General features: G+C 38.7%; 3 protein-coding genes and 1 long non-coding RNA gene across 17 annotated transcripts; 3 read left to right on the plus strand and 1 right to left on the minus strand.

The window, feature by feature from the left end:
- The first annotated feature begins 29,493 nt into the window (after positions 1-29,493).
- On the plus strand, positions 29,494-37,940 carry CENPT (centromere protein T). Of its 5 annotated transcripts, none has more exons than XM_074286421.1 (15): positions 29,494-29,871; positions 30,267-30,401; positions 30,764-30,890; positions 32,696-32,783; positions 33,557-33,659; positions 33,944-34,031; positions 34,120-34,256; positions 34,454-34,505; positions 34,754-34,902; positions 35,653-35,799; positions 36,063-36,329; positions 36,633-36,756; positions 37,046-37,213; positions 37,356-37,460; positions 37,653-37,940. In XM_074286421.1, the coding sequence occupies exons 3-15, from the start codon at positions 30,787-30,789 to the stop codon at positions 37,774-37,776; spliced, it is 1,656 nt and encodes a 551-aa protein (XP_074142522.1). In that variant the 5' UTR covers positions 29,494-29,871; positions 30,267-30,401; positions 30,764-30,786; the 3' UTR covers positions 37,777-37,940. The 5 variants fall into 5 exon arrangements, with proteins under 5 accessions (XP_074142522.1, XP_074142523.1, XP_074142526.1 ...); XM_074286424.1 differs by having other exon boundaries at positions 29,855-29,871; positions 30,151-30,401; positions 34,457-34,505; XM_074286423.1 differs by having other exon boundaries at positions 29,857-29,871; positions 30,151-30,401.
- Positions 37,941-38,724: 784 nt separating this feature from the next.
- TSNAXIP1 (translin associated factor X interacting protein 1) lies at positions 38,725-64,580 on the minus strand. Of its 2 annotated transcripts, XM_074286410.1 has the most exons (16): positions 63,778-64,580; positions 57,383-57,482; positions 56,803-56,909; positions 55,880-56,006; positions 54,029-54,122; positions 50,832-51,028; positions 50,244-50,379; positions 49,425-49,594; positions 47,245-47,404; positions 46,355-46,485; positions 45,818-45,943; positions 45,203-45,364; positions 44,403-44,512; positions 43,787-43,907; positions 43,261-43,367; positions 38,725-39,102 (listed from the first exon to the last, which is right to left on the minus strand). In XM_074286410.1, exons 1-16 carry the CDS (start codon positions 63,828-63,830, stop codon positions 38,883-38,885), a joined length of 2,121 nt encoding a protein of 706 aa, XP_074142511.1. In that variant the 5' UTR covers positions 63,831-64,580; the 3' UTR covers positions 38,725-38,882. The 2 variants fall into 2 exon arrangements, with proteins under 2 accessions (XP_074142511.1, XP_074142512.1); XM_074286411.1 differs by lacking the exons at positions 46,355-46,485; positions 47,245-47,404.
- Positions 64,516-203,839, plus strand: RANBP10 (RAN binding protein 10). Of its 9 annotated transcripts, none has more exons than XR_012485878.1 (14): positions 64,523-64,783; positions 66,207-66,318; positions 85,191-85,243; positions 169,047-169,214; positions 182,968-182,990; positions 187,604-187,788; positions 193,482-193,594; positions 196,681-196,789; positions 196,944-197,092; positions 198,210-198,405; positions 199,930-200,054; positions 200,890-201,035; positions 201,419-201,598; positions 201,738-201,849. XR_012485878.1 is itself a non-coding variant. In XM_074286412.1 (14 exons), exons 1-14 carry the CDS (start codon positions 64,543-64,545, stop codon positions 203,254-203,256), a joined length of 1,863 nt encoding a protein of 620 aa, XP_074142513.1. In that variant the 5' UTR covers positions 64,523-64,542; the 3' UTR covers positions 203,257-203,839. The 9 variants fall into 9 exon arrangements, 8 of the variants coding, with proteins under 8 accessions (XP_074142521.1, XP_074142513.1, XP_074142514.1 ...); XM_074286412.1 differs by lacking the exon at positions 201,419-201,598 and adding an exon at positions 203,126-203,839; XM_074286413.1 differs by lacking the exon at positions 201,419-201,598 and adding an exon at positions 203,126-203,839 and having other exon boundaries at positions 200,893-201,035.
- Positions 203,840-205,676: 1,837 nt separating this feature from the next.
- On the plus strand, positions 205,677-209,591 carry LOC141554486 (uncharacterized). The gene is made up of 2 exons (XR_012485879.1): positions 205,677-207,407; positions 208,235-209,591. It is a non-coding gene; the product is annotated as an uncharacterized LOC141554486 (long non-coding RNA).
- Positions 209,592-224,615: the final 15,024 nt, after the last annotated feature.

Here is a 224,615-nt window from a genome sequence, read left to right on the forward strand (position 1 = left end):
GCTCAGTTCCCTCTTCAGTAAAACACTTATAATAATAGCTGGTACTTCATCAGGATCAGTTGATAAAAAGGAAGTGAATTGTCTTGTAAACCTTAAAGCTATAAATAATTGTATGCTATTGTTATGATCAGACTAAGGTATCTTGAATTCACCTTAGATCCAATAGAAAGGAAAACCTTTGAAGAGATTTGAAGGTCAAAGAAAAACTTAAGGATATTAGAGAAAGAATTCTAAAAATAATTTTTGTTCTTGTTGATTAAGTCAACTGTTAACTGAGGTTTATTTTACTGAGCCCTGGGACCTGAAATGAAACTAAGGAATAAGTCATAGGATTTAAGAACGTTTAAAGAGTTAGGAGTTTGAGAGACCATTAACAATGATGTTGAAATCTTCTGATATATAAGGGAAGAAGAGGGTAGTCTAGATGATGAACTCTTTAAGAAAGGAGGGAAAATGACCTGAGGGGAAGAGGGTACCTGTTCAGCTACCATAACTTGGATTAGGTAGACATTATTGCTTTGGTGAATTTAAAAGGAAGAGAGAAAAGAATTCCTGAGTGACAGTGGTAAAGGCAGAGTCTGGAAATGGCTTAGAAGGAACAAAGAATATTCTGATTATTCCAGCTTGGGAGCCAACTGGACACAAAGTCCAGGAAAGGGGGCAGTGAAAACAAGTTAAGGTAAGATGAGCCGGACAGGGAAAGTATTCATGCGGTTCTAGTTCTGGCGATCACGCTAGCACCTTGGATACCTTAGAATCAGCTGGAGTCAGAATAAGCAAAAGTCTTTATTCTAGGTCTTTATGGATAGAAATGAAGAGAGTGGACTCGTAGGATCTCTGTGACCTCACCTCTCCCACAGAAGTGGCCTCACTAGTCTTACTGCACCTCCTAGTCCCTCCCACAATTCTCTGTATACACCAAACGATTGGGCCAGCACAGGATAGTGGGAAGAGCCATTTTCCAAGCATAATCTTAAAGAGTATTGGCCAATCAGTAATTAGCCTCAAGTGCTCCATTGTCTGACCTCAGTGCATTTACTCAAGAGCTCCAGCCCCTTACATCTAGTGGTAGAGAATTGAGGTGTGAATAATCCCTTCTGGTTGGTGCACAGATCCAACATAAAAGAATTCTCAAACCTGAAAAGTCTGAAATGGAAAAAGGGATTTTTTATTGGCACTGAGAAGCCAGCTTGGCTAGGAAAACAGACTCCTCAGTGGTAAGGTCCTGTCAGAGAAATAACAAAGGTGATCACTGAGAAGAGGGTATCTTCATAGCAGGCAAGAGTCTTGGCAGGCAGCTGTGCCAAGAAGAGAGGTCTTTTGGCAAAGTATAATCCTCCTTCGAACTTCTGTAAAGATTAGGAGTTCAAAATTCTCTTTTATTGGTGGTCTGGGGCTAGGACTTCCATTGAATGAGAATCCTCCAATGTTGTCAATGCCCCTGTAATGTTCTGTTCTCTAAAATATAATCATTCTCTGTGAGCAGATTTCTTGGGGAGGCTTCTGGAGGCAGCCTTACTTTCAGTTCAGTTCAATAATCCCAAAATGCAGCCAGGAGTTAAAGTCCAGTTCCTTTATTGTCTCTTCCAAAATCTTATCTCCTTCACTTGGGGCTCAGCTAGTTTTCGGAGGCCTTCCTCTCTCCTTAGTTCGTGAGAGCTCTTGTCCAAATGTCTCCAGCCAGCACAAACGTGGAAGTTGGAATGGCTCTTGACTCTGAATCTCCTAGAGTGTGGGATTGTGGGTTTCTGCCTTATGAATCTCCCAGAAGTCAATCCTAGTTGTGAATCTCTTAGAAGTCCATGAGCAGGCTTTTCCTTTAGACTTATGAATCTCCTGGACTTGTGAATCTCCCCACTGAATCCTGGCTCTGAATCTCCTCCCAGTGGGCTTGTCCTTTTAAACACTCTCTAAAGGTGTGAAATCTAATGTGTGAACCAATGAACAAAATCCTTTAAAGATATGAACTCCTTTTTTTTTTTTTTTTGAACATTTTTTTATTAATTTTTATAATTATAACATTTTCTTTGACAGTACATATGTATAGGTAGTTTTTTTTTTTTTTTTTACAACATTATCCCTTGTACTCCCTTCTGTTCCGAGTTTTTCCCCTCCTTCCCTCCACCCCCTCCCCTAGATGGCAAGCATTCCCATACATATTAAATATCTTATAGTAAGGATATGAACTCCTTTAAAGGTGTGAACTAAGTACATAAATACCTTGTTTCAAGTTTTGGCACATAACATCTCCTTGTAGGATCAGATCAATCATAAGAATCCTAACATGCCTCCACACCTAGATTTCCAGTTGAAATGAGAGTATTTATATTGGAATTTCAAGCCATTCAATAGGAATATCAGGCCCAGATCTCCAACTGAATAAAATCATTTTGAAGGCTTTTTCCCATAGTCTTAGGAATTTCCTGAAAGGGATCTGAGCCACCCCAAAAGATCAATGCCTCCTTTGTGATTCGACCAAGATCTCCAATTGAATGAAGCCACTTAACTTAGAAAAGGCTTGTCTGGGAAAGTATACTTTTTCCCAGACTTTTTGAGTCTGAGACCCTGAATCTAGTTTCATGGTTTACTCCTGTCATTATGACCTCTACCACATGGTTCCAACATGGTGTAGTAAATAATGTTAGGCTGGGAAGTCAGGAATTTCTAAGTTTGAATCATCCCCATATATAGAATCCAATATAAGTTAAACAAGTACAATTCTTCTGCATATATTTCCACATATATAACATATTATCTTATATTGTTGCAAAGGTTACCTTTTCTAAGACTCAGCTTCTTCATTTGTAAAATGGGGATAAGAATGGCACCAACTTCACAGGATTGTTGTAAGGATTAAATGAGGTAATATATGTAAAGTGCTTAGCATGGTGCTGGCTATATAATAGGCACTGTATAAATGCTAGTTATTATGTCAGATATCAAGAAGCAAAGCAAAAAAAAAAAAAAGAAAAGAAACAAAGCCACTGATGTTCTATTACAGCAGTATTGAGAACTATCCACCATCTCTTGCCCCATCCCATCTTCTGTTAAATCTCTATCTCTAAGTCTTTAAGAATATTTGCAGAGTCACCCCACTGTCACTGACATACCAGTATCCTTCCCAGGATACATTAATCTCCTCAATCTTAATCAACTAACCCATAATAGGAATGCAGACCTCAGATGTGCTAGGGAACTTCAATAGTAAATGGGCCTGGAACCAGACCATTTTTTTTTTTCAGATTCATGTTTTTATTTTTATAATAGCTTTTAATTTTCAAAATACATGCAAAGATAGTTTCCCAAATTTTTGTGTTCCAAATTTTTCTCTCTCCATTCTCCTCACCAGCAAGTAATCCAATATAAGTTAAACATGTGCAAAATTCTTCTACACATAATTCCACATTTATCATGCTACACAAGAAAAATCAGATCCAAAAGGAAAAAAGTGAGAAAGAAAAAAAAAAGCAAACAACAAAAAAAGGTGAAAATACTATTTTGTGATCCACATTCAGTCTCCATAGTCCTCTTTACCAGACTATTATTTAGTCAGATAGACCAACAGAACAAACTATTGTACACACGTATATGACATTGATACATAAAATCACAAGAACAACATTTTAAATAGATGTTGCCATATCATGTACTCATAATCTCCAAACATCAAGGAATGAAATGTAGCATCTACTCTGGACCCACTTCCCCCATTCTTCCTCCCAGTAGCGCCTCCAGAAGTTGGCTATGCACTACTGAGCTCAGGCTTCTTGGGGAAATCCTGAGGATCTGGGTTTCTAGTACTGTTGTTCCAGAACCACCAATGCTACACTTCTCACTATTGTCAAACAATCTGTAGACATTAAGCACCTATTATATGTTAAGCACTGAGTTTACCAAGAGAGAATCCCTTCATTTAATCTTGACTTCAAGTGAGGAGACAAAGAATGCAAACATCTGTGTAGACAAGCTGTCCTGAATATAAATTGGAACTAATCAAAGAATGGAAGGCACTAACCTTAAGGGGGATGAGGAAAGGTTTTTTTAATAGAAAGTAAGATTTCTAGATGAGACTTGAAAGAAGCCAAGACACAGAGGTAAGAAAAGAGACTTCCAGGCATGTCCTTTGGGAGTTTACTCTTCCTATTCTCACTGTTGGCCAATCTGAGCTATCAAGGGAGGAAATGTAGTTTCTGGTACTCCAAAGAAGGCAACTCTAATACAACAGGCTATGTGTAGAAACCTGTATTTCTTTCCGAGGGGGAGATATATATATATATATCTCCCTCCCACCACTGACTCTCATCCTCATTGGCTGAGAGTCTTACATTCTAAACGCAAGATCTACCCATGAAATTGAACTTGACCAATAAGTACATAGTTGCCCATATTTGGATGAAATAGGGAGATGATATCATAGGAGGGGAAGGCAATGTCCTTTGCTCGAACTTCAGAGTCCTTCAGGCCTACTCGAACTCTGAAGTAGATGAAGCCTTACTCAATTTTCGCAACTGTCTTGAGAGATCTCACCTCATCTCATTCACTACGAACTTGAATAATTGTGCTTGTTTGCTATTTCTGTTCACTGGTAGGAAGGAAGCTTTGGATATAAAACTTGAAGCTCCCCTTTCCTGGTAAAGAAATAGCAATAGTGGGGCAGCTAGGTGGCACAGTGGATAGAGCACCAGCCTTGAATACAGGAGAATCTGAGTTCAAATCTGGTCTCAGACACTTAACACTTCCTGTGTGACCCTGGGCAAGTCACTTAACCCCAGTCTCAGGAAAAAAAAATAGCAATGGTAACTTGAACTTAAATTATATATCTCCTCGACTAATATTCAAGGGAACAGATAAATTTAATTCTACTGTGTTATTTCCTCTCTCTGAGAAGAGGAAAGTATCCAGACTTTCCAATCTCCTGCTTTCTTTCCTGGAAGGAATTTAAATCTCCCTTAGAGAAGGATTGGTGAAACACTAAATCAAAATAGACACATTAGAAATGCAATAACATTATTAAGAAAAACTTGTGGTAACTGATCAATACAATGACCAAGCACAATTCCAGAGGATTCGCGATGATAAAACAAGTTTCTACCTTATACTAGAGAGGTGATGGTGCCAGAGTGCATATCAAGACTTTTTTTGGACATAGGGGATTTTTTTTTTCTCCTGACAATACATATTTGTAAGAGAAGTTTTGTTTTTCTTACTTTAGAGGAAAGAAGAGAGAGAGGTGGAAAGGAGAGAATCTGGACCTAAAAAATAAAATTGATTTGTTGGTTTTTGAAGAAAAAGTTATTTTCTTTAGTCTTAACAATAATAATAATATTTATTTAGCACTTTAAGGTTTGCAATATGCTTCATAGATATTATCTCATTTGATCAAAGAGGGTGGTATACCAGGCAGGGATGGGTCTTGTATGCTTCTTTCTGTCTCTCTCTCTCCTCTCTCCAAAGCGCTAAGGATAGATTGAAAGAATTAGCCTACTCAAAGCTGTGACAAGAAAGGCTTTATCGATTAGGAAAAGAACACCAAGATGTCTTGGTGGGCAATATCTGCTTCCAGAAAGAAGCCATATTGCAAAGAATAGAATTTTGGAACTTTATTTTATACACAAACAGGATCATAAAACAGAATTTGTATTTGAAAAAAGACTTTTCTGCTTCCAAAGGATATGGAGAAGTTTGTATATCAAAGAAGTTTCTCCAGAGACTGTAAGACCTTTGAAGTTTGTATAAGAAAGGAATTTTTCTCCAGAGGATGTAAGGTTTTGTTGGTCATTTACATACTGGGCTGTCTGCTTTTATCCCTCATCACGACAATCCTGGAAGATAGGTGTTATTATTATCCTCATTTTTATGGATAAGGAGACTGAATTGTGACTTTCTTAGGGTCATACTTCTAGTAAGTGTTTGAGGTGGGATTTAAACTCAGATTTTACTAATTCTGGGGCAGCTAGTAGTATGTTGGATAGAATGCCAAGCCTAGAGTCAGAAAGACTTATCTTCTTGAGTTTAAAGACAGTTATTTGTGTGGCCCTGTGAAGGTCACTTAACACTATTTGCCTTAATTTCTTCATCTGTAAAATGTGCCAGACATTATACTGAACATAGAGGAAATGAAGCAAAAGGTAGTCCCTGCCCTCAAAGAGCTTATCATCTAATGATAGCTATCATAGGATAAAGATTCCATGAGGTGAAAGAACTGTTTAATATGTTTCTTGGGAGAGTCCTATAACTTGATGTTATCTATAAAATATAAGTTCTTTTGGTTCATTTGAGAATCATACCATATTCTATTTAAGAGAGATGATTGTGTATTTAAGGTTAGGAAGAACCATAACAAACTTAAACTTTCACTCTGAAGAATGCCACATTTAATATTATTTACTCTTGATATCATGGTGATGACATGTTAGAGAACAGTTCTAGGTGAACATCCTCACTATTATCGATCTGTATATAAATATATCTGCAGTACCTTGAAGAAGAGTGGGACTTTGTGATGACAAAAATTACAAATATAATGACACTCTCAGGCAGTTGATTCAGTAATTAGTGAATTCATAAGTTGACCTGGAATTTTCTGGCATGCTGGTTTTTGTGCCTCAGTGCATATATTGAGATTCTGAAGGAGATGGTTAAGGCTTAGTTTGTTTTTTTTTTTCATTCTTTTAATACACATTTCTTTATGAATCATGTTGGGAGAAAATAGAACAAAAGGGAAAAACCACAAGAGAAAAAGAAACAAGAAAAAAAAAAAAAAACTGTGAACAGAGCATGTGTTGATTTACATTCAGTCTCCATAGTTTTCCTCTGGATGCAGATGGCATTTTCTATTCAAAGTTTATTATAATTGCCTTGTATCATTGAACCATTGAGAAAAGCCAAGTTTTTCATAGCTGGTCATTGCATAGTCTTGCTATTACTGTATACAATGTATTCCTAGTTCTACTTGTTTTGCTAAGTATTAGTTTGTATAAATCTTTCCAGGCCTTTTAAAAATCAGTTTGTTTATTTTTTATAGAACAATAATATTCCATTACTTTCATATGCCATAACTTAATCATTCACTCCCCAATTGATGGACATCTACAAATTTTCCAATTCTTTGCCAACACAAAAAAAACTGTTACAAACATTTTTGCACATATGGCTCCTTTCCCCTCTTTTTATGATTTCCTAGGAATATAGACCTAGTAGTAGCATTGTTGGATCAAAGGGTATGCACAGATTCTTTCAAATTGCTCTCCATAATGGTTGGATCATTTCACAACTCCACCAACAATACATTAGTGTCCCAGTAATCCCCTCCAACATTTATTATTACCTTTTTCTGTCATCTTAGCCAAGCTGAGAAGTGTGTAGTGGTACCTCAGAATTGTTTTAATTTTCATATCTTTAATCAATAATGATTTAGAGCATTTTTTCATATGACTATATAGATGGTTTTAATTTCATCATCTGAAAATTGTTCATATTCTTTGGCTATTTATCAATTGAAGAATGACTTGTATTCTGATAAATTTGACACAGTTCTTTATATATTTTAGAAATGAGGCCTTTGTCAAAGATGCTGGCTGTAAAATTTTCCCCAAACTTTGTACTTCCTTTTTAATTTTATTTGTGTTGGTTTTGTTTAGCAAAACCTTTTTAATTTAATGCAATCAAAGTTGTCCATTTTGCATTTCATAATGTTTTCTAGTTCTTCTTTGGTCGTAAATTCTTCCTTTCTTCAAAGATCTGATAGGTAAATTATCCCTTGCTCTCCTAATTTGCTTATGGTATCATCCTTTATAGCCACATCATTTATTCATTTTGACCTTATTTTGATAGGAGGTATGAGATGTATGACTATGCCAAGTTTCTGACATTATTTTCCATTTTTCCCAGCATTTTTTGTGAAATAGTAAGTTCTTATTCTAAAAGATGAAATTTTGAGGTTTATCAAATACTAGATTAGTATAGTCATTGATTATTGTGTAACCTGTATCTAATCTATTCCACTGATCTACCATTCTATTTCTTAGTACCAATGGTTTTGATGACTGCTGCCTAATAAAATAATTTTAGGTCTGATAGTACTGGACAATCATTCTTGGTATTTTTCCCCCGTTAATTCCCTTGATATTTTTACACTTTTGTTCTTCCAGATGAATTTTGTTATTATTTTTTTAGCTCTATAAAATAAATTTTTGGTAGTTTGATTGGTATGGCACTGAACAAGTAGACCAATTTAAGTACAATTGTCATTTTTGTAATATTAGCTCAGCCTACCCATGAGCGATTGATATTTTTTGAATTGTTTAGATCAAACTTTATTTGTGTAACAAGTGTTTTGCAATTGTGTTCCTGGGTTCGTCTTGGTAGGTAGACACTTAAATATTTTATTTTGTCTACAATTATTTTAGATGGAATTTCTCTTTCTATATCTTGTTTCTGGGTTTAGTCAGAAATATATAGAAATGTTGATGATTTGTTTGAATTTATTTTATATCTTGCAATTTTGCTAAAGTGGTTGTTTCAAGCAGGTTTTGGATGATTTTCTAGAATGCTTTAAGTATATCATCATATCATCTGCAAAGAGTGAAAGTTTTATTTATTCATTGCCTATTCTAATTCCTTTAATTTCTTTTTCTTATTGCTAAAGTCAACATTTTGAGTATAATATTGAATAATAATGGTGATAATGGGCATCCATGTTTCACCTCTGATACTATTGGGAATGCATCCAGCTTCTCTCCATTACAAATAGTGATTGCTAGAAATGCAAATTAAGACAACTCTGAGATACCACTTTACACCTGTCAAATTGGCGAAGATGACAGGAAATGATAATCACCAATGTTGGAGGGGATATGGGAAAACTGGGGCACTGATAACATTGTTGATGGAATTGTAAACAGATCCAACCATTCTGGAGAACAATTTGGAACTGAATGGGACTGATTGGATGAAGTATTTCTCAGTATTGAGTCACATGATACCTGTTCCCAAAGCTGGGATCCTGGGGGGAAAGGAGGGTTACATGATCTCTGGAGGTATGAACTTTGAACCCTGGGATGTAGGAAGTTGCAGGAAGTGACATGACCTGTGAGAGGCAGCCAACATTGGTCAAGGATGATTACATCCTGTTAGTCTATCCAATGAGAAGGCTAAGGTCTTTTGCTTTTAAGTCCTGGACAAACTGGAAGCTGGTCAGGTTCCAGGGGCACATGGCAGAGTGTGGATGGTTCCCAGCTGTGTCTGGGTCTCTCCCTGAAGGGATTAAAGAAATGCTTTCTCTTTGTACCTGAAGATGTCTCTGATTAGCTAATTAAGAAAGAGGTCTTGTACCTGTTCCACATAGACAGAACAATGCTCAAAAAGTTATCATACTGCATACCCTTTGATCCTGCAGTATTTCTACTGGGCTTATTTCCTAAAGAGATCTTAAAGGAGGGAAAGAGACCTGTATGTGCAAAAATGTTTGTGGCAGCCCTTTTTATAGAGGCAAGAAACTGGACACTGAGTGGATGCCCATCAGCGGGAGAATGGCTGAATGAGTTATGGTATATCAATGTGATGGAATATTATTGTTCTGTAAGAAATGACCAGCAGGATGATTTCCCAGGCCTAGGAAGACTTAGATGAACTGATGCTAAGTGAAATGGGCAGAACCAGGAGATTACTATACACGGCAACTTTTCACTTCTGGTTTCTGGCTCCTCTGACTTTCTTAAACATTTAGTTTAACCCAGAGAGAGTACTGTGGGAATTGAGTGTGCACTATTGCTTAATAAATGTTTATTGTGAACAGAGTGTGTACCACAACATAATATTCTCATTCTGTTGTTATTTGCTTGCATTTTATTTTCTTTCTCAGTTTTTTTCTTCCTTCTTGATCTAATTTTTCTTATACAGCAAGATAACTGTATATATATATATATATATACATATATTAGATTTAACATATATTTTAACATATTTAACATGTTTTGGTCTACCTACTATCTAGGGGAGGGAGTGGGGGGAAAGAAGGGAAAATTTGGAACAAAATATTTTGCAAGGGTCAATGTTGAAAAAAATTACCCATATATATGTTTTGTAAATAAAAAGCTTTAAATTTAAAAAAAATAGTGCTTGCTGATGATTTTAGATAGGTGCTGTTTATCATTTTAAGGAAAACTCCCTTTATTTCTATGCTCTGTAGTGTTTTTTAATAGAAATGGGTGCTATATTTTGTCAAAAGCCTTCCTGGGTTTGTTGAGATTATCATGATTTCTGTTAATATTGATACTATCAATTATGATAACAGTATTCCTGATATTGAACCAGTCCTGCTTTCCTGGTATAATTCCCACTTGGTCATAGTATATTATCCTGCTGATAAGTTGCTGTAATTTCTTTACTAATAATTTATTTTAAAATTTTGCATCAATATTCATTAGGGAAATTGGCCTGTAATATTCTTTCTCTCTTTTCATTCTTCTTGATTTGGGTATCAGTATCATATTTGTATCATAGAAGGAATTTGGCAGGGTTCCTTTACCTATTTTTTCCAAGTAGCTTACATATAATTGGAATTAATTGTTCTTTAAATGTTTGGTAGAATTTCCTTGTAAATCCATCTGGCTCTGGAAATTTTTTCTTAGAGTGCTCATTGATGGCTTGTTTGATTTCTTTTTCTAAAATGGGGCTATTTGAGTAATTTATTTATTCTTCTATTAATCTGGGCAATTTATATTTTTATAAATTTTCACCCATTTCAATTAGATAGTTAGATTTGCTGGCATACATTTGGACAAAGTAGCTCCTATTTATTGCTTTAATTTCTTTTTCATTTTAAGGAAAACTCCCTTTATTTCTATGCTCTGTAGTGTTTTTTAATAGAAATGGGTGCTATATTTTGTCAAAAGCCTTCCTGGGTTTGTTGAGATTATCATGATTTCTGTTAATATTGATACTATCAATGGTAAGTTTATTCTTTTCATTTTTGATGCTGATAATTTTTTCTTTCCTTTTTCTAATCAAATTAATCAAAGGTTTATCTATTTTGTTTTTTCATAAAAATAACTCTTAGTTTTATTTAGTTCAATAATTTTCTTATTTTCAATTTTATTAAGCTCTCCTTTGAGATTCAGAATTTCAAATGTGTTATTTAATTGAGGCTTTTTAATTTGTTCCTTTTCTAGCTTTTTTAGTTGCTTGCCTAATTCAATTATCTCCTCTTTCTTTATTTTATTCATATAACTATTCAAAAAGAGAAAATTTCCCCTAAGAACTGTTTTGGTATGTTGTCTCATTATTGTCATTCTCTTAGATGAACTTACTGATTGTTTTTATGATTTGTTGTTTAACCCACTCATTCTTTAGAATTAGATTATTTGATTTCCCTTGGTTTTTAGTCTGTCTTTCCCTGGTGTAATTTTTATTGCATAGTGGTCTTAAAAGGACACATTTACTATTTCTGCCTTTCTGCATTTGATTGTGAGGTTTTTATGCTCTAGTACATGATTAGTGTTTGTGTAGGTCTCATGTACTGCTGAGAAAAAGGTACATTCCTTTCTGTTCCCTATTCAATTTTCTCCAGAGCTCTATCATTTTTTTCTAGATTTCTATTAACTTAGGATTCTATTAACCTCCTTAGGTTCTTTCTTGTTTATTTTGTAGTTCTAATTTTGAGAAAGGGAGGTTGAGATATCCAAGTAATATAGTTTTGCTATCTATTTCTTTCTGTAACTGGCTTAGTTTCTTCTCTAAGAATTTGGATGCTCTACCACTTGGTGCAAGAATACCTTTAATATCAACACTACTTTATTGTCTATGGTACCCTTTAACAAGATCTAATTTCCTTATCTCTTTTTAATTAGATCTATTTTTATGTTTTCTTAATCTGAGATCAGAATTGCTACCCCTGCTTTTTTTTTTTTTTTTTTTTTGCTTCAGCTGAAGCATAATAAATTCTGCCCCAACCTTTTATCCTTACTCTGTATATATCTTTCTGTTTCAAATGTGTTTCTTGTAAGCAAAATATTGTAGAATTCTGGTTTTTAATCCAAACTGCTATCTGCTTCCATTTTATGGGAGAGTTCATCCTATACACATTTAGAGTTATGATTACCATCTCTTTATTTCTCTTCACCCTATTTTTGCATCTGTGTATACTATTCTCTCTCATTTTGTCTCCCCTTTTCTCCCAGTACAATCCTTATTCCACCTCTTTCTGTCTTTGATATAATCATGTCAGAGTTCATTCATATCCACGCTCTGTCCATACATATTCCATCTAACTGCCCCAATAACAGATACAGTTCTCAAGAAGTCATTTTCCCATCTAGAGATGTAAACAGTTTTACCTTTAAATTATATATGTACATAATTCTCTATTTACTTTCCTATGCTTCTCTTGAGTCCTGTGTTTGAAGATCAAATTTTCTGTTTAGTTCTGATTTTTTCAATAGGAATGATTGAAAGTCTATTACTTCATTGAGCCATCTCCTCCCTTGAAAGATGATACTTAGTCTCATTGGGTAGTTAATTCTTGATTTTAATCCTATGTCCTTTGCCTTTTAGAATATGGTATTCCAGGCCCTCCCGTCATTTGTTGTAGAAGCTGTCAGATCTTGGGTAATCCTTTTTTTTTTTTTAAAGCTTTTTATTTTCAAAACATATGGATGAATAATTTTTCAACTTTGACCCTTGCGTAGTCTTGTATTCCAAATTTTCCCCTCTTTCCCCCCACTCCCTCCCCTAGATGACAAGCAATCCAATATATGTTATACATGTTAAAATATATGTTAAACCCAATATATGTAAGCATATTTATATAATTATCTTGTTGCATAAGAAAAATCAAGATCTTGGGCAATCCTGACTGTTGCTCCTTGATATTTGAATTGTTTTTATCTGATAGCTTGCAGTAATTTTTTCCCTTGAGATTATAGTTCTGGAGTTTTGCAGCAATGTTTCTTGGGGTTTTCCATGTGGGGTTTCTTTCTGGAGGTGATTGATGGATTCTTTCAATGACTATTTCTTGCTCTGGTTCTAACATATATAGGGAGTTTTCATTCAAGATTTCTTGAATAATGTTCTTTAGGGTTTTTGTGAATATGGCCTTCAGGTAGACCAACAATTTTTAAATTGTCTCTTCTGTATCTATTTTCCAGATTGGCTGATTTTCCAATGAGGTATTTTATATTTTCTTCCATTTTTTCATTCTTTTTCATTTGTTTCATTGATTCTTGATGTGTCTATTATGTTTTTTAAGGAATTAATTTCTTCAGTGGATTTTTCCCCCCATATTTGGCCAATTGTAGTTTTTTTAAAGATGTCTTCTTCAGGCAATTATTTTTCTTCCTTTTCCAAACTGTTGACTTTCTCTTATGTATCTCTTGTTTCTTTTCTCATTTTTTCTTCTATATCACTTATCTGCCTTTTTAAATCTTCTATGAGCACTTCCAAGAAGGCTCTTTGGGCTTGAGACAAATTCATATCACTCTTTGAGATTTCCTCTGAAAATATTTTGTTCTCATCCAAGTTGGTGTTTTGGTTTTCCCTGTCACCATAGTAGCTTTCTATGGTTAAGGTTCTTTTTTGTTTCTTGCTCATTTTCTTTTTTTCTCTTTTCTTATTTCTTCTTTTCTGCTTTTTATAGTTGAGCTCTGCTCCTATAGTACTGGGGGAGGTATCCCAAGCTTCACATGCAGCTCTGACCTTAGCTCTGAGCACAGGGGCCCCTTGTGTTTAATGTCTTGCTCATAACAAGGAGTGGCCCTACCTGCTTGTTCCAGGAAACAGCCTTGTTTCCCTAAAATTTGCCTTCTAAACTGGGACTGGAAGCTGCCCTACTGGTCTGCCCTGCAACAGAGTCAGTTGCTGATCTACTTGATTAATACCCTTTCACTAGCTTTCCCAGATACATAGGTATGAGCTGGGCTGAATATTCCTTTTACTCCAGTGAGACTGACCTTTCTTGAAGTCCTTCCAAATTATATTGAGTTGGAGAATGGTTTCATTTCATCAAACTCTGTTCAGAGACTTGTTTTCATGTGGTTTTTGATGGAAACTGGGAGAGCTTCAGGGGCTTCCTGGCTTTACTCTTCCATCTTGGCTCTACCTTGGAATTGTTCATAGAGCTCTTTTTTGTTTTTTTAAAGTAATTTTATTTTTTTTAATAATCAAGGTAAATTATTCTAACATATGCTAATTCTGAGTAGTTTCCACTAAATGTCACTGTCTCTGTTCCACTCAAACATCCTGCTTGTCAAATACTTTACCATAATACCTGCAGTTAAACTTTCCACTCATTATCAGAGATATTGTTCCATAATCTGATAATTATTCTTGCTTGTCTTTTTTCTCTTTTTTATTATAGTATTTTATTTTTTTTAATATATGCAAAGATAATTTTCAACATTCACTTTTGCAAAATTTTGTGTTTCAAATTTTTCTCTTTCCCCTCCCAAAACAGCAAGCATTCTGATATAGGTTAAATATGTGCAATTCTTCTAAACATATATCCCTATTTATCATGCTCCACAAGAAGAATCAGATCAAAAGGGAAAAAATATGAGAAGAAAAACAGAGTAAGCAATAGAGTCAGGATTTAAAGCTAAGACTTTTGACTATAAATCTATTGTATAGATTTGTTATTATTATTATTTTAATATGGGAATTCTGAATTTTTTAGGGACTTTGATACCCTGACTTATTTGTTTTGTTACATTTCTCAACTTATTTATAGGGCACTAAAGTATAAGGAAAGGTTTAGAATGAACTTCATGAAACTAAAATGAAAAGATACAGTATAAAATTCCCAGTTGCTCTTCCAGATCTGGTGAAGATCTGGAAACCTTCATTCTTCCAGTTTCCAGTGTGTATTCCCAGCACACAAGAATGAGTTTTAAAGAACCACATTGCCCATCTCTACTTTCAAAGTCAATGAAGGCAAAGGGCAGAAGTTGAATTATTTTTGGGTAGAAGACTTTCTGGGAGTGATTGCAGAGGTATAACCACAGGGTGTAATAGTGGTAGTTCCTAACTATAATTGAAACTCTAATACTTAAAGGTAGTTTATGGCTATTTGGAGGAACTGAACTGTCTTTATCCTTCTCACATTTTCTTCTTTTACCTGGGTTCCACTGACATTTTTGTCTAAGATTGTTTCTCTATTCTACTATGTTAGTTTTTTTTTTTTTTTCCTCTTGAATTAGTTTTATTTCTCAAAAACTTCTGTGGTTAATCCATACATGTTTTCCTGGTGTCTTTCTTTACTACATTTGTGACAGCTTTATAGCTCTAGTACTTTTAGCTCAAGAGAAGGAAATTTGTTTTTTGTTTTTACTTAACTACATGTTAAAGCAATTTTTAACATTTAGTTTAATTTTTAAGTATTGAGTTCTAAATTCTATCCATTTCTCCTCTTCCCTCTCCCTTCCTTGATCTGTCATTCTGTGCAAGAAGACTTGAACAAAGAAAAAAAGAAAGAAAGAAGGAAAAGAAAGAGAAGAGGAGAAAGAGAGAGGAAGAAGAGAGAGAGAGAGAGAGAGAGAGAGAGAGAGAGAGAGAGAGAGAGAGAGAGAGAGAGAGAGAAGGAAAATGAAAAATAGTATGCTTCAATGTTTTAATCTGTATTCAGACAATATCATTTCTTTTTTATCATGGGTCCTTTGTATCATTGCATTGATGAGAAGAGCTAAATCTATCATAGTTGATCACAGCACAATGTTGCTGTTGTATACAATGTCCTCCTGGTTCTTTGCATAAGTTCATGTAAGTCTTTCTGGATTTTTCTGAAATCACCATGTTTACCTTTTTTTTTTTTTTTTTTTCTTTCATTGGCAAGGCAATTGGGGTTAAATGACTTGCCCAGATTCACACAGCTAGGAAGTGTTAAGAGTTTAAAGCCAGATTTGAACTCGGTTCGCATTTCTTATAACACAATAATATTCCATCACAATCATATTCCCCAATTTGTTTAGCCATTCCTCAATGGATGGGCATCTGCTTGATTTGTAGGTCACCACAAAAAGAATTGTTATAATTATTTTTGTACAAGTAGGTCCTTCCCTTCTCCCCATTTTCTAAACTCTTTTGGATATAACCCTAGCAGTAATATTATAGGATAAGCACAATTTTATAGTCCTTTGGGCATAGCTCCAAATTTATCTCCCATGTAAGGGTTAAAAAGCCTCTAGTATCAAGGAATGTCATTCAAGGCATGTGGGAGGACCTGAGGGATGAGAGGTTCTGCAGGCGTGTCCTAAGTGGAGGTAGGGCACAGCCCCAAGAGGCGGTGTCTGACTCCAGGTACCATGCCTCCCTCCTTAGTGCTCTCAAAGCCTAGCACGGCTCCCTCCTTCTTCTCGGGCCAATCCCATTATGCCAGGTTCCTAGAGGACCACCCCTTCCCCCAGATCCTCAGGGGGGTATAAATATATGCTGTCTAAGAATAAAGTTCTCTTTCGCTTCACCCCTACCTCCTGGTGGTCTGTCTCTACGGGATCCGGGTTGGTGCCCGAAGACGGGTAAGTGTGGTCTAGCCGTGCCATCAACGGACAGGCATTAAGAGTAGCTCTAAGGGGAGTTACCAGGTTATAGTAATCCATAGGGATGTAACACTCCAGAATGGTTGTATTCATTCACAACTCCACCAACAATGCATTGGTGTTCCAATTTTCCCATAGATCCTCTTCAACATTTATAATTTTGCTTTTCTGCCATATAAGCCAATCTGATAGATGTGATACCTCAAAGTTGTTTTAATTTGCTTTTCTCTAAGTAATTGTTATTTAGAACATTTTTCAGATGACTATAGATAACTTGAATTTCTTCATCTGAAAAACTGCCTGTTCATATCTTTAGACTATCAATTGAGGAATGACTTATATTTTTATAAATTTTACTCAGCTTTCTATATTTTGGAAATGACCTCTTTATTAGACCACTAAGTATAAAAATTGTTTCCCAGCTTTCTGCTTCTCCTTTAATTTTGGCTTCATTAGTTTTGGCTGCACAAAACCTTTTTAATTCAATGTAATCAAGATGATCCATTTTGTATTTCATAATGTTCTCTCTCTTTTGTTTGGACATAAATTCTTCCCTTCTCCATAGATCTAACAGGTAAACCTGCTCTCCTAATTGGCTTATGGTATCACCCTTTATATCTAAATCATATCCCCTTTGGACTTTTATCTTGTTATAGAGTATGAAATATTGATTTCTGTCAAATAATTTTCCAGTTTTTCCCAGCAGTTTTTTAGTCAAATAATGAGTTCTTATCTTTTAGACTGGAGTATTGGGTTTATCAGTTCATTGATTATATCTTATGTACCTAGCCTATTTCATTGATCTACCACTCTAATTTCTTATAAATGCTTTTTATTTTCAAAATATATGGATGAGGGCAGGTAGGTGGTACAGTGGATAGAGCACCAGCCCTAAAGTCACTCTAGGCAAGTCACTTAACCTCAAAGTCACTTAACCTCAATTGTCTCAGCACCAAAAAACAAACAAATAAACCCAACATATGGATGCATAATTTTCAACATTCACCCTTGCAAAAATACCCTTGTATTTCAAAGTTTTTCCCTCCTTGCCCCCATCCCCACCCTAGATGACAAGTGATCCAATATATATTAAACATGTACAATTCTTCTATACATATTTCCACAATTATCTTGCTGCACAAGAAAAATCAGATCAAAAAAGAAAAAAAAATGATAATGAAAACAAAATGCAAGCAAACAACAATAAAAAAAAAGGAGTAAAAATACTATGTTGTGATTCACACTCAGTCCCCACAGTCCTCTCTCTGGTTGCAGATGGCTCTCTTCATCACAAGTGTATTAGAAGGGACAGCTAGGTGATGCAGTGGAGCACTAGCCCTGAATTCAAGAGGACCTGAGTTCAAATCTGGTCTCAGACATTTAATACTTCCTAGCTGTATGACCCTAGGCAAGTCACTTAACCTAGTTGCCTCAGCAAAAAAACAAAACAAGTCTATTAGAACTGGCCTGAATCATCTCATTGTTGAAAAGAATCATGTTCATTAGAATTGATCATCATACAATCTTGTTGTGGCTGTGTACGATGATCTCCTGGTTCTACTCAATTTACTTAGCATCAGTTCATGTAAGTACCTCCAGGCTCTTTAAATCATCCCGCTGATTGTTTCTTATAGAACAATACTATTCCATAACATTCATATGCCACAACTTATTCAACCATTCTCCAATTGATGAGCATCCACTCAGTTTCCAGTTTCTTGCCATTACAAAAAGGGCTGCCACAAACATTTTTGCACATGTATATCCCTTTCCCTCCTTTAAGATCTCTTTGGGATACAGGCCCAATAGAGACACTGCTGGATCAAAGGATATGACCAATTTGATAGCCTGTTGGGCATAATTCCAAATTGTCCTCCAATAGAGTTGAATCACTTTACAACTCCACCAACAATGCTTTATTGTTCCAGTTTTTCCACATCCCCTCCAATGTTGGTCATTCATTGTCTTCTCCTCTTATCTTAGCCAGTCTGAGAGGTCTGTAGTGGTATCTCAGAGTTGTCTTAATTTGAATTTCTCTGATCAATAGTGATTTAGAGCACCTTTTCTTATGATAAGAAATAGTTTCAATTTCTTCATCAGAAAATTGTCTGTTAATATCCTTTGACTATCAATTGGAGAGTGTCTTGAATTCTTATAAATTTGATACAGACATGATTTCTGTTGGTTTTGTTATTGATATGGTCAATTATGCTGATAGTTTTCCTAATATTGAATCAACTCTGCATTTCTGGCATAAATCCTACCTGATCATAGTGTATGATCCTGGTGCTAAATTACTAAAATCTCTTTGCTAATATTTTATTTAAAATTTTTGCTTCAATATTCATTAGGGAAATTTCTTTCTTTGTTTTGTTTTTTTCCTGATTTGGACATCAGCACCATATTTATATCATAAAAAGAATTGGTAGGATTCCTTTTTCTATTTTTCCAAAAAGTTTATAGAGTATTGGAATTGTTCTTTAAATATTAGATTTGTTTGTAAACCCATCTGTCTTTGGCGATTGTTTCTTAGGGAATTCATTGATGGCATTTTTCTAAAACAGGGTTATTTAAGTATTTTACTTCCTCCTCTGTTAATTTGGGCAATTTATAATTTCCTAAATATTCATACATTTCATTTAGATTTTCAGATTAATTGACATGCAGTTGTCCAAAATAGTTCCTAATCAGTGTTTTAATTTCTTCTTCATTGGTAATGAATTCACTCTTTTCATTTTTGTACTGATAACTTGGTTTCCTTCTCTTCTTAAAAAAATCAAATTAATCAAAGTTTATCTGTACACATTCACATACAAAACCAGCTCTTAGTTTTATTAGTTCTGTATTTTCTTTCTTTCAATGTTATTAATCTCTCCTTTAATTTTTGGAATTTCTAATTTGGTACCTAATTGGAGAATTTTAAAAATTTGTTCTTTTTCTAGATTTTTAGTTGCATGCCCAGTTCACTGATTTCCTTTTTTTCTTTTTTATTTAGGTAAGCATTTAGAGGGAGATGTCAAAATTTCCCTAAGACTTTTGTTGGCTGTATCACATAAATCTTGGCATTGTGTCTCATTATTATCTTCTTTTGGATGAAATTTTGATTGTTTGCATGATTTGTTGTTTGATGCACTTATTCTTCAGGATTAGATGGTTTAGTTTCCCATGAGTTTTAAGTCTATATTTCCCCAGTCCTTTAATACATATAATTTTTATGCATGATAATCTGAGAAAGATGCATTTTTATATGTCTGCCTTTCTGCAATTGATTGTGAAGTTTTTATGCATGATCAACCTTTGTGAAGGTACCATATACCATTGGGCATATTTCTTTCTATCTCCATTCACTTTTCTCCAGAATTCTATCATATTGAAATATTCCAAAATTCTAGTCATCTCCTTGACTTCTTTTTTGTTTATTTTGATGAGGTCTCCTACTAGTATAGTTTTGCTGTCTATTTCTTCCTTATATCACACTTAATATCTCCAAAATTTGGGTGCTATACCACTTAGTACAATATGTTTAGTACTGATATTACATCTTTGTCTAAAGTACCTTTTAGCAAGTGGTAGTTTCCTTCCTTATTTCTTTCAATTAGATCTATTTTTGCTTCTTCCTTGTTGGATATCAGAATTGCTACCCCTGGTTTTAAATTTTTTTTTAACTTTTAAAAACTGTTCTTAAAAAAAAAACCCACATATTTCCATATTAGTCATTTTATGAAAGAAAAATTAGAACAAAAGAAAAAAAAAATGAGAGAGAAAAGGAAATTTTAAAAAAAGATGAAAATGCTTCCATACACATTTAGTCTCTATAGTTCTCTCTCTGGATGCAGAAGGTATTTTTCTATCCTAAGTCTATTGGAATTGTCTTGAATTGGTGCATTGCTGAGAAGAGCCAAATCTATCATAGTTGATCATTATAGAAGCATGCTGCTACTGTGTACAACGTTCTCCAGGTTCTGCTCATTTCACTCAGCATCAGTTCATGTAAGTCTCTCCAGGCCTTTCTGAAATCATCCTGCTGATCATTTCTTACAGAAAATAATATTCCATAATATTCATATGCCACAATTTATTCAGCCATTCTCCAATTGAGGGGCATCCATTCAATTTCCAGTTTCTGGCCACTACAAAGAGGGCTGCCACAAACATTCTTGCACATACAGGTCCCTTTCCCTTCTTTAAGATCTCTTTGGGATATAAATCCAGTAGTAACACTGCTGGGTCAAAGGGTATACACAGTTTGATAACTTTTTGAGCATAGTTCCAAATAAGCATAATATATTTTCTCTACTCTTTTTCTTTTAGTCTATGTGTATCTCTCTGCTTCAAATGTGTTTTTTATAAATGGCATATTGTAGAATTCTGGCTTTTAATCTAGTCTGCTATCTGGTTTCACTTTATGGGTGAGTTCATCTGATTCACATTCAGGGTTATGACTACCAACTGTGTATTTCCCACTATCCTATTTGTTTAAACTGTTTTTTTTTTCCACCCTGATTCTCTTCATCAATATTTTTCTTCTGAACACTACCTCCCTCAATCTTCCCTCCCTTCTATTTCCCACCCCTATTTCAATCCCCTTTCTTCTCCTACTTCCCAATTAGGTAAAATGGATTTCTTTATCCAACTGAGTGTGTATATTATTCCCTCTTTCAGCCAAAGCTGATGAGATTAAGGTTTGAACAATGCTCAATCCCTCTTCTTTTCCTTGATTGTGGTAAGTCTTTTGTGCCTCTGAATACATACTTTATTTTGCCTCTCCTTTCCTTTTCTCCCAGTGCAATCTTTTTTATACCCCTTAATTTTTTTATGTCATCACATCAAAGTCAATTTATACTTACACCTTCTGTCAATGAATATCCCTTCTAACTGTCCTAATAAATCTAGAGTTATTAAGAGTTAAGTTACAAGTATCATCTTCCCATGTAGGGATAACAAAGTTGTTGTTTTTTTTTTCCCTTTCCTGTTTACCTTTTTATGCTTCTCTGAATTCTTTATATTCATCATTTTTTTTCCAATGGAATAATATTCCATTATACTCACTATAACAATTTGTTTAGCTATTTACCAATCATTGAGTATTTATTTGTCTTCAATTCTTTGCTATCACCAAAAGTACTGCATTCATATGTGGTTGTTGGAATCACAGAATTGGCAGCCATAATATATTTAATATATTAAAATGTCTCAATAGCACAAATATATTTCTTAAAAAAAACGATGAGGAAATATGATAAGGTGTATATCATTTCTGTTGTCCTGTCTGCATGCAGAAGATATAATTTAAGTGATACAAAAGGATATATATGCTTTTCTTCTGTTGGAGGCAGAGCTCTAATGCTCAGAACCTTCTTAGTTTAGGTTCAATGTTAGGATAAAATGAGGAGCTCAAGAATCATTGAATATTTAACAAAAGAGGCTTATATTATTTTAACAGCAAGAAAATATCTTAGTCAGCTTCTCTGAATATCATCTCTCTCCTCTTCATCTAGAAACACATTAGGTCAGTAGGTCATTTCAGGATATAGTGTTTTATGTACTCTTAGACACTCAAGAATTCTGAGACACAGATTCCAAATGACTGAAATTTTTAACTGCATTAGGGAAGCTAAGGCTAATCAGATCCCTCAAGCAGATTCTTTCTATCACACACTACCTTTTTGTGGCAAGGTCCTAGGGATCTTCTTGAGAGACAGTATCAAATGACAATAGAAACATGAACCACTAATCCATTATTCTGAGTATTAATTTAGTTGTAAAATGTATATAATCTGTGTTTTCTTATATTTTCATTCATTTTGTCAAATATTTTCTATTTACATTTTAATGTAGTTTTGAATGCACTTAGGAGTACTTTGGATCACTGAAAAAAGGGGGGAGGGCAGGAAGGGAAAAAAACAAAACAAAAACAAAACTGAGAAAGACAACAAATACCAATAATCTAAGGCCATCCTAGGCCTTCAGAAGAAGCAAGTTTCAAATCTTTTACTGAACAGCCCTTCTAGCATGGACAGTATTTTTATTTATTAATATTTTTCCTCAGTTACATTCAAAACAAATTTTTTTTATTTTGTTTTAAACTTTTTTGAGTTCTAGATTCTCTATTTTATCTCCACCCACAATGAAGAAATCACATATGAAGTTATGCAAAATATTTTCATAAAAGTCAAGTTGTGAAAGAAAACATAGATTTCCCACCCTAATGAAAATTAAAATCTTCAAGAAAAAAATGTCATTCATGTGCAGCTATACAAAACATGTCATATCTGCTTTATCTGAAAGAAAATATAAACAAACAAAAAAAAAACCTCCAAGAAAAATTTTAAAAATTATGCTTTGATCTTCTTTCAGATTCTTATCAGTTCTTTCTCTGGAGGTAGAAACCATTTTTCATGATTAGTCCTTCAGAATTGCCTTGGATCATTTTATAGTTGAAAACAGCTAATTGATCAATGGAATAGGTTAGGTTCAAAGGACAAAATAGTCAATAAGTTTAATAGTCTAGTGTTTTACAAACCCAAAGACCCCAGATTTTTCGATAAGAATTCACCATTTGACAAAAACTGCTGGGAAAATTGGAAATTAGTATGGCAGAAACTAGGCATTGACCCACACTTTGTAAAGGGCTAGAACTGAGCAATGCACTTGGATGGTGAAGCACGTGAGACTAATTGCCAATTGGACGGTTCCCTATTAACTTGTTTAAGGTTGACCCTCCCCAGCTGTTCTGTGCTGACTTGATTGGTGGGACAAAGAGGGGGAAGTGACGTGTGTGGGAGGAGCAAGAGAAACTTGGGTGGTGGAACTCACGCTCACTTGCACTCGTGACCGGGCGTTGGAGGCGAAGGTAAAGATCTAGAATAAAGACGTTTAGTGATCCTGACTCTTGCTGATTTCTGGAAAGATAGAGTTCCAGCAACACTTAATACCGTACACCAAGATAAGGTCAAAATGAGTTCATAACTTATGCATAAATAATGAGATTATAAATAAATTAGAAGAACATAGAATAGTTTAATTTTCAGACCTGTAGAAGAGGAAGGAATTTATGACCAAAGAAGAACTAGAGATCATTATTGGTCACAAAAATAGAAAATTTTGATTATATCAAATTGAAAAGTTTTTGTACAAACAAAACTAATGCAGACAAGATTAGAAGGGAAGCAATAAACTGGGAAAACATTTTTATAGTCAAAGGTTCTGATAAAGGCCTTATTTCCAAAATATATAGAAAATTGACTCTAATTTATAAGAAATCAAGCCATTCTCCAATTGATAAATGGCCAAAGGATATGAACAGACAATTCTCAAATGAAGAAATTGAGACTATTTCTAGCCATATGAAAAGATGCTCCAAGTCATTATTAATCTGAGAAATGCAAATTAAGATCCCACTACACTCCTGTCAGATTGGCTAGAATGACAGGAAAAGATAATGCAGAATATTGGAGGGGATGTGGGAAAACAGGGACATTGATACATTGTTGGTGGAATTGTGACTACATCCAGCCATTCTGAAGAGCAATTTGGACTTATGCTCAAAAAGTTGTCAAACTGTGCATACCCTTTGATCCAGCAGTGTTACTACTGGTCTTACATCCCAAAGAGATCTTAAAGAAGGAAAGGGGATCTGTATGTCCAAAATATTTGTGGCAGCCCTCTTTGTAGTGGCCAAAGCTGGAAACTGAGTGGATGCCCCTCAATTGGAGAATGGCTGAATAAATTGTGGTATATGAATATTATGGAATATTATTGTTCTGTAAGAATGACCAGCAGGATGATTTCAAAGAGGCCTGGAGAGACTTACATGAATTGATGCTGAGTGAAATGAGCAGGACCAGGAGGTCATCATATACTTCAACAACAATACTATATGATGATCAATTCTGATGGATATGGCCCTCTTCAACAATGAGATGAACCAAATCAGTTCCAATAGTGTAGTAATGAATTGAACCAGAAAGAACTCTGGGAGATGAGTATGAATCACTATATAGAATTCCCAACCCCTCTATTTTTGTCTGCCTCCATTTCTGATTTCCTTTGCAGATTAATTGTACATTATTTCAAAGTCCGATTCTTCTTGTGCAGCAAAATAACTTTTTGGACATGTATACATACATTGTGTTTAACATATACTTAAACATATTTAACATGTATTGGGCAACCTGCCATCTTGGGGGGGGGGGGAAGGAGGGGGAAAATTAGAACAAAAGGTTTGGCAATTGTCAATACTGAAAAATTAACCATACATATATCTTGTAAATAAAAAGCTATAAAAAAAAAGTGTTGTGCATCTCATTATTAAACATTAGCACATTCTTGTCTAAATCTCATTTGCTTTCATTTTATCTAGCAGTCTATTTCCTTACTTCTCTATTCTTCAAACTTTTTCTGTCTACTAGCTTCCTTCTCACACCTGAACTCTTAGAAAGAGCTATCTACACTCACTACTTCCATTGCTTCTCTTCTTAAGTCCTTTTTCAGCTCTTTGCAACCTGCCTTTAGACTGTCACTCAGTTGAAACTGCTCTCTTCAAAGTTACCAATAGTTTCTTATACGATCTGATTACAGTTGTTCCAATCCTCATCCTTCTCAAACTCTGCTTATTTTGAAACTGTTGACCACTTTGAAATTCTTCTTCTCTCTTGGACTTTTGTGATACCCTTCTGGTTCTCCTCCTACCCATCTAATCAATTCTCAATCTTTTTGTTGATTTATCAACCAGATCATGTTACCTAACTGGAGTATTCACCAAAACACTATATTAGGCCTCCTACATTTCTCTCTTTACATACTCTCTTTATCTCATCTGATGATTCTATGTATTGTGTTTAATTAATCACTTTTATATTGATGATTCCTAGATTCTATTCTGCCCCAAACTTTCCCCTCAGTTTTAATCACATTTATCATCTGCCTATTGAGTACTTTAAACTGAAGATCCCCAGAGATATCTCAAATTGAACATATCCAAAGTAATATTTATTATCTTTCTCCCAAAGCCCATCCGTCTTCTAAAGATCCCTATTTCTATAGAAGGTCCAACATAGTTCTTTTTTGCTATTGTTCAATCATTTTGACTTTGTCTGAGATTTTGAAACCCATTTGTGGTTTTCTTTTTCTTTTTGCCAAATCTATTTTTAAGAAGTTATCTTCTTCAAAGAGGGAGGACATAGCAGGTGGGGGGTGGTGGTTCAGAAATGGTGAGGGATCACCATTTAATAAAAAAGCTGGAGAGCTCTTTAGAAGCAAAGCAAAGTTTTTTATAAGTTCTTGTGAGAAGGGTGTCCCACCCACCTGGGGCAGGTTAACACTTTTAATCCCTAAAGCAAATACCCCCTCCCACCATTGACCCTCATTCTCTTTGGCTGAGGGTCTTACATTCTAAACACAAATTGAATTTGACCAATAAGTACATAATTACCCTTATTTGACTGAAATAGGGAGAAAATGATGTCATGGAAGGATAGCAGGAAGGGGATTTAGCTATGCCCTTAGATAATGCTCAAAGTCCTTTAGGCCTACTCAAACTCTGAAGTAAATGAAGCCTTACTCGATTTTCACAACTGCCTTGAAAGATCTCACTTTATCTTCACTTCTATTTCACCAAATATGTTTTTAAAGTTGTTTTCAATTTTTGTGCTCCTCCCCCCCCCCCAAGCTGTTCCTACAAGCTTTCATTTCTTTCCCCAATTTTTCTTCCATCTCTCTTACTTGATTTTTTAAAAAAAATCTTTGCTGAGGCAATTGGGGTTAAGTGACTTGCCCAAGGTCACACAGCTAGGAAATGTCAAGTGTCTGAGCTCATATTTGAACTCAGGTCCTCCTGACTTCAGGGTTGGTGCTCTATTCACTGGCTACCCAGCTTCTCTTCTCTTGATTTTTAAGATTCTTTTTGAGATCTTCAAAGAGAATTTTTTGAGCTTGAGATCAATTCATATTAATTCCCTTTTGAGGCATCACATGTAGCTATATTGCCATTACTGTCCTCTTCTGTGTTTGTGTTCTGATCTTCTCTGTCACCATGATAGTTTTCTACAGTCAGGGCTCTTTTTGGTTTATTGCTCATTTTTAAAAAGTGGAGCTCTGCTCTTAGGGCACAGGGAACACTGTTTCAAGCTTCTTTTTCTGGGAAGCAGGGATCTGGCTGTCTGTGCTGAAGTTTGCCTTTTGCACTGGAGCTAGCGTCCTCATAGCTGGCCTGCTGAGTCAGGACCAAGGAGCCGAAGTTATTGATCTGTGATATAGCTGAGAGTTTCCTGCTAGAGTATCCTGCACTGGGCTATGCTCCCCTTTTACTCAAGTGAGTCAGATCTTTCCTGGAGTCCTTTTCGGTTATCTCAAGCTGGAGAATTGTTTCGCTCCATTTGGGTTCTGTCACTCTAGAATCAAAGGGGGGAGGTCAAAGAACTGGAGTAATTTCCCATTTCCTTTTCCAACTCATTTGGCAGGTGAGGAAACTCAAGATTAAATGGTCACACAAATAATAAGTGTCTAAGGCCAGATTTGAACTCAGGAAAATAAGTCTTCCTGACTTCAGGCCCTGCACCCTGTAGCTGCCCTATCCTTGTAGTCTCCTGTATTTATAACCTTGCTTTGTACTTGATTTTCCCTCTTCATACCTCATTCATTAATTTATAAAATCTTGTTCTTTTTAAAAACCTCTATCCCATATTTCACACCTGACACCTCTCTACTTATATCCCACCACATTAATTCAGGCTCTCTGTGCCTGATGATTGTATAGTAAGTAGGTGCTTAATAAATATTTAATAACTATTGATTGATTGATCCATTCTTGAATAGTGGGCTAAAGGGGGTCAGGTAATGGCACAATCCACTTTAGTTCATTGTGAGGCTTCCCACCTACAATCACTCCTTTACTCCTAAGGGTACATTCCCAGCCATCTCTGGGAGAGGTTGTACCTCTCCTGGCATAGCTTACATGGCAGAGCAGAGAATGAACTCTGAATTGCCACTATGATGGACAGTCCCCTGCTGGCCCTATTTTGTTCCTATTATGGTGGTATTCTCCTCATTAAGGGCCCCAGGATATTCTCTGATTTCTGTCTCCCACTGTAATGCCGGAGAAACTGAGGCAAGGTAGAGATTTTAGAGAGTTTTTAACTTTTTATTAATTGGAGAGTTGATTGACTGGACAAGACTCTCGTCTCAAAGTATCCAATGGTGAATGTGAGTTCTCAATGACATATATACCCAGATAGCTCAGCTACAGGGGTAGACCAAGGCACAAGCAGAGTCAGAACATTGAGTGGGAAGTTTCAGGGCCATAAATTTAGTTCTAGCAGGATGGGGGGAAACTGGAAGCCAGAGTCAGGATGTCTGAATAAACAGAAGTAAAGGTGTCAATGAGGTCTCCCAGATAGTCTTATCTTTTGAAATATTTAGAGGTGGGTAATGCCATAAATTCTTGAGGACAGAAGGAGTTAGGAGACAGGAAGTCTGAACTCCCCCTTATCTTGAGTCTTATACTAACAATTTATAACCTCAGAGCAAGTGGCCCTCATTCTTAATGAACCAGAGTGGGTTTTGCAACTAAGGGGATTGAGGCAGATTAAGGAAACTGAGTCAGGACAATTAGGGAAATTGAGTCAAGACAATAAAAGAGAACTGTGGCACAACTCTACCTGCAGATTCTTCTTCTTCTATGGGCCTTGTTTTCTAAGAAAGCCTTTTTAAGGCTTCTTCTTTCTGCTTGTGTAGGCTACCAGAACTGCTAAGTATATTTCTGTTTAGGGATCCCAGTATACATAATAAAATACAAACACGGTTGTGTAATCCTCTAAAAGTCCTCTCTGGTACCTTCAATGAATCAACAAGTGTGGAACAAATTCAGTTCAATCTAGGAGAGGCCTTGTGGTATTGTGGAAAGAACACTAGACCTGGATTTTTTTTTTTATAATATTTTAATAGTTTTTATTTACCAGATATATGCATGGGTAATTTTACCACATTGACAATTGCCAAACCTTTTGTTCTAATTTTTCCCCTCCTTTCCTCTCCCCCCAGATGGCAGTTTGACCAATATATGTTAAATATGTTAAGAGTACAAATTAATTTATACAATATATGTATACATGACCAAACAATTGTTTTGCTGCACAAAAAGAATTGGACTTTGAAATAGTGTACAATTAGCCTGTGAATGAAATAAAAAATGCAGGCGGACAAAATTAAAGGGATCGGAAATTCTATGAAGTGGTTCATAGTCATCTCCCAGAGTTCTTTGCTGGGTGTAGTAAACCTGGATCTGTGATCACATCCTGACTGTGCTACATATGTATCCTTGGCCAACTAAATTCCTCCTGGATAAAATAGGCCATTGGACTAGATCTCTAAGATACTTTCCAGTTCTGTGTACATAACAATAAAAGGCTACTTTCTTACAGACTTTGAAGGTTAACAAAGTATTTGATGTTTATATCCGTTGAAACTCATGACAGTTCTTCGGGGTATGTATTGTAAATATAATTTGCATTTTGTAGATGAATGCAAAGAAGTACGGAGAGATAGAGTCACTTGTCCACATCTAAATGGTACGATGGATAAGAGCTTTGGGTCAGGAGTAAGATCTGTGTTCAAATTCAGCCTTAGATTCTTAGCTGTGTGTGTCTAGGCCAATTCATTTCATCTCTATCAGCCTCAGTTTCTTCAATTGAAGAGGAAGATTATAATAGCATCTATCTCCCAGGATTGTTGTGAGGATCAAGTGAGATAAAACGTGTTAAATGCTTAGCGCAGAGTATGGCAAAAGTAGGTACTTTTTTTCCTACATATATTTAGCAAATGGTTGAGATGAGAGAAAGCCATATATATATATATTTTTATTAAAGCTTTTTTATTTTTCAAAACATACGCATGTGGGCAGCTAGTTAATATAGGGGATGGAGCACCCGCCCTGAAGGCAGATAGAACTCTGGTTCCCCTGACTCTCTTCAAGCCCCGAAGGAGATGGGAGGATAAATAAGGCAGACTCACAGAGCACGTAGGGGAAAAGTTAGCAGAGCTGGAAGAGATCTTTATGAGTCCGAGTGGGTCAGACACTGGGCTAAGTAATCAACCAATCAGGAAACATTTGACCAGCGTCTACTCCGTGACAGTTACTGCTTTAAGGCTGGGGATACTAGAAAAGGAAGACAGTTAGTTTTTGCAACAAGCTTTCCTTTCCACCACCAGCGGCTGAGAACTACAGTTCCCGTGAGGCCGTGCAGCTGCGCTCGCGATATTTGGCTTAAATTGAAGGCGGGAGTGCGGATACCGGCGGCCCCGGCGGGGCTCGAAGAGAGTCTTCCTTGTTCTCCGCCTGGCTTCCGTGGTAAGGCCGTCCCGACTCCCATTCGCCCCCTCCTTTCTCCCGTTTGGTGGCGATGGAGTCTCGGGCCGGCCACCTGGGTCATTCCTGGGCCCTCCCGCGGCCTCTTGGCGGGAGGGGAGGGAGACGGGGGCAGGGGGACGCTGACTCGGTTCTCGGGCTACTTCCTCCCGACTTCATCTCCCGAGGACCCCACCCTCTCCTCTCCACGTACCCCTTTTACCCCTCCCCCCGTGCCTCCCCTCCCCGGTCTCTCGGGACGTACTTCCCTTCCTCCCGCAGCCCGAGGGGGCTCCTTGTCCCATCCCACGAGCTCCATCCCAAGAGAACCTACTGATCTTATCCATTGGGCCCACCCCACCTGAGCCCCAAGCTGAGCGGTGGTGTCTTCAACTCAGGGCTCCCCGATGTTGCCCCTTCCCCGGGGCTCCCTCCTCACGGGTCCCGGCCCACCCGGTATTCCTTGCCAACGACTTTGCCCTTGCCTGTAACCCACCCAGAAGATATCCCAGCCCACGGAATCTCCCACCCAGGTATCGCCCAGCCTATTGCCTTTTCCTTCTCCTTTACCCCCTCCCACTCTACCACTCCGAGGCGTCTCCGATGTCTCCCCTCTGCTGTCCCTCGCCCTTCGGACCTCACTTGGGTTGACCCGTTACCCTTTTCTTCCCCGAGGGTACTCGGAGGTACTGGCCTTCCCCATGGTCCCAGTTCTGGCCCCTTCCTTCCCCCTCACCCAGGCCCTGTTTGCTTGTTCTGTGCTTAGGCTCACCCCAACATCCTGGTACTGCCATACTCTACCTATTCCTCCAAGGCTTCTCTCCATCCCCACTTACCGACTCCCAATGAAGGAGGCTTTCTGAGGACCCTACCCCTCAAATTTGATCCTTTCCAGGTGATTTCATCCCGGTGAACAACATGGAGTTTCTCTCTGAGGATGAAGGGACCACTAAAACTTTGCTTCATCATGTGCTAGAGATGCAGCCTTTGAGCTCCCCAGTCTCATCTAACACAAGGCTAAGGTCAGTCCAGCAGCCCCTTGTCCCTGACATTTGGCCAGGATCACTCACTTTAATCGAAGGGCTCTTGGATGTTGTTAGCATTGTCTGCGGTCAGTCAGCAAGCACAGATGGCCCTACTGGACATTGTGAGGACATTTAAAAACAAAATAAACATGGGAATTTTTCCATATAATGCTGAGTACAATTAAGTGTGCTAGTTATAATTTATTGGGAGGTGGCTATTTTATACATATACATTTTATTATATATTTTAAATACTAACCATTTAATTTAAGTAAAAAGAATATTAAAATATACATATTTTATGTATTTTAGGATAGCATGGACTAATGGTTGTTGAGTCCTGTCCAACTCTTAAAGAGACCCATTTGGGTTTTTCTTGGCAAAGATACTCAAAGGGTTTGCCATCTCTTTCAACTGTTTGATAGATGAGGAACCTGAGGCAAACAGGGTTAAGGGTCCCTCAGCTAGTAAGTCTGAGGTTAGATTTGAACTCATGAAAATGAAGCTTCCTGACTACAGCCCTAAATATCTATGGTGCCACCTAGCTGTCCCAAGGTCTAATGGAAAGAATGTCAGATTTGGATTCAGGAGAGATCTCTATTGAAATGCTGCTTCTGAAACTGGTTCTAGTGTTACATTAAGTCATCATGGACCTATTTCTTTTCTATGATGGGGGGGCATAATAAGACCTCCATCTAAAGTGGAAATCTTCAACATAAGATCCAACTCACTTCCAGTTGATCAATGATGGACAGAAATAACTACACCCAGAGAAGGAACACTGGGAAGTGAATGTAAATTGTTAGCACTACTGTCTATCTACCCAGGTTACTTCTACTTTCGGAAGCTAATAATTAATGTGCAACAAGAAAATGGTATTTACACACATATATTGTATCTAGGTTATATTGTAACACATGTAAAATGTATGGGATTGCCTGTCATCGGGGGGAGGGAGTGGAGGGAGGGAGGGGATAATTTGGAAAAATGAAAAAAAAAAAGTTTTACCTATTAAAATTCTCTGTCATTGAGCCAAATGGAAATGAAATTTTAAAAACATGAGAAATATAGAGGTAAATATAGTTCTTTATACTTCTTTAAGCAATGCAAATAAATCAGTTGGATAGCAGAAAAAAAAAAAAAAAAAGACCTCCATCTACAAGATTGTTGGAATGAGCCATGGGACAATGTACTGAAAGTTCTTTTAAGAGCTTCATAAATGTAGTTAGCCTAGCTTTCTGACCTCCCTTTTATCTTATCTTCAAGGATACCTATTACAGTTTGACTGTCAAAGTTAATTATCATAAAAGGTTTTAGATCTAGAGGGAATCTTAGGAATCACTTAGATCAATCTTATTTTGCAGATGAAAAAAATTGAATAGAGGCTTGAAATGGTTTGATAATCACAAGGAAGCTTACTCCGAGTTTGTCCTGCAAAGTTTTAAAGATATATGTTAAGGGCCTTACTCAACATTAGCATAACAGATAAAGCATATTAAATACCTACTATGTGCTAAGCATACAACAGTACCTACTCTCAAGAACCTTACATTTTTGTAGGGGGTGGCATGTAAAGGAGAGAGGGTTATGGGTCCGGTTTCCTGAAGATGAGCCTCATTCCTCCTTAGATAAGGTGAAAGAACACCTATCAGAGCTCAGGGTAGTTCCAGGGGCTGAGATTTTTAAGAATATTTCTGACATTCCTATGGACACATGTAGAATTGGTCTGATTAGAACAAGACACTTCTAGTAACAAGCCCATTTCTAGTAACAACTAATTAAATGACTGTATTCTTTTTTAGCAAGCGAAGTCTTTCCTTATCCACAAACCATCCACACCACAACTTACGTGCTTCTCAGTCTAACTCACTTCCAAGGAAGCAAACAAAGGTAAACATTGAAGATTCCCTTATCTCCTGTCTGAGAGACCTGGAATAATTTGGATGGGGGAAAAGTGTACTATGAAACCTGGAGTCCTCTGGCCTGGAAATTAAGAATACAACTCCAGACTATTGTTTCCATTTCTTCTGACTGTTGGTGATCCTGTTTTGGGTTTTCATGGCATAGATACTGGAGTAGTTAGCCATTTTCTTCTCCAGCTTATTTTATAGGTGAGATAATAGACAAATAGTAACAGACAAATACATGTCTGAGGCCAGTTTGAATTCAGGTTTTCCTGACTCTAGGCCTGGTCTTCAAATCACTGTGGCACTTAGCTGCCTTTCAAAGATGGTGGGGATTTGGCCTAGCTAAGCAGAACCTTCAAGCCTAAAAGTGCTGTCCTTAAGAACATGGGGCTTGGAGAAAGAAAACCTGGGTATGAATTTTTTCTCTGGCACTAACTAGCAGAGAAGCTTGCCTAAGATCAGAAAAATTTGGTTTTACTCATCTTTAAAATGAGGATAGTGATCTTTGCACTGTCTACCTTATAGAGCTGTCTGTAAAGAATTTTATAAACCTTAATGATATAGAATTGTTATTATTGGGGTTGTTTGAATCCTGGTTGGACTTCAGCTCAAAATGGGAGAAGGGTTTCTAAAAATTGCATCCATGGATAACCGATTTACTGAGGGTACTGATTCTAGGCCTATAGGGAATATTTCTGCCCAAAATAGGTACTTCATTATTGACATGCTTATTTATTCCTCATATGCCCTCTGTAGCCAGCACCTGCTCAGCAAAAGAACATTGGAGCTAATGGTCAGCTCTTTAACTTCTTGGAAGAAGGCACACCCAGGATTCTTCTGAAGAAAATCCTACAGACTGGTGAGCCAAGGTCTGGGCATCTGGGGCACTGGTTGAACTCCATGGCAGAATGTGCAGCCTGAGTATGTTCCAAGCCAAGGTGTAGGTGATGTAGGTAATTGTCTCTTCAGGGAAAGATCCCTATTCTCTCTAGAGATAGCTTGTGCCTCTCCAAAACAAGATGGCATGGTGTCAGGGGCTGCTGAGATAGTTTCCCATTGACCCTTGTTCCTAGGATTTCATTTTCATGCATGGGGATTCCAGCACCATCTCATGCTTTCTTCCAATGAGTGTCTTTTTTGTAGCTTCAGAAGCCTCTGTCCTGGTACCTGCCTTGGTGAATTCACAAGAGCCAGAACCTATTGAGTTACAAGAGGAAAGCAAATCTTTCAGGTCTGAGGCATTTTGAGAACTAAAAGCTTCCAGGAAAGCCACAGATCCAAGGAGCACCATACTGAAGATTGGCTCACTTTCCTTTCAGCCTGGAGTTGAAGCTTCCTGAATCTGAGTCCTCTGTGACTGTAGCTCCAGAGCTTCTGGTGCAGAGCAGAAAGAAGCGATGCCTTAGTGTCTCTGAGTTTGAACAGGAAGTAGACCAAAGACTTGCTGTTGCTTCAGGTGAGGTTCACAGGGTCCAGAGCCTTTTATGGGAACTCCTGTATAGGGTGCCCACTGCTTATTGCTTTGCTGAACTTTGAGTATACCTGGTATTGCATGAGCAACAGGTTCCAGGTGGAGGGAATGAATAATTGTGCTTCAGCTCCCATCTTCCTACTCTGATGATCAGGATTTCTTCTGCTTCTTTTTTTTGACAGAAGATCTCACTGGAGAGCAGCCAGCTTTAACCAACAAATCCCCTGTGACCAGGTACCCAAGTATTACTCTGTATTACTATGCGGGGGGAGGGCAGAAGACTGGAGGAGGGATAGATTATAGAATGTAACAGAAAACCATCCAGTAGCTCCTAGAAGAGAAACCTTTTTAGAAACACTAAGGGTTGGCTTTCCAAGGAAATGGGCCAGGGCAGGGGAAGAGTGTTATCTAATAGCTAATCCACCTTTGAGTAATGGATATCTACCTCAGCAAGGCCTTACAGAAAGCCTTCCTTTTGTTAGGTCCTTCAACCTTACCTTGGCCACAATTCTGCCCCCCGAGTCTGTAGAGAGGCCTGGCTTGGCCCGAAGGCCTCCAACCCGTAAGACAGTTGACATCAAAGCATTTGAACAAGGATTAAAGGCCATTGGCCCACTGACTCATCTCCCAGGTAAGGCCACCTACTCCTGAGTTCTGTGAGGAGATAGTTTAGACTTTATCACAAAATCCCCAAATATCCTGCCCTCCTTTTCTCCTTTCCTCCTACCTTCACCACCTGGGTATTCTGGCCTAAGTGGTATTTCAGGATCCCTAAATTGTTTTTTTCTTTTACAGTCTGTCTTGAGTTTTTTAAGCCATGTAATTGAGGTGAAAAGGCTGTGACTGACAAATTGGCTATTCTTACCTCCCTTTTGGAAATTCCTTTGAACATCAGTAAAGGAGATGTTGTAACAGTAATGAGCTTGAAGATTGCCAGTTAAGGATTAAAGATAAAATCAGAATCAAGTTATATAGTGTTTAGTACATTGCTTATTGAAACAGGACAACTTCAAAGTTCTTTACTACCAGATGTACCTTGATCCCTGGGCAGAACAGGAGCCCCCTCTCATGTGCCAACATTATTGCAGAGGTCACCCAGCTTTTCCTTTGGCTCTCACTGGGCAGCATGGCTGAAAATGCTGGCTGCCAGAAGAGCAGCAGCAGTGGAGAAACTGGGTGGCAAAGTGTTTGCATGAGGAGCCCTTTACCCCCTGGGGCTTTCCCCCTAAGGAAGTAAGGATGACAGGTTTGTGTGCCATTTGGGTGGTCTTCAATGCAGCTAGTTAGCCCTTGGAGTGAGCTCTTAGACCAGAGGCCTTATTTCAGATCAGGAACTTGGCCTTCTGACAATTGTCTCCTTTGTTTCTCTCTCCATGTCTAGATTGTCGCGCTTATCACAGTGCCTCATCTGTGGATAGTGATGGGTCCTTCCAGGCAAGAACTGACTCTGTGGACTTCCAGAGAAGCTTGGCAAAGGGCCCAAAGCTGAGAGCTATGACCCAGCTGACTGATCAAGGAACAGAGAAGGGTACAGGGTTCAGGGAAGGGCAGGGGGCCTTGTTCCAGCCAGACTTAGGCCAAGGGCTAGGTGCTACGGGTAGCAAAGCTAGACATCCCAGGATGTGGGGATTACCAGGTTATCAGGATGGCATTACCCTTATTGAGTGACCCACATGATGCTTTTCCAGTCCGGGTTAGACTAGGGGTAAGAGGTGAGAGAGCTCCTGAGGGATCAGAGGTGGTTAGAGAGAGGTTCATCAGTCTCTTTTTATTTTCTTTTTTGGTGTTTAGGTATTAGGAGACAAACCAAGTCTTACACCAAAAGTTCAAGTCAAAACACCCCCGTCTCTGCCAGTCCCATGTCTACTGGAACACGAACCAGACCTTGGGAGGGAACCCCAAATCAAAATAGCTGCCTCTCTACTCGCTCTGCCCCTGCAAGAAGTAGCGTCTCCAGGAGCGCCAGAGCCAAGTCAGGAGAAGAGGAAGGAGAGAGATTGGAGGAGGAAGAGGCCGCCACAGAATCTGGAGAGCACATAGAAGTCCCTGAAAGGACTGGTAATGTCAGGGTTCAACCAAGACCAGTGTAATTAGGCTAGTTCAGGTTGGTTCACTGTGCTCCTCCAGTATACCCAGTCTCTGGGGATGGGGAAAGCTACTTGGGCTTTTGCTGGGAGCCTATGAATCCTTAGACTTCTGAGCTAACTGTGGGGAATGTTGAAGATTTCTTAGGATTAACAGTCCATCATTTGGGCATTCACACATTGATGGAGCTCAGGGAAGAGACATACTTTTAGGGGACAGCTGGGTGTCCACTTGGCCAATGGGTAGAATCCGTCATCTTGGATCTTCTCTTTTTAGAGGATTCAGAACTTAGCATGAAGACTCCAGAATTTCTCCGGGCCAAGCGACATCATTTCCTTTCACAGCCTCCTAATACTGTCCTCAGTATTACCCCAGCACCTCCTAATACTAATACTCCCCTGTAAGTATCTAGTAAGTTACTCTCTGAAAGGTTACAGTGCTCTGGGAAAACTGGTGCTCCCCAGCCCTAGTCCAGAAATTGTGAAAAATAGAGATGGAGACATTGGTTGGGGCTGCCATGTAACAAGTAGAGACATGTTGGGCTCTAGGCAAATATCTCACAGCAACAATTTGATGGAAATGTTACATAAATTCAAGGGATTTAGAGCCTGGGCTGGGTCGTTGTGCTTTGTCCTGTCACCTTTCTGCCAGGCTGCTAGAGCCATCTTGTTTCTATTCCTGGCTCCTAGGTTGCCCTCCAAGTTTCCCCCGGCCAGACGTGCTCCCAAGCGCTGTGCCCCAGGCCCTAGGCAACCCCGTGATCCAGACAAAACTGGCCTGAACAATTACTGCAAAGTCTTCAGCTACTATGCCAAACTTCCTATGGAAAAGCCAGCCTCTCAGACTTTGGTGAAGTGGTGAGTTGGGAGAGGTTGACAGTAGCTGGGGCCCTTTTCTTCCCATACCTGGGAATGGAGACTTAACCCATTTTTGAGTGTTCAGCTTATAGTGCAGGATACTGGGCTTCTAATGCTTGCTTTGCCCTCCCTTGTTATATAGCCTGGACCAGTATTTCAGGACACTTTGTGATGACCTGGAAACCTTTGCTCACCATGCAGGCCGAAAAACCGTGCTGTTGGCTGACTTGGAGCTGTTGATGAGGCGGTCAGTAGGCCTGAATCTGAGTCTTTCATGTCCATCCCCCAACTTCAACAGTGGTGGGGACAGAGTGGAAGGAGGGGAGGGACAAGGAGTAGAGAAGGGTTAGAAGGCTCCTTCTCTAGAGAGAGGGGTCTTGTGCTGAATTTCAGGGGAATCCCTCAAGTATGATGAGACCATTTTCTTATCTTTTTCTAGGCAGGGCCTAGTGACTGATGATGTTTCCCTCTATGTGCTTGTGGAGAGATATCTGCCCTTGGAATATCGGAGGCTGCTCATTCCTTGTGCAGCCAGTGGCAATTCTGTCTTCCCTGCTGGGTAGGAGTGCTGTCCTCCCAGCTTCTCCTCTTAAGTCCACAGACAGACTCAGTAAAGAGGCAAGCAGGAGCCTCGGGCTGAGTCTCTTTGGAGGCCTCCAGGTAAAGCCTTTCCAAGAGTGGACTCTTCATATGCGATTCTCATTATCAATAAAATGTGATAAAACCACTTTTAAAAAAAAAAAAAAAAAAAAAAAAAAGATGCTGATGGGGCTGTCAGGGCCTAAAAGCAAAAGCCTTTTTTTCTCTTCCCTAGATTGGAATCTCATTCCCTTTAGGTCTGGGGTGATGCATGGAATAGTCAGGGAGAATGATTAAGCAATATGATTATAGAACCTTAGAACTGGGAGCTTAGTGATCAGTCCAACCTCTCTGCTGGCCTCCTGCCCATAGGCAGACTTCTACCTGGCTCTTTGGCCTTCCTAATGCACTGGTGTGACCCCGACCATTCCTGTGCTGTAAAACCTTCAGGGACTCCCTTTTGTATACATAAGAAATCTCAAGTTCTCTTTCTTCTGGCTTGAACTCCAGCCAAGCCGCTGTTTTTGTTTTTAAATGATCATTTCCCAACTCGGTGTTCCTCCATATGATTCTGACTATAGGACAGTAAACTCTGCCCCTGTCTTTCTGGGAGCCTTTTCTTTCTTTCTTTCTTTCTTTTTTTTTTTTTTTTTTGCTCCAACATTCTTCTATTTATACATAGTATGTTCCCTAATAAGCTGAGGATTGTGAGGGTGGGGACTGTGAGTTTTGTCCCTGTCTCTCCAGTCAGGACCTAGCCCATGGCCCATAGGAAGAAAGTGCTTGTTGGATTGTTGGCCTGAATCAAGATTCAGATATAGATCTTTAGAACTTCAAATCCAGGTCTTCCCACTTTGGTACTCAGTTTTCCTTGCAGTCATTCTTATTTCTTTCTCCTTTTCTCCCTCTGCACACCACGTAGACAACTCAAATTCTTACAAATGATATATTTGTTTTCAAAATTAAAGAATCTGCTTTTGTAATGGGGGTGGAGGAAGGGAAGAAAGCTGTGGTTTGGAGTGGCTTTTGACTTCTGCCCCTGCTTCCTTGGACAAGGGTGGAGTTTTCATTTGGTTGGCTAGAAAACAGTCTAGGAACTAGGCTCAAGCTCTCGAGGGCCCATCCTCTTGATAGTTCCAGTTTTTAAGCGGGCTAGCAGGACCTCTAATTCTTCGAGGGTGTTTGCATCCAGTTCTGCTATAGGGGTTTTGAAGGCCTGGCTCACATAGTTGTCCAGGGTTTGCTCATCCAAAGAGGGGTCAATGGAAGTCAGGGCCTGGCGCAGCTGTCCTGGGGTTATCTCCGCCAATCTATCCCAAAAAAAAGAGTTAGGTCTCAGCAGTTCTCCCTGCATTCCAGCCCTCACCAAGTACTGCCCCATCAGATGGTCACTGGGAGGTGAAAACTCCATGGGGAGGATGTGGCATTTCTTGCCTCTCCCCCAAGACAGTAGGGAGAGCAGGCCTAGGGGACACAGATTCTGCAAGACCCTATATCAGGTACTATATGGCATACTCAGGGCTATGAGTTCAGGTTACAGCCTTCCAAGAGCCTGACTTGCCCAAGGGTACTTTATATTCTGAACAAGCAGTGGCCCAGTAATGAAGGCAAGAGTGAATGGGACTTGAAATCAGAATTTAATAGGAAACATTTGTCAAACAGCTTGTGGAAAGTACCATGCAAAGATCAAAAGGCTGATAAGGGCTCTTTCCTCAGGGAGCTGACAATCTTTTAATTATAGCTACCATAAATGTAGTGCTTTAAGGAGAATTTCTCATGGGGTTCTCACAGCAGCCCTGCAAGGTAGGTATTATCATTTTTATAGAGGAGCAAACTAAGACTCAATAAGAGTTAATTTAGGTAACTTATCTGGGGTCACATCAGAATAAATGTCTTAGTTCAGAAAATCATCTCCAAGATAATACACTATGATCAAGTAGGATTTATTCCAGGAATGCAGGGCTGGTTTAATATTAGGAAAACTATTAATATAATTGACCATATTAATAATCAAATTAATAAGAACCATATGATCATCTCAATAGATGCAGAAAAAGCATTTGACAAAATCCAACATCCATTCCTACTAAAAACTCTTGAGAGTATAGGAATAAATGGATTATTCCTTAGAATAATCAGGAGTATATATTTAAGACCGTCAGTAAGCATAATATGCAATAGAAATAAACTGCAACCTTTCCCAGTAAGATCAGGAGTGAAACAAGGTTGCCCACTATCACCATTACTATTCAATATAGTACTAGAAACGCTAGCCTCGGCAATAAGAGCTGAGAAAGAGATTCAAGGAATTAGAGTAGGAAATGAGGAAATCAAACTATCACTTTTTGCAGATGACATGATGGTATACTTAGAGAACCCCAAAGACTCTGCTAAAAAGCTACTAGAAATAATTCAAAATTTCAGCAAAGTGGCAGGATACAAAATAAATCCACATAAATCCTCGGCATTTTTATATATCACTAACAAAATGCAACAGCAAGAGATACAAAGAGAAATTCCATTCCAAACAAATGTTGAGAGTATAAAATATTTGGGAATCCATCTACCAAAGAAAAGTCAGGAATTATATGAGAAAAATTACAAAACACTTGCCACAAAAATAAAATCAGATTTAAATAATTGGAAAGACATTCAGTGCTCTTGGATAGGCCGAGTGAATATAATAAAGATGACAATACTCCCCAAACTAATCTATTTATTTAGTGCTATACCAATCAGACTCCCAAGAAACTATTTTAATGACCTAGAAAAAATAACAACAAAATTCATATGGAAGAATAAAAGGTCAAGAATTGCAAGGGAACTAATGAAAAAAAACTCAGAGGAAGGTGGTCTAAGTGTACCTGATCTAAAGCTATATTATATAGCAGCAGTCACCAAAACCATTTGGTATTGGCTAAGAAATAGACCGGTAGATCAGTGGAACAGATTAGATACAAAGGACAAAAAAGGGTACATCTATAGCAATCTAATCTTTGACAAACCCAAAGATTCCAACATTAGGGATAAAAATTCATTATTCGGAAAAAACTGTTGGGAAAACTGGAAATTAGTATGGCAGAAATTAGATATGGATCCACACTTAACACCATATACCAAGATAAGATCAAAATGGGTCCATGATTTAGGCATAAAGAGGGAGATAATAAATAGATTAGAGGAACAGAGGATAATCTACCTCTCAGACTTGTGGAGGAGGAAGGAATTTATGACCAGAGGAGAACTAGAGATCATTATTGATCACAAAATAGAAGATTTTGATTACATCAAACTAAAAAGTTTCTGTACAAATAATACTAATGCAAACAAGATTAGAAGGGAAGTAACAAATTGGGAAAATATTTTTAAAAACAAAGGTTCTGACAAAGGTCTCATTTCCAAAATATATAGAGAACTGACCCTAATTTATAAGAAACCGAACCATTCTCCAATTGATAAATGGTCAAAGGATATGAACAGACAATTCTCAGAGGAAGAAATTGAAACTATATCCACTCACATGAGTGTTCCAAATCACTACTGATCAGAGAAATGCAAATTAAGACCACTCTGAGATACCACTGCACACCTGTCAGATTGGCTAAGATGACAGGAACAAATAATGACAAATGTTGGAGGGGATGTGGGGAAATTGGGACATGTAACGTGCTCTCCTGGCAGTTACAATTACTAGTCTGTCCTAGACCCACCAGAGTACCTTTGACCACTGTCCTTTGCAGTGTGAGCTCTACCCGGCTCGCCTCCTCTGAGGCCTTCTAAGGTCTCTGGCCACAATCTCTTGAATCTATAGCTTAATAACCGGTAGCGCACTCAAGAACAACCACGTGTAATCTTAAAAGCCTTTATTATACCTACTCACATAATGCCCTAACTGATGCCCTGACTTGTTGGTTCCCTGGTGAACACCTGGTCAGAAGACCCATGTGTTCACTACCAAAACCCTTACCTCTTTTGGCTACCCATCTTGGCTTGGCCACCCAGGCTGGGGAGCCAGGGTGAACAGCAAGAGGTTAAAGAGGGCGGTTGCTGCCTGCAGTGGGCTTACATAGGGCCTGTGAGGTCACACACACAGCCAATCAGCGAGAGAGTCACCCATTACGAAACTATCTCAATATGGCCAGGATCCCGCCCAAGGGCAGTCCTAATATCCACAGAAATTACTTCCGGGCCGCAATCTCCTGATGCACTGTGGCACCCATTTAAAGGGCCCTTACAGGGACACTAATACATTGCTGGTGGAGTTGTGAAAGAATCCAGCCATTCTGGAGAGCAATCTGGAATTATGCCCAAAAAGTTATCAAACTGTGCATACCCTTTGACCCAGCAGCGCTACTACTGGGATTATATCCCAAAGAAATACTAAAGAGCGGAAAGAAACATATATGTGCCAAAATGTTTGTGGCAGCTCTTTTTGTTGTAGCTAGAAACTGGAAGATGAATGGATGTCCATCAGTTGGAGAATGGTTTGGTAAATTGTGGTATATGAAGGTTATGGAATATTATTGCTCGGTAAGAAATGACCAGCAGGAGGAATATAGAGAGGCCTGGAGAGACTTAAATCAACTGATGCTGAGTGAAATGAGCAGAACCAGAAGATCACTGTACACTTCAACAACAATACTGTATGAGGATGTATTCTGATGGAAGTGGAAATCTTCAACATAAAGAAGATCCAACTCACTTCCAGTTGATCAATGATGGACAGAGGTAGCTACACCCAGAGAAGAAACACTGGGAGGGGAATGTAAATTGTTAGCACTAATATCTGTCTGCCCAGGTTACATGTACCTTCGGATTCTAATGTTTATTGTGCAACAAGAAAATGATATTCACACACATGTATTGTACCTAGACTATATTGTAACACATGTAAAATGTATGGGATTGCCTGTCGTCGGGGGGAGGGAGTAGAGGGGGGGGGTAATTTGGAAAAATGAATACAAGGGATAATATTATAAAATATATATATATATATATATATATATATATATATATATATATATATATATATATATATATATATAAAAAAAAAAAGAATAAATGTCTTAGGCAAGATGTGAACTTGGATGTTCCTGATTCTGAGTCTAGAACAATATCCTTGTTGCCACCTAATCAGATACAAAGTTAAGGGTGGGGAAGGGAGGGGAGAGGTATCTGTGAAAGGAAAAATCTGGAAAATTTAACAAAGTGGAGAACACAGGATTTCCATTCTGGTTCTGGCCCTAGGATTGTGACCACAGGCACGTCACATCTCTGAATGTTTCCTCATCCATTAAATGGAGATTCTGTTTGCATTATTCATGTCATAGGGCCCCTATGAGAAAAGCATTTTACAAACCCTAAAATGCTTATATATAAATGAGAACTGTTAAAACTTTGCTTTTTCTGGATGAAGAGTAGCAAAAAGGAAATGGGGAAGTGTTAGTTTGGATCAAGAGAATACTCACTTGTTAGCTCCAAGTTCTGTCTCCAAGTCCAGTAGATAGGCCTGCTTCTCACTTTGGGCCTGGTTCCACAGTTTATGGACAAAGGGCCCCGAAACACCCATTTCATCCTGGGAAAGGTCATAGACCCTATTAGGACTTAGTGAAACAGTTCTGGGTCTGTGTCTATGCCATCCACTGTAGATGAGGGAATGCTGTATGTAGACTAGAAGAAATCACTCATTCTATGTAAGGAGGACTCCTACAGTTAAGTTTAGGATGAGGGAGACTGAGAATGAGAATTCATCTATCTTTTCTCTTTAGACTTGGAGGAAGGCTCCTATTGAGTAAACAGTCCTTCCTCAATGTTTAACCAAGCTTCACTTTCTTTCTGGGCCCATCGATTTTACTGCTGGAGTTCAGTTTACAAAATCAGCCTACATAACCCAGGGACAGTGTTTCAAACCTGGTGGCATGGGGCTGAGCTATAGCCCTGGCTGGATTGATCTCATGAAGGATGGGACAATGGCAAAAGCCAAGGGGTAGTTACCTCAGCAAACAAGAGTCGGTAGTAAATGATATCAAACTCCTCTAATGGGTCCTTGGCCATATCCAACAACTCTTGAATCTGTTCCTCTGTCTTGAGGGGGAAGGTGGTCTTGAGCACTGTGCTGTAGAGTAAGAGTTACCAAGAAGTGGGAAAGAAACCAATCCAAGGGCTAATTTTAATACAACAAACAAGCATCCGATGATTGTAGATGAAGGGTGACAGTAACTGTATGGAACAAATGGAGTGGGACTGTCCATAGTGATAGTGTGGAAGGAATGGGTCAGATATGCTCTTACTAATTTACTTAAGAGTTTAAATGAGATTTGGCAGCATTCCCAAGGTATTCTGAGAGCAGAAAGTGTTAACACATGGTCTGCTCAATGCTTCCTCTTCCTGTAAAGCTCTCAAACCAGTGGAGGATCAGTTCAAATCAGCCAATATCCCCAAGGGGATCAGTATTAGGTGTCAGATAGGATGCTGAACCAAAAACTGAAAAGGCTTCCTCCATGAGTTTGTCTCATGGTGTTCCTAAGCCCCAATCCTGACTGCTCTAGGGCATGGAAGAATTGGGTGGGGGGAACTATTTGGAGGCTGCTAAGATTCTGGCCTTTCCAACCTGAACTGATCTAGGGTGAGGCTTCCTTCATTCTGGCTGTCAGCAGTGGTCAACTCCTTCAGCAGAGAAGATTCGAGCTCTTTCTGGTCAAGGAATACGTTTTCATTTACCTGGAGAGAAAAGCCTGATCTGTGATTTTGGGAATTGGGGGTGATTCACACTGCTGCTGGCCTACAGAAGCCTGCCTAGGGAAAAAGCAAATCCCAGAGGGGCAGTAGAACTCTCCTTCCAAACCCCTAAGGGCCTACAGACAAAGGAAAGAGGTAGGAAGGAGAAGAAAAAGGGGTGTTGTGCAGGCTGCCCAGGAGTGACCACGCTCCTGTGGGTGCGGACTCAGAAGATTTCATGGAAGGGAATTCTGTAGAGGACATTAGCTCATTTTCCCATAGATCAGATCTGAAAGGTTCCTTAGAAGTCATTTAGTCCAGTATACATCTTTTATGTTTGGGAATCTGAGGGGAAGTAACTTGGAGAACAAGACAAGTCCCCTGAGAAAGGGCTCTGATCCTGTACACAGTTCTATGCCCACTGGGCCACACCACATTTTACAGAGAAGCCAACAGAAACCCAGGTTGGGTCAAGGAACTTGCCCTGCATCATCAATGGCGATCATCAAGTATCAAGATTAGGATGGAAACTCAGGTTTGCTTTTTCTATCCACATTAGAGTAATGTTAGATAATTTCAAAGATTTTTTCCCAGGTCTGAAATTAGGATTCATTGATCTTATATGCTTTTCTCTCTTCTGCTTGTTCAACTTCAAAGTAGATTCTCTTTCTAGGGTGTTAGGGTTAAACTCACCAGTCCTGTCAAGATATCATGGAACTGTTTCATGACCTCATTGGAGTGAAAGAGTCTGACGTTTTCAAAAATAGTGTAGGACCAGTCCATGGCAGAGGCCTCCCCAAAGCGTTTTTGCAGGTAGCTGAGGAAAAACTGGCCCAAGGTGGAAGTTTTCTCTTTCTGCAAAGAAATGAAGGGGTGGGGGCAGCTAGATGGTGCAATGGATAGAACACTATCCCAACTGCCTAAAAAAATTAAATGAAGGGGTAAGGTTGGAGGTCAAGTGGTCAGGGAGCTGGTGGGATAGCTACCAAGCCTGCTTCATTTGTCTTGAGCCATTGAACCCCTTAAGAATTCTGATTTCCTAAAGGCCAAAGAATTTTTCTCTCATTTTTGATGAACTCATACCACTTTCCAAAAAAAGCCCACATCTGCACGGTCCCCACCACCCTTACTACTGGGGGAATCTTGCAGAATTTGTAAAGGCTAATTCCCTTTATCTCTCTATTCCCTGGCTAGAAGAGTGAGGGCCCCTTTCTACCTCCCAGTCCTATCTGACTGTTGAAGTATTAGCACCACCTGCCCACTTTCCTCCCAGTTTGCCCTCCTGCCAACCACAATTAGCTTGAAGACCTGTTCTTCGGCCATCCGCTCTTTCCAGACATCTTTGATGATGTCCACCACTTCCTTTTTGCTTAACTTTTTGTTTCGGACAAACCCTTCAGTCCGAAGGAATTCAGGTATGTCTTCAGTTGAGCCCTGAAAAAGGGGATATATTTCTACTAACCTTGGAGTTTCTGAGCCAATGTGTTGTTATTAAATTTAACAGTTATTGGGGCAGCTAGATGGCGTGGTGGATAGAGCACCAGCCCTGAAGTCAGAAGGACCTGAGTTCAAATCTGACCTCAGACACTTCACCTTTCCTAGCTGTGTGACCCTGGACAAGTCACTTAACCCCAATTGTCTTAGCAAAAATAATAAGTTATTTACTAAGCACCGATTATGTGCCAACTTGCTGAGCTTGGGCCAATTTTGACTAGGATTTGAAAGCCTTCCCTAAGCCACAGGGTGTAAATGGTACTTCCAGAGAAGCAAAATCAGGAATTGCCCCTCAAAGAACTTGGGGGGCAGGGGATAAATGTGTTGGCCAATTCCAGGGAAAGGTCGTACCAGGCCCTGAAAAGTTTCTCTTTCTCGGAGAAGTCCTGCACCAATCTCTTCTAGCAGCACATCAACAAGCTGGTCGCTGCTTTTCCCTTGAGATAAATAGCGCCAGCGTTCTTGTCCCCCCGATATCACACCTATGAGAGAAAAAGCAAGGGAAAAAGCTGGAGGCTGATGAGCCTAGGGACCAAGTAGATAAGAAAAAATTGCTTCTAGAATCAGAATTGTAGGTGTCCACCTAATCTAGCCATAACCAAACAAAAATTTCATCTACATTTTCCTTAACAAGTAATCTTTCAGCTTCTGCTTGTAAGCTTCCAGAGGTGGAAACACCCATTACCTCCTTTTCCACCCACTACCTTCTAAGAAAGTAGATTCAACTTCTGGATCATTATTCTCCGGTGGAATTTTGCTATTTACAATTTTCACTGCTTCAAGGTCTAAGCCCTAAGGCCAAACAACCTAAGTTTAATACTGAAAAAGAATTACCATGTCCCATCTCCTGTCCCCAAGCCTTATTTTTTCCAGGTTAAACATGCTTTAGGTCATTTGTAGTCTCCCCTATCATGTTGATTACCCTGTTCTGAATGAGCTCCGGGTTATTCTAAATAATGATATTCTGAACACAGAGTGCCAGATGTGGTTGACCAATGACTCTGGACTCTGAAGATCTCCCTGATTTTTTTTTTTTTAGCATGTTTTTTGTTATTGTAGCCCAAGACCTTATTGCCATGGCCTGCTGATGACTCATCAAACTAAGTCCCCAGGCTGTTCTACTCTGGAGGATCTTCCTCCTCAGTCCACCAAACCCTACATTAGAGGAGCAAAAGGTAATGCTGTAGCTTGGACTTTGGGTCTTGGCCCAAGCACTACCCCTCTCCCCATCTGCTGGCTACCTTCACACTTGGTCCAATCAGGCCTGGGAGTGGATGTTCGTTGTATCTCCTGTAACTCAGTGTAGAATTCATCCCTATCTTTGACAATTGTCATATGAACCTGTAGCAGTGTGTCATACTCCTTCCGTATCTCATCATAGTCAGTTTTTAAATTCTCCGTCTGGAAGACATGCCCAGCTCAGGTTAAACTCACTAGAGGCCCCTAAGGAAGGACAATTCAGTGTTATTGTGGAAAAAGCACTAGTTTTTGAGTCAAAAGGACCTCTGAGGACTTCCTGAATTCTTAGTGACCTTGAAATAATAGTAATAACTAGTATATAGTCCTTTGGGGTTTATAAGTGCTAAATTTATAAATATGTCATTTTATGATAAATGTTGGAGGGAATGTGGGAAAAAAAGACAATCTACAGTTGGTGAAGTTGGAAACAGATTCAATCATTCTATGCAGCAATTTGGAGCCCAAAGGACTATAAAACCATGCTAAAGGGTATCTTTGACTAGCAATTCTATTACTAAATCTATATCCCAAAAAAGAAAAGGACCTACATATTGGAAATTGAGGGGATGCCCATCCATTGGGGAACAACTGAATACATTGTGGTATGTGATTGTGATGGAATACCATGTGTATAAGAAATGATGAGCAGGATACTCTCAGAAGAACCTGGAAATACTTCCAAGTACTATGTACGAAGTAAGCAATAGTCTAAGATGTTCATCTGTCAATGATAAAATTATTTAAGATGATCAGCTGTGATAGATATAATTATTCTTAGCAAAATGATGATCCAAGATAACTCTGAGGAATTTAAGATGAAAATTGCTATTCATATACAGAGAAAGAACTGATGATGTCTGAATACAGCCTGAAGAATATTTTTTAAAAAACTTTTTCTTGAGAGTTTTTTGATCCCTTTTCTTTCACAACATGATTATTATGGAAATGTTTTGCATTACCATACATGTATAACCTATGTCAAATTGCTTGCATTCTCAATGCGGGTGGAATAAAAGGAAATAATCTGGAACTCAAAAGTTGTTTTAAAAAACATTAAAAATTATCTTTATTCACTACTATATTGTTGGCAAAATTGTGAACCGATCCAACCATTCTGAAGTGCAATTTGAAACTATGCCCAAAAGGCTATCAAACTGGGCTTATCCTTTGATTCAGCGGTGTCTCTATTGGGTCTGTATCCCAAAGAGATCATAAAAAAAAGATTTGCACGTGTACAAAAATGTTTATAGCAGTCCTTTTTGTTGTGGCAAGGAACTGGAAAGTGAGTAGATATCCATCAGTTGAAGAATGGCTAAATAATGGTATATGAATGTAATAGACTATTATTGTTCTATAAGAAAAAATCAGGAGGATGATTTCAGAAAGGCCTAGATTGATTTAGATAAACTGATGCTGAGTGAACTGAGTAGAACCAAGAGAACATTGTTCACAGCAAGATAATGACTCTGCAGTGAACAATTCTGATGGATGTGGCTTTTTTCAATAATGAGATGATTCAGGCCCAATGCTAATGGTTTTGTGATGAAGAGAATCATCTGCAGCCAGACAGAGGCTTATGGGGACTAAATGTGGATCACAACATTTTTGATCAGATTTTTCTTGTGCAACATGATAAATGTGGAAATATGTATAGAAGAATTGCACATGTTTAACCTATATTGGATTACTTGCTGTCTTGGGGGGGGAAGGGAAAGGAGAGAGAAAAATTTGGAACATAAGGTTTTGCAAGAGTGAATGTTGAAAACTATCTTTGCATGTGTTTTGAAAAATAAATAGCTATTTATAAAAATTGTTTCTTTACTTATAACTGGGGGAAAATAAGATACTAAATTACAAACAATATCATTTCATCTTCACTGTATTTGGAAATAGGTACTAGTGTTATCCACATTTTACAGATAAGGAAATTGAGTCAGACTAAGTGACTTGCCCAGGGTCACACAGCTGGTGAGTGTTTGAATTTAGGACTAGACTTGGGTCTTACTGCAGGATCAGTGCTCTGTCTCCTGTACCACCTAGCTCTCTGGCCTCAGTTTCATGATCTGTCAAATGAGATTATCAGCCTAGATCATAGCTAAAGTTCATTCTAGTTCTGAATCACATAATAAAACCCCCCTCTTCCCCACCATATCCAGTTCCACAGTGAAGGAAATAGCCTCACCATTTCCAATAATGCCTTGTTTTTTTTCTCCTGCATTTCAAAGTCCCTTCTGGGGACAACATCCCCAAAATTTGCCTTCATCGTATTCAGTTCCATCTGAGTTCTGGTGAGGTCTTGACGAGCCATCTTCAAAGCGAGGGTTAACTTTACAGGATCTTCTCTGGACACATCTTGAAAGATAATGAGCCCCATTAATGTCCCAGGCTTGTCTCTTTAAGTTACAGCAAAAATCTAAAACCCTTCCTTTTCTCTCAATGCAGCTTTCGGTGACTCCAGCCACGGAGCTGTTCCATTTCACTGAATCCCTAACTTTGTGCCAGGTTTTGTCCTACTTGAGGCGATATGGTATACTGTTCACCTCAAACCTAGCCTATAGTAGGGGACAAAAGCTACTACAAGTAACTATGGTACAAAGTAGAATGTGATTAGTATATAAAAAAGTACACAAAGAAGGAAAGATCTCATCCAGTTTTCTCTCTTTATCCAAGTTTAAGGCTCAGAGGTATTAAGTGATTAGAAAGAGGTGAAAAATCAGGATTGGGACCTAGGTGACTGGGCTCCAATCTACTGATCTTTCCTTTATACTCTGTTGACTCAAGCAGAACTGAGATGATCACAGTAGCCTCTGCTTCACCATTTCATCTGTCCATCTTTATTCATTCCTGCTCTTGTTGATGTAGAAATCACCACTATTCCTTGGTATTTTCTACTACAGACTTTTAGGCAAAAGACCTTATAGAACAACACTGATGCCTCCTTTTGTTTCTGACTATACCCAAGAAGGAAACCAGAAAGAGGCTTAAAAACTGCATTATCTACCTGGAGACTGGGCAAGAGACATGTCCTCTCTCTGATATCGAAGCTCATTAAGATCTGCAATAAGGATCTTTCGGGCATCTCGTTCATTAAGGAAATGAAGATATTCCTCTGCCAAGTTTTTCCGTAGGTTGGTCACCTGCAGGACAGATAAGCTCAGCTTGGGACCATACTGGGGGGGGGGGGGGCGCAGCCACGAGTTTTCTGACCTTGCCTAGACCAGATGAGAGGCTAGTAGGGCATAGTCTATCTAGGAAGTTTTAGTTTAATGGTGCTTCTGTTTATCGATTGTGTAAAACTGGAAAAACAAGGTATGTCAGTTAAGACTGAGGAAAAGGACGAAGGGGAAATGGAACTGATTCTGAGATCCAGAGGAGATGGATTCTCAAGGAGAACTGAGGGGAACTCATTTTTCTCATCTTGACCCATAGACCATGATTAAACTCAGAGGGAGGTTTCAGTGTAAGTTTTCAGGTAGGGCTGGATATACCTAGTTAAGAGATATTTCTTTAAGTTGCAGGGTTCTCTTTAATTACCCTCTCCTCTTGTCAGCAGGGAAGGAAGTGATTTGGGATTCTATCTCCAGCCCACCTGAGTCTGCAGAGAGATCTTCTCTTCATTCTTTTTGTCAATGAGCTTTAATAAATTAAGTTTCTCTTTCTTTAACATTTTGATTTCATATTTCTCTTCTGCCCTGATAGCCAGGATTTTTTCATTGCAGTCTTCAGAAACAGTGACTAGCATGGCTTTCAGTGGCTCCAGAGACCGAATCTTCTCCCTAAAGTGAGCTGAGCAAAGTCAGAGAATATGGGGGAAATCCTTCAGGCGGGGGTGGGGGGTGGGGGGGGTGTAGTTGCTGGTGAGTAGTTATCCAGGTCTCTAAACACTGGTCTGGGTAAAAACCATTTCAAGAAGGGCTAGATTGGTTGGTGGTGACTCTAGGAAACAGGTGTTTAAAAGATTATAGGATTAAAATCTAGTCCAAACCCATTTTATAGATTAGGAAGCAATCCATAGAAATCTGGATCCGGTGACTTGCCTAAGGTCACATAGTCAATAACTGAGACAATGGACTCTAATGTCTCAGTCTTAATCCAGTGTTTCTTCCACAATCCCACTTGGTTTACTTGCCTAGAGTCTAGCCATTTTTCCTATCTGAAGACTGCAGGGGCAATACAGCCTTCTGTCCAGAAAAATTTACAGCAACATTCTTCATATAGCATGTTAAGCCAAGCGTGGGTATAAGAAGCTTTAGGATCTACAGAAAGCCATAAAATTGTGCATACCTTTTGCCCCAGCATTAACAATCAGGTGTATATCCCAAAGAGATCAAAGGAAAAGGATGTGCAAAAATATTTATAGCAGCTCTCTCTGTGGTGACAAATTATTGGAAATTGAGGGACAGCTGAACAAATTGTGGTATACAGTTATGATTGAATTCTATTGTGCTATCATAAATGACAAGTAGGATATTTTCAGAAAAATACAAATTACAACATGAATATCATGATACTAAGTGATAACACGTAAACAGTAGCAGCAATATTATACAATGATCAACTAGCAATGGCTTGTCTTTTCTCAGTAATATCTAATTTTGAAGAACTCAAGATGAAAAATGCTATCTACCTTCAGAGAAAGAACTGAGAGAGTCTGGATGTAGCCTTTGAGAAACCCTGTATATAATATAATATATAGTTACTGACTTATTTGATGAACATACCAAAACAAAGATTGAAACAAGCATTGACCATCAAAAATAGTCCCCTTGGGAGGCTTATGTTTATTCCAATGACACTAACATTGCTCTGGATTTGAATTTCTTTGGGAATGGCCTCCAAAGCTTATAGTGTCTTTTTTGGGGGAATATTCTCAATGATAAAAAAAAAAAAAAAGAAAAAAAAGAAAAACTTTTTTTTTACTTTTGAGAGCAGATTGATTTTTTTTGAAACAGTTAAACTATTCAATGTGTTGTCTGATGAATAAGGTAGGGAAATTCAGGCCTAAGAATATATGTTGAAGGGCAGCTAGTTGGTGCAATGCATAGAGCATCAGCCCTTAAGTCCAGGAGGACCTAAGTTCAAATCTGACCTCAGACAGTTAACACTTCTAAACTGTGTGATCCTGGGAAAATCACTTAACCCCAATTGCTTCAGCATATATATATATATATATATATATATATATATGCTATATATATATATATGTTGAGAAAGAGACTGGAAGATATAGAGAATGAGAAGGAAGAAGAGAAAGGAGGGCGAGAATGGGAAATAGGGAGAGTGAATGAGAGGGAGAGATGCATGGCTAGAAAATTAGAATGAGATTTGGAAGGGACTAGAGAGCTCATGTTGCCTGCCTCTCAACAATATTGCTAATAAATGATCATATAACCTCTGCTGAACATGGATAACTACTGCACAAAATGGATCATTCTAGTTTTAGTCAAACCTAATGGCAATAAAGGTTTTATATTGAGCCAAAAAGTAAACTCATTTTATTGTTCATTTATTGTTTCTGGAAGCTGTTCTTAAAGAGGAGTCCAGATATTAAATCATAAGATCTAGAGGTGAAAAGGATTTTAAGGCTCATTTAATCTAAATCCCTAATTTTACAGACTAGGAAACCAAGGCTCTGAAGGATGACATGATTTGTTGGGAATAAGCAGCAGAGCTGGATTAACCCAGGTCCTCTGACTCCAAATTCATCATGAAGAGCATTTGAAACCATGAGCACATTACTGGGATAAGTTTCTCTAGGTAGTTATTTGGAAGAAGACAGTGCTCATTTGTATGTATGAACAGAAGACTGATTAGAAATTGAGCACATCGCAGCATGATAAATGTGGAAATATGTTTAGAAGACTTGTACATGTTTAACTTATATTGGATTACTTTCTATTTAGGGAAGAAAAAAGAGGGGGAAGTACTGGAGGAAAATTGGGATGCAAAATTTTGCAGGGGTGAATGTTGAAAACTGTCTTTGCACATATTCTGAAAAATAAAAAAAACAGTTATTATAAAAAAAAAAAACTGAACAATACATATCCTCATAGTTGTAGTTCTCCGAACATTTTCTATGTTCTAGGGCTGAAAAAGTGAAGTTGGCCTAGACAGTATTCAGGGTTTTCTCTAGGTTTAGATTCTTTGACACTGTCTAGCTGAAGAAATGGCATCCCGAACAGGGTTCCCAAAGATAAAGGGACCCTTCTTCAGAAACTGTGATAACCTCATAACCCCCTATTGTGAAGCCTATGGAATCCTTCTCAGAATAATGTTTTTAAGTGCATAAAATAAAATACAATTATATTGGATTTCAGTTACCAAAATGTCCATAGTCCATAGATCCAGGTTAAGAATCCCTGTCCTCCAGCATTTCTTAGAATACTGAGACACTAAGCAATTTGCATAGGATTAAAGGCGCAAAATGGGTTATACCTGGTGGTTCCAATAGTTCTTCTGTGAGGGAGGGAATGAAACCCAACTCCCTCCGTTAAAGGTTCTGGGAAAATTAATTTGTGAATAATTCTGAAGCTATGAGGTACCCAGGGTAGTTGCAACGGGCTGTTCCCACCCTGCGAACCTAAGAGCAGAGGGTGTCAGACTAGCTGTTGAAAAGATTTTGGGTGATTTGTTTGCAGGTCCCCTCAACTCCCTACAAAGGCCTTTCCAAGAATTACAGAACCACAGAGAACAGGAGGACCCGGCCATTTTGCCTCTGGCGGCAGCAGTTATGAGCTTTCCCTGCATACATGCTGGCTGGAGGCTGGCACCAGAGGTCTTACTTACCCAGTGCGACTTCATATGCGTTCTTTATGGAAGACAACAAGGGTTTGTAGGTTTTGAAGTCCTCTATAAAGAATTCAAAGATCTCTCTGTAAGGCTAGTGAAAAAAGGAGAGAAACAAAGCATGGAGGGAAAGTCAGGGAAAGACCAGCTGTGCTATTTCTATCTCTGACAGGAGGGCTGAGAAAATGACCTTCCCTCTTTACTTTCATTCTCTGGGGCCATGCTGGGCGATGAGAGAATGGCAAATGACCAGGATAACAAACAGAAATCCCATAACCACCATGGCCACTGATACTGCTTTTGCCAAACACAAGCAAGCAAAGACTGGCTCACTTTAACATTTCTGCTCTGAGAGCACTGCTGTCTCGATGCCCACAGAGGAAGGGATGCACCTTCATCTCCCTTCTGTTTGGTGGGACAGGAGCAATACCCATGTGGTAGCCTCTGAGCTCTCTTGTCAAGCTTCCCTATACCTGAGCTCAAACTTTCTTCTGGCTTTCCTATCCTTCTCAGATTAGACCTTGGGCAAGGGACTTCCCTCTCTAGCCCCATTTCACCGAACGAGGAGGTCTGAATGGGATGGTCTCTACCAGCTTTTCTTCTAACAGCCTTTGGCTTCCTTTTATCTCCTCTCTCTTCAAACATGGCATTTCCTTGACTCTGTAAGATGCATGGATGATATTAATGCCATTAATCATTTTTTAAACTATGCTGGACCAGTATTTCACCTGTATGTGTTTGGGGTCTGTGCCCATTGGAATTATCCATCTTTGACCTATAAGACACTGCTTTGTCATCAGAAAGCAAATGCATACATTAAAGACAGCTCATATAGATTAGTGTGGAGCTGCTTCTGGAAACCGAAGGGGCAAGAAAGGACACAGAGAAGTGCAATTCTGCGATTGTAGGAGACCTCAGAGTAACCATCTGACAGACCAGGAAACTAAGGTCCAGAAAGGTCACAGCTAGAAACTCAAACCATGGCCTAAGAGGCGGCTGTCTCCTAAATGAGACTTGTTGCTGTGTGCTTGTCTCAGTGGGTCTGTTGGCCCTGAAGAGATCCCACCCTAAGGAGGGCATTGCTTCTCTCATCTATCCCCTTATCTCCATTCCTATCAATACTGTCCTGATTATGGTCTTGCCACTTCTTGTTTAGACTATCGCCTCCTAATCGGACTTCTGAACTCCCCCCTCTCCATCCATTCTCCACGCAGCTGACAGGTGACATTCCTTAAGCAGAGACCCTGCCCTTTCACTCTCCTGCTCCCATGAGGTCCGGTCCTTGGTTCTTTTAAGATCCAGACTCCTTCATTTGGCAGTAAGTCCTTCCCAATCTGGCCTCAGCCTTTATCTCCCTTTGTGAACTCTAAAACCCAGTCAAATGGGCCAATTTACCCTTCCTCAAACCCAGTATTTCGTTTCCCATCTCCACACCTTTTCCCAGGTTTCCTCATATATGGAATATATTCATCTCCTCTTAGAATCTTTTCTTCAGAGCTCAGCTCATGTGCCACATCTTTGGGAAGACCTCTCTAAGCCCCCTATTTAAAACTCTTTCCCTCCTCAATTGATCATCACTTCCATGCTTATTTACATGGCTAGAGTGGAAGCTCTCTGAGGGCAAGAATTGCTTTTGGTTTTGCCTTCCCTGCACCCAGCACCCAGCACCATACCATTGGACTGGACTTTCCTGGCTAGTCATTTGTAGGATTTTTCCTGGGGTCAACTCCAAGCTAAACCACTGCTGACCCTGGCAGACAGGAGAGCTTGAGGGGCTGCTGCTTCTAAGGCCCAGAAGTTACCCCTCCCACAAGGATCCCTTTGCTCCAGGCCAGACCAGAGCAGCCACACCTGGAGTTTGAGCTCCTCAGCATTGTCCTTTGTCATGTCCAGAAGAAGCAACTCTTTTCTTAGGTAATCTTCCAGCTGTTCCAGGTATCGTGGCTTTGCAACGGTGAGAGAGGGCTTGTCTCTGGCCCTGCAGAAAACAGCAGCAAGGAGGCTGGTTCTCCATTGTAGAGAAACCTAGAGCAACTTTCTCTTTGGAAAGGGCTACTTCTCATATGTGGGGCAATTCTCTGTCCTTCCAGTACCCCCAGAAGTCAGCCCTGTTCGTGTGCAGAGTGTTTAGAAAGAATCTCTGGGATGAAGTGGTCACAACCCCCTCCCCCCAGGCACCCAGTAGGGAGAGAGAATGGAAAGTCTGAGATGACCTTGGGAAAAATCTGTCCCGACATGTGGACCCCTCCTTCGCATCGTGGCCCTTTTTTTGAGTGTATGTGTGTGTACATGTGTATATGAATGTGCATGTACACGAATACATGCATGTGCATGAATACACTGCGTGCTTCAGTAGAGATGTTGTACATATGTGTACAGTATGAGCTTCAGCAGGGATGCTGCACACGGGTACATGTGTGTATGTGCACTCAGCAGGGATGCTGACAAGCGTGTATGTATGTGCACTCGTCAGGGATGCTGTACATGTGTGCATGTGTGTATATGCACTTGGCAGGGATGTTGCACATGTATGATGTGTGTATGTGTACCCAGCAGGGATGCTGTACATGTGTGCATATGTATATGTGCACTTGGCAGGGATGCTATACATGTGTGCGTGTGCACTCGGCAGAGATGCTGCACACATGTGCATGTGTGTATGTGCACTCAGCAGGGATGCTGACATGTGTGTATGTGTACTCGGCAGGGATGCTGCACACATGTGTATGCACGAGGACATATGTGCCCATGTATGTCCGCTGCCCCATGCTTACCCTGTTTTGTCGGTGGTTGAGCAGGGTTTGCGGTTCTGTAAGATAGCTTGTGCACTGGCGTATGCAGGCCATGAGGACAGACGGCCACCCACAGAAAAATGAAGCGGCTGAGAATGAGAGAGAGAGAGCTCACTGGTGGAAGGCCCAGCCTGGGGCTCTCTGGGCTCTTTGGGCTCCATGGCTTGGTCTGTATTTTTGAGTGGGTGGCTGTGGGGGACTGTCCCCCCCCCCACAGGCCTGTGGGCAGGGATGCTCCTGGCACAGAGCACCAAGTGCCACTTGGCCCAGGGAGGGAGAAGATTCAGGGAAATTCCGCTGCCTTTAGTATCCGAGACTTTGGCTCTCATTCCCCTTGCCTGAAAGCACTGCCTGTCCCCTCCTGGGCCTGGGGCTGCCTGCCCCTTGCTCTGGGGTCAGACTCTGCCATTGGAGGCTCCCCAGAGTTCCTCCACAGACTCCTCTGGTAATGGAGTTGGAGGCAAGGAGTAGTTCAGGGTCCAGACATGAAAGGGAGATGCTGGTTTGGGACCTCGGGCTGTCAGCTGTCTGTGGAAGGATGCCGACAGGAAATCACACTCACCGGAGTTTTTCGGTGTTGAAAGATCTTACGTTTATGGAGAGTTTTCGCGTCTGGGATGGGACTGGGTGTTGTGCTGACTGCAGGAAAAGTAGGATATTCCCTGAAGGTGAGAAGGGCAAGAGCCAGTCACTGGGGCTTTTGTTGAGGAGACACACAATCCCACCAATGAGACCCACCCTCTCCCCTGCCTCCACCCCACAAGTCAGGGCCATCTTGCTTTCTTGTCCTTCTTTATCCTTTCCTGCAAACCCGTTCCTTTTTTTCCACCAGCACTTCCAGCCGCAAGTACAACAGGACAGGCACTCACATTAACCTGTTCTGTCATTTACTGCCAAGTGTTTCAGTCTCCAAATAGAAAGAAAAAATATCTACCAGTTGGGCGTGGTGGGAAGATGTGGCCATAATGAGGAGGTGGCCTTTGATGGGAGAAGGGAGGAAAGTGTGTCTTTCCAGCCCTTCTTGGAGCCTTGGACCATCCCCGGTGGTACAGCGAAGGAAGAATTATGGTAGGATGAGAGGTCTGGGAGCTAGATGAAACTTTAGAGGCGATTCTATCATAGAAAGAGCTCAGAGCCCCAGGATCTGTATTTTGGTCCTTGGTCTCTTTCTTCCTGGCTCTGTAACCACGAGTGCTGGTCATCTCTTGGTAAACAGCCTTTCAGGGCACAGTGCCTAGTACATGGGGGTAGCCAGGTGGTGCAGTGGTTAGAGCACCAGTGCAGAAATCAAGAGGATCTGCCAAATCTGGCCTCGGATCCTTCCTAGCTGTGGGACCCTGGACACATCACTTAACTCTGATTGCTTAAAAAAAAATTTAGTGACCAGGGCAGCCAGATGGCACAATGGATAGAGCACCAGCCCTGAAGTCAGGAGGACCTGAATTCAAATATGATCTCAGACACTTAACACTTCCTGCCTATGCGACCCTGGGCAAGTCACTTAACCCCAATTGTCTTAGCAAAAAGCAATTTTAAAAAATTAATAGTGACGACAGAAGAACAGGATAAGTACTAGGGCTGGATATGCTGCTGAAGGGAATGGTTTTTTTGTTAAAGGACACAGAAAACACGCTGGCATTGGGAGTCTGGGAGGTCTAGGTTTGCGCCATCATCCTCTTCCTAAGTAACTGTATGACTACAAGCAGTCCCTAGACCTCTTACTACTCATCTGTAAAATAGGTATGTTAATCCCTGTTCCGTCTAACTCACAGAGTTCATAAGGAAAGTGTTTTGTAAAATGTAAAAGCTATTTTAAAAAATGAACTGTTCAAATCAGACCTGAGACACTTAATATTTCCTAGCTGTGTGAATTCTGAGCTGGCAAGATCTGGGTTGAAGCCTTAATTGAATGATCCTACATAAGTTATTTAACCTCTCAGTGCTCTAATAAAAACAGCATTTCTATAGCACTTAGTGTGTGCTAGGCACTTCACAAATATCTCATTTGAGCTTTACAACAGCCTTGGGAGGTAGCAGACAGATTAAGTGACTGGCCTATGCTAGATCTGAACTAGGGTCATCCTGATTTGGGGCCCCATTCTCAATCTATAGATACTTTTGACATTTGATGACTTTGTGGCAAAGGGAGCATAGAGATTTCAATGAAAAAGCAGACATAGAGAAGGATGGCAAAAGCTATTTTCGAAAATATGGCTTGAGAATAAACAATGAGAGAAGCCAGAGATTTGCAGACAGCCTGAAGTCTAAACCAAGGCGGAACAGTGTGAGGCTTTAAGGAAGTAGGAAGTCAAGATACAGGCAGCTACCCACCTCAACTCTAACATTCCCCTCAAAATAACTTTACAATAATTCCTCAGATTATTTTGATTATTCCTCAGAAATTTGGAGAAGCAGAGCCAACAAGGTCAGAGTAAATCATTTGTCAAGCCTAAGACAACTTAGGATGTCAGAAAAAGAGAGATTTCTGACACTGCAGTGGCAGCTGGCCAAGTTTAACAGGAAGCAGCTGTGAAGGCTGCCGAAGCTTTCAGAGCCCGCAGGCCAGGGGATTGAACAACTGGTCACAAAGAGATTGCAGGATGCCCTTTCTGGCACTGGGGCAGCTGGTGCTGACCAGCAACTGATTGGCATATTGTGCATATGCAGTTTGGAGTTTCAGTTTCAAGGCAGAGAGGTCCTAGCACTTGTGGCTAGAGAAAGCAGGGGCCCTTCCTTGGCAAAGACCAGAATATATATCACCTTGGAAGTGGATCTCCAAAACTAGCTCTAAAAACAGCAGCATTAAAAAGCCTGAAGCTTGGCACACAGTGCCTCCTCACCTCCAGGTAGGCAAAGCTTTGACATAAAGTTTAGAGCCAAGAAATAGTCTAGAAAAATGAGCAAGCAACATCAAAACTTGACCATCAAAATCTACTATGGTGGCCAAGAAACAAGACATGAACTCAGAAAAAAACAACAATGCAACAAGGCTGGCCTCAAAAAAAATGCTAATTGGCTCAAGGTTAGTAACAATTCCTGGAAGAGTTAAGAAACAGATAAAAGCGGTAGAGAAAAAATTGGGAAAGGAAATGAGAGCAATGCAAGAAAATTATGTAAAGGAAATTAACAGCTTTGTAAAAAAGATGCAAAAAATTCGCTGAAGAAAAACAATCACTTAAAAAACATAATATATTGAATTGAAAGGTGGTATAAAAATTTCATTAAAAAATATTCCTTAAATATTAGAATTGGAATCTAATGACTGTATGAGATGTCAAGAAACAAAACAAAGCCTAAAGAATGAAAAGAAAAATAAAACATGAAGTATAGAAAAATTTGCTGACTGGAAAAATAAATCTAGGAATGGTCATTTAAAAAGTATTGGACTCTCTGAAAGCCTAATTTTAAAAAAGAGCTTAGACATTCTTTTTTCAAGAAATTCTTTAGGAAAACTGCCCTGATTTAATCCAGTAGATTTTTTTTTAATCCACTATTACCTTCTGAAAAAATTACCAAAACCAAAACTCCCAGGATTATAACCACTAAATTGCAGAGCTTTCAGGTCAAGGAGTAAATATTTCAAGTAGCTGAAAAGAAATAATTCATATTTCATGGAACTATAGTCAGGATTACACAAGATTTAATGGCTGCCAAGATTTAGTGCTTGGAACATGATATTCTAGAATGTAAAGGAACTAGGATTGTAACCAAGAATCACCTACCCAGCAAAACTGAGTAAAATCTTTCAGGGGAAAAATAGATATTTAATGAAATAGAGGATTTTTATGCACTCTTGATGAAAAGACAATTGTCATTCAAACATAAAAGAAGAAAATAGTATGGAGGTAAATAGAGTTAGTAATCATAACTATGAATGTCAATGGGATGAGTTCACCCATAAAATGGAAGCAGATAGCAGAATGGATTAGAAAAAAAAGGTCCTAACTATATGCTGATTACAAGAAGCACACTACAAACATTAAGATACATGTAGAGTTAATATAAAGGGCTGAAACAGAATCTGTTATGTTTCAGCTGAAGATTAAAAAAGGTCAGGGGTAGTAATCATGATTTCAGACTAACCAAAAGCAGAAATAGACCTAATTAAAATAAACAGGGAAAATACATTTTGCTAAAAGGTACCATAGACAAGAGAGTAATATACATTTTTTTATGTTAAGTTGATCTGATAAAGGTCTCATTTCTCAAATTTATGTGGAACTGAAATAAATTTATTTAAATTGATATGAACAGGCAGCTTTCAAGAGGAAAAAAAAAGCAAAGCTACTTATAATGCTATGAAAAGTGCTCTAAATCATCTACTAGAGAAATGCAAATTAAAACAATTTTGAGCTACCACTTTACATCCATTAGATTGGCTAATATGATAGAAAAGGAAAATGATAAATGCTAGAGGATGATATAGCAAAATAGGAACAATAATAATACATTGTTGGTAGAGTCATGAACTGCTTCAACCATTCTGAAAAACAATTTAGAACTATGTCCAAAGTACTATAAAACTGCATACTCTTTGGCCCAGCAATACCACTACTAGATCTATATATCAAAGAGATTTTTAAAAAGGGAAAAGGACCTATTTGTGCAAAAATATTTATAGCAGCTCTTTTTCTGGTGGTAAAAATGTGATTGTGATGGAATACTATTGTGCTATAGAGGGTGATTTAAAAAAAAACATGGGAAGATCTAAATGAATTAATAAAACAAGAAGTGAGGAGAATCAGTGGATCATTGTGCACAGTAACAGCAATGTTGCAATGATCAATGGCGAAAGACTTGGCTACTCTGATCAATATAATGATCCATGATAATTCCAAATGACTTATAATGAAAAAAAAAAGGCTATTTTTTTACTTTCAGAAGGAGAAGTTATGAACTTGAAGTGCAAATTGAAGTATAATTTTCTTTGCTTTATTATTTTTGTCTTTTTTTTTTTTTTTTGGTGACATGGCTAATATGGAAACATTTTGCATAGATTTTACAGATATTGATACTGTTTGCCTTTTCAATGAGAAGGTAAGGGTGGAAAGGGAGGAAGATAATTTAAAATCCAAAATTTAAAAAGGAAAGAATGTTAAAAATAAATGATTACTTTAAAATCAAACAAAAAACTGGAGCCACTCTCAGTGCTATTCTGACTGTCCTCCCTGGGGGGCTGAGGTCATTAGTTCTGTCTAACTTGCCATGCTTTCAGGGATCAATGAATGAATGGCTGTCCTCTAGGTGGTGCTGTTCCCCTACATTCAGTGGTCCAGCGTCAGAAGCCTGAAGATAGGTAGTTACTATCTGCTGGCCATGTGGGGTTGTCTCCATTGGAGCCAGATTGTGTTAATGCAATTGCAAACATCCCTCCTTCTGACCACCTCATCCTCCATGGAAAGATTTCTTAAGGTTCATTTCAAAATAGCTTAAAGAATGGCGTCCCATTCTGGATTTGCCTTGTCTTAGGTCACAAGGTAGAACTGTTCCCTTACAGCTAGTAGTTGGTAACTTCCTAAAGCACTCACAATCTCATTGAAAGGAGGGGTTACCAAGAAAATGGGTCCTAATAGCATTTCTCAGCATTTCACACTTTCCAGAGGGATTCAAGAAGGGGAATTCAGCCGGTACCAGTGCAAATACCGGTGGCTAGGTTTTTTTTTTTCCAATTAAGAAATCACAAGGATCATGGGTAACATAAGATCCCCAAGTTCAAAATAATAGTATCAGAGCAATATCTGAACCCAGGTCATATGGAGTTCTCTCCACTTGATCTAGTGTTTGCACGAAGTTGTTGGTATGTTGTCTTGTCGATTAGATGGTGAGCTCCTTAATAAAAAATAGCATTTCTATAGTGTCTACTATATACCAGGCACTTTACAAACAAGACCTTATTTGATCCTCACCACAACCCTGGGATGAAACTGCTATTATTATCCCCATTTCCCCTTAAAGAAAATAGAGGCAAACAGACTGATTTGTTCAAGATCACACAGTTAGTATATACCTAAGACCAGATCTGATACCAGGTTTTATTATGTTTTAGCGTAAGGAATATAATCAGTATTTATTAACTCAACAACCATTTATTATGAACTTACTTTGCCTAAAGCATTTCGTACTTTATATGGTCTATGAAAACAATGGGGAGAACCCTCCATGAATAAGCTCTGACATGGTCTTCATCTTTATCTTCAACTTTTACCTTCCAAGACCTTTTCATTCATCAATTACAATCATTTCAACTCCAAGTCTCACTTTTATTATCTTGAAATAGGAAGAAGGGTAAAACGGTAGAGAGTATAAATACTATTCAGGGCTGTTGAGAGGAAGCTCTTTGTAAACCTTAAGATGCCTCGTGGCCGCTAGGGGTCAGTAGTAGACAGGGAGTCCACTTGGAGCCGGGAAAACCCAAGTCAAATTTCCATCTTAGCCACTTTCTGCCTGCGTGATCTTGGTCAAGTCCCTTACTTAACCTGGCTCAGCTTCAAGTCTATTTCAAGTGCCTAGTCTGTGTCATGCACTATGCTAACTGGGGTGCAAAGAACGGCAAAACTGGTGTCTGCTTGCAAGGAGGCAACTAGGTGGTGCATTGGAGAGAGAGATGGGTCTCAAGTCAAGAAGAGCAGAGTTCAAATCCGTGTAAACTTGTGCAAATTATTTAAACTCAGTTTCCTCATCTGTAAAATGGGGATAAATACTAGCACTGTCTCTCAGGGAGTGAGGACCAAACCTTAAAGCGCCGAGTCAATGTTAGCTATTATTATTTACGATCTTTATCCTGATGCGCTTGGGCACTCTCTCAACGAGAGCCGGTCTCTCGCAGGGCACGTACGAGCTTTGCTAGCCTGCTGTCGAGCCCAGCTTTTTTTGGGGGGGGGGGGATTCACTCAGACGAGGCTGGAGCTGTCCCAGGGGAAAGAGAGAAGAGAGAACAAGCTTCTATCCAAGCCATACCTTACTGTTGCTTGGGAGAAGGAAATATCGCCTCTTGGCCGAGGGAGAGCCATAGTTCGGAGGCCCGTCCCTCTCCTAGGGCGCCAACCGTTCGCCCGCAGCCTGCAGCCCACAGCTCCCGGAGCCTCAGCTGGTATTTGTTTACAGTCTGTTGCTGTGGAAACACGGCCTCGAAAAGACCCTCGCGTATTGGGGTGGCCGAGATAGTGCCTGAGTCACGCGGCGTAAAGTGTAGGTCAGGGACGTTGTCCCCGACTAGGGGCAGCTGTGGCCCCTTGTTTTGGTAGTAGAGACAAATGTAATCGCCTGGAACTCACGTCCACTTGGGGGAGATTTCCCTAAGACACTAACACACAGATGACAGTAGTAATTAGAAGCAAACAAATTAACACGCTCCAAGGCAACAGAATGACTATCGCCGTAGGGGTGTGGCGAAGGCTGAGAGGCCGAAGCTGCTTTTCTATGGGGAATTGTAGTTTTTACCCTCCAAAAGTCTCCACTTGACAGGGTTTCAACTGGAAACAAGGACTACTTCTCCCAGCAAGCCGTGCGCGTTCGCCCTACCGAGAGCATTCGGACCGCCCCCGAAACCGTGGGCACTGTGGGACATGTAGTCATTCCGATGAGAAAACAAGCGTGTAGACACGGAAGTCGAACTCAGTTTCCCTACACCCTCCGCGGACGCGCAGCTTATTGGCTGGGCGCGGCGGATCTGGTGCTTCTCTCCCCCCGCCTCTCTGTGACACAATAGCGGCTCCCTCCAAGATGGCGGCAGCGGCGGCGGATCCGGGAGCAGGGAGCCCCCCAGCTGGCGAGTCTTGTGGCGGGGGCGGTAGTGGCGCTGGCGGGCTCCCCTCTCCCGGGGAGCAGGAGCTGACCCGACGCCTGCAGCGCCTTTACCCGGCTGTCAACCAGCACGAGACGCCGCTGCCCCGCTCCTGGAGCCCCAAGGACAAGTACAACTACATCGGCCTCTCCCAGAGCAACCTCCGCGTCCACTACAAAGGTGCCGGGGTCGGGGCCACGGGGTACGAGGGGGCCGCGGGGGGCCGCGGGGCCGGGCCCGCCTTGGACAGGGCTCGTGGGATCTAGAGACAGCTTAGAGACCGCCTAGCGCACCGCCCCCTCCACCATCCCCCCATAGCACAGGTGAAGAAACTGAGGCTCAGAGAGGGAAAGGGACTGTCCCAAGGTCACACAGCTCCGCGGTGCCCGATGTGGGATCCGAACCCTGGCCTTCTGATTGCCCAGTCCGGGACTCTTCCTAGTGTACCTCGCTGCGGAGTCTCCTCCCTGCTGTCCAAACTTGCGGCGGGTATTTGAGGAGGGCATTTGGGGGTGGAGGGAGGTCCACCTAGGGTCCCCACCCTCCTCCGCTAATTCCTGCCCATCTCCAACCTCATTCTTCCCTTTCAGGCCTTTCCCTGGACGGATGTGTGTGTGTGTGTCCTAATCCTTACCTTTGTCCCTCACCCTTGTTTAATCAAACAGAACTAGAAGGTGCGCGGTTAGGGTTAGGGTGAGAGGTCAGATATTCCTTTCCTTTTCGGGGCCGGGGGAGAAGGGGAACCGAGGTCCAAGGGGTGCGAGTGACTTCTGCTAAAACCGGAATGTGTGCTTTTAAACTCCACATCTAATGCATTTTCCACCTTTTATTCTCCCCCGTGTCTGGCTTCTTGGAATTCAGTCTGATTCAGCTTGGAGCCCCCCCACTCCGCCCCTTTTTCTAGGGAAGGTTGTCCTGATGCTTACTGAAATCTCCCGGAGCCACAGCAGGTGTCCCTAGTGCTGGCACCTTACGTAAGGCACTGGGCCCGGAGGCGCCCTGCAGCCCAGGGTTCTTCGCTCCTGTGCTTCAGACTCTGCCAAGCCATTGCCGGTCCCTAGTTTTCCTGAAGTTAGCCTATTGGAGGTGACCTCCCCCATTATAAGTCCCCCTGGTAGACCTTTCAGGAAGCCCCTCCGGTCTGTTTGTGAGTGGAAACACTGAATAGAGCAGGCTATCATTTCTTTTCCTACTCCATGTCCAGAGTGCCACAAAGGGGGCTGGCACCGTCTCCGACAAGCATCACCTCCTTATCTTTAGAAGTCACATACACACAGCCTTTATTAGGGAACATTGTTACCTAGTTTTCATCTGCACTGCTGCCAGAGTTTCTCGGTCAGCGTTGTTTCTGTCTCTCGCCAAGCCCATGGAAGAGGTGAGACAAAGTAAAACCTGCAGCATAATTCTGTAGTTCATTTACATAGTTACAACGCAGGACCATACTTTTAATTGGTTGAATTGTCTTCAAATTCCTCCTTCTGCTTGGTGAGAATTATTTTTGAGGAGTCCTTGTTGGGCTCTGTTGCAATAATCACTGAACAGTAAAAGGGGAGACTGCTAATGCATTTCCTTTTCTTGAAGCTTCCCTATCCCTTTTTTCCAGGTCATGGCAAAAATCACAAAGATGCTGCATCAGTTCGTGCAACTCATCCCATACCTGCTGCCTGTGGCATTTATTACTTTGAAGTGAAAATTGTCAGTAAAGGTAGAGATGGGTAAGTCACCTCTCACACTGTGCCCCTCTCACTGTGTCCTTAAAGACGAGCTTTTCCTTGTCAGTCAGGTTGGAGGTCACCCAGTTGATCTTTGTGATTCTAAGCTAAGGAGCTAACAGATGGGAAGGTGGAAGAGGAGGCCCTTTTGAGCTGCCCTCTGCCTAGTTGATATTGGTTTCCATTTCGTACTGTTGTTTTATTCAGTAACCCCAGCTGAAAGAGAGGCCTTTGCTAGACATGATGTAAGAAGTTTGTAACCCTGAGAGGATTGTTTGCTGCTCTTTCTTTTGATTGGGTAGTTTACAAAACTGTCTCACCTTCATGCATTGGGCTTTCCCAAATGTCACATTGGAAATGTACCAGGTCATTTCTCCACCCTCTTAACCCCTGCCATTAGAGTCGCTGACACATTTCAATCTGTTTCTTATAGTTTAGAATCACTTGCAGGGGAAGGAGAAAATACGGATTTTGGTAGCTTTCATAAAGGTAGTAAGAGAAGACTTAGACTTAGCAATGACAAAGTAACCTCTTTGAGTACTTGGGGAGGGAGGGATTAGGCTTGTTTTCTTTGGTGCCAGAGGGTGGACCCTGGAACAGTGGGTGGAGGTGCTGGAGACACATGTTTTTGGTTCTGTGTAACTTAAAACTCCCATTGAGCTGATGAGGAGGTGGTGAGCTCCCCACAAGTAGCGATTGCATGACCAGTTGTCAGACATGTCATTCAGGGGATTTCTGCTCATCTCAGGTTGACTTCTGTGGTGCTGTCCAACCATGACTGTGATCTCTGACTTTGGGTCTCTAGGGAAACAGTGAGTACAAGTGTTGCTGCACCTAGAGGTGTTTTTAAGTGGAGAGACTTAAAGACCCATCTGACTAGCATTAGAGGGGCCTAATTAAAGTAAGCTGGACTAAGGTACACTAATTCAGTGTGTATTTACTAAATACATAGGAACTATCAAAGGAGTTTATGGGGAGAAATTTTTTTCTTTTATTTCTTCCCTACTCCAACCTCATCTGCAATAGCTATCTTTCTCTAATGGCTGGAGATGGAGCAGGTGTTGAGGTTGTGAGAGAACAGGAAAGCAAATGCATTGGAAGTCCTTCCCCATCAGCCTTAGGTCTGCGGGGGGAGATAGGCCATCTCTTGCATGGTCTGGGCTCTAAGGCCGGCTGTTGTCGCACGTCACAGCCCTCTCAGGGCCTGTCTTCTTATCCATGTGCCAGAGGGAGAGTGGGCCGGCGGGGTCAGAGGCTGGCCTGCATTTGTCCTCAGGGTTCAGTGAGCCCAGATAGAGCCAGGTTGCTGCTTGTTTTGGATTCCCAGATTACACGTGAGCTGGAGTGTTGTGTAGCTCAGGAATCAGCACTGGGCTCAAATCCCAGTGCTAGCTTGTTACCGTGTGACCTTGGGGAGGTGACCTCTTCCTGAGCCTCAGTTTCTTCATCTGTAAAGTGGTGATGATAATACTTGTCAGACTTACCTCACAGGGCGGCTGTAAAGGGAAATGCTTGGTTAATTTTAAAAGACCAAAGAAATGGGAGCTATTGTTACTCAAGAGTCAAAGTTGAGAAAAGAGCTCTGGAAATTTGAACATGAAGTCACTTGTGGGGATTATATTACTTCAGGGTTTTCAGTCTTCAGAAAGTCGGGCATCTTTTTTCAGTTTGAAGTCTCAGGCTGTTTGTGTGTTCGTGCAGTAGTGGAGAGGATGACTATGGTGGTGAGCTTGGCTCTCACAAAGCTCAAGGAGTATGACTTTGACAAAGGACCCTGATGAGCCAGGCCTAGATTAACACTCAGCTGAAGCTCCCCAGGGACTACGACCTCATCGACAACTCAGGTGGGGTACTCTAAAGGGGATAATGGTGCTGGCTGAACTCTGACACATGGCAGGCCTTTCCCCTGACCCTGCTATGGGGACAGATGTCAGTTGTTGGAGCACTGGGGCCAGTCTGGCCCCATTGAGGACTGAGGCAGTCATCAAGAAGGAATGTTCTGCATCTGCCATGTTCACTGTCCTGTTTGGAGCCGGGACCCACCCATCAATGGTTCTTTTCCCCTTATTTTGCATTGTGCTTTACAGGTTTCAAGTGCTTATACATTCATTATCTCATTTGGTCTAAGACCACCTTAATGAAATATATGGGTCTGGTGCTGAAAGTTAACCCAGTGAGTCTGTATGGGAGTCCTAGGTGAGATTCTGCTGTCTTGTGTTGGTAGGCATCATGAGCAGCCTTCCCCTACCCAAATTAGTGGGTCATATTTAGAGATGCCTAGAACTCTGTCAGAAGCTCTTTGAGCCAGCTGATACCACAGTTATCACCCATGTTGTACCTCCTACAATTTTTCTCATCAAGAATTGGGTGGGAAGGAGGGTGACTAGGTTGTTGTTGGTTTTATGTTTTGTTTCTTAATGTACCAAAGTATTTTTATGCTCTATTTGGTAAACTTGAGCTAGAAGAATTAAATGGAAAATGCAGATATTTAGGGAATGAAGTTTTTTGTCAGTGCTGTGTTGGAGCTGGACATTGATCTTAAATTCTAGTCCCACTGAAATGGTATCTGATTTGCAAATTTTGAGAATTGTCATTTTGTATAGTGCATGTATAAATAAATCGTTCAAAAAGGGATTTCTTGTTTTTTCAGTGTTGGGATTACAGAAGAATGGTCAATACCACAGTGCTCAGATTTATTTCTGAATTCTTCTTGGTGTCAATGGGCAAGTTCTGAATTAAGAACTGGATCTTGGGTCTTGTGACTAAATAATCATTAGTCTGCTTCTTAGGAAATACAGCCATAGGTAATATGTAGTAAAAGCACAGTCTTAATTGGAAACCTGAGTGTACAATTTAGGGAATTCTGATGGGGATGGCTTCTTTGTCCCCATTACCAGGAGATGATATTTCATGGGAATCCAAGCTGGTCAGATTGTGTATTTGGGAGAAAGACCATCTGACAAGAAAATGTCAGACTTCTTTTAGTGGCATCAGAAGAAAGTAATCTTTTGACTGATGTTCAGATTCATCTTGTTAGAAAGCCTCAGAGGCACCAAAATGGAGTTTCCTCTGGGATGCGCTGCGTCCTGGGGATGGCAGCATGCAACCCTGCTGGAGTCCACAGTTCTCTGTGATGACACACTAAGGGTGGGGCTGGCAAACAGATACTATAATATTACTCTTAAAATAGATTGTAACCTCATCCAGTCTATGGCCTCCTGATGCATCAAGTGTAGCCATACCTAAGTATGTGGCACTGGGGTGAGCCCTGTCCAAGGACTTTCCCCCACGCTTGGGCTTGGAACTCTTCTCTTCATTTCAGTCTATGAGTTCCTGGTATGGTACTTTAGAATGGTGCTTGCTTTCCTCTGCTGATGCTGACTCTGTGCACTCTGTCTAGAAAACAGGCAGAGAGCATTGTCAGAGGGGCTGTGTAAGCAGGAAAAGCAGTTAACTTTATTTGGATTGTATAGTCTTTGAGGAATGAAGGGGAACCTATTCTGCTGGTTTGCTTTCACCAGGTCTCTTTAGTTCTGCTCACAGTGAGGTTCTAGTTCCTCAGTTAATATAAAATGTTAGGATATTTGAGTAGCTAGTCTAGCTAGAAAATGTAGTAAGAGAGACCCTCCCAGAGATAAACATATTGTAAATTACTTTAGTTCTCAGGTATTGTTTTGTCCAAATATTTTAGGTTTAGGTCATGATGATGTTGTCTTGCCTCAAACAACCAAGATTCTCACCTGTGCGAGAAGAAAGTGAATTTAAAATTTCTAATTGTACCTAGAGATCATCTTGGTGTGAATTAAGACTTCATAAAACACAAACTTAATTAGGCATTAAATAGTGATGCTTAAAGACCTTTCTTTGTAGATCTCTAGCATCTTCAATTTAGTATAGTTGCTGGAATGATTTAAGTTTCTTCATGCTTCTTTCTGTACTAGGTTAGCTCTTCAGTATTGTTTATGAGGTTGTCTTTAACCAGAAACAAATGAAAGGATTGATTCCTACCCACTCCTGAGTAAATGGTCATTTGATCCTCAGGGCCAATCCTAGGATCTGCAGCACTCTTAGTGGCTGTCCCTTGGCCTGACTTTTGGACTCTGAAGGATGATTTTTTTTTTTTTTTTTTTTTTTTTAGGGAAGTTGTTTTAGGGCACATTGGCAGTAATGGAATTTGAGGCGTCTTGAAATTGCCCTTTCTGCTGTTTTTACAAATTCATAGTCCGTTTTGGGGGCTTAGAGCAAGGGAGATTGGTGAGGTTCAGAATGATGTTTGGCCTCTCTTCTGGTATTACTTTGGTTCCCAGTGGGGCTTTCTGGGTCCTCCTTATGTTCCTTCTCCCTTATGCCATAGGTATTGCTGAGTGGTGGTGGTGCAACCATTGAATTCAGCTTTTCTGTGGCCTTTTAAACCTTCACACCACAAACCAGGTACTTCCCTCTAGGCTACAGAATTCCAAGGAGCTCTGGTAGTATTTTTTCTAATTGAAGGCTTCCCTGGACTTCAGACTCACCATGGGAAGATTTGCCAAAGATTTTGCCAGAGGTTGTTGCCCCTATTTTCATTCTCTGATGGCCTTTCCAGTTCTTTGAAATGACCATTTCTTCCCAAAGCTGTGCTGTGTGTTATAGAGTAATGAGAGAAGTTTTGACAGTTATAGAGTAGATAGATGGTTAGGCATGCCCTGGAAAAGGCAGGAGGTCACAGCCTCAGCTTAAGGCAGGTTCGGCTCCTTTGCAGAGTCTCCATGTGCCAGGAACAGTTGCACCACCACCATCATGAAGCCATTCGGGAGGAGATCCAGGGCCCCGAGGTCGGAGTATGGATACCTTGAAAAGGGTAAGGAATTGTTGTTGGGGGAGGTTTAAGGAAATAAGAAAATGTAAGACTGGGTAACACTTCCAAGTGGGAAGAATTAATTATTTCCAAGCCTTTTCTGAAAATCTACTTAAAGTCCAGTTAAAATCCCATTGTAGTACCTTAAGGGGGGGTGGGGTGGGGACTATCCGTGTTGTTTTGATATAATGGAATTTAGTTATTGTAGGTATGTTGCTAAAAATCACATTCTTGCTCTGTAACCTGACATGGATAAGAGCTCAGAGAGAATCTTTTGTACGTGTTTTTGTGTCTGTGTGCACAATGTGCGTGTGTGTGTGTGTGTGTGTGTGTGTGTGTCTGCGTCTGCGTCTGCTCCTGCTCTTCCTTCCTCATTCTCCCTTTCTTTCCTTTTCCTTCTCTTCCTAGTTTCCTTTTTCTCATCCACTGTCCCCTTCCCTTCCTACTCTCCCCACTTTTTCTTCCTCCTAGCTTTTGTACAATTTTTATGGTTTTGGGGTGGGTAATTAGAGAATTGTTTTGTTTAGATATTTGAGATGGGAAGAGTAAGAAGAGTTAATTTTGATTCAACAAACATTTATTAAATGCCTTCACTGCACAAGGTACTATATATACACCATTGGACATGAAGAAACCACAGTTACTGCCTTCAAGGAGGTTATGATTTAATAGGGGAATATTACATGTATGCAGATAAGTATAGTACAAGGTACAGTGTGACTAGAATCAAAAGATGTATCTAGACAAAATGTTCTAGGAAGATTTTGAAAGAAAGAGAATGCTTTTCATTGGAGGGATTGGAGAATGCTTTGTGGGGGGAAGTGGAATCTGAACTGAGTTTTAAAGAGGATTTTGATGGGTAGGGATGTGCAAATAAACAGACGATGGAGGTAACAATGAAACACTGGAGCTCTACGAACTCAGAGTGTGAGGGACACAAATCAAATAAAGGTAACAAGATAGAGTGGAGACAGTTTGTCCATCCTAGGCCAAGGAATTTTTATTCTAAAGGCAATAGGGAGCCACTAAAAGGTTTTGTGTGGTTAAGCATTTTTTGTGTTAGGAAGATTTTTGAAATGAAAGGCTAATTAATTTGCATCTTGCTGGGACACGAGCTCAATTCTCTTTTCTTTTGGACAATATAAGCACTCTTATGGGAAAGAGAATGACTGTAAGACACCTGTATACATGAGATAGAATATGTGCTGTATGAAATTTGTTATAACCTGTTCAAAAAATCCATGCTTTCTGTAAGTTTCTGTTACCATTTGGGAATATATTTATAGATTATGACTTTGTTACAATATTCATTGGAAATAGGAGTTTGCATTCCTATCATAGGGTTTTGGTGCTAGGGGGACAGTGGAGTGGTGTAATCCCTATCAGTTATGATTGAAGGATAGTTATGAGTTGTTCTATCCTCTTTTTTCTAAGCATCTTTTAGTCTTAGAGGCCACTGCTGGGGTCTGTTTGGTGGTGAACCTTTGCAGCATGAGGTGTTTTATTCCTGGGGGTTGGGTGGAGTAGGAAAATAGAAAAATCAATTTGACTCCACTTGGTACTGTTGTAGTCTTAAATAAAGTTCTCTAGGTTATGAGCAAAATTCTCTGGCTCAAATTATTGACTTGATTCATAATTCGAAGTCAAGAGTTCTGCTTTTCCTGAAATATTTCCAGAGACTTTCGAGGTTTTTCTTTGCCTCTTTTTCCTTGATTACTGACAAGGTCCTGCCTGGTTGGGAGAGGTAGCCAGACTAATAGATTCAAAGAACATTAGAAATAGGGAATCATCAGTGAGCTTTTAGTCAAAACTCCTGATTTGTCAAATGAGCAAACTGGGCTCTAGAGAAGAATTACTTACTTCACTTCTAATAGCTCTTGATAATGGTAGTAAGGCCAAGAAATAAAACTTCTTGTTTTGTGCCCAAGACCAGAGTTTTGAGTTATTAGAGTTAGCCACTGGTAAAGTTCTCTTTTAGGTCCTAGACATCAGATTTCTCTTATATATGGAAGGACTCAATACAGTCATTTATTAAAGAAGATCATTAGAAGGAACAAGTTCTGACAAACTCCTTCTAGGCCTTGTGTTCAATTGTGTACAATTGCTTTATTTGTGGGTTAGAGATTTTATTAGTATTCAGTGGGTTTGGTTCAGATAACAAATGGGAACTTGGCCATCTTGTTTGCTGTGGTATGGTACAGATTACTCAAGCTGCCCAGTCCTAATTGAATAATCCTGTGACACAGAACTATGTTCTTTATCCATTTGATTATTACTAGTATTCATTGCATACTTACCTTCTGGTGCCACTGTACTAGTTGAGATGCTTGTGTAGATAGGAAGTGGGTCTCTTCAGTAGCTCTCTGTGGTAAAGGGTTTGATGCTTTCCCTGTGCTTTCTACCCTTTATTAAGGGTGCATTAGTAAATTTTGGTAAATTATCCTGTCATTGATGTAGCCATCACCTTCTTGGTACCCAGGAGATTGTGATATGTGTTAGAATAGCCACTGATAAGCACAATATGACACTTGTACTTGCTTTGGTACTCTGGGCAGGCAATTTAACCTTTTTGGGCCTCTGTTTCTTCATCTGTAAAATGGGAATAAAATAGCACCTATCTCACAGTATTGTGAAAAAGGACTTAAGTGAGCTAAAAAACATGTAAAGTTCTTTGCAGCTTTAGCGTTCCATAAAAAGTTAGTCATCATCACCATTCTCATCTGTATTGATGTGATCTAGTAGAAGGAGCATTGGGCATGAAGTCAGAAGACTTGGAAGATCTAGTTTCAAATCCTTTTTCTGCCTTTTGTTATCCACATGAACTTTCTTTCTCTGAGGCTGATTTCTGACTGTGAACTGGCAATTTCTAGGTAGCTTTTAAGACCTTTAATTTAGGATTTTGAATGTGTCTGCTATCCCAGCCTGCAGTGGTTATTTTGTCATAATCTGTTGTATCTGTTGGTTGATGTGTGTACTTTGTGGAATCTACATTAACTTCTTGGGACCCCACTTAGACCCACTTACCCTTTCCATAGTGCCAGGGTTCTGGCATCTGGCTTGAGTTCTGGCTTTTTTTTGTCAACTTCCAAAGAGCAATTCTTGGATTAGTCCTTGTTGCTCTCTCCTAGGTTCCATTTTCACTGAGGGCATGGTGTTCCTGTGTGATTAGACACCATTTAGAGACCCTTGTAGCTCTCAGGTCCAGGATAAACCTATGTCTCTTAACAGTGGCACAGACACAGGAGGAGTGCATGGTACCTTTCTCCTCAGCTCAGGATGCCAGCCAAGGGCTCCCACAGTCAGTTTCACTTTGGGGGTATTTTTCAAGTTTTTATGAGGGAAAGTTTTGCTAAGGAAAGAGCTTAGTAGGAGGAGTTTTAAGCACATTCATGACTTCACTGTAACCAAGGGTCTTTCTTCATTCTCATTCTTCATTCACTACTAAACTTGTCTGGGCAGATCATTTTTTGTCTTGTGACCAAACTAAAGAAAGAAATGAATCATGATTGTTTCCAGTACATTCACCAAGGCTGTGGCAAAAGGAATTCTTTCCTTGAGTTCTGAAGTTGTGACACATTTGTGGAATACTAGACTCTTGAGAAAAGTTCCTCTGCCAAGAATGAAAATCCCAAGATAGAAACTTGGTAGACCTTGAGCTCTGTCTCCTTATACAGTATGTCCCCAGTCCCTAGCATCTTGAGGCTTGGTAACATTGCAGAGTGGCCACTTGGTCTCTCCAGGAGCAGCTTCCAGTTATTCTGGGGTGGTCCTGTTTTAACATGTATACATACATTGAATCCCTTGTCTGGTAGCATTTGGGGAATAGATTTGTTACAAAGGAGAAAACTGTTCAAACAAGTCTTAGCCAACATATGATATGTTGATATGTCAGATTCTCCCAAAGAATACATTGTAGGCTTTTGAACTGTCAATGTTTTTATTTTTAACCAACAGCCAAAGAAACTCTCTAGTAGACTCTGTTTATTCTGATTCAAGAACTTTTTCTTTTTATGTGTTTACTTGTATTGCCATAGCTTGAATTAAACTGTGAAGCAGGAAAGAAGACAGCAGTCACTCAATTTTTGAAAATTCTAAATTTATTTAGAAGATTCGATGATACTTATTACTGGGTGATTGCAGTGAATTTTAAAAATCTATATTTTTATTATTATCCCTGGTTTTCATATCACCTTTATTTCTAAATATGTCCTTCCTTCTTCGTCTTTGTTGCAAGAAAGAGTAAAAAAAGAGAAAGCAAATAGTTCAGCAAAATTAACCTACACTTTTACCAGATGACCTATATGACAGCATATTCAGTGTTTCATAGCTTGTCTTGGTGCTCAGAAGAGGGAGATGTGTTTTTTCAGCTCTTCTGGGGCTAGCTTGATCATGATAATTACACAGGTGTTGTTTTTTTCCCCTCTCTATTTATATGGTTCTGGTCATTGTGCATATTGTTTTCTTTTTATTTCACTCTGCATTCATTTAAACATGTTGCCTTGCACTGCTCTGAATTCTTCTAGTTCATCCTTTGTGGTGACCCACTAATATAATATTCCATTAAATTGATATACCTCAAATTTGGAGAGTGAATTTTCTTTAACCTTTCCCTTCTTAAAGAAATATCTTGATTTAGCAATGGATGTTGTAGCTTTTGCAGTTCTGAGATTAAATTGGAAATGTAAAGCTTTAGCTTTAGCTTTGTGGTGTAAACATGAAATTTTTTATTATTGTAATTTGAGGTTTTCTGTAACAAATCAAAAAGCACAAAAATACTCATTTTCTTGGCTTCTTAATGAAGAATTTGGATTGATCTTGATAGCCACTCTTCAGTGATTTTGATTCTTAGACAAAAGTCTTGTTTTAATTAAAATTTTTTCTTGCTGTTTTACAATTACAAACATGATAAAACATCAGTATTTCTCTGTCTACAGGAGTAAGAAAAAAAAGAGGAATGTATATAAAACTATGATGATGATATAGAATACACTTTTAAAAAATAGAGGAATATAATAAATTCAGCATGTTAGTATTGAAGCTGACTTGCTTGTCTGTCTTGGAAATAACTTGAGCAGTCTCCCTGTAGAAATGTTTGTTGTTCAATGGGAGCATTTCCAGCTTTTTGACATTGTATCCCAGAACTTCCTGACTATTCCGCAGCACATGTTTTGTCTTCTTATTGCTTCCATAACCAATATTGGATATCAGGGTTTAACTAAACCATGAATCATTTTTGCCCTTCATTATATCAGTGCCTGTAATGTTCTCTTCTCTAAAATATAATCTTTTCTTGGGGAGCTTCTGGAGGCAGCCTTAGTTTTAGTTCAGTGTAATAATCACCTCAAATGTAGCCAGGAGTTAAAGTCCAAATCCTTTATTTTCTCCTTAAAGTCTTGAATCTCTTCCTGGGGCCTGGTTAGCTTTAATAGAGGCCTATCTCTCTCCTTGATTCCGAGAGCTCTTGCCACTACTCCTTTTTCTCTGCCAGGTTCAGCCTCTTGTCCTTCCAATGTCTCCAGCCAGCACAAAGTTGGAAGTTGTAATGAATCTAATTCTGCCTCTGAGAGTGGGCTTGTGGGCTTCTGTCCTCTGACTTGTGAATCTCCCCAACTGAATCCTGGCTCTGAATCTCCTGAAGTCAATCCTAGTTGAGGCTCCTAGCCTATATATGCTCTCTAAAGATGTGAACTAAGTACATAAGCATTGTGTCTATCAATTCCAGTGACTTAGCATCTTGTTTCAAGTTCTGGCCCATAACAAGTGCCTCTTGGTTCATGCCACTTTTGCTTGATCTTAACTTATCCTCCTGACCAGTGCAGTATGAACCTCTGAGTTCTCTTGTTGACTATTTAGATGTCCTGAAGACAGGTGTACTGAGAGCTCCCTCAGTGGGTCATCAAGTGGATCATCCTCCTAGCATTTAGTCTTTTTTTTTTTTTTTCCCCTGAGGCAGTTGGGGTTAAGTGATTTGCCCAGGGTCACACAGCTAGGACATGTTAAATGTCTGAGACCAGATTTGAACTCAGATCCTTCTGACTTCAGGGCTGGTACATTATCCATTCGCTACCTAGCAGCCCCCTAGCACTTATTCTTGACTGACATTGGATCATTTAGAACTAAATGAACCTTAAAGATTGTGTAGTCCAGTGATGTCCAGATCCCTGCCCAAACACAGTGACTTAGAAAACCACAAGTTAACATTATCAAAGCTATATGGATAATTTTGTTTATTTTGTGAAACTTTTCCCAATTAATATTTTTTATCGGTTTTGGGCTGTCACTCAACTGCCTTAGGGTTCTTATTGGCTGTCTTTCTAAGCTGAGATTGGACAGTTGGTCTTGCTTAAAACAACGCAGTCAGTAAGCAGGACTCAAAACTAAGGTTTCTGCTCATTGTGCAGTGCATATTTCCTCCCAAAGGTCTTTCATTTTCATCTTACCTTTTTTTTCCCCTTGACTTCCCGTGTACAGTATTTACAGTATTCATGTGCCTGTTGAATTTAAGCCAATCCTCTAACTTCAAATTCATTGGTGTCTCACTAGGGCTATGCTTTTATTGGGTTTCTTTATTCCCTTAACTTTTTCATCGATGTAGTTTTTGTGAGCTCCTAGATAGCTGGTAATGAAAGAATGTGGTACCTCACTTCGGGATTTGGTTCTTGTTGTAGAGAAGATATAAGACACCTCTTAGAGGTTTTATAATCTAGTTAGGGGAATCATGCATAAATGACAAACACTTTAACTCTAGCATGGCAGCTAGGTGCCTTTTTGGAAAAGTCATTTCAAGATTGCATGGACTGACTGAGTAACAATCATGGCACCTGATTAATGGAAAAATGAAATGATGGTTTTGTTTAGACAAGGCTTTTAACCTGTTAGCACCTCAAGAAAGTAGCCTCTGCTGACCTACTCACCTCATGAGGATATCCTGTTGCATGCTTTTCTTCAGAACCCACTGATGGAGGCTGTGTTGAAGAGCTGAAGGAACCTTAGAACATAAATTGTCTAAGTTGGATGGGACCTTGGAAGTCCTCAGATCCAACTCAGTTTTTTACCGAGACAAGAAGCCAGTAAGACTGATCAGAAAAAGTTTTGGTAGCTTTCTATAGTGATGACCTGTAATGTTATGCAATGCCACACCTGTCAATCAGTGAACATGCAGATCATTCCTGCATGGAGCCCATGATTACTGGAGAGTTTACCTTTTTTCTGTTCCAGCTCCCTAGGCCTGAGAACTTGGGGGCAGAATATAGCTTTGACCTTCAGTATTTATGTGGGATATTGAGGCAGGATGTTGTAATGGAAAGAACACAAACTCTGGTGTCAAGAGTACCAGTTTTCATGGAGGCAGCTAGGTGGCACAGTGGATAGAGCACCAGCATTGAATTCAGGAGGACCCGAGTTCAAATGTGGTCTCAGACACTTAACACTTCCTAGCTTGTGTAACCCTGGGCAAGTCACTTAACCTCAGCCTCAGGGGAGGAGGGAAAAGAGTACCAATTTTCAGATTTCAGGCTTGCTTCTTAACTATCCATGTGACATTGGGGAAGCTAGTTCTATAAGTTCTCATTTATAACATAAGGAATTTGGCTTTGTTCTCTCCAGTTCTTTCCAATTTCAGATGCATGGATCCTGTGATAGGGAATTGTTTGCTGTGCCCTAGATTGCCTTGTAGCACTTGAAGCCTTAGTACATTTAGATCTCTGTTCATTTACCTGAGAAAGTCGAAGGGTTGAGATACAGGTGAACTTGCAGAAGGAAGTTGACACCTACACCTATGAACTTTCCCAATTCCCAGGTTTCAGTTACACATGGAGCAGTTCAAAACAAAAGTCCAAGTAACATAGCAACCTGAAGTTAGAAGTTATTTTAGCCTTTGTCTTTGGGTCTAAGATGGATTTTAAAAAAACCTTATCCTCCAAATACCAGTGGTTATTACATTAACAGCCCTTATCAACAGCTAGACTTTCCAGCATGCAAAAATTTTGCCTTTTCATTGTGAGCAAATTTTAGAGGGCTTCAGGAAAAGATTGCTCCTATGATAGGCCAGTCAACATATACAACATACCTTGCATATATGAGATGTTAAAGATTTTTTGGAGGAACAGATGAATTCAGCAATTGTCCAGTGCCTGTCATTTGCACAGAACTGTGTTAGGATCTGAAGATACCAAGTCAGAAATGAAAAGTAGTTCCTGCTCTCATGGAATTTAAGAATATATTTGATGCCAAGGTCCAAATTAAAGAAGCCTCATACTCTAGGAGTAATCATGCATACCTTTTTCTACTTTTAAAACTTACTGAAGGCAGTGTATAAAAGTCATTTTCACTATGCTGACATGTCCAAAAGAGGAATGAACTGTCTCAGGAGGTGGTGACTTACCTATAATTGGAGGTATTCAAATGGAGGCTGAATGATCTAGAAGAGATTCCTGGCCAGATGTGGAGTAGATAAGGTAGCCTTGTGTTGCCTGGCTGTCCAAGAGCCCTGATGATAACAGTTCATTTGAATGAAATTAGTTGAATTCGATAAACATTAAATAAATACACCTGGCCAGGTGCTAAGAGTGCAAAGAGAAAATAAGAAAGCTTTGTTCTCCCTTTCTAAACACAGACACACAGTGACCTGTACTCTCTTGGGGCTTAAATGCAGCCTCTAAGTAGAGAAGTAATTACAAAGGACTTAAGTAGAAAACAGCTAAGAGCCCACAGTTTTCTCCATTTATGGAGCAAGCTGTGGGCTCTTAGCTGTTTTCTACTTAAGTCCTTGCTCCATAAATGGAGACCTTTGGATTTGGATGAGGAGTCAGTGACCTGGACTGGAGCCCTGGCCCTGGTGTTTATTGCTTGTATTGTCTTAAGCAGATCCTTGGGTCCCTTTAGGTCTCAGTTTCCTCATCTAAAGAAAATAAGTAGGCTGAGCTTGACACCATCATTGGACATTAGACATTGCTTCATCTGGGATTCTTTGACTGTGGGAAAGCCTCAGTGTAAATGCCATTTCCATGTGAAGAATCCTTAAGGTATTTCCCTTTCTTAAACATCCAATCAGTGAAACTGTGCAAGGGGGAACCTTGGAGTGATTAAGAATTGTCCTTTCAGTGGTCAGAAAGCTTGCAAAGGTGCATCTTCCTTTGGAAATTCTTACAGTATAGAGTCCATATTTTCTTCAGGTGTGGGCACCAAACTTTGGCCACTATTAAGTCAGGATTTCAAAGAGCTCCCTTAAGTGAAAAAGAGTTCCTTTGTTGTTTTCTTTTTCATTAAGGATATTGAGAGGGAAGGAAGAAATAGTTTGAAAAGTGGAAATCTTATTTCCAAGGTTCTGAGTGTGAAGATGAACAGAATCCCTTCTCCTTGCGCTAACTTTCCCTTATTGGTTTGGCTGACTTTGTGTTTGGGTAACAGGATCAGTTAAATAGAATTTCTACAGGATCTCTTTACACTAATTCTCTGCTTCCAGTAGTTAATTGTCTTAAAACTTCTGCTTAAGTTCCAGAAACTTAATTTTTAATGTACTTCTCCTAGTATCTTTAAACATAAAATAGTAGGATTCCTGCTTTTTGCTTCTAGGACTTTAATGAAGATGAGAAATGGATGTGAGATTTTGTAAATTTAGTACCTCCCTGGTGAGGAACTCCTTTGACTCAGCTCGAATATATAGAGAGATTTGTCTGGGGTGTTGAGTGGCTTGCTCATTATTTTATAACCAGTATGTCAAAGGCTGAATTTGATTCCAGAGCTCCCTGATCCTCCTTTATTATAGCAAGCTGAATAATTAATGACTCCAGTAATGATCTTGAATAAATTACTTTTGTGGACCTTTGTTTCGTCATCTGTAGAATTAACCATCAATAAATATTTATAAAGTGCCTTCTCTTGTCTGGAACTTTGCTGGGGATACAAAAAGCAGCAAAAGATACTCCCTGCCCTCAAGGAGTTCACAAATATATAAAAAACAACTATAGGCAGATAAATTGAAAATAATTAACTGAGGAAAGGTCCAAGAATTGGAGGTGGGAAAAGCTTCCTAAAGTGATGGGATTTTAGTTGGAAGCCCCGGAGATCCGGAGGCAGAGTGAAAAAAGGAGAGCATTCCCAGCATGAAAGACAGTCATAACTAGAGGCAAGAAAATATCTAGAATTCAGAGACCACAGTTCTCACCAGAGTGGTGCACGTGTAAGGAATCTAGGTTATAAAAAGCTAAATTATAAAAGACTTTGAATGCCAAAATAAGGCAGTTGAACTAGGGTCCCTTGTGGATCTAAAATTTGTGATCTCCGTAGTCCTTATGTTTTCCTGAAAGTCTCTTTCCAAATGACTCTACTTTGTACATCGTAGATGTTTGATGAGTGTTCCATTGAAAATAATGACGAATCCTATGTGGCAACTGTTCTTTTTCGCATTGGAACCTTCATCCATGGTTTGAAAAGTAACTTTATCTCCAGCTTTTTTTCTTACGACATAAAGACTGAAGGATTTCTCTTATTTGGTAAATTATTAAATTTGTTCCATAACTTGGAGTTGTTGGGCAGTTAAAGAGTTTCTACTGAAACCCTACTGAATGAATGAACAGATCACTAAATGACCAGAATTCATTCTGGTTGCACAAAGCTCTATAGTCCTTGCCCTCCCAAGGAGCAGCTGTAGGCAACTCAGGGAAAGTTGTTTGGTGTTTTCTAGTGGAGCAGTTTATCTGCTTTTAGCACCAGCAAAACTGAACTGATCTCAGTGGTTTGAGAGTGGGGTGGTATGGGTGTGTGTGTGAGTGATAGGATATTCGGGGGGCCAGCGCCTGTTGACTGTTTGAGGCAATTTGTTTCTTAGTTCCAGAAGTTGAGAGGATAGAAACTTATCTTTGGCAGTCTCTGAAGTATGGAGAAAGCTGGAGAAACGTATTTGTGTTACCATTTTTCATGGTGGGGGGAGGGGAGAGTTCATGCTGTAACCTTATAGGAAATCTGTCAGCATTAGCAACTTCCCCTTGTAACTGGGCAATTAGTTGGCAATGTTTACAATTCTTATTTGAGTGGAACATAGCCCAATTAGGTACATGCCTGTTTTGTAGATTTTTAAGAAACCAATTCTGAATTCCAAGGATTGCTAGAGAAAATAAGCCTACTTGTCTTTCTTTAACTTTCTACATTTGTTAGATTCAGTGACACATTGTCAGAATTACTTATCAGTCTTTTTTTTCTTCTTCTTCTTCTTCTTTTTTGCTTAAGCTGAGTACGTCATAGTTCTTTTTTGGTCCCTGGATAGTATTCTGACTCAGATTGAGGCAATGGGTCTTGGAGCAGTTTGGACAGTTTAGGGAGATCTCTTTCACTATAGGATTTTGGTTTTGTAGAAGGCCATCCATCTTCTGATTGCCAAAGAATCTATGCACAGGACAATCTGCTTTTCAGAAGAGGAATCAGATCCCCTGATGTCTAGTTCTGTGTTATCATTTATCTCACTTATAAATTAAATACTGTTCTGCAAAACGGCCTGCTAATCTAGTGCCTCATACAGACTTCCTTTGGTTTGATTGTTGAGAATTGCACTGATATTTCATATCTCATAATCTATATTCCAATATTAATTAATATTCCAATAGATTCTCCCAGAATCCTCCTTTAATAACGAAGAAAAAAATTAAACAAAACCAACCAATACATTTGAATCTGACAATTTATTCAACGTTCTATACCTGTAATCCCTGGCCTCTTTGGTGAGAGGAGAAAGGTGTGTTTTTTCATTTATGTCATTGTAGTTTTTGTGTATGTCTTTCTTTGGTTTCTATTGTCTTAAATGATATAATGAACTTAATTTAACCTTTTCCTAATGTCTTAGCATCATTATGAAAGTATTATGTGCTGTAATTCAAGGCTTCTCATGGGGTATTCTCCTCATAATCTTTCCCTCCAGTCTCCTCCCAAATGGTCTCTGACTTAACTAGTTTTCACATTCTTCCTTCTTCTCTGTTCTATTAGTGAACATTTCATACTATGGGCAGTGAACCTGCATCCAGTAGTCTCTCCCCTCATGTTTCTAAGATGTTAGAGAATATGAAGCCAAATAAATTAAACTGGTTTAGAATTATTTGTAAAGCAAAATTAAATAGCCTCTGAGAGAATCTGAAGGGCTTACACTATAATCTTGTGATACAGTGTCAACAGCTAGGAAAGTACTCAATGGCTTGTTTTTATTTTTGACCATGGTGTTAATTTATCCTCACTATTTGGAGGCCTTTTTGGTTTTCTTCTTAGTTTTTAGTGATGAAATTGCTGCCTTTGTGACTTGGTTATTTTCTCATCTGCTTGCCTAAAGGAATAATTATATATAGACACACATACATATATCTGTATATGTGAGGGATACTCTGGGAATGTTGTATGAGGAAGTTTTAACTGTAAAACTTAACTGGTACGTTCAGTTTTTAGCCTTTGACAGAATCACAGAATCTCAAGGTTGAAAGGAGAAGTCAACCATCTAGTCCATTCCATGCCTGAATGAACCAGTAAACACTCATATTTTTAAAGCATTTTGCTAGTTGCTGGAGATACAGATATAATCAAGGAAATTCTCCTGGCAAGAATCTTCTTTTGCTCATTGAGCTCTACAGATATCATTGTTGGGGTTCTTGTGGAGATAAAAAAGGTTAGATTTTGGGGACATGGCCCCGCCACTTATTAGCTTGTGTGACTTTGCCAGATCATTTAAATTTGTATTGTCTCTTAGCTTGGATGTTTCTTGAGGGCCTCCACTTTGGATTTTGTCAACTTTTCATACTTAATGTTTAGCACATATTAAATACTTCTTTAATATTTTTGAATTTTTGGAGAATCCTTTTGAACTTTATTCCTTCATCTGTTAAATGAGTAGTTATACTACCTTCCTCACGGGGTTATTTTGAGGTTCAAATGAGAAGTTTATAAAATATTTGTTAAATCTTACTAGGAGAAGACGATGTCCAAAACATTCATTATCCTTGGGGCAAACTGAACTTAACTAGGCTGATCTTCAGAGAATGGACATATATAGTCTATCCCATAATCAGAGCCCTTCCAGCTTACTGGATCTGCCACAGTTTGTATTTTTCTGGAAGTCTTTGTGAACCCATGGTTGCCTCTGTGTTACAGTGACTCAATAGAGTGGTACTTAAATGGGGGTAGATTAAATAGGGAGATAACACATTTACAAATGTAGTTCTGGTTCTTTACTCAAAAGAAAGTCAGAACCTTGGTGTAATAGTGAAACTTAGCTGTGTTTTCTAGGTCTTTGGAACTGTTGCTTAGTAAGCCTTAAATTCTGTGAATCTAGAAACCATTTGATAATACTGTATTAAGGTGAGTTCTACTCTCAAAGACCATTATATCTGAAAGGGAAGGGAGGTAGTTGTATTATTCCCATTAAGCCTTTTAAAAATGTCAGCAGTGTCTCCCAATCAAGGTGAATGATATGATGAGTGGGCTCATGAGGAAGGATCACTTTGTGCTTATACTCTTTGGCAGGATCCTAAGTGGTGTTGGAAGATTAATAGTAGGGATACCAGTGAGTCTTGTAATATCCATGTGGGGGATTATGAGGGCTATGGAAAAAGTATGATTGTATGATCAATATCCAGTTAGGTTGTGTCCTTATTTTCCTATGTCAAATCTGGGTCACTTCTGCAGAGCTCCTTTCCTGTGCGACTCAGTCATCTGTATCACTTTGCCTGTAAGTACAATACTCTTATGGTTTTCATTTTTGTCAGCTCCTGGGAGCTACCTTCATTGGCGTTTAAGAATCAAGATTAATTGTCGATTCCTTAAAGCTGGTTAACCCTGAAAATAGAACTTGATATTTCCAGTTTCATAAATTGCTTAGTTCCTTCCGCTGCTTTAAGACACTCTCCATTTGAAAATTAGAATTCATACTTCCCCCAAAATCTTGATGCTTTAGCCATTTTCTCTAGTTTATTACTCTTTCCATTCTCCTTCCTCTCTTCCCCCAAGAAGCTTTCAGAAGAGGGAAGGATAATTGTATGCTAACCAACATTATTTTTTTTTTAAGGTACATGGGAATAGGACTCTCTGCCCAAGGTGTCAACATGAACAGACTGCCTGGTGAGTCACTAGTCAAAAGAACATTTGTTCTGCTCTCTAGATCTGTTATGGGAAGGGAATCCTCTTAGTATAAAACCATGATAGGATTCCTATCTATCTATGAGGCTGTAATCTAGAATATGGTTGGAGGGAGAATGGCAAATATGAGCTGCATTCATTGGTCTGTGATGTCATTTTGGGGACCAGCCAATGATCTGGAATTTCTGGTCTTTGTGGGATTCAGTTCCAAAAATGAATTTGTGTTTGCTTTGCATTAGTGGAATTTGAACTGTTGGTGGTTTCAGCTAAGTGACCTTGGCCCTTTTCCAATATGATACGCCTCAGTAACCAAAAATTCCTATTGGCTTTTATTAACTGAATTGGGGCTTGGGACATGAACCTTCAGCAGGTGTGTTGCCAACTCTTGCTCCTTTGTTATTCCAGAGTGTTTAAGATCAAAGTTTTTAAATTACTTCAATACGTGGAACTGAGTTGTTGAGGTTTCTTATAAATGAGATTTCATTAATAAGTAGGCTACAGGGCACCAAAGCAATTCTGTCAATACCACCAAACCATGCAGAGTTTGGTCTTACTGATTGGCTTTGCCGTATAAATCATTGAAAGTGTCCTTTCAGTCACTTAGGGAAAACTTAGGCTGTTTGATATAAATAATGAAGTACTTTGAAAGATGGGAGCAGCCAAGTAGCACAGGGGATAGAATGCCAGGCCTGAAGTCAGGAAGACACATATTCCTGATTTAAATCTAGTCTCAGACCCTTAGTAACTGTGTGACCCTGGGCAAGTTGCTTAACCCTGTTTACCTTAGTTTCTTTATCTATAAAGTGAGCTGGAGAAGGAAATGGCAAATCTGCCATGAAAACCCCAAATGGGGCTACAAAAAATTGGAAATGGCTAAACAACAACAATAAACTTTGAAAGATGGGTGATTATTTTGATGTGGATAAAGAATATAGTTCCAAATCTGAGATAGCTTCTGCAGCAGAATAATGCATCCTTTGGTGGCCACATTTCTGGTGCTGAGCTTTTCCCCGAATAGTGAGTCAGGCTGTGTGCGAAATGATATAAACACTGTCAGGCTCAGCCGGAGCTCGATAGTCCATTGGCACAATTATAAAGAACCTGTAGTCTTCTCTGTATCATGATGAGGCATTGGAAAAGGACTTTAATGGAAAATGTTATAAATAGTAAGCAATATTAAGTGTAACCAGAGGAAAAAATACATAAGTATGTTTAAAATTAGAGATAAATGAACTTACAGGACTGGTCTGACAGCTGGACATTCAGGATTCAGATTTATGTAGTAGAGGAGATAGCAGACTGACAACTTTTCTTTGCAAGCAGCTTTAGAACTTTTTCACTTGAAAAGACCAAAGTGAAAAGCAAAGACTGAGAGAATGTTAGATCACAGTTATTGCAAAGTTACCTGGCCATCTTCTGATTGATGGAACTAGGGCAGGACTTGTTGTAAACATGGGGGGAGGAGGAGCCAAGCAAAATAATGTGTGAATACTGAGGTGAAAGGAAGGAATATCCTTTAAAAATAATGTTACTTCAAATTGCAAAGAGTAAAGATTCTGAGTTGTTATAGTAACTAGAATGCATAATGTAAAAAGATCTCCCCAAAAGAGAAAGCTCCAAACTGCTCTTAGATTGCTTGGCAAAAATTGTCTAAGTATTGATGGTATTGGTCTGTAGCATATAAATACTCTAGTAGGAAGAAGAAAGAAAAAATCTCTTAGAAGAGGTTGCAGTGTGTGTGTGTGTGTGTGTGTGTGCATGCTTGTGTACAGACTCCTTTTCTCTGTCTCTGAGGCCAGTATTCCTCAGTGCAATAGGTACAGACCTCCTTGAAATAAACACTATTAGTTTTATCTTGAATTGTTTTGGGAGTTTCCCTCCTGCTCATTTCCTGCACTCTTATGTTCAGCTCTTGCTGTCTTTGAGATGAGGGGGTCATTCTATTCCTTTTTCAGCCTCTTGGTCTGTCCCTATCTCTGTGTGTTTGTCTCTTCTTTTTCTTTTATGTTGGATGGGCTCTGGGAAGATGGGCATAGCATTTTCTCTGTAGAAACAGAGACCTCTGTTTTACATCCTTTTCCCACATAATGACATTCATCTCTGTCGACTTATTAAAATCAAAGTGAGGCTAATTAGAATGCACTAAAATGTAAGCACCTGCCCCAGAGCAGCCTAGTATCACATGGAAAGAAGGCTGACTCGTGGCATCCGGAGACCTTCATTGGAGTCCTGCTTTGATTCTGGCTGGGCAAGTCATTTTGTTTCTGTAATCCCCTGTCCTACTTCTGACTCATAGGGGCTGTGAGGAAAGAGCTTTGTAAACATTAAAATGCAATAAAGATGGGAGCTGCTATTATGGGGATCATGAGCAATGATAGGTGTTAAGTGATGGAGTCTAGCTAGTAGCATCTAATTCTGAATCACAGGATCAGAGATTGACAACTAGATAGGACCTCAGAGACATCTAGACCAACTTTTTTTGCTTTTGTCAGAGTAGGATCTTTAAGCTTGGAGATTTTAAAAGTTATATAAAAGTATTCTAAAGGATACTTGCTCTCCTTCTCTGGGCACTGTCATTGGCTGCCCCCATACCTGGGACACTCTCTCTCCTTAATCTTACCTCCAGGCCTCCCTGGCTTCCTTTAGTTTCAGCAAAGGGCTTATCTTCTACAAGATGCTTGTCTTAGTCCTCCCTAACCTTGGTATCCTGTCTCTGAGACTATCCTGAATTGATCTCAAATATCTTTTATTTGAATGGTTTATTTGTATGTTATCTTCTCAATTTAGATTGTGAGCTCTTTGAGAAGTTTTTGCATTTCTTTTCTAATTATATTCTCTCTTTCTTTTTAATTAATTTTTTTTTTCCGAGTAACTTGTCCAGAGTCATACAGCTAGGAAATGTCTGAGGCCAGATTCCTGATTCCAGTACTAGTGTTCCATTCACTGCACCATCTAGCTGCCCTTCCAAGTATATTTGCGAGGCTCAGCCCTGTGATTTATTAATGCTTGCTGAATTAAAACAGGATTTAATACAGTTTGTTTTAAAGAGTCACAGCCCTGCCTGGGGGTACTCTTCTTTATCTCTGGATCCTTAAAGTGGTAATGTTTTCTTATGTTCCTTAGTGAACTCTCCATTCAGTTAATTTCCTGGAAATGCTTGATTTCTCTTTTCTTGGCTTAGTTATGCTTTCCTGAACTTCTGTACTTATTAAGCAATAGGGATAAAGGGACTGCTTGAGGTTTATAGAAAAAGCAACCTTTTTACTACAATAATGGAAAAGCAGCTGAAAGCTAAGAGAATAAACTCTTAACAACTAAGAGGAGCTCCTGCCAAGATCTTGTCAGTTCGCCCTGTGGATCATCCCATTTGGGGCTTCTTTGGTCTTATGTAGCACTCGCTTTATCGTGTATTCCTAAACCAAGTTTGACGTTAATGGACTGTTTTCTACAGGGTAGAGACTTTTTGCGTGTCCCTTTACTGCCTCTTAGATAATTTCAGTTTCCTATTTGATCATTTGTACCTTGATTGTAGTAGCCAATCTTGATCATTATAATAAGCAATCAGGAAAACAGATAAAGGAAACATGCTTGCCTCTCTTCTTGTTGCAGTGTCAGACATGGTATTTGACTGCTTGTTTTTCTCTTTTTTTGTTGTTGGTTCAATGGAATAGCGACAAGAGTGTATTTAGAAGGGCCTATGATTATAAAAACAAAAGGCATTCATAAAATTTGTTGTTGCTGTTTTATTGTAAGCTCCTTGAAGGCAGGAATATCTTTGTCATTTCAGGCACTTGATATGTGTGTTGAATAGCAAAAATTAATGAATATTAAGTGCTTCCTCTTTATTAGGTTCTGTGCTAGGTGACAAATACTAATGTGAAAAAAAACAGCTGAATCCTTGTTCATAATGATCTTACAAGCAAACAAATGTGGAAAGGGGGAGAATAAAACATATCTATAGAAGTATAGATGCCAAGGGCATCTAAGAGGGCTTCATGTAGGAAGTGGTCCCTTTGTGGAGCCTGAAGGAGGAGGGGAGAGGATTCTGAATTCTCCTACTACTATTGCGGCATTAGCAGCTCTTTTATTTGAAGACTTTAACTATTCCAAGCATGAGGTATGGTAAGTGTAAATGTTTGGTGATATGAAGTAAAGGTTCTGTAGGTCTCTTATTCCTTCTCCTTAGTGAATCTTCACTCAGTTTCCTGAAAGTACTTGATTCCTCTTATTTTTGGCCTAGTTATGCTTTCCTGAACTTCTGTACCGATTAAGCATTGGGAATAAAGAGATTGCAGGTGAATTTAAGACTGGCTTGTAGATCAGTTTGGCACAGTGTCATGGACTTGTTATGAGAAGTAGGACTGGAGAAGTAGACTGGACCCAACTTTTGGAAAGGTTTCTTGTCTTTAAGATTGTACATATAATACCACTACACATCTCTCAGATTGGCTAAGATAATGACAGATGTTGGAGGGGATGTGGGAAAACTGGGACACTAATACATCGTTGATGGAATTGTGAATGGAGAGTAGTTTGGAACTATGCCCAAAGATTTATCAAATTGTGCATACCCTTTGATCCATCAGTGTTTCTAATGGGCAGCCTGTATCTCAGAGATATCTTAAAGGAGGGAAAGGGACCCACATATGCAAAAGTGTTTGTGGCAGCCCTTTTTCTAGTAGCAAGAAACTGGAAACTGAATGGATGCCCATCAATTGGAGAATGGCTGAATAAGTTGTGGCATATGAATGTTATGGAATATTATTGTTCTGTAAGAAATGACCAGCAGAATGATTTCAAAAAGGCTTGGAGAGACTTATATGAACTGATACTAAGTGAAATGTGCAGAACCAGATCATTGTACATGGCCATGGCAACAACAAGATTATATGATCATCAATTCTAATAGACATGACTCTTCTCAGCAATGAGATGATTCAGACCAGTTCCAATGATCTTGTGATGAAGAGAGCCATCTGTACTCTGAAAGAGGAGTGTGGGAACTGAGGGTAGTTCACAACATAGCATTTTTGTTGTTTGTTTGCATTTTATTTTCTTTCTTTTTTTTTCCCCATTTGATCTGATAATTGTATAAATATGTATGTATATATTGGATTTAGTATATATTTCTACCATGTTTAACATATTGATTGGATTACTTGCTATTTAGGGGAAGGGGTGGGAAAAGGGAAAGGGAAATTGGAAGACAAGGTTTTGCAAGGGTTAATGTTGAAAAATTATTCATGCATATTTTGAAAATAAAAAAGCTTTAATTAAAAAAAAAAAGATTGTACATCATTAAGCCCTTGGGAAGTATTTATTGAACTTGGAATGAATTTTTGTTCAATAAATTAATTTGCAGTAGAATAGCTTCTCACAAATAGTTTTTCTTTATTATAACTTTGCAATATCTTCCATTGTAATTCAGGATAAATTGCATCATCTTGTGCCTCTGTTCTTTCATTCATAAAGCAGAGATGTTTACTCATCAGTCTAGACTGAGGCTGTTCATGTTTCTCAAATACTTTGAAAATGTCCTTTTGAAGATAGCCCAATAAAATAGTACTAGATAGTGTAGCTTGGTGTAGATGGTATGAAGCAAGAATTTTAGGTCAGTTACCATTAATTAAGGTTTACAGGGGCTGATGGGTATGAAAACAAGGAGAGGAAGATGTTTTGAAAACAAACTTATTCCATATTGTCATCAAACTGAATCTGGATAAGAAAATAATTAGATTTCTATTTTTACTAACTATGAAATTTGGCTTCCTTTTCCTATTCCCACTGACTTTTGGCTTTCTAGGTATATCTAAGCAATTATTTCATTCAGATCTGGGAAGATACTTCTAGATAATCTAGTCCAATTCCCTTATTTTATAGATAAGGAAATTTAGTTCTCAGAAGGTTAAATTAGATGCTTAAAGTCACACAACTAGCAAGTATCAGAGTGGGAATTTGAAATCAGGTCATACCTTCAAGTTGGTGTTCTTTCTACTACACCATTCTGTACTCAATTATTTGTTTTTTTAATACATGAGAAGGGGAAAAGGTACTACAGGTAAGTTGTTTTCGTCCTTTTTTTTTTTACTTACTAACTTATTGCAGGTCTCCTTTTCTGTACATGATATTTGTTTTCCATTTTCTTAGCTATTAAAGATTAAAAATAGAAATAGGGATCATATTTCATCTAGATAAGAGTTTATTCCTTGAGGATACTAAAGATGAAGAATTAGCTTTCCTAATTAATAGTCAGAATAGCTTCCTCAGTCTCTGAGAACCATTTTATAGTGGGCCAGTTTCCTATTAGGTGTCAGTACAATTCCTTGTTGCTTTATTCTGTGTAAGATACAGAAACCTTCCTGCCTGTCCACAAGAACTGCTCAGCAGGTTCAGCAGCAGGCTCATTTTTTAATGTTAGTGGCATGTTTACTAACGAATTACATTGGCACTGAACAAGGCACTTGATCTCCTGGTTGCAAGATAAATATTATATTCTGAACTTTTCCTTTTCTTCTGGGATTAGTAACAATATGTATTTAAATGGTCATTTTGGGACATTAAATCAAATTGCTCAATAATAATAATGGTACTTGTAAACTCTTCCAAGTACCTAAATTAGGGTTGTTGATCAGCATGTCTTTGAAGCCCCCTTCCATTGTCTCATTGTGGCAGGGGCCTGGCCCTCTATTCTCTGACAGCTGAATACAGAAATCTTAGAGGATCTAATCAACTATGAAGGCTTCAGTTATAGGCAGGCAAATATACTTCCTGTCTACTGTCTGAGGACAACCCTGACCAAGTTTGGAGAGTCTTGTCACTAGGTTGGTTGTAGGAGGATGGTTTTTGGTCATAACTGTCTCCAATATGATACACTAACCTGTAGAAGAGTCAAGTCCCCTTTGGTGGAGATAATACACTCATGTTGATAAAATCTTACTTTCTTGCATTTCTCTCCCAGCGGCTTAGTATTTAAATTGCATTCTAATTCAGATAGATGAGTGGTTCTTACCCCAAATCTGTGATTTCAAAGAAAATAGATGTTTATTTTCACTAACCTCTAACTGAAATTTAGAATTTCTGAGAAGGGGTCCAGAGGCTTCTCTAGGCTGCCAAGACACAGAAGAGGTTTAGATAAAATCTAACCCATTTAACTTTTGGAAGTTATTAGGTTGGATAGATTAATGGTGAAGAGAACCATCCTAATCCTCAAAAGACAGGATGGTAGGATTATAAGATTTAGAGCTTGAAAGGATCTCTGATTGAACTCCCTTATTTTCATAGGAGGAAATTGAGGTCCAGTGCCTTGTTCAGAGTCATACAGAAATTGAATGGTAGAGCTTTGGGCTTTGAACTACAAAGCCCTGTTGTATAGCTCATGGATTCCTATCCTTGATGCTTACTGATTTCAGTTTTTGCTTTAGATTAGTTACTGGAGGGTTTAGTTTCTCTTGGTTTAAGAGATCCAGAATCATTTTCTCTCATAGGACATTGAGAACAGCACACTTCTATGACATAGGCCATTATAACTTGGGGTTTCTGTGGGCTAGGCTTTTTGTTCAAATACACATATATTGTCTGAATGTTTTCTTAAAATATTCTTTGTCTTCTGTAGCTATGATGGACATTGTACGAGGTCGGGAGTCTGAATTTCTGGGAATGGGCAGGGTGAGCTGCCCTTCCTTAGCTTTGTTTTCCTTCTGAAATAGCATTTGAATCTTTAGCTTTATGTTTGCAGAAGAGTGAAAAGTACAAGTAGACAAAGTCAGAAGATTAGAAATACATGAGGGAGGGCTATTTTCATAGTATAAAAAATGCTGTGGCTTCCTTGAACATACATAGTAGGCCTGTAATTAATATTTGTTGTAACTTGGCCAATATTTTAAGTTGGTGTTTTAATTTGCATTTTAATTTTAAGGTTCACTTCTATATGTATATAATATATAATATAATATCTATATAATATTTACCCCTGTAATTTTGATAATTTTATATTGCTTTCATTACATTTTTAGGTCAATCTCTTTTAATACCAACTATTAACAATCTTTTTTTTCACAGGAATCCTTGGATTGTTAGAATTGGAAGGGATCTGAAAAGTCATTTTAAAGTTGAGTAAACTGAGGCCTAGAGAATGAAAATGATTACATGAAATAAAAAACATTACATAGATAGTAAATGGAGTGGGTCTGGGATTCCAACCTAGGTGTACTAACTCTGAATCTAGTGCTTTGTCAGTATCGAGTTTAGGCACATTTGCTTTTCTTTCCTCCAGATTGGCAAACTTAAAATACATTTTCCAGTTCTTCTTATATTAAGAAGACATTGAACACATTTGCCTGAAGCGGGGAAGAGAAGGAGTTGGGACTAAGAAAAGTAAGGTAATGAAGAACTTAAAAAAAAAAAAAAAAAAAAGACCCTGTTGGTAGACAATTATTCATGGTATATTGTTCTATAATCAATGAATATATAGGGAAGCTAAAATAGTAGTATCATCCAGAGTGAGTGATACTGTCGTGTTGCAATGGCTACAGTCTGGAGAGACACTATCCTAATTCCTGTTTCCTTGACTATTGTGCATGGGGACCAAATCCGTGTGGCTCAACTAGTTTTATCTTTTTCATAGAAAACAAATACAAAGTCTAACCATCATCAGGGATACTTTGTCACCTTTGGGGTACCCAGAGGGAAATGCTTTTTCTGTTCCTCACCAGAAAACAGGGTAGGAGCCTCGGGTGTGTAGTTGACAGTCAGGATACCTGAACATGCATTGACTTTATAGGTTCATAGGCTCAAGGGTAAATGGACATTTTCATATCCAGTTTGACTCTTCTTATACTTCTTTGAATATTTTTGACATTTATTCCTTGTACTTGATAATCAAAGCCATCATATGTTGTGAAAGTAGTATTTGTATGATTTCTTTAGCATGAGTATTGAAGTAAATATGCTTTGAGGACTAGATTCAGAATAGGACTTTATCAGTATTGGTTCAGACTTAAAATTTCATCTGAATTCTTCTCAGTGGAATTGTTATCTTGCTCCTTCAGGGTTCTTAGTCCCTTGTCTAGCTCTCTCTTTTACTTCCATTACATCCACCCTCTATTTATTTACTATCCTTATCTCCCAGTAACATGAAGCTCCTCACAGTGAGAATTCCACTCTTACCTTTGTATTTCCAGCACCCAGTCCAGTGATGCCAGCACTTAATGATGTTTGTTTAGTTGAATTTCTGTCATTCTACAGAGCAATTTATTTTGATAACTCAGGATGGCAGATTGATGAAGAAAGGATGAACTTGGCAGAAGATTTTGTTTTGGCTTTTTGCTTCTGTTTAGATTTGGAAGATACTGTCCAAATGGAGTTCGTTTTTAATATTTTATAGAGGGGAAAATGAGTTTATGATGGAGTCCAATGGTGGCATATTAGTGATTCCCTTCTTCCTAATACCTGCTTACTGAGTGTGTCTCACATTTTGAGTTGAAAAAGAAGTAAGCAAGTGTTATTCTTTTGCCTACTCAAGCTTGTCTGATTTTTTTTTTTTTTTTTTTTTAAATCCAGCTTCTAATTGTGGTCATCCTGGAGCCAGCAGCAGGTTTTTAGTGGTTAGTGGAGAAGCTTTACATTCGCTGATAATTCTGCCAGTTACTGATGTTTAGAAAGCAGAGGATGCAGGATGTGGCCAGGGACTTGATTTGGATCTAGGCTATCACAGAAGTCCTTAAAGCTTCAGTTTTCCTACTTAAAAATGGGGATAATAATATTTATACCCCTGACCTCAGGGTAGCTGTGATTAAAGCATTTTGAAACTTTAAAAAGTATGTATACACAAAGCCCCTTCTAGGTATAAAAGAGCTGAGCTGGATGGAGCTCCCTCTTTGCAGGAGCCCTTCCCCCCAACACATGGTATCCTTCCAGCCATGTAAGGGTTCCTGCCTGCCCAGCGGCCACCTTCAGCCCTGGCACCTTTCTAACTGAACTTTACTTCCAAATTCCTACAATAAACCTCTTTTATTAAAAAAAAAAAAAGTGTGTATAGACTATTTTCAGATTAAGAAATTAAAGCATAAATTAAATCCTATGAAAAAAATGCTCAAATCACTATTGAAAATGCAAATTAAGACAACTCTGAGGTTCCACTTCATACCTCTCAGATTAGCTAAGATGCCAGGAGAAGATAATAAATGTTGGAAGGGATGTGGCAAAACTGCAATACTAATACATTGTTGATGGATTTGTAGACCGATCCAACCATTCCAGAGAGCAATTTGGAACTATGCCCAAAGGGCTATCAAACTCTATACCTTTGATTCAGCAGTGTCTCTACTAGGTCTTTATCCCAAAGAGATGATAAAAAAGGAAAAAAAGACCCACATATAGAAAAATGTTTGTAGTAGCCCTTTTTGTAGGAGCAAGGAACTGGAAACTGGATGCCCATCAGTTGGAGAGTGGTTGAATAAATTATGGAATATTATTGTTCTATAAAAAATGATGAACAGGCTGATTTCCGAAAAGTCTAAAAGAGGCTTACATGAAACTGATGCTGAATGAAGTGACCCAGAACCAAGACAATATTGTACACAATGACAAACAAGATTATATGATGATTAATTGTGATGGGACATGGCTCTTTTCAAACAATGAAGTGATTTCAGGTCAATTTCAATAGACTTGTTATGAAAAGAGCCATCTGCATCCAGAGAGAGGATTATGGGGACTGAATGTGGATCACAACACAGTATTATCACCTTTATTATTGTTGTTTGTTTGCTTGCCTTTTTTTTTTTTTTTCTTTCTCATTTTTTTCCCTTTTGATCTGATTTTTTCTCAAATCAAAAATGAATGTGGAAATAAAATAAATAAATAAATAAATAAATAAACATTGGATTTTCTTGATGTCTAGGGGAGAAGGGAAGGGGGAAGAAAGGAGGGGAGAAAAAATATGTAAAAACAAGGGTTTTGCAAGGGTGAATGTTAAAAACTATCTTTGCATGTATTTTGAAAAATAAAAATCTATTATAAAAAAAATGCCATATAAATTAAGTTGTTGTTACATAGTGATAATTGTATTTACTGAGGTCTTAATTTTGGAATTAAGTACAAGGGGATGGGGAATTATTATTGTGTCATCTACTCAAAACTAAGCTCCATGAGGATATTTCAACTCATCTGTCAATTAGCACCTCACCCAGCACATAATAGATGTTTAATAAGTGTATGTTCAATTTCAGGATTGCAGTTCTGCCAGTCTTTCTAGGTTCCCCTAGTTTTTAAGCTATCTTTTCTCAAGTCTCATCTCTCATTGAATGTCTTCATTGATGGTAGCCTTCATCTGAAAGCCTGGTAGTTTAGTTCAGCCTTTTATTTTTGTAGTCTGGTAGTCTGGAGATGTGGAGATGAAACTGAATCCAAGGCCTGAGATAGTAAGAAGACATTCATTGTATAATTTATGCTCGAGTATGCCATTTATTGCCTCTATTTCTTCTCCTCTTATTTCTCAGTTCCTTGCCATCCAATTTCTATTCTTTGATTTAATAGGATTCTCCAAAGTTACTTATCTTTAAATTACCAGTCTAATGGACTTTTCTTAACCATCATCCTTCTTAACTTCTCCATGGCATTTAATGCCCTTGTTGATCAGCTACTCCTCCTGAGTGCTCTTTCTTCTTTGGGTCTTCATCACATTTTTCTTTATTAGTCCTTTCTCTTCCTCACTGTTAGACCACTTCTAAGGCTCCTTAGTTAGACCTTCACTATGAATGATATAACCCAAGGTTCTCTCTTGGTCTCCACTCTCTTCATGGCTTCATGATCTCCTATAGCTTGAATTATCATTTTTGTAAGATGACATCTAGATCCATTTATTCAGCCCTAGTATTTCTTCTGGACTCCAGGGCTACTTCATTAATTGAATAATTTCACCAAAATGTTAGACATTTTAGAGGAGGATGTCTTGTAGGCATGTAAGTCATGCTCTTTCTCCTCAAACTTTTGTCTCTCCAGACAAGTTGTCTTGCTTTTCCAGAGGACATCTCCATACTTCCAGTGTCCAGCCATATTCACAACTCCTCACTCCCCTCCTCCACACATGCCAACTCCCTGTAGAACTTTGTTGTAGAGCCATTCCTATATCATTTTTTGTACAGGTCCCTGTTATTGTTCTCCTTGTAGCCTCCTGCCCTCGAAGTATTTTGGATTCATAGTTTCAAGTCTCTTCCCCTCTCCAAATTGTTCTCTACTAAGTTTGTAAATGATCTTCACAGATGCACAAACTCAACCATGTGATTTCCACACATACCTCCCAGTCACCTAGAAAATCAAATACAGATTCCTCACATTTAGAGTCCTGCCTTTTCTACCCTTATTCTACATTTCTCCTAAGTGACATTTCATTTTCCATTTTTATGCCTCTTCATTTGTTGCCCTCATGACTAGTTTCCTTCAAAGTACAACTCAAATGCCTCTTCTTAAGTGTCTTCTCATTGAAACTACCTCAGATATATTTTACATGTACTTACTTTAATATACATTGTACATATTGCCTCCACTATGTGATGTAAGCTCCTTGAAGGGGGACTGTTTCATTTCATATTTGTGTGCCCCCTGCTCTGGCTCCACATCCCCACCCTCCTCTAGCTCCAATGGTGGCTGGTACAAACAAGGCACTTAACAAGTCTGTGTTGATTTGAACAGATGCACTTTTGCTCCAGTGTGAAGTCCAGGTTGTGCTTGTAAAACAACCTCTGTATGAAGGGAGAATATGATTTGTGATGGTACATTCCAGTTTCTGGAGAGACTAGACGTCTAGGTTTGAATGATCCTGCTTGAGGAAGCGTACCAGCAGGGAACCTATGGGCATTAACATATTTACAGCCTCCTCTGAAGTTCTTTCTGATCTCCATGGGATTATTGGGGTATCGTTATTTAACTATCCCTTATAATGGCTACAGATTATAGAAGATAGTGTCCATAACTGCTTCTAAATAGGAAAGCTGGGCTGAAACAAGTTTAGAGTCATTGGCTTCACATTTCTTACAAATTGCTAGAAGATCAGCCATGGTGTTTGTCTTGGTTTCTTTGCCAGATGATGAGATGTTAGATTCCGTTCTTGAAGATAACACTTTCCATGTTCCTGGGAAATGTTCTTTTTTTGAGATGGTTGTTTTCTCCAGTCAAAGACTAATAGTTGAAGTACCTAAGTGCTTTTGGAGAGCCAAGACAGTTCTTTAAGATATTCAGAAGCAGCTTTTCTGGTGTTTGTGTTACTTAAAGTGATATTACTAAGCCTATAACTAATTCATCTATTGTGAAACTATTAACTCTAGCTTGCCCCAAAAGTTTATAAACTGCTTGAGATCAGGAGCTATTTCATTTTGGTGTTTGTACCTACCTAGATGGTGTTTAGGAAATTTGCAGGATTTAGAATATACTTGTGCATTGAGTGACCCAGAAGATTTTCTCAGAGTTTTCTCTCTCCCCTTTTGGACTTTAGTATTTTGGTTTGAAAGAAGGAATGTTTGTGATTTGGGTGTCTTTGACTTTTGATCTTTGCAGAGCAAATTGGGCAATGTCTGTTTTTAGAAAATTTACTTTCTCATTGGAAGTCAGGTTTTGTTATGGACTAATATATCTGGTTTTCTTAGTGTTCTGTGCCTAGTGCTGAGGTTCTGGAGAATTGAGCTATAAAATCCAAGTAGCAAATCAGAGGACAGTTTGAGATTCATAATTCATTAATTCAACTGCCTCTTGCCTATATACTAATCTGTACTAGGGATAATGGAGAATGCCGAAGATGTGCTTTCCAGCTTCAATAAATGTACACCGTTACTGGAGAGACGAGATAAGAATGTGAAATAGCTACATATAAGCAAATGTGTGGCATGCTTTTGGTCATACATATAAACTTGGATGGATTTATAGTCTCATCAGTGTGAGCAGTTTTTCCTCCAGTGCAGTCAGCAAACTAACTATACTTTCTAATCCTGTTCATAAAGTCTCCTTAGATCTATTATGTACGAATCTGCTGGAACACTACAACTTGTTGAAAAAAATGCTCTAAGCTAAGCCTTTATAGAGATGGAGATTTTTAAATGGAAGACAAAGCTGGGAAAGGCCAAGAACATAAGCATTGAAATAAGCAGATGGTTAGGACACTTACTTGAATAGACCAGAGTAAAGCCTGAGGGGAGTGGAAGATAATTTGGGAGTAACTGCCTTTGATGCTAACTCTAGAGCTTTGAGTTCATTATCTTGAGCCTTCATTTGAATTCTTAGATGGTTATTGTTCAAAAACAGTGGTATGGACCTACATAGGTACTTATTACATGTTGTGTGGTAGTAAGGATGCTAAGGAACATTTCAGTTTACAATAGGGAATTCTTAACTTTTTTTGTGTTATGACCACTTATATAGTCTGGTGATATCTATCTATGGGCTGATTTTCAGAATATTTTTAAGTGCATAAAGTGAAATAAATATAGGGTGTATGCTAAAAGGGTTAGGAGAGTTTTCAGCTTTAATAATTTAGGAAGTGCAAAGGCTACAAACTTGTAAAAAAATTTTGAAGAGTTGCTTATTTAAAATTTTCAAGTATTGGTAAGTGTCTTATGAACATTCTGTGTAATTGCTGTGTTGTATTAATGGTTACTGAAGCTGATTTTTCAACTTTGTAAAAACTTTCATCAGCTGCTTCTTAGTGACAGAAAGGATTGTATTTTTAATCTTGGCCTTAAGGTCATTCAGAGAATGAGATTTTGATGCATTTTTTTTGCACAAATTTTGATGTGATCCTTTGAAAAGGATTTTTATGGAGATAAGATCCAGGGAATCAAGCAAGATTTTTCCTTTACTAAGCCCCTGGTCTAAGAAAATTTCATCTAGAAAGTGACACCTATATTATGTAATGACAAGGTGATGCATCTTGTTAAAATTATGATATATAATAAATGTACTATATGTAGAATAAATACATCATATAAAAATTAATTTATTATCCAAAATTTAAAAACTTTATGAGAAATTTAAATAAACTTTAAAGTGATGTTTTTGTAAGCTTTGTAGCCTTTATACTTTTGAAGTTATTAAAGTTTAAAGCTGCACTAATATTTGTTGGACATTTTGTAGTATCACAAAAGAAATACATTATATTGAAATGCAGATATTATTTATTTTGAAAAATTGTTTAGGGGCACCTAGATGGTATAGTGGATAGAGCATCAGCCCTGAAGTCAGGAGAATCTGAGTTCAAATTTGGTCTCAGACACTTAACACTTCCTAGCTGTATGACCCTGGGCAAGTCACTTAACCCCCATTGCCTCAGGCAAAAAAAAGAAAGAAAGAAAGAAAATTTGTTTATAGATCCTAGGTTAAGACCTTGGTTTACTTGAATGTGGGAAGCTTTTTTGTTTGTTTGTTTGTTTTGTGTTTTTGTTTTTGTTTTGTTTTGTTTTGTTTTTTTTTTTTTGTTTTTTTAAACAGCTTAGATCAGATCACTTGCTTTGTCCACAAAGAAGAAAATAGGTTTTTCCCTTCAGGCCATTGAGTGTCATCAGTAAGGATGAAGATGATGATAATCAGGCATTGGTATGCTTGGTCAATGTTGACTGGGAGAATTTAAATGAGGCATCCTTGTTGAACTCATTCAAGAAAAAAAGATTTCTTTGGGATGGCTCTTAATAATTCAGTCTCCTCATCCTAGTGAGCACTTAGTCCTGTCTTCTCAGAGAACCAAAAGAAGGCATCCCTAAGAAGTGAAGTATTTGCACAGTGTAACTTGAAGAGAACATTTCTTATGGTTCTTGGGACATCATTGTATCTATAATTGATAACAGCTGATAATGGACAGCAAAAAAAAGGTGCATGGCACCTTCTCACTGATGGAGCAGAAACTTTGAGTTCTCAGTACATGGAGACAGCCTAGTTTTAGTGCTTATGATCATAGGATTTAGTGCTAGGAAGGATCTTAGAAATAATCTAGTTGCATAGAAACTCATTATTGTGGGGCAGCTCTGAGGTTATCCAATTCAACTTAGTCCCCTCTGTCTGATATTCCTGACACATATTCATCCATTCTCTACCTAGGGGAGAACTTTACACCTCCACCAATGAGGAGAGGATAGCTCATTACACTATTTGACAGGTATAATTATAGGAAGTTTTAACTTACATAAACTTATTAACTTATATTAACTTATATAAAGTTAGAAACATTTGCGGCTTCACTCTAGCATCAAATAGAACAAGTATAGCTTCTCTACATATGACAGCCCTTCACTAAGTACTTATCCTATTTCTCCCAAGCCTAGATCTTTATGAATGTTACTAAAGTGCAAATTTTCTCCTTCCCCTTGAATTTGTGATAAGGAGAAGTATAGGATTAGGAATTGGGGAGGAGAGTGACCTAGCAGATTTCAATATTTCCAGCCCTAACCACAATACTCTGTTTAGAAAAGCCGAAGTCATCATTCTTGTTTTGTAAAACTTCCTATTCAAAAGAATAAGCAGCTCACGATCCCCTTGTGGCTACTTCATGCTTATTTTATCTTGCCTCTTAATTGGGCTTAGACAGTAGTAAAATAAATGGCACATCCCCCAGAAATTAGGCATAGTATAGTGTCTAGGCAGAGTTTTAACTAAGGGGAAACTGAGACCCACAGAGGAGTTAGTGACTTGCTTGCCAAAAGTTAGTAAGAGCAAATGGAGCCAGAATTTTAAGTTAGATCCTTTCACTACAAATCTAATGCTCTTCCTTTTCTAGCACAATGATAAACTTAATAACTGCTTGCTGCCTGCCCCATGCAGCCTATCTTAGAAGACCCAATCATTTGCCAAAGAAAGATGACTGGGAAAAAAAACCAAATTTGAAATTTTTACCAAATGTTTAGTAGAACATATGCTATGATAAAAGCAGCTCAGTAAAGGTGATCCAGGATGTGCTTTTCAGTTGTCTGTGCCCATTGTGCTTCATAGGACATAGGTTATAGAGCTGAGGAAGCTCTTTGAGATCTTTGGGTAAAAGCAGCCTTGATGGGTGATAACTTTTGAAGGGTTCTTGGTCCATCCCAGTTTGTTGTACTCTTCTTTTGTAGGGGAGGGTAGGATAGGTAGGTAGTGGTGTAGGCTCCTTAGAATACCTTTAGGGCTCTGCCTTGCTTGTCTGTCTGTCTAGTTATTTTTGATGATAATCTTGTTTTAATAGCACTTGGATTTCTCAATATATTACTTTTCACCAAGTGAACAGTCTTTTTATTTGAGATTTAAAAAGCAAAAAAAAACACTGTTTTTTCAATAAAATTCAATAAAACTAATCAACATACACTATATTTGACAATGTACACAGTATTCTCTATCTGTTGTTGTCCATCTTTTCAAAGAAGAAAGGGAGATGATTTTCTTAATTTCCCCCCAATGACCATGCTTTTTAAAATGTTTTGTTGATGCTTTTTTTTCTCTTTTAGAAATTTTTTTTTGTATTTTTACTTTATCCTCATTTTCCAGTGATTCACCCTGCCCAAAAACATCCTCTCATTCTCTTTAAAACTTTTAATTTTATTTTATCATTTTTTTTTTTGTTGTTGTTGTTACAGTATGTCCCTCTCTTTCAGTCTCACATTAGAGGCCAATATTTTATGTAGCATATATAATTATTTATATATCTATTGTTATATGGAACCATATAATACATACTTCTATATATCAGTTCTTTATTTGGAGGTGATTAGCATTTTCCTTTATAAGTTCTTCGTAATTCATTTGAATGTTCATATTATTTAGAATAGCTTGGTCATTCACAATTACTCTCCAAACAATATTGCTGTTACTATATACAACATTCTTTTGCTTTTTCTTGTTTTAATCTGCATTACTTTCTTGCAATTTTCTGTTTTTTCTAAAATTAACTTGCTTACTATTTCTTAAAGCATAGTAACATTCCATCACAATCACATATCATAACTTATTTGGCCATTCTCCAATTGATGGGCATCTTCTCAATTCTTTTGCCATTACAAAAAGAGCTGCTTTAAGTATTTTAGAACATTTAAGTTCTTTTTTGTGTGTGTCTATATCCTTTTTTTAAAATTATAGCTTTTTATTGATAAAACATGCATGGGTAATTTTTCAACATTGACCCTTGCAAAAACTTCTGTTCCAACTTTTCTCCTCCTTTCCTCTACCCCCTCTCCTCGATAGCAGGTAGTCCCATACATGTTAAATATGTTAAAGTATAGAACATTTAAGTTCTTTTCTTTTTTCTCTGACATCTTGGAAAATATACTTATATTGGTATTTCTGGATTAAAGAGTATACATAGTTTTTTTTTTTTTTTAATAACTCCTTGGGCATAATTCCATATTGCTCTTCAAAATGGTTAAGATGGATAAGTTCACCATTCCACCAACAGTGTATTAGTGTCTTAATTTTTTCACATCCCCTCCAACATTTGTCATTTCCCCTTTTCTCATTTTAGCCAATCTGATTGGTGTGAGATGTTACTTCAAAGTTCTTTTCATTGCAAGTAGATGAGGTACATAGAAGGTTCACTGGCTTGTGTCCAGAGTTACTTAGAATTTGAAGTTATAGGAAATATAGTTCATATTAAACTTCACCTTGCCTTTTCAGATTTGGTTGTTTCTGTGTGGCACATAGGACAAAATTAGCTCATAGAGGCCAATGTAGGTGGTCTAATACTGGAGATATATTATGTTGCTTTGATTTCATAAATATGTGGAACTTTTGTTTTTAGATTCAATCATTTGTATTTTCTGATTTTATATGATTCTTGTCCATATTCTTCTATAAATCCTTCTCAATTCAATAGGCACCATTAAGAAATCTTTCCTGGATTGTTAATAATTTCTCATTCTTGCTGTATCTGTATGTCTACCCAATTTCTTCTTTTCTCATTGCCCATGTCCTCTATCTTGTCTTTTGCCTGACTTGTCTTATTCTTTTTCCCCCCTAAGGTAATTGGGGTTAAGTGACTTGCCCAGGGTCACAAAACTAGGAAGTGTCAAGTGTCTGAGGTCAGATTTAAACTCAGGTCTTCTTGACTTCAGGGCTGGTGCTCCACCTAACTGCCCCTACTTGTCTTATTTTTGAAGAATCTTTAGGAATCACATACAATTTCTTTATTTTTAAAATTTTTAAAATTTTAAAATGTTAATTTTATTTTAAGTTCCAAATTCTCTATCTCTCAGCCTTTGTGCCCCACCAATTGAGAAAGCAAGCATTATGATGTCCATTTTACATGGGGAATCATGCAAAACATTTTCATATTGTCATATTACAAAAGAAGGGAAGAAAAATAAAGGGATTCTCATTCAATTCCAATAAATATTTAATAAAATTAAAATTTGAACTATATCTGAGTGTTAAAGGAGAGGACATTAACTTATTATGAGAGCTGTGAACTTTGTTGACACCATTTTCTGTATTTCAGGTTTTTCCTGATAAGTTGTGCTGGATTGGCAGGATCATCTTTTCCTGTTCTCCTAGTCCTAGATCAGACCAGAAGAGATGCCATATGTGTCATGTGGGTGTAGTGTACAAACAGAAGTAGCTTCAGTGATTTCTTCTTATCCTTGAGATAGAAGTTTAATTTGATCCTCTTGAGAGACTTTGATTTTCCCAGATTTTTGGAACAGGAGAGTGATATTCTAAGATTTCTAGTCTCTTGGAGAATTTCTAGGTGTGTTTTAGGTGTTTTGGTGTCCTAAGTGTGGAACTAAGAAGTAGGTAGCATGATGATTGGGTGTGGCCCAGATCATGCAAAACATAATAACTGACTAAAGACTATGGAAGCAAGACTGGGTGAGAGTCAGGTGAGTGTACTAGTTGTCCCACCTACATGTGAGTTATTGAGAAAAGACCAGTTGAACAGGATATCCAAATCCTTGGAAGTTGTTGGGGGAAGCAATTGTGGTGAGGGTGATGATATATTAAGCAGAGTGGTATACCTTGGCTGCCTTTCTGGAGAGAGAAATAATGGATGATTCAGTGTACTCTGACATTAGAGAGCATATAGGCTCCTGTGAGATGACCAAAATTGGAGGTATAACTGGACTCTGGGCTCATAAGGCAATTATCTATTGTTGATGAGATTGTTTTAATAGGGATATGTCACCTTTTCCTATACCTTCAGCTTCTCCTAGTGCCTCCCTGAATAACTTAGCTAGTGAGTTACTGTAGAAGTATTAGAAAGAATGCTGCAAATAGCTCAAGTTTGGAGATTCAAGACCCTTTTGCCACCTGAGCTTAGGACTTCAAGTTTGTTTTTATAGCAATGGGGAAATAACCTTTCTAAGAAACTGGACCATCCAGTTGGAAGTTGTATCAGGGTTTCCTGGAACAGATTTAGTTACCCTAAATAAAAACGAAAAACACATTTAATGAGGTACGAATTTACTTCATGGGTGATATTCTTTTTTGTTGTTGTTGTTGTTGCTGAGGCAATTGGGGTTAATTGACTTGCCCAGGATCACATAGCTAGGAAGGGTTAAGTGTCTAATTTGAATTCATGTCCTTCTGACTTCAGGGCTGGTGCTCTATCTACTGTGTCACCTAGCTGCCCCTATGGGTGATATTCTTGCTTGGATTTGGTTAGGAAAATAACTAGATGCTGTTGTGAATTGTAAAGAAAAGCCACATATTTATCTGCAAGTAACTTGCTTTGGTCATATGTTTTTGCTTGGCATCAGGTTTAAGAAAATAGTCTGATTGTCTTAAATGAAACCCTACAGGAGAAATACAGATGTTGAGGATGGTCAGGTATAGAACCAGTCTATTGTCCTCCAACTTCTGGTTTTGCTAACTGTTGGAATTCACTTTGGTTGACTTGATATAGTGGGTTTCCCCCAAGGAAGGAAAGAAGGAAGGTGCCACTCCTGACATTCTTACTTAAACACTGGAAAGGGTCAGGGTTATATAGTCGGTTTAGAAGACAGCCTCAGTTTTCTGATCCCATGTCACTCTAACTTAGAATTCCTTTCCTCATGTCCTTACATACCCATGACACTCTTCTTAACTCATATTCCTCCTAATAAGAAAAACAAAAACCCTGTAATGGTGTGTGCCTCTTTAGCTAGTTGTCCCTGGGATGTCTATCTAATCACATTGATTGGGGCCCAATGGAGAGATGTTTTTTCTGGGTGGTGAGTTTTCTGTAGCCAGCTGATATTTGACATCCGTAACAACTTTGGGAAGAAGACCAGCAGATACCTTAGATCATTGTGGGACATGAGGCTTTGTGCCAGATTAATTAAAAATGTATACATTAGTTTTGCCCTGGGCCAAGTTGCATGGGACTTCACCAGAGGCCAAACCCTATTTTTACATCAAGATGATCAAGAGCAACACTATTCTACAACTGCCCTTTCTCATCTTTCTACTTCTATATAAGACATAACCATATGAATGAATGAATGAATGTCATATTTTTAAAAATTAGTTTTCATTTTACTTTAATAATATTTTTTCTACTTTTTCTTTGTCCCTCCTCTAGATGTCAATCACTGTGATATAGGTTATACGTGTACAATCATAGTAAACATTTTCACATTAGTTGTGTTTTGAAAGAAGAATCAGAACTAAAAGAAAAAAAAGAAAGAAACCCCTCCAAGTGAAAACAGTATGCTTTGTCATATTAATATTTATGTGTAATTGTGTATATATATTATATATATTATATATGTATGTGTGTGCATATATAAATATATCTGTGCTTAACTATAGCCTGTTTGGTGGGGAAGATGGGTGATGAAAGGAGGAAAAAAAGAATAAGTTCACAGCAGAGAATAAAAGAATATCCTACTAGGAAGCAAAGAAAAGATCATGAATATAATTATATATACTTTCTTGAAATGGAAATTTATTGACAATTCCCTGATGTTTTTTGCTGGGCACATGACAATGATTTGTTTGTTTTTTATTTTATTTTTCTGTCTTTTTCTAGTTTTTTCTTATTTTGTATTTAGTTTTAAATAATTATTTTTTTTTAAAGGAAAGTTTTTTTTAAAAAAAGAGTAGTATGCTTTGATTTACATTCAGAAACTGCATATTTTTTCTCTGGATTAGATGATAGCATTTACCATCATGAATCTGAAAGTCATATTATTGATCAAAGTAATTATATTTAGTAAAATGACATATTGAAGAATCAGCAGAAGTAGTTTTTTATATTCCAATTACTCTTTGGCTACTTGCCAGGGTGATCTACTCTTAAAAATAGTGTATTTTATTCTCAGAAAGAAAACTGATGTTATGACTAGCATCACCATTAATCTCTTTTTACCTTTAACTGAGACTAAAGCAGTTTAGGAGACTGTCGCTTTTCCCCAGAGAATTGGAGGCAGCAATGTAGATAGAGAAAAGAACACAGGATTTCAAGTCAGAAAATTTAGTTTCCAGTTCCAACACTTTTTGTTGTTGTTGTTGTTATGATCTTGGCCAATCCATTTCTCCTTTACTTATTTGAAAAATGAGAGAATTGGACCAGATGGATCTCTAAAGAACTTTTTAGTTTGAAGTCTTAAGACCTCATGATTCTGGAATAATTGACTTCAAGCTTCTTAGGGGACTGAGAGGCATCTATCTGCCTTTGAGCAGTCAGGTGAGGATTGGAATGTTTTCTGACTAGTTCATGTAAGCTCTTTAGAGAATTTACAGTAAGCTGTTAAAAACAGTTCCAGCACCCCTCAGTTCTAAGTCCTCAAGGATTTTGTGGATGATCCCTTTTCAGGATAAAATATAGGAACTGTGCATTAACTAGTCTTACTTGATTGAGATATGTAATAGTTTCCATCTTTGTAGACTTTTTTCTTGAAGTCTCTCTGTGAAGCTTGGAAAGCTTGCTTTCTTCATTATTGGTGGCCTTATTTATTTTTAAAAAAATACCATAGCTTAAATTCTCAGCTCTGCCATGCAACTCCTTCCTAGAGACTCTGCCAGTCTTTGTATAGTAAGTAGGTTTACTCTGATATGAGGTCTATAGAATGATTCACTTAACTTAGACATACAGGTACATAAGTAGATTTTTTTTTAAAGACATACAAGTATATGAGTATATTTTTAAAGTTACTTTTTCAAAAAAGCAACTTTAAAAATAAAAAAAAACCTGTACTTATATTAATATGGCCTTCATTGTAGATATACTTAAGGATAAAGAATATCTTTGAATTACTATCATGGAATTAGTGATAATTTCTAGTTACGTTGTATCTTCATATGACTTTTTGAGAAAAGTTTTGGAGGTAAATCAAAAGATGATTCACTATTTCAACTCATTTTCTCACCAACATTCCAAATATTTAGTATTACAATCAGCCCTAAATATAGACTATAAAAGAATTGGTTTTACTTGGGTAGCTATCATTCATCTTCTCTTAGTCATTTAAAGTCTAATGCATTTCTGGGTTGTGGCAGAAACACTCAAGCAATCCATTTGCTGATGACTTTTTCAACAAGATTGGTAGCAAAATGTTATTGAAGGTCTTTTATAAGTGTGGTGCTTTTACAGGAAGCTTTATTAATAAACTGATGGAAATCACATGGCTTACTGTAGCTGGGCCCCTGGTAGTGGTGTCTCCTTTTTCTTCCTTATTGTTCTTGGTAAACACTTTGCCACTTCCTCCCACTTTCTAATTCTATAACTATATTTTTTCTCTATTTGTTTCTGGAAGATATACAATGTTTTGTCCCTAAAATAATTACTACTGTTTCTTGCATACAGAGTAAGCATTCAGTACATGTGTGTTTAATTATTTTTTTGACAGTGGTTGATTTTCTCATATATGTTTGCAGAGTTATATTACAAATATCATTTGTTGACTTAGAGCTGGTCTATCCACCAAAACAGTAATTCTTAACTTTCTCTTGACCCTTCTGGCAGTCTTGGAGTCCATAGATCCTTTTATCATAATATTTTTAAATACACAAAACAAAGTACATGTAATTAATTCTATTAAAATACAGTGATCTAAATTTTAATACACACACACACACACACACACACACACACACACACACACACACATACACACATATATATGCCAGGGGTGTAAGAACTCCTAAAAAATTAAAATGAACCAAATAGATGCTAATAACTTCAGGAGACAACAAGAAACATTAAAACAAAATTAAAATATCAAAAGCTGAAAAAATAGAAGAAAATGTGAGGTATCTCATAGCAAAACAACTGACCTCATTAGAATAAGTTGAGAATCTTTACGTTGATTTTTAAATTTTTATTTTTTCTTTACATTGATTATGTCAAGAAATCTTAAAAGAAAACTGCCCAGATCTTTTAAAACTAGAAAGCAACATAAAAATTGAAAGAATCCATTGGTGGCTATCTAAAAGAAACTCTAAATGAAAACTCCAAGTAATCTTAAGGCCAAATCCAGGTCAAAGAGTACTGTAAGCAGCCAGGAAAAAAGAATGCAAGTACTGATGAATAGTATCTACCACTTTCAAGGAATGGAGAGCTTGGAATATATTTCAGAAAGCAAAGGCTTTAAAGTTTACAAGCAACAAAAGTTGAGTAAAACTCCACTGAGGAAAAAATAATTTTAATGAAATAGATTTTCAAGCATTTGTGATGAAAAGACCAGAGCTGAGTAGAAAAAATGACATACAAATATAGGAATTAAGCATTAAAAGTTAAACTCCATTATTGTCGGGGGTGTCAAGACACGATTGAAAGGAATGAACAATAGTACACTAGTAGTGCGATCCTAGGTAAGTCACTTCATCTGTTTTGCCTCAGTTTGTCATTTGTAAAAAGAGCTGGAAGGAGGAAATGGCAAACTACTGTAGTATCTTTTGCCAAGAAAACCCCAAAATGAAGAGTGATGCATGAAGATTCAAATACTACTGAAATGATGCAATCAACAAAACATAAAAAACTTCACAAATAAATGCAAAAAATTAGAAGTATTAAATGCATATTTTATTGACCATGCTGCATAAAAAATAAATTCCATAAAGGACCTTTGAAGCAGAACTTTAATAGTTTTTTGAAAACTAAATCATTTAATCCTAATGAGTTTGGTGGATCCCAGAAAAAAATCAAACAATCAATGGTTTCATTTAAGATGATGACAACAATGAGACAACATATGACAATTTTGAGGATGTAGCTAAAGTGACAATTAGGAGAAATTTTCTATCTTTAAGTGCTTTATTGATGGAGGAATTAAAAGCAATTATTAGAGGCTGTTTTTTTTCCCCCAATGATATACCAGTAAAACTAACTAAATGAAATGGAAAGTATTTATAAAAATAAAATTACCTAGAGTAACAGAATAGGAAATAGTATGCTTAAATAACTTGATCTTTTTTTTTTTAATTAAAACTTTATTTTCAAAATATATACATTGATGATTTTTGACATTCACTCATATAAAACCTCATTCCCCTTCCCCCACCCAAGTCAGCAAGTGATTCAATATATGTTAAATATGTACATAAATAACCCAGTTTTAGAAAAAGAAACTAAACAAGCCATAAATTAACTTTGAGATAGATTAAGGGAAAGGGGGAAGATTTTACCTCATATTGCTTTTGATTTCTAAATTCAGTGAGAGGCAAGGCACTTAGTGAAAAAAGGGTGTGGAAGCAGGTGTGGAAGGCTTGAGGAGAGAACGTTTGGAAAAACCCTGGAAATTGTGGAGGAATTAAAGGAATGACTTATTTGCTGTAAGATTTCATTTTAAGTTAGATAGCATGAATTTGTAGTGTACCAAGAGAAACCATCTTTCAAAGAGAAAGATGATGGTCATCAATGGGGTCAGAGCTGCAGAGAGATCAAGAAGGATAAGGCTTGAGAAAAGGTCATTAGATATAGTGATTAAGAAGTTATTGATAACTTTAGAGAAAGCAATTTTAGTTGAGTGGTGTGGTCTGCTAGAGGGTTTAGATAAAGGCTTGAAGATATAAAATGGAGGCAGCTAGGGTATATGACTTTTTCATGAAATTTAACTGAGAAGGGCTTAAATAGAAGAGTAAAATCAAGTGAGGGCTTTTTAAAGATGGGGGGGACAGACATTTGGACTTTTTTTTTTTTTTACGTAGCAAGGAAGGAACCAATACATAGGAAGAAATTTATGATGATAATGAGAGGGAGGGAGGGAAAGAGAGAGGCAAAGACATAGAGAAGAGAGTGCAAGGACATGTATAGTATGATAGAGAAGATGGAAGGAGTGGAATCACAGATGAATGTAGAGGATGTAGTTCTGGAAAAGAAAAATGACCATCTCATTATTCGAGCCTGAGGGAAGGAGGAATAGCACATGGAAGATGTCAGAGGTATATGAAATGAGAAAGGGGCATTCTAAGTGAATAGCCTCAGTTTTTTCAGGGAAGTATGAGGCAAGTTTCTCCTCTGAGATGATGAGGTATGCTATGAGGATGGAATACAGGGAAATAGAATATGTATTTATTAAGCCTGCCCACCATGTGCCAGGCACTGTACTAAGCACTTAAGAAATATTATCTTATTTGATCTTCACAACAACTTGCTTGTGAGATTGGTCCTATTATTCCCATGAGAGACTTGAGGACAGGTGCAAATGTTTGGAATAGCCACTGAAGTTCATAGCAAAGAGAATTATTAATTGGAGGAGAGTAAGAATAAAAAGATTGCCTTTCTAAAGTAAGAGTCCCAGTTGAATTTAGATAATATAAATTTGTAGTAAACCCAGTCAGTATGGTTTCTTAGATTCCTCCAGCTTTGTTCAGTAACAAGAGAATAGGAACAAAGAAGGCAGATGGTGAGAGTAATGCAAGTATGGGATTTGGCAAGGCATGATTGGTGATAGGACAAAGGGACGAATAGAAACTATTGTAAAGCTGAACTGGTTTACTAGAGGGGTTGACATTGGTAGAGTAATAAAGTGTATAAATTACTGAGGAGAGAGGAGTAAAGAGATTAAAGGTCACTGGGGGGATGAAGTACAGGGTAGGAATGATAAGACAGGGAATTATGAAAGTATAACATTATAATCAGATAAAAGAATTATGGAATTCATGACCATAACAGAGGAACATTTGTGGATGATGGCAAGATTGAAAGCATGATTATCTTTGGGTAGATTAGAGGGAATGGAAAAGCAGATCATGGGAGTTGAATAGATAAAGAAACTGGGAAGTGTTGGTAAATGATGGAGTATCATCACAAATGTTTGAAGTCCCTCAGTATAAGGCAGGAGTTTTTTTTGGTTTTGTTTTTAAGAAATTACATTTTTTGAAAAGTTTTTGTACAAACAAAACTAATGCAGATAAGATTAGAAGGGAAACAATAAACTAGGAAAACATTTTTACAGTCAAAGGTTCCGATAAAGGCCTTATTTCCAAAATATATAGAGAATTGACTCTAATTTATAAGAAATCAAGCCATTCTCCAATTGATAAATGGTCAAAGGATATGCACAGACAATTCTCAGATGAAGAAATTGAAACAATTTCTAGCCATATGAAAAGATGCTCCAAGTCATTATTAATCAGAGAAATGCAAATTAAGACAACTGGGAGATACCACTACACACCTGTCAGATTGGCTAGAATGTCAGGGAAAGATAATGCGCAATGTTGGAGAGGATGTGGGAAAACAGGGACACTGATACATTGTTGGTGGAATTGTGAATACATCCAGCCATTCTGGAGAGCATTTTGGAACTATGCTCAAAAAGTTATCCAACTGTGCATACCCTTTGACCCAGCAGTGTTACTACTGGGCTTATATCTCAAAGAGATCTTAAAGAAGGGAAAGGGACCCACATGTGCAAAAATGTTTGTGGCACCCCTCTTTGTAGTGGCCAGAAGCTGGAAACTAAGTGGATGCCCATCAATTGGAGAATGGCTGAATAAATTGTGGCATATGAATATTATGGAATATTATTGTTCTGTAAGAAATGACCAATAGGGATTTCAGAAAGGCTTGGAGAGACTTACATGAACTGATGCTGAGTGAAATGAGCAGGACCAGGAGATCACTATACACTTCAACAATAATACTGTATGAGGATGTATTCTGATGGATATGGCCCTCTTCAACAATGAGGTGAACCAAATCAGTTCCAATAGAACAGTAACGAACCAGCTATATCTAGCGAAAGAACTCTGGGAGATGACTATGAACCACTACATAGAATTCCCAATCCCTCTATTTTCATCCGCCTGCATTTTTGATTTCCTTCACAGACTAATTGTACACTATTTCAAAGTCCAGTTCTTTTTGTATAGAAAAATAGCTGTTTGAACATGGTGTGTATATATATTGTTTTTAATTTATACTTTAACATATTTAACATGTATTGATTAACCTGCCATGGGGGAGGGGGAAGGAGGGGAAAAATTAGAACAAAAGGTTTGGCAATTGTCAGTGCTGTAAAATTACCCATGCATATATCTGGTAAATAAAAACTATAATTAATAAGAAAAAAAAAGAAAAGAAAAAGCTTTAAAAAAGGAAAAAAAAAAAGAAATTCAATTTTTTTTCCAAAACTTTTCTAAGAATTTTTAAAGGTCTCTGCCAAACTCTAGATGCCCATTTGCCTGATGGTTAACTTTTAATTAATCAGTATGATAAGAATTTGTGGCAGGTCCTCTCGTCACAGATCCCATCTATTTGGAAAGGAGTCTGGACAGTATGAAGCTCCCTTTCTTTTACTACAACTTGCTATTTGATAATTCATTGTTACTATGTAGTACTTTTTTTGATCCATTGCCCTGCCCAAGACACGTTAGGAGAGAAAAGAAAAGCTTTTTCTTCAGGAGCTTTAGAGTTTCCCTAGGGAGGCCAGATTAAAAACTCGTTGAATAAAACTGGTAGACAATATTATAGCCCAGCATCCCAGAGGTGATTGCATGATACATACCTTAAAAAGTACAATGGAAATTCAGAAAAGTGAGTACTGTTGTGGAAAGACATCTTGGAGGATTTTGCTTGTGAGTGAGCCAAATGGAGAGAACTGAACATAGAGGCATGGAAATGAGAAAATGAACATGATAGAGTATGAATTTGTAAGTAGGTAGAATGGGACAGCGAAAAGACAAATAAGGCAGACGAGAAGCAGTAGAAGGGAATGAGATAGGCTGCTGATGCATTATGGAAAGACTATTGTTGGGCTTAAGATTGATGAGAGATAGGCATTGAAATAGGGCATCTTCAACTTTTAAACACATCTTTCAATTCAATTTAACAAACTTTGTAAAAATTCATTACTATATCTAAAGCACTAGAAATACAAATATTTAGGAGGTGGAAGAATTGCAATTCAGCACTTTCTTTTCTATGTCCTAGGCCCTATGGTTTAATTCTGACTTCTTGAAAAAGAAGTAGTGATAGTCATAAAATCTTTCTCCCTGTGTGTATTCTTGTTGGATGTATAGGTTAGTACACTGGTTTGTTTGGGAACACACTGTGAGCTTTGTGTATGCTGAACAACAAAGTAATGAATTTTTTGAAAATAAATACTAGTGTCTGTTTCCACTGGTCTATAAATATATAAAGTGGTTGTAACCACCAATAGGGACACTGTTTTGAGAATAGTCTACCCTTGACACATTCCACCTGTGCTGTGTTCATCAATGATACATACTCACATGTATTCATAGCTTCTGTGTCCTGTAAACTCCCATTGTAATTATCCCTCATTATAAAGTGTATAATGTCCTGTTTCTGTAGCACCTTTCATCCTATGATCTCACAATACTTCATAGATGTTTATTAAAGAAGCCTCAAATTCTTTGGGTAAATGAGGAAGATCACAGAGGGAAAAGTTTATATTGATTTTCCCTTGTATATATACTATCCTTGTTTATTTTGTTTCCTGTTGGAATGTTTCTTTTTAAAGATATAAACAAGCCTCATTAGATTTTTCAAGAAAAATGTTCTTTTTATCAAATGGTAGTTAAGCAAACCGTATGGCAGCGATGTCTTAAGTAATTGCCTCTTAGATAATAATAATAATAAAAGGTTTGGGAAAGAATTGACCAGTGAATAGTACTTGTGGATGGGGGGGAGTCTAATGAGGTAATTTAGGAGAAAGCCCAGAAAAATAAATGTTCTGGCTTGGACTTTGACTTTTCTTGACTTTTTTTTTTTTTTTTTTTTTTCCCTTCCAAGTTAGAAGCCCTTTCATGAGATTTAAAGATGGAGAGTTCCAGAAATTTTGTTTTAGGCTTTGAATCAGAGTTTTTATTTGACCCACTGCTCCATAGTGTGAATAAATAAAAATTCATTTACCTTATGAAAAGATTGGTGGGAAAGACCCAGTAAAGTTTTTTTTTTTAATTTTATGATTATAACATTTTTTTTGACAGTACATATGCATAGGTGATTTTTTTTTTTTTTTTTTTAACATTATCCCTTGTACTCCCTTCTGTTCCGAGTTTTTCCCCTCCTTCCCTTCATCCCCTCCCCTAGATGGCAGGCATTCCCATACATATTAAATATCTTATAGTATATCCTAGGTATAATATATATGTGCAGAACCGAATTTTGTTGTTGTTGTTGTTGCAAAGGAAGAATTGGATTCGGAAGGTTAAAAATCTGGGAAGAAAAAAAACAACAACAAAAAAAATGCTCACAGTTTACACTCATTTCCCAGTGTTCCTTTTCTGGGTGTAGCTGATTCTGTCCATCACTGATCAATTGGAATTGGATTAGCTCTTCTCTATGTTGAAAATATCCACTTCCATCAGAATACATCCTCATACAGTGTCATTGTTGAAGTGTATAGTGATCTAGTTCTGCTCGTTTCACTCACCAATTAAGTCTCTCCAAGCTTCTCTGTATTCCTCTTGTTGGTCATTTCTTACAGAAGGACCCAGTAATCTTAAGGTACAGAGAATCATGCCTTTTCTTTACTATCATTATCCTTGATTAAGGTACTGAATCATTTGAAGAACTTAGGTGAGATGTTCTGCCTTCCTTTTCATCATGAGTATATTTAGCCTAGTGGCGATCAGTAGCTCATATCTTTACAGGGGCTGCTTCTCTAGAAGGGACTAAAAGGGATGGGCTACAGCATTATTGGTGATTTGGGAAAGGTAGGAGAAGGGGAAGTGTATGCTGTTAATTGCCAGGGTTATTGGGTTTGCTTGCCTATTGGTGGTAGTGGTCATTAGTTCATATTTTGGGATGGTGCTAAGTATAGCAGGCCTTTTTGGAACTTAAGTTTCTTTTCCCTTCCTCATACCTCAGGTTCTTGTCTGCTGATTGAGCTTGAGTCCTAGTTTATAGAACCATTATGAACTATCATTATAGGAACAAATAATAAGATGCTTTCTGGCTCAAGTGTTGACCTAAGCAGTAAACATTTTTGCCTAACCTATGAAGAGCTTAAACATTTATAGAAATATCTCCTCACTTTAATGTTTATATTTTGGGGAAAAGCACAAAACTACTTAGTAAAATAATATTTTTTAATTGCTGAAGAATCACTTACATGTTAGTCAAGTGTCTGCTCATGTCAATCCCAGAGTAACCATAAATTTTCCTCCAGTACTATTGGCTGGGGAGGGGGGGAAGGTAGATTCTTTCTTAAAGCATTGTTTTTCCAACAATCAACAGGTTTTGTTGTTTGTTTGTTTTGTTTTAAAGGAAACAGGATACTAGTAGAGATCTGAATGAAAGGTCCAAGAGACAGTTTTGGGGTAGCAAATAATCAATAAATTGATGGTCAGTGGATTCTCTGTGTAACCAAAAACTAAAGATTGGGGAGTTCATCAAATGCATAAATACCTTTGGAAAAGTGAGTAGCCCTGACAGGTGTTATCAGCTCTTTGAATTAGTGAATAGTCAATTAGAGTTAGCTATATTAATGAGGAGGTGGGCCACAAGTCTTCCTTGCTTACCTTAAAAGACTTATAAATATATCTTTATCTGAACATTTCCATCTTGCTTATGTTCTTTTAAGAACGTGATGGCCAAAATGGAATGCAGTACTTTAGGTGTTGTTTTGATCAAAGCAGAGAAGAAGATCATGCATTTAATTGTAAATTCTCTGTTTCTATTAATGCAATCTAAGGTTACATCAGTAGGTAACCAGGTAGGTAAGCATTGTGAATAGTCAGGAACACTTGGATTCCAGTCTAATCTGTGATATATTCTCTGTGTCTCTGAGCAAACCATTTAACCTCCCAGTGCCCAATATTTCATACTATACAGTACATGTAAATGTTAAGAAAAACTGAGCTTATTTCAGTATCTCTCTGCAATTGTCAAGAATTTCTCCTCTTCCAGTCTTGAAGGAAATCTGAATTATTTTTGCCTTTTTTGTTGATAGTCATAACAACTCTCTTTTTTTTTTTATATCTAATATTTATGTCATGGATGTTTTATTATTTTTTTAAATCAATTATGGGTTCCTCTGCACAGAACAAAAAACCTTTGCTGAAGTTTTTACTTTCTTGGTGCTGTGTCTACATACATACTTGTTAGAACTATATTTGCTTCCTCTTACTTTCACATGATTTAAACCATATTGTGGTTTTTCAGACTTGAAATTTTCCAATCATCCTCTAGGGTAGTCCTGTGCCTATAGTCGCCACAAATTCTAATTCCTTCTTGTCTCTAGTTTAAAGGTTAAAAAGTTTTAAATTTAGGAGTTTTTCTAGAACTCAATGAATGTTTTGAAAATGGACAGTGATAATCCATAATAAAGAAGACAGAGCTTAGTTATTTTTTTTCTTTTTCCAAAGAGAATAATATTGGAATAGAAAGATTAGAACAAAAATGATCAAATAAATAAGGAGGGTAGTAAGATTTCACCTAGTTGCTCTTGATAAATTTGAGCCATTGGCCCATAAAAAACAAATCCTAGGCTAATGAAAACTGGAAAGGCAGGTATGATGGTTTAGTTACTCACAATCTTTGAAAAGTTATGGAGGAAAAAACAAAACAAAACAGGGATATAGTAACTAGAGCACTGGTCTTTGTGTAAAAACCTAGATTTGAATTCTTAGTTCGACACTGTGTCTCTAGTCAAATTATTTAATCTTTCAGCTTTAGTGTCCTCTTCTGCAAAATGGTAATGATATTGATATATGATAATAATAATAAGAGATATAATATATGATAATCCTATTTTTAAAAAAAGTATGGAGAACAGGAATGGTGTCCCGGAACTAGAAAAGGGAACTTGTCCCTTTGAAAGAAAGGGAGAGGAATGGGGTAGGATGGTGGAGTTTGGGTGGGTGAGGGTCTGAGAAAATGGAATCTGCAAAGGCTAGTGAGCATTATTTTGATTACTGGCAAAATTCAAAGAAATTATTAAAAGATTGGTTTGTAGACATTTAGAAAAGAAAATAGTGATCATAGAGAAGCAGATGGCTTGACCAATAATAGGTCATGAATGGTAGTTCAAGGGAATGTTGTAAATAGCTGGAGTTTAGGACAACATTTGGCAGTCTTTCATGATGCCCATATGGGGAGATATAATATAATTAGGATAAATTTAAAAATCTTGACATAATACAAAATCAATTTTTAAAACACCACATGACCTGAACGATATAAAGCATCTTGTAACATAGAACCACTTGTCATATCATGAAGAAATGTTTTTTGACCTCAAAGATGATGAAGTTCCCATGTAGATCTTTTGTAAAATCAAAATCTATTTGATCATCAAAAGAGGAACTTCCATTGGATGTTGGGAACCAGAGTCCTTTATGGTGACACTGGGTATACAAACATTAACATTAAATCCTGTGCCAGATTAGGCCACCAGAGAAGCCTATGGATAAATTTTTATTATCATCACTCTATGATACATGATACGTGGCTTAAAGCAAACATACAAAAAGAGCCACTGTGATGCACTTGGATTATCTCTTTAGATGGAACTATGACTTAAGAACTTCGAAGAACTGCAATTAGAACCATCTTCACTTTCTTACTATTGATGTGATCATTTCTAGGCAAACAATAGTTCTATTTGAGATTTAATTTTTTCCCCTTTAGGTGCCAAACTTTATGACATTACATTTGGGAAAATATGTCCTAAGTTTCTTTTGTATAACCACTATTGTATATGTCTTTTTCCAAGTTTTTGCTTTGCTTTGGTTTTCTCAAGAGAAATGATTGAAAGGCATAGTATTCCAATCTCTTCTTTCTTTATATTAGTTGATGAATAATCCTACATGATTCTTTTGCAGTTCTGAGGTATGTGATCTATCTCTAGCTACATGTAAATCTTTTTATTTCAGTGATTTTTATTTTCTGGACTTTGCCAGTCACATTGGGGAGAGCGGGGTAAGAGGAGGAGGATAGCAAGAGTTTATTATATCTGGTTTTTCTGTAATAATAACCTACAGATTCTTTCAAGTTATACTTTGTTCTCTGGTTTTAATACTGTGAATTATTATTAAAATATCTGGGAAATCAGCCCACCAAAGTCCATTTGATAATTACATAGATAAAATTACAAAAAGCTAAACAATAACTTTAGTATTGATAGCAGGGTAATCAGTCCTCATGGCTGGTCTGTGCTAATATAATAAAAATTATTAATAAGATTATTTTTCAAATTTACTGCTATCTTCATTAGACTACCCAAAGGATATCAATTTTCTCATCTCTTCCCCATTGTTTAGATTTTAGTATCCTCTGATTAATAATATTGCTTCTTTTTCTCTCCTGCTCCTTAGTTTTAGACACTTGGTCCCTAGCTTATTGACCTTACTCATATCTCTCAAGTGCCCATTATCTTCTAAGTAATAATTGTTGTTGTGGGCCAGAACTCTGTACTTGAAACAAGGATTCTTACAAGGTGCTAAGTGGAATTGATAAGACTATGGTTATCTAGTTTAGCATGGTGCTTAATAGTTTACTAGTTCAGTATGATTGATTTGATCTTACAACAAATAATGGTTCCCTAGTTGGCTTATACTCAGTATGATAAATGGATTTAACTGTAATAGAGCATATAACCTGGGACAAACTCAGCCAGATTCATTCATTTCATCTCACACCACCATGGTGGCAGATATGTCCTCTTTCATTTCTCCACTGAGACCAAGGCCCGTCTGAGTCAGAGACAGACTCAGAAGGGCTAGACATAGACTTGGAAAGGGCTTGGAGACAGACTTCAAGACAGAGACTGTGGTGGTGATCCTCCTGCCTCCTCCACAGAAACCAAGACACATTCCAGAGGACCTCAAGAAAGCTAACCCAGGCCGCAGGCAAGGAAACTAGACTTTGAAGGAGATAATAAAGAATTTAGATCTTATCCCTGGCTATTCTTGTGGTGATTAATTTGCTGAAATGAAGGCTGATTCCAAGACCTCCAGAAAACCAACCAGAACACTACAAATTGTTACTTCTCGTGTTCTTTTTCTCCTCTTATTTCTCTTAGCCCTGTCACTGAGAGTAGCTTCAAATGTTCTCCAGTTTGTGTGACCTAGTTTATTCCTTCTTTTAAATACTCATGTGGCATTTCCACTGATGTTGTACTTCAATGTGTGAAGCTAACATCTTTGAAAACTCCAGTATTCCATATTTTTCTTTTATTCTCCTTTCCTTCCTTGTTTTATGTTTTCTAACCAAGTGCACAGGTGCATTGGAACAGAGAAGACTTAAAGGCCATTTATACCCACCTTTTATCCAGGCCAGTACAAGAACTCATCTTTGAGCTTTAAACAAACTACATTCCTCAAAGCAAATCTTTTTGAGATTGGTAGCACAAGGACTCCAGAAATGAAAACTTGGGGAGTGTTAGAGCTAAAAATTTGATCCAGGTTTCTTGGACTTTTTCCTATATGATGCTGCTTTTGTCTTTCTGACTTATTGGTCCATCCTTTTGTTTAGAATGCCACACTACTCTCCAAACTTTTGTTAAACTTCGATCTTATGCAATTTTTGGTCTAGCCCCCTGGGCACTAAACATCAAACACATTGACTGGTTTCCTTCCTTCCTTCCTCACTCATTCCATATCTATATCATAGTAATTTCCATCCATCCTATGATCCATCTGTCTCAATCTATAACATAAAATGGCCCATGTTTGAAGAGAATTCAGAAGGAAGGAGAGCTGGAACAATAACCTCTGCCCAAAGCAGGGATGGCTGTTTATGATATTCAAGGAATGAAAGTGTTAAAACAGTCTACATGTTAGACTAAATGAAATAAGTCCTTTAGGAGCTGCTTTAAAAACTAGAAAAGGAAAACAAAGCTCTAATATATGTCAACATATTCAGAGCAGCACTTTTTTGGGGGAACAAAAAACTGGAAACAAAATAAGTTACCATCTCTTCAGTCAGTCATTTAGTATTTTTAAAGTGCTTACTATCTGCTGTTGTGCTAGGCACTGGGGGATACAGAGACAAAAGTGAAACAGCTTCTGACCTTAAGAAGCTTATAATATAGTGAGAGAAGGCTATTTGTGTATTGGTAGAGATAGGTACATGTAAAATGTTGGGGGGGGGGGGCATTAGCAACTGAAATCAGGATTGGTTTCACATAAAATGTGGTTCTTGATCTGAATTTTCATGAAGCTAAAGGTTCTCAGAGGTGAAATTTACAAAGACATGCATAGATATTTGTAACCATAAGAGCAATGAGGTAGAACTGCTATGTGTCTGATGTTTAGAAAGACCAATTTATTTGGATATTGTGGGGAGGTAGTTTGAGAAATTGAAGATGACAAGGTTAGGAACTTTGGTGACTTGAAGGGTGTTAGTACCTTTGACAGAAGTAAGGACACTTAAAAGATTATTTTGGAGAAAAGCTGAGGTATTGTAGACTTTTGAGTTATTTTTGAGATATTTCTATGCCATCCAGGGTACACTAGGTGGTATGTGACTAGGACTCTGGAAGGAAGATAAGTCTGATTAGGTTGATATTAGAATAGAGAGTACCAGAAAAGGCCTCAGAAATAATTTAGAACATTCTCTTCATTTTTCAAATGAGTAAACTTGAGATGGAAAGGTTAAATAGCTTGTCTCAACTCACATGGAAGGCACAGAGGTGGGATCACACTTGTGTCCTGTGGGTCCAGGCTCAGATTCAAAGGTTAGAACTTTTTCTGCTGTATCGCATGGCATTTTTATATTGGGAGCTGATGTAGTTCACTGAGAGTGTTGAGAAAAAAAAGAAGCCCTGAGAGAGTGAGGAGAAAGAATGGTTAATAGCAGTGATCACTGATAACTCATATTTATAGAGCACTTTAATATTTGTGCCTGCAGCACCTTCCAAATATTGCCGATTTTGACTTTAGCAGCCTTGTGAGTTATGTGTTCCTATTAGAACCAAGTGGTCATCCTGTTGGGGAGATGTCTGAAGAGAGACTTGAACCCAGATTGTCTTGACTCTGAGCTACCTGTTTTATTGATTATGCCACACTGCTCATTAGTGTCAAATGCAGGGAGGGCAGCAAATAAAAAATGGAATGAAAATGTATTACTATTAATTATTATTATGAAGTGCTTAATATGTGCCTTGACTGTCCCATACCTCACCAAGTTTACATACAGGGAATACAGCTAAGTTTTCTTTGGTTTTTAAATTTAGAGAGATGGTCAGTAGATCTCTGAACAGAGTAGGTTCTTGAACTGAAAAAAGTAAAAGAGAGGAGTAGTAGTAGTAGTAGTTGTTGTTTTGAGTATGAGAAACTTGGGAATGTATTGAAGGCTGGAAGGAAATTATAAATGGAGATTGTGGGGAATCTGCTGTAGGAGGGTGGATTCAAGGAGAGGAGAGGTAGCATTGACCAGAAAAGCCATCTCTTCATCTGAGACTAGAATTAAGGAGGGAGGGAAGGAAGAGATGTCAAGGGTTTGTGAAGGTCAGAGAAAGGAGTAAAGGATGAATTCATTTTGTATGTAAAGTATGAGGTAAGGTCCTTAAATGTGTAAATTAGGGGAATAGTGTAGAAGAGAGAATGAGGAAAGCTTGGAAAAGCAGATGTGGGCAGTGGGATAAAGGCGAAGTTAGGAAGATATAAAAAGAATAGTCTGAACAAATTAAGGCACCTATGAATAAAAGACAATTATGTGGTAAGACAGATTAATGTGAGGAATTCAGAAAAAATGGGAAGGTTTATATACATTTATGCAGAGAAAAAATAAGTAGAATAATAACTACCAGAACTATGATTACAATAATATAAATGAAAAGGTGAGAAGGTATAAGCATTTATTAAGGAACTACTATATGCCAGACACTCTACTCAGTTTTTTATAATTACTGCTATCCTTACAACATCCCTGGAAGTGCTGTCATTATTCCCATTTGACAGAGGAGAAAACTAAGGCAGAAGCTGAATGACTTTTGTAGGGTTATGTAGCCACTAAATATCTGAGGCTCAATTGAAGTCAGGTCTTCCTGGTTCTAAATCCAGTCTTCCATCCTCTGTGCCGCTAAAAAAAAAAAAAAAATAATCCTTTTCAAATCTTTTGAAAAACCAGTGAAGGTTCCATAAAGTATATTCTGAAACCTTCCTTCCTCTTTGCTGTAAGTGCAGGGACCTACTATGAGAAGAAACTGTATATAATGGCAGATGTGGCCACTGTATTAGACTTTTTAGTTTTTTAGTTAATTGTTTTTCTCTATCACAAGGGAATGGTTTATTCTGGAAAGAGTTGAAGTGACTGCTATAAAGACAAAAGGCTTCAATAAAATGTATTTTAAAAAAGAGTGTGGGTGGCCTTCTGGAAAGGACAAGAGAATTGATTTTATTTTCATTATTTTTCATTCTGTGAGAGCCCACTATGAGCTCCACATGTTTGGTGCTAGGAAAAATGCATCAAGACTTGAAAAAACATCATTTGCCTTCTTGAGTCAACACAGAATCAGAGTTGATAATGGGGATGAGACACAGGCATATGTTCTGCTTGACCATTACTGGTACTCTGTGCCCTTTTCTCCTCATGAGATCAGCACCTTAGTTTTTTCGCTGACCACCTTTGCCTACCATTGCTTTTGAATAACAATAATAATGCCGACTCATTGCACTAATCACAAAACGGGTGTGTCCACATATCCCAGACTCCACAGCTCCATTCTGGGGCCTCTCTTTTAAGGATTATTCTGGCACGCTATACGTACAAATAAGCTCTCCTTTGATCCTCACAACCCTTGGAGGGGAGGGGGGCTGCTCTGATCCTCATTTTACAATTGGGGCAGTTCCCAGAGTCACATAGCTGATAAATGCCTGAGTTGGGATTTGTACTCAAGTTTTTCTGATTCTAAGCCTTATTCATTGGGCCATCTAGCTATTTTTAATGGATCTTTCTGCTTTCAGTATGTTACTTCTCTAATCTATCATCCTTTCTAAAGAGTTCTCTGGATCTCACTTCTGACTTTCTCTCACCACAGCAGCCTCTGTTGAGGCTCCTTCAGCCTGGCAGTTAATTATGCCCTTGGCCTTCTCAAACTAGAAATACACTCTTATCTTAGAGCCCTTTTCTCTAATTGGTTGCTTCCTCCTAGAACTTCCATTTGAAGGAAAGTGTCCAGGCCAAGTATGTCACCATCCTCTTCCTGGCAGTACCCCTGGATCTCTGGACTTTCTTCACCTTGGGGAGAAGTGGAGACCTCCTAATCACCCCATTTTTTCTTTTTGGCTTCTTCTTCTTCTTCTTCTTCTTCTTTTTTTTTTTTTTTTTTTTTTTTAATGTCTTTCCCCCCATCCCTTTAGAATTATAAGCTCCTTGAGGCAGGAATTATCCCCTTTATATTCCTAGCTATTCCTTAAGTGCCTGATTTATAGTATAGTAAACACTTAAATGTTTGATTCTGTGACTCCAAACCCAGTTTTCTTTCTGTTTAAAGAGAGTCAGCATTTAGTTAATGTTTAGCTGAGTGAGGAGGGGAGGCATTCTCAGCATAGGAATCAGTGGGAATTGAGATCCAGCTTTTGGGGCAAGTGTTAGAAGGATTCCGGGGCTGGTTGTGAAGGGAGCCAGGATACCACATTAGAGGAGGCCCTGAATACCAGGTAAGGCATTGGAGTTTTTGTTATATTTAAGTGACCGATTTTCTGTCTTGGTAAAGAAAGTCCCTAATAGTGCTTATTTTATTTTATTTTATTTTATTTTATTTTCTCAATTTAATCAGCCTTCTTAAGAGAACATTCTCTGGATCTGGTGACTCTCATCTATCACTTGAGATCCTGTTCTTTTACTGACTGATAAGAAGCTTTAAATGCATTTCTAGAAAAAAGAACAGTTGAAGAGGTAGATAAAAAAGATGTCGTCTTTAACCTAGCTTCTTAAGGAGGGGAATCCCAAATTATTGACTTCCATAGGGACATGCCTAAATTACTAAATTACTGAGTAATCAGCAGGCCCCACCTGTTCCTACAAATGGGAGTAGTTTCCAAACAGACTAAGCAGTTAGGCTGGACTTACCTGATACCTATTGCTGACTTGGGTCATCATTAAATGGCTTGAGTGGGTGGAGAGAAAAGGGGTTATCTGGGAATGCAAATATTTTTAGAGACTTGGTATGTACCAGTGTCCAGTGCCTTTACCCTGCAGCAGCCTTTGGGAGTGAATTCTCAGAGTAGGTGTTAGTAAAGTTAATGATTAATTTCCCACCTTTCTAGAGTATATGGGTTACTAGATGAAGTTACTTAGGGTTAAACTTGAGAGCTTGTGTCTTTGGGATACAAAGAGAAAGGGAAGCAACCCTTGCCTTGTTATGTCTTTATGATGCTCACATTTCAATAGGTTTCATTACAGATACATATTTTTAACCTCAGCTGAGCCCTTAATTAACTTTGTAAGGCAAATATTTTATTAGTCCTTTATTGATTCTGACACATGTTCATGTTACATACTTTTTCTTTCCTTTGTCTTAAGTTCTACCCTGACTGTCCCTCTTTTTCAATTGATGAAGTTGCTTCCTATTTTATTTAGAAAATTGAAACCATCTGATATGTTCACTCCTTATCTGCCTTTCAGAATCTTATGTTTCCTCCCCTCTGGTTTCTCTGAGTGTGCTCCATAAATTGCCTCTTCTCGTCTTCAATTTCCTACCCATATTTATGTAATGCTGTAGGACAAGTATAATGCTATATAAGCCATATATCTCTCTCTTTAGGAGTTTTTAAAATTTTATTTTTTAATGGTATTTTAGTTTTCTAAATACATGCAAAGATAGTTTTTGACATTAACTTTCGCAAAACCTTGTGTTCCATTTTTTTCTCCTCCTCTTCTCTCCAAGACCGCAAATAATCTGATATAGGTTAAACTGCAACTTTTCTAAACATATTTCCATATTTGCCATGCCGGATAAAAAAAAAAATCTGCAAAAAAGGAAAAAAAAAACCAACAAAAATGTGAATACTATACTTTGATCCACATTCAGTCTTCATAGTTCTCTCTCTGGATATAGATAGCACTTTCCATCACACAGGTCTATTGGAATTGCCTGGAATTACCTCATTGTTGAAAAGAGCCAAGTTCATTGCATAATTTTGCTGTGTACAGTGTCCTCTTGTTTTGGTTCTGCTCACATCACTTAGCATCAGTTATTTATTATTCAGCCATTCCCCAACTGAGGGGCATCCACTCATTTTCTAATTCCTTGCCATTACAAAAAAGGCTACTACAAATATTTTTGCACATGGTCCTTTTCCCTCGTTTATGATCTCTTTGGGATGCAAACCCAGAAGAGACACTGCTGGGTCAAAGGGCATGCACAGTTTGATAGCCCTTTGGCAAGGGCTATCCAATATAATTGTTCCACATATGCCTTTTATATCTATAATCTATATTATATTTATCTATAATCCCACAACTGGTATGAGAACCAGGATTCACAACCAGGTTTATTGACTCTAGATCTAGCCTTCTGTTCACTTTGCCACATTTCCTCTAAATACTTTATACATGTCAGATGAAAGGTAAATTCAGAAGTGCAACTTGTAAGGGTCAGAGTAAAGAAAGATATGTAATATGAAAATGTGTCAAAATCAATAAAGGACTAGTAAAAGATTTGCCTTACAAAGATAATTAAGGGCTCAGTTGAAGTCAGAACATGCATCTGTAATGAAACCTATTGGAATCTGAGCTCTATAAGGACAAGGCAAGATAAGATTTGCTTCCATTTCTCTTTGTATCCCAAAGGCACAAGCAGACAACTGAGAAATAAATAGATGGCATTTATGCTTAGGTCCCTAAGCTAAGAACTAGCATAAAGCCTTGTACATAATTGATGCTTGATAAATGTCAAATTGAATTTTCTTAACATACTTTATTATTTTTTCCCCATTCAGTAAGCTAGTATATGTATGTATGTTGTCATTGGAGGTGAATATGACTTATTAGTAAATATGCATGCTGGGATAGCCTAGTAATGAGTTTGTTTTTGTAAATGGAAAATAAGCCTGTCACATATTTGATTAATAGTATTCATAGGTATGATGCTTGGCTATCTAATAAACTTATCCTGGAAATGGGAACTGAAATGTTTGTCTTTAAAGTGCTGTTTGGTTGAGATGAAAAAAAAAAATGATGACAATTTGATATTCATTAGAATGCTAATAATAGCTTTGAGCTTATATATAGCACTTTTATAACATTTCTCATAGATGCCTCATTTACTCTCAGTACTGCCTTGTAAAGGGAGGAAGATGTAAGAATTATTTTTTCCTTTTTATAGATGATGGGGAGCATCTGAGGTCCAGAGCAAGAGGAAGTGACTTGGTCGTGGTCACCTAGCATATTTATGGCATAACTGGAGCTAAAATTAGGCTTTGTTCTTGTCCAACTTTGGATAATGCTGTTTTCCCATTATTTTAAAGCTCTTATTATTTCTCCTGAAATGTTTTTGAATGAGTGAATGAAAAATGATTTAAATATTTACTTGCAGAGACAAAAAAAGACATCGTGTTTAAGCAGTAGGGATACATAGACAAAAGTGAGATACTTCATCTTAAGGAGATTACTTCAATAGGAGAAAAGTATTTAAATGAATTTAACTACTAAAAAATCTAAAATTTTAAAACTAGAGTTCTGAGCAAATAGGAATTATTTAAAACCCTATTTGGGAAAGGACTTTAAAATTAGATTCTAAATTACAATGACCCCAACAATCCTGAGAAAAACCTAGCCCTTTAAAAGCAATTTAATCTACAATGGAAGGATCTTCCCACATTGTTAGCAAATCAGAGGTTTAGTGTAGAAACCTGGTCTTTGTTCCTTTAGAGGTGAATTGGCGCAATCTGGGCTCTCTTAATTTATGTATCTAGCCTTAAGTTTACTAGGGATGGGCTGAGGAATACAGTCTTCCACATCTCCTTCCCACAAAGAATAGATGATGGGAAGGTGAATTTCTAAAATGTCTCATGATGAAATGGAGGAAGCAATGGACCAAGATTCTTTCTTGTCCTAGTTTATTTGCTAGATGGCTTTTTTCTCCTTTAAAAATTGATTCATGCCCTAGATGGGTTTTTTCAAAATTGAGGGTTTTTTTTTTTTGAATCAGTAAAGAAAAAAAATTTTTTTTTTTTTTTTAAATTTTCACTTCCCCAACAGTTAAGTAAAACAAATTTCTATATTGGTCATGATTTAAAAAAGAAAAAAAAAAAAAGTGTGTATCATTCTGCATTCTGAGTCTTTCCATTTCTTTAACAGGAAGTGTAGGTAGCATGTTTTTCCTTGAGTCCTGTGGAATCATGGATGATTTGTCATTATACTTTTCAGAGTTCCTGTGCCTTTACAAAATTGTCTGTCTATAAATTGTCCTCCTGGTTTTGTAAATTTCACCCTGCATCAGTTCAAATGTGTCTCCCCAAGGCTCTTTAAAACCATCTCCTTCATAGTTTCTTCCAACAAAATAATATTTCATCACATTCACATATTTGTTCAACTATTCCCCAACTGATGGACATCCTTTTGATTTCCCTTTTTTTTTTCCCCTGCAAAAAGAGCTATTATGAATATGTTTGTACATCCTTGGAGTTTAATTCTGAAGCGGCTTGTGGTCCCTTTAAGAAACTAATTTGTGATTCAGATTACTCCCAGCCCCCCTCCTGGCTGATGCAATATCAAGTCAAGAAGCTAGGACCTTTAATTCACAAATCCTGGTCAAAAGCACCCCTTTGAATTAAAATAGGAGATCTGGGCTTATCCCAGCCCCCACCGGATCTGAGCCAACTTGGGACTTCACCCACAGGCCCCCTTTAGCTAAATCTCTCATTATAAAAAGAGCCATGCTGGAGTCCTTTCTTAGCAGAGGTTCCAAACATGCTTGGCATCCCAAGGAGCCTATGCCCACTGGAATATTGTTTCCAGTGCTAATCTGTCTTTACTCTCACCTATTTCCTTATCTAGACTTTAACCAGACTTTAACCTTACTTCTAATCCCCATAATAAACCTCTTTTATCAATCTAGGTTTTCGAGTCTATAAATTCCTTTACAGAGAACTGCTTGTGCTGCTATTAGACCTCATTTAACTCCCTGACCACCAGAAACCCTAATTTCATTTGGGTACCCCAAATCTATATCTCATAAGTTCCTGCTTTAGGGACTATTCTTTCTTTTAATTTGCCCTCCTTTTTATGTGCCCTTAAAATATAGGCAGTTTTTTGTTTAGTCCTTTATAATTGCTCGTTTTCATTTACATTTTTATGATTTTCTTGACTCCTTAATATGTCAAATTTTCTACTGAGCTCTGATTTTTCATAAGGAATGCTTAGAAGAATCCTATTTCATTAAAGTTCCATTTTCCCCCTGTAGGATTGATTATACTCAGTTTGGGTGTTATTTTTTATTGTAAGTCTAGATTTTATGTCTTCTAGATTATCCCAGTTCTTCTGTTCTTTTAAATGGTGATGCTTGCTAAATTGAATGTGATTCTGATGTAGCTCCTTGGTACTTGAATTTTTTCTTTCTAACTGCTTTCCTTCCTCCCCCCCCAATTTAACATGGAAGCATAATGTTGCTAGGAGTTGTCTTTTCTTCCCTCTCTCTACCATTCCCCTCCCCCCCCAGGAAGTGACTGGCAGAATCTTTGTTTACATGTTGTCCTTTGATTCTAAAAAAACCACACAGTTTTCTTTATTTTTTGAATTATGGTATCTTGGCTCTTTCAAATTCTTCAGGGCTTCTTAAGTTATTTTTCTTTGATTTGTTTGTTTGGTCTAGAGTCCCTTATTGAGGCAGAGTTGAAGGAGATTTTCTCCTTCAAGGATTTTCAGAGTTCTGGGATCCTCTCTTCAATTCTTCCAGCCTTTTTCCTGACTTCAGGCTTTATATTAGAGCCAGGTTTTTCTCACTTCTTGAGGGAACATCTGGGCTGTTCATGATGCTGCTTTTTTGGGAGATGTTGAATGTCTTTTTAAAAAATTCTTTTGGAGTGCTTCTGATACTGTTTGAGTGGTCAAGATTCCTGGTGGTCTAGAGCAGGGGTTTTCAAACTACGGCCCATAGGCCTGCTGAGGACGTTTATGTGGTCTGCTGGGTTATGGCAAATGGGCTGAGGGTTGGAGACAGAGTGTGAAGTTTTGTTTTTACTATAGTCCGGCCCTCCAACAGTCTGAGGGACAGTGAACTGGCCCCCTATTTTAAAAGTTTGAGGACCACTGGTCTAGAAGTTAGTGGCTATAAGAGAGTTATTAAGAATCCCCTTTAAATCGGCCGTGGGTTTTAGGAGTGAAAGAATTCACTCATTCCCGAAAATATTAGTTGCAAAATGAAAGTTTATTGTTAGATAGAAATCAGTTTACCAAGAAACTGACTTCTATAGTGCAGATCTATGGAAAATAGAGTTTTGCACTGAGAATGCAGTTCTCAGTGGACAGAAGATCCTGACAGCAAAGGGAGCCACCAAGGTCCGTCTTGCAAAAAACTTTCATTGATGGAAGCTATTATATTGGGTGTCTTGGTGGAGGCTGGGACAGCCTGGATCTCCAATTGGAATTCAAAGGGATGCTTTTGACCAGGACTTGTAATTGAATCAAAGGCCCTGGCATCCTGGAAAGATCTTATCTTTGGAGATGGCTTCCCCAGGAATGAGCTGAGAATCTGAAAGGAATCACAGATCAATAGGAAATACAGTTTCTTAAAAGGACCACTTCTGGCTTCACTTCCAGCAATTTTTTTTGGACCTGACACCAATTCACATTTTATTTTTGAGGTTTTGCATGTCAATATATAGTTGTCATCTTCTAAGTTTATATTTTGATCTTCCTTTCACCATAGTAACTTTTGTAACTTAAAATCTGCTTTTTGCTCATTATCTAGCCATTTTTTTGACTTTGAACTTTATGTTAAAAGTTGGGCTGTGTTCCTGGGCACTGTCCCATGCTTTAAGTTTTTCATGCTGCTATTTTCAGAGTTAATTCTGGGGACTTGTAAGTTTCAGGTTTTTCAAGATGTTATGATCCAAGGAGAAGTGTGGTTGCTGTTCTCCTGCCCTGTGCTTTGAAAAAAGATGAAAACAGCAATAGCTACTAGCCTATGAGCCTACCCTTTTGCTTATACAAAATCTTTTTGACAGTCGTCATGTTTCAAGAGCATTCTCAATGAAGGGAATAGTAGGGAATAAACAAGCTTCATAGTGCTTTATTCAACAATGAATCATTATCATTTCATAGTTAGTTGAGAGATATAAGATCCCATTGTTTATATTGATTACAAAAAGACATTTGATTCAGTAGGAAAAATGGTCATCTTCTAGACTCTTTTACAGCAAGATGTCTTCCAACCAAATATCAATAGCTTCCAACATTTCTTGGAAGATGTATCAACAGAAATAATCCTGTTGGTGACCCTCTGATAGAAAAAAAAATCTTAAATACTAAAACAGGAAGATAAATTTTTGCCAAAGGCAAGCAAGACTCTGGACCAGGTTGTAGAAATATCTCTATGGATAATATATTCCTGTTTTTGAAAAAAAAATCAAACATTGATTTGATATTTATATTTTATTCCACTCTGTAGTTGATTTTATTCTCTAACTCTATTCTGTATTTAATATAACAACCTAAGACCTTTTCTCTGAGTGAAGCTCATGAATTCAAAAGTTTAGTCTCCATCTCTCAAGTTAGATGTAAAAATTTAGTTATTGATCACTTTTAATTAAAAAAGAAACTGAGCTAAATTAAGGGGCTCAGTATTCTCATAAAATATTTGAACTCTAAAGGAATTATCTCAGCACCACTTGCACATCACTTTGTGCCAAGAAAATTTATCACTCGTATTCAGCTCCAAAAAAACTCCATAACATCTGTATGCTATCATTAAAGACCTAAAAGCTGACTTGGTACATTGGCACAAACTATACTATCTTTGCCCATCCTTGCCCAATTAAAAACAGTCTTTATCTTTGGGAGCCAGGGACTTTGCTCTCTCTGATCTACTATCAATTGCCTCAGGTTGCAGGTGTATCCCATAAATGGAGCCTATCTCTAAGAAAAGAGGTGTGATCACCATTCCCCTGGGTTAGCCCACTTTTCTTAATGTAGCCAATTGTGTTGTCCTCACCTTCATGATGCTACTAACCCTTGTATTATTTTTCTCACCTACATCATTCTGTTCATTGTTCTGTGCTTATAAAAAGGAACTGTGCCTTCTTTTGAGTCTCTTAGCATAACCAAGGTGTCCAGTTGATCCACTTTATTAATAGCTTTGTGCCCTGCTAATAAACTGTTATCTTGCTCAGATAACATGCCTCAGTTTTTACCTTTGTTGAATTTCATTTGCAACATTGTATTAATTGTATCAAGACTTGGAACTGTTGCAAAGCTTTCTAAAAGAGATTTCTTAATTACTGAAAGAAGTTTGGTTTGCTACTTACATAGGAAAGAAATAACCAAAGGAATAAAGAAAGTTTGTTCACAGATTGAAATATGAGTCCCGAAAGGACACCTTAGTGAGCTTGCTCAATAATTTGTATATATTGTATATGAGCAAGATTCAGAGTTGAAAAAGAGGAGTATGGGCTGGATTGCTTTCTGAAAATTGTGGGACTTCTTTACTGACCACTAAGCTTCCTATGAAAGCACATGTCTGTCTTTCCAAAACTAACAATTTGCCAGGTTGCTAATGTTACAATAAAATGTTGAACACCATTTCCTCTGAAGAACTAGTGACAAATGTCACCCAAAGACACAGGCTCATAAAGGAGAGTGATTAAGTGGGAAAATATAATAATTGAACTCCAAAGAGTGAAAAACACCATCAGGGAATTGTATGATAGGAAGAAAAGTTGTTCTGGTCATATATAGCAAGAGTGTGAAGGGATGACAAGTGGACAGTAAAGAGAGTTCTGTTGGCATTTTTGCAGTTTTGAGGGAATTTCTGTGGCAGATTGTTATTACAATATGCACAAGTATTGTTGAGTTGTATGGAATAGGGAAACAAGGATGGGTTGTGATATTTACTGGAGGGAACTCCTCGGTTGATGAGATCATAGATCTAGCTCAGTATGAGTTATTGTTTGAGTATTTTGCTCTGTCTGCAATCATGTTAACTATTTAAGCTTTCTAACCATTCCTTTGTAAGAAGATAATGAGCTATGGTACATTTGTGAGGTCTGAGATTGTACACTTAGAAAGACAGTATAACTGTAGATGTCTGTTTAGTCAGTCAAGGTCCCTTCTACCTATTCTATGACCCAAGCTGTTCTAGCAGTACCTCACTATCAGCAATACTTTGCAGTATTTAATGATCTCTAATAATCTGTCCTGAAAAGCAGAATTGCGAGCTATTTAGATTGGCTTCTAACTTGGAAAATCAATAGTAAATTATGGTAATCAGGGCCTAGAAATGAGCAGTCTTAAGGAAAAACACCAGTATTTCTAATTGTTGGTTCTTTGTCATGTTGACTTCTTTTGGTTAATAATCAAATTTATTCAATATTTATCATGCTTCTCTTTGTGCTAGGCACCGTAGGGAGATACAAAGAAGACAGTTCTGTTTACTGAAATTAGTTTATTTACTCATTCATTGGCAAACATTTAAAAAGTTCCTGCTTCATGCAGAGCATTGAATTAGGTTCTAGAGAAGGTTAATTATTACTAGATTAAGATGTGGAAAAATGGGGCAACTAGGTAGTGTAATGGATAGAGCACCAGCCCTGAAGTCAGGAAGACCTGAGTTCAAATCTGACTTCAGATATTTAACACTTCCTAGCTGTTGTGACCTAGGGCCAGTCACTTAACCCCAATTGCCTCAGGGAAAAAAAAAAAGATGTGGAAAAATAAGACTCCTACATAGATAACTATAATAAACAGTGTTCACATACTAAGTACTTGTAAATCCATGTCACTGTTTGGTGTTTGGATGTTGCCCTTCAGCTGTATAGTTTTATCTGTCTATATCTGCCTATCTTGTTTAGCTTGTCCATCTTCTTTGCTGTTTGCTATGGGGTCTACCCCTCCTACATAAAGTTGTTCTTATCAGGTTTGAACATTACAAGGATGCCAGGAGCATACCAGGTTTGTAATCCTCATTTCTTACCCTTGCTTTTGGGATCTCCTTCTTTTCTTGTGATTATTTCCCTAATAACAGCTTTATTTATTTATTTATTTAGGAAGTTTCTCATTGATTATGTATCCCTGCCTACTTGTCCACTCTCCTTGCCTGGTTGGTTGCCATGTGTGACTTTCATTTTCACTTTGTAAGAGATCTTGTAGTTATACAACATTGGTTGAATATTGATAATAAAAACATGTGCCTTTGTTACTAGGAGAAGTTTGAAATCATTAAAATAATTGTCAGGCGCTGTGCTAAGTTTTGGGATATGTAATGTTCTTCTCTAAAGTTTAATGTTCTCTGGGAGCAGGTTTCTTGGGGAGCTTCTAGAGGCAGCCTTAGTTTCAATTCAGTGTAATCACCCCGAATGCAGCCAGGAGTTAAAGTCCAAATCCTTTATTGTGTCCTTCAAAGTCTTTTCCTTTTTCCTGGGCCCAGTTAGCTTTCTAAGAGGCTGTCTCTCTCCTTGGTTCCCAGAGCTCTCTCCGAATGTCTCCAACCAGTACAAAGATGGAAGTTGGAATGAACAACTCTGCCCCCGAGATTGGGATTGTGGGCTTCTATTTTGTGAATCTCCCGGAAGTCCCAGAGTGGGCTTGTCCTTTAGTGGGCTTGTAACTCCTCCTTATATATCTACTCTCTAAAGATGTGAAGTCTAATTTGTGAACTCCTTTAAAGGTGTGAACTAAGTACATAAGCATTAGTACCTTGTTTCAAGTTCTGGCCTATACCAGGAATACAAATAAGAAATAAATCTAATCCTCTCTTCTCAAATATTTTACATTCTAATGGTGAAAGATATTCCACAACAAGAAGCAGAAAGGGATTGGATAGTGCTAGGGTATAGCTTTTAGGGGGAAAATAGAAATAATTTTAAGATCACTTGACTTTAAAATGTTTCTGTTCTAACAATCTGTCAGTGATTCTATGAGTCTTCTAGCTTTAGAATTAGTGATCTTGACGTCCCCTGACCTTAGAGTGCTATTGTTCTAACAATCTGTGGGTCAATGATTATAAAAATCTTCTAGTTTAGGAATATAATAATATTTCTTCCCTTAGACTTTAGGGAAGATATATTAGGGATAAGTAAGGTCCTTTGACTTTAGAGTGCTATTGTTCTGACAATGATTCTAAAGAATTCTGGCCTTAGAAAAGTCCTACAAACATTGTTGACTGTCAGATACATAATCTGCTGGTCAGTGATAACCAAATTCCTGAGACCACTCCTCAGTTCTATCTTTGGGCCATAAAACTAGCATATCAGTGACATGAAGAACTGGATAAATTTTTCTCCTTGCTCCTGATTCTTTGTTAAATTCTTTTGGAATTTAGCCCACTTCAATTGGCATTACAATTACAATAAACTTTGTCCCTTGACTTGGACATGGGTTGAAGCCTGCGCATGTCTCTTTTGAGACATCTCATGACACCAGTGTGCAGTCCCAATTTTTTTGGACTGAACCTCAACAGGTAGTAGGGTGGTGGGAAAGAGAAGTCCCTTCATATGTTAGCAAGGAGAACAATGAGGAGATGACTGAGCTGACTACCCTCCTTAAGTAGAGGTTTTATAGAGTTCTAAGCTCTACTCTCCAAATCAAAGGGACAGAAGACAGTGGTTAGGTGGGGTCCCAGTGCTGATGGGATCTTTCAGGATGAAGAAATTTCCCCCAGAATGAGCTTCCTGGGGCATAGCAGAGAAATCAGGGAAGTTAAAAAAAAAAAAAAAAAAGTGACTATAAGGTCCATATCCTTTTTCCCAGGGATCCTACTGTTAGGTAGATATACTCCAAGATAGAAACAGTTGTCGAATATATAACAAAAATATTCATAACATCAACCTCAGCTGGCCTCACATTGCAGCATGTCAGTCCATTTTCACTTCCCTAATTGATTCTCTATCCCACTTATTACAACATCTTTTCCAAATATTTTCATTGCTTTGAAAACCAATACTTTTAGCTGGGGGACATAGCCTCAAAAAATGTTGAAGTCATTCCCTGAGAACCCTCTCTTCCCTCTTCCGCATCTCTTGTCTCCCAGATATCTTCCTTTACAATCTTCTCTTTTACTCCTATTTCACACAAAGGGGAAACTATTTTTGGCAAAGTAAATTTTTTTTAATTTGAAAAAAATAGTTTTTAAAAAAAAAAAGGAAAGCAGGAAAGGAATACAAAGCAAAATAAAGCAAAACCTAAGAGAACATTGTCATATGTCTAGTAGGACATTAAGAAAAATTCAAAATATATAATAATTACCAGATTAAGAAACTATATATATTAGTAGAAGAAATTATATTCATTAATGACCATTTTATCTTTACTTCCTTGTAAATTGTTCTTTGTTTCTCTGCTGTGAACCTTTACTTTATTTTTCTCCCTTTCATCGCCCCCATTATCCCTAAGCAAGCTACAGTTAAGAAAAGATATATTTGTGTATATAGATATATACCTATATACACACGTATCACACATATCTCTCTCTCTCACACACACACACACACACACACACACACACACACACACACACCTTTCCTATCCCTGCTGACTCTTTAATTAAATGCTCCCTAACTTACCTTATTATTATTACTTAACTTTTCCCTACCAAGGATCTCTCCCTTGTTTTCTTCCCTTGCCCTTTGCTTCCCCATCTGCCCATACCTCTTCCCTCCTTATTTCTTTATAGAATTTGAAGGGTGCTGTACCCATCATATATAAGTAGTGTTACCTATTGAACACATTCCCAATATGAGTAGGTTTTCAGCACTACAAGTCCTCCTCTTCCCTCTAATGTCTGTCTATTCTTCCTTTGCATCTCATTTGTATAACATGATTACTATTTTTACCTTAACTCTGCCAGTCTCTTTTAAGCTAACCTATTGTTTCTGTGAATCTTAAAACATATAGTATATATTTCCTATGTAAAAATAGCGTAAAACAATTTATCCATTTTTAAGCAGCTTGTCTGTGTTGTTCCTTAAAATTGATCATTGATATTGGCTTTTATATGTTAAATTTTCTGTTATGTTCAGGTTTGGTTGATAAAAAATCTTGAAAATCTGCAAGTTATAGATGATTTTGCTAGATAATATTTTTTGGTTGCAGACCTAGTTCTTTTGATTGTTTGGCAATAATATTCCTTTGTGTTTTCCACAAAGGATATCTTTGAGGGTGGTGATCAGTGGATTTTTTTTTTTTTTTCCTATTTCTACTTTTCCCTCATGTCTATCACCCTAGGACAATTTTCTTGGATTATTTCCTGCATTATAGTGTCCAGGTTATCTTTTTGGTCATAACTTTCTGGTAATAATTCTTATATTTTCTCTTCTTGATCTTTTATTTAGATTTGTCATTTTTCTTGTTTCACATTGTGTTCTGTTGTTTCATTCTTCTTCCCCCCCCCCCCCCCAGGCTGGGGTTAAGTGACTTGCCCAGGGTCACACAGCTAGGAAGTGTTAAGTGTCTGAGAACAGATTTGAACTCAGTTCCTCCTGAATTCAAGACTGGTGCTCTATCCATTGAGCCACCTAGCTGCCCCTGTTTCATTCTTTATAACATGTTTTGTTATTTCTTGGTTTCTCATATCTTCATTGGTTTCCCCTTGCTCAATTCTAATTTTCAAAGCATTGTTAAAGCTCCTTTGATAATCTTTATCAGAATTATGCCTTGGTTTCTCATATCTTCATCACTGAACTCCTAGACCATTCTAGAACATAATCAGTCTTATTTCACAGAAAGATTAATTTGGCAACTCTGGGAGATAAGGGATACTAAAAACAGGGAGACCAATTAGGAAACTAAGCTATAGTAATTTAGGTGAAAGGTGATATAGTATTTGAGTAGAGAAAAGGGGATGGAGGCAAAAATTGTTGTGCATATAGACCTGACAAGACTGGGCAAAAAACTGGTTGTGTTGGATGTAAGAGTGAGGAGTCATGATGAGTCTAGAATTTATGAACTTTGTTGACTGAGAAGATGGTGACACTCCTGAGAGAACTGGGCTGTTAGGAGGAAGGGGTGGATTGAAGAAAAGATAATGAGTTCTGTTTTGGATATATTAGAAATACATTCTTGACACTGAAAATCAGATATTGAGGAAAATTTATTGAAGAAGAATCTTCAGGAATCATCTTAACATTTCTGTTCAGCCTCACTCCTCGTCTGGAAAAGGGAGCATTCATAACAGAAGTGGGAGAACCTTTTTACTTGCTAGTGTGGGGCAACCCCTCCCTTTAGAGAATGGATTGGTCCGTGTCATCTGGATTACTATATTTTTGATATGTCCACTACATGTATACACTCCTTAATATGTATAAAACATACATCCCACGTTCAAAAATGGTGGAAAACTCTTATGGGGTGTGTTGTAGTAGTGATTTGGTCAATTTCTGTCATTGGTCGAAATTAGTTTGGGCTAAATAGACCAGGGGTTCTCAAACTATGGCCCTCGGGCCAGATGCAGCCACTGAGGATGTTTATGTTCCTTCTGGGTTATGGCAAATGGGCTGAGGTCGGAGACAGAGTGTGAGTTTTTGTTTTTACTATAGTCCAGCCTTCCAACAGACTGAGGGACAGTGAACTGGCCCCCTCTTTAAAAAGTTTGAGGACCACTGGAATAGACTATTTTAAATGTGGTTTTCTGAAAACCACAAAACTCTTTCTGATTGGCTGAATCCACCCCAATTTCTTGTTTGCTCAAGGCTTCTATTGATAACTTAATTGTTTTGTAAATCCTAACCTTCCTTAATCTCCTCACTTTCAGAAAACCTCTTGGTCAGTTGTACCCACTGTCCCAGATGTTGAATTTATAATGCTTATGGGATACTCGAGAGTAACCTTTTGATGCTATATAGAGTTTTGGAGACAGATTCATGCATACATAATTTTGGAAGTCATCTAGACAACTAAATCCAAGAGAGCTGATGGGTTGCTAAGTGAGGAAGTACAGAGAGAGAAGGTGGCCCAGGACACAGGTCTAGGGGATAGCCACATTAATTGGGCAGGAAAGAGATGAACTCAATAAAAGAGACTGATAAGCAGGCCCGTAGGTAGGAGAAGAACCATGAGGTCAGTAAGGTGGGAGCCAAAAGTATAAAAAGGCTGCAGGTATCTAAGAGAATTACAAATCCCTAAATTAGCCATCATTTCTCAATACGTGAGCCCATATTAAAGTTCACATTCTAGCAATAGCCTTAGCAGTGATCAGATCATTTTGAGTCTTAGCCCTCTCAGTTTTCCTCTTGTGGCTGTAATCCCCTTCCCAAATATGAAGAAGATGGGTTAAGGAAAACTTAGAAGAATTATTGGCATTTGATAACACTTATCTCTCATGATAGCACCAAGATCTGTAACTCTATAAACTTAGCTTTTTGTAAATTGCTTTCTGGGGACATCATTCAGACCCTGGGAATGTTGAAAGAGCTCCCAAGAGACATATATTTGTTTTCAGAATGTGAGTTTTGAGGTTTTTCAGCTTGGCATCTCTGCCAGGGCTTCCAGAGGCTAATATTAGCAGAAACGGTCTAAAAACAACTGTTCCTAGGAAGAGCCCTTCTGTCTGTATGGGGAAAGCCTGCTTTGGGTTCATACCAAGCATGTTTTTGAGATTTATCATTCAGATATATTCCTATGATCTTATGAGGCTACAAGCTTTTCCATGTCTCAGACAGGTAAGAGGAAACCTAGGAAAGAAAAGCTAGAGGGTCAGAGACTGCTGAGAGATGAAGAAGGATGAGGATTGAGAAAGAGCCATTAGATTTATTGATTCAGAGGTCATTGTTAGGTTTAGAAGGAGCAATTTCATTTGAATGATAAAATCAGAAGCCAGACTTCAGATAGTTGAAAAGAGGAAGTGGGGACAGCAATTATAGCCTTCTCAAGGAGTGTAGCCACAAAAAGAAGAGATATGAAGCCATAGCTAGTGAGGATGAAGGCTCAAGTGTATGAATGAATCTCTTATTCAGCACTTACTGTATGCAAGGCACTGGGGATACTAATTGAAATGTGAGTTCTTTCTCTCAAGGAACTCATAGTCTAATGAGACAACATATCTATTAGGTTTTAGCTTTTAGTCAAATAGAAGAGTCCCATATTTCATAAGGTGTGATGAAAGCAAATATTAATCCTATCTTTTTATAATTTCCTCTGATTGAATCATATTAGTTCCTGGTGTTGAACTATTGACAAAGTCAAGGATTTTGATGGCAAAAACTTTTTCTTCTGTGTCTTCAGTAGCCATGGAGACATCTGGAGACTGTAGGATCTGCAGGAGTAGTCACTGGGCTGCATCTCTACAAGATTTGTTTGCCATGTTTGAAGGCAATAACCTAGCTACATTGGTATTCCAAATGCTCTTAGGGTCAAGCTATTAGCTTGTCTCCATTAGAGTCTGAAGCAAGATAGTAGTCAAGGTAATGGTGGGTGATGGTCATAGTGGTTTGACTTGTTTGGCACATACTGCCTCCTCTTTCTCAGGGTACTTTTCTCCTTTTTTCTAGGCTAGTTTACCTACCTAGTGAGGTAAAGATTGGAGAAATCTGATCCCTTTTTCAGGAGAGGGGTGTGTGTGTGTGTGTGTGTGTGTGTGTGTGTGTGTGTGTGTGTGTGTGTGTGTGTGTGTGTGTGTGTGTGTGTGTGTGTGTGTGTGTGTGTGTGTGAGAGAGAGAGAGAGAGAGAGAGAGAGAGAGAGAGAGAGAGAGAGAGAGAGAGAGAGAGAGAATGAATGTGAAGACTAAGACTATCAGGAAGTTTCTGAGTTGACTCGTGTAAATTACCCTAACATCTTTTCTAGGACATAACTATAAATTATGACACCTGTGATTAGTGAGGTGATGAACTACTTCCCTTGGTTACTTTTGATCTTCAGTCAATGTGACTTCATTATTGTGGAGTGAAGATGAAAAAGCTGGCATGCAAAATTTTACTCTTACCAGGCAGTGCCCTTCTCATCTCCTACTTTGCTTTGTTTTGCTTTGTTTTCTACTGCCATTAAGGACCAGGGGCTACCAAACATGGTGTCAAATTCACTTATTGGATGCTTCTCTGGTGAGACCTTCATACGCTGTTTCTAATTGGTCCCCTTTGAAGAGGGAGCATATTTGATTTATCCCCCTTGAAAGATAAAAGCTCAGTCAATGTTATGCTCCCTAAATCCCTTCTCTCATATGTTGTGACTTTTCTGGGTGTCCTGGTTCTCTCATCACATTTAGCCATGTAAGACAATGAAGATAAGAATAAGAAATCAATGCTGGAGTGCTTTCTACTTTTCAAAGAAAAACAAACCTATGAGTTAGGTAAGGTTAGTAGTAATATTTTCCTTCATTTTAGAAGTGAAGATATGAAAACATCAGGGCACTGAAGAGCCTTACTCAGGAACAGCTACAAGTACCAACATGGCTAAAAGTTGAACTTAGTTGATCAAGCCCATTTTGTTTCCAATTCTTTTCTATTACAGAAAGAAATGCTGCCACAGTATTGTTCTACATACAGACTGTCCTCTGTCTTCTCTGAATCCAAAAATGTATCTACTTTTGGGACTCTCTAGTATCAATCCACATTTTTAAAATTCTAGTCTGGTACATTTTACTCTACACCATGCTGCCTCTGTTCCTTTCCCTCCTGATGAGGTGATCTAGGTTTTGGGGTTCCCTTTAGTAGGGAACCACATGATAAGGTCTAGATTTAGGGAATCAAAATGAGATTAGGATTTCTGGTGATCAGAGAATTAAATGATAAGGTCTAGTGGCAGCTTTGGGGTTCAGGGAACCAAATGGAGCAGTTTGGCTCTCCTGAACCCCCTTGGGATTCTGCTCAAGGATAGGGAGTTTGGGGAACCCCCTTCTGGTGGCGCAGAGATTCTCTGTAAAGGAATTTACAAGCTCAAAAACCTAGATTGATAAGAAGTTTGTTAAAGGGATTGGGAAGTAAGGTTAGAAATTCCGACAGAGAGGCATAAAGTCTTGTTAGGGAAATATAGGTGAGGATAAAGAGAGCATAACACTGGAAAAGAATATTATTGCAGTGGGCAGAGGCTTCCTTGGCATAGCCTAGCATGGCATGTTTAGAACCTCTGCTAAGAGAGAATTTTAGGTTGGCTCTTTTGTAATAGGAGCTTTGGCTACTTGCTGAAGGGGGCTAGTGAGTGGAATCCCACTGGGTTTTAGCTTGATCTGGAATTTGAATAGAATTGAATAGAAGATAGCAGAATGTCTTGTTTCCCTCATTTCGGGGTGCCTTACTAAGGTAGGGTTGAAGGATTTTTAGAGTTTGGGAGGGCCCTTCACTCCTTTTACAGAGATTTCAACTACAGTCAGTTGCCTTCAGAGAAAATTGTTTTCTCATATTCTTACTTTCATTTGCAGTAGGTAGGTATATTAATTGCTTCTGTTAAAAATGGCCCTTGGGGCCCCAGCTGTGGGTCTTGAGACAAGCTGAGTTTATTGCAATTTTGGCACTATGTAAATGGACAAGCCATTTTTATAAAAGTGCAAACTTGGTGTTGGATTGCAGAGGGCTATTTGATTCCAGGGATTTGAAGATGGGAGAAAGACAGGGAACTAGCATATTAGCATCTCCAGTGGGAATAGTTTAAAATTTTTTTTTTTTTTTTTAATTTATTTTTATTTTATTTTATAATTATAACATTTTTTGACAGTACATATGCATGGGTAATTTTTTACAACATTATCCCTTGCACTTACTTCTATTCAGATTTTTTCCCTTCCTCCCCCAAACCCCTCCCCCAGATGGCAAGCAGTCTTATATATGTTAAATATATTACAGTATAATTTAGATACAATATATGTGTGTAGAACCGAATTTTTTTGTTGCACAGGAAGAATTGGATTCAGAAGGTAAAAATAACAGTTTACATTCATTTCCCATTGTTCCTTTTCTGGATGTAGCTGGTTCTTTCCATCATTAATCAATTGGAATTGGATTAGCTCTTCTCTATGTTGAAGAAATCCACTTCCATCAGCATACATCCTCGTACAGTATCATTGTTGAAGTGTATAATGATCTTCTGGTTCTGCTCGTTTCACTCAGCATCAGTTGATGTAAGTCTCTCCAAGCCTCTCTATATTTCTCCTGTTGGTCATTTCTTATAGAACAATAATATTCCATAACATTCAGAATAGTTTAAAATTTGAATAAAATTATGGTCTTCTTTATTACTGGCTGAACAGTGGTAGTCCAGGATCCAGAGTGATCCAGAAGAAACTCTCAGAGATAGTAGCCTCTCTAAATACCAAATCCTTGTAGATTATACCTGTTATAAATTCAAACTTTTCTCCCTTACACTACTCCTCCATTGTAAATTTTCCTATCTCTCATTACAGTGTGATTATATAAAGAAAGCTGGAGACTTTATTTCTGTATAGTTAATTTTATTAATTATAGCTAGTGAATAATTAATAAAAGTATGGCCATTTGGCTGTTTTTCATGAACCAAAAATGAATTGTGGATCCTTATATGCCCTTGGAAGAGTGGGTGTTACTGATACTTGCAATCAAATCAACTCTGATTTGTTAACAATGAGAGGAATGACTATTTGAAAAGTTCTAATGAGGGGAGGGGAAAACCTGTGTTTGTGTCATTCAAAGGTCCTGGGCCAAGCCCACTTTGACTTTGTTTTGTTCCCGATTGCTTCAGAGTGAATGTAAATCAATCCAGATTGATTCTTCTCCCTTCCTCCTCCACCCCCTTTTTGGTCTGAGGAGGAAAAAAGGCCATGTTTTGCTTCTTACCTAACCTTAAACACAGAATTGTTGTTGCTCCAGTCAAACTGAGACCTGGTGGACAACTGCTTCCACTGCATTCCAGTCATCCTGATCTATATCTGGCCACTAAACCCAGATGGTTTGGAGGAGACTTTGGTGACATTGCACAGCCTTCCTTCACTCAAATCCAGTTTACTTGCATGCCATGGTATCACCTCCCTGATGTCATGGGCTTCCTAGAGAAAAGGACAAGCTACAACTTACTCTCAAACCACACCACCCCCAGCCCAAGACAATCTAGAAAAATAATCTAATTAATATGAGATAATAATTTCTCTAATATGAGAGAAATAATAATTTCTCTTATTAGAATCACTCTCCCTGTATGGGAAAAAATTTTTCAGTGAGATCTCCTATCATTGAATTGAAATTTCTTCTTTTGTTTTCTGTTTTAGTCCCTTCTTTTCCCACCTTACCTGTTCTTTTATATACCCCCTTCCTGAGAGATTACTGGGTTTATATTACCTTTATTGTTTACCATTGACTTCAGTAGGGTGTATTACACATTTACTTCTTTCTTCTTTCCCTCTACCTTTTAAATTTGTCTTAGCATTCTGCAGTTTAGTTCCAAAAAAAAACACACAAAAAACACTTATTCACTTATAGGTGAGATGCTGTAAGGTTTATTCCATGGTGTGTTGTATACTATTCTTCCTCTTTTCAATTCTTCCACTTAAATTTATCTTTTTTTTTCCTTGTATACTTTTAGAAAGAAATTTCTTAATGGTACCTCTGTTGTTATTTTATTCTAGTTGTTTTTAAACCTTATGTCTGTTTTGGTGTTTCTACCTTTCCTCACTAAGGCAAATTCATTTTTGATCAGTTTGTCCTCCAGATAACTTCTGGGAGGGCAGAATTGGCCTTAGCTAGATGGCAGTGCCCTTTTCTTCAGACTTAATTGAGGCCCCACACCTTACCCCAGTTCCCTCTCTCTGTTCCTGAGTTTGCTGGCTGAGCGTTTCTGCTACTGCATGGTGTGCAAACATACTGCTACCCCCAACAGGGCAAATTTGCCTTTTTCCTCCAACTTGGCCTTGAGGGGTACGGTGGGCAAAGCTGAGTTTGTTCAGAGAGTGTTGGACAGAAGTGAGCAGCAAGAGGATTAGCCTTCTCTGTTGTTAGCCTACTGAAGGGTGCCTTATTAGGTACTTAGTGTCTTAAGCCATGGAGACATCTGTAATTATTTTCTCTCATACTTAATTCTTATTTTGAATAAATTTGAGAGAAAATATCTAGGCTTCTATCGATCACGTGACTCAGTAAACTTCTATGTGATAAGACAAAAAAAAATAGGTTAGTGGCAGGTTCAGGAATCAGGGAAACAAATGAAGAGGTTTGGCTCCTCTAGATTCCCCTAGGATTTGGCGCTGGGCAGAAAGTTGTGGGAATCCCCTTCTGGCAGCGCAGAGAGCTTTCGTAAAGGTATTTATGAACTCGAAAAGCTAAACTGGTAAAAGAAGTTTGTTATTGGCATTGGGAAGTTAGCCTTTGCTATGCATGAATTAGGAAAACTGAATTTCTTGGTGGCAAGGTCCTGACAGATTGTAAAATTTCTAGCAGAGAAATCCTAACAGTGAGGTATAAAGTCTTGTTAAGGAAATAAGTGAGGAAGATAAAGAGAGGGTAACACTGAAAGAGAATGTAATTTCAGCGGGCAGTGAGTTGTTGGCTATGCCAGGGAGAGAGAGGTTCCTTGGCTTGCATGGCATATCAAGTCCTCTGCAAGGACTGAGCCACAAGTTGGCTCATTTTATTGCTACAAGCTGGAGGCAGTTCTTGATGGGAGTTGAGGGCAGATTGGGCTGGAATCAGAATAGAAAATCTTGGAATTGAATGAGTATCTCTGGGCTGATCTTCACCTCAATCAGGAGCTTAATCAGTAGTGAATATTATCAATGGGGGTGGTGCCCATCTCTCAGGATAACAAAATGAAGCTGTTTATCCTGTTTTCCTCCAGTGGTGTCTTTTACAGAGGCCAGAATTCAAGGAGACTTGCTACTTGAATGAGTCTCAGAGAGGGAGTTTTGGGGTCTCCCCTTCAGTTTTGAGCTCCCCTTGGCAGAACTATTCTTACCTGTAGAAAGTTAGAATCTAAATGTGGAGGCACTGCTTAAACACTTAGAAAGCTAAAAATAGTTAAATTACATATATGATGTGACAGAGCTGTATTAAGGAGGTATCATTGAAGCAGTTTGTTTAAGGTGCAATGGGTAGAGCTCTGAGCTTGGAGTCAGCAAGACCCCAAACACTGACCTGCTGTCATCTTGGGCAACTAGCTTCAATTTGCCTCTGTTTCCTCACCTGTAAAATGGGGACAATAACACCTACCTCTCAGGAGGATTATTGTGAGAATGAAATGAGATAATACTGTTAAAGCACTTAGCATAATAGTTGGCACATACTAGACCTATAGATAAATGTTTGTCCTCTTTCCTTCCTAATTACTAAGTGAATACAGAAGACTGTAAATGATGTGAATCCTGTTAATATAGATATAATAGTTTTTATTATTCAGATCTTTAAAGTGGCAATGTGAAATCAACTTGGTGATTCAGTGGATAGAATGCAGGACTCAAAGACTTTCAGAGTTGATTATCTTTATACTGATGTTATTTTATAAATCATTCTCTTGACCAGTTTCACTTCACTCTGCTTCAATTTAAATAATTCTCCCCAGGTTTTTTCTGAGAAGTTCGATTTTTTTTTTTTTTCTTCTTCTTCTTCTTCTTCTTCTTCTTATGATCACATTACATTCCCCAGTTGATGGACACCACTTTAGTTTCCAGTTCTTTGCCATTACAAAAAGAGCTGCTATAAATATTTTTGCATATTTTATTTTGTTTTCTCTTCCTTCTCTTTTTCGGGCATAATAAGTGGTATCTATGAATCAGAGGGTAAGTTCTGTTTACTGATTCAGGGTCATAGTCTCAATTACTCCAGAATGGCTAGACCAGTGGTCCACCAACAGTGATTTACCATACCTGTTTTCTGATACTTGTCTGTTTTTTATATAAGTTTTTGTCATCTTAGCCAGTCTAATGAGTGTGAGATAGATTTTAGTTTCTTTGATTTCTTTTCTTTTTTTTTTTTTTTTTAATAATAGTTTTTATTTACCAGATATATACATGGGTAATTTTACAACATTGGCAATTGCCAAACCTTTTGTTCTAATTTTTCCCCTCCTTCCCCCCCCCCCAGACGGTAGGTTGACCAATACATGTTAACTATGTTAAAGTCTAAATTAAGTACAATATATGTATACATGTCCAAATAGTTGTTTTGCTGTACAAAAAGAATCGGACTTAGAAATAGTGTACAATTAGCCTGTGAAGGAAATCCAAAATGCAGGCAGACAAAAATAGAGGGATTGGGAATTCTATGTAGTGGTTCATAGTCATCTCCCAGAGTTCTTTCGCTGGGTGTAGCTGTCTTTAATTTCTTTTCTTAGCGTTTTAGAATGTTTTTTAATATGTTGGTTGATAGTATGTATTGCTTCCTTTCAGAATAGTTTGTTCATATCTTTGGACCATTCATCTTTTTTTTTTTTTTTTTTTTTCTTCCAATTACATGTAAACAAAAATTCGAAATTGTTTTGGATCATTGTATTGCTGAAAATAGCTAAATCATTCTCATTTGATTATTGCACAATATTGCTATTACTGTGTACTACATTCTTCAGGTTCTGCTCATTTCACTGTGTTCATTTAAGTCTTCCCAAGTTTTTCTGAAAGCATACTTCTCATCATTTCTTTTAGCACAGTGGAATTTCATCACAATCACATACCACAACTTTTTTAGCCATTTCCCAATTGATAGACACTCCCTCAGTTTTCAATTCTTTGTCACTACAAAAAATGCTGCTACAACTATTTTCAGACGTGTGTGTTCTTTCCCATTTTCTTGTATCTCTTTGGGATAGAAATTTAGTAGTGGTGTTGCTGGGTTGAAGGATATGCACAGTTTTATAGTTCCAAATTGTTCTCATAGAAATAGGATTGTTAGAAATTTGAATCTATTTATCATGTATCTTGAAAATGATTATTTTATCAGAAACCTTTGCTGTAGTTTTTCCCCCCTCAATAAACTATTTCTCTTCTAATTTTAACTCCATTGGTTTTGTTTGTGTAGGTACTTTTTAAATCTTATATAATTAAATTTTTTTATTCCTAGTATCTCATTTGGTCATGAAATTTCCCCATCTGTAATTATTACTTTTATGCTTTCTGCATTAATATGATTATGCTGTAAATCTAAGCCATTTATTCATTTGAAACTTATCTTTGTATATTGTGTGAGATACTGGTCTTTTTAAACTTCTGACAGCTTGCTTTCCATTTGTTTTCCCAGATGTTTTTGTCAGATAGAGAGTCCTTCCCCTTGGAGTTGGCTGTTTGGATTTTATCAAATATTTTGCTACTGTTTGTTTGCTTATATATGTTGTGTAAATCCTTCTATTTCATCAAACATCCTCTCTTTTTTAACTTAGGACCAGTAATTTTGATGATTGCTACTTCATAGTATAATTTGAGACCTGCCGCTTCCAGTCTCCTTTCTTACTTTTTTTTTTTTTTCCATTCTTTCTCTTGAGATTTTTGTCTCGTTCCTTCAGATGAATTTCATAGTTGTTTTTCTAGCTCTTTTATAGGAGTTTTTAATCTGAGTTCCATGATTTTTTTTTAATATTTTAAAAAATATTTTAATAGTTTTCAATATAATTCATTTTCCTTTATAATTCTATGTTTTGTTTTGTTTTGTTTTTCATATTATTTTTTTTTTTTTTTTTTTTTTTGAGGCTGGGGTTAAGTGACTTGCCCAGGGTCACACAGCTGGGCAGTGATAAGTGTCTGAGACCAGATTTGAACTCGGGTCCTCCTGAATTCAGGGCTGGTGCTCTATCCACTGCGCCACCTAGCTGCCCCCTGTTTTTCATATTATTTTAAGGAGGTATCTAAGCTTTTTTTGAAGGGGTCCAGGGTGGCGGTAGGGGAAAATCCCCTATTCTAGGTCTTTAATCCTGATAGGTGAGCTATTTGTTAGATATCACTCTGCTTGAGCATCCCATGTGAACCACCATAGTGCCTCTCCCTCCTTACTCTGATAGAGTCTCTGATTCATGTGAAGTGACCTTTCTAAAAGGTTGGGTAGTATAGTGGATTTAATCTTGGGCTTCAAATCAAAAAGACCTTGAGTTCAACCATGTCTATTGACACTTACTAGCTGTATGATCCTAGGCATGTCATCTAACATCTCTTCGCTTTAGCTTCCTCATTGGAACATAGATCTAATAGCACCTATTTCCTAGGATCATTATGAAGATCAAATGAAATAATAGTAGCTTATTATTTATATTTTGTGTTAGCTTAGCATAGTACCCGGCACATCGTAAGCACTACACAAATATTAATTGCTCGTGGTGTTTTTATTATTAGTTTCTCTCTTCAGCAGAAGGTCAGGTTTTGGATGTTTAGATCATACCCTCATGGATAGCTATCAGTGTGGCACTACTTGAGTTTGGGATTTAATCTAGGAGTTGAAATGGAATAATATTGAAAATATGAAATTTTTGATCTACACATAGCTCTTAAGCCCTGTTCCAAGCTTACATTCTCAAGTCATGATTTTCTCCTAATCCATTTATCTTGGGTGCTTAACACATTTTGATACATGTGATCAGAAATCAGAATCAGAAACTCTTCTATGCTGCTTATTTCTGAAAGTTTTATTTGCTGGCAGGTAAAGTCTTGAATGTATATGCAACAGCAGCAAGATAAGACAGCAGAAGAAAGAGGTGGCCCATATCTAACTACTGGCTTCAGAACTTCTGTTCTATTTTGAGCTTCCCTAAAACTTCTGTTGAGGTGTAGAAGAGCTCTCAGCTTCTTGTATGTACCAAGATCATCAGAAACTACTTTGCTAGCCTCTCTCTTCATTTACCTTGAGCCTAGAGGAAGACATTCAGTTCAATATTCTTTTTACTGTAATAAAAATGCTATTACTACCAACTGACCTTTCTGTCAAAGTTTAACATTTGCAAATAGGTTATTGCTGGAACTCTGTCTTCCCAGAAATCAGCCGGGGTCAGGATCACTAAACGTCTTTATTCTTGATCTTTTATGGTCAAGGTCAGGGGGTTAGGCCTTAGCAACCTCACACACACACCTTCCTCCCTGAAACGCCAGGAGAGACTGACTCAGCTTCTGAATCTCAATTCCTGTTCCTCCTCCTACTCCTCCCACACAAGTCACTTCCCCCTCTTTGTCCCACCAATCAAGTCAGCACAGAACAGCTGGGGAGGTTCAACCTTCTAACAAGTTAATAGGGAACTGTCCAATTGGCAATTAGTCTCACGTGCTTCATTATCCAAGTGCATTGCTCAGTTCTAGCCTTTTACAGGTTATGGTATTTCATGTGTGGTTAGGTGAAATGAAATCTCTATATTTGTGAATATCTTGACTGCAAGTCCAGCATCATGTTACCCAGATTTATATTTTTTTATTATTAAACTCTTAACTGAAATCCAGCATTTGAGAAAGAGGTCTCTAGACTTAATCAGATCAGTGTAATTTGCATTAGACATCTTAAATTTTAGAAATATAGAAGATGGAAACAAGGGCACACAATTACAAAATCATGGCATGGGCTTCCAAGAAAAGGTGTCAGGATCTCTGGTATTCAGATAGGATCATTGCTCAAAGTAAATATGATAACATGAGAGAAGACAGAACTACTCATTTTATTTATACTTTGTTTCTACTGGTCTTTGGAAGGGACTGAACAAAAATGATTAATAAAGAATCAAAACTTTAGATAAGTAGGATGCTAACTTTGAATTAATTCACCAAGCAGATGGATAGATGATAGATAAAATCTAAATAAAAAATAATTGAACTTAAAAAAATAGATTGTGGAGAAAAAGAGTATTGCTTTATGGCTGGCAAAGAGCAGCTATAGATATTGATTTTCAGAAAAGGAAGGAAGAGCTTGCTAGCTAGGTGCTGGTATCCTTGCTTTTGAGTCTTCATAAAATGCTAGAATATAGATTATTAAGATCATAGTAAGCAACCAGAAGAGGAAGTACTCAGAGCCTGTGTAGTTTATTCAAGAGTTCATGCCTGTGCTGATACATTGTTACATACGTTGTAGAATATGTTCATTCTGGCCTGTGTTTTGACTTAATTGCTTTTCATGTTGCCAGGCAGAGTTCATGATGGGGGGGGGGGATAAATCTGTCTAGAAGTGACTCTGATGTACAAATAAAAGGCATCCACAAAACTTAATAAAACTTAATAAAATCAAGAACAAGCAGTGCTTTGTCAACCTCATTTTCTTTTCTGGAAGATAAACTGGTAAAGGATATGCTAGAGATGTTGATTACTTATGTTTTAGCTTTTCATGCTGTTCTTGTGGAAAAAGATGGAGAGATGTGGGCTAAATGATAAGTCAATTAGGTGGAGATGGAATTGGCTAAAGATTTGTATCCAAAAAGAATTCATTAATGATTCATGTAAAGTGAAGTGTACTGGTGGATTGCCTCAAGAATTGTTTGTGTTTGATTCTTTACTGTTGATCATTCTTATCAGTGACTTGTAGATAAGCAGGGATAGCATGATGGTCAGATTTGCAGATGATATAACTTTAGAAGGAAGGACCAACATATATAAATTCACCTTTCAAAAAATCTTAGCAGGAAACTTGAACTGAATATATAAGATACAATATAGTAGGAATAAATGTAAAGTAGTTGTATAAATTGTCTTAATATGCTAGAACCAGAGGGTAAAATAGTCATTGAACAAATCCACCAGTCACTTCCTGAAAAAGGCCCCAAAATGAAAACTCCAAGGAATATTGTAGCTAAATTCCAGAATTATCAGGTCAAGGACAAAATACTGCAAGTGACCAGAAAAAAAAAAAAAAAAACCACAATTAAATTATAGAAGAGCCATAATAAGGATAATCAAGGATTTAGCAGCTTCCACATTAAAGGACAGGGGAACCTAGAATATGATATTCTGGAAGGCAAAAGATCTTGGACTACAATCAAGAATTAACTATCCAGCAAAATTGAGCGTTATATTTCTGGGAAAAGTCAATGAAATAGGGGATTTTTCAGTCATTTATGATGAAAAAACTTAAGAGTTTTAGTAGGTTTCCTGTTTTAGGAAGAATTTTGACAAAGTATTTTGGTCTGGTGACCAGGAGTAGCTCCAGAATTTATCCTGTATGAAAATCTGCTAATGCAGTTGGGATATTCTCCATTTTCCTGTAGACTATCTGTTTAATTTCAATTTTAAGCCCTGCTCTGGGGGTACTCCTAGTTACCCCTTGATAGCAACTCCCTCTTTCAGCTTCTTCTTGTATTTTATCTTCCTCCATAAGATTTTAAGCTTCTTTAGAACTGAGATTGATTTCCTTTTTCTTATTTGTATTCCCAGAACTTAGCACAGCATCTAGCAATCTAGTAAATATTTAATGAAAGTTTATTGAATTGAATTGAATTGAAGAATTCACCTCACCTACATGAGGTGAGAATGGGGGGAAGGGAAGACTATTGGTTTTCTTCAAGTATTTAAAGGCTATTATGTGAAAGCAGAATTAGGTTTGTTCAACTTGATCCTAGAGTTTAGAACAAAGAACAGCTGGTAGACATGTCAGAGACATGAAGCTTGATGTGAGGAAAGATTTCTCATACTTGGGATGGGCTACTTTGGAGATGGCAGGGTCTCTTTCCTTAAAGGTCCTCAAGAAAACACTAGGTGATAGTTTTATTTTGGTGGTAGGAGATTCTTCTGCAGTTTTGTTTTTTTTTTAATTAAAGCTTTTTATTTTCAAAATATATGCATGGATAATTTTTCAGTATTGACCCTTGCATAGCCTTGTGTTCCAAATTTTCCCCTCCTTTTCCCCACCCCATCCCCTAGATAGTAAGCAATCTAATATATGTTACACATGTTAAAATATATGTTAAACCCAATGTATGTAAACATTTGTACAATTATCTTGTGGAGTCTGTTTTTAGTTAGGGATTTGGCTGTATTGAACCATGTCAGAAGCCCCTTGACTCCTTAGAAACTAATGATAGTAATAAGACCCCTCTATCACATTGTTGGTGTTCCAGCCTCTGAAAGGGAAAACTTTTACAGAGTCTATGAGGCTTATTTCTTGAAGAACATGAAAACTCTCTGAAATAGGCTTCAAATCCACATGAATTTGTTTTGTTTTTTGAGTCCGTATAGTTTGAAGCATTAACAGGAACTTTTCCCCCTTAGATAATATTAATAATTGGAAAAAAAAATTCATTAATCAACATAGAAATTCTTTGATGTCTCCTTCAGGCCACCAGTAGGGTATAGTGAGTTGTGGAGTGAGAAATGGCTGTTCCCAGACTCGAACCCATTAATCTCAAGAGGAGTCATAGAGGCTGAGCCTTTGGCTGTCTGCTCTGCTTCTTCATTCGGTCCAGACCTCATTTTCTACATTGTTATAAGGTGAGGTTAGACTAGATAAGCCTGTCCAACTTTAGACCCTAAGATCCTTTCATTGTAAATGAATATTTCAGATTATTCTCATCAAGTTAACTATTCTGTGGACTTCAGTTTTCTAATCTAAAAAATGAGGGAGGGCAGCTGGATGATCTCTTGTAAGCCTTAGAAATCTGTGCCTCTGTCATCAGAACACTTACTTTGGAAACCCCAAGTAAAACCCATTGAACTACAGACTATCAGCTTTAAAAAAAGATCTCGGAGATTATACAATTTATTTAGCTTTCTCAACAATAAAGTTAGAAAGCTCAGCCTTGGTGAGGGGGAAGTGACAGTCCATGGTCCCAGAGCTCGTTAATGGCAGATATAAAATAAGAGCCAGTTTCTTTGGACTCCTGTTCCTAGTCTTTTCTCTAGATCTCTCAGCTGATTCTGCTCTTTTGACCTACGCAGAAATGTGGTGAGGCCTAACCATATTTTGAGTATTTGGTCTTTGGCCTCTTTTCCTGCTGTCAGTCTGGCATCAATTCCCCCTGGTTTTCAGGAATCTGGCAGGCAGGAATGTTCTCTCCGTTTTTGCAGCAAAAAATATTTATATTCTTTCTTTGACCTCAAATGTTTTCTTACGATTATTAATGGAGAGGAGACTATGACTTCACTAAGTTGTTTATTATATACTTATCCCTTTCACATTGAAGGGATTGGCAGCTCCTTGATCTGGAAAATCCACATAAAATTTTTGGGTTCTTCCTTGTATCAGGGAAGAAGCCTAAATTATTATGGTAATGAAAAAGGAAATATATTGATATTATACAATACTATATATATTATATAGTATTACACATATATTTTATGCATTTCTGAGTTTCTGATCTTTCTGTGTCTTCTGTGACTTCCACAAACCTCCCACATTCCCTTTTAATTTCTTATATATCAAAATATTGAAGTGCAGTATATTGAAATCATAGTGGGGAAAAGTTGTGGGGTGGAAGAAGATTATTGTACCTGACTGTTGCTGAATTCTTACCATCTTTGGGTCTCTAGCACACCTGGCCAGTACTCTGGCATAGGATGATTGGCAAACAGAATAGGCAGATCCAAAGTCAGGCCTGAGCCTTCCTTTTTTGTGGGGTTTACATTTTATTGATAAGCTTTTATTTTACACCTCAGTTATTTCCCATTATTTCTTCCCATTCACCATTTTATCTTTCTATTTAATAACCCTCCAACAATACAAAGCAAAAATGGTTAACCCTCAGACACTGTCTCATAATATATGTTATTATTAACTCTTCTTCCTCTCTTTGAAGAGAGGACGAAAGTATACTTTATCCTTTTATGAGCAGCACTTAGAATGGTTATTATAATCAGAATTTGCCTTTTGTGTTTTCATTTACATTAGTGTAGCTATTTTATATATCCATTTACATCAGAGGTAACAAAACTCCTTAGTGTAGCCTGAACCACATTAATATGTAATTGGGAAATGTTTAACAAAATAAATAAAAATACAATTCAGCATAGCTAATGTTATTTTATGGTTTACTTTCTGCCTTCCCATGTCATCTGTAACTTCTAGAAAACACACCCCCAAACATCCCTCCCCCCACGTTCCCATTCAATATCTTATATATCGAAATTGGAATGGGCAAAGTTGTTATATGTAAGGGAATAACTGTATCTGACTGTTGCTGACTTCTCACCATCAGTGGGTCTCTAGTACACCAGAGCAGTACTCTGGTATGGGATGACTGGCAGCAGGAATCTATTTCTATTTAAGTGCAACACCACTATAATCTATAGCTATAATCTATAATATTCTCTTGGTTTACTTCACTGTGCATTAGTTCATACAATGTTTCATAGATCTATCAGTCATCCAGCATTGTGCTAATGCCCAGGACACAAAGATAAAATGAAGCAATCTGTTCTTGAGGAGTTTACATTTTTTTGGGAGGAGATATGTATTTAAATAAGTACTAATGAACAAATGAATGAATGAAGGAGAAAGCATTTATTAAGTGACTACATGTACTAAACTACACATACAATAGTAAAGAAAGACCTTGGCTTCAAGGAATTGATTTTTATGGGGGAAATAACAGACACAGGAGGTTGATGGCTAGAGAATTCAACTTTGATCCAGAGCTTGACACAGGGATGGTGAGTGGTGCCGGGGGAGGACAGATTTGACCATGACTCCAGACCTGAAGAACAATGGTGCAATGGAGGGAGGATGATTGAAAACACCAAGTAGAATAGGAGTGAAATACAGTTGCTAAAACCATAATGAATATTAAGTTATGTGTGACCTCCTCTGATTCTTAATGTAGACTTCAGCTGGGAAACACTATATATCTTGCTTAGATGCAGAATTGGATTCTGAGGCTTTTAGCTTTCTTGGATACATATTAGTTATAACTAATCATTTTCATCTGAGGTCTTTCATATCATAAAATATTAGTACTAAAAGGGTCTAAGATTGGCCAAGGAATACCAAAATAAAAAGGCTGTAGTCACCCAGCTTATTAGTGGTAGTTTTGGGACTGGAGTCAAGTCTACTGATTTGCTTCCAGTCCCCAGGGCTGTTTTACTAAGTACTATGTGCCCTTTGAACCCTGTTGTACTAAAGACCACCTTCCCTACATTTATTAGTGACCATTGCTAAATGAAAACTTCCTTACACTGTACCTTTCTTTGTTTAATATATAGCCTTTAATCTGAGCAGCAGTCCAGACAAACCCTGCTTGTCTTATGCCGCTTCTTTGCAAGCTCCTATGGCCCACTGGTATCTCAAGAGAACCTGCAGACTATGTTTCTTAAAAGCCAAGGAAGGACAAAGGAACTGAGCTAGTGGGAGGACAGAATTGGTCTGAGAACATTTTATGATTTGGACTCATGCCTGACATCAGACCGTTCTGAAAATCTTCTTGAGTAGAAGATGGAAAAACACAAGCTTTCTATCCACTTAACTAGTGAAAGTCTCCTTCTCCAGATTCTTGGTAGGATGTGTATGTTGAGAGGAGAGTCAGCCTTAGGAAAATGAAGACTGAAAGCAGTCTGTTAGCCATTCAGCTCAGGAAACAGGTTGTATTAACACAGACTCTTAACCAATTATCAGCTCCCCTCTGAATTCAGCCTGGTGTTCATGTTTCCTTTATGCATGTTCGTCTGTAATCTCATGGCCTACATTGATTTCTCAAACTAGAGGATCTGAAGGTGCATTGTTGTGTCACTGGGCACAGATGAGAGCATTGTCTATGGCTAGAAATCAAAGAATAGCTCTAGACTTTGGACAATATTCTTTCTGCCCTCTAGCTCCTTCCCCATATACCTCTTTTTTAATTATAAACCTTTTATACTTCAAAAGGCCGGCATCTCATTAGGTAGGAAACCAAGGTGTCTAAAAACACTGTCTTCCTGTTCAGGACAGTTAGTAAGTTTTGCTCAGAGAGGATATATTGCTCATATTTTATTTGCAAACAAAAACTATTTAATGTTGAAAGCAAATAGTGCTCTGAGGATGATGAGTAGGGTTTGCCAGTTGCAGTCTTTGAAGTGGGTTTAAAGTTGCAATTCTGCAGATGAATGGGTTCTTCTGAATGTTAGCAATTGACAAATTTATTAAAGCATCTGTGCCAGATCTTGACATGTACCTGAGTGCCCAGAAGAACAAGAGGCTAATGGAGCCCTTGCTGCCAGTACCCCTGCCTTCACTTCTTGCTGGACACCAACACCCCCAACCTAGGAGGGCACCAGTGCCACCATGACCCTTGATCATGGGCAGAGTCTCACATTCTCTACCTTTCTCCCCACCTTTACCTGCAGAAGCACATTGTCACTCACTTTCTCGGATGACCAGGGAGTTACCAATTAAGATTAGATGAATAACAAGGCTTCCTTACCATCTGCCTTGCAGCTAGATCCTTTGGCCCTCCAAGAATTTCCTTCTGACCTGCTAATGTACTAAGTCTAGGACTTTCTACCAGTCCTGTGGCCAGAGCCACATCTGTGTTCTATTTCTCCAATTAGAAAGGAACTCCTTAAGATCAGGAAATGCAGGATTTTTCTTTTTGATGCATAATCACTTGCTAACAGATGTTTTTCTATTCATTCCTATATACCTATATAAGTAGATATGATATACATATAAAGTAAATATAAGACTTTTTTTTTTTTTTGGTTGGGGAGATTCTAGCAGGTTTGGAGGGAATCAGAAAAGGTCCTAAAAGGTGGCACTTGAATTGAGTTTTGACAAAGGCTAATGGGGAACACCTACTAAATATCTAGCTTAACATAACCTGGTGACTTGGATTCTATGTGAGAAGCTCACTATTTCTCATGGGCCAACAGACAACATATTTCTGGACTACAACTATGGACCTCAGAATTCAATCAGTAAACTGTATTGGGACCAAACTATTATTAGCCACAATTGACCTAGTATTGAGCATAAAGATACAATGAGATTAGATTTTCAGACTTAATTTGCCATTTTTGGTGGATATCTCACTTGCCTCTATTCTACTTTTTGGAAGACTTTTGTCCCAGAATGATTTTTAAATGTTGACTAGTAGTTTTCTTCATGGGGGATGCTTTATATGCCATCTAGTCTTTAGTTCCCAACTGATATTTCATAGCCACAAGATTGAATTCAGTAAAGCCTTCATGAAAGCGCGGTCCCTATACAAGTGTTCCATCAGATTTCCAAATCAGGAAGGAAGAGTCTAGTCTAGAATAAGTCTATTCTTTGTAACTTATTTATATTTACATTTAGTTGCTCCTGGTTCTGCCCTTGGGCCCAAACCTCTAAACACTTGAAGATATATATATCATTTCTCTACTGAGCATTCTCCAAGTTAAATAGCCCTAATTCCTTTACTTGTATCACAGAACTTGGACTTGGTAGAGGCTCTTGGTTACCTGCACTTTCTCTAGTTTATTAAGGAACTTCTTAAACTATAGTGCCAGAACCAAATGCTGTATTGCAGATGTAGGCTAACCATGGTCAAGGACAGATGGCCTCCTTATTCCTTAAATAGAGAATGGGGCTGTGTTGTCCAGGCATCCTGCATTGGGGTCATTAAAAGAGACACACACACACACAGTCTTAGCTGCATGTTCCCATCTGCTTTTTCAGCTACCACATCGTATTGAGCTTGCAATCCACTAAAATCCCAAGATCTCATGTTCTCAGATGTGGGAGTAGTCCCTCAGCTCTGTAGCATTTTTTTTTTTCTCTTATCCCTAGGACTTGAGCCTCACTCTGTTTCCCCTAACCCTGGGCTCAGAGCTTCTTGAACTCTTTCCCCCTATCCCTGGTAACTCCCTACTTCAGTACGTGTGCCTGGCAGAGGCTGTTTACAAACCAGAACAGTCTGTCCCAGAGATGTTTCCCAGGGCTGGGTAATTCCTTACTGAGAACCCCATAGCTTTACATTGAGGCAATGTTTGTACTTTTGGCTCTTGTGTCACTGCACGAGTGCTTTGGGATGTGGATTGTGGGATCGACTATGGAATTTCCCTGGCTGTTTCTTAAAGAAAGCTGCCTCTCTCTCTTCCAGGCAGCCAGGCACCCTTCCCAAAAGAAATGAGCTAGAATAAAGGCTGGGGGAGTAGGAACTTCATTTGGAGAGCTTTGTCCTTTCCTACAGTGTGAAAGGAGTTTTGAGGGAAGACTAAACCCTAAACTTGACTCCTACAGGCTCCAGGACTTCTTAACACTCAGAGGCCACCTTTCCCCACCAGCTAAACAAGTTTGTTGGTTTTTTTTTTTTTTTTCTTTTCTTTCTTTCTTCCTTTTCTTTTTTTCTTTTCTTTGATTCCTCTTCTCTTCTCTTCTCTTCTCTTCTCTTCTCTTCTCTTCTCTTCTCTTCTCTTCTCTTCTCTTCTCTTCTCTTCTCTTCTCTTCTCTTCTCTTCTCTTCTCTTCTCTTCTCTTCTCTTCTCTTCTCTTCTCTTCTCTTCTCTTCTCTTCTCTTCTCTTCTCTTCTCTTCTCTTCTCTTCTCTTCTCTTCTCTTCTCTTCTCTTCTCTTCTTTTCATCTAGACAAGAACACCTTGGGTAGTTTTTTTAAAATAGCTTTTGGCAGAACTCTGTCCTCTTTTCTTCTGCCCTGACTCTGCAAGGGGTGTGCATCGTAAAGGTACTGATGTACTTGTCAGTCACTAGAAGTGTGCAGAAGGAAGTGCAGAGGAAAAATCGTTAATCCCTAACTTACAGGGAGGTAGTGCAATCTTGTCTGGGTATTCATGTGATAAAGAAAATTGACTCTTGAATCTTAGTCATCTTACTCACTTATCACTGTTTTTATAATTATAAAACTAACATTCATCCAATAGCAACAAACAAACCAAATATAGATCAGATTAATATTAATCAGATAAAACTCAAATTTAAACTATTTCTATTTTGAATTTTAAAAATGAGAAAATGGGGGCAGCTAGGTGGCACAGTGGGTGGAGCACCAGCCCTGAAGTCAGGAGGACCTGAGTTCAAATCTGTTCTGAGACACTTCATATTTCCTAGCTGTGTGACCCTGGGCAAGTCACTTAACCCCAATTGCCTCAGCAAAATAATAATAATAATAACAATTATTATTATTTTTAAAATGAGTGAATAGAAAAAATAAAAAAAACTGTATGCCTATGATGATAGGGGCTAGGCTTGTCCCCAGAGCACATGAGAAAAAGCACTTTCTTTCCTTCTTGGAAAAGATGGAGGCCTATGAAGGTGGAGCATTGCATCTGTGTCAGACTTAGTGATGTGTTATTTTGTTTTGCTGAAGCTTCCCCTCCTTTTTTATTCTTTGTTACACAACATGATTATCCAGGCAGTGGAGAGGTTGGAAAATGAATGTGACATCAAAACAAATTATATCAATACAATTTTTTAAAGAAGAAAAATCAGATATAGAAAAAGTCTTACCACACTGTGCTCACATGGGCATTAAGTCTGACTCTAGGAAAGGTGGCATGTATGTCTGTCTGCTGGATGGGGGGGACATCTTTTCAGATCCTGCTTCTGACTTTAGCTGTGTGAACATAGTATAGATTTAAAAAACAAAACGAAACACTTAACCTTTAGTTAAGTCTGTTACTTTATCTTTGAAAGGAGGATTGTTGTAACTACTTTATAGTAAGATAGAGGCTCAAATGCAATTATGTATTTGAAACACTTACAACTCCACTTTTTCAGTGTCAGCTATTGTTCTTAGTGTTCCACTTAAGATAAGAAAGCATACTACATCTCTCCCCTCAGTAGAAGGACCTTTCTGAAAGCTGGGACTGTTGAATTTTCATCTCTGTATCCCTATCACCAAGAAGTTTATTAGGTGCCTTACATACACATAGTAGGTGCTTAAATCCTTGTTGAAATAATGCACATTTCCACCACATTTCAACAGTAACAGTATTTTTTCCTCTGATCTTCCTGTGTGCTTTTAAAGATCTATTGCTTTCTGTTGTTATATTTTCAATAGTCCATGTTGAATGCTTACATAATTTGATTAACCTTGCTTTGAAGTTCTTGCATTGAACTTTAGCTATTTCTTTATATTCTTCATATTTGTTGTTTTAAAATCATAGTTAACAAATACATGCTTAGGGTTGTCAGTTTGGGGGCTCTCCTGCTTTTTTCTGTATCCCCAGTGCTTAGAACAATGTTCAGCAAATCATTGACTAAATAATTTTTTTGTTGTTCATCCATAGACTTCCTGCACCCTTTCTAAAACCTAAAATTTACAGACTTGGACCACGGTCAAATTGTGTTTCTACACAGTTCTACAGCGATGTCTCTCATCTGTTCCCTTTTCGCCACTGTCCACTACAGCTTTAGTTCAGGCCTCATCATGTCTCATCTGGACCATTGCATTAGCTACACAATTGGCCTCTCATTCTCTCTCCACTCCAGGCCATTCTATACAAAACTGCCAAAGTGACGATATTATTTCTCAACTCAACAAATTCCAGTAAATCCCTATTGCCATAAGGATAAAATATAAATTTAATGTGGCACCCTGTCTTCCTAGCTTCATTATATATTCTTCTTTCTTGCCCTAAATAATTTAGCTTAAACTGACTTCTGCTGTTCCTCTCATATAATGCTTCCTCTTCTATCTTTGTGCTTCTGCCTTTGACCAGTTAAAAACTCTTTCATGAGAACTTGATCCTCTAGTGCTTTTTTCCTCTAAAATAACATATTTTGTGGTTATTCCATATTTGTATATGTATTTGTGAACTTTTGATAAGACATTTCTCAAGAACAGGGATTGTTATTTTTGTCTTCGTCTTTCTAGTGCTGAGATTTAGATATTTAATAAACTGTTGAAATACAGGGGGAGTCACCTGACAGTGGCTGCTGGAGATCAATCCAGAACGGATCTCCTCTTGTGAGTGGATGATACAAGGAGATTGAGAGACCTCTCTCTTCTTCCCTCTATCTCCAATTTATTTCATTCCCAGTCCACAAGCAGCACCTGTGTCAGTAAAGGCTGCTTTGCAACTCCGTCTAATGTTATCCACAGCTGTGGAGGCTCTCGGAGAATTGATCTTTCCCTTAACAATACTCTTCTTGATTGATTATTAGGATTACTGTATTTAGGACTATAAAGAGCCTTAAAAGTCATCTAGTCCAATCCCTTAATATTAGCACTAAAAAGCAGGGAGGGACAGGTTGAGCAGGGAGAAGAGCAAAAGGTGACAGTCCAAGAATGAGGCAAAGGAAAAAACAGTCGGGTAACAAGGCCTCAATTTTCTCTCTGTAAAAGAAAAGATCCAAAGGTCCTTTTCTCATTTGTCAAGTCTAACCTGGACTTAAACTCGGGGGGTTCTGGGATGTTAATATCTTGGCAGAAATTTTGGCTTTTTGTGTCCTCAGGAGGAAACTGAGTTCTAGCTTTTTCTTCCCCTTCTAGCTTACAAATTCACCCCCAGTTTTGGTCTGTCCTCTCTATTGCTTCTTGCTTTAGGCCTTCCATAAAACTGTTTTCTGAATGCATCATTCTTTCCCCTTCCTCCTCCTCAGGTAATTGGAGTTAAAGTGGCTTGCCCAGGATCATGCAGCTAGGAAGTGTTAAGTGTCTGAGGTCACATTTGAATTTAGGTCCTCCTGACTTCAGGACTGGTGCTCTCCACTGCACCACCTAGCTGCTCCTTAGTGAAGCATTCTTTTTTTTTTTTGGGGGGGGGAGGATCTCTGCTTTTATTTAACATATTTTGTTGTTCTTTTTTTTATATATAGCTTTGTATTAACAGAACATATGCATAGATAATTTTCCCTTGCAATCACTTCTGTTCCAACTTTTCCCTCCCCTAGATGGCAGGAAGTCTCCTACATGTTAAACATATTAAAGAATATCTTAAATGTAATATATGTGTACAGTTCTTTTGTTGCACAAGAAAAATCAGATTCAGAAAAGTAAGAATAACCTGGGAAGAAAAACAAAAATGCAAGTAGTCCACATTCATTTCCCAGTGTTCTTTCTCTGGGTGTAGCTGGTTCTATCCATCATTGATCATTTGGAACTGAATTGGATCTTTTCATTGTCGAAGATATCCACTTCCATCAAAATTGATCCTTATATAGTATTGCTGTTGAAGTGTATAATGATCTCCTGGTTCTGCTCGTTTCACTCAGTATCAGTTCATGTAAGTCTCTCCAAACCTCTCTGTATTCATCCTGCTGGTCATTTCTTACAGAACTATAATATTCATAACATTCATATACTACAATTTACCCAACCATTCTCCAATTGATGGGCATCCATTCATTTTCTAGTTTCTAGCCTGAGTGAAGCATTCTTCCCCCCCCCCCCAAGGTATAAATAGTTTTTTTTTAATTTATTTTTTTTAATTTTATAATTATAAAATTTTTTGACAGTATATATGCATGAGTAATTTTTTTTTATAACATTATCCCTTGTATTCATTTTTCCAAATTATCCCCTCCCTCTCTCTACTCCCTCCCCTAGATGACAGGCAATCCCATACGTTTTACATGTGTTACAGTATAAGCTAGATACAATATATGTGTGTAAATCCAATTTTCTTGTTGCACGTTAAGTATTAGATTCCGAAGGTATAAGTAACCTGGGTAGATAGACAGTAGTGCTAACACTTTACATTCACTTCCCAGTGTTCCTTCTCTGGGTGTAGTTGTTTCTGTCCATCATTGATCAACTGGAAGTGAGTTGGATCTTCTTTATGTTGAAAATATCCACTTCCATCAGAATACATCTTCATACAGCATTGTTGTTGAAGCGTATAGTGATGTGGTTCTGTTCATTCTGAGTGAAGCATGCTTAAAGCGGTAATCCCATTCTTTTTTACATTCATCAGCTAGGTTAATAGAGACTGAGTAAGATATGGAAGAAAGAAGTTCTTTCTTATCCTGGGTAGCTTTCCTCTTTCACAACTGACTAGCTTTATTAGGTTATAGATCTGAAACTGGCAGAGACCTTAGAGACCATGTGATTCAGTCCCCTCCTTTTATGGATGAGCAAATGGAGATCCAGAGAGACTTAGTAACTTTGCTCAAGCCATACATTCTGGAAGTAGGAAAGCTGGAATTGGTACCCCCAAGTTCTCCGCACTAACTAGTCCATGTTTATGTATGCATGTTGTGTCCCCCATCAGACTGTTAGCTGCCTGAAAACAGATCAGCTTTTCTTTTTTATTTCTCAATGCTTGGCATGTAGTTGGCTCTAAGATTCTTGTCTGACTGACAACCTTTTTACAGGTCCTATATTGAGCTCCCAACTCCAGCCTGTTTTTGTAATTAAAAAAAAAAAAAAAAAAAAATATATATATATATATATATATATATATATATATATATATATATATATATATAGCTAAGCAAAACAAAGCAACCTCCTGGCCACATCTCAGATTGTAGGCCTCATCCCACACCTGGAGTCCACCACAGCAGCCAAGAGCAGGGAGGGGCATCTTCAATCAGCAGAAGTCAAGGTTGTCTTCAGTGTTGTTTTCCTTTATATTTCTGAGATCATTAGGCAGATTGTTTTCTTGGTTTGGCTTATTTCATTCTGTACCAGCACAAACAAGTGGGAAGGAACTTTTCAAAGGCCACACAAGGAATACCAGGAATCTTTAAGGTCACTTTCATTTTCAACATTTTATAACTGAAACTTTTGTTTTCATAAACCCAAGCTGAGGAAAAGTCAGGGCCTGGTAAAGGCCATTTGACCATAAACAGATGGTGAAGATTCTCTCTGGAAATTTTTTAAAAGCTACATTTTGCTACCCACATGGAATTAATTATAGAAACTGTTAATTTGCCTTAATTGGCATCAAGTAATCTTATTCTCTGTCATATTCTCCCCCTAACTTGTATTACTTGGATTCTAGACAGGGGACATTGTGTCTTCCTTTTTTATTCTGGATCCTAATATGAATAAATGGCACAAGATGTGAAAACAGGATTTGACCCTTCCAGAAAACAGCTTTTGAGATAGAAGTTTTTGTTTGTAGGTAGCTCCTGTCTAATATCATTGATTTAGAATTAGATGGAACTTCAGAAGTAATCTAGTTCTTTTTTTTTTTTTTTTTTTTTTTTTTAATTTTACTTATTTTTATTTTTTTCCTGAGGCTGAAAAAAACCCCTGAGGCTGGGGTTAAGTGACTTGCCCAGGGTCACACAGCTAGGAAGTTTTAAGTGTCTGAGACCAAATTTGAATTTAGGTCCTCTTGATTTCAGGGCTGGTGCTCTATCCACTGCGCCACCTAGCTGCCTTTTTTTTTTTTTTTTTTTTTTTTTTTTTTAAATTATAGCTTTTTATTTACAGAACAACATTTTCAACATTGACCCTTGCAAAACCTTTTATTCCAAATTTTCCCCTCCTTTCCCCTCCCCCTCCCCTAGCTGGCCGGTAATCCAATACATGTTAAATATGTTAAAATATATGTTAAATCCCATATATCTATATATATTTATACAGTTATCTTACTGCACAAAAAAAAGTCAGATCCAGAAGGAGGAAAAAAAACTGAGAAAAAACAAAATGCAAACAAACAACAGAGAGTGAGAATGTTATTTTGTGATCCTCGCTCAATCCTCTCTCTGGGTGCAGATTACTCTCTTCAGCACTGAACAAATGGCACTGGTTTGAATCTTCTCACCTGGAGAGCCACGTTCATCAGAATTGATCGTAGTACAGTCTTCTTGTTGCTGTGTATAATGATCTTCTGGTTCTGCTCATTTCACTTAGCATCAGTTCATGTTAAGTCTCTCCAAGATTCTCTGAAATCACCCTGCTGGTTGTTTCTTACAGAACAATAATATTATATACTATTTATATTATATATTATATACTATTATAGCATTATATCATATACCATAATTTATTCAGGCATTTTTCAGTTGAAGAGCATCCACTCAAAAGGGATTGCCACTACAAAAAGGGCTGCCACAAACATTTTTGCACATGTAGGTACTTTTCCTTCCTTTAAGATCTCTTTGGGATACAAGCCTAGTAGAAACACTGATGGGTCAAAGAATATGCACAGTTTTATAACTTTTTGAGCATAGTTCCAAATTGTTCTCCAGAGTGGTTGGATCTGTTCATAATTCTACCAACAATGTATCAGTTTCCCAGTTTTCCCACATCCCCTCCAATATTGGTCGTTATCATTTCCTGTCAACTTAGCCATTCTGACAGGTATGTAGTAGTAGCTCAGAGTTGTCTTAATTTGCATTTCTCTGAACAGTAGTGACTTTCATAAATCATCTAGTTCTAACACTTTAATTTTACAGGTGAAAAAACTGACTAGCTAGTCTAAGTGACTTTGTAAGGTTATATAGTCAGGATTTGAACCCGTTATCCTTGATACCTCCTCTCTCCCCAAATAATACTTTTTCTATTATTTATTATTTTTCATGTTTGGTTTAGAGAAGAAGACTCTTGAATAGACAAGTTCGGTGGGAGAGCCATCCCACAGTTCTGTCATCTTCCTGCCTGCACTTCTAGCTGCCTGTTTAATACCCCCACGCACCAGCATGGAGAGGTGCTTCAGCACTCACTGTTTATTGGAAAACAGTAATCACACTGTAGGACAGAAAGGAGATTGTAGAGCCTCCTTCTTTGTTTTATCCTGATTTCTTCTATGATCTTATTGGTGTAGGAATTACTTTTCCTGTACAAGCCTATTGTGATTTAGTAGAAGATTTTCAAGAATTGCTATGGTCAGAAAAATGAGTCATCCTGTGGTCAGTCTGGGGATGAATTTTTTCCTTAACTTAGCTAGTCCTATCCTCAGATAATAGACAAAATCTGGCTCTAGGTCATTATTGAGGAATCAGTCAAAAACATTACTTTGTCACATGTTATCTACCACTTTGTTGACTCAAAACACATAAACAGGGTTTCCTTTGCCTTAGAACAAAATTAAGGCATTCAAGGTTTTCCATCCATTTGCTCTAACCTTATGTCCTTTCACTTCACAAGAACTCAACTAGTTTTTCTCTTTTCAAAACATGCCATTCAAATTCCCATTTCTGTGTTTTCCCCCACTATTGCTTCCTGTCTTTGCTTATTTGTTTTGTTGTTGCTTTTGTTACTCAGTAATTTCAGTGCCTAACTCTTTATGATTCCATTTGGAATTTTCTTGGCTAAGATAGTGGAGCTGTTTGCCATTTTCTTCCCCAGTTCATTTTAGAGTGAGGAAACTGAGTCAAACAGGATTAATTAAGTGACTTGCCCCAGGATCAGACAGTTGGCAAATATCTAAGACTAGATTTTAACTCGGGAAGACTCATCTTCCTGACTCCAGACTTGATACTACTTAGATATCTTTTTACTTACTTATTTTCTACTTATTCTTCAAGAGCCTGCTCATTCTATCTCTTACCTAGTCAATTCAATCTACATTGAAATTCTTTTCAAATCTTTATGTGTGTATCTTTCATTTGGTATTTAACACATACAACTTTTTTTTTTTTTTGAGATTTTTTTTTCCCAACTAGATGAGACTAAAAGACTTTAATTTTCTCTATACGTAGAACTTAGCATTGTGTCTGATATGCACTCAGCACATACCTCTTGCCAGTGATGTTGTCTTGCCAGAAGCAGACCCCTATTGTTCATCATATTGTTGTGGAAGTGCCAGAAAAAGTAGCTGTAGTGTAGTGGAAAAAAATAGGATTGAGAGTCAGAATACTTTAACTAGAATCCCCACTTTGGGACAATGTCACTTTTGGGATATTAGGAAATCAAGTAACTTAGGTGATGAAGTAATACTACATGACATAGATCTTATTCCATTTCTAAGTTTTATATAGTCCTGTTTCTACCTCAGTACTGACAAATCAAAACTCAAAACTCCTTGGTCTAGCATTCAAGACCTGGAAATGATATAGACATGTCTTTGACATTTGGTTTTGTTTTATTATGTGTGTATGTGGTTGTTTTTTGTTTTTTGTTTTTTTTTAATTCAGCCATTTCTAGTCTGATCTAGTCATAATCTCCTATTCTTATTTCTGCGTCTGTTTATTTGCTCATATGATTTCCTTGATCTACGGTTTCCTTTTTTCCTTCTTCAAGATTGAGTGTCAGCATTGTTTAGCTTGTTATTCCAGCCTACATTGGTCTTCCCTTCTCTGAATTCCAATATTACTCACTGTCTTTTAATCACACACTGCCTTGTGCTGTTTCTTAGCTCTGTGTGTGTATGTGTTTGAGAGAGAGAGAAAAAAAAAAAGAGAGAGAGAGAGACAGACACAGAGACACAAAGACAGAAACAGATTGTTTAATTGTATTAAACAATAAGACAAAACTTCTTGGAAGATATAAATCAGGTTTCATTTGTATCTCCCTGACTCCAATGTTTAGCATAGTAAATACCTAGTAAATGTTCTTTAAAGTCTTTTTGAGATAATGAAATGAACCATGCATCCCTATGATTAGGCACACAGTAAAATAGTAGGTTTGGAAAGAAAAGAAAGCCCAAGCTCCTGTGTCATAGCTTTAGCAATTGAGTTGCTTTCTCAGAGTAGTTATTTCTCTATAGCTTTCTTTGAATGTTTCTTGGACTTTTTCACCTTCCTTGTTCCCTTTACTCAGTTGATACTATTCTCTGCTCCCACAGGTTGGGACAAGCATTCATATGGTTATCATGGCGATGATGGACATTCATTCTGTTCTTCTGGAACTGGACAACCATATGGCCCCACCTTTACTACTGGAGATGTGATTGGCTGCTGCGTCAATCTCATCAACAACACTTGCTTCTATACAAAGAATGGACACAGCCTAGGTAAGTGAATGAGGTCCATTGGGTAAGGGCAGCTATTCTTGGTCTCAGACTTGGATTAACTGAGATGTCACCACCATGATTGGTGGTGAAATACAGGGCTTCTTCATGGAATAGCATGGGAATAATGTATTAGGCATCACATTTCCCCCCACCCCCCACCCCCCGCTTTCCTCTTTTATTTGTCTGTTTGTAGTATTTGTTTTTCTAAATTTTGAATTTCAAATTCTTAATCTTTCCTCCAGCCCCTCCCTCATCCTATTGAGAAAGCAAGCAAATATGAGACTTTCATGTTTTTATGAAATCAGGCAAAATATATGTTCATATTAGACATGTTGAGCTCCTCCTTCCCCTTCAAAAAGAAAATTAAGAAATGAAAAAAATTATGCTTATCCTATACTTAAGAGTTCATCACTTCTTTTTCTGGAAGTGGATTTTCATCATGAATTCTTTGGAATTGTCATGAATCATTTAATTGATCAGAACAACTAAAACTTTCACAGATGATCTTTATTGTAATATTACTCTTATTGTGCACAATGCTCTCCTGATTCTGCTTATTTCACTTGATATCAATTCAAGGGATTCTTCCCAGATTTTTCTGAAACTAGTCCTGCTTGTTATTTCTTGTAGCACAATAGTATTCCATCACAATCATTTGCTACAACTTGCTTAGCTATTCCCCTATGATGGGCATTCCCTCAGTTTTCAGTTATTTGGGTACATATAGGTCAAAAGAAAAAAAATCTTTGGGATATGGACCCAGTAGTGGTATTGATGGGTCAAAGGCTATATATACCTTTGTAGCCCCTTGAGCATCATTTCAAAATGTTTCCTAAAATGGCTGAATCAGTTCACAACTCCATAAATAGGGCATTAATGTCCCTTTTTCCAGAGCTCCTTCAGCATTTATTTTACTTTCTTTTTTTGTCACATTAACCAATATGATAGGTATGAGGGTAGCACCTCAAGGTTGTTTTAATTTGCATTTCTCTAATAATAGCTTTGATTTCTTGTTCTAAAAACTCCCTGTTCATATGTTTTGACCATTTATCAATTAGGGAATGGTTCTTATTATTATAAATTTATAAATTCAAATTTCATAAATTTGAAAAATCAGATTTTTATCAGATAAAATTTTGGGCCCCACATCTTGAACATAGCTCTCTAGGGTTATATCAATCAGATTGTTTCCTTGGAACATTTTGACGATGGGAAAAGCCACTTTACCTTATGGGGACCACTTCTTTACCCTAGTAGGAGACTACAAAGCCCAGTTCCCTCCTTTCTTGAGCAGAAGTTCAGTCCTGTTGAAAGGATATGCTGAACTCTGTGGGAACAAGAGCAGTTGATAGTACTACATGTTTCCTCTTGCATTGCTCCTCACTGCTAGGTGTCTGGGTTTTGGGAAGTTGGAGGTGAAGGGAACATGGCATTGAAAGAATGCCTTTGGAGAAGTGCTACCTGTCTATTCAATTTTAACTATACTTCTCTTTCCTAAAGGAGACACCTTTATGATTTTTAGAGGTGCTAGAGCATGGTGGTAGGGTAGAGATGTTGGGAAGGAGAGAACTTAGGCCACATCCTTCTTTAAACTGCTTCCTATAGTGATAGACAATGGCAGTGTTCCTCATGAAAGGGCTTCCAAGTGTCAGCTTTCAGTGTAGCACAACTAAGAGTAGTCAATGACCCCTGTCAATTTAGAGTTTGAGACATTTTCTTTTCTATCTTAAATTCCTGGGGAAAAAGTGGAGATGCTGGAGCCTAGATAATTATCTGAATCCTTAAGGACCTAATAGGCTTTTTACTCTAGGAAGGAGTGAAAGGAAATCAAGTGGGTTACCAGCCATGGGGAAAAGTGAAGGAAACATGGCAGAGCCTTTCAGTGAAGTGACCTTGTCCTAACAAGCTATCTTGTTGGAAAGAGCCTAGCCTTTAAGGCTGCTTCGCCAAGACTAGAAGCTGTAGTTGTAAACTTGTACTGGTCAAGAGGCTGGTAATTTTTTATTTAAGACATGAGACATGAAGAAATATTCATTGATCTGAAACTTAAAATATGAACAAAAGGGCTGCTCAGTAGGACTGGTACCGAACTCATCTCTGTTACCTCTGCACACAGTTGGAGAAAATCTCAACCATTCACTGTCTAGAAGTGGAGCTGTTGAGCTGGAAGTTTTGCAAATAAGCACCTTTCAGATACCTGTGGGTCAGAATCTTCTCAATAATGCTTCCTCAAAGGATGCCTGCTACATTCCTAATATCACAGAGTTCACATGGGCTGTTTTTACCAGGAACAGATTGAATTCCCTTCTAGGACCTCTGGTACAGACATTTTTCTTTTAAGGGGAATAGTTGTATGATCTAGTATCCTGGAAGCATTTGAGAGAATTCAAACTCTCAATGTTATGTTTGGAGTTAAGATCCTATCTGTAGGTATTAGTATCTCCAAAGGCCTAGAATCTCCTGTGGTCCTAACTCTAGCCAGAGATGGTCTGAATCCTGGGGTTTTAGCAGAATGTAGTCATAGAACATAGCACTAGAAGACTCCTTAATAGCAGCTAGTCTAAGGCCTTCATTTTATATAGAAGTAAAGAGAGGTTGAAGGGGATGTTAATAACTTGCCTAAAGTCATTCAAATGTCAGAGCCAGGATCCTAGGTTTTAAATCCAATATTCTTCCTATTATGTCAGAGATATTGGGCTTTTAGAAAAGACCCATATCCCGGATAGAGAATATCCATTTCTTATGACATGTAAGAAACAGGGTCAGTGTTTGCCCTGTCCCTACACCATAAGAAATTTCCCAGAGTCCCAACATCTTATTTTCTATTCAGAAGCTTGCTTGAGACTTTCCCAGAAAATAGTTGACACATTTCCTTTTGTTATTTCAAGGGAGAAACACCATTCCTGAAAGATACTACTTCAAAAGTTTTCTTTTTAAATTCAGTTTCAGCAGAACTGCAGAGGCCCTTATCTCTCCCGATTAAATTATTTTGTGAATTTTGGACACAAATAAGGGAAGTATTGGACAGTTATCAAGACACTAGGGTAATGGCATTCTATGTCCAGGAGGTAATTTTCTTTCCTCCTCTTCCCTTTATGTCACTGACTGGACACTTAATCTGATGTGATCATATTTAGAGTTGGAAAAATCCTTAAAAGTCACTTAGTTCAGTCTCCCAAAGAAGGTAAGTGACTTATTTACCCAAGACAGTAGGTAGCAGAACAAAAATATAAGCTGAGATCTTCTGATTCTAAATTGAATTCTAAATTAAATATGTTTTCCACTGAACTCTGCTGCTGTTTTTTAGATAGGAAAATCTGATCTGGTAAATATCCTTACCAGAGGGTATCCATGTTGGAAATAACCAAGAATGCTAGGCAATCCCTGTTTCTTCTAGTCACTTCTGCTTTTCAGGGAAGCATCAAACCATAAATTATTAGAAGGTAAGCCAGGAATTTGGAAGAAACTATTGTTCTTTCCCTGCTATCTCAATAATTCTTCTCCTTCCCAAGGTCCAGGTCCTCCTCAAGACCCAGGTTTCTGAGGACAAAGACCTCCTAGAGGGACAGCCTTTTTCTCTCTGAATTCTGAGCCCTGCCACTGTAGTCATCTGGACTTCGTCATTTTTTCATCTGCCCTAAGAAAGTATCCCATGTCTCTGCTTGGTCCTGGCAGGCACAGTCTTGCTAGACAATTATTGAAGTCATCAGAACATTTAAGTGTCAGGCTAATGGGAGGGTTGACCATGTACCATTCATCTCCTGGGGAGACATGTTTTCAAATGATCAACCCCCTCACTCTTTGAGCACAATATACCCTTAGATGCCATGTGACAGCTAGGCAGGTCTCTGTAGGTTAGTTTACTAGGAACTTTAGCCTTTTTAAGCTATGGCTCAAGAACATACAGCATGGGCCTTAGTGAAGCAAACGTATTTTAGAAAGAGATAGAAATTGTTTTCTGTGAATAAACCTTGAAAATTCTTGTGCATGTGATAAGTTCTCCTCATCCCTCTACAAGTGAGCCTTTCCATGACCTTCATATACATACAAATGGTCCTGAGCAGAGCTATAGGTGGACATTAACAGGAGTGACAGCTCCCAATTTTAGGAAACAAGAGGGATTAAGAGAAAATTTCACTATGGTGTGTTCAGCTTTTCTCCTGAAATATTTATTGGAATTCAGACTATAAGTACTTGTTTATCTACTTCCTTGGAAGAGTCAGACTTCTCAGTGGCCCTTAAAGTCAGGTCCTATAACAACACAATACATTATATCTAGTCTGTCGTCTTTCTGATTAGATGATCCATCCACCTGGGGAGGAGTATAAAGTTTCATAGAATATTAGCACTACAGTGATCCTGAGGAAAGGAAGGTCCTGTTAACAGTCATGAAGCCAAAATGGGGAGAAAAAAAATAGTTGAGGCAGAGATTCTCCAAAGGAAATAAATTCAGGAGTCATGGAAGTCCAAATTTACTTAACAGTATGATCAGAAATGATTTCAATGAGAAAAAAAAAAAAAAAAAAAAAAGAGAAGTATCAAAAGAAATCAGTGTGGTGACCTTTTGATACCCTGATAGTGAGAAAGCGAAAGGAAGATCTATAACCAAAGGCCAGTACCAAAGACCATTGTGAATATGTGAGAATAGGCCTGTGAAGCCAGAATCCACAATGACCTAGGGAAATGAGCAGCATAAATGATTTTGTACAAATAAAGTTGCTTCAGTTGCAAGCACAGAGCTGCTTTAAATGAAGTTATTTCTACGGTCTGAAAAATTACATCCCAAAGATGTTCTTGAAGATGTGACTGCTGAATCAGTGTGGTTAACTTGATAAATTACAAAATTAGGAAAGGTATCAAAGGTCTCCACTTCTTAAAAGGAAGAAAGGATAGTTTTCAGAAACTATGTATTTGAGTTTGACATCAATTAGAAAGGAAAGTAATGAGTGATTGATCATTTGATCCCATTGTAGGGATCAGAAAAGCTGGAGCAAGTTAAACTTATTTCCTTTTTTGGTAAGATTATCAGACCAGTCTATGGGAACAGCAGGAGAGACTATTAAAACATCATAGGAGTTTAGAATTTTAGTCATATGGGGAGAAAGAAGATCACAGGATGGTGCTCAGAACAAAGACAGTTTGGTATAGTTATATTAAAACATCTCGTCTTTTTCCCCTTTTTCTCCCCACCCCCCCAAGATTTCATCACTACTGCCTCTCGGGTCATTTTTTTTCCATTAAAACCATTTCATGTTCCTTATGGAGAAAGGACTACAAACCTTAGTAATTGAGTCTTTTCTTACTGTAGAGGAGATGAACATGAGACTATGCAGATACTAACTGAATGACTTCCTACAGAGCCCAGCATTGTTCTAATTTGGTGCTCTCTTGCTGATGTCAGTGAATAAGGCAGCATGCCCTAAGCTTGTTCAACAATCTTTTGCAAAGCTAACCAATAGCCTGAGCAATGCTGGCATTGAAAAGTCTCAACCTCACTTTTTCCTCAAATTCCTTTTATCAGGGATCATAATATAAAGCCTAGGCTATGATTAGGAAGGAGAAAATTAATACTCCACCACCTTCTCATAAACCCACCATCCCATATCACTCTGAGATATCAAGAACATTTTAATATTTCTTTCTTTTTTTTTTTTTTTTCTTCCTGAGGCTGGAGTTAAGTGACTTGCCCAGGGTCACACAGCTAGGAAGTGTTAAGTGTCTGAGACCAGATTTGAACTGGGGTCCTCCTGAATTCAAGGCTGGTGCTCTATCCACTGCGCCACCTAGCTGCCCCAACATTTTAATATTTCAATGTTTCTTCCTTGATTAAGTCTTTGCTGAGGATAGATGGAATTTCCAAGTAGTTAGTGGTAGACTGTGGAATTAATAAGCACCTTCTTATTTTAAGTGGCAAAGCAGAGGAACATGAATCTTTGCATACATTCAGAGAATTTCTAAGTTAAGGAGGATGACTGTAAAAAAAAAATTATTACTGATTTCTGACCCATTTTCAATTTCCCAGACTCGGAAATGGCCTCCAAGTTAACACTGGTATATTTATCATTAGGTCTTTCAGATTCTCACTCATGTATTTCATTAATTTCCAATGTTTCTTCTCCCTGACCTTTAGGAAAAAAGTATAATCAGAAATTTCCAGAACAGTTAGAAGCCATATTGTTCTCTTCATGGAATGCCATTATTGGTTTACATCCTTTGAGCTGATAGATCAATCTGCTCCTTGCCTTTATAAACACACTGCATCATAGACATCATAACTCTGAGCTTCTACCTGTACTTGGTAGGACTTCTGGATGTTTGGCCAGGTTTTGTGTTTACTTTCCACTCCTCCATTTATTTTCACTGTGAGACTATTCCATAGTTCAACCAGACTTGGAGGCGTCTTCTCAGTTGTATAGCCTGAAGGTCTCTTTAAAGTTAAGCGTTTCCAAGATAGTGCTTAGGGGACCTCAATTGAACCTGTAGAAGAACTGTATGCAGAGCACTGGAGGCTGTATGGTTTCTATCTTAAAACACAAGTCATAGGAAATTCTAAATTTTAAAGTTGAATTACAGAATCTCAGAATTGGAAGCAGGCCCTCAAAAGCCAGCTAGTTCTTAACTGAACTAAAAATGTTCTTTACCAACAAGTGGTGGTCTTGCTTTTCTCCACTTCATGGGGCAGTCCATTCTACTTTTAAACAGTTCTTAGTTCAAGAAGGCTTTTCTGATCAATATCTTAACTTTTCCCCTTTGCAGCTTCTACCTAATCTCTGAAAGAAACTCTAGAAATAAGATTGTGGAAAAAAGTCACAGTCAGTTTCCTCAAAATCCTTATAAAGAAATAGCAATAGAAGCACCACAGAGTAGCAAAGCCATCTGAAAACTTCTGAAAATTCACAGATAATAAGCAAACTGAAAAAAGTTTGAACTCTAAAAAAGAGTTCTGACACAATGAAAACAATTTCATGAAATAAAAACAACACTAATTTCATACCTTTGACCCAGTTAAACCAAGTTCCAAAGTGATCAAATAAGGAGGAAAAGTATACATATGTATAAAAATATTTCTAGCACCTCTTTTTGTATTGACAATTGGGAACAAAGAAAGTGCCCATCAACTGGGGAACAGCAGAACAAAAGATGGTGTGTATATAATGGAATATTGAAGGGATGGTGTCTCTTGGGAATACTTGTATAAGCTGTTATGGAATAAAGTGAACAGAACCAGAGTAATGTAGACCATGACAATGATGAAAAGAAAACAGCTTTGGGGATCTTACAAATTCTGAGCAGCACAATGAACATACACAATTCCAGTGGACTGATGGTAAGCATGTTGCCCTCATGACAGAGGGACTGTACTCAGGGTGGAAAAGGAACCCTATTTTGGACAAGGTGGGATTTTGTATTGCTTAACTGCATATTTGTAATGAGGGTTTGCTTTTCACTTCAATTTAGGTGAGAGACAGGGAAAGAGACAATGTTGTCTCTCTCCTCAACTCCTAGCCCAAGATCAGAAGAAATGACAGTTTTTGACAGTTTGACAGTTACCCGATAAATATATTAAATAAATACATTAATTATAATTAAGTCATCATTATATAATATGTATATGTATATATACTATATAATTCTAACTAAAATTAAATATAAATATATTAAAAAGAAAAATAAGTTCTATTTTTTAGTCATTGTTTCAGCACAATAACAGCAGTAAAGAAATTGGGAAAAGCAATAGTTAGTATTGATGGATTTTTTTACAGGTGAGAAAAATAAATATCCAGAGAAGAAAGATGATGTCTCCTTATCTTATCCACTGAGATTTCTTCTAATAGTATTAGAACCAATGAAGAAAACAACAGACTTGCCACAATGTGTTGTTATGGACAGTGCACCCAACTAGGTGCCAGGAAGCCCGAGTCTGAGTTTTATCTGCTTGTCTGCTATTAATTACCTGTGTGATCATGAGCCACTTTGTCTTGTGAGGCCTCAGCTTTCTTACCTCTAAAGTGAGGGATTTGGTCCCTATGATCTCTAAGGCCCTTTAAGCCCTGCAATTCTGAAATCATTAAAATATCACAAAACTAATACATGGATCATTTTATCTCCTCCTCTCTCATTCCCACTTCCACAGCTCCAGGCCCTCACCCTGATTATTTAAGTGACCTCCTTGAAGCCTTCCTGCCTCCACTTTGTCCTTTGTCACATCTGTCTGTTCTTGCCAAACATTTGTTCTAAGTATAGACGTTGACCATGATTCTCCTGTTTAAAACTGTTGCTTCCTGATTATAAAAGTCTAAAAAAATGAAGTTTTGATTGTATAATCACTCAACTAATTCCAGTAAGAAAGAAAGGGAAGGAGGCATCTTTTTTTTTAGCCTTTTATTTTCAAAATATATGCAAAATAAAAATATTTTACCCTTGTAAAACCTTGTGTTTCAAATTTTAAAATCCATCCCTTCCTTCCACTCCTTCCCTTAGCAAGTACAATGTATGTTAAACATGTAATTCTTCTATACATATTTCCACATTTATCATGCTGCACAAGAAAAATCAGATCAAAATGGAACAAACTGAGAAAACAAAAAGCAAATAACCAAAAAAAAAAAAGTGAAAATACTATGTTGTAATCCATATTTAGTTCCTTCAGTTCTCTTTCTGGATATATCCAGATGGCTCTCTCCATCATAAGTTCATTGAAATTGGCTGAATCATCTCATTGTTGAAAAGAGCCACATCCCTCGGAATTGATCATTATATAATGTTGTCGCCATATACAATGATCTCCTGATTCTAATCACTTCACTTAACATCAGTTAATGTAAATCTCTTGAAACCTTTCTAAACTCATTCTGCTGATTGTTTCTTATAGAACAATAATATTCTGTCACAATCATGTACAACTTGTTCAGTCATTCCTCAATATATATATAGGGCATTTGAGTCAAGTTCTGAAAGAAAGCAAGAAAACAAAGAAACGCAGGTCGGAAAGGAGAGAATTCCAGCCTGGGAGGTGGCCTGCATGAGACAGGAGGAGCAGAAAGGAACTCTATGGGATCACAGAGGGAGTGGCAGGGAGGAAAGGGTGAGAAAGCTGGGACATTGGGAAATGGCCACATCCATCCAGTGGCTGATATTTGATCTTCCAGGTAGCAGGGAGCTAGGGAATATGCAGAGAGCGGAGGGCTCCCAAGGTGGAATGGAACATTGACTCACTTCTCTCTGCTGGAGGAAAATCATTTTGACATCTGAGTGGAGGATAGTTTAGGGGAGGGAATGACTAGAGGTGGTAGTTGTTGAGTCATTTCAGTCTCTTCCAGCTCTTTGTGGGGTCATATCCAATCCATTTTTCCTGGCAAAGATACTGGACTGATTTGTCATTTCCTTCTCCAGCACATTTTAAAGATGAACAAACTGAGGCAAATGGGATGAAAGACACACAACTAGGAAGTATTTCAGGCTGAATTTGAACCCAGATCTTTTGGACTTCATTGCATCACCTAACTGTCCCTAGAAAGCTATTGCAATTAGAATAGCTTAGTATTTTTATTTTATTCTTTGGATGGTATTGTAGAAAAAAACAATGGTCTGTGGAGTTTTCAATAGTGTATCTTAAATGAGAAATGCTTCTAAAAATAAGTTTCCATCTCTCAAGAAGAGAGGGACTAGGTTATGATGCCAAGACCTCTGTCTCTTTGAGAAAGGAGATACACGATATAAAAAGCTCATTTTTTTTTAAAAGTTTACTTTTCTTTAATAAGTTGATAATATCAAAAACAATAAAATACTTTTATAATAATTCAGGGACATGGTAACAAAGGCCTCATAAGAGTAGAAGTTGAATGAGAGAGAATGGGATGTCTATGAAAAATGTTGTAGAAACAGAAATGGTGAGATTTGACCACTGATGGGATGTTTGTGAAGTGAATAAGAAATTGGGCTGTTCTAAGGACCTGGAGGAATGATGATGCCAGTAATAGGGAAATTTGGAACAGGGGAGGCTTAGAGGAAAGAATCACGGGTTCTTTTATAAACATTTCCTTTTGAGATGCCCATAGAACATTGGATATTTGGATAGACTTTCCAAAAAGTAGGTGTGAATCAGTATTGTAGTTTGAGAGAGATTAGACCTGAATGTATAAATAATAAGTGTTACCTACCTCACAGGGTTGAGTTGTTATGAAGAAAGCATTTTGTAAACATTGAAGCGTTGTAAAAACGAGAGTTCCTTCTATGATTACTACTACAAGTTCAGACAAATATCTAACTCCCGGTATGTTGGCTCCAAATGGGTTCCCAGGAATCTATAGCTCACACATCTGCTAAAGGAAAAGAGATGCTTATTGCGACTAAACCACAATGATTCCAACTAAAATGTCATCTAGAGATATCCTTTTTGTTCATCCCAGTATCAAGACCAAAATGTTTTATTAACACATAACTTCGGTTAGCTTTAAGAAAACCTTCTGACTTAGCATCAACTAATCAGCTAGGTGGCACAGTGGATAGAGCACCATGCCTGGAAAACCAGGAAAACCTGAGTTCAATGTGGCCTCAGACATTTCCTAGCTCGACCCTGGACATTTTGCTTCATCTCTAAAATGAGATGGGAAAACAGATCACAAGCCACTCCAGCATCTTTGCTGAGAAAACCCCAAATTAGGATCATGAAGAGTTGGACACTACTGAAAGACTGAACGACAACAAAAAAGTAGGAGTAGTATACAGTTTACAAACATAAAGGGATTAAAACTTTCTGCAGTTTGTCGCCAACCTACCTTTTGCAGCCTCATCTCATACTTTTATTCTGATGATTGGTCTTGTCATCTTTGCCCTCATGGATTAGAAAAGACCTTTTCTCAGGTCTGGAACACCCTTCGTTTTCATCCTTGTCTATTAAGATCTTACTCTTCCTTCTAGGTGCTACCCCGTCTCTCTCATTTTCTCTGATTTCTGTACCTACCTGCCGTCATTGCCCCTATTCCTGGCATCCCATCCCATTAAAGTGTGCTCTCCCCATCACATTCTCTTTTACCTATTTGCTTACATTTCACATGCTTCCTTAGGGGTTTAAGCTGTTTTTCATTTTGCCATTCACGAAACCTCATATAATAGAAGGCACTTAATAACTGCTGGTTGAATTTAGGGTTGATAAGGAGAAATAAAGGGAAGTAGGAATTGTCTTTGAGTATCTGAAAAACCAGGTGAAGAAAGGCTTGAACAGTAAAGACACCTGTTCCTTCTCAGCCTATCAGTATAAGGACTCCATTTGAAAATTCCTCTTTTCTCCCTCTCGCTATTTTTTTACTAATTATAAATACATAGTAATATTTATATGTGTGTATGTGTGAGTCTATCTTCTTTTTTTTTAATAATTTTTTATTATATATATATTTTTTATAATATTATCACTTGTATTCATTTTTCCAAATTATCCCCTCCTCCCTCTACTCCCTCCCCCCCGATGACAGGCAATCCCATACATTTTACATGTGTTACAATATAACCTAGATACAATACATGTGTGTAAATACCATTTTCTTGTTGCACAATAAGCATTAGATTCCGAAGGAACATGTAACCTGGGCAGACAGATATTAGTGCTAACAATTTACATTCACTTCCCAGTGTTTCTTCTCTGGGTGTAGCTACCTCTGTCCATCATTGATCATCTGGAAGTGAGTTGGCTTTTCTTTATGTTGAAGATTTCCACTTCCATCAGAATACATCCTCATACAGTATTGTTGTTGAAGTGTATAATGATCTTCTGGTTCTGCTCATTTCACTCAGCATCAGTTGATGTAAGTCTCTCCAGGCCTCTCTGTATTCCTCCTGCTGGTCATTTCTTACTGAGCAATAATATTCCATAACCTTCATATACCATAATTTACCCAACCATTCTCCAACTGATGGACATCCATTCATCTTCCAGTTTCTAGCTACAACAAAAAGAGCTGACACAAACATTTTGTCACATATATGTCTCTTTCCGCTCTTTAGTATTTCTTTGGGATATAAGCCCAGTAGTAGCACTGCTGGGTCAAAGGGTATGCACAGTTTGATAACTTTTTGGGCATAGTTCCAAATTGCTCTCCAGAATGGCTGGATTCTTTCACAACTCCACCAGCAATGTATTAGTGTCCCAGTTTTACCACATCCCCTCCAACATTCATCATTATTTGTTCCTGTCATCTTAGCCAATCTGACAGGTGTGTAGTGGTATCTCAGAGTTGTCTTAATTTGCATTTCTCTGATCAGTAGTGATTTGGAACACTCTTTCATGTGAGTGGATATAGTTTCAATTTCTTCATCTGAGAATTGTCTGTTCATATCCTTTGACCATTTATCAATTGGAGAATGGTTCGGTTTCTTATAAATTAGGGTGAGTTCTCTATATATTTTTGAAATGAGACCTTTGTCAGAACCTTTGCTTTTAAAAATATTTTCCCAATTTGTTACTTTCCTTCTAATCTTGTTTGCATTAGTATTATTTGTACAGAAACTTTTTAGTTTGATGTAATCAAAATCTTCTATTTTGTGATCAATAATGATCTCTAGTTCTCCTCTGGTCATAAATTCCTTCCTTCTCCACAGGTCTGAGAGGTAGACTATCCTCTGTTCCTCTAATCTGTTTATGATTTCATTCTTTATGCCTAAATCATGGACCCATTTTGATCTTATCTTGGTATATGGTGTTAAGTGTGGATCCATATCTAATTTCTGCCATATTAATTTCCAGTTTTCCCAACAGTTCTTTCCAAATAATGAATTTTTATCCCTAATGTTGGTATCTTTGGGTTTGTCAAAGATTAGATTGCTATAGATGTACCCTTTTTTGTCCTTTGTATCTAATCTGTTCCACTGATCTACCGTTCTATTTCTTAGCCAGTACCAAATGGTTTTGGTGACTGCTGCTATATAATATAGCTTTAGATCAGGTACACTTAGACCACCTTCCTCTGACTTTTTTTTCATTAGTTCCCTTGCAATTCTCGACCTTTTATTCTTCCATATAAATTTTGTTGTTATTTTTTCTAGGTCATTGAAATAGTTTCTTGGGAGTCTGATTGGTATAGCACTAAATAAATAGATTAGTTTGGGGAGTATTGTCATCTTTATTATATTCGCTCGGCCTATCCAAGAGCACTGAATGTCTTTCCAATTATTTAAATCTGATTTTATTTTTGTGGCAAGTGTTTTGTAATTTTTCTTATATAATTCCTGACTTTTCTTTGGTAGATGGATTCCCAAATACTTTATACTCTCAACATTTGTTTGGAATGGAATTTCTCTTTGTATCTCTTGCTGTTGCATTTTGTTAGTGATATATAAAAATGCTGAGGATTTATGTGGATTTATTTTGTATCCTGCCACTTTGCTGAAATTTTGAATTATTTCTAGTAGCTTTTTAGCAGAGTCTTTGGGGTTCTCTAAGTATACCATCATATCATCTGCAAAAAGTGATAGTTTGATTTCCTCATTTCCTACTCTAATTCCTTGAATCTCTTTCTCAGCTCTTATTGCCGAGGCTAGCGTTTCTAGTACTATATTGAATAGTAATGGTGATAGTGGGCAACCTTGTTTCACTCCTGATCTTACTGGGAAAGGTTGTAGTTTATTTCTATTGCATATTATGCTTACTGACGGTCTTAAATATATGTGTGAGTCTATCTTCTACACCCATGAGGCCTCAGTTCAATGTCTCCTCCTTCCTTCAAGCTTCTGTTTAATGATTCTTATTTTCTCCTTACAGGTATAGCTTTTACAGACCTCCCGGTAAGTACTAATCTTTCTGTTTTTTGGTCCATGGTGTGGGAGGAGGGGACATCCAAATCTGCAGATAGAAAGGGTCAGTCCCAGGGGAAAGTGACTCGTCTCCTGTTGCTGCCTTGGGATAGGTCTCTATCACACTTGAAACATAAGAGTTATCTCCATTCAGTACAGGGATTCTGAAACATTGAATGTCCCAACCAACATCTCCATTGATTTTACTAATCCTCATGGAGTGCAGAGCCACTTAAGTGAAGAATGGCCACTGGGGAGACTGTGCAGCTAGCTGCTTGCTGTGAAACAATGCTAAATTCTCTGTGTTTCACTGTCTATTAGACTTGTCCAGAATAGGTGAGAAAACCACCTGAATGCTACCACTCCTTCTCTAACCCTTCTCTGTCCCTCCCATCCCTACCCCCTAAGACATTCCACCATTTAGCAGTTTTGTTCAGTAACTGTTTATTAATACCTATGTAGGAAAGTTCAGCCTTTTAGTCTATTAGTTATTTACATCTTCATGTTAGTGGATTTAGCATAGCATGTAGCTGAGGTTAACCTCAGTGAAAGAGCCAGCAGATGGATGCCTGAATTTCAGAAATTTCGAAAAGTTGGAGATCACAAGTAACTTAGGTTTTATTGTTGACTGTTTTGCATTGATCTGAAAAGACTTGAACTTGTGCTGTACCAAGCCTGGCATAAGAGGCACCCTTTGGCCTTCCACATTCATTATTCTAACTTTTGCATGAGGAAAAGGGGCTTCCCTAGATAGTAGGTAAAGGGGATATACAGCCTCAGCTATATTAGGGCTTTGACAGAAGCCCTGATCTTTAATTCTTTTTTGAGGGGGTGATTCAGTTTCACCTTTCAGGTACCATCACTGCAAAAGACAGACATTATCTTTTTTTCCCCCATAAAAGTTCCTGTCCAATTCTGAGTTTCTTGGAATGGTAGAGAGAGATATCAGGAGAAATAACCACTAGCAGAAATCAGTGTTTCTCCTTTGTACCAATCAGTTTGTCCTAGCTTCTCTTTCTTTATTGTTACTTTCAGTATTCCTGCTTTCCCTACTAACCAGAAAGAGCATCCAGATCCTCTTTCTCTTCTCTCTACCCCTAACTCACTGTCTTGCTGTAAACCTCTTGCACATTAATTATATGGGTTCTTCTGAGTGGTGCTTTGGACTCATTCATTCAGAAAATTGTCATTGATCCCTACTGTGTAATAAATACTGAAGTGGATACAAGGAGCTTAGAAGGGAATGAGGGAGAATAACAAAGTAAAAAATGATAGAATCCCATATGGTTATATTGAGCCAAAGACTGATCAGATTCTTTTCAACTTGGCAAGAGAAGAAGGGAGGTCAAAGAAGGCCTCATTGCATGGAAGGGACATTGCATGTGGGCACAGCTGAAAAGGTGAGAAATGGGTTTCTGTCCAGTATAATGAGGCAGGTAGTAGCAGAAGAGATTTATGATAGACTGAGAGAAGAGTGGTTGTTTAAGTCCCATTGAAGAGAAAGGAAAGATTTAGTAGAAGTGAGGGAATGGTTTGCTGAGAGAGAAAGGAGATTGTGGTCAGAGGGGAAGTTTTCATTTTGGACATCTTAGAACAGTCCCAAGAATAAAAATCCAGAAGGTAGAATCACACTACAGTTTAAGTGGAATAAAGGTGATAGGAACCCAGAAGTCTGTAAAATAGCATTATATAACTAATGGTGAGGGATAGGGTGCAGGGAAGACTCTGAGTCAAGAGCTGAAGAAAAAAAATAAAACAGAAGCTTTTAGTGTGGACTAAAGACTAGTAAAAAAAGAAAAAGCTTGGAGAGAGGATCATGTAAATTGGTGGGATGTTCAACAAGCACGCCTATCAGTTGAACTTGATGGAATGATGATCTGAAAAACAACAGAGAAGAGCAAGGAAGATTTAGATTCCTGAGAGTTTAGAGAAGAACCTTCACTGGAGGGAAACAGTGTCTTGACAGCATGACCTCAACTTGACTTTCCTCTCCAGACTTACTTCACTTTAAATAAAATCACTATTGTAGCCTAATGGTTCTTACTGGGGACAGAGAATAAAATTTGCCTTTCTCATGTTTTTCCCCTTCCCCCAGTAAATAGGCTTCAATAAATATTTTTTAATTGCCAAATATTTTCCAAAAGTAGGTAGTTTGAGAAGAAAAATGAGCTGAATTAGGTAGTTTTCTTTCTTTTGGTCTATGCTTCTATCAGGGTACTTGGGGGGAAGGATTCTTCTGTTCTGCTGGGAAGCAATGAGAGTTGGGTTCACTAAACTATTAATAATAAGACAGAAGTCAAGAAAAAGGAACTTTTTCTTTGTCTCTACCATTGATCTAACCCTTCCTGGATCTTACTACTTGTTTAAATAGATTGCACTTTGGTCCCCTTTGCTTTGACCATCAAAGACATTGCCCTTCAACCTCAGTTTGATTTATGGAGTTGTTCCATTGTCCTGAGTCTCATTGGGACTTCCTGGCCAGTTGGCATAAACCAGTATGCTGTTTGCAAAAAGAATATTGATTTTAGGTGAAGAATGAGTAGGGAAAAAAAAAAAATGTTCACTGAGTTCATCTTCGCTGTCTCTAAAACATCATATTTATTTTCATTCTCCCATATCTTTTCCCCAGTTTCTTAGTTTCATCTAGCAGTAAAATCCCAGGATATTAAGAGCTGACCCAGCTCTCTCAATTTAAAAATGAGAAACTTAAGGGCCCAGAGGAGGAGAGAGAATTGCTCAAGATCAGACAACTTTTAGCATGCTATTACTAGTAGCTGCACAAAGATTACTGGTTGTTTCTTTATTTGGCTTATTTTTTATGACTTGCTTTTTACTGTTGATTTATTGCCTTGTGGGTAGAGACAGGCCATTTACGCCAGGATCTTCCTAAGTCAAATCAGCAAATATTCATTAAGTTTTGATGAAAAGGTCATCATAGAGATGACAGAAAGAAAGAAGGTACTGTCCTTACATGATTTACAAAATGATGGGGAGTGGTAGAAAAGGAACAGTGCAAAAGAGATGTCTACTTGCCTGAGAATTTACATGAGATAAATGTGTGATCCAGATGAGAAATGCCATATGGATTCATAGGCCAGAAAGATCACTTGAAAGCTTCATGGTGCTAATAGATGCTGAGATGAGCTTTGATGGAAGCAAAAGAATTAGGTTGATAAAGGAAAAAGGCCTTTTTTCTGGTGTCAGTAGTAAAAAGAAAAGTGTAATGTCTTAAGAGAGGATGGTTTGGAGAAATTAAGCATTTTTTACTATAGCAGAGAATTCTCATGAGGAGCAATGTTTCGAGACAGTAGGGGTAGCCTTTACAAAAGCCCTTTAATGTCTGGCTAAGGAGTTTTGGGGTTCATCTGATAGGCTGAATATGGAGCTTTTGAAAATTTTTGAACTGATAAAAGGTTTGTTTTAATAAGACTAGTCCGACTGAAGTCTTTTAGATAAATTGGAGGGGAGAGAGTTTGGAGCTGTTGTAGTGATCTTGGTGGGAATTGATTTGGCTCAATAAGGATCCTCTGCAAACAAATGGAAATATGAATGACTCTCAGGCGGGTAGTCTGTGTTATAATTGCAGATTTTCTAGGAAAGATCATGGAAGCCATCAGTGTGGATAGGATTTTAAGACAAAACCTTGGAGGTGGACTCCTATTTATCAGGCAGGAGATTTATCAAGCCCCATAATGGTAAGGAGATGGTTGAATAATTAAGCAAGACCTGCATGGAATACCCAGGGACATTCTCAATTCTTTCCTCAAATAGCTGGTAGCTTAGATGGGGGGTAAGAAGGTGCTACTAACTTTAGCCTTATTCAGCTTTTCAGTTCCTCTTTTTCTTCTCATCCCTCACATCCCCCTCCCTTCTAGGGACTTTTACATCAGATGAGATCTGGGCATCCAGTGTGCTTGAGATCCCTGAGAAGTGCCGTTAGATGGGGAAGGAGGGGTTCTCTTCTTTCTCTGGCTAACTTATACTCTCCTTTCCCCCTTCATAGCATCATAGGATGTAGAGTGCAAAGAAACCTTTGTAATCATACAGTCCAGTCCTCTCATTTTACAAATGAAGAAACTGAGGCCCAGAGAAGAGATTGCTGTTGGCTTTCTGATTTGTGGCACTTTATTGGGTGCTGCTCAGCTTGACCTGGCCTTGCTGATCTTATTGGGCCCAGGAGTTTTTCCTGTCCTGGAACGTCTTAGCATGTTAATGTAAAGGAGTAAGAGGAAGGACTAAAGCCAGAGAGAATCTAGGCTAGACTCCAAGAGGTCTCCACAGGAATCGTCTCCCTTGGAGGTCTCTCCCTGTCTTTGTTCTCCTAGTCAGGTGACTGAGCACTTGGGGAGAGTAGGGCACAAGTACTTCATGTATCCTAGGTGTAGCCTCTCCATCCTACCTTCAGGCTGATCACTCCAAGGCAACCCCGGGGGTTCTCCTGAAAATGAGTCACCTTTTCCTAGCTCCTTGGCTTAGTTAAAATACCTCCCTCCAGAGTGTCACTCATCTATTCCAACTCATTGAATCCCATTCTTCATGGTATTGAGCCTGCTTTGCTCTCCCACAAGGCTGATTTTCTAACCAATGTTCCTTTTTCTTTCCAGGCAAACTTATACCCCACAGTAGGCTTGCAGACTCCTGGAGAGATCGTAGACGCCAACTTTGGGCAGCAACCCTTTGTGTTCGACATTGAGGACTACATGAGGGAATGGAGAGCAAAGATTCAGGGAACCATTAAGCATTTTCCCATTGGTGACAGACTTGGGGAGTGGCAAGCCATGCTACAGAAGTGAGTCCTTGTTCCCTGATCCTTTTTGCCCCCAGCTAACTGTTCCTGTGTCATCTCTACCAACCTCTTCATCTCTATTTTCTCATAGCCTGAGGGTGGTTGCTCTTGGCTCTTAAGGTTACTGCTTTCCCTGAATTGGTCTCAAGGATAAAACTTGGGTCTGCCAGCAACCTTGGCTTTCTTTACTCTGCCCATGCTGCTTGCTCCTAGAATCTTTAGGTAATAACTCAAGTAATGAAGTTTGGGCTGAATTTTGCCAAAAGGGGGTCTCAGTCTGTATTTAAACCTTCTTTGTAATTGAGGGTGGGGGAAGAATGTTTTGGGCAGAGAGGATGTTTTGGTCCTCTTCTTTCTTCACTAAGAATCTGTGAAGCCCCAACCTGGATCTGAAGATCAGCCACTGAGATCAGATCTTTCTAGCAAAGTAGTAAAAAAGGAACTTTGTTCTTATTGTACATTAGAAATTTGGCCAGGGTAGGGGCACAACAGGCTCTGGCTCATGCTATCTAATTAACTGTCATGTATACCTTAAGGTATATAAGGAAGGGATTGAGAGTCATTGTGATTAGATGATGAAACTTTTGGGAAAGGTACATAATCTCAGCTTGATTCATAGCTTCACTGTATTTTAGAGCCTGATTTTGGCAAGGTCACTTTCCTTTCTGTGTCTCATTTTCTGTCCCTGTGTGCATGTTCATCTTAATTTCCTATAGTTTTTTACCATTTTTGCAGATTAGGCTAAGAAGGGTTTAATTGTCTTAGTGACTTCAGAGTCCTAGCATCCAGTAGCTTTGTGAACCAATTGTCTGGGTGTCCTATGGCAGATTTAGGGGGTCGCAGCCGAGGGCATTAGAGGGGACAATGTGAGACTTACCAGGCCATCAGATCTTGCCTAAGCCTGGGAACCTCCTGAGCTCTGTTTGACCTCACATTAAAAAAAGCAACTGAGGATTCTTTTGATCTGCTTGGGGTATTTTGGCAGCCTCCAGTCCCTGATAAGAGGCTCTTTTTACCTAGAGCGGCTCTCTTTGTTTGAAGCTGCTGTTGGTGTTGAATGGACCCAGAGCCAACCAGGGACTGGGGATAAAATCCACACTGATCACAGTCCTCTGTGCTTGTTGCTTTTCTCTTGTTCTGACATTCATATCAGCTGCTTCTCAAGGAAGGGAATAATACTTGCCTTATCTCCCTTGCAGAGTTGGTTGTGGGGAAAAGGACCTTGTAAACCTCCAAGCTGTATTTAAAAAAAGGGGGGGAGGGAGAGCTTTTTTATTCCCTGCCCAACAGTGATGTTTTTGAAAGAGTGAAGAAATTGTTGTACCCTGTACCCAGAGAGGAAGTTTAAAAAAGAGAAACCATCATCCCTTGTTGAGCTGATGTTCTATGCGTATTCTGGGGCTTCTGCCCTCCAGCACATATCTGACTTTCAACTCCACAATGTCCAGAAATACCACACAGATAGATACACAGCATCAGCAGGACCCCGGCCTTGGTTTCTTAGAAGAATTCCCCATTTTTAAAAATGTCGATTCATCTGAATCTAGCTACTTTCAAGTTTCCCTGCCACATAGAATTGTTATATTGCTGATTTTTAGATTGGATGGGATCTTAGAGATAATCAGTAGCACTCCTAATCTCCAGAACTGGGAAATCATAAGGCAGCCTATTCTATTTTTAAAAACACTTTTCATCATTAGAAAGTTCTTATGGGGGGTTATCAGCTTCCCTATGTACTCTTTTGTACAATAAAGTACCCTGTATACTTTATTGACTCTCTTATTAAGTGAAGATTATTTTCTTTCTATTCTTGATCACTTTTTTTTATGATTTTCATTTTCATTTTAAAAAACCACCAAAAATTAGTAGGAAGTGTCTTGTCTTCTTTGATTGTCTGGAGTAAAGTGATCCTAGTTCTGAGACTTGAAGAGTGACTGAGGCTTCTTCCTATCCTGTTAGCCTTGGCCCCTTCTCAAACCAAGGGAGAAGGAGGAACATTGGGCTGGTAAAGAAGGGAGACTTGGCATATCTCTGTCTTAGAAAGAAAGTAGGTTGAGTTTTAGTGAAACCTCATTGTGTTCTTTTTTTTTTTTTTTTTTTCTTTTTCCCCTGAGGCTGGGGTTAAGTGACTTGCCCAGGTTGGTGCTCTATCCATTGCTCCACCTAGCTGCCCCTCATTGTGTTCTAAGAGTTCAGGTGTGAGAAACATCTTCTGTCTTGCTCTTTTTTTTTTTTTTGCTTTTTGCTGAAGCAATTGGGGTTAAGTGACTTGCCCAGGGTCACACAACTAGGCCCTGTTAAGTGTCTGAGTCACATTTGAACTCAGGTCCTCCTGACTTCAGGGCTGGTGCTCTGTCCACTGTGCCACCTCGCTGCCCCTGTTCTGCCTTATTTTGCTGGGTGAGGAACCATTCTCTCCCTCTCTCATCCTCCCTCCTCTCTCTCTCTCTCTCTCTCTCTCTCTCTCTCTCTCTCTCTCTCTCTCTCTCTCTCTCTCCCTCCCTCCCTCCCTCCCTCCCTCCCTCTCCTTCTCTTTCCTTCTCTCTCTCTGATTTTTCAATAGAAAGAAATATGAAAATAAAGAAAACTCTATTACTGAAATAGAAATGACTTCTATTTGCCATTTGTCTTTGGCAATAAATCTGTTTGTGCATTGAGTGAACGTGGTTATTCCAAGCCATATTGAGCTAATTCAACAGTTTCTAATAAAATGTTTCCATTTGGATGCTGAATTTCTGGAAGCTGGCTTGAGTAGTGAAGACTGGATAACGGAGCTGTCATTTGAAGGGAGTGTGTTTCTAAGAAAGAAGCAGGTCTACACTTATAAACAGAAACAGACACTCACGGGCACAGACCTGCACAAGAATGCCCTCAAATGTACACATGCCCACACATGGAAAGTCCTATTCTTACAGGAGGAATCAGATCTGGGGTCCCACCCAGCTCAAGAATCCAGTCCTCCCATCTGCTGCTCTGCCAATTGTTGTCCAGCCTGTATTTAAATCTTTCTAGTGATAAAGAACTAGTACCTAAGTGTTAGACAGTCCTAATGGTTGCAACTGATCTTTTGTTTTTGAGGCTTTTGAGATGAGGTGACTTTCCCAAGGTCATACATCTAGGACGTGTTAAGTGTCTGAGGCCAGATTTGAACTCAGATCCTCCTGACTAAAGAGCTGGTGCTCTATCCACTGGGACATCTAGCTGTCCTGACAGTCTTAATTGTTAAAAAAAAATTCTTTCTTTATTATGCTGAACTGAATAATAATAGTAGTGGTTCCCATTTCGGCAATATTTTAAGAGTTTGAAGGCATTTATTTTCCTAATAACAACCTAATTTACAAGTACTGTTATCCCCATTTTACCCATGAGCTTTTGTATCCTTGGTTTCAGAGCTAGGATTTGGAATCTTATCTCCTGACTTTTACCACACTGTCTCCCATCTGTCTCTCCCTTTATAAGGTCTACCTATTGGTCTTCATTCTGCCCTCTTCCACATGGCATTCTTTAAATTCTGGAAATCATTCTAATACTTTCCATATATTAGCATAACTAGAAAAGACCTACAAAGCAGAGTACATGGTTTCTCAGATGGGGCAGAGCCAGAATTTCTGAAGGTTTAATAGAGTCTAGTGATGGTGATGTGTCTGCAAGAAATCAGCATAGCCAGCTTGTCCCATTATGGGGCCGTGAGAGGAAACATTCTAGTACCACCTGAACATGCTTGCACTGCAGGCTTTCTCAAACTAAATTATTTTGAGACTGCTTCTATGGAAGTATACAGTAGAGAAATTAGCTCTCTTTTTGGTGGCTAATGTCTTTGAGGTCTCGCAAGAAAGCTACTCCAAAAGTGATTTCTTGGCATTGTAAGTGTGCCTAAGAAAATCACACTAAGAAGTACCTGGCAGTGCATCCAACTGCAATTAGCCTCCTGCTTCACCATGGATTGTGGCCATCCGCTCCCTCCTACCACCCACTGCAGCCAAACCCTGGTCAGATTGTTGGAACTATAGAAGGAGTCTTAGACGTCAGCAGATGTAACCTCAGGAGCCTTAAAAACCATCTCCCTGAGGAGAGACTGACTTAGAAAGTTGGAGGGCTTGCCTTCAGGTCTCAGGGAGCCATGAATAGGCCTAGGGCCTCTGGCTCCAGAGCCATTGCTTTCCCTGAATTTGCTTCTATTTCTAGTTCAGGAATTCTTATCATTTTTTGTAGCAAATTACTCTAACTGCCCAGTGAAGCCAGAGAGACCCCATCTCAGAATACTATTCTTAAATTTGTGAATTATAATACATAGGATTACAAGGGGGAACCAATTATATTATAATATCACTCTTTATGTCTAAATCATGAACCCATTCCGACCTTATCTTGGTATACAGTGTTAGGTGTGGGTCAATGCCTAGTTTTTACCATACTAGTTTACAATTTTACTAGCAGTTTTTGTCAGATAGTGAGTTCTTATCCCAAAAGCTGGGGTCTTTGGGTTTGTCAAACACTAGATTGCTAGAGTTATTGACTATTCTGTCCTGTGAACCTAACCTATTCCACTGACAGACTACTCTATTTCTTAGCCAGTACCAAGTGGTTTTGATGACCGCTGCTGTATAATATAGTTTTAGATCTGGCACAGCTAGGCCACCTTCATTGGCAATTTTTTTTTTTTCATTAATTCCCTTGAAATTCTTGACCTTTTGTTTTTCTAGATGAACTTTATTATTTTTTCTAGGTGTGTAAAATAATTTCTTGGGAGTTTGATTGGTATGACACTAAATAAGTAGATTAATTTAGGTAGTATTATCATTTTATATTATATTCGCTCAGCCTATCCATGAGCACTTGATATTTTTCCATCTGACTAGATCTGACTTTATTTGTATGGGAAGTGTTTTATAGTTGTGTTGATATAGTTCCTAACTTTCCCTTGGCAAGATAAATTCCCAAATATTTACTATTGACAGCTATTTTGAATGGAATTTCTCTTTGTATTTCTTGCTGATGGATTTTGTTTGTGATATATAAGAATGCTGATGATTTATGTGCATTTATTTTGTATCCTGCAACTTTGCTGAAGTTGTGAATTATTTCTAGTAGTTTTTTACTTGATTTTCTGGGATTCTTTAAGTATACCATCATATCATCTGCAAAGAGTGATAATTTGGTTTCCTCATTACCTACTCTTAATTCCTTTAATCTTATTTTCTTCTCTTACTGCCAATGCTAACATTTCTAATACAATATTGAATAGTAATGATGATAGTGGGTAACCTTGTTTCACTTCTGATCTTATTGGGAATGGGCACCAATTATATTGAAATACAGTTATTCAAAGTTTATTCAAATTCTTAGATCCTATGTCAAAAAGTCCTGATCTAGTCTCAATATAAATGACAAGAGTGAGGCTCCTAGCAGCTGAGCCAGGATTCAAACCCAGATCTTTTGACTGCTGGCCAAGAGCTATTTTCTTTTTTGTAAGTTGGATTCTAGTGCTTTTTCAATACAACACTAAAAGTTGTGTGTCCAGAGCCTCCACTCTGGGTACATATTAGTGGAATCTTGAATGAGGAGCGCAGTTCAAAAAGATGGTATTTCCAGTCACATTCTATTTTTGCAAAGTTGCTTTTTTGCATGTCACTATTTTTCTGGAGTTTTTTGTTTGTTTGTTTTCTTTATTTGTTTGTTTTGTTTTTTGTTTTTAGCATGGTCTCTTCCTACCTGGTGCATCATGGGTATTGTGCTACTGCCACAGCTTTTGCCCGTATGACAGAAACCACGATTCAGGAAGAACAGACTTCTATCAAGAACAGACAAAGTAAGACCAAGATTCCTCCCTCACCCTCCCACCCTGCTCCCCATCTGAGACCTCCTTTGTCTCTGGTTTCAGTGATGCTAACCTTAACCTGTAGGAATCCAGCAGAGTCTTGAACTTAGGCTTCAGTCGTCCTCTTGGTGGAAGTTTTCTGAGTGACCCAGTTCAATGGAGATGCTCAGCCCAGCTCTAACTGTCCCCTTTTCCTTGTGATAGGATTTAGGACCAGAAGGGTTTTTAGAGATCTGCTGCTCCAGACTGGCCATTTTCTTTAGCCAGATCCTACAAGACTGATTCTTTTCTTGATATGAACAAAACTAATTTCTCCATTATATTCTGGCTGCTGGTCTAGGATCCAGAGCCCTGGCAAGCTTGTATTCTGAGCTTCCTCTGTGTGGATTTTTCATTCCCTTGAAAATTGGTTCCCATTGAGCTTTGTTGTTTTAGTCAGATCACTCGGAGCTCTACTGAGTCATTTGTCTTCTCCTTAGCTACTAGCAGGGCCTGGGCCTTCTGTCCTCCCTTCATCAAACAGCTATTCATGTCAATGGCTAAAGAAAGAACTGAGGGACTTGGGCCTATTGAAGGGCCTATTGTTCAAGAGTCTGGAGCAGGGAGTGTCCTCCTTTCTGTGACTTCGCCGACTCCCACAGAGCCCAAGATACTTCCAAGGGGTCCTAGCTGTCCTGCCCTAAAAGAGCCACCAACAGTTCATAAATGTCTGGGCCCTGCCCTTGTAGTCATAACAAAATGTTCAAATTGTAGATAGTCTGTTTAAAGGATCAACCTTAGAAAATGAATGTTAGAAGGAAAGAGTGAAGAGTTCCCACATGGCCCTGAAGATGTGTTTTCTTCCTTCTCAGGTTCCTCTAACATAGAAAAGAAAGGAAAAAGAAAAAATAGTGTGGGTGGGTAGTTGTCTCTGAACCTGTAGGTATTTGTGTTTATGTCTCCCAGAAAAACATTCAACTAGATGGGCAATACAAAATGGAGCACCAGAGCAAGTCCCAATCATGGGACCTGCATCTGAGAAAGAGCAAGTCAGAGATGACTTCCAAGCAGGCAGATAAGATCTGGGGTAAAGAATGAAATGGAGTAGTACAAAGTCAGAAAATCAGATTTGGGAATAGGAGAGAGAGAAAAGGGGGGGGTGCAAAAAGTTGCAAACCCTCAGACTTGTGGAGAAAAATGTCAGAAAACATCCCACTATCCTACCCTGTCTTTGGGTCTCCTCATTTGATTTGAATAATCACAGGAGTAGTTTTTGTAGCTCTAGTTCTCTTTAAGATTTACAGAGCACTTCCCCCCCAATGCAGTAGCTGTCCCCATTTTGTCTGATCTGTAACCCATTTATAGTAAGAGTCAGAACTGGGCTTCATAAAATCATGCTCTGAAGCTGGGAGGAACTCAGGACATGAACAAACTAAAAGTTAGTATGGTGAATTAAGGCTTCTGCCTTAATTAATACATAGAGCACCAGTTCTGAAGTCAGGAGGACCTGAGTTCAAATGTGACCTCAGGTACTTGACACTTCCTAGATGTGACCCACAGCAAGTCACTTAACCTCAACTGCCTCAGGAAAAAAGAGAAAGTGTGAGAGTAGTTTAGCAGTATGTACCAGAAGATGAACTCATAATTCCATATAAGAATGTACCCTACAAGAATGACCACCCAAAAAAAGCATTATCTATTCAAAAAACGTGAAATTCCAACACTAGGAAAGTGGTCAAATTATGTTACATTAACTGTAATGTAGAGTATTTTGTGACTCTAATGGTAATTTAAGATTAATAAATTAGGAGAATACAAAAGAAATCAAGATTCTATTTGTATGAAACAATGCTTTGTGAAAAACTAGTCCCAAACCCCAATGCACTACACATGTAAAGAGTAAAAGGAAATGAGAATAAATGTACAAAGAATCCCGATGAGGACTTAGTAGGAGTGATGGAAAACTTAGGCTATGAAATGAATGAGTTTAAATGTAGAGTTACTATGTCATAGTGGTGTTAGAAGTTTTTAATAATTCACTATTGAAAGAAAGAAAAGCTTCCATGGTCTTTGGCAGAAGGAGAGGGCATTCATAGTAAAATTGTACCTCGGTGGATTTGCCCAAGTTCCTTCTGGCTCAGCAGGGTCTTCTTGCTCTCCACTGTGCTGTCCAGCTTTCTTCATAACACAGGTCAGTGGGTCTGAATAGCGCCAACATGTCACTGGACATCTCCTCAGAGCTTAAGCAAGCGCTGTTCTTAGTGGCCAGCCGACTGCAATCTCCTAGTCTCCCTCCCACCCGACTCTTTCCCTTTCTAATTACACTGTGAAGTCAAATGAGTGCTGCAGAAAGCACTAGGTCTTCACCCAGAAGTCATGGAGTCAGAACCTGGCTCTGCATGGCCTGGGCTGGGAAGCTGGGGGTGAGTAGCTCTGGTGCCCCAGGTGCTTGTGGGCAGTGTGTCACACTGTGTGCCTTGTATTCCTCATGTGTAAAAGGAGGGAGGAGGGTGAAGTGGCACCTGAACTGACCCTCTGAGGATGTGATAAATGCATAGATGGACCGTGGGCAAGCCATTTCTCCTTTGTGCCCTCTCGTGTGACTGGAGAAGCTTGTGCTGGGTGACTGCTCCGGTCCCCTTCAGCTCGAAAGCCTCCGACCCTCTCACTTCCTTGGCAGCTCCCTGCCGAGGTGGGCCCACTCTGCACTTCTAGCTCTGTCATCTTCTGTTCCTCTGCGGGGACTCTACCTTCCACGAGGGGACGCTTCCTCCCATGTTTGTCCTGCCCCACCTCGGCCATGTTTCTGCCTCCAGAAATCCTTCCCTTTCCTCCAGACACACCTCCTCAGGTTTCTTCTGCTTCACCTCTAATGCTTCCCTTACATTGAGTCTCCCTTACATCGTTGCTACTTGTCTCTGCCTCTTTCCCATCCTTTTGGTCATAAACTTCTGTGTCATAGCTGCCTACCTCCAATAAATACCTCGTACGTTTCAGATTCTTCCATCAGTGGCACTGAGAAGGGCTGAGCGGGCAGGGTATTGAAATGGGTTTCTCTTTTGCACCTGGAGTCCTGACTGCTGTGCTTTTGCTTACAGGAATACAAAAGCTTATGCTGGCAGGTCGAGTGGGAGAAGCCATAGAGGCCACCCAGCAGCTCTACCCTGGTCTCCTGGAGCACAACCCCAACCTGCTCTTCATGTTGAAGTAAGTGAGCAGCCCAGGTGACTTTCCCCATTGCCTCAGTCTGTGAGGTCTGGGGCTTCTGGCCCTCTTTTCTCTGACATAGCTACTTATGGAACCAGCCAAAATATGTACTTAAAGCATTTCCCCTCTGCTCCTTCCCTGCCTCCCCCACCAGGTGCCGGCAATTTGTGGAGATGGTGAATGGAACAGACAGTGAGGTTCGTTGTTTTAGTGCTCGAAGCCCCAAATCCCAAGACAGCTACCCAGGGTCCCCCAGCCTCAGCCCTAGACATGGACCCAGCAATTCCCATCTGCACAGCACCGGTAAGCCCATGCTTTTTGATATCCATAATAGAGGGCACAGTGAAAAGTGTTAAAGAATCTTTCTTCAGAAACTCTTGGCCCAGATTTGAAATTGACTCTAACTAGACTCTGCCACTCAATAGTTTTGTGACCCTAGACAACCCTAAACTTTTTTGGACCTTAGTTTCCATATCTATAAAATGGGAATAGTGATATTTGCACTGTCTTCTCCACAGAATTAGTTTGGAAAAATATTTCTTTATAAATCCTTTAAAAAAAAAATATATATATATATATATATATATATATATATATATATATATATATATATATATATATATATATATATATACACCAGAGAAATCTGAACTGTCATCTTTCTTGCTGGCTTCTATGTAAGACCTAGGACCTGGCCTTTTGGAGACTTTTCTCTATGATTATCAAGGTCCCTGATGGCTCATAAGAAGAAGTGACCCAAAGCATGATGTCAGAAGGCAGAGTGTATAGGAGTACTTAGGTCAGGGGTATAGATGTTCAGTGGAGCATGACCACTCTTGGGGAAGTAGGAGAACAGGTTTGGAGAAGGGTTTGAAAACAAGAGGCCAGTGAGAGGTGATGAAGCTGGTTTCCTGGGTGCTCCCTAGAGCAGCTTTTAGAAGAGGGAAGGAATTTCTGAATTTCTTGGCTAGGGAAGGAGCAAGGGATCTGCTTTACATGCCATTTTGGCAGGGCTGCTGCTAGACAGGAAATGCCCAGAGCAGCAATGATGTGTTACTGGTTTTAATGGAGCCCTAAACCTAGAAGAAAATCTTCGTCCCACTAGCTGACATTCTCCTTTAGGAGAGAGGCCTGCTAGGGAAGTCTCAATCCTCAGAATAACCTAGAGCAGAGGCAGCTTGCCAACGTAAGTCGCAGAGTAAAACTCAAATGTTTGACATTGCTGTTGCTGTCTCTTGGGCCATGACTGAGGAAATCAATATATCAGGATCCTGACAAGGAGGTCTCAGGGACCCTTTCTTTCATATAGTTATCTCTAGGCTCATCCTTCCATGCCAGCAGGAAGAGGAATTGATAGGTTGCCTATTTTCTGCCAGGTGCCACTCATCCAGTCTTTTGACTCTGTTTTCTTGGTTTTCAGGAGCAGAAAGCCCAAGCTGTAGTAATGGGGTCATATCCACCAAAAGCAAACAGAGTCACAGTAAATACCCAGCCCTGAGCTCCTCATCATCGTCATCATCATCCTCTTCCCCTTCGTCAATCAACTACTCTGAGTCCAACTCCACAGACTCCACCAAATCCCAGCAGCACAGTAGTACAAGTAACCAAGAGACCAGGTACCATGCTTTCCTTCTTTGTTTTTGGGGCAGGCCCTGGTGCAGAAGCAGTGGCCACTCTGAGGGTCTTGCCTCTGACAGCACCACACTAACTAGTGCTTTCTTCTTCCTGTCCCCTCATCCCCACCACCCTTGCATAGTCAATCCACCTCTCTTGCAGTAGCAGAGTCAGTTTGATCCCAGGAACCCTGAACTCTTAGGGCAGCTTGTTAATGCTTTCCTTTCCCAGACAAGACTCTACCTTAAGCCAATCACCTCCAGGCCTCAGGAATTCTCATACCCTTAGGCCTATGGGGAGCAGCAGACTCTTTTACTTCTTCCTACTAATCCCCTTACACTGTGGACAATTCTTTTAATGATGGAGGAGAAAATTCCTTTGAGTTTATAGGGCATTTCTGAACTCCATGGTGAAAGGGACAGACTCTTAGGGTGACCAAGCCCACAAGAAGACTGTAACACTGTTCAGTTGCCACCACTTCCTAGCTGGGCTAGACTAGACTTGAGCTGAAGGTAGGGAGTGGACAATTCCCTGATAATTTCTTGGGTTCATTGGCTTGTGAGTAAGGCCAGGGAATAGAATTTGTCTTTATGAACTAACAAGGAAACTAACTTCATTGCCGAACTTAATTCAGACCCCAGTGAGACCAGGCCTCAGGTCCAGGTATTTATATGAACAAAGTGCTCTAGTCATTATGATGCTGGAACTGATGTCTCTCCATTTAGGCATTAGAGAAACTAAGGGTTAAGTCTTCCCTACTGTTGTCAAGATGATCATTTCCAGCAATGCTGACTAAGACCTTGAGGCCTACCTGGAATAGTCAGAGGCCTGGGCAGGATCTATTAGGGGTCCTATAGGATTCAGCTTAAGAGGAATTCCAGCTTCATGGCCCAATAGATGGGGAGTCACGGAGAAAAGGATACGTGGGGAAAAAGGAGAGAATCAGAAAGTGCTTATTCTAAGGGCATGGAGAGAAATACTGCACCAGGAGCTAGCTCTGAAGGTTGCCAAGGAGTGTTAGGATTTCATATGTACACCACTGTTTTAATACCTTTCTAACCTTTTCCTCTCTGGCCCTATTTTCTCCTCAGCAAAAATGAAGGCATTTGACTAGGTCATCTCAGAGATCCCTTCCAACTCTACATTGTATGATTCTGTAGGCTTCTAATTTTATAAGGGGGAGGGAGAGAGGTATTGGTTAATATGAAGGCAGGGATGGAAGGAGAGAAGAGAGAATTGGGAGGGCAGAGTGATGCCAGATGGAGAAATTAGACCCCAGCCTGTCATGGTGTCCTTGGCAATAGTAAGTGCTTATTAAACAGTTATTGATTTGAATTGAAATCAAATTAAAGTGATGGGGAGAGATGTGGACTCCCTGGAAGGTTATTGGAAATCCTCCCAGCCAGGCTTCAGATGCTTAACTTGTGTTCTAGTCTCCCACCTGGTGAAAAAGAGAGCCCCAGCCAGCTCCAAGCATCTTTTCTTTCCTGACCCGTCTTGACCAACATCTTCTCCCTCTTTCTTAGTGACAGTGAGATGGAGATGGATGCAGAACATTATCCCAATGGAGTGCTAGAGAACTCATCCACCCGAATCGTGAATGGTGCCTACAAACATGAAGAAATCCTGCAAACAGATGAATCTAGTATGGGTAAGAGCTATCTCAGGAGGGCATCATTTTTTCCCCTTTCTGTTAGTAGTCCCAGGAAGAAACTAGGACTGTAGCTTTCACCATGGGATCCTCAGCCTACATTGTTAAGGAGTGAAGCCTTGAGAATAGCTGGAGCTGGGACTGAACAAGTGAGGTCTGGTGGGAATTTGAGGACCTAGCTGGACAAGCCCTCTGGTCCACCCTTGGCCAGTTCTTCTTGATCTGTGCAGGGAGTCTGGATTACCTATCTTAAATTATTTACCATCTCAGAGAAGTGGGAAGAAAGGAAGGGAGGGAGAAAATTTAGAATTCAAAATTTTTAAACTGAATGTTAAAAGATGTTTTATGTGTAGTTAGGAGGAAAAATAAAATACCCAAACCAAAAAAACCCCAGCAAGGAGGCTGGCTCCCTCTATTCCTCCTAGGGAAGTTGGATCCTGGAGTATTTCAAGAGCTGGATGAATGTCTAGATTATTTTCAGATCGAGACTGTAAAGGCCTAGCATGTCAGTTGGAACTTGAGTGAGATCACAGAATGCAGCATATATCTGAAGGAGAGCTTGCTGCATCTAAGGTGGTCTTCCCAAGACTGCCAGCTGGCTTCTCTAGCTTCCTGAAGTGTGACCTTATTGATAGATCCAACCACGGATCAGCCAGAAGCAGCCTTAACCTTAGGTCATCCATGTCCCCCAAAATCACACAGCTGTCACCTCTTGATTTGAGCCAAGACTGCCACCATCTTTCTTAAAGTCTTATGATGAGAAAACAGCGTCCTAGGCAATGCCTGGGATTCCCCCAACCCATTCTTCCCATGTCTGCTCTCTCCCTCGGCACAGAAGATGGGCGTCCTCGGCGACAGCTCTGCGGAGGCAACCAGGCTGCCACGGAGAGAATTATCTTGTTTGGCCGGGAGCTACAGACCCTCAGCGAACAGCTGTGCCGAGAGTATGGCAAGAATCTGACTCATAAAGAGATGTTGCAGGTAACTCCAGAGCTGCCTTGGGGCCGAGGGCTAGAGGAATGGGCAGCACTCAGGTCTGACAGTCTCCCTTCATCTGTCCCCAACGCCTGTAGGAAAGGCAGCCCCCCAGTGACAGGCCCTGGTCAAGGGTGAGAGCAGGGACAGAGAGGCCTTTGGTCATGTGGTGGAACCAGGCCCCAGCCCCCAAGTTAAGCGGGTGACAGGACTGGCTTAATAGAACTTCCAGTAGGACTGATTCGGTCACTGCCACGGGGGAGGGGACTGCTGTGCCTGAGGGAGAGAAGGGGCAGCAGCAGCTTGTTATGTCGGGAATAGCCCCTTCAGGGGATTCGAGGATCCTCCTTCATGTTTCAGCCCCAACAAAACAGTCACCTCCTCTGCAGTTCAGCTCCAGAAACCCCTGCTGCAGGAGAAGCCCTTGAGCTCCTTTCCAGCTGCTGCCCGGGGCTCCAGGAATAAGGCCAGGCCAGCAGTCTCAGGGGGTTGGGCTGGGAGCCTTCACGAAGAGGACAGCTTTTTACTCTGCCTGAAGGGGAGCTCCTCGGAGACGGGGAGGAAAGCAGGTCTGTTGGAGCTCTTAGGCTCGGCCCCAGTGCTCCCCAGCGCTCCAGCTGAGGAGGTGGAGGGGGGCTGTGGGAGGGGAGGGCCTCCTGGGAAGAGGGCCCTTTCTCACCACTGCTTCATCTGCTTTCTTCCATACAGGACGCATTCAGCCTATTAGCATACTCCGACCCATGGAACTGCCCTGTTGGTCAGCAGCTAGACCCTATCCAGAGGGAGCCTGTGTGTGCAGCCCTCAATAGTGCTATTTTAGGTAGGAAAAGAGCCCCCAGGCAAGATACTGCTGCTCCCATTCCTGCCCCAGGCTTAGACAGAACCTGGGCAAGATGCTGTAAGGAAAATTTCCTCCCTTCTCTCTGACTGATCACAGATCAGGTTTGGTGTCTTTTCAAGGGAGGTTATGCTGGGCTCAGGAGGAGGTCATGCAGGACTGTTGGCTGCCTGCAGGCCATAGACTTGAGGACCTTAGAGAGCTCAGGAGGCTATGGTTCCCTGCTCTGAAGGTGTTCACTCTCTATCACCTGCCTAATTAGGAATGGAGGGACCAAGTGGATCCATGACCGAGGGGAAGTCCTTTCCACCTTCACCCTTGTACTGCTTCAGGTGCCTCAGGGCTCCTGCTCACCATCCTCCAGGGGGTGGCTGAGAATTGGGACTCAGTCCATGGGACAAACCTTGGTACAATTTGTGACCCAATTGTCCCAGAAGGGGCATAATAAAGACTGGGGGCTGGTGCTCTGATTGACTCCCTGGCCACTGATTAACCCAAACCATAATCTCAGACTGACAGCCCCCTCTGACCATAGATTTATGGCTCATTTTAGACACAGACCTAAATGCTCTGGACTGGACCGTGTCCCCAGACTAATTCCCTAACCGAAATTATAGGTCAAACCATTGCTTTGGTCACAGATTGACCCTTTCCCCAACCCTATTTATAGATAAGATGTCCTAACCATCGCCACAGATTGCAACCTTTACCCTCATCTCAAACTGCTATCTAATCCTGGACAGATTGAGCCTTTTCACAGCCTGGCCTCCCCAGCCCTACTTTGACTTCTTAACTCTGATTGGAGAATGTATTAACCTTGACCATCAGTCCAGATTGGCCTCTCACCCCAGGCCACAAATCAAGGCCCTAACTTTTGATCCCAGATTGATCCCTTCCCCCAACCTTAATCCAACTCCTCCCTGACCATAGACCAACCCTAACTCAGATTACAAACGGATCTCTAGTTTATCCAATCACAACTACACAGGTCAGCCCCTGACTCTTGCCATTGGCGTCTTCTTCCCTTGGGCACAGAGAGAACCGGACAGGAACTTGATCACAGCCTACTCTTCTTAGGACCCCAAGGCATTTTCCTGTGCTCTAGGGTTCCTGTATTTCCCTGTACAGACTTTGCTACGTGGGAATCAAACCTAATCTTTAAGCATCCACTTCTCCCAAATCTGACTTCTACTTTATGCAGTGATGCCGAGAGTTGAGGCCTTTGAGAGAATAACCTGGTCTTCTCTTTCTCCCGCAGAATCTCAAAACCTGCCAAAGCAGCCCCCACTGATGCTCGCCTTGGGCCAAGCATCCGAGTGTCTTCGGCTTATGGCCCGAGTTGGCCTGGGCTCCTGTTCATTTGCCAGAGTTGATGACTATTTGCACTAGCCACCCGAGTAAGAGGGGAGCGCCATCCCACCGAGCTGCCCCAGCCTGGCCCCTGGGCTCTAGCTGGCCTTCTCCATGCTGGGCTAGCCCAAGAACTCAGGGCTAGCCTTACCCTCTCATTATCATCATGGCCCCTCCTCACACATCTGTCTCAGAGACCTGGAAGCTGCTGGCAGAGTTAGATCTTCCTCCTCCCTTCTGCTTTCTCTCTCCTCTCTCTCCCCCCTTTTCCATTTCCTTCTCCATCCTTCTCTCAACCTCTCCTTGACTCTTCCATTATGCGCAGCAACAGCAGGGACAACACACGCAGTATTTGGCTGGTTACCCTAATGTAGCTCCTTCCACTCTTAGGAGACATCGTTGGGGGGAGGCAGAGGGAGTTGGTTGTTTTTGGTTTTTTATCTATATTTTTTCTGACTGAGCCACCAGTATTTATCTCTGGAGAGTTTGTGCTGAGCTGGTTTCTGCTAATTTAGTGATGATAAAGCTCATCCAAGTTGGTGATAGCTTATTATTTTCTTAAGTAAAAAAAAAAAAAATGAGATTATATATAAATATATATATATATATATATATAAACAAACACAGTATTTATCGTAGTGCTAGTTGTCTGGACACTTTGGGGAGAGGCAGTCCAGACAGTGTATGTTTTTAGGGGGAGGGGGAGGTCCCACTCACTAAAAAGAAACGATCTCTGTCACCTCAACCAAGTCGTTCATTTCTTTCCACCATGTCCCCAGCTGAACTTCCAAACCATAAAGTCAGTTGAAGAAAACACAGTAGGAACTTTGTTGTGTTGGATGTGGCCAGAGTTAGGGAAGAAGAGCGAGGAGCCTGCGGTGGTTAGGTACCTGATCAGGAAATGTAGCGTGGACCAGGGACTTGTCCAGCTTATCTATTCCAGCACCCTCATTTCACAGATAAGGAAACGGCCCCTGACAGAGAATGGGACCTGCCTAAAGTTACACAGTAAGTAGCAGATCCAAGATTCACTCATCAGGTCTTCTGGCCTGAGAGTGTCAGAGTGAGAATATCTGCCAGGGTGGGTCAGGAGCAGGCCTTGGGGTCAGGCTGAGGCAGCCAGGGAGAAGGGGACCCTGGGCCCTGGAGGTTATGGAAGCTGGTGAGACTCTCTTTATATGGATGTAGTCATTATAGCTTTATAACCTACATCTATGGAGGAAAATTGTAGAAACTTAGAGAAATGGGTCAGATATTTTCTGAGAAAGGGCCACAGGCCCGGGCTTAAAGCATTGCTGATTTGTGGAACAATGAACTGTAGGTTAATTATTTTTGAGAGGCAGCAGCCGTCTTGGGTTGGTTTGCTTTTTTTTTTTTTTCCCCTTTAAAGTATTTACTTTGAAGTCTTGAATTGTTGTTTTTTTTTTTAATGGCTATTCTTGGCAAAATGAGACTTTGAGGAACATGGTCCTTTTTGCAGAACCATCATGAGGTGAAGTTACTGAATTCTCGGTGAGTATGGAAATCATATTCAGGAGTTTAGCCCAGGGTCTTTATTCTGCAGGAGAGGTCAATAGTGAGTAAGTAGTCTAGGAGATTCCCATCTGAAGGTATCATCTTTAGCCTTTGACTCTAGACCTGCCCCTGAAGTTTGTCTGTCTGCCTTTAAAACAGTGGAAGAAAAGAAAGACTTCTTAATGAATTCCAGATACCCTAAGACATGAGCTGGCCATATGCTAAAGTTAGCCCAGGAAGTCTAGAGATGATGATTTTTCAGGGAAAATAGATCTTTTCATTTATTAGACAAGAAAATAAAATTGTCCTTGGAAAGGGGAATGTGATTGGCCCAAGTTCTATTGCCTTCAGGAAAGGGAGCTTCTTCCAGACTAGGGATGACAGCAGTTCAACATCAGGAATTAGAATTAGGAAGCCAACATGGCTATTTCAGGCCCAAAGAGACCTCAAGGGCTCCTGGATGGAGAGGAGGGGGATGGCCATGTCCTGGAGTTATCTCTTGTATGGGCTGCCACATGGGTACCAATGTCAGATTTCAGGATGCACCCCTCCTTCCCGTTCTTTGTAACTTCCCCGAGCAGATCCTGGTGCTTGTGTTGGCCCTGGCATTCCTGCCAACATTGTGTCTCCCAGCTCAGAGAGTTCTCTGGAAAGACTGTCAGCTTGCTTCTGGGGAGTTCAGCTGTCAGTCCTGGCCCCCTCTAGCCACCTCTCCCCACCTACCCTCCTCCCCCTAGGACAGGGAGGGTCTCAGCTGCAGAAGCTCCTGTTCCCATCTGTGCTGCAATTTCCTTTCTCACCTCTAGCTCTGCCATGGTCTTCTGGTGAACTCTGGTGGCCTTTTGGTGAGGGCTCTGAATTGGATCAGATCAGTCATCCTAGTATAGAGGCAGAGAGGGAAGCGACCCAAGAAATCATCCGGTGCAGTCCACAAGCCGGTCGTAAGTAGCTGAGCCAAGACTTGAAACCAGGTTCTCTGATTTCAGATCTAGGATTCTTTCTACTATACCCCGATTGAATAAAAACAGGCAGTGTTGCAGAATGGAAAGAGCTCTGAATTTAGAGTCAGAGGAACTGAGTTCTGTACTGTTTCGCACCTGGGAAACTACCTGGGAAATCTTCTCCAGGATTCAGTTTCTCCTTCTGTAAAATGAATAGATTGAACTAAATGATCTCTAAGGTGCCTCTCTAATCTAATGTTTATGACTTTATGAGAATATGAATTATGATTTTTTTTTTTTTTTAGTAGTGACCAGCAGGAGTGGGTTAGGAATCACCTAGCTAATAGAAAAAGAACAATTTTCATACCCCTCTGGGTTATCCTGATAACTATGATAGGGCCAGAGCATTCCAGAAAGCAGTTTTCTACAGATTCCCAGCTCTAATACCATCTCCTCATTTGTTTCTGATGTGTAAGCCAGCACAAGTTCAAGGTTACCCTATTCTCAGAGTTGGATTACCCTGTGATTTGTGTTTGTTCTTCAGAGTCTTTGGAATTTGTGGAAATCATCTGAATGTCCAACATGGGCTTGGGCTCCTCCTGAGTCCCTGGGCAGTCTTTAAGAGGCAGTAAGTACTGAGTTAAATGGGCATGTGTTTTGAGCTTGGAAACATTTCTTAGAAATTGATTAAGATTCACCAGCTTAGTATTTCCTAACTTTGTCCTTTGCTCATCACAAATTCCATTGATTGGAATATAGCCCGTGTCTCTCAAACATCAGATTGACATCAAGGAAAGAGAGGAGAAGAGAACAACTTCAAAATTTGTCAGGAAGATCAGTTCTGCGCTTTTAGGTTTTTAGACCCAGGAATGGATTTCTGGAGATTTGGAGCCAAATTGGGGTCATTGGAGAAATGTAAGAGAGGGAGTTGGGACTTTCCTGTGCCAGGAAAAGACTTTTCCTGTCTTTTTAGGATGAGGGAAACAGTGATGTGGTTAGGAAGATTTAGGAAGCCAGCATGAATGAGGGTTGTCTTGATGAATGATACTCAGCGTGTTATCAAAGGTAGATCGATACAGGATTATGATTACAGGAAATTATTAGATTACAGGAAATGAAGCCTACCTCCCACTGTGGGCGCAGCCCTGGGCTCAGCCCAAAGAGCCTGTGAGTCATTTAGAACAGGGTCAGAGAGGAAGAGGAATTGGCTTTCCCATCTTAATGTAGGAAAAAGTTTAGATCCCAAGAAGCTTAGATGTAGCTGGTCACCTTGTAGTAGGATTAGAAATTCCTTAGAGATCCCCTAATTCAATTCACTGATTTTACAGTTGGAGAAGCCAAGTCCCTGAGAGATTTGACTGAAGTCACAGTGGCAGGTCTGAGATGTGAACCTTGGCCTCCTGACCCTTGAGCAGCAATGTCTTTTTGCTACCATGCTACCTCCCAGTGAGACACTCTCCTGAGATGCAATGCAGGCTCTGGTGGCCACTGTCTAGCGATTTGGGAACCGAGTATCTGCTAATAATAGTTGATAATGAAAAAATGGAGAAACTGTCATTCACTCTCAGGTGTCCCTCAAAAGATTGTCTCTTTATCATAGAGCTGGTCATTTCCTCCTTTTGTCCAAGGAAACCCTCAGGAGGTCAGAATAGTTCTGGAACCACCTAGGAGCATCAGGCCTCTTCCAGAACAGATCAAGAGGCCCAAAGCAGATAGGTCCTCACAGCTCCAAAGGTAGGCCAAGATATTTTTTTTACCTTGTTGGTCTTTTTTTTTTTTTTTTTTTTTTTTTTTTTTTTTTGGTTTTGTTTTGTTTTTTGTTTTTTTGGGTTTTTTGGTTTTTTAGTAAGAATGATAGAGATAGTATAACTGAGGAGGAAGAAGGAAGGAAAACTCACTTTTGTAAATACCCTGATGTCTCAAATGGACATCGGGGAGAGGCTAGACTATACTCCCTCCTCCCAGGGACTTTTCCATGCTCACATGTGTATCTGAAGTAGAAGTAACTTTACTTTTTGAAAGTCAATAGCATCTGACTTCCAGTGCCCAAGAGCTGCTTTTTAATTGGGCACCAGCTGGGTTTAGGAATTAAGAGCTAGAAAGGACATCAGAAATCATCCAGAGCCCTCCCTGTCATTGAAGACATTGAAACCCCAGGACACAGCCCGTGATGAACAAAGCCAAGAGGGCGAGGATGCAGGCTGACTCCTTGGCCCCTTCTCTTCCTACTCGCCTCTGGCACCTCCAGTGGGATAAGATCACAAACTCTGGCTGGAAGGAAAGGGAACCACCATAACCCTCTGGTGTCATAGGCTGCTACTGAGGGGTGGGCAAAGCACTGTTAATTTGGGTGAATAGCCAAGTTTTGACATTTAGTGGAGAAGGCTATCTGGAGAGTGAGTGAAGACCCCAAGAGACTTAGCATAGCAGGAATGCTGAGAGGGAGAAGGGGATCATGTTCCATTGGCCACTCCCTATACAAGGTTTCCTCTTTGTTTTCTGTGCCTTATCTCAATATTTCAACTGACTCCAAGTTGTTTACATTTCTTGTCCTTCCCCAGGGAGGGGGCACCTTCAGTCCCAGATGGATCATCTGCACCTCTTGAAATCTGTAGGTAACCATCACCAAGGTCCTATGGGCCCTCTGTCTTCAGGGAGAATTGCCCATGCCATCTCTGACCATCTCCAGGGGACTTTTAAGCTGCAGGAGACCACAGAGCTCTTGAATCCTGAGACTGAGTCAGGTTTTCTGTGGGTCTTCACAGAGCTGCTAAAGGGAGAGCCAAACTCTTCCCCTCTGGGAAAGTAAAATAAGAGGCAGGCCCCTTTCTTCATTTCTTCCAGCCTTGAAGAGGGTTGCCACATCATCTAGAAGTGTGGTCAGGAAGGTCATTTCTAGGAGAGACATTCCTGTTACAGGGGAGCTGGGTGCTCTCTGGGATAATTGTCAACTGAGACCCATTTCTCTGACTTGTGATGCCATGATCCTAGGGGAAGCAAACATCCAGGCAGATTCACAGAAACCAGCTCCCAGGCCCAGGCTCTCCCTAGCTCCTGCTGTGACTCATTCAGTCCCAGATCACTAGGGTTCCCAGATATGGGGCCCAAGAGTATGAGTTTGGAGCAGTAAAGGATAGGAAGCAGGGAGTGGGTTCTCCAAAACAGCAGGAAGTGAACCCTAGAGGCATTCCCTTTACCACATCCTCTCTCTTGGAAGCTCTGGCTTTCTTTCTGTGGATGGCAGAAAGGAATTCAAGAGCCCTTTGTCCACTCTAACCCTGGTTGTGCCCATTGGTCCCTGGTGGACTTATCTACCAGACCCTCCAGTGGGGAGGTGGGTTTGGTTGTGCATGCTGTTCTGGGGACAGGGATCCCTCTGTCCCCTCCCTTGAAGATGGAGGAGAGAACAGAGTCTGCTGATCTTGGGATATTGATGCTCCTGGGTCAAGCACAAAATAAAGACCGAAACTGTTAAAATGGAGAGGTTTTTTTTGGACTCAAAACTCAGGTATGAAAAGCTGCATCTCAGCATGAAAACAGAGAAAAATGTGTACTTTGCCAACACCATCAGCAGAATATTTAGTAGCCCCTGTTTACTCCATTGACACAGATGGCAATTCCCACTCTCAGCTTTCTAGGCGGCCTCCTCATTAAAAAGAATGTTTCCTCTTTGTGAATAACTTCAGCAGAATGGACATTATCAGAGTTGTGCACACTGGGTCTGCCTCTGCTTTGTATTTGTGAGTTGAGTTATCTGGCACTAGCATGAAGCCTTGAAGAAGGGGTGGGAGGAGGGAGGGGGGGACATTTTAATTAAGAAAAAAAAACTATTCAAATGTACTCAAGATATGATAAAGATGAAACTTTCTGTTGTATTTTGACAGAATTATTTTTATTAAAATATACATCCATGTGTAACTGTGTGTCAACCTCTGTCTTTGTTAATTTTGGTTGAACCATTTGAGCCCCAGGCCTTATTTCCCTTTCCATTTGTTGACCCCTTGGCCTTCCCAGCTTCTCCTCTTACAGAGAGAAATAACCTCTTTCTCCCCTTATTCCCAAAAGAGATTTCTAGATTATTAAATCCTTCTCCTTTAAAGACACCACCAGGGTGACCTGTGCAGAAAGGGAAAATTCTGTAGGAAAGAAAATTAAGTAAAATGAAGGAGCTGGGACTGTGAGAACTTGCCTTGTTGCAAATGTCGAATGTTTCTTAATGTCATCACCTGCCAGGATTTCAGATTTTAAAAAAAGCAAAAAGGCACTTGGACTTTCATCAAAACCATTTGGTGCTAGTTTAAAAAAAAAAAAAAAAATTGAAAGGAGCTTGATGGAACAGACTAAAAGAAGAATCAGAAAGAACTCAAAATTTCCCAGCCAGGGTTGGATAAACTTAAAAATATAAATTTTGTTGGAATGACCCCCTATTGACAAAAACTTCAAGGACAATGAAAAAGTCTGACAGACATTAGATTTAGACCAATATATCATATCATATTCCATGATAAATGTAAAATGGATACAGGAAACAACAGGTAATTATGAAAACAAAATGTGGTTTTGATTATGTGAAATTGAAAAGCTTTTACATGAACAAAATGCAATTTTAGGAACAGAAGTGGTTTACTGATTTTCCTCCTATAAGTAAATGGTCAAAGGATAGAAATAAACATTTCTCCAAAGAAATACAAATTATTAGCAGCCATATGAAAGAATGCTCTATTATCTCTAAGAATAGGAGAAATAAGAATCAAAACAACACAGGCTTCACTTCATCCCTAGCAAATTGGCAAATGTGCTGAAAGGTGGGAATATTCAGTGCTGGAGCAACTGTGTAAAGACAAATAGGCAGGCCTATTAATGCATTGTTGGTGAAGTTATGACTCATGACGTCCGTATTCGAAGTGTTGCTGATGTACTGCTGTGTGAATTTCTACCTGTAAAAATAGGGTGAAGTGATGCACAAGCCCATAGGTGGGAATGGACCTCATTTCTAGAGCAGAAGGAACACTTCACTAAAATGCCCATTCCTGTAGACCCCGATTCCTGTTAGCCAAGCCCACACATGTCAAAATATTCAAAGCGGTGCAATAGAACAGAAAAAAAAATTCTGAATGAAAAATGATTTAATGACCAATTGCTGCCTCAGGGAAAAAAAAAAGAAAATATACTTCTTTCCCTTAAAAGAATTGGAAGACAAATGTGTAACAAACTTGTGTAAAGAGCCAGATTTAGATTTTTTGAGCTAAGAAGCAAAATCAAAAATAGTTTATAAATACTACTATATCAGGGTAAAACAAATGTCTTGTACAATGTTTTTTGATTTTTTGGTGGGTTGGGTTGTGTCTTGTTTTTTGTAAATCAGGTTTACAAATGAGAAGAATAAAATTCTTGTTTTGGAATAACATTTTCCTTAACTAGGGTTTCCCATTATCAAATGTTCATCTGTTAATTTTAATCTAGACTAAAATGAGATTTTGTATATTTCATCCTAAAATGCCTTTTTTTCACCAACAAGTACTGCCAAATACTGATATCAATCCACATTTTAATTGAGCACATTAATGAAAGCATGAATAGAATTCTGTTAATTTCTTTTCTGGATAGTCACCTTTTAGCATATCATTATGTTGCATATTAATCACTTTCAATTGAAAGTTAGGTAGAAATTCCTCAATTGCACAGTTCAATGGATTTGGAAAAAAATTTCTTTTGCACTTATATCAAGATTTGAGAAGGATGTGTGGAAATGGAGGTCTTGTTTCTTTAACTTTTGGCATTACTAGAAACATTACTTGGAATTCAAACATTAGTTGTCGTTGAATTTAAATTTACTGCAATATAAGTTTCACATATAAGTGCTGGTTTGCCTTACAGTGTCAGGTTGAATTAACAAAACATTATCAACTGCAGGAAAAGCTATTTTCTAAAGCATCCAATTTTGGGTTTTTTTTTTGCTGAGGCCAGGAAAATGTTAAGTGTCTGAGACAAGATTTGAACTCAGGTCCTCCTGACTTCAGTCATCCAATGTTCTTAAATTTCAATCTTGACCTTGAGCTTAAGAAATTGTAATGGAAATTTTTTTTTTTTTTTTTGGCCATTTTTGATATAGGTATACACAGGTGTTTTGTTTTTTAAAATGAAATGTTGAGTTATACATGTGGCAGTGGAAACTACTAAGCCCACTTGATTTGCACCAAGTATGGGCAACTAGATGGTACAGTAGAGAGCCCTGGCCCTGAAGTCAGGAGGACCTGAGTTCAAATTTGACCTCAAAACACTAAACACTTCCTAGCTGTGTGACCCTGGACAAGTCACTTAACCCCAATTGCTTCTTTCCCCCCCTCCCCCAATCAAATTAATAGGGACAGGTAGGTGGTACAGTGGATAGAGCACCAGCCCTGAAGTCAGGAAGTCCTGAGTTTAAATCTAGCCTCAGACACTTAACACTTCCCAGCTGTGTGCAAGTCACTTAATCCCAAAACCCTGGGGGGTGGGGGAAGAGAGATTTGCACCAAGCAGTAGTTGCAAAACTATGAGCATGCCATATAGGTGCCTGTTGCATCTACTCAGCTCTGCCATGGACAATACCTGTGTTCCAATAAAATATTGTTTTAAAAATATAAAATTATCCTTAGCTTGAGAGCTGAACAAAAACAAAAGATGTGCTAGATCTAGCCATAGTTTGCCAACCCCTGATATAGAACTTTGTATATTCTGTCAAACTTAACTAATGTGAGGCTAATTTTGTGAAACTATTTTCTCTTTTTTAATTCTTTGTTAGAAGAGATGATTTGTTTTGTGAGAAAGGAAAGCTATATTTGGAAATCAGTGATTATAAAACAAAAATTAAAATTAAAATACTATGTCTCCTAAAAAGTGTCTTGTAATCCTTTCTATTTGAATTATGAAGTTATAGTTTCTTGAAAACATATTATCATGATTCCAACTTTTGTGAGAAATCTTACTATGCAGACTTTGCTCCCATTCACCCCTCACCTTCTTTAAGACAGCAGTAGCTTCTGCCAAAGTCAATCTTAGACTGACAGTTGACATGGGCACTGATCACCATGAGATAATAGTTGCCTGCAGTGGTTACTGAGTGTGGATCATCCTTCGTTTCCTTATAAGAAACTGCACATCACAGAGCTTTAATGAGAACAGTAATTGCCTGTTTGTATTGCCAACGATCAGCTCCACTGTGTCAGAGTTGGGACAAGCTGTCCAAAAAACTGATTATGAGTTCAAAAAGGTTGTCCACAAGTTCTGTTAATTGTATCCTAGCAAAGTCATGCTCCTTAAGCTTTCAAAGCCAGCTCCAAGGTGACACTTGGATAATAAACCATATCAGAAGCAAGGATTTTTAAGTACTTTTTAAGCAAGAAGCCAGCCTCATTGCCCTACAAAAGAACATTTCTGCTTGTCATTCATGGACATAATGGGAATTGCCCAAACATAAGGACTCGCCACAGGCCCAAGAGTAACATCAGAAGCAGTCAAGTTCCAAATCTTTGTCATTTAGGGACAGCACCAGCTGCTTTATCTTTAGTAAGCCTTATTGGAATATGCATTGGGATTTCCTTTCATTTTTTAGTGTGCTATTAATTTTTATACCATCTATATAGAGGCCATTTGTTGCTAAATGAGAAAGAGCAGGAGATACTGATCATCCCTCTAGCCTCAAAAATTAGCCTCTCAAACACCGAACACCTTTATCAAACTAAGATAAGGGTCTTTTTTCTTTCCTTAAATATCATTTAAAACCATTGTTCCATTTCCTGCCTATTCTTTCCATTCTTAACGCCTGAAATCTAACTTCTGGCCCTACCCCTGAGATGAGCTATGAATTTGCCTTATCCAGCATTTTCTGTTCCAATAGTCTTTTTAGTATTTGATACTACTGATCCTTTCCTACTGCACATCCATGTTTCCCCATCCTTACAAACCCTAATTAGACCCTACTATCTCTTTAAGGTCCCTTCCCATTTTTCCGCTTTCATAGCCAAACTCCTAGACAAAATGTCTGTACTCTGGCCTGCAATTTCTTTTCTTTCATTGGCTTCTCAACTCTTTACAGTCTAACTTCTGACCTCTATTTGATTGGAACAACTTGACCAATGGCTCCCTCTCTGATATTATCCAGTATCCAATAACTTGTTGAATTCTACTTTCACTGAGTTTTAGTGATACTGCTCTTTCTGGCTTTGCTATTACCCCATCTGACCCTCTCATCTGACTTTTGGTCACCCCTCTCTGGTTTGTCATCCATCTCATACTCTCCAACCATGGATGTGCTCCCAAGGTTCCATCTTGCATCCTCTTCTATTTTTCTCAACATCAGTTGTTAACTTCTCATGCCATTTGACAGTCTGGGAAAACCAATAGATTTCCCAAGAAAAAGTTTCTAAATGCATAAAATGAAATTAGAATCTTAGAAAGAAAACCAATTATTTGAAATGTAGTCATCAAAATATATATTTGTTTAAAGTTCAAGGATTCTAGGATGGGAAGCCTGCTTGAGAATCTCTTGTGGCAACCTTATCAGCTTCATTAGTTCATTTATCATCTCTAAGCAGATGGCTCCAAGCTACATAGTTAGCCTTAGCCTCTCTCCTGATCTCCAGGCAGGCGTCTCTCTACCTCCTGGCTATCTCATAGATATCCCGTTAGCATCTCAGACACAATATGTAAAAAACAGCTAATTTCTTCCTCCCCCATAAAAAAGCGATTCCTCTTCTAAAATTCTCTATTATTTCTGTTGAAGGCATCACTATCCTTCCAAGTTATCCTGTTTTGGATCTTTGATATTCTATTCCTCCCTTTCCCTTAACCTAGACTGCCAAAGTTTTTCATAGGTAGTTGGACCTCTGGACCCGAGTCAGGAAGATTGAAATCCAGGAGATTTACTTGCAGTATAACCCTAGGCAAATCACTTAACCTCCTCCCTCAGTTTCTTCATCTGTAAAATGGGGATAACATGAGCACCCCCTTTAAGGGTGATAAGGATCAAATGCGGTAATATTTGTAAAGCACACTGCAAACCTACACTCTATAAATACTATTATTTTTGCCTCAATATCTGTCCCATCCCCCCCCTTTCTTCATACTCTTATAACTGCTAATTAGTTCAGACCCTCATCACTCCTCTCCTGGACTATTTTAATAGCCTCCTAACAAGGCTCTCTACTTCAGTCCATCTGTTCCTTGATTCATAAAGTGATTTTCCTAAAGAACAGGTTTGAGGAGCACCTGAGTAATGTAGTGGACAGAGCACCAGCCCTGGAGGCAAGAGGACCTGAGTTCAAATCCAGCCTCAGTCACTTACTAGCTTGGGGACTGTCTCTTGACTCTAATTACCTCTCCTGCCCTTGCAGACCCAAAATGAAATAAAAATGCAGAACAGGCCCGATCATGTCACTGCTGACTCCGGGGGTCCCTCAGGGAATGTCTTGGCCCATCCAGCGTGCTGGGAGTTCTGCCATGTGCACAGCAAAATCCTCCACGCCCTGGGACTTTCACATTCCTGAGCTTCCACCTCGGGACACAGCTGGCCCACTGCTCTCTCTGGCTGAACTTGCAGAAGGTCACCCAGGGAAGCTCCATCCCTGGCAGCACAAAGCAGCTTCCATGGCTGGGACTTCAGGGGAACAAGGAAGACAGCTCTGAGAGAGCCCTGGTAATGGGCCTGGAGGCCAGACTAGGCAAAGACACCTCGTGGCTACCAACTTAAATGTGTGGAGGGGAAGAGCTTGAGAAAAGTATTGCCTTAATTGTCATTCTAACCCATCCTCCAAACACGGTGATTTCCCTTAAGTTACAATTTTGATCATGACCCTCCTCTGCTCCCAATTACCTCTAGGATCATTTAGAAAGTTTAGCTTTATTACTGGCCTCCTTCGAACTTCAATCTCGTTATATATTATGTCTAGCTATATTGGCCTTGGTAGTGCGGTGGATAGAGCGCTGGCTCTTGCCTCAGGCACCCACTGGCCATGTAATGGTGGGCAAATCATTTAATCTATTAGCTTCAGTTTCTTTATCTGCAAAATGGGTATAACATTAGTACCTACCTCTCAGTAGGTACTATCAAGTGATAATATATTTTGATTTTTTCTCAATAGCATCTTATTTTTTCCAAATATATGTAAAACTAGCTTTCAACATTCATTTTTGTAAGATTTTGAATGAATTTTTTGAGTGGAATTTTTCTCCCTCTCTTCCTTACCTCTCCCTTCCCCAAGACAGCAAGCAATCTGATATAGATTAAATATGTACAATCCTTTTAAACATATTTCCATATTTATAATATTGTGCAAGAAAAACTAAAGCAAAAGGGGAAAAAGAAAGAAAATAAGGTGAAGATACTATGTTTCAGCCTACAGTCTCCATAGTTCTCTCTCTGAATGTGGATGGCATTTTCTATCCCAAGTCTATTAGAATTGCCTTGAAAATCACCACATTTTTGAAAAGAGGTAAGTCAGTCATAGTTAATCATTATATAATCTTGTTACTGTGTACAGTGTAACAGTATATTTATAAAAATGCTTAGCACAGTGCCTATCATATAGTAAGCACTTAATAAATGTTTTTTCCCTTCCTCCTTCCTCTTTCTTTCTTCCTGAATTTTTCCTTCCTTCTTTCTTTCTTGCTGTTCCTAACACATAACACTTCTTTTTCTGCCTCACTACCTTTGCACTTGCTGGTCCTCGGGTTAAATTCCCTTCCTCCTACCTCCTGTTTTAAGAATATCTTGTTTCTTTTTGTCATATGTCATCTTCTAGATTTCCCCTGACTGTCCCTTCCTCATTGCCTAGTATTTCATACTTATTCAACATAGACACATAGAATGTGAGTTCTTTGAGGGCAGAGATTTTACTTTGGTGCTTAATAAATATTTGTTGGTTTATTGATTACTCCTCAATATTAATTATTCAGATATTTGAAGATAGTTGCCCTGACCTCCCTAAATCTTCTCTAGGTTACTCATCTCTTAGTTTCTTCAACTAATCCTCTTATGGCCTGACCTCAAAACCTTTCACCATCCTTGTCAAGCTCCTTTGGCTACATTAAAACTTATGTTATAAAATCCATCATAAATGAATTCATCTTCCCTTCCAAACCATTTTTCCTTCCCAACAACCACATTTTGGTCAATGGTTCCACTTTCATTCTGCCATGCTTCTTTATATTTGAGGAATCATAATTGATGGAATGAACATTTATTTAGCACTTATTACAACAAAGCATTGCGGATATATAAAGAGAAAAGAAAGATAGATCCTCTTCTCAGGGAATTTAGATGCTAATGGGTTAAGAACATATGTGAGGATCGAGCTGCAAATCAGGTGGATTTGGGTACTTAACTTACAGCAGCATAGTAAATGTTGTGTCATTTCTGGAGAAAAAAATCACATCAGTTTCTATTATTGAATGATTTGCCGAGGACTTTGGGCTGTATCATCACCAGAAGTAGTCGCCAGGTTTTATTTCCACAAGTATTGTTCCCTAGGATAATTAATGGCTATGGAGGATGGGCTAAGTGACCTTCAAAACATTATCATTCCTAGGCACTTGGGTCTATCTTCTCATTGTTTGCAGTTAGTCCCAAGCTGATATCAGTGATGTTGAGGAAGATGGGCTCCACTCGGTGATAGCAGGAGAAGCGAGGTTAGAAACACAATTGGTGGTTTGGGAAGCAATACTATTTCTAGGACTCTTTGGTTTAGGGTCCTGAGTTATCTCCCTTTGAAATCATCCAAAATACATTTAGCTAAAATTTTACTCTTCCATTTAAAAGGAGATGACCCAATTCTAGGAGACAAATATTATCAACCCAACCCAACCACATGCTGTCTTGCTAATGGAAGATCCCAGGATAGTTTTCATGGATTTAGAAATATGATAGAAATTTAAAGGAATTTTGTTACTCTAGCTCAGAAGTGTAGAATGAATTCAAGCACTGGAAAGAAAGGAGGGAAAAAAGCTCTAGGACAGGGATCCTTAAATTGGGGTCCATGAATTTATATATGTGTGTGTGTATTTGTGTATATATACACACTACAAATATATATAACTTATACATAAATAACTTTCAGTATAATTGGCTTCATGTTTAATCCCATCTCTTTCATTTTTTAACTTTTAGAAACATTATTCTGAAGAATTTGTATGCTTTATTAGATTGGCAAAAGGATATAACACCCATACGCACACGAGCAGAGAAGCTAGGGTTTGGCTGGGCAAGATCTTCAATAGAATAAAGGGGCAAGGAATTCAAGAGAAGAGAACAATATAAAGTTGAATTGGTTCACCAAGGGCTTAAGATGGGAAAAGGAAGAGAATGTAGCCCGTGCAGATCTACCTCTCTCTTAAACTTCCCTCTTCTTTTTTTATATTGTCAGGAGTCATACCAGAAGATGCTTTGTTCTACAATGGAAAGAGTTGCTCTTGTGACCTTCCAGGAGTTAAGTCATTGAGAGCAGTCAGCAATGGACTGGTAAGGATGAGGGGCAAAGGTTTTCATGACGTGCTCTCTGCCTGACCATTTCTTCTCAATATTCTTTGTAGATCTTCATCGAAATGAGTGGTAACATTGGTCTTCCCAATCCTCTGTCATGGGACTTCTCTTCTTCCCCATATTATGATCTTATCAATCCTTATCATTTCAACTACCATTACACATAGATTTTCATATTTCACCAGCCTTTACCTCTCTCCTGACCTCTAATCTCACATTTCTAACTCCCCATTGGACATCTGAAATAGGATGTCTCCTGGACTCAACAAGTCCAAAACAGAGCACATTATCTTTCCCTCCAAACTCTACCATCTTCCTATCTTCTCTATTACTGTCTAAAGTGTCATCAACCTGGACTCACAACATAGATGTCATCCCTCCCTCTCACCTCGTATAATTAATCTCACTCTGACAATTTAATAATTCTCAAATCTTGCAGTTTTTACCCCTTTCTCTTCACTCACACAGCCACCACTCTGGTGCATCATTGCTTTACATCTGGCCTATTGCAATAGCTTAATAGTTGTCTCCCAATCTCATGTCTCTTCCCAATTCCAGGTTATCCTCTCTCCACTCAGCTGTCAAATTGATATTCCTAAAGCATCTATGTTATTTCCTTATTCAATTAATTCCAGTGGTTCCCTTTTACCTCCAGCATTAAATATAAAATCTACTATGTGACTTTTTTTAAATTATAGCTTTTTATTGACAGAACATATGCAGAGTTAATTTTTTAGCATTGTCCCTTGCAATCACTTCTACTCCAACTTTTCCTTTCCTTCCCTCCACCCCCGTCCCTACATGGCAGGCAGTCTCATACATGTTAAAGTATATTTTAAATACAATATATGTGTACATATTTATACAGTTCTCTTATTGCACAAAAACTGTTGCACAGACCGAGAAAAAATAACAACAAAATTCATATGGAAGAACAAAAGGTCGAGAATTTCAAGGGAATTAATGAAAAAAAATCAGATGAAGGTGGCCTAACTGTACTTGATTATAAAGCAGCAGTCACAAAAGCTTTTGGTATTGGCTAAGAAATAGACTCATTGATCAGTGGAACAAGTTAGGTACACAGGACAAAATAGGGTACAACTATAGCAATCTAGTTTTTGACAAACCCAAAGATACCAACTTTTGGGACAAGAATTCATTATTTAAAAAAAACTGTTGGGAAAACTAGAAATTAGTATGGCAGAAATTAGATATGGACCCACACTTAACACCATATACCAAGATAAGATCAAGATGGGTCCAAGATTTAGGCATAAAGAATGAAATCATAAATAGATTAGAGGAACATAAGATAGTTTACCTCTCAGACTTGTGGAGAAGGAAGGAATTTATGACCAAAGGAGAACTAGAGATCATTATTGATTACAAAATAAAAGATTTTGATTACATCAAATTAAAAAGCTTTTGTACAAACAAAACTAATGCAAACAAGATTAACAAATTGGGAAAATATTTTTACAGTTAAAGGTTCTGATAAAGGCCTCATTTCCAAACTATATAGAGAACTTACTCTATAAGAAATCAAACCATTCTCCAATTGATAAATGGTCAAAGGATATGAACAGACAATTTCCAGATGATGAAATTGAAACTATATCCACTCATATGAGTGTTCCAAATCACTACTGATCAGAGAAATGCAAATTAAGACAACTCTGAGATACCACTACATACCTGTCAGATTGGCTAAGATGACAGGAACAAATAATGATGAATGTTGGAGGGGATGTGGGAAAACTGGGACACTAATATATTGTTGGTGGAGTTGTGAAAGAATCCAATCATTCTGGAGAGCAATTTGGAACTATGCCCAAAAAGTTATCAAACTGTGCATACCCTTTGATCCAGCAGTGCTACTACTGGGTTTATATCTCAAAGAAATACTAAAGAAGGGAAAGGGACCTGTATGTGCCAAAATGTTTGTGGCAGCTCTTTTTGTAGTGGCTAGAAATTAGAAAATGAATGGATGCCCATCAATTGAAGAATGGTTGGGTAAATTATGGTATATGAATGTTATGGAATATTATTGCTCTGTAAGGATGAATACAGAGAGGCTTGGAGAGAGTTACATCAACTGATGCTGAGTGAAATGAGCAGAACCAGGAGATCACTATATACCTCAACAACGATACTGTATGAAGACATATTCTGATTGAAGTGGATATCTTCAACATAAAGAAGATCCAATTCAATTCCAGTTGATCAATGATGGACAGAAACAGCTACACCCAGAGAAGGAACACTGGGAATTGAGTGTAAAATGTTTGCATTATTGTCTTTCTACCCAGGTTGCTTATACCTTTGGAAACCAGTTCTTACCGGGCAACAAAAAATTTGGTTTTACACGCATATATTGTATCAAGGATATACTGTAACACATTTAATATGTATGGGATTGCCTGTCATCTAGGGGAGGGAATAGAGGGAGGGAGGGGAAATTTTGGAAAAGTGAATACAAGGGATAATCTTGTAAAAAAAAAATTACCCATGCATATGTACTGTCAAAAAAATTATAATTATAAAAATAAAAAAAAGAACTGTTGCACAATTCTTTCTTTGGGTGTAGCTGGTTCTGTTCATCATTGATTGATTGGAACTGAATTGGATCTTCTCATTGCCAAAGATATCCACTACCATCAGAAATGATCGTCATATAGTCTTGTTGTTGAAGTGTATAATGATCTCCTGGTTCTGCTCATTTCATTTAGCTCCTCCCCGACTCCCCTAAGGCATAGGTCTGGGGGGACTCCTCGCCCCTCCTCCCGATTTCTCCCCTCCCCTTCGGGAGGGGGAAATTCCCTCCCTGGCATCCTTGACCACTGCTCTTCTGTCTATGGTCACATCTTTTGAGTGATCAGAAACTGATGAAGGACTGGAGCAGCCGCCCTTTGTTGAATGCCGCCGATTGTCATCAAGTTGTTTGCTGGGTTCGGATGAGGAAGGAAGAGGGAGGAAAGGAGAAAGGGAGGGAGAGAAAAAGGAAAGAAAGGGTGGAAGAGAGGGAGGAAGAAAGGAGAGAAGGGGAAGAGTCTCTCCAAGCCTCTCTGTATTCATCCTGCTGGTCATTTCTTATAGAACAATAATATTCTATAGCATTCATATACCACAATTTACCCAGCCATTCTCCAATTCATGGGCATCTATTCAATTTCCAGTTTCTAGCTACTACAAAAAGGACTGCCACAAACATTCTTGCACATACAGGTCCCTTTCCCTTCTTTAAGCTCTCTTTGGGATATAAACCCAGTAGTAACACTGTTGGATCAAAGGGTATCAGTTTGATAACTTTTTGAGTATACTATGTGACTTTTAAAGCCCTTCAGAACTTGGCTACTTCTTACCTTTCCAGTCTTATTCCTACAAACTCTTGAATATTTTGTGATCTAGTAACATTAAAAGCCCTTGTTTTTTGTCTCTTTCTGGTTGGTGGAGAATCTGTTTTCTTAATGTTAATTGCCACAAGTGGCAGAAAATCAATCTATACTCTTGTATCTTTTAGTATGTAATCAACTTCAAACAAAAAACCATGCATCAATTCTCCCTCTACTTTAGTTTTGGTTTAAAACCTTTTCAAGTTAGATAGTTTACCATCAGTGTGGGAACTCATCTTGATGACATTTTCATCTTTATTGAAGGCATCTGACATAAGGAAAACATCATGCTAAAAAGTGTGGAAGCAAGCACACAGCTTTATTTCTTTCATGACTGGGAAAGTTTGAGAACATTGTCCATTATCCAGAACCTGTACAAGCATCATGAAAATGGAGTATGGTACTGATGAATTTTCTGGGCAACCAAATTTCACTGTGATCTTCCATAAGTCCGCATGACTGATTGTATCAAAGATCTTGGTCAGATAATGAACATTGTGTATAGACCTCTGTTCTACTCCTAGAATTTCTTCTGTCATTGTCAGGCAACAAACACCATGTCAACCATTTCTTGGCCCTTTTTGAAGCCACATGGACTCTCAGATAGATGACCATCTTCTAGGTGAAGGATTTTCTGGTTAAGGACTCTAGTAAGAATTTCGATGACATTAAGAAACACCTATGATTGTCACAGGTTTCCTTTTCCTTTACAGAAATGGACAATGGAGGCATCCTTGAACTCCTGGGAGATACTCTCCTCTTGCCATATAACCCCAAGATTTTATTAAGTTCTTGTATGAGCAGTAGACGGTCTGTCTTGTACAAATCTCATCTGGAATAGAATCAGCATCAGGTGCTTTGCCACATAAAAGATGCCCAATGGCATTTAAAATCTCTTCTTCACTTGTAAATTTGATTAGAGAGGGACTGAGTGTAACCTGAGTTATAAGGTCAATGGCTTCAGCATTGGTTGATATCAGTCTGTTGAGAACATTATGGCTGTGTTCAATCTTTTTATTCAATAGCATTTAATTTTTTCCAATTACATGTGAAGATAGTTTTCAACATTCATTTTTGTAAGATTTGAGTTTCAGATTTTTTTTCTCCCTCCCTTCCTCCTTACCCCCTCTCCCCAAAGCAGCAAGCAATCCAATATAGATACATGTACAATCATTTTAAATATGTTACCATATTAGTTATATTGTGAAAGAAAAATCAGAACAAAAGAGAAAAACCACAAGATAAAAGCAAATAAACAAAAAAAAAGTGATTTGATTTGCATTGTCTTTATAGTTTTCTCTTGGATGCAAATGGCATTTTCCTTCCCATGTCTATTGGAATTGTCTTAGATCAATATATTGCTGAGAACTAAGTTTATCCTTCTTGATCATCGCATAATCTTACTGTTTCTGTGTACAATCTTCTCCTGGTTCTGCTCACTTCACTCAGCATCAGTTCAGATGTCAGCCCATATATCCAAGATCTGTGTGATGGCTATTGAACCCTTTTCAGGACTGCTAATCCACCTTTGGTTTCTATCACCCAGCTCTCTCACCTGTGGTTTCAAGAAACTACAGACAGTCAGTTCAATAGCTACATCAGGGTAAAACCATGTTAGCAGATGGGCTAAACCAGGGTCACTGATAGGCCTCAAATTCACCAGGGAATAGGGGGTTGACACCCCCAAGCATATAGTCACTTCCTCAACAGAATGGGCAGATTGAGTAATGAAGGCAGAGAAGCAGATGCCATGGAGCACTTTGAACTTAGTCAGACATGGAAGATGCCAAGGTCATCCACCAAATCCCAAGTTATGGTCACTTGTTTTAATTTCTGTCTTACGACGGGAATCTAATGATTCTAGAAGAGAGAATCAGACCCATGGCTTTGCCCAGCTCTGAGTCACTTAAATTTGCACGAGTCAAAAGATATCACCCATACTTATTTATTAATATTACGGCTTCAGTGTTTTGCCATTTTACTATTCAACTATTATTTTATTATTTTACTTTGTTACAATTTTCCCATTTCTCCTATCTCAAAGTCCTGTGGCAACCAAATAGGCTTTTTTTTTTGTCTTTGGATTTATTGTTAATTAATTTTCAGAAGATATGAATAGATGATTTTTCAACATTAACCCTTGAAAAACCCTGTGTTCCAATTCCCCCCTTCTCCCCACCCCAGTCCCTAGATAGCAAGTAATCCAATATATGTTAAACATGGTAAAAATGTTGTCCTACATAATGCATATGTGTTTACACAATTATCTTGCTGCACAAGAAAAATCAAATCAAAAAGGAAAAAAAAATTAGAAAATCAAATGCAAGCAAACAACAAAAAAAGTGAGAATACTGTGTTGTGATCTACACTCAGTTCCCACAATCCTCTCTCTGGGTAGGTGGCTCTCTCCATCACAAGGTCACTGAAACTAGTCTGAATAATCTCATTGTTTAGAAGGTGGCATAGTGATGAAGCAGAAGGTACCCACACACTGCAGTCACAACCCTGCCTACAAGTGACCCAAGTCAAAGGATCATCTCAGTGGACTGAAACAGTGGAACCTGGCAGCCTTTGGGGGGTTTGAGCAACCTTTTTGTACTGCACTGCTCACCTCCTGGTGTGAAGGAGGGACTAGAAAAAGTGCCCTAAAATTGTCTGCTTTACCTAACCCTGCTCATCACGGCAGCTGGGGACCCCATCCTGTGGCCAAAAAGCGACACATTTGTTCAAAAGCAATGTGAGCACACTTATGAACAACTTGAAATCCAGTCACCCTGAAAGACAAACAGCTTGGGTTGCAAGAGAACTCAGAAGGGCATCCCTTCCAAACAGCAGCCCCCAATGAAACCAGACAGGCAAATGTAAGCCAGATTAGTGATGCACATTTTTCTGGGATGGCTTCCGGTGAAGCTACTGTTGGTTTTGTCCTCAAAATGAGTTCAGTCAACAAGTCTGTATGCCGCCAAAAGGAATGAATGACGGGACAATGTGATGGCCCCTTTAGGGAAACCGCTGGCCACTCTCAAGCACCTA

This window comes from Sminthopsis crassicaudata, chromosome 2 (assembly GCF_048593235.1).
Source record: "Sminthopsis crassicaudata isolate SCR6 chromosome 2, ASM4859323v1, whole genome shotgun sequence".
In the NCBI taxonomy this organism is placed as follows: Eukaryota; Metazoa; Chordata; class Mammalia; order Dasyuromorphia; family Dasyuridae; genus Sminthopsis; species Sminthopsis crassicaudata.

Coding starts and splice junctions, on each gene's coding strand:
- CENPT (XM_074286421.1), top strand. CDS start 30,787: ATGGAGTTTCTCTCTGAGGATGAAGGGACCACTAAAACTTTGCTTCAT. Junction 35,800..36,062: donor TGATCAAGGAACAGAGAAGG/GTACAGGGTTCA, acceptor TTTGGTGTTTAG/GTATTAGGAGACAAACCAAG. Junction 37,461..37,652: donor TTGGAGCTGTTGATGAGGCG/GTCAGTAGGCCT, acceptor ATCTTTTTCTAG/GCAGGGCCTAGTGACTGATG.
- TSNAXIP1 (XM_074286410.1), bottom strand. CDS start 63,830: ATGGCTCTCCCTCGGCCAAGAGGCGATATTTCCTTCTCCCAAGCAACA. Junction 56,910..57,382: donor TTCAACACCGAAAAACTCCG/GTGAGTGTGATT, acceptor TCTCATTCTCAG/CCGCTTCATTTTTCTGTGGG. Junction 44,513..45,202: donor ATGATATCTTGACAGGACTG/GTGAGTTTAACC, acceptor TTTTCTCTCCAG/GTAAATGAAAACGTATTCCT.
- RANBP10 (XM_074286412.1), top strand. CDS start 64,543: ATGGCGGCAGCGGCGGCGGATCCGGGAGCAGGGAGCCCCCCAGCTGGC. Junction 169,215..182,967: donor AAAGAATGGACACAGCCTAG/GTAAGTGAATGA, acceptor TTCTCCTTACAG/GTATAGCTTTTACAGACCTC. Junction 187,789..193,481: donor TGGCAAGCCATGCTACAGAA/GTGAGTCCTTGT, acceptor TTTTGTTTTTAG/CATGGTCTCTTCCTACCTGG.